The sequence below is a fragment of the Geotrypetes seraphini genome, chromosome 18 (genome assembly GCF_902459505.1).
Source record: "Geotrypetes seraphini chromosome 18, aGeoSer1.1, whole genome shotgun sequence".
Classification (NCBI taxonomy): domain Eukaryota; kingdom Metazoa; phylum Chordata; class Amphibia; order Gymnophiona; family Dermophiidae; genus Geotrypetes; species Geotrypetes seraphini.
Genome location: NC_047101.1, coordinates 23,102,011 through 23,390,368, shown reverse-complemented (window position 1 = coordinate 23,390,368; position 288,358 = coordinate 23,102,011). Strand labels below are relative to the sequence as shown.

Here is a 288,358-nt window from a genome sequence, read left to right as displayed (position 1 = left end):
CGGCAGATAAGGGCCAAGGCCCATCAAGTCTGCCCACACCAATGACCCTCCCCTACCTCCCTTTGTGAAGAGATCCCACCTTTCGATCCCATTTAGCTTTAAAATCAGGCACACTGCTGGCCTCAATTACCTGGATCGGAAGACTATTCCATCGATCTACCACCCTCTCGGTGAAGAAGTACTTCCTGGTGTCACCATGCAATGTCCCTCCCCTGATTTTCCACGGATGCCCTCGTGTTGACGTGGGTTCCTTGAAGAAGAAGATATCCTCCCCTACCTCAATACGGCGCGTGAGGTATTTGAATGTTTCGATCATGTCCCCTCTCTCCCTGCGTTCCTCTAGGGAGTAGAGCTGCAATTTATTCAGCCGTTCCTCATACGGGAGATCCCTGAGCTCTGTGACCATCCGTGTGGCCATTCGCTGGACCGACTCAAGTCTCAGCACGTCTTTGCGGTAATGTGGTCTCCAGAACTGCACACAATATTCCAGATGGGGTCTCACCATGGACCTATATAATGGCATTATGACTTCGGGCTTACGGCTAACGAAACTCCTGTGTATGCAACCCATGATTTGTCTGGCCTTAGATGAAGCTTTCTCCACTTGAGTTGCAGTCTTCATGTCCTCACTGATGATTACCCCTAAGTCACGTTCCGCTACAGTTCTCTCTAGGATCTCACCATTAAGACTGTAAGTCTTACATGGATTTTTGTTGCCAAGATGCATGACCTTGCATTTTTTGGCGTTGAAATTTAGTTGCCAGGTCCTGGACCAATTCTCCAGTAGGAGGAGGTCACGCCCTTAAAAATCTGAGGTCCGTGCCGTTTGTAGTTAGTTTCTGGTTCTGACAGACCTCGATGACAATTTAGCGCTGACGGGTCCGTCTCAGCATAGGGAGGGAAAAGTATTAAGATCCGTCAGCGCTAAAATGTCACCGAGGTCTGTCGGAGCCAGAGACTAGTGCTGGAGCGGCTCTAAAACGAATCCTTTAAACTGGTTTCCTGCAGCCCCAGTAAATCGGCTCTGACAGACCTCGGTGACATTGTACATTACATTACATTACATTACATTAGTGATTTCTATTCCGCTTGTGCCTTGCGGTTCTAAGCGGATTACATTAGAAGATGGCTGGTCATTTCCAGGCGATGACAATACAATTATTTGTATAACTTTACAAACTTTGCATACCTAACTTTACATAACTTTTCGTACATAACTTTACATAACTTTACGTGGGTTACTTTGCGTTACTTTACATTATCCTTACCGTGCTTGCATAACTTGCATTAAGTTTACATAATTTATCTTATATAACTTTACAAGACTTTACGTATGTTATTTTACCTTATTATTCCAGTACATTGCATAACTTACATTACATAATATTACAAAGCATAACCTTATGTTATATTACAACGTATAACCTTATGTTATATTACAACGTATAACCTTATGTTACATTACATAATATTACAAAGTATAATCTTATGTTACCAAAAAATCGTCTGTTCATAGGTTGTTATATCTGATTTTTTCGGTATTTGGGGAGACAGTGTTTCTAGATATGAATTGGCTTATCGCCCGTTGCGACTAGATTAGAAGTTGCCTATGGGGACGAAATTGCAGTGGGTTGTGAGTTGCAGGAGGTTATGAAGGGTGAGACGATGGGGGTATATTATAATATTGGGATGTGTTTTTTGAATAGTATAGTTTTTATATCTTTTCGAAACGCTTTGTAGTCCGTAGTTGTGGTCAGCAGCTTGGATATGATGGGGTCAATTTTCACGGCTTGTGTAGCAAGTAGGTTGTCATATAGCTGTTTGCGTTTTGTGCCTTTGAGTGAGGGGTAGGTGAATGAATTGTAGCGCTGACGGATCCTAATACTTTTCCCTCCCTATGCTGAGACGGATCCGTCAGCGCTAAATTGTCACCGAGGTCTGTCAGAGCCAGAAACTTAACTACAAGCGGCACGGACCTCAGATTTTTAAGGACGTGCGGGTTTAGATCCGCGTTTTACCCCTTCCCCACCCTTGGAAATGACATAGTCAGTGAGCAGCCGAGCTTCTATTGAAGGACAAGTCTATTTCTATTCTTTCAAGCCCAACTAGATTTTGAAAAGCAATTACACTTAAGGGGTGGAGAATGGCTGCCGTCTTTCCGAGGGCAAAACGACTTTTAGAAAACATAATGGAACAGAAAGAAATTTGGCTTGGCGTTGGGGGGGGGGAGGGGGAAGATTAAAGAAAACACTTTGACTTTGAAAATGGGTCAGATCAAAAAAAGGATTCTCGAGAAATAAAGTCCCCAAAACATGGCTGGTGTTTTTCAATGGGAGAGGCAGTTTCAGCAGCTGCACCATAGAAACACTGAAATATAAGGATTAGATCATTCTTTTCCCCTCCTTTCTGCTCTCCTGGTCACCGATGCACACGTTGCCAATAGGGGGACATGGATGGATTATGGCAACATGTACAGCGAGTCCCTCCTCGAGGGCTGCAATCCAGTCGGGTTTTCAGGATTTCCCCAATGAATATGCATGAGATCTATTTGCATGCACTGCTTTCATGGTATGCTAATAGATCTCATGCACATTCATTGGGGGAAATCCTGAAAACCCGACGGGATTGCGGCCCTCGAGGAGGGACTTTGACACCCCTGATGTACAGTGAGGAACCCACCCTGTGATGCTTCACTGCAGAGCACAGGAGTGATTTGCCATGGCCTTCTCCTGTGCAGTGTGTGCAGGGCTACCAGATGTCCCCCGACATGTCAAGGGATTCAGATGGCTTTTCAAAACTTGGCACTTTGTCCGGGTTTTGAAAAGCTTCTGGCAATGAGCGATTGTCATTCGGGGATGCTTTCTGGTATGTTTGCTGTTTGTATGGGTCAGGTCTATCCCAGGGGTCTCAATGTCCCTCCTCGAGGGCCAGAATCCAGTCGGGTTTTCAGGATTTCCCCAATGAACATGCATGAGATCTATTAGCATACAATGAAAGCAGTGCATGCAAATAGATCTCATGCATATTCATTGGGGAAATCCTGTAAACCCGACTGGATTGCAGCCCTCAAGGAGGGACTTTGAGACCCCTGGTATAAATAGTAGTAAATTGTTCCAGAGCTGAGGTGCTATGACCGAAAAAATGGTAGATCTCCTGGTCCCTATTATTTTTAAAGATGGAATCGTTAATAGATGTTGTTGTGTTGATCTGAGTGTCCTGGATGAAGAATATGGTGTCAAAAAACGGTCCAAAAATAGTGGCACATGTGATTGTTGAAATTGAAATGTTAAGAGTATGATTTTAAAAGTTATTCTGTGGTGTGATTGGTAGCCAATGAGCAGTTTGTAAAAGTGGTGTAACATGGTCATATTTTTTTGAATTTGTTATAATTTTTATTGCTGTATTTTGTGTTATCTGTAGTCGCTTAATTTCCTTATTGGTTACGCCATGGTATAAAGTATTGCAATAGTCTAATCTGGAAATGATTAATGAGTGGATTAATCTGGTTTTAGGACTTTTGATAGTGATCTGATGAGTCGTAGTTTGTAAAAACAGTTTTTGACTACTGAGCTAATTTGGTTATGGTAAGACAGTTCCTGTTCTTATGTTATTCCCAATATTTTTATTGTAGTTACTATTTGAAGAGGGGTACTATTTAGGAGTATATGTGGTGAGAGTTTAAGATCTTTTTTCCATGGAAAAAACATTACTGAAGATTTTGCTGTGTTTAAGGCCAACATATTGTCCTTTAGCCATTTGCTGATTTGGCTTAATTTATTATTTATGGTTATTATTTCCATTGGATCTGCTGAGTTTATAGGATACAAAAGTTGAATATCATCCGCATATGCGAATGAGGACAATCCAATAGACTGACTGAGGGTTAGGAGAGGAGATAAGAAAATATTAAATAAAAGTGGAGAAAGGATTGAACCTTGTGGGATCCCGAAAGAGTTAGTGAAGTTGTTAGATTGATGAATTATTAAAGATGACTTTAGCTGAACGTTCTTGCATATTCATTGGGGAAATCCTGAAAATCCGACTGGATTTCGGCCCTCAAGGAGGGACTTTGAGATCCCTGGTATAGACGTACAAATATGTGCAGTTCCAGACACACAGACACCAATACTTGGAGTGTTGGAGTGATCTAGTGATTAGAGCAGCTGCCTCAGCACCCTGAAATTTTGAGTTTGATTCCTACTGCGGCTCCGGGCAAGTCATTCAACACTTCATTGCCCAGGTACAAAATAAGTGCTTATGTGCCATCGACTCGTTTTCGAGTCCTAGCGACAGTGAAAATCATCAAGTTTTCGTGGCGGAATACACAAGTAGATTGTCGGGCCCTTTTTTGCGCATTATAAATTTGATGTCGGCACTGTTACCTCAAACCATGATGCCACGCACCAAAAGAAGTACCTGACTGTGGAAAAAATGTATCACTAGTATTAAGCTAGGATTCTTCTGGAACTAGTAAGATCATTAACTACACGCACTATGTATGACCCCTTTGCTGAACATACATTACCTTATTGCCTTTCTGGAAAGGAAAACATTGCAATTCAATAATATTTGAATAGTGACCAGTTTATAGCTCCAAATTCGTACTAAGCTTCCAGATGGTCAAGGGGTGAAAGAGCATATCAAGGAAAAGTAAATGAATCTATGCACCTATAATAATGAATCTATTTTTATGTATTCATGTGATCTCTTCATGTTTAAGATGCCAAATTCCCTATATAAGGACTGGCTTCTGTCTAGAATTTAGAGCATATCTAAAGGGCATGGAAAACCTCTCATATGCTGAGAGGCTGGAGAAGCTGGGGCTCTTTTCCCTGGAAAAGCGGAGACTTAGAGGGGATATGATAGAAACTTATAAGATCATGAAGGGTTTGGTGAAGGTAGAGAGAGACAGATTCTTCAGACTGGCGGGGGCAACAAAAACTAGAGGGCACTCAAAAAAATTGAAGGGAGATAGGTTCAGAACAAATGCTAGGAAGTTCTTCTTCACCCACAGGGTGGTGGACATCTGGAATGCGCTTCCAGAGGAGGTGGTTGAGCAGAGGACGGTTTTGGGTTTCAAAAAGGGATTGGACGAGTTCCTGAAGGGAAAGGGAATCCAGGGGTACAATTAGAGGGTTACTATACAATACAAAACGCCCTTGAGTAATAGATCACTACAGGTCATTGACCTGGGGGGCCGCCATGGGAGCAGACTGCTGGGCATGATGGACCTATGGTCTGACTTGGAAGAGGCAATGCTTATGTTCTTATGTTCTTATATTTAAGACATGTATGTCCTCAAATATTGATATATTAATAAACAATTGTTAATTCAGAGCACAAGCTAGTGTTTATTTATTTACAGTTTCCATATGACTAAAATATGTAAACCACTTTGATTGTAATTAGAGAATGACACGGTGACAAAATTCATCACCGTTCCCGTTCCCGCGGATAACCGCGGAAAATAATCCCATGTCATTTTCTAGTGTCTATTTCAACCTCGGTCCTTCTACACCAGCATTCTTCAAAGTAAAGCTTGCGGGTCAGTGGTTGTGGCCATTCATACTCTGATTCTTATGTGAGCCAAGGATAATGAAGCCATTGTGACATCACTGATGTGATTGGCTCTTAGGCACTGGAGGAATGAGGCATTATGACATCACAATATCTGCTCTGGATACCAGAGACTGTCATTCTGTAGTGTCTGTTTCAACCTCAGTCCTTCTACACCAGCATTCTTCAAAGAAAAGCTTGCGGGTCAGTGGTTGTGACCATTCATACTCTGATTCTTATGGAAGCCAAGGATAATGAAGCCATTGTGACATCACTGATGTGATTGGTTCTTAGGCACTGGTGGAATGAGGTATTATGACATCACAATATCTGCTCTGGATACCAGAGACTGTCATTCTGTAATGTCTGTTTCAACCTCGGTCCTTCTACACCAGCATTCTTCAAAGCAAAGCTTGTAGGTCAGTGGTTGTGGCCATTCATACTCTGATTCTTCCCTCTCTCCTTAAAGAATGACATGAAGATGGTTTCCCGCAGTTATCCGCGGGGACGGGAACGGTGATGAATTTTGTCACCGTGTCATTCTCTAATTGTAATCACACAGAAAAAGAGGTATATCAAGTCCCCTCCCCTTTACCCTATATATACACCCACACATAAGGAACAAATGAAGATACAAAGACACATAAACAATATTGCTTATTGGCTAATTAGTTTTTGCACAGATCTGGGATCCTGGCCCAAATATCGATGCCCATTCCGCAATGTTTCTCACAGTGGTATGTCCCAAAGTGATTCTGGGTGCGCCACGAGAGATTTCAGAATTTACTTAATTTTTTTAAATTCCCTTCATATGTATACACTAAAGTAGATGACATGCACATCACATACGCAAGAGTCTGTCAATGTTATGAGCGTCTGTGTGCGTAAGGATACAACCGCCCAGACAAGCATCATTCTTTGACGTGATTGGTCCTTGAAAACTAATACCAAGTAATTTTAGTTTTATTTTTAATTTTTATGCAGTAGTTATCCTAACTTGAGCAACAAAGCAATCAAGGGTTTGTTACCATTTGGATCTTCTTGTCTTTGTGAACTTGGATTTTCAGCTCTGACAGAAATTAAGTTTAAAAAAAAAAAAGGAGAGAGAACGACTTCGGATGGTGTTTGCATGTTGGCTATCGAGCCACGTTTTGAGTTAATTTGCACTCAAAAACAAGCTCATCCATCGCATTGATTAGCAATTCTATTCTATCTACTTTAGTTTCACTGTTGTTACAATTACCCATATGTAGCTTTAAAAACTCTCAAATTTAATTTTTTGTTGGTTTATAATGTGCCATGGAAAACATTTGCTCTGTTTAGTGTGCCGGAGCTAAAATAGTTTGAGAGACACTGCTATACAAATTCTGGCCGTTATTGTCATGCCACCACTAGCATTGCTGCATTGGAAAACAGATCTTTTCAGCCACGCAACGCATAAATATTTTCCTGTAGTCTGCATTTAAAAATTCACATAAAGTAGTAAGTCCTTGTCAATGTACAATTTGTATGTGATTTATAACAAGAGAATGGAGTTCTAGCTTCTGAATAAGAACATAAGAATAGCCTTATTGGGTCAGACCAAAGGTCTATCAAGCCCAGTAGCCCGTTCTCAAGGTGGACAATCCAGGTCACGAGTACCTGGCCAAAACCCATGATGTAGCAATATTTCATGCTACCAATACAGGGCAAACTACAAACACTCCAGAAACCTGCCAGAGAAACTTGAGAAAGAAACCTACCAAGAGGCAGCACAGATCACAAGGTTCTAAGAGTGGCGACTCAATGACCAGAACAACTGTGAACACACGCTAAATAGCGTGAATGCTATGAAATTTAATATAATTTAATTTAAGTGGAATACCCTCAGTGTGATAGGGCAGCGAAGGGAGCTACACTCCAGCGCTTCACATAACGAGACAGGGACCAACAAGCCCCTGCCCCCACACCATCATAGGGTACCTCCTTGTGTGTAATAAATCAAAAATAGTGAAAAAGAAATCACCACCAACCTCAGCTCGATTATCTTCAGTGATTTTTTCACTGGCGTTCCTGAAGAAGGGATTTTGGTGTCCCGAAACCAGGCTTGGTTGGACCTGGTATTCAGCGGTGCTTTATTGTGGGTCGCCGCTGTCTTGACAACTTTCCAAGAACATCTTAAGCTGATTTCTATTGTGGGATCTGGTTGGGGAGGTTCACAGAGTGGCTCCTTAATTGACCTCACTTGTTGGTGGTGATTTCTTTTTCACTATTTTTGATTTATTACACACAAGGAGGTACCCTATGATGGTGTGGGGGCAGGGGCTTGTTGGTCCCTGTCTCGTTATGTGAAGCGCTGGAGTGTAGCTCCGTTCGCTGCCCTATCACACTGAGGGTACTCCACTTAAATTAAATTATATTAAATTTCATAGCATTCAAGTTATTTAGCATGTGTTCACACTTGTTCTGGTCATTGAGTCGCCACTCTTAGAACCTTGTGATCTATGCTGCCTCTTGGTAGGTTTCTTTACCAATACAGGGCAAGCAGTGGTTTCCCCCATGTCTTTCTCAATAACAGACTATGGACTTTTCCTCCAGGAACTTGTCCAAACCTTTCTTAAAACCAGCTATGCTATCCGCTTTTACCACAACCTCTGGCAACGCGTTCCAGAGCTTAACTCTTCTGTGAGTGAAAAAAAATGTCCTCCTATTGGTTTTAAATGTATTTCTGTGTAACTTCATCGAGTGTCCCCTAGTCTTTTTAATTTTTGACAGAGCGAAAAATCGATCCACCTGTACCCGTTCTACTCCACTCAGGATTTTGTAGACTTCAATCATATCTCCCCTCATCCGTCTCTTTTCCAAGCTGAAAAGCCCTAACCGTTTTAGCCATCCCCTTTACCACCCTGGTCGCTCTTCTTTGAACCTTTTCTAGCGCCACTATATCTTTCTTGAGATAAGGAGACCAGAATTGGAGATAAGGAGACCAGAATGTTGTGTGATGACTTTCTTTTGCAGAGCAGTGCTACCTAGGATGTGACGGAGGGGGCTTTCAGGATCCCCTTGTTAAATTATTTATTGGGAAAAAAAATCTCATTGAGTGGAGCAAAGCTGGCAAGGGCCCTTCTAAAGAAACTGAGAGCATGTCACTGAAGTGCTATTGTACATGGGTATGAACAGACAGATTGGTTTGTGCGGCTTCTTTATCTAAAAGCGCAGGTGGTCACTGATGCTAGTACCTTGTGCAACACGTACCGAGCAGCAATGCAGAGCAGTTCCACTGAATGGCATCAGTGACTCTGCTCAGAATTGATGAATTAATGAAGGAGAAATGACAGAGATGCCTATCTCTCTTGCAAAACATTGGAATAAAGCCATTTGAAGGATAAACATTGGAAGACGGCCTTTATAAGGAAGGAAAAATGGAAAGTGGTCAATTTTGTTTTGCGCCAAAATAGAGGAAGCATTTCCTCTAAACAAGACAAATTGAAATTTACCTTATTTAACCTCAATCTAATTTGAAGCTGGAAGTACTTGAATTCCAAGACTTGATTTCCTTTTTAAAATCAAGGTAGTATAATTATTATTTATTTAGGGCCCAAATCAAAACCATTTAACCAGGCAGCAGATGCTCCTACCTGGTTAACTGGCACTTAGGCCCTGATTCTATAACCAGCCCCTAATTTCCAGGTGCTGTCAAGTGCAACTGTCAATTACCCGCACGGTGCCATTTATAGAATGCGTCTAAGCAGTCAGGCGCCAGTAGGAATTGAAGCCTTAAGCGCATTCTCGTTTAAGCTAGGCTTTTCTTGGCCTAAATGAATGCGCCTAAGTTAGGCGCGTACCAGCATATAAGTCAAACCAAATCTAACCGTGCCTGTTTTCTAGTAGACACTTGCCTCAAAGTGCTAGGCACCTAATGAGTTAAGTGCCTACCAGCTAATAAATTGCATTTTAATGGCGCTTTTCAATTAACGGGACCAAGCGAACCGATTAAGAAAATGAAGTGTAGCGCCTAGATTGGCTAGGCGTGCCGATTTAGTTGCTTAACTTCAGACACTGTTTATAGAATCTGATCCTTAGTGCCTTGGCCATCGATATTCAGTAAAACACCCAAAAAAACAAAAAAAAAAACAAACAGAAAAATATCGCTTACAAAAAAACAATATATTTTTTTAAAAAAAGGAACCTAGGAGTCAAAAAATTACAAACACAAAAATTATTATGATACGAATAATGGGTCTGTGTAAAAACAGTTCGCCCAAAACAGTGGAAGTTCAGAAGAATGACTTGACACAGTGCTGTGTTTCAGTGCAACCATCTGCACCAGGTGTCACAACAATCTGGATAGTTGTAACCACAAGTATCTGTTGTTTAGGGTTAAAATAATCCTCAAGAAGGAAAATATCATTGTGAGCATCCTAAAGAAAGCCATAGCATAATGGCTGAAACGTCAATTCTACCTACCCAGACGTGGCAAGACCCAATAATTGCAACAATCAGTTGGCTGAAATGTTCCTCAAGTCCTGCAAATTTGTTAAGTTCAATCCTGCCTGCTTGGATAGCGCATTAAATGTGTGAAAAAAGGATTGCTATAGGCCTGGCATGGATAAAGGTCAGCATATGGCAGGTGTAGGACCTACTACAGTATGCCTGTGCCATATGTACAAAGGATAAGCCAGAGGTCAGGATTTATATTTAACATAAGAACATAAGAATTACCGCTGCTGGGTCAGACCAGCGGTCCATCATGCCCAGCAGTCCGCTCACGCCGCGGCCCTCTGGTCAAAGACCAGTGCTCTAACTGAGACTAGCCCTACCAGCGCACGTTCTTGTTCAGCAGGAACTTGTCTAACTTTGTCTTGAATCCTGGAGGGTGGTTTCCCCTATGACAGACACTTGTACTGCAATGGTATGACAAAGCTTAAGAAACCATGAAACACTTGCATTCAGAAAATTGTGGAAACCATGCCAAAGTTTTGCTCAAACACAGAAGAGTGCATGATGAAAACAGAATTTTCAGTGATGCATTAAACTAGTATAGACTTAAATGTCTAAGCTTGAAATCTTTTGGTGGCCCTCAAAGCTTTCTCGTATTCACCTGGTGGCCCTTTGCATGAAAGACCAGGTTGGAGACCATTGCCATTAATGAACTAAATACAAAATCAGACTTTGTACAGCTGTGGTAAAAATGGCTTTAGCATGTGAGAAAGAGTCGCGTAAGGGCATGCTAAGGCCCAGTTTTACTGCAGCCTTGTAAAAGAGCCCTTAAGGGCCAGATTCTACAAACGGAGCCATAATTGACCAGCACCTTCATAAACAGCGCTGGTCGCATGCCAACCACGTTACGGTGCAGTTTGCAGAATCGTGGCTTCCATCAAAGGCAGGCATCATAAATGCAGGGCAGGGTTTTAAAGGCCTACTTTTCCTGCACCTTGACGGAGAATTGTGTTTAGCAGCGCCTAATATCAACTCTGCCCATAACGTTAGATACCGCTAGACTCCACCTCTAAATACAATCCTAGTGCCTAGCATCGTAGGTACCTCCCAGCGCCTACTTTTCTTAATGAGAATTTACTTGGTTTTTAAATGGCGCAATTATTGCGCTGATTAAGTCAATTAAAACAATTAAGTTAGGCAGCGGGACGGTCTAAACTTACAGCGCTGTTTTGAGAATCCGGGCCTAAGTGACTTGCCAAAGATCACAAGAGGCAACAGTAGGAACTTAATATAAAGAAGATTTCCACATTTGGAGACTTCTGGGTTTCTTTATTTTTTTCAATAGTCAACTTCTGGTTCTTCTTTTCAAATTTAACTGAACCCCGATTTCCAGCTGTAGCTCTGAATTCTTCTGATGTAAGAAACATCCTCTTTGTGGGCTAACTCTCATTCATTCTGATTATCCAGGGGTGGAAATCTGCCAGCTAGTGTTCTGCCAGTAATTAGACAGTAATATAATCACAGTAATTAACAGGCTGGACCTCAGTGATGTGTGTCTCTGGATTCCCTGTTGAGGCCGTTTGTCATTTGTTTGTGTCTGTTATTTATTTTGCAGGAAAACAACACCATTGAAGATTTGCTTTCCAGTGATGGTTGTGCTGTAACAGAATGAGACCACAGAAATGGTTCTTTTTTTCTATCCACACTGTATCGGCCCCTATTCAGCTTTTTTAATGGAGGAGTGGAAATAAAGATGAACACACTTCTCTATAACATTAGAGATCGGCACGGTTTACAAGAAAATTAGAAAGGAGAACAGATACAATATGGATTTGGAATAGTATGGAGAGGAGCGGAATTTACAACTTTGAAAATAGCCAAGTTTTCAGATGTTTTTTACCCAAAGGGTGGTGGACACATGGAACACGCTTCCGGAGGAGGTGATAGGCCAGAGCACTTTACAGGGGTTCAAGGAAGGTTTGGATAGGTTCCTAGAGGATAGGGGGATTGAGGGGTGCAGATAGAACTAGAGGTAGGTTATAAAAGTGGACAAAAACCACTTCACAGGTCACGGACCTGGTGGGCCACCGCGGGAGCGGACCGCTGGGCGAGATGGACCTCTGGTCTGACTCAGTGGAGGCAACTTCTTATGTTCTTATTGGAAAGAACCCAGATCGCGCAGATGAATAGGAAAATCATTCCACAGCTCAGTAATTTCGAAAAGTAGAGACTTCCCTAATTTGCCAATGTAGGTAACGCCTTTCAGCGTAGGAAAGGACAATTTAAATTTTTGAGCAGATCTGGTAATGTCAGATCTTACAGAATTCCAAGATAGGGGAATTAAAGGAGGAAGGATGCCATGCAAGATCTTAAATGTTAAGCAGGCACATTTAAAATAAACCCTGGAAATTATAGGACGCCAATGAAGTTTTTGCAGGAGTGGAGAGACGTGATCAAATTTACTTTTTGCAAAGATCAGCCTAGCAGCAGTATTCTGGATCAGTTGAAGTCTTTGAAAGCTTTTCTTGGTCAAGCCTAAATAGACCGAATTACAATAATCCAGCCTCGAAAGGATGATTGATTGAACAAGGACAGCAAAGTGTTGATGATGGAAACAGGATCTCACTTTCGTCAACATATGGAGACTAAAAAAAACATTTTTTTTTACAAGAGAATTAAGATGGTCGGTGAATGAAAGTGTTGAATCTATAATGACACCCAGAACTTTACTTGAGAATTCAATCTGCAGTGAGGATCCTGAAGGCAACAGAATGGATGAAGATAGCTGCTCTAATTTTGGGCCAAGCCAAAGTAACTTTGTTTTGGATTTGTTCAGTTTCATTTGTACAGTAAGGGCCCAAAACTGAAGTTTCATTATTCATTCTATTATATTCCCAACAAAGTTAGTGAAGTTCAAGTCAATCTCAAGAAGAACAAAGATGTCATCTGCATATGTAAATAGGGTTTCACAGAGAGATAAACGGTAAAGTTTCAAAGTAGTCATATAGATGTTGAAAAGAATAGGTGATTAAGGTGATCCCTGTGGGACTCCGCATAAAGGCTTCCAAGAGGATGACATGGTGCTGTTCATAATAACAGTATATGAGCGAGATCGTAAGAATTTTGAAAACCAATCTGAGACTGTGGAATCAGAAAGTTGGTAAATCAAAATATCATGGTGAACGACGTCGAAGGCCGCCGATAGATTGAATTGTAGCAAAATTGCAAACTTATTGCGCGCTTGCAATTGCTGAATCTTGGAGATTAGTGAGATGAGTAGAGATTCGGTAGTGAGATTAGGTCTGAATCCATGTTGGCAAGATAAAAGAATGGAAAATCTCTCTAAATATGATGAAAGCTGAGTGGATATAATGGTCTCTAACATTTTGGTCAGCAGAGGAATATTCGCTCTAGGTCAATAGCTAGACGGTGAGGATGGATCTAAGTCAGCAATAGTGGGGAGAGAACAATGTGACCCATCTCTGCAGAAAAAACCCGAAGATAAGGCGGAATTAATAAGTTTGGTAAGAGATGAAATGACCTGAGTAGGGATTTTCTCATGTAGATATGAAGGGAATGGATCCAGAGCACATTTGCAGGAACTTAATTTATGACACAGGTTTGCAACCTGGGCCTCAGATACAAACTCAAAGGCTGTCCAGATTCTATCTGCTGGAATTGCGATTGGATCAGTATCACATAAGAACATAAGAACATAAGAAGTTGCCTCCACTGGGTCAGACCGAGGTCCATCTCGCCCAGCGGTCCGCTCCCGCGGCGGCCCATCGGGTCTGCGACCTGTGAAGTGGTTTCTGACCACTTTTATAACCTACCTCAAGTTCTATCTGTACCCCTCTATCCCTTTATCCTCCAGGAACCTATCCAAACCCTTCTTGAACCCCTGTACAGAGTTCTGGCCTATCACTTCCTCCGGAAGCGCGTTCCATGTGTCCACCACCCTCTGCGTAAAAAAGAATTTTCTAGCATTTGTTCTAAACCTGCTAGAAAATTCTTTTTTACGCAGAGGGTGGTGGACACATGGAACGCGCTTCCGGAGGAAGTGATAGGCCAGAACTCTGTACAGGGGTTCAAGAAGGGTTTGGATAGGTTCCTGGAGGATAAAGGGATAGAGGGGTACAGATAGAACTTGAGGTAGGTTATAAAAGTGGTCAGAAACCACTTCACAGGTCGCAGACCTGATGGGCCGCCGCGGGAGCGGACCGCTGGGCGAGATGGACCTCGGTCTGACCCAGTGGAGGCAACTTCTTATGTTCTTATGTGATACTGATCCAATCGCAATTCCAGCAGATAGAATCTGGACAGCCTTTGAGTTTGTATCTGAGGCCCAGGTTGCAAACCTGTGTCATAAATTAAGTTCCTGCAAATGTGCTTTCACACAGCATCAGAGAATTATAAGAAACTAATGATGGAACCTTTTTGTTAGATAACAGCAACCTTTTTGTTAAAAAATTTCACTAAGTCATCTGCTATGGGGGGGGTATATTGACGAGTCATTGTTGGTAGTTAACGAGTGCCAGATGTTAAACAAGGTGTTACTTTGATTGTTGTATCTGATCATTTTATCACCGTAGAAATTTTTCCTAACTTTTTTAAATGTTGCATTATAAGACCTGATACTATCCCTCCATGACTGTCTGTCAGATCTCGGTTTTTTCCATTTACGCTCCAGTGCTCTGCATTTCTGTTTCAGTTCTTTGTGATAAGGAAGGTACCAGGGAGCCTTATGAGAATAAGAAACAGTCTTAGTCGATAGAGGAGCTAGTGAACAATAGGTAGACTCAGAAAGGTTTACCCAGTTGTGCCAGTTGACTTCTGAGGCATCGGGTCTGAGGGAGAAAGCAAACTGTTTGAGAAATCGGGACCAAAATTGTTCACTTGTGATTTCTTAGTTCACCCACTTCTCTAGCTGAGAAAATATTCAAGCACCTTTCTGACTTTATATGCAATTTTCTTTAATTGAGTTCCTTTATTTTCTAACTTCTGTTACTCTATCTTATCTATCTTGTACTATATATATTCCATCTTTGCTTGTACCTTATGCTGTCTATGAAAATATTTTATTGCATTGTGTTGACCCAATATGTCAAAAAGCACAACGGATAGTCCAACAACTGGAAGGACTGGGCCTAAACCAAACTGTAAGGGAAAAACCCCACTCTAAAGGACATACCTTAGATGTAATGTTTGACAAAAAGGAGGATATAGGTGGCTGTAACCCCTCCACAGTGAAATTGCTTTAGTACGCTTCAGCATAAAATATGGCTGGACCCAAGCCTAGACATGACAACACAGATCCAATGCAGAGTCAAAAATGCTTATGGCAAACTACTGGGTTAGAGGACTGAAACCCTATCTCTCCCACCAAGTAATGTCCAATATAGTAATATCCCCGGTACTCACAATCTTTGACTACTGCAATGCAACCCTACTGGCTTTATCGAAATACATGATCAGACAGATCCAAACAGTACAAGTTGCCGCAGCAAGGTTTTTGCTAGATAAATCAAGACAGACGAGTGCCACCCCACTATTGAAAGAGTTATATTGGCTCCTGGTTGGGAGCAGGGTGAGATTTTAAATTTTATTGCTAACGCACAGAACTGTTCACCTCTCAGAACCGCAATACCTAGCAGCCAGACTATGAAACCATGCACCCGTACGCGCTCTGCACTCGAGCCAAGAGGCCTTACTACAAATACCCTACTTCAAAGATATGACATAACATTCATAAAAAATTTACTTCTATACCACAATATTGTTAAGTTATATGCGGTTTACAAAAGTACAATGAAATACAATTAGATGAAATACTTCAGTTGCCTAAAAATCTAGTAAACAAATATATAAAAGCACCAGGGCAAGAATGTTCTTGGCAATGGCTCCAACGTGGTGAAATGCCCTACCGAAGGAATTAAAGCTAGGAAAGGACACTGGAAAATTCAAGAACGTGATAAAGACTATCCTTTTCTCAGACTACTTCAACTGAAAGGACTGGGCCTACAGTACATTCCTTCCGAAAAGGCGGTAAATAAGAGATAATCCAGAAGAACAATCAGGAAAGGTTTGTCTTTTTGCAAATGATCCTAAAATGAGGGTTATCAGACGTCCAGAATTCCCCGGACAGATCCTTTTTTTTGAGGACATGTACGGACGTCCAGATGGCTTTTCAAAACCCGGCACTTTATCCGGGTTTTGAAAAGCTTCTGGCAACGAGCAACATCGGGTTGGCATCTGCTAATGCATGGATGCAATGCAGTGATGCATGTGATATCATCGCATCACACCAGTGCATGCATAGATGCCATCCCAATGAGCAAACAGTTCATGGGGGCGGGGCTGGTGGATGGAATGGGGCATGACTTGGGAGGAACAGGGCAGGCCTGGAGGTGGGGCCATGGGTCTGGATTTTTGGTCACGAAAATCTGGTAACCCTACCCAAAATCTGCAAAAGAGTAAACAAGCTGGAAGGTGTGGAAAATGTGAGGTGGGATCTAGTGAATCTTGAAGAATCGAGTTTGATCACTAAGGGCCAGATTCTATAAATGGTGCCTAGGAAAACAGCATCTAATGGCAATCAAAGTTAGGCGCCATTTGTAGAATCATGCCTAGTGGAGCTTAAATCGACTTAGGCACTGGTATGCATGAACAACTTAGGCACCACTATATTAAGCCAAGGTTTTCTTGGCCTAAAACACTAGCGCCTACCAGCACTTAACTGAATCCATGTCTAAACTCTGCCATAAATCTACCCCTAACCATGCCTACTTGCAGATAGGCACTTGGTGTAGAAGCGCACCTCAAAGTAGTAGACACCTACAAAGTTAGGTGCTTACTGGCTAATTAATTTCTTTTCATTATTTTTTAATTAGCTCTTTCAATTATTAGTGCCAATTAAGCCAACTGTAGACGCCTTTTGTAGAATCAGGGCCTAAGAGTTAATGCTAAGAAATATAGGGTCATGAATCTGGGATGCAAGAACTCAAGGGAGTGAAAAAGATATATTAGATAGGATTTTGTGTAGAAGAGTGACAACATCTTAGGGTGATCATCATCTTAGGGTAATAATCATCTTAAGGTGACCAAACTAGTAGATAAGGGGAATGCAAAAGTCAGAAGGATGCTTGGGTATATAGAGAAAGGAATAGCCAGCAGGAAAAAAAGGAGACAATATAACTTCTACTCGTATATTAACCTTTGGTGAGACCTTAAATGGAGAACTCTATGCCAGTGTTTTTCAACCTTTTATACCTATGGACTGGCAGAAATGGAGGAATTGTTTTGCGGACCGGCAGTTGAGGAGTGCTGTGTGGACTTGGGTGCCGCTACTGGACTGCCAAGGGAGACGGGGGGGAGGGGGGAGGGACTTTTCCTATTAGGAGGCTTCTCCTCAGCCTACCTGGGGGCTCGGGAGGTCACGTCTCGCGCTCTGTCTTGCTGCTCCAGTTCAGTGCCGCATGTTGCAGCAGTGGGACCTTCATTCCTTTTGGCCGGGTCTGCAAGCGGAGAAACCTTCCGCTCCTTCCGTGGAGGACCAATAGGAGAGCGCCAGGCCAGGGAGGTGGTGGCTTTCTGTGCATGCACAGTGGATTCCTTCGGGCAGCACGGTCGGCGGACTCACTGCGTGGTGCCCGCTTCGCATGCCTCCAGCTCTCCATTGGCCTTTGACCCAGAGTTGCCCATCGGCCACTGCACCAAGTTCATGCGAGCTCCCCATTGGCAGCCCCGGCGCTGCCTGGAGGTGTTGGAGGATGGCTGTACTGATGTTTTTGCCTGGGTGGTCCACAAAGCGTTTGTAGTGAACCACCTTTTTAACTCGGTGGTTGCGGGGGACGCTGGTCCTTCGCGGACCGACGGGAGATTTTTGCGGACCAGCGGTTGAAGAACACTGCTCTATGCAATTCTGGAGATCGAGTCTTCAAAACTGGACAGCCATTCAAGAATGCAGTTAGTGAAATGCATATGGGGTCAAACTGCAGACCTAAAAATGTATACCCTAGAGAAAAAGTATAAATGCATAGGAGGGTTATGGGTTGAAGAGGAAGAGAAGTACTTTCTGGAGGACATAAATGTCTCTCAGTAGAAGTGGTGGATACATGGAGATATCTGAACTCGGGAAAGTTTGGAAAAAGCACAGAGGATCTCTGAGAGAGAGGAAGGACTTGCAAAGCTGAGCAGTTGGTGTGGGTTGGCAGCCTGGGTGATCCATATGGTCTGTATCTGCTATCATATTCTGTTCCTCTGTTTCGTACTTGGTTGCCCTATACTTGTGGAATTTCAATGGAGCCAACAAGGGAAGAGAGTCAGCTGCCTATGTTAGGAAGCTTCTCCTTCTAGGCCTGTTCTGTAAGGCAAGGATAAAGCATTCTCAGAAACAAAGAGAGGTTTTCTAAGTAATATAAGAATAGCTATAAATGTGCCTGTATTATTTTATAAACCATAGTTGTCAGAATGGGGAGGGGGAGCCTTGGGGGCTTTGGCAAGTTCTTCATTCCGGTAAGCTCCTCAAATATCACAGACCTAAAGTAGTTCTGCATGGAAGAATGGGCCAAAATTCTCTAAGGCGATGTGAAAAAGTGATTAACAAGTTACAAGAAATGTTTATTGACATTATTGATGCTTAAGGCGAAGCTCTGTGTTACTGCATGAAGGATTCAAATACTTTTTCACACTGGAATTCTTATTCTTGAATCTTTTTGTTGTACTATTAATTAAAATATAATCTTTGTTGTCTGAGTTATTTCTTTTGATTTGTTAGGGCTTAGACTAGAATCTGAACATGTTTTTTGCTTTTTTTATGGTGTAAATCTTTATTGATTTTCAAACTTCGATAGTGCAATACAAATGATATATCAGATAAATTGCACAAAAACACACTATTACATTAATTACATTAATAGACATTTCCTCCCCTCCTTAACTTATTATTTAAACAATAATACATATAAAATAATTTCAATATTATGAAATAAATTAACTATTCAAAATATATTTCCCTCAAACACTTTACAATCATAAGTAACAACATTCTAGAACTCAGACTGTGATGTCATAAAGTCTCATTCCACCAATGCCTAAGCTCCGTCCTCATCTGCACAAGCCTCGAACATTTTAAAATCATAAGCAGCAACATTCTAGAGCTCAGCTTGTGATGTCATAATGCCTCACTCCACCAATGCCTAAGCTCCGTCCTCATCTGCACAAGCCTCAAACACTTTAAAATCATAAGTAGCAACATTCTAGAGCTGAGATTCTGATGTCATAATGCCTCATTCCACCAATGCTTAAGCTCCGTCCTCATCTGCACAAGCCTCAAACCCTTTCAAATCCTAAGTAGCAACATTCTAGAGCTCAGACTGTGATGTCATAATGCCTCACTCCACCAATGCCTAAGCTCCGTCCTCATCTGCACAAGCCTCAAACCCTTTCAAATCCTAAGTAGCAACATTCTAGAGCTCAGATTGTGATGTCATAATGCCTCATTCCACCAATGCCTAAGCTCTGTCATCATCTGCACAAGCCTCAAACATTTTACAATCATAAGGGTTCAAGGCATGTGCAGTTAAGGCAGAGTTTGCAGGAATGGGACAGGGACGGAAGAAGGAAATTGAGTTGCTGCGGGGATGGGAACAAATTTGTCCCTGTGTCATTCTCTAGTTGTAACTGCAACTCAGTGCAGGTTGGACCAGTGAATCTGCTCTTCATATGTTTTGGTACTCGTCCTCTGTGCTGCTTCTGCCGTTGTTCTTCTGGCTGTTTTGTGCCCCGAGACTGACAGAGCAATAGATTGGTATTTGTTGTTACACGTAGAGTGAGGAGTGATGCTGGTAATTTAAGGCTGCCTAAGTTGTGAGAGAAAGGCTCTGGCATGATATTGGTAGACTCAATATCTGTAAACCTCTGGAGAAAATAGAGCATGTGTGGCCCAGTGTTAATTTTTCTTTTCGCAAAAAAAAAAAAATGAAAGGTTTCACGTTTCAAGCTGATTTAGAACGTTCTATCCCGTTTATCAAATAAATGTCTGAGCAGCATTCAATCTATACTAAAATAGGGGAAAACTACAAGAAAATGCATCAGTGCAGGGAGAGGGGAAGAGAAGTTGCAATTTGCAGTAAGAAAAAGGGGGGGGAGGGAGGTTACATAAGGATAACTGTGCCGTCCAATCACACTCCAGCCAAAACCCTCGAGCAATTGTAAGCATCTGTAAAGAGAAACGTTTCAAAGTCAGTCTTATTGTTGGGATGTTTGATGCCTAAGTTGTTGCGGTAACAAATTCCAGCGCTCCAGACCTTGAACTGAAAAGATGGGTCATCCCGTAGTGTTGTAAACAATTTATCTAAAACAAAAGACAATGAGTCCATTTTCTTGCAATGATCTAAGTGCTCTGAAAGGGCAGTATGGATTTAAATATCAGGATAGGAATAGGGGCTCACCAGAGAGCATGATCTTTTATACTAGGAGAAATAGTTTATATGTACTCGTAATGCAGTAAGACTAGCCTTACTGGGTCAGACCAATGGTCCATCAAGCCCAGTAGCCCGTTCTCATGGTGGCCAATCCAGGTCCCTAGTAGCAACATTCCATGCTACCGATCCAGGGCAAGCAGCGGCTTCCCCCATGTCTGTCTCAATAATGGACTATGGATTTTTCCTCCAGGAACTTGTCCAAACCTTTCTTAAAACCAGCTACGCTATCCGCTCTTATCACATCCACAGCTTAACTATTCTCTGAGTGAAAAAAAATCTCCTCTTATTGGTTTTAAAAATATTTCCATGTAACTTCATCGAGTGTCCCCTAGTCTTAGTCATTTTTGACGGAGTGAAAAATCGATCCACTTGTACCCGTTCTACTCCACTCAGGATTTTTTAGACTTCAGTCATGTCTCCCCTCAACCATCTCTTTTCCAAGCTGAAGAGCTGTAACCTTTTTAGTCTTTCCTCATATGAGAGGAGTCCCATCCCCTTTATCATCTTGGTCACTCTTCTTTGAACCTTTTCTAGTTCCGCTATATATTTCTTGAAATAAGGTGACCAGAACTGAACACAATACTCCAGGTGAGGTGGCACCATGGAACGATACAGAGACTATTCTTATGTTCTTATGATCCATTTTTTAATAACCCCTTACATCTTGTTTGCTGTCTTGGCCGCCATCGCACATTGGGCGCAAGGTTTCATCTACAATGACACCCAGATCTTTTTCTTGGGCACTAATCCCCAAGGTGGACTCTAGCATCTGGCAGCTATAATTTGGATTATTCTTCTCAATGTGCTTCACTTTGCAATTGTCCACATTGAACTTCATCTGCCATCTAGACGCCAATGTGTTTCTTTCAGGAGTGGCGTCATTTCACATTTTTCTGTGCCCTGTGATAAGTTTGATAGCTGTATTCTGAATTGCAAGAAGATGCTTAAGTTCCTTGATCACACATAAGGCAAAACTATTCATAAATAGAAACCAAATCAATTAATAATAATAATAACTTTATTCTTCTATACCTCCATAGTCGTGAGACTTCTAGGCGGTTTACATTGAAGAGGGCTGGACAGTCAGCAAGTTACAATATGAGATAAGAGAAATACAGCATGCAGAATCTTAAAAATAAGGCAGTAAATACAATAGTTTACAATGAAGAGGGCTGGACAGTCAGCGAGTTACAATATGAGATAAGAGAAATACAGTATGCAGAATCTTAAAAATAAGGCAGTAAATACAATAGTTTACAATGAAGAGGGCTGGACAGTCAGCGAGTTACAATATGAGATAAGAGAAATACAGCATGCAGAATCTTAAAAATAAGGCAGTAAATACAATAGTTTACAATGAAGAGGGCTGGACAGTCAGCGAGTTACAATATGAGATAAGAGAAATACAGCATGCAGAATAAATTATTGTCTTATACGCAGGAATGGACATGTTTGAAATATTAGAAATTGATTTAGAGGATTATGTAGATACTTTTTAGGTGATATTTCTGTCGAATAAGGCACTTTTTATGGCTTTTCTAAAGGCGTCATAGGTCAGCATTCAGCCCATATAATCAAGGAGAAAATAAAACGACTACAAAGAATAAAGATTAGGAAAAGTTAAGAGATAACCTAACCTCACAGCATTACGCCTATCTCAATTATAACCATAGTCTTAATTAGCACCACCCACACTCCCCATAACAAACTAGTTGTATGAAATCAAGAACTCTTTCCCTTTATCATATCATATTATATCATCATCATATCATATTACCCCCCCCCCCCTTTATAAAACTGCACAAGCAGTTTGTAGCATCAGCCGGTGCTCTGAATGCCCTGCGCTGCTCCGACGCTCATAGGAACTCTATGAGCATTGGAGCAGAGCATTCAGTTCACCGACTAGTGCTGAAAACCGTTTACGCAGTTTTGTAAAAGGGAGCGGGATAGTTTCTTAAAGTATCCAGCAATTTTCAGCAAGGAATCATTGTGGCGTACAGTGAGATTGGGATCGGTCATTAGATTAGTAATTGGGTTTAGCGAACATATTGGATAGAGACCAGTCGATTAAAAGGAGAAGATTGGGATCAGTTATCACAATTGACAGCTACTGCAGGTTCTAGAGAGTGTGATGGATAGAGATCATTACATTACATTAGTGATTTCTATTCCACCATTACCTTGCGGTTCAAGGCGGATTGCATAATAATTATTATGATATTAAGAAGTACATAAGGAATAGTCTGAACATTTCCTAATTTGCTAAGGAGTAGATCAGGGGTGTCCAACCTGCGGCCCCGTGAAGTATTTTGTGCGGCCCCGGTCGGGGGCGATGCAGTGTTTTCCTCTTTTGCCCCCGGGTGTTTACCATCTTGCCGGCTCCCTCCTCTGTCTTGCTGCAGCATTTGCGCGTTTGCACAGCCCCAGAAACATTTTTTTCGGCCAACGCGGTCCAGGGAAGCCAAAAGGTTGGACACCCCTGGAGTAGATAGTATTGCAGGTGAAGCTTGGGACAGATCTGGTTGTGTTATATTGGTTTTATGTATTTTTTTGAAGAGTAGGGTTTTTGTTTCTTTTTTAAAGGTTTTGTAGTCTGTGGTTGAGATCATCAGATTGGTGAGTTGTCTGTCCAGTTTCGCTGCTCTGGTGGCCAGTAGGTTGTCATATAGTTTTCTTCGTTTGACATTTTTGGTTGGGGGGTGTGTGAATAGTGTCTGGTTGAGGTGGATTGAATTAGTTGATTGTTCCAGTAGGTTGGGCTGTCTCCATTTATAGCTTTAAATAGAAGAATTTGAAGTGTACTCTGGCTTGTATTGGGAGCCAGTGTGAGTCGTGCCTCTGTGATGTGGTCGTATTTTTACAGTGAATAGATCAGTCATTATAAGGAGAAGAGAAAAGTCTTTAGCATTCTCTTGAAGCTGTAATAGGAGGGGGATCTGATGTAAATATAAGAGTAGTCTAATCCAGCTTCTGGGGCCCAGAGATTCAAAGGTGGTCTTCAATATCTTTTTCCACTGAATCTGATGAGGGGAGAAGGACAGCTTACGTCTTTGTTTCTTTCTTGCAAAAAGTTCTAATTGCTCTGGTTCAAAGTAAACAAAATGATTCCCAGAATAGGAAATGAATCATGTTCAGGGAAATCTAAGAAAGAAGGACACGTCCATTGAAATCACCTGAAACTTCAGTCAAAGAGATTTCTGCCTGAGCTGAATGGAACGAACCATGTCTGGGAAAAGCTGTATTCTCTGACCACAGAATGAAGATAAGAATGAAACATCTTTATTCCGAAAATACTCCTTCATTATAACACTCATCACTTTCACAGACCAGTGAGACCAATCATATTGCATCAATGTTATTGCATTAAAGTATCATGGGATAGATGGCAAAGTTCAGTTGTGGATTAGGAATTGGTTATCGGATAGAAATCAGAGGGTAGGGTTAAATGGTCCTTTTTTTTCAGTGGAGGGGAGTAAACAGTGGAGTGTCACAGGGGTCTGTATTGGGACCGGTGCTATTTAACTTATTTATAAATGATCTGGAAATTGGAACGACGAGTGAGGTGATTAAATTTGCAGAGGACACTAAACTGTTCAAAGTTGTTACAATGCATGCGGATTGTGAAAAATTGCAGGCAGACCTTAGGAAATTGGAAGACTGGGCGTCCAAATGGCAGATGAAATTTAATGTGGACAAATGCAAAGTGATGCACGTTGGGAAGAATAACCTGAATCACAGTTACCGGATGCTAGGGTCTACCTTGGGGATTAGCGCCCAAGAAAAGGATCTGGGTGTCATCGTAGACAACACGATGAAATCTTCTGCTCAATGTGGGGCAGCGGCCAAAAAAGCAAATAGGATGCTAGGAATTATTTAAAAAGGGATGGTTAGCATGACTAAGAATATTATAATGCCCCTACATTGCTCCATGGTGAGACCTCATCTGGAGTATTGCGTTCAGTTCTGGTCTCCTTATCTCAAGAAAGATGTAGTGGCGCTAGAAAAGGTTCAAAGAAGAGTGACCAAGATGATACAGGGGATGGAACTCCTTTCGTATGAGGAAAGAATAAAATGGTTAGGGCTCTTCAGCTTAGAAAAGAGACAGCTGAGGGGAGATATGATTGAAGTCTACAAAATCCTGAGTGGAGTAGAATGGGTACAAGTGGATCAATTTTCACTCCGTCAAAAATTACAAAGACTAGGGGACACTCGATGAAGTTACAGGGAAATACTTATAAAACCAATTGGAGGAAATTTTTTTCACTCAGAGAATAGTTAAGCTCTGGAACGCGTTGCCAGAGGATATGGTAAGAGCAGATAGCATAGCTGGTTTTAAGGTTTGGACAAGTTCCTGGAGGAAAAGTCCATAGTCTGTTTTTGAGAAAGACATGGGGGAAGCCACTGCTTGCCCTGGATCGGTAGCATGGAATATTGCTACTCCTTGGGTTTTGGTCAGGTACTAGTGACCTGGATTGGCCACCGTGTGAACGGGCTACTGGGCTTGATGGATCATTGGTCTGACCTAAAAAGGCTATTCTTATGTTCTAAGGTCTGGCAATGTACACAGTATCCAGAAAAAAAGGCAGCCCCAACAAATAGTCCTATTGCAACAGAAATTTCTGCCTCTGTTAATGAAACACAACAAAGAAAAATGGGGAGACCCAATGATCCACAGTGAAAACAATCCACCGATGAAAACAAAAACTGTGGATACAGATGTTCTGGAGATAATTTATTAAACACTGACATATAAAACCATGAAAATTCAATAAAAAAAGTACAATGATAAAAAATACAGTGATAAAAATCCAACCAGATCCTACACATTTCGTGTTTCGGCGAACACGCCTTCCTCAGGGGTCCAATGGTTTGCAACCTCACATTTAAGAATTGGACTGAAAACAGTCTATTGTCTTTAAACCTGTGAGCAAAGAACACCGCAGACAAGCTGAAGGAGCAAAAAAATGCCCATCTGCAGTAACCATTATCTCTCTCCTTATTGGCTAAGGCTCTTAACATTTGCATCTCCTCTTCCTATAGGCTAAGGCTCTTTACACCTGCATTGTGAGGTCATAGGGCTTTATGGTTATAGAAACATTGTATAACCACACCAAAATGATATTCAAAATAATTATACTGTCAAAAAACAAGTATAGTACTCTTTTCACTTTATATAAACGGTAAAAGACCTCAGTGTTTCTCAGAACTGAGAAACTAACTATGACAGTAAAGATACTATCATAGAGAAATACATCCTTGGTCTTATATTATACCGTTTATTTTTTAATTTTTGCTTAAACTTTTTTTTACCTAGTTATTATCATGTGTTTTTTTAAAAAGGATTTTATAAGTTTCTTAGAAAAGTGAGCACTTATCTTAATTTTAACAGAGCAAAATCACCACAGGAGTCTTTCAGAGGTTCTAATGCGGTATCGTGAGTAGGGCGAAACAGGGCCTGTTGGGATTTCTATGTGAATTGAACCAGCGTGAAGCGGAATTACTCACGATACCGCATTAGAACCTCTGAAAGACTCCTGTGGTGATTTTGCACTGTTAAAATTAAGATAAATGCTCACTTTTCTAAGAAACTTATAAAATCCTTTTTAAAAAAACACATGATAATAACTAGGTAAAAAAAAGTTTAAGCAAAAATTAAAAAATAAACGGTATAATATAAGACCAAGGATGTATTTCTCTATGATAGTATCTTTACTGTCATAGTTAGTTTCTCAGTTCTGAGAAACACTGAGGTCTTTTACCGTTTATATAAAGTGAAAAGAGTACTATACTTGTTTTTTGACAGTATAATTATTTTGAATATCATTTTGGTGTGGTTATATATTTGAAGATATTCAGCTTGTAGTATATATAACAATTTGTATAGAAACATTGTAACATGATGGCAGATAAAGGCCAAATGGCTCATCTAGTCTGCCCAACAAAGAAAAATGAGGAGACCCAATAATCCACAGTGAAAATAAAAACTGTGGATACAGATGTTCTGGAGATAATTTATTAAACACTGACATAAAAAAACCATGAAAATTCAATTTAAAAAGTACAATGCTCAAAAATACAGTGATAAAAATCCAACCGGACCCTACACGGTCCATGTTTCATTCGTCAAACACGCCTTCCTCAGGGGTCCAATGGTTTGCAAACTCACATATAAAGAATTGGACTGAAAACAGTCTATTGTCTTTAAACCTGTGAGCAAAGAAATAGTATGAATTAACTAAGAAAAAAAAACAATATACTAATGAATTACTGCCGCAGCCAGCTTTAAAAACACTAGCGCAGCTTTGTAAAAGAGAGCCTTACTGTCTTACCGCATAATTGTGTACTAGTCTGTATATTGCCGATACCTGATAATTGCAAGAGTTCAAGTTATACTGGGATATTCATCACGTCTGGTATCCAGTTTCTGGGGCTGAATATCTGGATATTCAGCCGGCATTTAAAAAAAAAAAAATGCTGATCACCAGAGGCCAAATATTGAGGAGATAACATTTTTAAGCTTTCAGACAGTGACATGATCAATCAGAAGAAGGCTAGATCTCCGGTCTACTTTCAGCCTAACCAATCGTGTATCTAAGCAGGAAAATGTGTCTTCAAGGACCGCTGCCAAATGTCTGAAGAGCACTTTGCCTTCAGCCTTTCCTGCCTACATGCAGTGGTTTGAGTTGTTTCACTCCAGTCTTCTTGTCAGGAACAAACTGCAGAGTCCAGGCCAGATGGTGATGTGGGAAGCTGAGTAGGAGACTGTCAGAAAGCGGCATCAGTACCAGGGTACGGTGGATGACCTTGGAGGAGGATAAATGAAGTATAAAGTCTAGAAATGTACAAATAAGGATTAATTCAAAAAAGAAGGTGCCTGCATTGAGATACAAGATATGAGCAACCACCATGAGAATATCGGCATATACAAGCATATCTGTGCACATATGCCAGTCATGCCTAGGGCTACCACATTTGGGAAGACAAAAAAAGAGGATGCATGACCCCACCCAAAGTAGCTTCAGCTTTAACACTAGTGGCCATGGTGGTATTCTTGCCTGATAAGGTATGGATTCTAAAGATGTTCTTTAAAAACAGACTTAAACAGTTTTGGGGATTAAGGATCCAGATATGTCCAGATGTTTCTCAAGATACACAAAAGCAAAGATGTCAACTTCTGCACTTGAAACCTGAGCTTACCCAAATTGGTGGAAATTTTTATTTAAGACATCCAAGTTCAAGTTTCCAAGTTTATTAAAAAATTTTGTTATACCGCCAAATCAAACGTCAAGGCGGTGTACATTCAAAGGGTAAAAACATACAATTATACATATAGAACATTAGTTTCAGTTGTCAAACAAAGGACCAACAGACTAATAGGAACATATCCGTGCAAATGTATAGTGACCTAGAGAATGACACGGGGACAAATTTTTCCCCATCCCCATGGGAACTCATTTTCCCATCCTGTCCATGCTCCATTCCTGCAAGCTCTGTCCTCATCTGCAGAAGCCGCAAACATTTTAAAATCATAAGTGTTCGAGGCTTGTGCAGTTAAGGCAGAGCTTACAGGAATGGGGCAGGGACAGCGACACTGACAAAACTCACGGGGACCTGTGGGGACAGGGACAAATTTGTTCTTGTGTCATTCTCTTTAGTGAGCTATCAATCTTTGAAATAAGTTGAGGGGGTTAACTATCTCATCTCACAGCATTTTTGGCTATGAGGCATCTTGAGGGAGTTTGAAATGACTCTCTTTAGAGCTCTTGGATTTAGGTATTCTCTGTTTTCAGGTGTTAGGTGTGGGGGGGGGGGGTTCCTTTTTTGTATTAAATATCTTTAATATGGAAATCCATTTTTTGTAGTCTTGGATCCAAGAATAGTGGACTTGCAAAGTGTACAGTTTTCATTTGTTTTTTTTCCTTTTGAAGTTCTTGCTTTTGTATCAGACTATATGATTTCTTTTCTGTACAAGTGTTCACTTGATATAATAATGGAAAACCTAATAAAAATAAAATGAGAAAAAAAAATTAGATTGTAAGTTGCTCCAGACAAGGACTGTCTATTAAATGTCAAAATATACAGTGCTGGCGGAATATACAGTATACAGTAAGGCGGAAGTCATTATGCCATTGTATAGATCCATGGTGAGGCCCCACCTGGAATACTGTGTGCAATTCTGGAGGCCGCATTATCGCAAGGATATGCTGAGACTGGAGTCGGTGCAAAGAATGGCCACCCGGATGGTCTCGGGACTCAAGGATCTACCATACGAAAAACGGCTTGACAAATTACAGCTATACTCGCTCGAGGAGCGCAGAGAGAGGGGGGACATGATCGAGACGTTCAAGTATCTTACGGGCCGCATCGAGGCGGAGGAAGATATCTTCTTTTTCAAGGGTCCCACGACAACAAGAGGGCATCCGTTGAAAATCAGGGGTGGGAAACTACGAGGTGACACCAGGAAATTCTTTTTCACTGAAAGAGTGGTTGATCGCTGGAATAGTCTTCCACTACAGGTGATTGAGGCCAGCAGCGTGCCTGATTTTAAGGCCAAATGGGATCGGCACATGGGATCTATTCACAGGGCAAAGGTAGGGGAGGGACATTAAGGTGGGCAGACTAGATGGGCCGTGGGCCCTTATCTGCCGTCTATTTCTATGTTTCTATGTTTCTATGCTGCATACTTCTTTCAGCACTATATAAGTGATAAATACCCTATTTCCCTGAAAATAAGACCTATCCCGAAAATAAGCCCTAGCATGATTTTTAAAGATGCTCCTAATATAAGTCCTACCCCAAAAATAAGCCCGAGTTAAGATCGATCTCCAAAGCCCCCCCCCACCCCCACCCCAAATGTACCCAACACTCCCTGACTCCATCCCTGACACTAGTGCTGCCCAATTTGCTGAAAAAACTGGACTCATCAATTCAGCATCCCGACCCCTGCTGCTTTAGGAGGCCTTGGAGCGGAATTATGTCATTCTCATGGTAGGAGGATGGGTGGGGTTCTGCTGTGGGTGGGAGGGAGGGATAGAAAGATGCTGCACAAGGGAATGAGTGAGAGGGGAGGAAAGATGCACATGGGGGGAGGGGGAAGGAAAGAGGAAGGATTGGGGTGGAGGAGAGGAAGGGAGAGATAATTGTTCTACATGAAAAAAAATAAGGCATCCCCAAAAGTAAGCCCTAGTGCATTTTATGGACCCAAAATTAATATAAGACACCGTCTTATTTGGGGGGAAACACAGTAGTAGCAGTAGTAGTAATTGCCCTGCTATGCCAGTGCACAAGCTATCCTGATTCTCTTCTGCAGCAAGAATGAAATGCTAAAATGCCCAGTTAATATAATCATACCTATCTGGTTCTGGAATGAGACTCATTATACGATTCCCTTGTTCATTGGTTGGGATAAAAATGATGGCAGTAGATAATAAATGAATGCTCCATAATAATAATAATAATAGTGTGAATGCTGTATAATGAATGAATCACGTTCCCCTGTTCTGTACATTAAGTACCAGAACTCTAGCCATGCTATGTACCTGCTGTGCGCTTGCTCTTTTTGCAATGAAAATGGAAGGATTGTTCCGTTTCTGTGGCAATTTAATGAAAACGTTGGGGCTCTAATGGAAATTCAAGTGGTTTGTTCCTGCTTGAGGGCAATTGCTAGCATAGTGCTTCTATATGCTTCTATTTTAATCAATGTGCTGGGACTTAGCTCCTACGAACTTCCCGTGTCTTTTTTTTTTTTCCCCCCCAGTTTGCGTCAGTTCTATAAATAATTTTATGCAAGTTTCCAAGTTTATTTGTCACCTGATATACTGTCTGTCAAAGAATAACTAAATGGTTTACAATAATTTTATGGTAAAATACTGCTAAAAAAAGAAAATTTTTTTTAAAAAAACAATATCAAATAAAAATTATAAAATAAAAATAAACCCCCTCTTTGACTAATGCTTAGCGTGGGTTTTAGCGCCGGCAGCGACGGTAACTGCTCCCTCTCTCATAGAATTCCTATGAGCTTCGGAGCAGTTACCGCCGCTGCTGGCGGTAAAACCCACGCTACGCGTTAGTAAAAGAGGGGGTTTTTGGCGCGCACTAAATTAACATGCGCGCTAACCACTAACACATCCAAAGGATAACATGCACATGTTAGCATTTAGCACGTGATTAGTGTGCGCTAATATTTATCACAAGCCAGAAAGCATAGCGCACCTTAGTAAAAGAGGGGGTCAATTATTCGAGCCCCGTTTGCGATTGCAAAATATCACGTGCCAGAATACTATATTAAATTGTACTGGCTAAAAATAGAATATAGAATACAGTACAAATTGCTGTTGTTAACATATTTGTATGTACCTCAACAGGCACCGAAATATTTGGTCGACATCTCGGGGTTGGGGAGATTCTGGTAGAAGGAATGATACAATGGGTATAGGTATCTGACAGTGAGTGGAGTCAAGAGTTGAAAGCACCTTAAAAAAACGGGGCTTTTAGCTTAGATGTGAAGACTGATAGAGATGGAGCATGACGTATTGATTCTGGCAGCCTGTTCCAGGCATACGGTGCAGCAAGAAAGAAGGGACAGAATCTGGAGTTGGTAGTGGAGGAGAAGGGTACAGATATGAGGGGCTTAACCGACGAATGGAGTTTGTGGAGCAGTGCATGGGGAAGATAAGTGAGGAGAGGTATTGAAGGGCTACAGAGTGAATGCACTTGTAAGTTGGTAAGAGGAGTTTGAACTGTATTCGGAAACAGATGGGGAGCCAATGAAGTGACTTGAGGAGAGGGATCATGTGAGCATGGCAGCTCTTATGGAATATGAGTTGTGCAGCAGCATTATGAATGAATTGAAGGGGTGAGAGAGGGGTGCGCAGGAGACCTGAGAGAAGTATGTTGCAGTAGTCTAAGCGTGAGGTGATGAGAACGTGGATAAAGGTTCTGGTAGTGTGTTCGGAGAGGAGAGGTTGGATTTTGGTATTATTATAGGTTTTAGTGGTTTGTTGGATCTGAGTGGAGAAGGAGAGAGGAATCAACCATCACCCTGAGGTTATGAGCTGATGAGACAGGGAGAAGGAGAGTGTTATCCACAGAAATAGAGAACTCGAGAGGGGGGAGGTGAGTTTAGGTGGAAAGATAAGGAGTTCAGTTTTAGCCATATTCAGTTTGAGATGACAGCGAGACATCCAAGTGGCAATGGGAGGAGAAATTGATAACCATCTATTTTTGCCTTAAATTTAATATTCAATGCTTTTCTGCATTTTAATTGTTGAGATTATGATTTTAAAATGCCTGCATTGATATTAGGATTTGTTAATGTGTATTTTTGATATTGTATTATTTTCCCTGGAGGGATGGGAAATTTATGTTTGTCCATTGTTTGTATTATATGCTTAGCGATTAAAGGGCGACCAGGATAATATGTATGTAACTAATGTGTAAACCACATATTTTTACGCAGTATAAAAATGATTAAATTAATAAAATCAATAATGAAATAATCTTTCCTTGTGATGAGAAAGCTAAGATCCATCAGAAATACTTCGAAACAGAGGCTTTCCGAATTTTAGTGCAATCCCTAATCCTATCTCAACTAGACTACTGTAATATAGTTCTTTGCTCGAAAACCTTGCTATCAGGTCTATAACTAGTTCAAAATGCAGCAGTAAGACTCATATAAGGACTATGGAAATCAGAATACCTACAGCCCTATTATATGAAACTACATTGGCTTCCCATAACTGCAAGGATCAAGTTTAAATTAGGCATCACCACCTTTAAGATCCTGACAGGGAATGCCCACGACTACCTACCCTAACTACCCAAGTTGCCTCCAACAGATATTCCACCAGAAATCTTTTCCACTTAAAATTCTCAGCATACAATATAAAGTCTACCAGGCAAATTACATTATCCATCCAATATCAATTAGCAAAATGCTGGAACCAACTGCCACTAACACTACGATCTTCTGACCACTATCTCAGGTTCAGAAAACTTTTAAAAGCATTTCTGTACCAAGACAGGGAGCCAACCCTGAAGCAATTGAAATGGTAATTGTAAAAATCCATTTCTAAACTGTCTAATTTGACTCCTGGGACAAAACGAAGAGCCAACGATGACCTAGTTGTATTTGTAACTATGACCTAACTGTACCAATCTACCTGTACTAGCAACCGTATTGAATGTCCACGTCAAACTGTCCATTGTAACTTCCTGGGTAACTGACCCAGCCTCTTGTAATGAAATCCGATCTTGAACTGAATAGGTAAAAGCAGAATAGAAAACCTGATTGACATAACATAACAAGTAGGTTGGATCTCTAAGGTAGTGGAGGGGATAGTAGGCAGACTAGATAAGGTCTTTATGTGCATTCATTTTTCTATGTTTTGTATGCTTACTGAATAAGTGCAATTATTGGGCTCTTGCATGAGTAACTTCACATGAATGGTGGCTGAACAGAATGTTATATTCACATCATGCTACCCAGTCCACGGAGCTGCACCAGCCTTTGTCTAAGGATACAGAGATTACTTCTCTGCTCTTCTGTTGAAGATAGTACTTTGTGAGCAGCTGTTTTCCAGATGGAGGTCAAAGAGTTTAAAGGAAATAAAATAGGAACTCACAGGGCCTTAATCAATAAAGATTTATCTCCATCAAGCCTGTAAAAAAAAAACCAATAGACTCGCACTCTGTGCTAATCCTTAGGACAAGATTGGCTGTAATAGGGGAATATCCATCTTCATCTGTTTTAGTGACAAAACCTTGTTGATGGTTTAACAGACCGTGCAGAAACCGATATCGGCTTGTGTTGATATAGACTGGCATTAATTGTCCAGCAGTAAATTTTGGTTCCTGACAGTGAAGCTCATATCTGTGTCCCTTGTCACATAGGTGCTTCTCTGCAAGTTAAATCTGCATTGCTTGCTAAAATGATATATTACGTTGTGATGGAGAGTGAAAACAAATGAGGCCAATGGCTTTTTTTTTTTTTCTCCTCCTTCTCCAAACACTTGTGCTTTGGCCAGGAAATATGCAAGGCAAATAGGCTTGGCATATTTCTGGGAACCTGGTGGCTTAGAGCGCCGGCCACACAGAGGAGTTTTAAAACTGAAGCAAAGAATGACATATTTAACCCTTTCTAGAGCCCGGCTCGGCCTCTAGAATTCCAGTTCTGCCTTCCTCTCTAAAAAGTAAATGAAGCATTATTTATAGCAGAGTAGGAAAAGCAGCTCCCTATGGACCTTACAACGCAGCCTCTGTTGTATAGGGTCAACTATTGTGCAATCTGTTTTCATGAGATGCTGGTTTCCCCATTTCACACACACACATCCCTTCCAGAACACAAGCACAACTTGTATCATCATTAGGTCCCTTTCTGCGCCAGTACGACTGGCAAGCCAAACAGGATACAGCTTTCAAACTTTTATTAAACCCAAGTACTTTTATTTGTAATTCGTTTTATTTTCTCCTTTCATAAACTTCTAAGGGCTTCGGTTCTCTTATTGCAGTCTGTGATCTTCTTGTTGACATTCCAGGAGAGTAGAGAACCATGTTCCAAGAACCCTGTGGAAGAATAATAATAATAATAACTCTATCTTTTTATACCGCAATACCATAACAGTTCTAAGCGGTTCACAATAAAGAGACAACTGACAAGCAGCAAAGTTACAAACAGCAAGGGAGATACAGCAACATAATTATGAAGTTACAAATTTATCAAAAAGATTAGTCTTATGTAAGAGGGGGAGGGACTTTTTTTTTCCAGCACATAGACATGGGAAGGTCCATTTTACATTGAACTTTGAGACTGGAATTCAGATAGCAATGATAGGACAGGCTCCAATCCCGGCAGTATTTTAGAAAAGTCTACGTCAAACATAGAGCCTTCTGTCAAACATCTTCACAGATATGCAAGAGTGTACTTTACTGGTATTAATAATAATAATAACTTTATTTCTTCTAATTATAGAAATATTATTTCTGGAATATTTCATAATTCTCTATTGCCTATGTCCAGATTATATTTGCTATGCACTGCCAAGGGTGTTGTTTGGTTGGGGTTTTTTTTTCCAAAAGAGCGATTATATAAATTCTAATGGTTAGTGCAATGGCTTCAATCCTGGTGAAGTAGGGTTATACAAACCTAAGGATTAGATTAGATTAGATTAGATTAAGTCCCACTGCAGCTCCTTGTGACCTTGGGCAACTCACTTAACTTTAACCTCCATTGCCTCAGGTTAAAAACTTAGATTGTAAGCCCAGTAGAGAAAGTACCTTAAAATACTGTATAGAGCTTTGTGTGTGGTTAGTAGCACTATAGAAATGACTAGTAATAGTAGAATGGAAGTATGGTCGAGCTTAAACAATTTTCAGAAGACTATTAGGCACATAATCAAAAAACTAAAACGTCCGATAAACCACCAAACTCAGCACTTGGACTTCCTAATTGTTGGGATGTCCAAGTGCCGATAATCAAAACTGTTTTCCTGGCCATCTAGCAAGACGTTTTACCTGCTGTGTCCAAGGGAGTATGTTAAGAGGTGTGTTATGGGCGTGCTTTGGGTATGCCAGACTTGGATGTTTTGCGCAGCGTTTTGATATGTGACTCTCATGCATGCCGGGTAAAAGATCCCAAAACGGGCTCCTAGATTTTTCAGCCGCGGTCTGTAGGCTAGTAATTTCTTGCGTGCCTCAGCTGTTCTTTTGCTCAAGTCCGGCAACAAAAAGCCGGGTATTGCCTTCGTATTGAATCGAGGACAGTGATCTAGCCTTCTGCAGTCGACATTTTGAGATTTCTTATTTTGTGCAGCTTATTTGTTTCTTGCCTTGTTAACATTTCCTGTTCTTGCTCGTAGTGCGGTTTTAAGATGGATGTCCAAACTGAGATTGAGGAGGGGTAGAGACTACCATTGGAAGGGGAAGGGAAGGGAGGGTTTGGGGAGGGAAGGTAGAGGGTATTAAATAGATTCAAACATGTAGTCCTATTGAGGTTTGATGGGGGATGGAGAGTACCTTTGAATGGGGAAGGGAAGGGAGGGTTTGGGGAGGGATGGTAGAGGGTATTAAATGATTTAAAACATGTAGTCATACATAGATTGAGTGGGGTTTGATGGGGGATGAAGGTATTTTCTAGGTTTATATGGGATGTATTTTACGCGATGCCTCATTATTATACTATTATAAAAAGAGTATACTGGATAAGAATCTTAACCTTGCAGACTCATGAGTGGATAAATGAAAAAGCCTCAGCCCCACCACTCCACCGCTGTAATATCTTGTTATTGCGAGGAGAAATTACGTGGTGCAATCATCACTGGCTATTTCATTCATTTATAAGTGCTTTTTGTTTAAATAGTATGTTTAAATAAATAATTTATTAGGTAATAGTAAGAAATACTGAGGTTCAGTGTACTTATCTTATGCCAGCTAAACCCTGGGAACATGACCCGACATGTTTCGCACTGTCTGTGTTGTATCAAGGGTCCCCCGGGTTGCCTATGTCATCCGACTCTGTCTATGTTTGTAAAAGAGCACCTTGGTGTTGTATGTAATATTGACCACATCAATATGCTCATCATATTATTATATTTGATGCATCATCATTGTTGTACAAGTTTTAATGTTGTATTTGTTGTTGTTTGCATCAATAAAAATTGTTTGAACTTAAAATTAATAAAATCTTTGAACTGAAAAAAAATGGATGTTTCTGTGCTTCCGACTTTGGACATTTAGTGGGAAACATCCAAGCTGGACTTAGATGTCCTTTCCGAAAATCTCCCTCTACGTTTGTGAGGAGTGAGCTAAAGCAAAAGTAGACAGTGAGATAGGGCTGGATGGCCTTCATCTGAAGGAACTTAGGGAAGCTCTGGCAGCTGAACTTATCAATGCTTCTTTAGAGTTTGGAGTGGTTCTGAAGGACTGGTGAAGGGCTTTCCACAAAAGCAGAAGGAAGGAGGATAATGAGAACTACTGACTAGATAGTTTGACCTCTGTGGTGAGTAAATTCATAAAAATGTGTCTAAAACAAAAGATAGTGAGGTTTCCGGAATCAAGTGGATTGCTGAACCTGAGACCGAATGGTTTTACTAGTTGTAGGTCTTATCAGATACTTCTGATTAATTTCTTTGATTTGATGACCAGAGAGTTGGATCGGGGGAGATCACTAGATTTTAGTAAAGGTTTTGACACAGTTCCACATAGATGACTGATAAATAAAATGAGTGACCTCAGTTTGTGTCTTAAAGTGACTGACTGGGTTGGAAACTGGTTGAATGGAAAGCAACGGAGGATAGTGGTAAATGGAGCTCACTCCAAGGAATGGCATGTTTTTGCGGTGTGCCAAATGAATTGGTTCTTAGAATGACTTTTTTAAAACATTTTTGCGAGTGATATTGTGTAAGGGCTGTCTGGTAAGGTCTCTGCAACAGGATAGATGACCGTGATGGGGGTAGCATGAGGAGGGATCTAGCAATGCTTGAAGAATGATCTAGAACTTAATCCTCCCCTTCAGCACCATGCTCTCCCCTTCTGTCTCTAGACCTCTCTCTATGATCTTATTCCCCCCCCAAAAAAAACTTAGTAACAGAGGGGGTTTGTTCTTTTTAAAGCACGCTAGCCGATTTAGCGTATGCTAACGCATCAAATATAATGGATGCATTAGCGTGTGCTAAATCAACTAGCACATCTTAGTAAAATGACCCCAAAATAAATTATCCAGACACATGAGGAAGGTTGAAAATGTTGAGGTTTTTTTTTCAAAATTTTCATTAAATTTTCAATAGATATACAAAAAGCAATCTTAACCAATAAGAAATAAACAACAATAAGAATAAGTGGCTGAATTCCTAGTTGTTACAAAGCTCAAATTATAGTAGATATTAATGTCAAAGTAAAATTCTATAGAATTATGTATTTTTAAAACAGTATAAATTTGCAATGATTTAATATGCAAGTATGGCAATATTATGTAAATGCACTGCTGAATTATCACAGGATTTCAGCAATTGGGTCCCAGGATGTTTAAATTCTTCCTGCAGAATCTACCTGAGCCGCTGCAAGAAACGGCTTTTATGTTAATATGTACTATGCAATCGCAAAAGGCAATTTTTTTCCCCCCACATTTCCTTCAAAGTCCAAACTGTGATTTTGAAATTCACAGTAAACCTAAAGCCAAACCCTATAATAAAGGAGCTTTCAAACGATGACCTTTTCATGGGTCTCAAGATAGTATATACTTATCTAGCCTAGCAGAGATAGGCTGTGTAGTCTCCAAATCCTGAGAAAGATGCTTTTGAGCTTTGACGCTGTGGCTAAGTGGTGAATATGTTTATCAAAAATTATGGAGGGAATGTTGTCAGCTCAGGAACACTGAGATATACTGAGCTAGTAAAAATGACTTGTCTGTGCTGTAAGATATATAGGACCTGTCCAAATTCCGTTCTCAATACCTTTTAGCTGCTTGTCTGTCTCTTCTTCCCCCACACATACCTACTGCTAGTAAGTCTGTTTTAAAGCAGCATTTCAAGCCAGTCATCCAGAAGACCATGAATCCAGTCTGTTGCTTCACGGTATTATGCATCTAGTTTTTTTGTTTTTATACAGTTTCGTTCTGTATCTTCTCCTTTCCAAACATTTATGACTGGGTGGTCAGGTACCCTATGCCGGCCCCGAAGCTGCAGGAGCTCTTTCTCAGAAGCATTCTATGTCAGTGATAGATTGAAAGGAGCTGCCACCATAAGGTCAGCCATCTTCCCTCCCTCTCCAGGCTTGGGCATGCCGTTTTCATGACACCCCCAAAGAATTCAAATTCAGATCCCCTGCTCCACATAGCTGGCCTATTGCATCACATTAATTCTTGACATAAGAACATAAGAAATGCCGCTGCTGGGTCAGACCAGTGGTTCATCCTGCCCAGCAGTCCGCTCACGTGACGGCCCTTAGGTCAAAGACCAGTGCTCTAAATGAGTCCAGCCTCACCTGCGTACGTTCCAGTTTACCAGAAACTTGTCCAACTTTGTCTTGAAACCCTGGAAGGTGTTTCCCCCTATAACAGACTCTGGAAGAGCATTCCAGCTTTCCACCACTCTCTGGGTAAAGAAGAATTTCCTTACATTTGTACGGAATCTATCCCCTTTCAACTTTAGAGAGTGCCCTCTCATTCTCCCTACCTTGGAGAGGGTGAACAGTCTGTCTTTATCTACTAAGTCTATTCCATAAAACATAGAAACATAGAAATAGACGGCAGATAAGGGCCACGGCCCATCAAGTCTGCCCACTCCAGTGATCCTCGCTATCTATCTTTGCGGATAGATCCCACATGCCTATCCCATCTGGCCTTAAAATCCGCCACACTGGTGGCCTCAATAACCCGAAGTGGAAGACTATTCCAGCGATCAACCACCCTTTCAGTGAAGAAGAACTTCCTAGTGTCACTGTGCAGTTTCCCGCCCCTGATTTTCCACGAATGCCCCCTTGTTGCCGCGGGACCCTTGAAGAAGAAGATGTCTTCTTCCACCTTGATACGGCCCGTGAGATATTTGAATGTCTCGATCATATCTCCCCTCTCTCGACGCTCCTCGAGTGAGTAGAGCTGCAAATTCCCCAACCGCTCCTCGTACGGGAGCTCCCTGAGTCCCTAGACCATCCTGGTGGCCATCCTCTGGACCGACTCCAGTCTCAGCACATCCTTGCGGTAATGCGGCCTCCAGAATTGCACACAGTACTCCAGGTGCGGTCTCACCATGGATCTATACAGTGGCATAATGACTTCAGGTTTACGGCTGATGAAACTCCTGCGTATGCAACCTATGATTTGCCTTGCTTTGGATGAAGCTTGCTCCACTTGGTTTGCCGACTTCATGTCTTCCCTGACTATCACTCCCAAGTCTCTTTCTGCTACAGTTCTTGTCAGGATCTCGCCATTTAGGGTGTAGATCTTGCATGGATTCTGGCTTCCCAGGTGCATGACTTTGCATTTTTTGGCATTGAAACTGAGTTGCCAGGACCTAGACCAGTGCTCCAGCAGAAGTAAGTCATGCACCATATCGTCTGCCATTGCTTTTTTGTCTGTTGTGCTTTTGCTCACTACATTGCACAGTTTGGCATCATCGGCAAACAATGTTATTTTACCTCGAAGCCCTTCTGTCAGGTCTCTTATATAGATGTTGAACAAGATCGGGCCCAGGACGGAGCCCTGTGGCACTCCACTTATCACCTCCGACATCTCGGAGGGAGTGCCATTCACCATCACCCTCTGAAGCCTACCTCCAAGCCAGTTCCCAACCCATTTGGTTAAAGTGTCGCCCAAACCTAAAGAACTCATCTTGTTCAGCAACCTGCGGTGTGGCACGCTATCAAATGCTTTGCTGAAATCCAGGTAGATGATGTCCAGGGACTCACCAACATCCAGCTTCCTCGTCACCCAGTCAAAGAAGCCGATCAGGTTGGATTGGCACGATCTCCCCTTAGTAAATCCATGTTGGCGGGGACCCCGCAGATTCTCCTCGTCCATGATCCTATCCATTTGGTGTTTGATTAGGGTTTCCATTAGTTTGCTCACTATTGAAGTGAGACTCACTGGTCTGTAGTTTGCCATCTCCACCCTGGAGCCTTTCTTGTGTAGTGGAATGACGTTAGCCGTCTTCCAGTCCATCGGGACGTTACCTGTACTAAGGGAGAGATTAAAGAGCGCGGATAGTGGTTCCGCCAAGACATCTCCCAACTCCCTGAGTACCCTAGGGTGTAGGTTGTCAGGCCCCATTGCCTTGTTGACCTTGATTTTTGACAGCTCGCAGTAGATGCTGCTGGGTGTAAATTTGAATGTTCTTGAATGTTCTTGTCATTATCTTGAATGTTTCGATCATGTCCCTCTCAGTCTCCTCTTTTCAAGGGAGAAGAGGCCCAGTTTCTCCAATCTCTCACTGTACGGCACAAAGTAGGTAAGTCAACTTGAACACACATGCCTCAATAAACTGGTTTATTGGTGCTATTCTGGACTAACACAGTGCCTCCTTCTGGAAGTCATTCTTACTGTGTCTCCCATCTTTGCTCTCAGAGCTTCAATTATACAACTATTTTCATGTATTTGAATCTTGGGCTGCTACTTGATCTGCTTGTTGCTCGCGGAGGTGAACTATAGATGGGGGGAAAGGGAAGGGGGTGCCCACATGGCAGGGGGAGGAGTGGGAAGAGGTGTGGAGGGGGGAGCGGAGAGAAGGACCTAAATGCCAGGATGCTTCTTTGTGAGAGATTGTCAAAATGGTTTTCCTGTTCTTATTTGGATCATTTAATTTTTACATGATACAAGGATTTGTGACTCCTGATGCAGGTGGATGTCCACTGAAATGCGGCTCCGTGTCGAATCTTGATCTGATTAAACTTTACATTGAATTCAAAAAGACTTGTTTTTTTTTTTTTTTATTTTAATACTGCTTATATCCTAACCCCTTCTTTTACTAAGGTGTGCTATGCTTTTTAGCATATGGTAAATATTAGCATGCACTAAACATGTGCTAAACTCTAACGCGTGCATGTTATCCTATGGACGCATTAGCAGTTAGCGTATGCATTGATTTAGCGCACGCTAAAACGCTTAGTGCACCGTAGTAAGTGGTTTATATTCAGGTACTATATCATATTTCCCTATCTGTCCCGACGGGCTCAAACTCTATCTAGTGTACCTGGAGGGGATTAAGTGACTTGCCCAGGGTCAGAAGAAGCAACGAGGGATTTGAACCCACAGCGTCGGAGCTCTAACCCCTGCGCCACACACTCCATTGGCTGGAAGAGATTGTGTCAGTCCCCCTATTCCTTTGCTTCTATGTTGGTTTTGCGCGGGAGAATCTTTTATACCTTGCTGTGTTCTGAATACTAATTTTTTTTTCCCACTAATTGGTAAATTTCTCTGTAAAAGTTATTATAAGCATGCCAGATCGACTCCTATGGCATTGTCTCCCGGGGGAAGGATTTCCTAAGTCCTTCGCGGACGTGATCTTGTGAGAATCGAAACCTAAGCTCCTGCACATCAATGCTGCTGATTTACAAAGTTTAAAATATGAACTTAAAAAAAATTGCGAGTGATGTTATGCAAACACTTTGAAATGTAAACCACAAAGTCAGCAGCATATGCTGGAACTGGCTCTGTTCTCCATCCTATGAAACTCCCCTCCTCTATCCACCCACTGGCATACAGGAAGAAAAGGAAAGAATATGTTGCCTTTCTTGAACAGAAAGTATGTTTCTCCCATTTTTGATTATGGATTCTGAAACCTGATTAGTTAATATAAATACTTTAATAAAACCAAGTCTAATTATTCTATCAACAGCATACAATATAATGTGCTATTTCTATACTGAGATGGAATAGAATTAATTCCATCGACTACAACTGGTTTGATTCTAATGCAGCTTTGTACTGCAGAATGTTTTTTTCCAGCTTGGAGCTTTTTTCTCTTTTTTCATTTGACAATTGTTTATTTTTCTTAACACAGATGACAGATTGGAGAATGGTTCTTCTGTTAGTTTTACAAATTTAATCCATTTGTATCTGACCCTCATTCCCAGTATAATTGAGCTGCTATTTCAGAAACTTTACCTTAAAAGGAACCATCCAACTAATTTCATGTGAGTTACAATAGTCCTTCCAGGACTGGTACTAGGACAGTGGTCCCCAACCCTGACCTGGAAGACCACCAGCCAGCCGGGTTTTCAGAATAGCCTTAATAAATATGCATGAGAGAGATTTGCATATAATGAAGGTGACAAGCATGCAAATCTACCCCATGCATATTCATTAGGGCTATTCTGAAAACCTGATTGGCTGGTAGTCCTCCAGGACAGGATTAGAAACATAGAAACATGACGGCTGATGAAGGCCAAGTGGCTCATCCAGTCTGCCCATCCACAGTAACCATTATCTCTATCTCTCTCTGAGAGATCCCACGTGCCTATCCCAGGCCCTCTTGAATTCAGACACAGTCTCTATTTCAACCACCTCTTCCAGGAGACTGTTCCACACATCTACCACCCTTTCCATAAAAAAGTATTTCCTCAGATTATTCCAGAGCCCATCACCTCTTAATTTCATCCTATGCCCTCTCATTGCAGAGTTTCCTTTCAAATGAAAAAGACTCAACTCATGCACATTTATATTACGTAGATATTTGAACGATTCTATCATATCTCCCCTCTCCCGCCTTTCCTCCAAAGTATACAGATTGAGATCTTTGTCTGTCCCCATATGCCTTATCACGAAGACCACACACCATTTTAGTAGCCTTCCTCTGGACCGACTCCATCTTTTTTATATCTTTTTGATGGTGCAGCCTCTAGAATTGTACACAATATTCTAAATGAGGTCTCACCAGAGTTTTATACAGAGGCATCAATATTTCCTTTTTCCTACTGGCCATACCTCTCCCTAAGCACCCTAGCATCCTTCTAGCTATTGCCGTCACCTTTTCAACCTGTTTGGCCACCTTAAGATCATCACATATAATCACACCCAAGTCCCGCTCTTCTGTCGTGCACATAAGTTCTTCACCTCCTAAACTTTACCGTTCCCTTGGGTTTTTGCAGCCCAAATACATGACCTTGCATTTCTTAGCATTAAATTTTAGCTGCCAAATTTCAGTCCATTATTCAAGCTTCGCCAGGTCTTTCTTCATGTTGTTCACACCATCCAGCATGTCTACTTTATTGCAGATTTTTGTATCATCCGCAAAGAGGCAAATCTTACCCGACAACCCTTCAGCAATATCATTTATAAAAATGTTAAAAAGAACAGGCCCAAGAACAGAACTTTGAGGCACACCACTGGTAACATACCTTTCCTCAGAGCGATCTCCATTGATCACTACTCTCTGTCGCCTTCCACTCAGACCGTCACTTTGGGACCCATCCCAAAGGCACTCAGTTTATTTATTAGACATCTGTATGGAACACTGTCAAAGGCTTTGCTAAAATTAGAGAATGACACGGTGACAAAATTAATCACCGTTCCCGTCCCCGCAGATAACCGCGGGAAACCATCTTCATGTCATTCTTTAAGGAAAGAGGGAAGAATCGGAGTATGAATGGCCACAACCAGTGACCCGCAAGCTTTGCTTTGAATAATGCTGGTGTAGAAGGACTGAGGTTGAAATAAAACACTAAAAAATGACATGGGTTTATTTCCCGTGGTTATCCGCGGGGACGGTAACGGTGATGAATTTTGTCACCGTGTCATTCTCTAGCTAAAATCTAAATACACCACATCTAGTACACTCCCTCTATCCAATTCTCTGGTCACCCAGTCAAAGAAATTGATCAGATTTGTCTGACAACACCTATCTCTAGTGAAACCATGTTGCCTCCGGTCCTGTAATCCACAGGATTCCAGAAACTTCACCATTCTCTGTTTTAAAAGCGTTTCCATTCATTTGCTTACCACAGAAGTCAAACTTACCGGCCTGTAATTTCCTACTTCTTCCTTACTTCCACTTTTGTGGAGAGGGACCACATCCAGCCTTCTCTAGTCCTCCAGTACCATTCTAGAGAATCATTGGAAAGGTCAGTCAGTGGAGCTACCAGAACTTCCCTAAGTTCCTTCAGCACCCTCGGATGTACATCATCCGGCCCCATCGCTTTGTCTACCTAAAATCGATCAGGGTCTATTACTCCTCCAGCCCTATTCATGTTTGTGTTCTGCGGTCTCAATCCCGGCACTTCAGCTGTGAACACAGAACAAAAATATTTATTTATTTATTCCATTTGTGCGTCGCACATACCTATACAAGCTCTAGGTGACATTATAGAAGAAGGGGTTAGAAGTGGGTAGGGAGGACCATGTAGGGCAGGCAGGAGTGGAGAGGAGAGAAGCATGTAGAATATTTCTTAGAAATTCCTAACTTTACAAACAGGAGTGCCATCTATGTAAATGATATCGAAATGAATTAAAGCAATATGTAAAGAAGAACCGTTAAACAATAGAATTCAGGGAAATTCAATTAATAAGATAAAAACAATAGGGGTAAAAACAATAGAATAAAATTTAAAATAATTCATAAACTGGAAAAAAAAACTCAAATAAGTCTGACAGAAGTCCAATTTCCTAAAGCAGCTCTGTTGCCTCAGCATATTTTAAATAATCCCAACGGCAATAGTTCAGACAGGACAGATATCAGCTGTTTTTTGTTAAGCAATTTGGCCTTTTCTTTATCAGCTTCTACATATTCATCCCCTTCACCTTTGAGTCTCACAATGCCACTTTTGCACTTCTTCCTATCGCTAATATATTTAACAAATGTCTTGTCTCCCCATTTTATCGTGTCAGCTATTTTTTCTTCCATTTGCATCTTTGCTTTCCTGACTACATGACCAGCCTCTCTTAACTTTTCCAGATATTTTTGCCTGCCTTCCTCTTTCTGCGATCTTTTGTAGTTTATGAAAGCTAACCTCTTATTCCTTACCTTCTCAGCTACTACTTTTGAGAACCAAAGCGGCCTTCTTTTCCTCTTACTTACTTGCCTCACAAAAAGGTTCGTCGCCCTTATAATTGCTCCTTTCACTTTTGCCCATCGCATTTCCACTCCTTCCAGATTTTCCCACCCAGATAACAATTCTTTGATGTAAACCCCCATCCGAACAAAGTTAGCTTTTTAAAAGTCTAGAACCTTTGTTTTTATACCCATCTTAATATTAAACCGTATCATGCAGTGATCATTGGATGCCAGATGATCACCCACTGTAACATCAGAAACACTTTCCCCATTTGTAAGCACTAAGTCCAGTATGACCCCATTCTGCATGGGTTCCATTACCAACTGCTGGAACAGTTCTCCTTGTAGAGAATCCAGGGTCTTCCTACTTCTAGAAGACTCCGCAATAGGGATTCCCCAATCAACATCCGGCATGTAAAAATCACCTATTAGCAAGACTTCCCTTTTTTTAGATATATTCTGAATGTCTACTATTAAATCTCTATCTACTTCTTCCGTCTGTGAAGGAGGCCTGTATATCACACCAATGTTATATTCACCATTCCCTCTTCCCAAATTGACCCACAGTGCCTCTTCCTTGCTCTGCAGATCCTGTAATTGTGTGGCTTTAATATGATCTTTAACATATAACGCTACTCCCCCCTCCTTTTCTTCCTTCCCTGTCTTTCCTGAACAGATTATAGCCTGGTATAACTGGATCCCAGTCATGGTTCTTTGTGAACCATGTCTCTGTGATTGCCACTATATCCAACTCCTCTTCTTCCATCACAACTTCTAGATCTAGAATCTTGTTTCCTATACTTCGAGCATTAGTATATACTGCTTTCCCGACATTGCCCCCTTTTCCCATCCATGTAGAAGTATTCAGTGATTTACTTACCTGAGGGCTTATACTCACCCGGGAGCTTTGATCACCCTGCCCCATCACTTCTAGCTTAAAGACCTCTTCAGTAGATTAGCCAGCCTGCTGGCAAAGACACTTCTTCCCTTCTTTGATAGATGCACACCATCCCTGCTCACTGGGCTAGGTCAGGTGTTCTCAACCCAGTCCTCAGGACATACCAGGTCAGTCTGGTTTTCAAAAAACCCCACAATGAAAGTGCATGAGAGATTTGAATATGATACATGAAAATTTCTCATGCATTTGGCTGTGAGACATGGACACTCAGAAAAGCAGATAGAAGAAAATTGACACCTTCGAGCTGTGGTGCTGGAGAAGACTTCTACGAATCCCATGGACAACTAGGATCACCAACAAAGATGTTCTTGATCATATAAACCCAGAGTTGTCCCTGGAAGGCATGATTAGCAGACAGAAACTGACCTGTTTTGTACATGTGATGAGGGCGAAAAGGAGGTGTTACTCGGAATGGTCAGTGGTAAAAGGAAGCAGTTGAGACCAAAGGCCCATTGGCTAGATACCATCAAGAATGACATGGAAATGAATATCAAGCAATTGAAAGAAGCCTTGGAAACTGGGCCAGAAGAATTTGTTCTACAGTCCCTAAGTTCAAAAAAGAAGCTAAATTGCTTCAAGAAAAATTCCTGTCCAGAAGTTACCCAAAATGGGTAGTAGGGCAAGCTTATCACCGAGCCCTTTATGCCAATCGGGATTTGATGTTAAATGACCAGTTAGGGACAGAGGACAATAAGGGTCATGTTTGTGTCCTGTCAAACACTACTCAGGCCTCGTGCATTGCCAGAAGCATTTACAAACACTGGCATGTCCTTTAATTACATCAGTTATTCCAAGAAAAACCTTTTAACATAGTAACATAGTAGATGATGGCAGATAAAGACCCAAATGGTCCATCCAGTCTGCCCAACCTGATTCAATTTAAATTTTTTTATTTTTTCTTCTTAGCTATTTCTGGGCAAGAATCCAAAGCTTTACCCGGTACTGTGCTTGGGTTCCAACTGCCGAAATCTCTGTTAAGACTTACTCCAGCCCATCTATACCCTCCCAGCCATTGAAGCCCTCCCCAGCCCATCCTCCACCAAACGGCCATATACAGACACAAACCGTTCAAGTCTGCCCAAGTACTGGCCTTAGTTCAATATTTAATCTTATTTTTTGATTCTAGACTCTTTGTGTTCATCCCACACTTCTTTGAACTCAGTCACAGTTTTACTCTCTACCACCTCTCTCGGGAGCGCATTCCAGGCATCCACCACCCTCTCCGTAAAGTAGAATTTCCTAACATTGTTCTTGAATCTACCAACCCTCAACCTCAAATTATGTCCTCTGGTTTTACCATTTTCCTTTCTCTGAAAAAGATTTTGTTCTACGTTAATACCCTTCAAATATTTGAACATCTGAGAAGAGGAGGCTGCGAGGAGACATGATCGAGACGTTCAAAATGCTGAAAGGCATCGATAAAATAGAGCAGGAAAATAAATTATTTACATTGTCCAATGCGACACGGACAAGAGGACATGGTTTGAAGCTAAGGGGGGACAAGTCCAGGACAAATGTCAGGAAGTTCTGCTTTACGCAGCGAGTGGTGGACGCCTGGAATGCTCTCCCAAAGGAGGTTATTAAGGAATCCACTGTGCTGGGATTCAAAGGCAAATTAGATGCACATCTCCTTGCGAGAGGCATAGAGGGATATGGGTGACTAAAACTACATCAGGTGTATACCTGACTGGGCCTCCGCGTGTGCGGATCGCCGGACTCGATGGACCATGGGTCTGATCCGGAGATGGCAGTTCTTATGTTCTTATCTCCCCTGTCTCTCCTTTCCTCTAGGGTATACATATTCAGGGCTTCCAGTCTCTCCTCATACGTCTTCTGGCGCAAGCCTCCTATCATTTTCGTCGCCCTCCTCTGGACCGCCTCAAGTCTTCTTACGTCCTTCGCCAGATACGGTCTCCAAAATTGAACACAATATTCCAAGTGGGGCCTTACCAATGACCTGTACAGGGGCATCAACACCTTCTTCCTTCTACTGACTACGCCTCTCTTTATACAGCCCAGCATCGTTCTGGCAGCAGCCACTGCCTTGTCACACTGTTTTTTCACCTTTAGATCTTCGGACACTATCACCCCAAGGTCCCTCTCCCCGTCCGTGCATATCAGCTTCTCTCCTCCCAGCATATACGGTTCCTTCCTATTATTAATCCCCAAATGCATTACTCTGCATTTCTTTGCATTGAATTTTAGTTGCCAGACATTAGACCATTCCTCTAACTTTTGCAGATCCTCTTTCATCTTTTCCACTCCCTCTTCGGTGTCTACTCTGTTACAAATCTTGGTATCATCTGCAAATAGGCACACTTTTCCTTCTATCCCTTCAGCAATGTCACTCACAAATATATTGAATAGGATTGGCCCCAGCACTGATCCCTGAGGGACTCCACTACTCACCTTTCCTTCCTTCGAACGACTTCCATTAACCACCACCCTTTGACGTCTGTCCGACAGCCAGTTTCTGACCCAGTTCACCACTTTGGGTCCTAACTTCAGCCCTTCAAGTTTGTTCAACAGCCTCCTATGAGGAACTGTATCAAAGGCTTTGCTGAAATCCAAGTAAATTACATCTAGCATATGTCCTCGATCCAACTCTCTGGTCACCCAATCAAAAAATTCAATCAGGTTCATTTGGCACGATTTACCTTTTGTAAAGCCATGTTGCCTCGGATCCTGTAACCCATTAGATTCAAGGAAGTACACAATCCTTTCTTTCAGCAAAACTTCCATTATTTTTCCAACAACTGAAGTGAGGCTCACCGGCCTGTAGTTTCCTGCTTCATCCCTGTGACCACTTTTATGAATAGGGACCACTTCCGCTCTCCTCCAATCCCCAGGAATCACTCCCGTCTCCAGAGATTTGTTGAACAAGTCTTTAATAGGACTCGCCAGAACCTCTCTGAGCTCCCTTAGTATCCTGGGATGGATCCCGTCTGGTCCCATCGCTTTGTCCACCTTCAGTTTTTCAAGTTGCTCATAAACACCCTCCTCCGTGAACGGCGCAAAATCTACTCCATGTGTTGCATAAACCCGTGGGAAAAATCTGTCTGATCATCTGGTAACCTCAGACTATAGAACAAGAACACAATTCCTGGAGAGAATCAGGACTCACTTGGACTGCATGGTCTATCATGGCCCTTGTGGCCACTATTCAGTATGTGACACTTCTTTTGCAGGGGACAAATGGATTCATCCCTCCATAGGAAAAACTTACAAACTTAGATCAAACACGTCATGTGCATCTACATTTGTAATATATGTGATTATGTGCCCCTGCGGTCAAATCTGTGTAGGGTGCATGTCAAGAAACATTAGCAAGAGATTGATAGAGCATCGTAGTTGTTTAAATACTCGGAAAATTTCTGCTCCATTGGTTTCTCATCACATTGCTTACAATCATACCGTTTCTCAACTGTAATGGTGTGTCATTGAACAAATTCCTGCCACCTTTAATGGTGACAAGATGTCCCGTTTATTATTGCAAGAAAATTACTAGATTTTTCATCTAAAAGCTTTTTTCCCTTTTGGACATAATGAAAATGTGGACCGGTGTTTTTTTGACATGATCTATTGTTCAGTGGACTCTTTTGGCCATTAACTTATAGAATCGGACATTTTTACAGTTATAGTTTTTGTTTATTTTTGTAATTATTTCCTCACTCATTTTTTAATTGTTTTGGATTATTACCCTCTTAGCTGGTATCTTACTTTAAATTGTTTAATTAAAAAAACAAACCAGAAACTCAGGTATGTTTATCTTCCCTACCCCAAGGGCCTGTCGCTATAGGACTTTTTTTGGAGAGGACATTGGAATATCAGGTGGGGAAGATGAATTCCTGGATATGCCCGTTGATTGTCCAAGCTTATTCTTACCCTATATTTAAGAAATAATTAAACTCATCTATTTGATAAACAAGAATGTTGATTTTTATTAAGTATTTCTTTATGATGGTGTTTTTATTAGGTTATGTTGGTTTTTTTAAACATTTTTTTAAATCAATGTAGTATTTACCAGAGGTATTAACTGCTGTGTGTTTTCGAAACTGTGGGGTTCTATTATCAAGCTGCGGTAGGGGTTTAACGCACATAATACCGTGCGTTAAACTGCCTGCCGCGTTAGACACTAACGCCTGCATTGAGCAGGCGTTAGTTTTTTAGCCGGCCACAGGGGTTAGCGCATGATGAAATGTCCAACGAGCTAATCCCACTAGCGCGGCTTGATAAAAGGACCCCTGTATTTTAACTATGTTGTATTAATTGCTGTATTAGATGCAGTGTGTACGAGATTGTATTTTTTATTTTTTTTTTACTAAAATGTCTCAATTTTTTCAGTTGTGAACCACCTAGAACTACTGGTGGGGCGGTATAAAAGAAAATTTATTATTATTATTATGAAACTAATACTTGTGGGACTTTTTGTTGGATGACAAATCTTCTCTTCAGTGGAAACTTTTCTTCATGTTTTGAATTTTCAAATCAATAAAGTTGTTGATAACATCATTATGTCACAGAGAGTGCATTTGCCTTTCGCGGGGCTTTTTAACTGTGTCAGAAGTTTTCAGCCGCCATTAATCTTGATGATTTGTCCAGCTACAGAGGGAGTAAAGTCTTTTGGGAGCTCATCTTCTATGCTTTTTGGATAGGTTTTTCTACTGTTTTCAATCAGCTATGATCTTTGAGGACATGAAATTAAGGGGGTTCGGCTCCTGAGGAAGATAGCGAAACAGAGCTCTGTCAGGCAAGAACAGACTTTCCTTTCAATGCAGAGAAGTTGATATTTTTCATTGTACTGATATCGTGTAATTCATGAAATACAGCTACATATTGTTAAATAGAAAACTGAAGACTAAACTAAACCTAAACGCTTATATACCGCATCTTCTCTATAAATATAGAGCTCGACACGGTTTACAAAAACTAAAGGGAAGTACAGTGGGAGTTGGTAACGATACTGGCAGGAGGGATGCCCAGTCCCTCCTGCCCGAAGCTGCAGCAACCCCCCTCCTCCGAATGTTCCCCAGCAGGAGAGATGCCCAATCTCTCCTGCCGCAATCCCCCAAACCCTGCCCAAAGATCAGTGGCAGCAGGGATGCCCAATCCCTCCTGCTGACACCCTGTGAAACCCCCCTCCACCACCAATGTTCCCCAACAGGAGGAATGCCCAATCCCTCAGGCTGACACCCCACCACACCCTTAAAAGCTACTTAGGATCTAGCTACTTGGGACCTGGGTTGGCCACTGTTAGAAACAAGATTCTGGGCTTGTTGGACCTTCGGTCTGTCACAGTATGGCAATTCTTATATTCTTATGTGAGCCAAGTATAGGACAATCAAGGCATTGTGACATCGCTGATGAGGTTGGCTCTTAGGCATTGGTGGAACAAGGCTTTGTGACATCACAATCTGAGCTCTGGAATGTTGCTAATCTTTGGGTTTCTGCCAAGTATTTGGGACCTAGGTTGGCCACTGTTGGAAACAGGTCACTGGACCTGATTGACCTTTAGTCTGTCCCAGTATGGCAATTCTTATGCCTTCCAACTCTGTTCCTATCAGTACGATAGAATGTGGCAGCAGATAAGTATCATTTAGGTCAGTCTACTCTACCAGTACTAGCTCTGGTGCAATGCCACAGACCTGAGTCATCTTTGACTCTCCCTTCAGCTCTTTGCAACTAAGTATACTCACTGCCAAATTCATGGCTTTAAAAAAAAATGGCTCCAAAAGTCTACTCTACATGTCCCCAACCCTATCAATGAAGGGCTATTTTTGGATGTTGCTTTTGAGTCTACTGCCCAGGAGTTCTTTCATACTGTGCTCTCTTAGAGCATTTGACATTCAACATAGAAACATAGAAATAGACGGCAGATAAGGGCCCACGGCCCATCTAGTCTGCCCACCTTAATGTCCCTCCCCTACCTTTGCCCTGTGAATAGATCCCATGTGCCGATCCCATTTGGCCTTAAAATCAGGCACGCTGCTGGCCTCAATCACCTGTAGTGGAAGACTATTCCAGCGATCAACCACTCTTTCAGTGAAAAAGAATTTCCTGGTGTCACCTCGTAGTTTCCCGCCCCTGATTGTCAACGGATGCCCTCTTGTTGTCGTGGGACCCTTGAAAAAGAAGATATCTTCCTCCGCCTCGATGCGGCCCGTAAGATACTTGAACGTCTCGATCATGTCCCCCCTCTCTCTGCGCTCCTCGAGCGAGTATAGCTGTAATTTGTCAAGCCGTTTTTCGTATGGTATATCCCTGAGTCCCGAGACCATCCGGGTGGCCATTCTTTGCACCGACTCCAGTCTCAGCACATCCTTGCGATAATGCGGCCTCCAGAATTGCACACAGTATTCCAGGTGGGGCCTCACCATGGATCTATACAATGGCATAATGACTTCCGCCTTACGACGGACGAAACCCCTTCGTATGCAGCCCATGATTTGTCTTGCCTTGGACGAAGCCTGCTCCACTTGATTGGCAGACTTCATGTCCTCACTGACGATTACCCCCAAGTCTCGTTCTGCTACTGTTTTTGCTAGGATCTCGCCATTAAGGGTATAAGACTTGCATGGATTCTGGCTGCCCAGGTGCATAACTTTGCATTTTTTGGCATTGAAGTTGAGTTGCCATGTCCTAGACCATCGCTCCAGTAGGAGTAGGTCGTGCATCATGTTGTCGGGCACTGAATCTTCGTCTGTTGTGCATTTGCCCACTACATTACTCAGTTTGGCGTCATCGGCGAATAATGTTATTTTACCTCGAAGCCCTTCTGCCAAGTCTCTTATAAATAGAACAAGATTTTCGTTGACAGTAGAGAGCCAGATGTCAACGATGATTCCGATATGTTGAATGTTAAAGGGACATTCATACTCTCGGTACCTGAAAAAACAAATCAGCCCACTTGATGTACTATGAAACGGTGTCAGTGTTGGTTTAAGCAGAGCACAAAGTGTCAGAAGTCTTAGATATATATACAGTCTTTGTCTTTTTGGGTATGTGCATAACTAAATACAGTTGCCATAAGAACGTAGGAATAGCCTTACTTGGTCAAGCCTAGTAGCCCATTCTCACGGTGATCAATCCAGGTCACTAGTACCTGGCAAAAACCCAAATAGTAGCAACATTCCTTACAGAATCTCAATAAGTAGCAAGATTCCGGAATCTCAGAGAGTAACAAAATTCTAGAATCCCAAATAGTCGCAACATTCCATGCTTTACCAATCCTAGGGCAAGCAGTGGCTTTTCCCTTGTCTTTCTTAATAACAGATTGTGGACTTTTCCTCCAGGAAATTGTCCAAATTGTTAAAACCAGCAACGCTATCTACTCTTACCTCAACCTCTGGCAATGCGTTCCGGAGCTTAACTATTCTCTGAGTACAAAAATATTTCCTCCTATTGGTTTTAAAAGTATTTCCCTGTAACTTCATTGAGTGTCCCTTAGTCTGTCATTTTTGACAGAGTGAAAAATTGATCCACTTGTACCCGTACTACTCCACTTCAATCATATCTCCCCTCAGCCGTCTCTTTTCCAAGCTGAAGAGCCCTAACCTTTTTAGTCTTTCCTCATAGTGCATGAGAAATATCAACGGTAAGTTGTGTTTTTCCTCTGAAATGAAAAATTCTAAGTTAATGACACATTGCTTTTCCATCTGTTTAGTTGTATAAAAATAGAAGGGGGACATTTTTCCACCTGTGAACAGTTTACAATGATATGTCAAAATAATTTTTAGAGAGTGGGATGATAGAATGATAGAAGTAAGCAATAAATTATGACTGGATATGTGATGAAGCAGATTTACGCTGCACAGTGATGTCTCTTCTCTGGCTCATCCACAATGACTTGTTATGCTTATACTATGGTAAGATCTTCAGCGGGAAAAGGTTGAAATTAATCATTGGGTAAACGCTTGAGTGGTCCAATCCCCTTTGGCCATTCGGTGTGAGTAGAGTGGTACTACGTGGTCATAACCAGTGCGGTTGCTGCTCTGGTCCACTTCAATGCCCATTAATAAAGGTCAGCAAAAAGAAACCAAAAAAATAGAAAGGGATACTTTTTTATCAGACCAGTTTAAAAAAATTAACTTTTGGTGGCTGATATTCCTTTGCTCAGGTCAGGACAGAATAAGCAAATGTAAGGCAACAAACAGAAATACAACAATTCTCAATTAGGCATCTCTCAATACAGCAACCAACCCCCTCTTTTACTAAGGGCTCCTTTTACTAAGGTGCATTAGGGCATTAGCACGCACTACAATGCCGCACGTGCTAGACGCTAATGCCTCCATAGAGCTTGCGTTAGTATTTTGGTCTATCGCGTGGTTTTGCGTGCGCTAAAAAACACTAGTGCACCTTAGTAAAAGGAGCCCTAAGTGTGCTAACCAATTAGCGCTCGCTAAACGCCAATGCATCCATAAACTAAAATGCATGCACTAATCAGTTAGCGCACCTTAGTAAAAGAGGGCCTAAATGATTTTTTTTTTTTCTTTTTATTCTTGTATCATGATTATTTGGCGCTCTTTTCCTTTTTAATTGCACGCCGCATTAATGTTATAACAAAGAGCGGTATAGAAATGCAATTAAACATAAACTCACACACACACACACACACACACCAAACATTAAACAAAACAACATCTTTGACTAGTTTTTGAAGGCCAGAACCTATTACTATAGTGGACTAACATGATAACCCCAGACTATTTTGTCCAGAAAATACAAGGGAATCAGAAAAAAGTTTCCAATGATAGGCCAAAGGGGAAAAGCAGAGGTGGGCTATTGAGGTGGGTTGTTGAACAATCAGAAGGTGACGGGCATAACTATTTTATGGTTTATAACACATTAAAAACAAAACCAACGTCTTTTATGTTCTTTCTTCCTTTGCAATCAGGATCGTATGATTTCAGTTCAGCAAACATTCTGATTTTTATTTTTTTTTTAATATATAATATTTCTTTATTGAGCATACCAGTACACACATAACATAACAGAGTAAAGGGACATCCATCAATCCAGAAAAAAACGCCCTACCGGAGAGAGCAAAGGTCATAAACACAACCAAGATCAGATGTCTCAGGAACAAGAGGTGCTCAATACAATTACCTCGAATCCGAACTTAATCTGTTCCAGAACCCCATTAAAGTTCTAAAACGTTTGAGTTCCAAGACAATTTTTCCCATTGAAAATAATAGAAACTGGATTAATCCGTTCCTTGGTCCCACAAACTCAGCAAGCTCGCCTTCCCCCCCCCATCCCCCCAGGCATAGACAGCAAGATTGAGCCCCCACCGGCATAGTTAGCAAGATCGGCAATTGCAAGCGTTGCTCAGCCCAAAGCTTCCCTCCCAGGCGGAAACAGGAAGCAGCGTCAGAGAAGAAGCTTTGAGCTGAGCAACGCTTGCAGTTCCCTTATGTTCGGATTCCAAAGCAGCGTTTGGATTCCGGGGCAAAAATTAATTTTTAAAAAAAAAGTTCGGATTCCAAGTTTTTTGAGTTCTGGGGCGTTCGGATTCCGAGGTACCACTGTAATATATATAATAAATTTGGGAACATTTCACATTCGATTAACTCGATGTAGACATGCCTTTGAATTAATCATCGTCAGTCTCTGTCCTTTCTCCCATTCTAGATTGTCAAGAACGTTATTTAAATTAAAGGATCAAATATAGAATAAAATCTTTAAAAAACAAGAATTTCTATCATGCCTATGTCACACCAGTCCAGATGAATGGGCTATGTCCCTCTGCCAGCAGATGGTGACAAGAAAGCTCAAAGCTGACTTCACTCCCCTTCTGCTCCACAATATTTCTCTGTTTCCAGCAGATGGCTAAACATGTGGCCTAGTGCAGCAGCTATGAATAGGTTGTTTTGGGGAAGCTAGAAGACCAGGTTCCTGGTGGAGTGTGGGCTGATTCCAAGGGATGTTCGAGACAACACAGCAATGGGTGGTCCCTTGTTACTTTTAACCTTTGGTGGATTCGACAAAACACTATCCTTGGAAGGTAATAAAATTTACTATAATCATTGTCTTAAAGGCTTCCATCACAACCACTTTCCAGTTTCCTATGGTGCTGTGGCAGATTGGACTCAGTCAGGGGTCTGAAGTAATCACATTCCCCTCTCCCTTCTACTTACTTCCATTATGTCTCACCAAAAAAATCCAAAACTGGTAACATGCTGCAGATAAACCTTGGCAGCTCTGTGTGGTATTACCTTCCTGTTACTTTCCAAGGATAGTGTTTTGTCAAATCCATCAAAAGTTAAGAGTAGCCAGGGACCACCCGTTGTTAGATCCATTGGCGGGTTGTCTGGAACATCCCCTGGAATCAGCCTATACTCAACCAGGAACCTGAACCTCTAGCCTGTTCATAGTTGCTGCACCAGGCCACCTGTTTAGACCATATGCTGGAGGCAGATCATTATTGTGGAGCAGAAGAGGAGTGAGCTTTCTTGAGCTGCCTCGAGCATTTGGCCTGGACTGTGAATTGGCAGGTAGACAGATGTGATTCTTGAAGGGTTAGTAGCCAACGAAAAGGGAAGCTGGGTGGATTCTACAGATTGAGCTCTGACCATACAGTCGTGGGCATCATTGTGGTATACATGAAATAGGGTTTTGTTGGTACTCTCCTCTTGGTGGAATCAGCAGCAATTTTACTGCTGCTTGTTGCCAAAAATATATACGTCTGGACTCTTTACATCTCTCTTTTCCTCTGACAGGTGAATGAGGAAGTTCTGTGGAGGCAGAATATATACCCTCAAGAATAGCAAAACTCGTGTAGCTCCGGTTCTCTATTGAGTTAATATTTCAGCAGGTAACTTCACAGATATGTTGGGGCTCCTTTCTTCTACTTCCCCCCACCCCCCAACTCCCTAGCTAGGGGTGCAATGAAAGGAACAGCAAGCAAAACTGGCTCTGTCCCTCTGCACAGGGGATGCTTCCCAGTGTCTTTAAGGCCAGATTAGGCTTTCAAGAAAACTACAGCTGCCTGAGAATTAAAATTTAAAAAAATTCAGGGTGGTCCTTCTCAGACAGCACCTTATTCAGGTTCTTCATTGAATCCTTCCTAGCCCTAAACCTTGTCCTTGCATGAAAGATCTATAGACTGGCCTTGGAAATGTTTGGGGTGCTAGAGCATTCTGCTGGTTGAGACAGTCTAATGGGCAAGAGAAGGAGGAATTAACTGGTTTAGGGGCCAGAAGAGATTGCTTCCTTGAAAGGGATTAATGCTGTTCAGGAGCTGGTGAGTCTTATTTTCCAGGGCATGACCTCCTAGAAACACTCAGGTGAGCCATGAGAGATGATAATCGGTAGGGGGATATCATATTTCTGAGTGTCTTTGGTCTTCCCATCAGCCTTCTAAGATATGCATATGATATTACCCTGCTGACAGAGAGTGAGAAGGACCTCAAGAAGTTGATCCTGAAATTGAAAGAAGAAAGTGAGAAGATGGAACTTTACCTGAACATCAAGAAGACCAAAATCATGACTACCACCAACAAGAAAGTCCACTTAAAGATCAACAATAAGAAATAGAAGTAGTTGACAACTTCATTTCCTTGACCATAGAAGCAATTCGACAGCAGAGATTAAATGTTGATTAGCACTGGGGCATGCAGCCATGGTGAGCATAGACCAAATATGGAAGTGCAAGGACGTCTCAGTCACCTTCAAACAAAGACTGATCACTGCTATTGTGTTCCCAATTGCAACATGGCTATGAGACATGGACACTCACAAAAGCAGATAGAAGAAAAATCGATGCCTTAGAGCTATAGTGTTGGAGAAGACTTATACGAATCCCATGGACAGCTAGGATCACCAACAAGAATGTTCTTGATCATATAAACCCACAGTTGTTCCTGGAAGGCAAGGTTACCAGACAGAAACTGACCTATTTTGAACATGTGATGAGGGTGAATTCACTAGAAAAGGAGGTGCTGATCAAAATGGTCGGTGGTAAAAGGAAGCAGGGGAGACCACAGGCCTGTTGGCTGGATACCATTAAGAATTACATGGGAATGAACATCAAGCAATTGAATGAAGCCGTGGAAAATGGGGAAGCATGGCGAGGGCTGGCCTACAGAGTATCCAAGGTCAGACATGACTGAGTGGATAGTTAATGGAAGTAGTACCCCCAACACATCTGATAGTTGAAGATGATATCTCCTCAGGTTAAGAAACCTGAATGCAGCCTTAAAGTGGCCAAGAGTATGAGGGATTTAAATTTGCCTCCCAGTAAAGAGAATAATAAGGTTTGAGTCTTCTAGGGCAGTGGTTCCCAACCCTGTCCTGGAGGACCAGCAGCCAGTCAGGTTTTCAGGATAGCCCTAATGAATATTCATGGAGCAGATCTGCATGCCTGTCACCTCCATTATATGCAAATCTCTCTCATGCATATTCATTAGGGTTATCTCAGAAACCCGACTAACTGGTGGTCCTCCAGGACAGGGTTGGGAACCACTGATCTAGGGGGATGGTTCTTATGTTATAAAACCACAATCGGTTGGAGGGAAAGAAGCAGTCAGGGACCTCCTTTTTTTCTCTAGTCTATCTCTACAGGTGATTTGAACCCTCTTAAGTCCGTACCATTGCACAAAAGAGAGAGGTCTTGAATGTCATCATGTTGAAACCAACAGCTCTCAGACAAATTCCGCTGGTAAGTTTCACACAATGAAGGTAAGTGATGCTGGGAACTCCTTTAGTTGGATTTCTTATATCAGTGGTCTCCAAGCTTTTTCACGTACAAGAAAGCTCAGAAAGCCACCACACGATTTCAAGCTTACATACTACTAATTTTGTACAGGGCAGGATTAACCAATAGGCCTACTAGGCACATGCCTAGGGCCCGAAATGGTCAGGGGGGCCCGATGAAGGAGGGCATCAACATTGTTTTTTCTAAAAGGCGATGGGACCCTCCAGCATCGATCGGCAATGCGCCCCCCCCCCACGATCAGCAACATGGCCCCCCCACCCAATCGACGGAAAGTAAGACAAGCAAGCAACACAGGTAAGAAAGGCAATGGGAACTGTAATTTTGCAAGCGGTGCTGCTTGCCCAAAGCTTCCCTTTGATGCAGCTTCCTGTTTCCGCCTGGGCGCATGGTGGGGTGGGGAGGGTCAGGGGGCCCAGTGTACTTGTATGCCTAGGGGCCTCAACGAATTAATCCTACCCTGATTTTGTAAATCGCATCGACCTGCTTGTTCATGCTGGGTATAAAGCATTGAAAAATAATAATAATAATTCACAATACTTCAAAGCTATATTTTTTAATAGTTATTTTATTATGGATTGTCAGCAATAGCAAATTTCATAAATGAGTCACCTAACACACTTAAGAGATTGTTTGCCGTTACTATATCAGGAGGACAAGATTGAAATTAACGCATTTACAAGATTTGAAGAGCATTTCAGCCAAATGTGTGAGGGCCACAATAGAAGACTTTGGGGGTTGCATATGGCCCTGGGGCTGCACATAAGGGATTACTGCTATATGATTTATCATGAAGATCACTATTTTAGTAGCCATCCTCTGACTGATTCCATCCAGTTTATATCTTTTGGAAGCTGTGGTCTCCAGAATTGTACACAGTATTCTAAATGGGGCCTCACAAAAGACTTACACAGAGGCACTATCACCTTCTTTTTCCTGCTGACCATTCCTCTTCATATGTACTCAAGCCTCTTTTTGGCTTTAGTCATCACCCTTTCTACCCGTTTGGCCACCTTAAGATCATCAGAATGGTCACCCCCAAGTCCCATTCTTCTTTTGAGTATAGAAGTACTTCCTCCCCTAAATGGTACTGCTCCCTTGGGTTTCTGTAGCCCAAGTGCATGACCCTACATTTTTCAGCATTAAATCTTAGTTGTCAATTTCTGGACCGTTCTGCCTTTGCTTAAGCCTTCCTCAGGCTATCCACCTTATCATGTCTACCGATGTGCAAATGAATATCACATCTACAATTCTATAATCTGTGCATGTGCCAGTGTGCTCTGCCAAACCTCCACTTCTTTAAGGCTGTTGTTTGGGGGGAAGCAACTTGGGCAATTGCCCTGGATTCCCATGCCACAGGAGACACAAAACCAGCCTCAAAATGAAGGGATCCCTGCCCCATGTTTTGTCCTGGACCCCTGCAAAATATACACCATCAAATCATAGTGGGGGTTTTTTTTTTTTTGGATTTTTTTTGCACTAGTCAGTGTTCTTTGATAGCCACTTAAATATATAAATGACTAGAATACCTTCATTTCCCTGCCTTTCTGTCACCTAACTTTATGCAGTTCCTGATAAAATTATCCCCATGGTGTTTTCTTGGTACAGAGAAGGCCAATGAAAATAATAAACATAATGGGACAACTTCCCTATGAGGAATGGCTAAACTGGCTAGGGCTCTTCAGCTTGGAGAAGAGACGGTTTAGGGGAGATATTATAGAGGTCTATAAAATATTGAGTGGAGTAGAAAGGGCAGAAGATGTGAATTGCTTATTTGCCATTTCCGGAAATACTAGGACCAGGGGGCATGCGATGAAGCTACTAAGTAGTAGATTTAAAACAAACCAGAGAAAATATTTCTTCACTTAACTTGTAATTAAACTTTGTAAATTGTTGCCAGAGAATGTGGTTGAAAGCAGTTAGCTTAGCAGGGTTTAAAAAAGTTTTAGATAATTTCCTAAAAGTCCATAAGCCATTATTGAGATGGTTTGGGAAAATCCATTGCTTATTCCTATGATAAGCAGCATAAGATCTGTTTTACTCCTTGTGATCTTGTCAGGTATGAACCTTTGATCTGTCCCAGTATGACAATTCTTATGTTTTTATGTAACACCTGTTAGTACTGCTTAGGATGCCTGGCTTTACTTCCAGCAACTAAATCACACGATCGTACTAAACCTGAAAAGCAAAGCATGAGGACTTCTGTACTCTTAAAAAAAACCCAACAACAACAAACTACACTCTCTCCAAAACTAACCAATCTCTTTTGAAGGTAGGCTCTCTTCTGGAATAGACCACACAGAGTGCACAGTTTTAAACTGGCAACTTGGAATCTTATTTTAATGCCACCAGCATTTGATAGAAAACTATCCACATTCTTTGATAAAATGAGGTCCCTGGACCATCTATTTTTGCTGGCTGGCTCTTCGTAGTCAGATTCCAAGAGTCCGCTCGCTCTCTCCTTGTTAGCTTCCACATCAGCTGGAACTGCTTCAAAAGCATGAACCAGGTCTCCTGGCAGAAGACCTGAGGGCTCCAAGCACAGTGACCTCCAGACGTTGAGTTCCTGAGTGAGGGTTTGTGGCTCCCTGTGGACAACAAAATATGCAAAACATTGCATGCTTTAAACAAGGAGCCCTTTCTCGCTCTGCCGCTTTGGTCAGGGTTGAGGAGAGGCTGCTGGGTCATCTGATATCCTCTGTTTATAAATGTGGCCTCTTAGCAGAAAGTAAACACACCTGTCTGTGCTTGGTATCTGTAAGCTATTACCGGGCAAAAAAAAAAAAAAAAGAAGAAAGTGGACTGTGTGCCGACCCTAAATGTGTTGATCTTGTTTATTGGAACATTTTGCTGAGGAGGTCTTTTCTTATTTTGATGTGCATTTTGTTTTCCTTATTGGGGGAATGATGTGGCAGGCGAAATGGAGGTGAGGAGTGACTCTCCTGACTAGTGAGCAATGGTAGAAGAAACAAACAAAACTGCAGACTGTGTACAAGATGCATGCAAAAATTTATTGTACCAAAATTAAAATGCAAATAAGTAAAATAAAACCCTTTTACCAATCAAGGGACCCGACACGGTCCGTGTTTCGGACAAACCTTCGTCAGGGGTCCATGGTGAAAAAGGTTGGGACATACCATAAAAAAATGAAGATAAGTAACAAAGTATATTGTGTTCGCCGAGGATTGCTGCAAAACGTAAAGCGTCTCAAGGAAGCAGTAAAAAGAGGCTGCCTTTTTCACCATGGACCCCTGACGAAGGTTTGTCCGAAACACGGACTGTGTCGGGTCCCTTGATTGGTAAAAGGGTTTTATTTTACTTATTTGCATTTTAATTTTGGTACAATAAATTTTTGCCTGCATCTTGTACACAGTCTGCAGTTTTGTTTGTTTCTCCTGCTTGGTTTTTTCTGTAGACAAAGTTGGACTTTCTCCTTTGTTTTGTTGCCTAGTGAGCAATGGTAGACATTCAAGCTCTGGAAACAAAGGACTAGATTCACTAACAATGGCGACTCAATCGCTGTTGGCTGATTTTCCAACAGCGATTGATTCACTATTAAGTTTGCATGCAAATGATTTTTTTCAGGAGGTCACTGCGTTTGTCGGGGGGGGGGGTGGGCGTGCATTTGTGAGGGGTCGTTGGAGGACCGGCAGTGGGGAATTTTTTGAAAAAAATTTTTAAGGGACAAATATTTGGTGGGTGTAATACACGCAAAATATCTGTGCCATTAAATACCCAGCAGACCTGTTGGTAACAGTCACCAACAAGTCTTAGCAACGGTGTCCTGCAGGGCTCAGTGCTCGAGCCGCTGCTATTTAATATATTCATAAATGATCTAGAAACAGGGATGAAGTGTGAGATAATAAAATTCGCGGACGACACCAAACTATTTAGTGGAGCTCGGACTAAGGAGGAATGCGAAGAATTGCAAAGGGACTTGAACAAACTAGGGGAATGGGTGACGAGATGGCAGATGAAGTTCAACGTTGAAAAATGTAAAGTATTACATGTGGGAAGCAGAAACCCGATATGGCCCTTATCAGCGTGAATTAGCGACTGATCAAAAGAAAGCAACACGTATTGCTACTAAGTTATAACCAAGGTTTCTGTTTTCAGTTTTTTTTTATAAATTTAGGCCCCCTTTATCAAGCTGTATTAGGGTTTTTATTGCAGGCTGCTGCGTTAAAAACTCTGACACTCATAGATGCCCTATGGACACCGACGCTTTTACCGCAGCGACTCAAGATAAAAAAACCCTAATGCAGCTTGATAAAAGGGGGCCTTATTTAGCCAAATAAATGATGCTTAAATAAGAGAAACTATTGCTTTATTTTGGTGATTAACCCCCCCTTCTTTTTTACAAAACCGTGATAGCGGTTTTTAGTGCAGGCCAGCACACTGAATGCTTAGCGCTGCTCCTGACACTCGTAGGAACCTTATGGGCTTTTACTGCAGCGACTCACAATAAAAAATCCTAAGGAGCTCTTTTGTAGCCAAATAAATGACGCTTAAATAAGAGAAACTATTGCTTTATTTTACAAAACCACAGTAACAGTTTTTAGCGTAGGCAAGCAAGCTGAATGCTCTGCGCTGCTCCCGACTCTCATAGAGGGTTTTTTCTTTTTTTATGTTTTTTGGTTATGTTCAATTTTTTAATTATGTTTTATTTTGTTTTAACTTGATCCCTTAGACTCTTGATAAAGGCATATATGCCGAAACACTGCCAGTGTCGAGTCTTTGAGCTGTTGTGACTGTTTGACTAATAAAGTGACTTTTCGAACTAATACACCCCTGGCTGATCTTTTGACATCTTATCCTCACAACTCCTTGTTGTGTGTTCTCGTCTCATCATTGAGGCCTGCTCTTGGCTTCTGATTCAGCGTCGGCACATCAAATTCCACCTCTAGTAGTTTTGAAATCCAGGCTCAAAGCTCACTTTTTGAAGCTGCTTACAATTTCTAACCCCAACCCACTTGCTAAGCACCCATATCTGGTTTGGCATTCCCTCTTTAATTCCCCCACCCGAGCACTGTGTATAGATGCACCTTTTTGTTCAGTTTATCTGTCATAATTAGATTGCAAGCTCTTTCAAGCAGGGACTGTTTCTTCCATGTTCTGGTGTACAGCACTGTGTATGCCTGGTATCACTATAGAAATGATAAGTAGTAGCTGTAATGAAACTCTTGAAATGTCAAACCCTGAAAGCCTACTGCACGTCTTTGAATCGTTTTTGAAACACTGCAAAGAATGTATTGAATGTGAAGGATGCCACTTTGAAAAAGAAAAATGCTCAGATCCTGTGGAGTCATCTGATTCGGAATTAAAAAAACAAACCAATCAAACAGTCTCGTTACTTTTCCTTATTATTTTGCAAGATCACTGTTTTGTACATAAGGTACCCTTTTGGTGATAGGAATAAGAACATAACAAGTGCCCTACTGAGACAGGCTGAAAGGCCATCAAGCCTAGTATCCTGCTTTCAACAGTGGCCAACCCAGGTCCCAAATACCTGGCAGAAACCCAAATAGTAGCAACATTCCAGAGCTCAGATTGTGATGTCATAATGCCTCATTTCACCAATGCTTAAGGGCCAGCCTCATCAGTGATGTCACAATACTTTGGTCCTATTCTTGGTTCACATAAGAACATAAGAATTGCCATACTGGGACAGACCGAAGGTCCATCAAGCCCAGTATCCTGTTCCAACACAAGTACCTGGCAGAAACCCAGAGTAGCAGCATTCCAGAGCTGAGATTGTGATGTCATAATGCCTCATTCCACCAATGCCTAAGAGCCAGCCTCATCAGTGATGTCACAATACTTTGATGGTCCTATTCTTGGTTCACATAAGAACATAAGAATTGCCATACTGGGACAGACCGAAGGTCCACCAAGCCCAGTATCTTGATTCCAACAGTGGCCAACCCAGGTCCCAAGTATCTAGCTAGATCCCAAGTAGCAAAACAGATTCCATGCTGCTTATCTTAGGAATAAGCAACCGATTTCCCCAAGCCATTTCAATAATGGCCTATCGACTTCTCTTTTAAGAAATTATTCAAACCTTTGCATGCATAAATTAGTGAAGGAATAAATAAATAACAAGTGCTCTACTTTATTTAAACTGAAGAGCCTCTTCTAATGGAAGAAAAAGCCTCAGGTCTTAGGTAGAGCATAAGCTCAAACTTCCTCCGCCCACATCATCGGCTCAAAAAACTTCCGCTTAGAATGACTATATGCCTTTTAAATTTTTCAATAGGGACCGGGATATTAGACTTTTATGGTGTCCCATGTGCAACCAATGTTTCATGGGTATCGGCCATTTCTTCAGGGCTCTCAGACTTTCATACTGTCTTTACACAATTCGGTAGATGTAATATAATAAAGGATGTCTCACTTTCATCTCTCTTAACATAAAAACTATACTCTTCAAGAAATTCCTGAAACAGCCTTAACATCACTTATATCATCCTCCCTCCCTCCCTCTTTCCACCACACTGAAACTACCTGATGTACTCTTTACCTCTCCATAAATGACAAATGATCTTCCACTGTAACCCACCGTTTATAATTCTTTTGTAATCCGCCTTGAACCGCAAGGTAATGGCGGAATAGAAATCTCTAATGTAATGTAATATAAAACATGTCATAACATTTAAAGTGTTGTTTCTCACTGAACTATTGCGTCATCAATCTCCCCAGCATCCTGCTTTGAATGTGGCATTCTCAGATTTACTTAAGAAGGGAGAAAAGTCAGTCATATTCCTTTACGACGTCATTGTTTCAGGGAAAGTTGGCTTCTCCTTATTGGTCGGCTAGCTCAGAAACTACAGCTCTGGATTGGTTTGTTAAAAACGGGCAGAAATGCAAACTATAAGAATATTTAATCAGTAGTAATAATACCAATCTGTGCATGTATTCAAACCTTTAGGGATTGTTGAATCAAATTCATAGATCCAGTGGTGTTCTTTTCATCAGAGGTATAGCTGTCTGTTGCCTCCTCAGGTATCCTGATCCACATGATCTAATATATAACATTTTAACTGGAAAAAGACATGATCAAAATCAATGCAATACCTGACCATTATTGAAGGCACGTTATAGAATAATCCTGTGTTCTGATCTAATGTGACAACAGGCAGAAAGGATGATCTATTCATGCATTCTTAAAACAAAAAAGTCCAACCCCAGCATCCACTTCTTGGATTCAGATCAATCTTTGAATTGTTGGCTGTTTCCTTTCCTTCTTCAAACAGGTTAAAGCCAGCCTTACACAAGCAAAGCTTGCATTCACTGCATTGGGTTTTGGGGGGGGGGGGTTTAAAAATAATTTTACAGATGAAATATTCTGAATTTTCTAATTGACATCTGTTCTTTCACAGCATTCTTCTGTATAAAGTCTCATTACTGGAGGTTTGCTGGCTGTTTATACCAGCTCAACAGTGGTTTACCATTTATGCTATAGTTGAAAGTATGGTTTCCCATGGAGAGTAAGCCTTTAAAAAGCTAAAAGAAAAGTTCTCAATATTATTTTCCTAGAATTGCAATTAAAGCAAAATACTAGCAAGATTCTTAGATAATTCAGTATATAATTACAAGAGACTCATTAAATGCCTTTTATACTCAGTGTAGGGCTATTTTTTTTTTCCCTGAAGCTATGAGCTGGCATTTAGCACTGGCACTTTTTCCGCAAGCTGCCTACTCAAATTGCCTCCTATCTTTAGTCAAAAATGGGACCCTAATCCAGTAGAAGAATGCAAAGCTAGGCAAAGAAGTTGGAGTGTGGAGTCATATGCAAGAATTATACCAAGACATTAACTTGCCAACTCCAGAGCCACCCGTTGCTGTCATGCCTACCTCCCTGCTGCTAGTACCTCTGCTGTTTACTGTGGCCCAGCACCACCACTGCATCTTTCCATGATGGTACCCGGGCACATCATGAAAACCATTGCTTCTTTCTGATGCACTTCCTGGCTTCCTCATGGCCAGAATGGGCCAGCAGCAACTGTTTAAGTCATGCCCACTGCCCAGAGGACCTGGCTTCCAGAATCCACTTCAAATGCATCAGCCTAACCTTCAAGATCCTCCACGGCATCCTTCCTCCATTAATTCCTCTCTTCTGGAATTCCTCGAATCTTAGTACCTCCAGACATACCCAAAAATCGAAACTATCCTTCCCCTCACTAAAAGGCATCTCCCACCCAGGAAAACTGGGGACTTCCCTCCTCTTCAGATTCACCGAGCTCTGGAATAACCTCACCTCCCCCCTTCGGAACCTGGGTGCTCTCCAACCCTTCCGCAAACATCTGAAAACCTGGCTTTTCTCCAAAATCTAACTTCTCCCCCTCTCTGTCATCGCAGCTCTCTGACATTCTTCTCCCCTCCGATCTTCACCTAACCCTTTCCCTGGAGTCCCTTTCTTATTACAATCCCTGTAAACCGTGCCGAGCTCCACGACCATGGAGATGGTGCAGTATAAAAACCTAAGGTTTAGTTTAGTTTAGTTTAGTTTCTTTAAGGAATAACAACGCACCTGCTTCTAATGAGTACTCCAAAGTCATTATTAACTTGTAAACTTATTGGTTGTTGAGAAGGGGCCATGGCGAGAGAGAAACTGAGAAGCGGCCTTCTGAAGATGAGGACCAGAGAAGAGGTCAGAGGTGGGATGCAGGAAGAAGAGGACAGGATGGGCCATGGGAGGAAAAGATGGAGGACGAGGACCTGAGAAGGGTCATAAGGAGATAGAGTCAGTGGGATGCTAGACAGAGGGTGATGGGTCTTCTAGGAAAAGGCATCTTTGACCTCAGCTTCTGGAAGGTCAGGTAGGGGCATTAGTCAGGCCAGCAACATTGGGGAGTGGTAGTTATCCAGTGAGAGTCTGTCTTCCTGGGGCTTCCAATTGTTGTTGAAATTTTCTGTTATTATTATACTGGTCCCCTGTTATTATTATACTGGTGATGATGTTTGTTCATGTTTGTGTCTGTGATGAGGTAGTTTCTGTGTAGGGGTACATAGCAGTCCAGCATATATTGGGAAATTTTCACATTAGGAAGGAAGCAGTGTAAATATACAGTGCCTGCATGCTTGAGGGGAGGAGAAAAGGGTAATGAAATCATATTGACTGTGATTGCACGTTTATAGCGTTCCCACCCCATCATGCCTACCCAAACTACACCAATGAATGCTATAGCCCAGGTGGTCCTCTTGATTTGCCTACCCTCCCCTCCCCCCCAAGGTTGGCTTTGTCTCTAAGCACTAACATCTTTGCCCGATGGAGTCTATATGTAACAGGTATTTTTCAATGCCAATTTTGAAAAGCCGTCCGGACTCCCAGACGTGTCCGGGGAAATCCGGACGTCTGGTAAACCTACTCACACCTGCTCTTCCACTTGGTGTGAGCAGACATCCTGGATGAGCAATATGGTCTTTGCTATTATTTTCTTTGTTTTTATGTTAAAACCACTGGAGACTGGAGAACACCTCGATGGGAGAAAGGCGATTATAACTGCTAATAGTGTGCCATGATGGTGGCCTGAAGCACATGATCCTAGGACACATAAGGAGAAGCATAGCTAATACAATTCAAGTACATTGAGAACCTGATTCTATATGTGGCACCCAAAAAATCGATGCCCACTAGAATGGCACTTAGTACATAGAAACATAGAAAATGACAGCAGAAAAGGGCCACAGCCCATCAAGTCTGCCCACTCAATTGACCCTCCCACCCTTACTGTCCTCTTGGAGATCCCACTCTGATGACCCCTCCCCTTAACTCTACCCTCTTTGAGATCCAACATGTGCATCCCATTTATTCTTAAAATCTGGCACGCTGCTGGCCTCGATCACCTGTACTGGAAGCTCATTCCAATGATCAACCACTCTTTCAGTGAAGAAATATTTCCTGGTGTCGCCATGAAATTTCCCGCTCCTGCTTTTCAATGGATGCCCTCTTGTGGCCGAGGGTCCTTTAAGAAAGAAAAAGTTTGCATAGCTTGTATAGAATTTCGCTAACATTTACATAACATACCATAACATAAGTTTTTATTTCTGTACCGCACAAATGCCTTTCGGTTCAAGGCGGTGAACAACAAAATTACAGCAAGGAAAATTGCTAACATTAAGACAGATTAAAACATAGGAACACAGTAGATGACGGCCGATAAAGACCCGAATGGTCTATCCAGTCTGCCCAACCTGATTCAATCTAAAAATTTGTTGGTAAGAAAGTACATATACTAGAAAAAGAGAGCGAAAACAATATTAAAATCACAATAGAGGAAGAAAAAATTATTAGCATTAAAGACAGTTTAAGCATACCATGGCACATAGATATTACCTTTCTGTCCCATATGGGATCACAATCTGTTTAGTAGCTTAAAGAGTAAATGGTAGGAACTATATGTATATAGTGAAAGAAGAGAACCAGTATTAAAATCACAGTGAAAGAAAAGAAGAATGGATAGAGAAGGAAAGCAAAATGTAATAAAAAAATTAAAAGAAAGCTAAAAGAAACAAAAAGTTCAGTTCGGCTCAGTTCAATGTAAGGCAATCAGAGGGTACGATGACACAGCTGACAAGCACACCACGTTAACTCAGCGCAGCAAGCAGGCCAAAGAAAGAAAGCAGGCAGTAGTTGATCCCTCATGGTCAATCCACCATCAAGAGTGACCTCCACAACCCCCACAATGCGCTGCTAACACCCTGGTATGCCGTACAGAGGGAACATCGATCTCCCCATTGCTGCCCTCCATCACCTCAGCACACCACCGAAAAGTGGTAGAAAACTGGAACGCTCTTCCGGAGGCTGTTATAGGGGGAAACGCTCTCCAGGGACCCAAGACAAATTTAGACAAGTTCCTGTTGAACCGGAACGTACGCAGGTAGGGCTGGTCTCGGTTAGGGCATTGGTCTTTGACCTAGGGGCCACCGTGGGAGCGGAGTGCTGGGCACGATGGGCCACTGGTCTGACCCAGCAGCAGCAATTCTTATGTTCTTATGAATACCAGTGGACAAGTGAGAAAAAAATCATCCGGCGAAACAACTTCATCCCTGCTGCAAAAAGTAGTTAGCCGGTTGTGGCTTTGCAATGGCCTTTTCCTTGTAATGGGGCTGGAACGCGTTTCGCTGTTAGTTTGTTCCTGTTCTCACTCGCTATTGTATTGATGTCCTGGCACTTGCTGATTTTGTATTCTGCCGTACATGCCGTTGACCATCTTCAATAAAAATATTTACCAAAAAAGAAAAAAGTAAAACAAGTGCCAGGGCATCGCTTAACTTTTAGTCGCACCCATTTAGGCCAGCTAATACCAGACCTAAATGCCTGCGTCTATGTTATGCGTGGATCACGCATATTCTATATCAATGTGCATAACTTTTAGAAATGCCTAGACGGAATCCACCCTAGAACTAAAGGAGGAAATAGCAGAACTACTACAGCAGGTTTGTAATCTATCCCTGAAAACAGGCGTGATCCTGGAGGATTGGAAGATAGCTAATGTTATGCCCATCTTTAAAAAAGGATCGAGAGGTGACCCGGGGAACTACAGACCGGTAAGTTTGACTTCGGTTCCAGGGAAGATGGTGGAAGCCCTGATAAAAGACAGCATCGATGAGCATCTAGAAAGGAATAAACTGATGAAAACAAGCCAACATGGCTTCTGCAAGGAAGATCGTGCCTAACGAACTTATTGCACTTCTTCGAAGGAATTAACAAACGGATGGACAAAGGGGACCCCATAGACACTGTATACTTAGACTTCCAAAAAGCCTTTGACAAGGTATCCCATGAACACCTACTACGGAAACTGAAGAACGATGGGATGGAAGGAGACGTACATAGATGGATCAAAAATTGGTTGGCGGGTAGACAGCAAAGGGTAGGAGTGAAGAGCCACTAATCGGACTGGAGGAGGGTCACGAGTGGTGTTCCGCAAGGGTCGGTACTCGGACCGCTGCTGTTCAATGTATTTATAAATGATCTAGAAACAGGGACGAAATGCGAAGTAATAAAATTTGCAGACGACACCAAACTATTTAGTGGAGTTGGGACTAAAGAGGACTGTAAAGATTTACAAAGGGACCTGAACAAACTAGAAAAGTGGGCGACGAGATGGCAGATGAAGTTTAATGTAGAGAAATGTAAAGTCTTGCATGTAGGAAACAGAAACTCGAAGTACAGCTATAAGATGGGTGGGCTGGTAATGGGTGAAAGTACCCAAGAAAAGGACTTGGGGGTAACAGTGGACAACACAATGAAGCCGTCGTCACAGTGCGCAGTGGCCTCTAAGAAGGCGAATAGAATGCTGGGTACTATCAAGAAAGGTATTACAACCAGAGCGAAAGAAGTTATCCTGGCGTTGTATCGGGTGATGGTGCGCCCGCATCTGGAGTACTGCGTCCAATATTGGTCACCGTACCTTAAGAAGGATATGGCGATACTCGAGAGGATTCAGAAAAGAGCGACACGATTGATAAAAGGTATGGAAAACCTTTCATATGCTGAAAGATTAGAGAAACCGGGGTTCTTTTCCCTGGAGAAGTGGAGACTTAGAGAGGACATGATAGAGACTTACAAGATCATGAAGGGCACAGAGAAAGTGGAGAGGGACAGATTCTTCAAACGTTCAAAAACTACAAGAATGAGAGGGCATTCGGAAAAATTAAGAGGGGACAGATTCAGAACCAATGCTAGGAAGTTCTTCTTCACCCAAAGGGGGGTGGACACCAGGAATACGCTTCCAGAGGGTGTGATAGGACAGAGTACAGTTTTGGGGTTCAAGAAGGGATTAGATAATTTCCTGAAGGAGAAGGAGATAGAAGGGTATAGATAGAGTATTACTATACAGGTCCTGGACCTGATGGGCCGCCGTGTGAGCAGACTGGGCATGATGGACCTCTGGTCTGACCCAGCAGAGGCACTGCTTATGTTCTTATGCCCACGATCCACCCTGCCCTGACCACACACCCTTTTCAAATCCTGGCACATACTTTTTATACAATTGCGCTTTCCAGTTTGGGGGTGTAACTTTTTTTAAATTAGTGTCTTGTAGGTGTTAATTGCCAATTGTCGGCACTGGTTAGGTCAATTAATCAATTAAGTTGGTTCTGTGCACTAATTTGCATGCACAACTTAAAGCGCTATACACAGAATTTGTGGGTAAATGGTTTATGCCATCATATAGATTGCTGGTGAGACCTCACTGGGAATACTATGGCGATTTCCAGAGACCATACCTCTCAGAGAATACAGAGCAGACATGGTCCAAAGAAGGACTTTAATGATGATGCAAGGTGTGTACCAGAACCCTAAGAAATAAGATCTAAGGATCTAAGTATGCACATCTTAGAGGAGACCCAATCCCAGGCCAATAATTACTTATCAACAAAAACTCTTATATGTTATATACCAGACATCAGCAGATCTCTCAGGATCGATCAACTGTTCAGGTTCTCCATGGGGGCCATTACACCTCAGTCATCATCGGCCCACAAAAATTTTCTTAAATATAGAAATTTTTAATATCCGTAAATCATATCTTTCTAAAAGATATTGTAGTAATATAAATACTCATTTGATTTTTAAATTATGTTGGTTGGGAAACTCTTCTGACATGAATTGATATTGAAGATTTTTTTCCTGGCTATTTCAGTATTTGGAAGATTGAATATTGTTAAGAGTTATCTTAGAGAAGAGACAGATTTGGGACTAAATAATGGAGAAGAAGTAAACCGTCAGTGGAATTTCAGAGTCATGATATGAGGCTCTAAGGCAGTAGATTGAGAAGCAACTTCAGGAAATATTATTTTACAGAGTGGGTGGTAGATATGAGGCATGGCTTCCCATGGCAGATGACACAAGGCTAAAATGCTAACAGAACGCAGGATCCTTATGGTGCTTTGCTTTGTAGGGAAACTAATTTATCCAGCTTCCCTAGCTATAGAAACTGGATTAATTATATGGCTTTATGATCTTTGCTATCATATACCATGGACACTGTGTTTTATTTTGAACTTAAACATTGCACACAGGCTCACACAGAGCACACGCCAAAATCTGACAACAGCAGTGGGAGAGGTTCTTTTGGCTTTGGAGTTATTTAATTAAGATTTTGTTTTGTCAGGGAACAGATGAAGTTCAAACAGATGTGGCTACAGCTCACAGAGGGGGATTCTGTGAAACATAGCAGCTGATCTACTGGGAAAAAGGGGGAGCACAAACTTCTGAAAAAGAACCTCAAGCTTGTATAATAAGACAATAGTTAAAAGATGTAACCTGGTGTAGGGGGTGACCCGTCAAATGCCCGCATGACAATTACGCCCCGATAAATGCACTCCATACAGTGGATACTATTTTGTCTTTTTGAGGGTTATGAATAAACCTTCTTTTTTGAGGGGAGTGGGGGGAACCCCCACACACTACACTTATAATATTCACTTGGTATCTAGTGTTAGGGTAAGGTTTAGATGAGGATTATGTTTTGAATCCACACCTACGGCCTCTTACAAAGCCACGCAAGCGGCCCTGAAGCCCATAGAGATTTAAAGGGCTTCGGGGCTGTTGCCGCGCGGCAACCGCTAGCGCAGTTTTGTAAAAGAGGCCGCTAGTATTTTAGTGTTTATGGCCCGGGGCACTATAAGCTCTGATGCCCATAGGAATTCTATGAGTGTCGGAGCATTTAGCGCTCTGAGCTGTGGTGGAAACCTACGGCTTAGTAAAATGACTCAAGGGCAATATTTATTTGTCCATCCGACTATCAAGTCTTGCCGTTACAAGAGATTTTTTGATAAATTGCTTGGTTTTCAGGCAGGAAAAATGAACTTATGGTTAAGTACTATTATTTCTCAGGCTCATTCATATATGTCATTTAGGAAACTGCTAAAAACAAATCTGTTTACATTTGTAAACTGATGTTTTACAATGTTGATTGGTAAATAGTATATTTTTTCACAGTTTGCTTATTTTGCTTATTTTATTGTATTTTTTAGTAAATTGTATTTTATCTAATGTTTTTTTAGTGAATTGTGTTTTACTCACTGATTGTATAATTTTTCACTGTATGTGAACCGCCTAGAACTATATGGTATGGCGGTATATAAAAATAAATTATTATTATTATATTTAATTCTAAAAAAAAAATTATTAGGAACGTTATGATGTATGGGGCAGTGTGTCTATTTAGACCTTATAGGTCTGGTGCTGGTCATCTATGGACACTTGCCCGGGGCTAAAACAAAGGGTTGATTGAGTCTGTACTGAGGTTCCTTTATAGTTTATATCATATTTTTGTTTATTACGTTGGTGTTGATTCTTAACAGGGAGCTTAAAGCTTTTGCCAATTTTTTCTGGTTTAGGTTGAAAATATATTAAGCATGCTTGTCGGATAAAGGAGTGAAAGCTTCTTTTTTGGTTCTCTATATCAGGGGTGCCCAAAAGTTTGATTGCGATCGACCGGTAGATCACGAAAGCAATGTCAATTCTGACATTGGAGAGGAAGTTCCAGGCCAGCTAGTCACGGCCTGGCTGGCCCGGAACTTCCTCTCTGACTTCAGAAATGACATCAGGGAGAGGAAATCTGGTCGGCAATCAGATCGCAGAAGGATAGCGAGGAACTCCAGAGTGACTTGTGTCATTTAGAGAAATGGGCGGAGAAATGGCAGACGAAGTTTAATGTGGAGAAATGCAAAGTAATGCATTTAGGCAGCAAAAACAAGGAATACGAGTACAGAATGTCAGGTGCAACTCTGGGTAACAGCGAACAAGAAAAGGACCTGGGTGTACTGATAGATAGGACCCTGAAACCGTCGGCACAATGTGCGGCGGCGGCAAAGAAAGCAAATAGCATGTTGGGTATGATAAAGAATGGAATCACGAGTAGATCGGAGAGGGTCATAATGCCGCTTTATAGAGCAATGATCAGACCGCACTTGGAATACTGCATCCAACATTGGTCTCCCAACCTAAAGAAAGATATAAAACTACTGGAGAGGGTGCAGAGACGAACAACGAAACTAGTAAATGGTATGGAGAAACTGGAATACAAGGATCAACTTAAGAGACTGGGATTGTTCTCCCTTGAGAAAAGGAGACTGCGAGGGGAAATGATCGAGACCTTCAAAATACTGAAAGGAATCAACAAAATAGAGCAGAAAAAATTATTTATATTGTCCAATTTGACACGGACAAGAGGACACAGAATGAAGCTAAGGGGGGACAAATATCAGGAAGTTCTGCTTCACGCAGAGAGTGGTTGACACCTGGAATGCTCTCCCAGAGGAGGTTATTGCAGAATCGACCGTTCTAGGATTCAAAAGCAAACTAGATGCACATCTCCTTACAAGAGGCATAGAAGGATATGGGTGACTAAAAATTACGCCAGGTGTACACCTGGCAGGGCCTCCGCGTGTGTGGATTGCCGGACTTGATGGACCAAAGGTCTGATCCGAAGATGGCGCTTCTTATGTTCAATTTACGTGAATTTATTCGGGTACTCAAGCATTTTTCCCTGTCTGTCCCGGTGGGCTCACAATCTATCTAATGTACCTGGGGCAATGGGAGGGATTAAGTGACTTGCCCGGGATCACAAAGAGAGTGTGGGTTTGAACCCAAAACCCCAGGGTGCTGAGGCTGTAGCTTTAACCACTGCGCCACTCTAGAAATCAAAATGTAGCAAAAGTGAGCCAAGTATAGAACCGTCAAGCCATTGTGACATCACTGATGAGGTTGGCTCTTAGGCATTGGTGGAATGAGGCATTATGACATCACAATACCAGCTCTGGTGATCAGAGGCTGAAACTTTTCACACTATTCATTTATTCAATTTTCTATACTGGTCTCCCGGAGGAGCTCAGAACGGTTTACATGAATTTATTCAGGTATTCAAGCACAATTCCTTGTCTGTCCCGGGGGGGGGGGGCTCACAGTCTATCTAATGTACCTAGGGCGACGTAAACAGTTACTTATTTTGTACCTGGGGCAAACAAGAATTAAGTTATGATTGTTGCAATTGCCCCGGTCTTGCCGCATCTGGGTGAGCAGAACCGACGTTTCAGCCATCGTGCTGTGAGGTCTGCAGTAGACTTCGCATTTAGTGTGCATTATCCCAGCGCCTAATTTTAGATGATCCTTGGAGGATTACCTCCATGGTGCCGAAATAGTGGCACCCTGTGAACAGAACTCCCTCCATAGTCCAAGGCAGGCTTTGGCCCCCTTTTTACTAAGCCACACAGCCACAAATGCTCCAATGCCCATTCAAGTCCTATTGGCATTGGAGCGTTTACCGCCCTGGCAGTGGTGTAGTAAATGGTGCGAGGGGGGAGGGGGCAGTCTGCCCTGGACGCCATTTTGGTGAGGGCGCCACCACCCGTCCTCTTCTCTGACCTCCCCACTACCGCGCTCCCGTGCACCGCATCCCTTCCCCAGTACCTCTTTAGTGTTTGCTGCACGAGCAGCCACCCCAACCGGCTGCTTGCGCCGGCTCTTACCATGATGTCGCTTCCTGGACCCGCGCCTAGGAAGGGACGTCGGAGGAAGAGCTGGCGCAAGCAGCCAGTTCGGGGATGCTGTTCGTGCCACGAATGTTAGAGAGGTGGGGGGAGGGGTGCCATCGTCCCGGGCACCTCTCACCCTTGCTATACCACTGCACCAGTGGTATAGCGAGGGTGAGAGGTGCCCGGGACGATGGCACCCCTCCCCCATACCTCTCTAACGTTCGTGGCACAAACAGCAACCCCCAACTGGCTGCTTGCGCCAGCGTCAGGCTTAGTAAAAAGAGGGGGGGGGGGTTATATTTTATCGTTCTTGGTTTGCATGCCAAGGTAATTGTGGCCTCTGTCAGTGGAATACCTGCAGCTGGAGCAAATTAGCTTTTTTTTTTTTTTAAACACATAAAATAGCAAACACACAAAAAAAATACTCAGGATGGTGACAGGTATGAAAACATAAAAGGCTCAAGCCAAGTTCTTCCATGCTGAGCAAGGAGATTGTATATCAGTATCTAGGGAAATTAGGAGCAGACGGCAAGAGAAAAACACACAAAGGAAAACCAGAGCCTGTGCACAACTCTCTTTTTTTTTTTACAAATGAGAACTTTTTAGTAAAGCCTTGCGGACCCACTAATTAATTCTAAGCCATTAGGATCCTTTGATCGGCCTTGACTTTCTAAACCCTCAGGGATGCAACAGTTCAGGTGTCACATGCAACAAACAGGCCAGGATTTCAGGATATCCCTATGAATATGACATTACATTAGGATTTATGGATCGCTAATATGCGCCGGAAGGAGTTAAATGCGATTTGCGATTTAGAAGATAGTGGCCATATCCAGGCATTGCATTACTTCGTTAGGGTTCATGACACTGATAACTTGGTTTGTTTTCCTGTAGGCCAGGGGTGCCCCCACTTTTTTGGCTTGCGAGCTACTTTTAAAATGACCAAGTCAAAATGATCTACCAACAATAAATTTTTTTAAAAACACAAAGCACTCTGTACGCAGAGAAAATGTTAATTATCATTTGTATTTGGGGGGTTTATCAGAGGTCAAGGTAGATGACTAAAATATGCAATGTCACCTCAGTAACAACTCTACAAAAATAGACAAATATACCCCCTCCCTTTTTGCTAAACCGTGATAGCGGTTTTTAGCGCAGGAAGCTGCGCTGCTCTCAGTGCTCATAGGCTCCCTGCGCTAAAAACCGCTATTGCGGTTTAGTAAAAGGGGGCCATAGTGCAAAATATAGACAACAGATATAAATTCTCAAAACGGACACATTTTGATCACTAAATTGAAAATAAAATCATTTTTCCTACCTTTTTGTCTAGTGATTTCATGAGTCTCTGGTTGCACTTCCTTCTTCTATAAAGCCAATATATCTTTCTTTCTCTCTATCACTGCTTTCCCCCCTCCCCCCAAGCCATTGTGCCGATTTCTCCACTTCCCCGATTCTTTCCCTATCCCCACCCCCACTCACAAGCCACCACGCTGATTTCTCCCTGCTGCTTCCCCGAGCCATGCCGGGCGCGTACAAGTGCCGGGCCCGCAAGACTTCACCTCCGAAGTCAATTCTAACGTTGGGGAAGAAGCTCCAGGCCAGCCAGGCAGCAATTGGCTGGCCCAGAACTTCCTCTCCGATGTCAGAATTGGCGTTGGAGGTGAAGTCTTGTGAGTCCAGCGCTTGTGCACGCCAGGCCTGGCTCAGGGAAGCAGCAGGGAGAAAAAGATCGCAAAGGCAACGCAATCGACTCACGTTGCCTTTGCGATCTACTGGTCGATCATGATCGACCATTTGGACACCCCTGCTGTAAGCATATGATTATGGCATATGGTTTGGAGAGAAGATTGGCTATATCTGGTGTTGTAGACTTGATATTACAGGTGCTGGTATGGATGTCTCTTTCCCAGTTTGTAGGGAACTTGGTCATCTGTCGAGATAGGAGAGGTGGTTAGTGGGTTCATAGACAGTAACGCGGAAGACAAAGGCGCGCGCCAAAGAAAAAGACTGTTTTTAGGGGCTGCGACGGGGGGTTTTGTTGGGGAGCCCCCCCCCCACTTTACTTAATACATATCGCGGCGGCGTTGTGGGGAGTTTGGGGGGTGGTAACCCCCCACATTTTAGTGAAAACGTAACTTTTTCCCTAAAAACAGGGAAAAAGTTACTTTTTCAGTAAAATGTGGGGGGTTACAACCCCCCAAGCCCCCCACAATGCCCCCACAACGCGGCGCGATCTGTATTAAGTAAAGTGGGGGGTTTCCCCCCACACCCTCCGTCGTAGCCCCTAAAAACAGTCTTTTTCTTCGGTGCGCACCTCCGCGCTGCGCTCAGTTGTCTGCTCGCGCCTTTGTCCCGGCGCGCTTTTGACCTGACACCGGTTAGTGTCTTATTTGGTTTCGAGTGGTCATAGTCTGTTATTTGGAGGGCAAGCTATTTTCCAAATAGATAGGCTTTTAGGTCTTTATGAAACTTTTGGTAGGAGGGGGTATTCATCGTTGGTGATTCTGGGTGGACACGATGGACCCCGGGTCTGACCCAGCAGCGGCAATTCTTATGTTCTTACCATATATTTCTCCACATGGCTCCGCCCCATTCTACCTCCATCCCCACCCCGTTCCGTCCCAGCCCCATCTAGTTCTGCCTCCAGCCCTGCCCCACCACTAAGCCCCGCCCCCATAAAGCCTCCTCTCTTCTTCCGGATGAGCTCCAACTGTGTCTGGAGGGCCTGGAGCATGCGCAGATGTGTGTGACGTCATTCGTGCATGCTAAGAGGCCCTCCAGATGCGTCCAGAGTTCTTCGAGGCTTTCCAAAACCCGGACAAATGCCGGGTTTTAGAAAGTCCATCCGGGAGCCTGGACAGTCCTCTAAAAAGAGGACATGTCTGGGTTTTCCTGGACTTCTAGAAACCCAACACCTAACTTCAAGGACCCCATGTATGAAGTCTGGGACACACTGTCTAATTTTTCAGTCATCGGCTACATTGTATCTAAGAAAAGATACTCAAGGGAGTCTTTCACTAACAATATTGGCACATTTTATTCCTATGAGCCCTGCTGCAGATAAAACGCACTAATCATTAGTAAAAGACCCCCCTAACTTTCTGAACTTGCCAGTCTTTTTTGGCTGCAATATGTCAGCAAGCATGTTGAGCTGAAAGAAAATTACCGTATTTTCGCGGATATAACGCGCACCAGTGTAAAACGCGCACACGGGTATAGCGCGCGGGGAACACAAATCTATGTAAAAAAAATTTAATATAGCGCGCACACACGTATACCGCGCATGCTAAAACCTCTCCCGCCTACTCCGAACCGACATCCTCCCCCCCGCTAGCTTACCCGCGTTTTACAACTTTTTTTTTCCAATCCGATCCGGCATCCCCCTACGAACCGGCCTCCCCCCCCCCCCCCCCCCCGCTCACGTCACACACCCCTCCCCCGCGATCCTACAACCCCCCCCAGCACCGCAAAACATGTCTTACCCGATTGGGCACCGGCACCAGCACCAATGCACAGGATGTGCCAGTGCCAGTGCCCGAAGATCCTCCCTCGTTGGTTTGGGCTGGGCTGAGCTGGGCGGTGCGGCGCAGGAGAGATCCTCCTTCTTCCTGCGCCGGGCTGGACTAGGCTTTGAGCATTTGCGCATGCTCAAAGCCTTCTGGTCTCGATCTCTCGAAATCTCGGAGAGAGCGAGACCAGAAGGCTTTGAGCATGCGCAAATGCTCAAAGCCTAGTCCAGCCCGGCGCAGGAAGAAGGAGAATCTCTCCTGCACCGCACCGCCCAGCTCAGCCCAGCCCAAACCAACCCAAACCAACGAGGGAGGATCTTCGGGCACTGGCACTGGCACATCCTGTGCATTGGTGCTGGTGCCGGTGCCCAATCGGGTAAAGCATGTTTTGCGGTGCTGGGGGAGGATGTAGGATCGCGGGGGGGGGGAGGATACCGGTTCGTAGGAGGGATGCCGATCGGATTGAAAAAAAAAAAGTTGTATACCGCGCTCACGCATATAACGCGCGAGGGGTATGCGCGGTACGTAAAAACGCGTATAACGCGCGCGTTATATCCGCGAAAATACGGTAATGACATCAGCAATGTCAAAAAATGAGAGAAGAATAAAGCCCCGCTTCATCTCACCCAGCTGGTAAAAGGAGCTCATGGTTTTTATAATATGAAATAGGCCATAATGAAAGGTGAGTTTCTCATGAGCTTGCTTTGTAAGGCAGTCAGTCATGTTGTGGACCATCCCAGAAATGCAACACAAATACTGTATTTACAAACTTCTGTCCTCAGGAACCGACTTCTCTAAGGAATGTAAAAGAAGTCTTTAAGCTTTAGATGTTTATTGAACTTTAAAATAGTGCTTTTGACTCAAGTGCTGGAAGTGTATGGTAGAAACTGTACAAACCACAGTTAGGATAGAAGCCAAAGTCAACAGATGGATGGAATTAATACCTAGAGAGAGGCAAAGCCAAGTTAAAAATGCCTAAAGTCAGCAACTTCTAGAAATATTAACAGGCATGAAAGCTGATATCTTAAAATTTATTAATGCATGAGCTCTACCCAACACGCTCGTATTCTCTGTTTACTGAGTGTTTGTCACTAAGAACATAAGAACTTAAGCAATGCCTCTGCTGGGTCAGACCTGAGGTCCATCGTGCCCAGCAGTCCGCTGACGTGGCGGCCCAACAGGTCCAGGACCTGTGCAGTAATCCTCTATTTATATCCTTCTATCCCCTTTTCCAGCAGGAAATTGTCCAATCCTTTCTTGAACCCCAGTACCGTACTCTGCCCTATTACGCCCTCTGGAAGCGCATTCCAGGTGTCCACCACACGTTGGGTAAAGAAGAACTTCCTAGCATTCGTTTTGAATCTGTCCCCGTTCAACTTTTCCGAATGCCCTCTTGTTCTTTTATTTTTTGAAAATTTGAAGAATCTGTCCCTCTCTACTCCCTTCATGATCTTATAAGTCTCTATCCCTCTAAGTCTCCTCTTCTCAAGGGAAAAGAGTCCCAGTTTCTCCAATCTTTCTCTATCTATCTCTTTCTGTCTCTCTCCCTTTCTCTCTCTCTTTCTTTCTATCTCTCTCTCTCTCTCTCTATTTCTCTCTGCCTCCCTTTCTCTCTCTCTTTCTGTCCCTCTTTACTCTCTCTATGCCTTTCATGATCTTGTAAGTCTCTATCATATCCCCTCTAATTCTCCTCTTCTCCAGGGAAAAGAGTCCCAGTTTCTCCAATCTTTCTCTTTCTCTCTCTCTCTCTTTCTGTCCCTCTCCACTCTCTCTATGCCCTTCATGATCTTATAAGTCTCTATCATATTCCCTCTAAGTCTCCTCTTCTCAAGGGAAAAGAGTCCCAGTTTCTCCAATCTTTCTCTATCTATCTCTTTCTATTTCTGTCTCTCTCCCTTTCTCTCTCTCTTTCTTTCTATCTCTCTCTCTCTCTATTTCGCTCTGTCTCCCTTTCTCTCTCTCTTTCTGTCCCTCTCTACTCTCTCTATGCCTTTCATGATCTTGTAAGTCTCTATCATATCCCCTCTAATTCTCCTCTTCTCCAGGGAAAAGAGTCCCAGTTTCTCCAATCTTTCTCTCTCTCTCTCTCTCTCTCTCTCTCTCTCTCTCTTTCTGTCCCTCTCCACTCTCTCTATGCCCTTCATGATCTTATAAGTCTCTATCATATTCCCTCTAAGTCTCCTCTTCTCAAGGGAAAAGAGTCCCAGTTTCTCCAATCTTTCTCTATCTATCTCTTTCTATTTCTGTCTCTCTCCCTTTCTCTCTCTCTTTCTTTCTATCTCTCTCTCTCTCTCTCTATTTCTCTCTGCCTCCCTTTCTCTCTCTCTTTCTGTCACTCTCTACTCTCTCTATGCCTTTCATGATCTTGTAAGTCTCTATCATATCCCCTCTAATTCTCCTCTTCTCCAGGGAAAAGAGTCCCAGTTTCTCCAATCTTTCTCTTTCTCTCTCTCTCTCTTTCTGTCCCTCTCCACTCTCTCTATGCCCTTCATGATCTTATAAGTCTCTATCATATTCCCTCTAAGTCTCCTCTTCTCAAGGGAAAAGAGTCCCAGTTTCTCCAATCTTTCTCTATCTATCTCTTTCTATTTCTGTCTCTCTCCCTTTCTCTCTCTCTTTCTTTCTATATATCTCTCTCTCTCTATTTCTCTCTGTCTCCCTTTCTCTCTCTCTTTCTGTCCCTCTTTACTCTCTCTATGCCTTTCATGATCTTGTAAGTCTCTATCATATCCCCTCTAATTCTCCTCTTCTCCAGGGAAAAGAGTCCCAGTTTCTCCAATCTTTCTCTTTCTCTCTCTCTCTCTTTCTGTCCCTCTCCACTCTCTCTATGCCCTTCATGATCTTATAAGTCTCTATCATATTCCCTCTAAGTCTCCTCTTCTCAAGGGAAAAGAGTCCCAGTTTCTCCAATCTTTCTCTATCTATCTCTTTCTATTTCTGTCTCTCTCCCTTTCTCTCTCTCTTTCTTTCTATCTCTCTCTCTCTCTATTTCGCTCTGTCTCCCTTTCTCTCTCTCTTTCTGTCCCTCTCTACTCTCTCTATGCCTTTCATGATCTTGTAAGTCTCTATCATATCCCCTCTAATTCTCCTCTTCTCCAGGGAAAAGAGTCCCAGTTTCTCCAATCTTTCTCTCTCTCTCTCTCTCTCTCTCTCTCTCTCTCTCTCTTTCTGTCCCTCTCCACTCTCTCTATGCCCTTCATGATCTTATAAGTCTCTATCATATTCCCTCTAAGTCTCCTCTTCTCAAGGGAAAAGAGTCCCAGTTTCTCCAATCTTTCTCTATCTATCTCTTTCTATTTCTGTCTCTCTCCCTTTCTCTCTCTCTTTCTTTCTATCTCTCTCTCTCTCTCTCTATTTCTCTCTGTCTCCCTTTCTCTCTCTCTTTTTCTGTCCCTCTCTACTCTCTCTATGCCTTTCATGATCTTGTAAGTCTCTATCATATCCCCTCTAAGTCTCCTCTTCTCCAGGGAAAAGAGTCCCAGTTTCTCCAATCTCTCAGCGTATGAGAGGTTTTCCATCCCTTTTATCAGACGTGTCGCTCTCCTCTGAGCCCTTTCGAGTAACAGTGATGTTATCCTACCACCGCTGTTACATATTTATAAAGTACTACAAGACATACCCAGCACTGTACAAGTACACATAAGAGATCATTCCTGCTCCTTGGAACTTAGGCGCAAATTCCGTAACCGGCCCCTAATGTTAGGCACCTATTTTGGAGGCGTCCACCTAGATAAGCGCCGATCTAAATTGAATAGCAAGCTCAACTGAAATGGAGGCGCCTATCGAGGAAGAGCGATTCTGTAACGAGGCACCTCTAAAAATGTAGGCAGCCTTCAAGAAAACTAGGCGCCATGCATGTTAGGCGCCTTGTTGCAGAATCGCTGCTCTTTAAGCGTGCTTAAGCGCTCGCACGGCCGCCTAACTTTTTTAGCTGTGCCTAGAGCTGGCCTATTTCTTGGGCGCCTCCACCATAGGCGCCGCTCAGCGTGATTCACTAAACGGCGCCCGGTTTTACTTGAATCGCACGGAACGGTGCCTATTTCGGCGCCTAACTGTTGGGCGCTTCTTATAGAGTTTGCCCCTTGCAGTCCAGTCAAGACAGAGACAACGCCAAGCAAGAGCTTACGGGAAATGCATTTCAAGAGGTTATGATTTTAAAACGGCATGTAGGCCAAGGGTCCAAGCTTTGGCTGCATTCTTTATATTAAGATTTCCTGCAAAATGCTGTGTGTCCCGGGGGGGGGGGGGGAATGTCGTCCTCTTTTTTTTTTTTAACCAAAACAATTGTTGGATTTCATTATGGCTAAAGAAGGTGGGGGGGGGGGGAGAAGGAATGATAGAAGCAATAGCTTCTCCTACATTGTAACAAACCAGCTGTTGAACTTGTTCTCCATTGCTGTCCTTTTGGTAATTTTCTAATAATTTCCTCTTGAATTTTTTTCTTATTTTTTTTTTTTTTTTTGATCACAAAAATTGTGGACTAAATAATTAATTATTATTTCCTAATTGTTATACTACAGGTCCCACATAAGTGTGCGAATTTAAGGCCTCTTCTATTAAATTGCGTTAGCAGTTTCTAGCGCAGGGAGCCGCACTGAATGGCCCGCGCTGCTCCTGATCCCGAGACCAGGAAGTGATTTCAGAGGGAAGCCAGGCCAGCGTAAGCAGCAGGTTAGGAAAGTTGCATTGATGAAGATTTAAAGAGGTCTAGGGGGAAAGGGAGGACGCAAGCATGGTGTGGGGGGTAAAGAGGTGCCGGCCTCCCCACCAAGATAGCACTTGGGGTAGTCTGCTCCCCCCCTCCCAGCCCCACCTTTATTATACCACTGTCTAGAGCAGTGTTTCTCAACTCAGTGCTGGAGTATCCCCTTGTCAGTAAGGTTTTCAGGATATCCACAATGAATATGAATAAACTTGAACACATGGTCATAAAGACCCGAATGGTCCATCCAGTCTGCCCAACCTGATTCAATTTAAATTTTTTTTTTTCTTCTTAGCTATTTCTGGGCGAGAATCCAAAGCTTTTCCCGGTACTGTGCTTGGGTTCCAACTGCCGAAATCTCTGTTAAGACTTACTCCAGCCCATCTACACCCTCCCAGCCATTGAAGCCCTCCCCTGCCCATCCTCCTCCAAACGGCCATGCACAGACACAGACCGTACAAGTCTGCCCAGTAATTGGCCTAGTTCAATCTTTAATATTATTTTCTGATTCTAAATCTTCTGTGTTCATCCCACGCTTCTTTGAACTCAGTCACAGTTTTACTCTCCACCACCTCTCTCGGGAGCGCATTCCAGGCATCCACCACCCTCTCCGTAAAGTAGAATTTCCTAACATTGCCCCTGAATCTACCACCCCTCAACCTCAAATTATGTCCTCTGGTTTTACCATTTTCCTTTCTCTGGAAAAGATTTTGTTCTACGTTAATACCCTTTAAGTATTTGAACGTCTGAATCATATCTCCCCTGTCTCTCCTTTCCTCTAGGGTATACATATTCAGGGCTTCCAGTCTCTCCTCATACGTCTTCTGGTGCAAGCCTCCTATCATTTTCGTCGCCCTCCTCTGGACCGCCTCAAGTCTTCTTACGTCTTTCGCCAGATACGGTCTCCAAAACTGAACACAATACTCCAAGTGGGGCCTCACCAATGACCTGTACAGGGGCATCAACACCTTCTTCCTTCTACTGACTACGCCTCTCTTTATACAGCCCAGAATCCTTCTGGCAGCAGCCACTGCCTTGTCACACTGTTTTTTCGCCTTTAGATCTTCGGACACTATCACCCCAAGGTCCCTCTCCCCGTCCGTGCATATCAGCTTCTCTCCTCCCAGCATATACGGTTCCTTCCTATTATTAATCCCCAAATGCATTACTCTGCATTTCTTTGCATTGAATTTTAGTTGCCAGGCATTAGACCATTCCTCTAACTTTTGCAGATCCTTTTTCATATTTTCCACTCCCTCTACGGTGTCTACTCTGTTACAAATCTTGGTATCATCTGCAAAAAGGCACACTGGTGGCATGCATATTCTTTGCCCTATATACTTGGCAGCTTTCCAAATTAAACCCTGCAAGTGCTATAACAGGTCTACCCTAACCCTGCCTCTAACACACCTAATTGGTCTTCATTTATATGCAAATTTCTTTCATGCATATTCATATTCAGGGTTCTCGACCCAGTCCTCAGGACACACCTAACCAGTCAGGTTTTCGGGATACCCACAATGAATATGCATAAGATAGGTTGGCAGACAACAGAGGCAGTATATGCAAATTTATCTCGTGCAAATTCATTGTGGCTATCCTGAAAATCTGACCAATTAGGTGTGTTAGAGGCAGGGTTAGGGTAGACCTGTTATAGCACTTGCAGGGTTTAATTTGGAAAGCTGCCAAGTATATAGGGCAAAGAATATGCATGCCACCAGTTTGTCATGGGATTTCAAAGGAAAACTCAACTGCAGGGGTGTCAAACTCAATCACGTAAGGGTCCGAAATCTAAAACATAGGCTAAGTTACGGGCCAAATTTTTTATTAAGATACTTAGGGGTCCTTTTATTAAAGTACGCTAACCGATTTGGTGCTCGCTAAATGCGCACCTTAATAAAAGAACCCCTTAGTCTTAGTACAAGTATAGGGTTATAACTTTCCAGCCCCACGCCAGCTCTGTGATGTAAACAAAATAAATACAAAAGACTTTTCCACTCTCTTTTAGGTCCTAGTTCACGCCTTCTGTCTAACACCAGCTCTGGCAGGATACACTTTTCAAATCTGGCATATTGTAATCAAAAAACAGAAAATAAAATTATTTTTTCTACCTTTTGTTGTCTGGTCATTATTCAAATTATGTTGTGGTTCCAGGCTCTGGTTGTCTTCTGATAACTTGCTTACCAGGGTCTCCTTCTTTCTTCTTCTCTCCCATTTCCCTTCCCTCCCCCAGAGGTCTGGCATCTTTCCTTTTGCCGCAAGATTTGGCCCTCTGTTCCTTTCCTCCCTCCATCCCGGCTTCCCAGTCTCACATTAAAGCAGCCTGCAGAGGATCGCCAGTCAGCTGTAGCGATCCTTGCAGGCTGCCGTCAGCCTCCGCAGCATTTTCCCTCTGCCACGGTCCCGCCCCTCCTCTGACATATGGGACCACGGTAGAGGGAATGTGCTGCTGAGGCTACAGCAGCCTGCTAGGATCGCTACAGCTGACCAGCGATCCTCTGCAGGCTGCTTTAATGTGAGACTGGGAAGCCGCGTGAACCTACAGCTGATACGGCGCTTGTACCTGATTGAGTAAAAATAAAATGTCTGCCAGCGGGCCAACATAAGTGCAAATTTGTAATTGTCTGGCGGGCCAAATTTTATTACACCGTGGGCCAGATTGGGCCTGCGGGCCAGAGTTTGACATGTCTGCTCTACTGGGAGTGTACCTGCAAAGTACCTGAGGATTTCAAAATTTCCTCCCCCAGTTGGTAGGTTTTACTGTAGCATAAGAACCTCTTGGTCCACCCAGTCTTCACATTTATTCATTCAGTTCTCTATACTGTTCTCCCAGGAGAGTTCAGAATGGTTTATATGAATTTATTCGGGTACTTAAGCATTTTTCCCTGACTGTCCTGGTGGGCTCACAATCTATCTAATGTACCTGAGTCAATGGGGGGGGGGGGATTAGGTGACTTGCCCAGGGTCATAAGGAGCAGTTTGGGTTTGAACCCACAACCTCCAGGTGCTAAGGCTGTAGCTTTAAACACTGCACCACACTCTCCCCCCTACCTGCTATATATATACCAAACTTTCAGGAAATCAATTAAAACCTATCTCTTTGACAGATTTCTCCGACTCCCTCCCTGCCTTGTATCCCTGATATGCTTCTGAATATACCTGACTAATCCCAACTGCTAAGCCAGTCTGAATGTCTTGTTTGTAACATCGCTGTCTGTGTACAGTCTCTTCCTCTGTAAACCGCTCTGAACTGTTGTGGTACTGCGGTATACAAAACTAAAGTTATTATTATTATTATTATATTGTCATTGGTCTTACTTGAGCCTTTCTCTGATCACTGAGGTCCCCATGTGTTTGTCCTCCAAATACATAAATGTTGCTACCCTTCAGCTTCCATGACCTCGGCTGGACATCAGTTCACCGGTTTATTTTCACCTTCATATCATGACCCTTTGTTACTGGGCTTTCCTCAGGAAAATTACTGAAGCCTGTCAGATATTTGAATATTTCTATCATATTTCCTTTTTTTTTTTTTTCCTTTTATAGAGAACATCTTTCGCTCCTTCACCTCTTCCTATGCTTATATTGCAGGCCAAACACCATTTTAGTGGTCCTGTTTCAAAATGCCTCCACCTTGTCAATATTCTGGTGTTAGAGGTCCCCACTCCCCAGCACTGAAGACAGAACTCACAATACTTGATTTTGTTAATTTCCCATTTAGAAATGCTCCTTTTCTGCACACATTGGCTTTTTGGTTCTTGTATTACCTTTGATTCAAATTGTAGGCACCTTTTTTCTAAGAGATGCAACAAAACTACAAGCTGGAAGACTGAATTTGCCAGGCCAGAGGAAGGGAAAGAAATATGGGGAGGCAGAGTCTGTATTAATCTCCCTTCTTTAATAATATTTTAAAATATGTGCTCTTTTAAGCACTGCTCAGATCTCATGGAAAAATGACTAACTGTTTTTTGGAATCCAACAGCACAGTTCCAAAAGGGAATATAAAGAGTATTTTGTAGGATATTTTTGGTCTGTTTCTTTTGGCAGAAGGTGAAAAATGAATTATATTGATCCCTGCAGCAGTATAGAGCAACAATCCAAATGCAGAAAAATGCATAGGTACTGAGCCTGTACGGAGTCCGTTTGTCTCCCAAATGGATAGCATGAAAATTGTATATTATGGTGTCACATACAGATGAACTTAGATATTATCAGATAGGCTTTAATCATTGGCCACATTTATTTATTTTGATTTCCTTCCCGTCCTCCCAGTAGCTCAGAACGGGTTACAAGGCAACATTCACAGTGGAAAACATTTTGGACAGTACAAGACTATACAGCAACTTAAGTACAGGAGAGTGCAGAAAGGAGGGGGAATATAGGGGGGTCAAGGGGTAGTTTGCAGCAGTTGAAGAGGAGGGTCTTTACTGCTTTCCGGAAGGTCATCAGAGAGTTCTATAGTCTGTAGTCATTCTACTGTATGTTCATATGAATGCATAAGATTTATGAAAACTGGATGGGGGGAAAGAAGTGCATATTTTGGTTTCGTTTTGTTCTCTTTCAACCCATCACTTTCCTTGTGATAGTTTTCTGATTTTTTTTTTTTTTTTTCTCTAAGCACATATCTGTCTCTGAGTGATTTTATTTTGAGGGACCTCAATACCAGGGCCTTCAAAATGAATTCTTCTCCAACCACTCCCCCCCCCCCCCCCCCGATAATCTTCACTGAGCAAAAAGGGGAAAAGACCCAATTAAATAAATATTCCATTTGGGCCCTGAGGTAATGGATTGGATTTATTATATTTGATATACCGCTTTTACATGAGTATTAAGCGGTTTACAATACTAATATACTAGAAATGAGGGATATACTTCCAATCATTAGAAAATTTTCCCCCTCTGATCCAATGGGCTCACAATCTAATTATAGTATCTATGTAAGAAGTATTTAAATACATGCTAAAGAAATATGAAGAGAAGAAAGAGATGTACTGTGAATACTATAGGCATACTGGATGGGTCTTTTGGCCTTTATCCGCCATCATGTTACAATGTTTCTATAACCATAAAGTTCTATGACATCACAATACAGGTGTAAAGAATCTTAGCCAATAGGGAAAGAAGGAGACAGTTGATGCTGTGGATAGGCAGACTGGATGGGCCATTTGGCCTTTATCTGCCACCATGTTACAATGTTTCTTTAACCATAAAGTTCTATGACATCACAATGCAGGTGTAAAGAGCCTTAGCCAATAGGGAGGGGAGGAGATAATGGATGCTGCAGATGAGCAGACTAGATGGGCCATTTGGACTTTATCTGCCATCATGTTTCTATACAAAAAAGCCAATATGCACCAACTTTATTAGAAAAGGTCCACAATTCTCAATACTATGGGCTCCTTTTACAAAGGTGTACTAGCGTTTTTAATGCACGCATGCGCTATAGCACACGCTAGCCGAAAATCTACCACCTGCTCAAAAGGAGGCAATAGCGGCTAGCGCGTGGCAATTTAGCATGCGATATTCCGCGTGTTAAGGCTCTAGCACAGCTTTATAAAAGAAGCCCTACGTAGATGGTGTAAATCAGGGGTGTCCAACCTTTTGGCTTCCCTGGGCCGCATTGGCCGAAAAAAATGTTTCTGGGGCCGCACAAATGTGCAAACGCTGAAGCAAGACAGAGGAGGGAGCCGGCAAGACAGTAAACACCCGGGGGCAGCAGAGGAAAACACTGCATCGCCCTCGACCGGGGCCGCACAAAATACTTCACGGGGCCGCAGGCTGGACACCCCTTCTGTAAATTAAATCACCATCCCTAAGGACCCAATCTCAAACGTTGGGTTCCCGATACTCAGAGACAACACACTGGGGTCAAGTCAATCATCTACCTAGTGGTTAACATTAGAGAATGACACAGTGACAAAATTCATCACCGTTCCCGTCCCCGCGGATAACCGCGGGAAATAATCCCAAGTCATTTTTTAGTGTCCATTTCAGCCTCAGTCCTTCTACACCAGCATTCTTCAAAGCAAAGCTTGCGGGTCAGTAGCTGATTCTTATGTGAGCCAAGGATAATGAAGTCATTGTGACATCACTGATGTGATTGGCTCTTAGGCACTGGTGGAATGAGGCATTATGACATCACAATATCTGCTCTGGATACCAGAGACTGTCATTCTGTAGTGTCTGTTTCAACCTCAGTCCTTCTACACCAGCATTCTTCAAAGCAAAGCTTGCGGGTCAGTGGTTGTGGCCATTCATACTCTGATTCTTATGTGAGCCAAGGATAATGAAGCCATTGTGACATCACTGATGTGATTGGCTCTTAGGCACTGGTGGAATGAGGCATTATGACATCACAATATCTGCTCTGGATACCAGAGACTGTCATTCTGTAGTGTCTATCTCAACCTCAGTCCTTCTACACCAGCATTCTTCAAAGCAAAGCTTGCGGGTCTGTGGTTGTGGCCATTCATACTCTGATTCTTCCCTCTCTCCTTAAAGAATAACATGAAGATGGTTTACCGCGGTTATCCGCGGAGACGGGAATGGTGATGAATTTTGTCAACGTGTCATTCTCTAGTTAACATGTCACTTCGTCACAGGATCCTATCTAAAGTATTAGGGAATTCTGGAGAAAGGTTTGTTCTAAAGGCTAAAAGTATGGAGAAAGGGAAATGTCTTTTCTCAGAGGCTAGAAATCAAAAGAGAGAGAAAAATTATGTCTTTAAAGGATAGGAATCTGGAAAAACAAAAAAAAGACCATCTTAAAATCTAGAAACCTAGAGAGAAGAAATACATCTGAACCAAAAGACAGAAATCTGGAGAGAGAAGGAAACAATCTGAACCCAAAGTCTACAAATCCCCTACCTGTCCTTCTGGAAACAATTGAAATCAACTCTGTTCCATCAACACTATGGAACCCTATGCGATTACGCGCCATAGTCTGTATACATCTTCACAGTCTGATGTTGCCTTTTTGTATAGACTCAATACTATGTAGATGGTGTAAATTAAATCACCATCCCTAAGGACCCAATCTCAAACGTTGGGTTCCTGATCCTCAGAGACAACACAAATAAGCTAAGTTCAACTGCTACTTTAAAATTTATTGTGTTTATAAAATTATTCAGGAAATGATTCAATATTTAAGGGTATTGCACCCATGAATTGAAAATATTTAAAAGTATTTAGTACTTTAGATAGGATCCTGTGACGAAGTGACATGTTAACCACTGGGTAGATGATTGACTTGACCCCAGTGTGTTGTTCTGAGGATCAAGAACCCAACGTTTGAGATTGGGTCCTTAGGGATGGTGATTTAATTTACACCATCTACATAGTATTGAGTCTATACAAAAAGGCAACATCAGACTATGAAGATGTATACAGACTATGGCGCCTAATCGCATAGGGTTCCATAGTGTTGATGGAACAGAGTTGATTTCAATTGTTTCCGGAAGGAAAGGTAGGGGATTTGTTCAATGAATCCTTGATGTATAGAGCCCCATAGATTAGGAACTGCATATAAAATGGCTCTATTTCTAGCTGATTCTAGTTTTATCTCTCTCAGGCCTGGGATTTCAAATCAGTCACGTTGAGATGATTTTAGAGCTCTATTAAGTTGATATCTGGCCAGTTTCTTGTACAGATACTCTGGAAGATGAAGATGCTGGGCTTTGAAGACTAGACAAAGCAGCTTAAATTCAATTTGCTTGGTTATCGGCAGCCGGTGTAATTTGAATAGTACTAGCGTAATATGGTCAGTACAATGCACGCCTGTGAGGTTGTACGATATGTTTTCTCAACTCAAACATGTCCCAAATGGAGATAATCCTTCTATGAAAACATACATTGTCATATTTACATTTAAAGGAATCTACAAATAAACGTTCCCTAAACATGTCTTAAAAAATACCATTCATAGCGAGTCCTTTGTTATAAAACAACCGTTGATGTAAAGTGCCTATAACGATCACCATCTTAAAGTGCCCAGGGTGTCATTTTAAGATGTACATTGTAAACATAAAATTTTAAACTAATGCCTTTGTGATTAGCCATTTGAAAATATAACCATAGTGAAATGCTTTAAAACGCGGAGCAGGTATAATATTGGCATAAATATACAGTAAAACCTTGGATTGCAAGTAACTTGGTTTGCAAGACAAGCAAAACATTTTATTAAATTTTAACTTGATATACAAGCAATGTCTTGCAATACAAGTGCACACAGTATACACGTGTCACATCATCACAACTGAGCCAATGGTTCTTCTCTCTGACACTGCAGGAGTATAGTGACTGTTCTAAATGAGCGAGGTCTTGCAATACAAGTACGTATAGTATTTTGTATTAAAGTTTTTGGGTTGTGGAACAAATCATCTGAGTTTCCATTATTTCCTATGGGGAAATTCGCTTTGATATACGAGTGCTTTGGATTACAAGCATGCTTCTGGAACAAATTATGCTCGCAAACCAAGGTTTGACTGTATTGTTGTCTCTTGTGGAATGATTCATGATAACACATTGATTTTATTTTGAGCAGTTCATTATAAAATTGCTTTTCAATAATTTTTCATAATATAATGGTGCATAGGGATATTGTACTCACTAACCCCTCCCCCCTTTTAGAAAATCATAGTGCTGTTTTTAGCGCCGGCTGTGGCATCAGAGCTGTTATCGATCTGGCCGGCACTAAAAACCGTGCTACTGTTTTACAAAAGGTGGGGTAAATTGTAAAATAATTTTTATTGAAATATAGCTTTTGTTTAATATTGTAATGTATGATGATATACTGTATATACAAATGTATAGTATAATTCTTGATGCTTTTAATCTCGCAGTCAATTTTATTCACACATGTTTATTTAATTGCTTGGAATGAATGATAATATATGTTTTATGTACATTTTTTTTTTTTAGATCATTATCTGTTTATTATTTTAGACCCCTGACGCAGGCTTGTTGCCGAAACACTGACAGCGTCGGGTCATTGTTGAATAAAGAATATTTGTGCCTCAGTTCTGAAGGCCTGTGTACATTTTGTTTGATTTGCAAACGACTTAATACCGCTAGCTCCTTCCCACTTCCCAATAATACCACGTCCCATTACCTTCCCGATTCCCCAAAGCAACCTCATCCACTCCTTATCTCCACTAGAAATTACCAGATATCTTCTTCATGTAATACGTTTTTTGTAATTCTTTTGGAATCCGCCTTGAACTGCAAGGCAACGGCGGAATACAAATCTCTAATCTAATGTAATTTGCTGTTTCTGCACCTGTGGAACCTTTTGTACTGTCTTGTCTATGGTTGACATTTAACCCATTCCCATTTTTTTCTGGGGGTTTTTTTTTCATTCTGTTGATTTGTGGTTCCAGTTTTTGGATTGTTTGGGTTAGGGAGGGAGGAGTAGACACCTGGAATGCGCTTCCGGAGGATGTGATAGGACAGAGTACACTAAGGGGATTCAAAGAGGGATTGGACAAGTTCCTGAAAGATACGGGGATTGAGGGATATAGATAGAGGTGGAGATAGGTTCATAAAAGGGTATAGATAGAAGAATAATGAGGATTGAAAGGTTTTAGTCAAAGGATCACCTACAGGTCATGGACCTGATGGGCCGCCGCAGGAGCGGACTGCTGGGCGCGATGGACCCCTGGTCTGACCCGGTGGAGGCAACTTCTTATGTTTCTGTTAATGCATCTGTTAATGTTAATGCATCTGTTAATGTTTCTGCTAATGCATCCATTATATCCTATGGACGCGTTGCCACGCGTTAGCATTTAGCGCGCGCTAAGAGGCACTAGCGTGCCTTAGTAAAAGGACCCCTAAATTTTTAACATCTTACAGAGAAGTACAATGAACAAAAATATTGCTTACAATATTTGCATGCTTACAATATTTGTTCACTGTACTTCTCTGTAAGATGTTAAAAATTTAGGGGTCCTTTTACTAAGGCACGCTAGTGCCTCTTAGCGCGCGCTAAATGCTAACGCGTGGCAACGCGTCCATAGGATATAATGGATGCATTAGCATGTGCTAATATTTAGCGTACACTAAGACGCACTAGCGCGCCTTAGTAAAAGGACCCCTTAAACATTGAACTAAAAAAAACCCAAATCTGCACAATATCTCCACCTATTTTTCTCTGTTTTTTCATTTTCTTTTCTCTGGAGAAGAGGAGACTTAGAGGGGACATGATAGAAACCTTCAAAATCCTAAAGGGCATAGAGAAAGTGAATAAGAACAGATTCTTCAAACTGTGGGGCGCCTCAAGCACTAGGGGTCACTCGGAGAAATTGAAAGGGGACAGGTTTAGTACAAATGCCAGGAAGTTCTTTTTTACTCAGAGGGTGGTGGACACATGGAACAAGCTTCCGGAGGAGGTGATAAGCCAGAACTCTGTACAGGGGTTCAAGGAAGGTTTAGATAGGTTCCTGGAGGAAAAGGGGATAGAGGGGTACAGATAGAACTTGAGGTAGGTTATAGAAGTGGTCAGAAACCACTTCACGGGTCGCGGACCTGATGGGCCGCCGCGGGAGCGGACCGCTGGGCAGGATGGACCTCTGGTCTGACCCAGTGGAGGCAAATTCTTATGTTCTTATGTTTGCTCTACCAGCATATATTTTTCTTTCCTCCTTCAGGTCACGCCCTGAGGTGCCTGATGTAGGTCAGACGATCAAGCGAGAATATTTAAAAGAGATTGCTCCTCTAAACACAACAGCACCTCGAACGCACAACCTTACACTCCAGAAGTCTGGCACTGCAGAGCTCTTGTGTAAACACGTAGATGCTGTTGTTGGCCCGCGGGTCTGAACAACGCGGCCAAATGTTTTTAATAAGGAAATATTTGCAAATGTAGTCCAAAGTTAGGACTTTGCTGAAAGCTAGCTTCCCCCCCCCCCCCCACCCAAGATAATTAATATCGTGCCTCTAATCCACTGCTGTCAAAAGAAAAGCTCAACAAGAATGAAAGCTGGAAAGGCAGAAAACCAGAAATAAATTCATACCATTAGGGTCAAATTCTACATGACGCCAAAACGATTGGCGCCGATCAAACAGCGCTTAGCGCAATCCTGTAAAAGGCACCTGCTATATTATCCCGTTTTCCCCAAAGACCTCAGAACAGGTTACAGGTTAAAAATGTATAAAAAGGTTATATGATTTGCCAGAATTTCAGTAAAAGTTTACAATACAAGTTGTATTCTAATATGGCACATACTAGCATTTTTTTTTGCCACTTCAGCTTGTCTGCGGTGTTCTTTGCTCACAGGTTTAAAGACAATCGACTGTTTTCAGTCCAATTCTTTATATGGGAGGTTGCAAACCATTGGACCCCTGAGGAAGGCGAGTTCACCGAAACTCGGGCCGTGTAGGGTCCGGTTGGATTTTATCACTGTATTTTTATCATTGTACTTTTTTAATTGAATTTTCATGGTTTTATATGTCAGTGTTCAATAAATTATCTCCAGAACATCTGTATCCACAGTTTTTGTTTTCACTGTGGATTATTGGGTCTCCCCATTTTTCTTTGTTGGACAGACTAGATGAGCCATTTGGCATTTATCTACCATCATGTTACAATGTTTCTATAACCATAAAGCCCTATGACCTCACAATGCAGGTGTAAAGAGCCTTAGCCTATAGGAAGAGGAGATGCAAATGTTAAGAGCCTTAACCAATAAGGAGAGAGATAATGGTTACTGCAGATGGGCATTTTTTTTTTTTTTGCTCCTTCAGCTTGTCTGCGGTGTTCTTTGCTCACATGTTTAAAGACAATAGACTGTTTTCAGTCCAATTCTTTATATGTGAGTTTGCAAACCATTGGACCCCTGAGGAAGGCGTGTTTGCCGAACGAAACATGGACCATGTAGGTTCCGGGTGGATTTTTATCACTATATTTTTGAGCATTGTACTTTTTAAATTGAATATTTATGATTTTATAGGTCAGTGTTTAATAAATTATCTCCAGAACATCTGTATCCACAGTTTTTGCTTTCATCGGTGGATTGTTTTCACTTTGGATCATTGGGTCTCCCCATTTTTCTTTGTTGTCTAATACTAATATACATGGAGGGGCATAATCAAGACAAACGGCTAAGTCCAATTTGGGCGTATGGCGCTAGATGCCCAAAGTCGGCAGTGGGAAAATGCCCATTTTCAAAAAATACGTCTAGAATTTTTTTTTTTCCCGAAAATCGTCTATCTGGATGTCCAAGTTATTGTTCATCTAGACTGCCAGAACATCCATCTTTATACCACATTTTTGTACAAAATTTCATCCAAGTCCCAACACCCAGAACAAGACCATTTGGATGTGGGAGGGGCCAATCTTGTAATGGACTGGCCACCAAGACATGGCAACAGAGCAGTGGGGCACCTTAGAAGGCACTGCTGTGAACTTCACACAAAGGGTGCCAGATAACCTTTAAGGGAGTTCTAGTGAGATGTTTATGGTGAGCCACCCAAAACCTACTATACCCACCTGTCTACAACCTCAAGTTTCAAATGTATTATTTCTCTTGATTAATCGCTTAATCAAATTCTAAGCGATGAACATTTTAAAATACATTCAATGAGAGACAAACAGTACAAACTTTAAATGATAACATCGGGTAAATGACTAATACATATTCTCATTACACAAGGTAAGATAGGGTTTTGAAATACAATTGATTAAAGAAAAGCAAAACAAAGGAAAAATACAATAGGGAAACGTATAATGCTGAAACATTAAAAAAAATCACCGGCCTAAAAATGATTGAATTAAATATTAAAAGAGTCATTAAAAAGAAATGTTTTTAGATTACTTTTAAATTTTCCTAAATCCTGCTCCTTTCGTAAATAAATTGGAAGAGCGTTCCAAGTCTGTGGAGCAGTTACCGAAAAGATAAACTGCCATCTGGTATTAATAATCTTCAGTGAGGGAATGGTCAATAAATTTTGCTCATTAGATCTTAAGGTTCTGCTTGGGTGATATGGCTGCAGGTGGCACCTACATTGCAGTAGAGTAGGGGTTTGAGGAGGCACACATGTTCCACCATAAATATAGTGGTTAGATTGGCTTATGGACCTAGGTCCTCCTCTCTATAGTTCACTAGTCCACCCCCCAGGCTTGTGGGCAGCTCTACTAGGCTTTCCTATGCCAGGTGCTGATGTTCTGGAGACAGGTATGTACTTTTTTATTCTGATCCTTGTGGGTGTGTGAGGGGATCAGTGAACACGGGGGGAGTGTGTGTGGGTCTTTACTGTGTCTCTGCAGTGGTTATCTGGTTACTTCGGATACCTTTTTGGCACTTATACCTGTTTTAATATTGTATAACTCACAATATTTAAGTTTCATCCAAGATGTCTAGTAAAGCATTCGATTATCTCCTGCAAGATGACTAAGTCTAGGCCGGCCCCCATCCTGCTTACAAACTGCCCTAACCACTCCTCCAGATATGCCCCTTTTAGCTCTGGGCACACAGTGGGATTCAAAGGCCTAAAAAGTCCCGCAACACTTCCAGAAAATTGGTTTATCGATATTTCAATGACCTGTCTTTTAGGTTGTCCAAGTACTGACTTGGGCAGGTTTTTAGACATGTTTAAGTTTTGATTATGAGCCCCATAATATACAGTTTACAGGTTAAATTTGCCAAATTTACTGTGCCAGATTTTTCAATACATGCTTTTTCCTAATGAGACACATACCAGGATCTGGTACCAATATACAGTGGTACCTTGGTTTACAAGCATAATTCATTCCACAAGCTTTCTTATAATCCAAAGCACTCGTATATCAAAGCTTATTTCCCCATAGGAAATAATGGAAACCCAGATGATTTGTGTCACAACCCAAAAACTAATGTAGAAAATAAAAAGGAGAAAGCCGCCGAGCCGCCAGAGGAGGAGGATGAGGAGAAGAACCGCAGCCTGGGTGGCTCCCCTGTATTTCTGCTCCTGTCTTAGCAGTCACCGCTGCTTCCGGAGCTGGGCTCGGTACTGCTGCAGAAGCCGGTGTGGCATTGCTGTGTGGAGCAGAAGCGGTGAACCTGCAGGCGGTGTTCGACCTATAACGGTGGTGGTGAAGGAGGGCCTCGCAGCTCCGTAACACCCCAGTGCACTGGAATATGAGGATAGACTTATAACACTAGGATTGTTCTCCCTTGAGAAAAGGAGAATGCGTGGGGATATGATCGAGACCTTCAAAATACTGAAAGGAATCGACAAAATAGAGCAGAGAAGATTATTTACACTGTCCAATTTGACACGGACTAGAGGACATGTAATGAAGCTAAGGGGGGACAGGTTCAGGACTAATGTCAGGAAGTTCTGCTTCACTCAGAGAGTGGTTGACACCTGGAATGCCCTCCCAGAGGAGATTATTGCGGAATCGACCGTCCTAGGCTTCAAGAGCAAACTAGATGCATATCTCCTTAAGAGAGGCATATAAAGATATGGTGGACTATAAATTACGCCAGGTGTACACCTGGCGGGGCCTCCGCGTGTGCGGATCGCCGGACTTGATGGACCGAAGGTCTGATCCGGAGATGGCAGTTCTTATGTTCTTATGTTCTTATGCACCTACCTGCAGGAACGTAAACACCAGTAGCACTGGCCGGACTTGTAAGCACGCACCGACCCCGCCTCCTGGCACTCCAAACGCGCTTAGTACAGGAGCCCTAACCAGGCACACGAGCTGCACAGAAATAGCCCCACCTCAAACGAATGCGTGCACCATCCCCCGTCCCATCTCCGGAGGAAGGCGTGCTCACCAGTACCTTCCTCAGATCCTGTCACCTCGCAGCAAGGACGCACTCCCAGTGGGAAGAAGTGTACAGTAGGTATTTGACTGCTCGTTTTGCGAGTCAACACTCATTTTGCGAGTCACAGACTCAGCACATGTTTTGCTCATCTTGCAAAACACTCACGAACCGCGTTACTCACAAACCAAGGTTTGACAGTACATTTCTTTGTAATCCATCGGTCATGGGCAGGGGAGTTAGATGAAGTTGAGGAGTCCTGCAAGGGATCTGATCTGCGGGGGAAGAGGACAGCCTGCAATCAGATGGCTTGCCACGTTGAAAACAACCACGGGGATGATGCTGGATGACCTTACCGGGCTAGCACAAAAACAATTTCTTTTTAGATTTGTAATTCATCAAGTCGCTAGGACTCAAATATAAGTTGATGGCACCTAATAAACATATATAGAGAGCAGCTAGCACTCCAGGCCACGGTAGGAACCTCATCTGTGGCTTAGTAAAAGATGGGGGTAAGTTAGGTACCTCGATCGGCTAAGCGCGCCAATCTAGGCGCTAAACTTTAGACACCGTTTATAGAATCTGAGCTGTAGTGCACACTGATTTTGTAGTTACAGAAGGATACCCAAGTGCCATTTTAAGTTGCAGTAAGGGCACTGCAGCTCTTACTGTAGTACAAGGGCCCCTTATTTTTTTAAAATATTTTAATAGGGGGCATATCATGGGCAAAGAATGAGCAAGGAATCAGTAACCAACTAGTGCACTGGGATTAGTGCGTGCTAACTGGTTAACTCTGATTAACTCCCATTAATAAGGGAGCACAATTTTTTTTTTGCAGATCTCATGCACTAATTGACATATTAGCATAGAACCTGCAAAAATTAAAAAAGAAAAAAGCCCTGTTTTACTGCTGCATTAAAAATGAACTTGGTGTGTGGGAAAGTCCCAGGTTAAGATACACTAGACAAGTGGTCTCAAACTCAAACCCTTTGCAGGGCAACATTTTGGATTTGTAGGTACTTGGAGGGCTGCAGAAAAATAGTTAATGTCATTAAAGAAATGACAATTTTGCATGAGGTCAAACTCTTTATAGTTTATAAATCTTCCCCCCCCCTTCCCAAAGGCCTGCATGTTCCCCCCTTCTTTGCAGCATCCTCCAGCTTCCCCCCTGGCCTCCCAGTCTTAGTTTCAGCTAATTACTGTAGCCTGTAGAGAGAATCGGTGGTGCTGTAGCGTTCCTTGCAGGCTGCCATTGGCTTCCACAGCACGTTCCCTATGCCGCGGTCCCGCCCCTCCTCTGACATCAGGGGCAGGATCATGGCAGAGGGAACGTGCTGCTGAGGAATGCTACAGCACCGGCAATCCTCTCTGCAGGCTCTGGTAATTATCTGAAGGTAAGAGCGAGAGGCCAGGGGGGAAGCCGGAGGACACTGCAAAGAGCGGGCAGCACTAGTACAGTCTGTGGGCTGCAAAATAGTACCTGGCGGGCCGCGAGTTTGAGACCACTGCGCTAGACTCATTTTATAACACCTTTTAGTAAAAGGGCCCCTCTATGCGTTTCATATAAAAATCAAATTAAAGAAATAAGATAAAGAAATGCAAATAAAAAGTAAATCTATAAAACAATTAAATAATAAAACATCAGGGAAAAGAAATTACTAAGCCCAGGTTGCTCCGACGCTCATAGGAATTCTATGAGTGTTAGAGCAGCATTGGAGCATTTAGCATTCTGGGCCACGGTAGAAACATCTACTGTGGCTTACCCCTTCTTCTACAAAGCCCCATTAGCGGCCCCGAAGCCCATAGAGATTTAAACGGCTTTGTGGCTGTTGCCGCGCGGCTTTGTAGAAGAAGAGGTTAGTAAAAGGGGGAGAGAATCAATAACAGGAAAGACGAGAGCCAAGAGGATGAAAATTAAAAACCAGAAGAGTTCAGAAGCCAACTGCAAATACCATAACTTAGAGATGCCCTTCTTGAATTTAAGAGAGCAAAGCAGAGCCAGTCATGCTGAGCTGGCCCACATCTTACTTTCCACCCTATGGAGCTGGAGAGGACCACAGAATGCACGCCCAACAGCAAGACAGCTGGAGCCCTCTCACCTTCTGCTCCATCCTACAAGCTCCACAGGAATTTTCTCATGTACTGCAGGCTTAAGCCTCTGCTAATCCTGCACAAAACATGTCCTTTCAGTGTTCGTTTACTGCCTTATGGCAAATGAGACAGGGTCACGCTGTATGTTTTCTTGTATGGCAGCGATACAAAATCTAGTCGAAATCAAGCTGTAAACCCCTTTAGGATTTCTTGTGGGCACTGTAGGGATGAGCAATAATAATGGTTTTAATTAAGTTTTTAGGAGGAAAATAATTGTGGTCATCTATTTTGTCTACTTCACTAATTTGAGTTTCTATGATGAGGTTTATAACAGTAATACTATGCCAAAGGATCAGACGTTTTCAGTTAATGCCTTAGGAGCATTTTACTATGCTATGGTAAAAAGTGGCCTTAGCGTGCCCATACGTGGGGGGGGGGGGTTTCCTTGCGCTGTCATTGTTATGGCAGCTGTAAAAATGGTCTTTTAGGCCAATATTCTATAAACAGAGCCTTAACTTAGCCTAAGTGCAGAACTTATAAGATCATGAAGGGCATAGAGAGAGTAGAGAGGGACAGATTCTTCAAACTTTTGAATAATAAAAAAACAAGAGGGCATTCAGAAAAGATGAAAGGGGACAGATTCAAAATGAATGCTAGGAATTTCTTCTTTACCCAACGTGTGGTGGACACCTGGAATGCGCTTCCAGAGAGCGTAATAGAGCAGAGTATGGTACTGGGGTTCAAGAAAGGATTGGACAATTTCCTGCTGGAAAAGGGGATAGAGGGGTATAGATAGAGGATTACTGCACAGGTCCTGGACCTGTTGGGCCGCCGTGTGAGCGGACTGCTGGGCGCGATGGACCTCAGATCTGACCCAGCAGAGGCACTGCTTATGTTCTTATGTTTTTATGTTAAAACCAACTTCAAGTGCTGAAATCGCAACTACGGAGGCGCTTTACGGCATCTAATGCCACTGTAGGTGTGGCTAATGCTGGAAGTGGTATTAGGTGTTGTAAAATGCCTCAGTAGGCGCGATTTACGTAAAAGGTAGGCGCCGGAAATGAGGGCCTTGAAAACTTGGTCTATATTTCCGGTGCCTACCTTTCCCAAAGGCGCAATTCTATAAACAGCGCATTGCATGATTGACACACGATTGGTGGCCACTTTTAAGGCAGCCACTGACAATGGCGCTCTTTTTTTAATTAATGGTCATGTGCTAATGTTTGTATATACAAATACTTAACAAATTTTTTTTAAAAAACGTAAGTCCAACACAAAATAATAAGAAAAACAGTGTCTCTTAGGCGGCCCGGTACTGGACAATATCAGGGCAGGATTAATTTGTCGAGGGCCCCTAGGCATGCAAGTACACTGGGCCCCCTGCCCCGCCCCACCCCACCATGCACCCAGGCGGAAACAGGAAGCTGCGTCAGAGGGAAGCTTTGGGCAAGCAGCACCGCTTGCACAATTACAGTTCCTGTTGCCTTTCTTACCCGCATTGCTTGTTTGTCTTACTTTCCGTTGATGCCGATCGGGGTGGGGCCCGCGTTGCCGATCGGGGAGGGCCCGTGTTGCCGATCGATGCTGGAGGGGCCCATCGCCATTTGGAAAAAATAATGTTGATGCCCTCCTTTATCGGGCCCCCCTGACCATTTCGGGCCCTAGGCATGTGCCTACTTGGCCTATTGGTTAATCCTACCCTGGTCAATATTAGACTACCCTGTGGAGATAAAGCCTCAAAACCAGTTGTCAGCAGTACTTTACCAGCAGTAAATCAGGCTGCCTATTATTTATCATCTAGGCAAAAAACTCCACAATGAACATCACTAGAAATGTCCAAGTGAAAACAGTAGATGCCAATGTGCTCAAACAATTGACTTATCTGAAGTTACTGGAACTGTAGATAATTACATTACATTACATTAAAGATTTCTATTCCTTTCAATTTCCCTCCTCTGGCTCTCTCAATAATCCTGACGACAAGGAACATCATTTCGCCGTATAAAACGGCTGCTTCAGCGGAAAGTAGCTTGCTGCGCAACGACACTGTTTTGCACGGCAGCCTATGAGACATTTTTTTCTTATTTTGTTATTGGATTTACATGTGCTAATGTTGCCGTTAAAAATTTTACCATGTGAGCACTTACTACCATCCATTTTGTAGGCAGTGAAGCCCTGAATCTATAAAAGGCGCCTACATCTAAATATTTGTAATTGGTTTAATTGGCACTAATTGAAAGTACCATTAAAAACTAATTTAATAAAATTAGCTGGTAGGTGTCTACACCGATCGCCTATCAGCACGGTTAGAAGCAGAATTTAGTCGTGAATTGAGTTAGTGCTAGTAGGCGTCTCTGTCAGATGTCAGTATATTAGGCCAGGAAAACCCTGGCGTAATATACTGGTGCCTAAAATTACGATGCCCAACGGTGGCCTAAGTTTATTTAGGCACCACTAGGTCTGATTTTACAAACGGTGTCTAACTTTGATTGACATGTGATAGGCGCCGCTTTGCTAGGCACCTACCAAGTTAGGCGTTGTTTACAGAATCTGGCCATGAGGGCTCGCACGTGATCCGAGCACTAACCAGTTACCATGTGGCAAAGTAACTGTGTCAACTAGTTAGCACAGGAACATTCGCTCTACACCAGCGGTCTCAAACACGTGGCCCGTGGGCCGCATGCGGCTCTCCAGGTGCTATTTTGCGGCCCGCAGTCTGGACGCGATCAAAACAGCATTTTTCTTCCCCCTTCCCTTCCTTTTGGAGCAGCAGCGTGTCTGGCCGGCTCAATCGATCGTTCCATTCAAAGCCGCAGGTTGGCGGCTCCTCGCGCTATCCACTCCTGCATCGGAAGCCTCTCTGACATCACAACATCAGAGTGGCTTCAGATGCAGGTGCGGATCTTGCGAGGAGCCGCCACCCGCGGCTTTGAACGGAACGATCAACTGAGCCGGTCAGACACGCTGCTGCTCCACAAGGAAGAGAACGGAAGGGGAGGGGAAAGAGAAATGCTTCTGCTGCATAGGAAAGGAGGACCCTAGGGAAATGCTGCTACTGCTGCTGCTGCTGCTGTACAGGGAAAGGGAGAGGGAGGGAAAGGGGAAGAGAAATGCTTCTGCTGCACAGGAAAGAGGGAAGGGAAATGCTGCTTCTGTTGCTGCTGCACCCAATTGGGGAAAGAGAGGGAAGGAAGGAGAAGGAAGACAAGGGAGAGGAGAGGAACAAGAGAAGCCAAGTTCATGGGAGGGAGGGAAGGAAAGGAGATATCAGACCATGGAGGGGGAGGGAGAGATGCCAGGGCATGGGGGAAGGGAAGGAGACAGATGCCAGACCAGGCGAAAGGAAGGAAGGAGGGAGGGAAATAGGACCATGGAAATAGGACGGAAGAAAAGAGAGATAGGAAGGGAAGGGAAGACATGGAAACGTAGATTTTGAAAAGAAAGCAGAAAAATTGAACATTAAGTTAATGCTAAAGATGAATGCAAGGCAGAACGTGAAGACGGAGAGAAAAACAGTCAAAGGACAAGAAGGCCCTGGAAACATAGTTGAAAGCACAGAAAAATAAAGTCACCAGACAACAAAGGTAGGGAAAATGATTTTATTTTCAATATAGTGATTGAAATGTGTCAGTTTTGAGAAAGAAAAGATATTAAACTTTAAATGTGAGGGCTGCAGAAAAAATAGGGTACTTGGAGGGCCGCAGAAAAAACAGTTAATGTCTTATTAAAGAAATGACAATTTTGCATAAGTTAAAACTCTTTATAGTTTATATATCTTTCCTTTTAACTGTTAAAGGAAAGTTTTATAAACTATAAAGTGTTTTACCTCATGCAAAATTGTCATTGCTTTAATAAGGCATTAACTATTTTTTCTGTGGCCCTCCAAGTGCCTAAAAATCCAAAATGTGGCCCCACAAAGGGTTTGAATTTGAGACCACTGCTCTATACCCATTTACATTTTTTTAGTAAGCAGTTACTATGCGCAGATTTGACAACGCAGGACGTCTGAGTGCATCCTACAGTTCAAGACAATCACGCGGTTGCCCCTTTGAATCCACAGGAAAGTGAAAGTCCAAAACAAAAGAAACTGTGGAGTCTGGTGTTATTGATGCAGGCTTTATCGGTACAAAAAGGTAATCCACAATTCTTTAAAGCATCGAGTATCATCCACAACTTAGTCAAGAGAGAGGAACCAACACGGTCCGTGTTGCGACCTTGAGAGTCTTCATCAGGGGTCCGAGTAGGTCTCTCAAGGAGAATTTGTGGATGTGGTGACCTACACCCGGTGTAGGTCAGTGTTCTCGTCGAGTGTTCAGCTGAAAGAGTAAAAGCATCCTACAGTTCACCATTTTAAGTTGTGTTAGGCACACGTTAGCACCTAACACAGCTTAGTAAAAGGGCCCCTTATCGGATTAGAGGAAATCAGGTTCACCTCAGGTTTTGAGCTCTTGCCGCCAGGGCAGTAACATCACTGAATACTAGGGTTACCAGATTTTGTTGGCAAAAAAAGAGGACATGCAACCCTGCCCCATTCCGCCCCTAGCCACGCCCCACTTCACCCCCCAGCCCCACCCTTTTCCGCTTCAGCCCTGCACCCACATGGACTTTGTCTCTTCTTCCCCAAGCTCAGGGCCATATCTGCAGAGCCTCCGAGCAAGTGCAGATGCAACATGATGATGTCACGTTGCATTCGTGCATGCTCAGAGGCCCTCCAGACATGGCCCCGAACTTGGGGCCTTCCAAAACCCAGAAACATGCCGGTTTTTGGAAATCCTACCTACCCCAGCCTCTGGACAGTCCTCTAAAAAGAGCACGTTTGAGTTTTCCTGGACATCTGGGTACCCTACTGCATACCCACCCTGTTTTGCAGGATGATTTAGATACTAGAACGTGTGATGCACAAATTTACAATACAGGAGGCAACTCTGAGATTGGCCCCTGTAAAATAAAGTCTGTGGGTAATTTTGAAAATCAAATCTGTGCAAGTTACTTTCCAAGCCACCCAAAACATGTCTCCAGAATCAACCTAATCTAAACAGGTTTGGGTGCTATGGGTGTATGGCAATTTTCAAATACCTAATTTATGTGAGTAAATCACTACTTACTCCAATAATTGGCTTGGAAAATTTCCCTTACTGGGAAGTTCTTTCTTTAGGGAACAGTAAAAGATTACCAAGTGTTGACATGTAGGAAATGTGGAATTCTTTTCAAGCCTGGAAAGAATAATATTAAGAAAACAAGTGTGATAATAAATCTAACCATTAAAAGGGTAGTTCTACAATCTAAGTGTGTACATTTATGCACCCCTGGGCAAAAAAAGTATCCAGTCTGGAACCGGGTAACTTAACATAACTGTCAATAAGTTTCTCTTACTTTAATCTGATGTATTTCATCTACATTGTATTGTAAATTCATTCTGCTTTTATCTGTTATAAGCTTCTATCATTCCAATCTATTGTATTTTATCTGTATTGTATGTACTAGCTTAGCTTGTTGGGAACCGCCTAGAACTTTTTCGGTATGGCAGTATATAAGAATAAAATTATTATTATTATGTCTCCTGCTTTCTTTGATGCCTCTTAAAACCTAAGACTGGAGGTAACGTGAGCCAATTGCTCAGGTATTAATAAATGCACATGACTTGCAGGATCTGCATCTGCAGCAAGAAGCCAAAGTCTAAAGCATTTCCTGATTAAATTCTTGATTAGTTTCCTGATTAAATTCAACTATGGAATTTGTTGCTGGACAATGTGGTGAAAAGCAGTTAGCATAGCAGGGTCTTAAAAAGGTTTGGATAATTTCCTAAAAGAGAAGTCCATAAGCCTTTATTAAGATGGCTTGGGGAAAAAATCTGTTCCATTCTTTGGGATCTTTATGTGTGACCTGGGCTGGCAGCTCGGAACGGCTCCCTTCCGTCCGTTGCCATGGTAGCGTGTGTACATGTGCACAAGGGGCGATCAATAAAGCCTTCCTTGTTTGGAGAAAGCGAAAGAGAGCGCGAGCACGCGCCAGTCGAGGAAGGCCGAACTACCTCTCCCGGCGCGCCTCGGTCTCTGAGAACCGGAAACGAACCTGGGAAAGTGAAAGGTCAAAGGGCAGCATGTGGATGCCGCTGGTGTCGGAGCGCGGACTGGCGCGTTAAAGTGCTAGAGCGTGCCTAGAAGTGGCAAGAAATCCTCGAGCGCTCTTAGCAGAGTTGCTGTAGGGTCGCCGGCGGAGGGGCTTCTGGAGGGGGGAGGAAGAGAGCCTGTTGCAGCATGGCAAGCACTAGTAGCCAGAAGGAGCTGCTGGCCTTGATTTATCAGCATCTCGTGCAGGTTGGCTGCAAAAAGGCAGCTAAACAGCTAGAGCAGCAAAGTGACCAGGTAATCCCTGTGAAAAAGACCCCTACTGCTTAGTGCCGTGCAAATGCAGAGGGGATAGTGCCCGCGAGCACGTGGGGGACTTTCAGGTTCCAGCTGCACTTGTTTTGCCTTCAGATTTATTTATTTAGTTTGAATGCAATGGGGGGGGGGGGGGGGGAGATGGTGAAAACTTAGTAAGGTAGTGAAATATTATGTGTGACATAATGGACTTAGTGCAGCTAAAAGAAAATAGAAGCTAAGGCACTGATAACTGTGGGTAGAGCAAGTCCAGGTAGTTCAGTTTTGCTGTTGGAAAGAGAACATGATCAGTGGTAGTGAAAGCGTGTGAAAAGGGTCACGTGTTCTCATGGAATTAATGTTCTCAATCAAATATCACAGCTCTAAATATAATAAATAATTTTTAATTATGTAAAGTGCTCAAACCCTACAACCAACATTGTTCAATGTAACACGCAACTATTGATTATATTTAGAGCTGTGATTTTTGATTGAGAATGTTTATACTATCACAGAGTATTTATGATTGTCTCCCTAGTAGTTGAGTACTCATGGAATTAATGCCACAGGAGGGAAAACTGCTTTTTTTTAAAAGTGATATACAAAGCTGTCTCTGTATGGCATATAGGTGGTTAAGCTAGTTTAAACATTACTTATAAAATCTACCCCTGAAGTAAAGCTTGGTGCAAGTGAATTGATCTTTTTTTCTCATATTTTTTAAGTACAATTAACATAACGCTACATATAAGAGGTCTTTAGACATGAGCTGCTATTTATGAGGTGTGAGGGAATACATTTCTATGCTTGATTTTTGCTGAGCACCTTCATGTTGCAATCTCGTACTATAATACCAGTACCAGATTTCAACAAGGCACACGCTACAAGTACGGTGATAAGGAAAATGAGAAATACATACTGGTTGCATATCACCAAGGATAAAAGTGAAAACTTTTAGCTTAAACACTAGGGCTAATGATAGTGGTGTCAACTGTGTAGAACCTTTAAGTAAAGATAAAGGGATTGATATGCATAGCGATTTAACCAGCCAGAAACGACCCCTGGCTAGTTAAATCACCTGTTTGGAGCTAATTGCTAATTTTCTATGGCACTTAACTGGTTAGTGCCGCTGAAAGTAATGGGTTAACGCCAAACTTAAGACCAGCATTCCTGGGGACGGAATCAGTACTTGACTGTGTACATGCTGATACAGTATTCAGGTTAACTGCATAAAATTCAGTCCTATCTTCTACAGTAACCCATAGCTGGTTAAGTCCTGAATATCAGACTTATCCACCTATGTGTTAGCTGGCCTGATATTCAGTGTCAAAGCCTGAACATGGCCCAGCATTGAATACTTGGGTTTAACTACCTGCAGTGATCAGCAAAAAGCTGATCTCTATTGACAGAATATCAGGCCCATGTGCCTAGTGTAGCTATAGGCCCAAAGGAGGGGCCTTAAGCGTCTGGGCCAATCAACACCTTAGGCCCCTCCCCAGTGCATCCCAGGATGCACTGGGAAGGGGAAGACCCACCATTTTAAAGAGGTGGGCCTGCAGGCCGGAGGGAGTAGGCATCCCTCTGGCTGGTCATCTGAAGGGTACGGGAGGTGTCGGAACGGAAGACCCCGCAGTGGGAGGGAATGAGCATCCCTCCTGCTGGGAGTGTCTGGGCCCTGTGGCGGCTTCCGATAAAACAGCATATTATATTTAAAATCCTACTGTCTGTTTGCAAGGTTTTAAACAACCTAGTCTCGTCTATCATTGCTACAGTATTACAAATTTATCAGCCAATAAGAAAGCTCTGATCATCTACTCAGAACCTACTAGAAATACCATCTTGCAAATCTATCAACTTAAATGAATATCATTCTTCTATATTCAAAGTTGCAGGACCAAAATTCTGAAATGTATTGCCATCTGATTTGTGTAGGCTCTAAAACTGTGACAAATTTTAAGAACACCTTCACTTGGCAGGCTACAGCTTTTCACTAAAAGTTTGTTGTTGTTGTTTTTAGTTTTGAGGAGATTTTTCTATTTGGTTTCTAATGTATTAACACATTCCAATAAAGCAGTGTTCTTTATTGCAAGGTCTGGGGGCCCCAGTGACTCTTCCACTTCTTTCCAGAATAATGCTACTGACACATTTCCATATCACTTGTCCTGTTTTCTACCTATACCATTAAGTTTTCTGTAGTTTGAGCCACATGTCTAAACTCCTTTACTGTTCTCATAAAACAGAGAGCAGCATGGGAGATGGGGTGATGAGCAGTTCAAGCGTGCTGAGAGTCACGTGATGTCAGAGGAAAAGAAGAGAGTTGTTCAGGGGCACTGCCAACACATTTATGGAGAAAGTATTGAAGAATTAGAAAAATGGGGGAAGAGGGTGTGAGAGTCGGCTTGAAGTGGTAGGAAGTAGAGAGAGAATGGTGAAGGCTGGCAGATGGGGACTGGGACTAGCTGGGATGGAATTGGAGGAGAGTGTGCTGGGGAAAGGATCTGGGGATAAAGAAAGTGTTATGAGGGGAAGGAGAAAGTGTGTACGATGGGGTAGATTTTTTTTTTTTTTTAATTTTAGTTAGATTACAAAAGCTAGATAGTTCAAAATCTAATAGATGCTGGCACTGTCATCTTGACATAGGGACACTGGATCATCTGTTGTTCTATTGTCCTTTGATACTCAATTTTTGGAAGTCTATATGGGGACATATTAATTTGATTCTGGAGAGTGCGGTTCCGTTGTTGTACGAAGCGGTAATCTGTGGGACGTTGGTATCTCCTACTCCTCCAATAGATAGACATAAGAGAACATAAGAACATAAGCATTGCCTCTGTTGGGTCAGACCAGAGGTCCATCATGCCCAGCAGTTTGCCCACGCGGTGGCCCATCAGATCCAGGACCTATGTAGTATTTTTCTATCTATACCCTTCTATCCCTTTTTCCTTCAGAAAATTATGTAATCCTTTCTTGAACCCCAACATCGTGTTCTGTCCTATCACACCCTCTGGAAGCTCATTCCCAGGTGTCTACCACCCTTTGGGTGAAGAAGAACTTCCTAGCGTTGGTTCTGAATCTGTCCCCTTTTAATTTTTCTGAGTGCCCTCTCGTTCTTGTAGTTTTCAAAAGTTTGAAGAATCTGTCCTTCTCCCCTTTCTCTATGCCCTTCATGATCTTGTAAGTCTCTATCATGTCCCCTCTAAGTTTCCGCTTTTCCAGTGAAAAGAGCCCCAGTTTCTCTAGTCTTTCAGTATAATGACCAGGGTAGCCTTGCAAATAGTGACTACAAATTGGAAGAATTTTGATAGATTAAATTTCACCTTTTGGTGGAATTCATTATTCTTGTGTTATAAGTACGAGAAAATGAATTCTGAACAAACGGGTAATAATAAGTTGTTTAAATTGACTTGGGGTCCATTGACCAATTTTATCAAATCTAATTAAATGGTTTATTTCCCTATTTCTGGGGTAGATTTTTTTTTTTTTAATTTTACTTAGATTTCTCCAAATGCACCTGAGGGGGAACCTCTTGGGAGAGCTTTGTCATTAGAGGACTCTGCTCCACAGCCCAGTGTGCTTGTCTGCTTTGTCCAGCAATGATCTTGGCTGTCGCCAATTTGTTTTCTTTTTGGCAATATGGTTTCTATTGCAAAAAAAGTGAAGATCACAGCAATAAAGTGAAAGAACATATTCTGCTGATATATATATTTTTTTTCTGGAACTTGTCTCATAAAATGACTATTTCTCTCTTCTTATCTTTACTGACAGAACATAGTTTCCTCGCTAACAGTTTCATTATTGGACATCTACACAGACTGGAAAAAAACTTCCTCGCCGACTGTTTCATTTCAGGACATCTACAAAGAATGGATAAAGTGAGTATCTCTTGAAAATCTTGAGGGAAGGGTACAAAAGGAAAAGGCACAATCATTGATTGATTGATTCACAGGATTTTGAGTAGTTATTTTATTTATTTCAAGATAGTCAATCAATGTAGAACACTAAAATGAGCATATGATGTACACTAATGTCCAAACGGAGGAAAAAAGACCTCAAAGAACCCCAGGAGTCCGATCAATGGAAAGACACCAATTAGGGGTTTAGGGTAATATGGGTCAAAAAACGCCATTTGAAATTACTTTATTTAAATATTTTTTATGATTATTTATATTAATTTTTTAATTTTCATTTATAAATATTCAATCAAACAAAAATCATTTTCTCTATCATACTTGATAGAGAAACAGAGAGCTAGCAATCGTTCAGAATCAAACCATTAGCAACGCTGTATATGGCATACTGAATTAAACAAAAAATAAGCACTTATCTTTTCAAACCCTATGGAAGCCAAATCCGTTTCACACTAATTGGCTTCTTCAAGGGAAGTTGCTTAATTTTGTGTTGCACAGTTGCCACAGGCTTACTCTCCCATCTTATGGAGCGAATACACCTTCCCCACCCCCGCTACCTTTTTTTAACTGGCAGTGGTCCAGCGCGGTCTCCTGCTGGATGGCTGCCTTTCTAGCTGCAGAGCAGTGCATAAGGCAGGAGCGCGACCTTTGTGCTTCCTGCCTGGTCTCGTGCCGCTCCGTGATTGGCTGTCATCAGTTCTTACAGACTTCCCAGCATCAGACGCACCAAACCACCAGACGCACCTACAGGAGGAAAAACCAAGAAAAAAAAATTCTGAACCAAATTTAGTTTTCTTGGTTTTTCCTCCTCTACACTTAGGTGCATCTTATGGTCAGGTGTGTCTTATAGATTGAAAAGTATGGTAATAAAAGGTTTTTTTTTAGGATCGATGATAGATACCATCAACCAAATATTACCATTTGACACAAATGTGCCATTGGTATGGATATCTGAGATCCTTTTTCCATTTCAATAAAAGTCTTATACGGACATGCTTTGTTCATTAAGCTGGTATTTTCGGTAGGAACTCTGGTGATTGACTAGCTCACACTTTTGTTAATATAAGATAATTTGTCTCGATTTTCAGAGGGTTGTGTTTGTGAGGAGCTAGCTAAAATAAAGGTAGGCAAAGCAATGGGGCTAGATGGTGTACATCCAAGGGTGCTGAAGTTCTGGTAGCTTCGCTGACTGACCTTTTCAATGAGTCTCTAGAGTCAGGAGTGGTACTGGAGGACTGGAGAAGGGCGAAGATGATCCCTCTCCACAAAAGTGGAAGTAAGGAAAAAGTAGGAAATTACAGGCCAGTAAGTCTGACTTCTGTGGTAAACAAATGAATGGAAACGCTTTTAAAACAGAGAATGGTCAAGTTTCTGGAATCCTATGGATTATAAGACTGGAGGCAATATGGATTCACTAGGGGTAGGTCTTGTCAAACAAATCTGATCAATTTCTTTGACTGGGTGACCAGAGAATTGGATAGAGGATGTGCGCTAGATGTGGTGTATTTAGATTTTAGCAAAGCCTTTGACAATGTTCCACACAGACGTCTAATAAATGAACTGAGTGCCCTTGGGATGGGTCCCAAAGTGACGGGCTGGGTCAGGAACTGGTTGAGTGGAAGCCAACAGAGGGTAGTGATCAATGGAGATCGCTCTGAGGAAAGGGTTGTTACCAGTGGTGTGCCTCAAGTTTCTGTTCTTGGGCTTGTTCTTTTTAACATTTTTATAAATGATATTGCTGAAGGGTTGTCGGGTAAGATTTGCCTCTTTGCAGATGATACTAAAATCTGTAATAGAATAGACATGCAGGATGGTGTGAATAACATGAAAAAAGACCTGGCGAAGCTTGAAGAATGGTCTGAATTTTGGCAGCTAAAATTTAATGCTAAGAAATGCAAAGTCATGCATTTGGGCTGCAAAAACCCAAGGAAGCGGTACAGTTTAGGGAGTGAAGAACTTATGTGCACAACGGAAAAGCGGGACTTGGTATGATTGTATATGATGATCTTAAGGTGGCCAAATAGGTTGAAAAGGTGACGGCGAAAGCTAGAAGGATGCTAGGTTGCATTGGGCAAGGTATGGTCAGTAGGAAAAAGGAGGTATTGATGCCTCTGTATAAGACTCTGGTGAGACCTCGTTTAGAATATTGTGTACAATTCTGGAGGCTGCACCTTCAAAAAGATATAAAAAGGATGGAGTCGGTCCAGAGGAAGGTTGCTAAAATGTTGTGTGGTCTTCATGATAAGGCATATGGGGACAGACTTAAAGATCTCAATCTGTATGCTTTGGAGGAAAGGCGGCAGAGGGGAATATAATAGAGAAATTTAAATACCTACATAATATAAATGTGCATGAGTCGAGTCTCTTTCATTTGAAAGGAAACTGCAATGAGAGGGCATAGGATGAAGTTAAGAGGTGATAGGCTCTGGAGTAATCTGAGGAAATACTTTTATGGAAAGGGTGGTAGATGCGTTGAACAGTCTCCCGGAAGAGGTGGTGGAAACAGAGACTGTGTCTGAATTCAAGAGGGCTTGGGATAGGCACGTGGGATCTCTCGGAGAGAGAAAGAGATAATGGTTACTGTGGATGGGCAGATTAGATGGGCTATTTGGCCTTTATCTGCCGTCATGTTTGTATGTTTCTATATTTAAATAGCCCCATCTTCCTTATGTGATAATTGAAGGAAGGGAGGGGTGGGGGAATTAGGGAGAATTGCATATATATATTGCATATTTTTAAATGATTAATATACATATGAATTTTATTATTTGTGTATGGTTATGGGAGGGGGGTGGGATATAAAGCTTTTAGATACACATTGTGATGGAATTTTCAAGTGATAATGTATTATGATAGTTTGTATTTAATGTACACTTGATGTATGTATTAAAATGAATAAAGATTTGGAAAAAAAAAAATATAGCCCCATCTTTCAGAATCACAGGAAATTCTTGAGGTTTCATGTGCTGGAGCAACATTTCCAGTACTCAGCCCTGTCATTTCTGCTGGCAATGGTGCAATGCACCTTCACTAACATGATGGGTGTGGTAGCAGCACACCATCGCAAGGAGGGAATACAGGTGCATCTGTACCTGGATGATTGGCTAATACGAGCTTTTTCCGAAGCTGAAGGAATGACAACAGTAGAGCATGTGATCCAACTTCTACAGAGTCTGGGTTGGGGGATACATATCCAAAAAAGCCACATGGAGCCCAAGTAGTTCCTGGAGTATCTGGTTCAACATGAAGGAGAACAAAGTTTTTCTACCAGAAACCTGCAAAGCAAAACTCACGCAACAGATCTGAAACTTTTGGGACAAGCCAATGCCAACAGCTTGGCATTACTTGCAGGTGCTGGGATCAATGGTGGCAACTATAGATGTGGGCAAGGGCGCACTTAAGCACTCTCCAGGCTGCACTACTATCCATTTGGCCTCTGCAAACAAATGTGTTGCAGATGCCTCTACCTTAGACGTCAGAAGCGCCTCAGTCTGAACTGGTGGCTGGAGCCGCAGTCTCTGTCCCAGGGATTGCTGCTTTGCATCTCCTCTTGGGTCATACAGATGACAGATGACAGGAACTTTGGTTGGAGAGCACATTGCGAGGGCGTATGGTCCAGAGACACTGGTCGGCATCTCGGTGGAGGTCATTGATCAACCAGTTGGAGCTGAAGGCTATTTGGCTAGCCCTGAAGGTGCTTGGGAATTGTCTGCAGAACCAAGTGGTGAGAGTCTTTTGTGACAATGCAGTGGTGGTAGCCTATGTTAATTGACAAGGAGGTATCAAGAGTGCCTCCTCTAGGCTTGGAGACTCAAATGTTTCAGTGGGCAGAGATCTCTTGTTGGCTCTCTCAGCAGCACATGTCATAGGAGTAGACAAAGTGCAAGTGGATTTTCTCAGCCATCAGACCCTAGATCCTGGAGAATGGGCTCTATCTCAGGAGGCATTCGAGAGCATTGCAAGTCGTTGAGGGCGCCTGACGTTCAATCTGATGGCATCAGTGGCCAACAAGAATTCAACTCAGTTTTTCAGCTGAAGAAGCAAGTCAGGAAGCACTGATTTAGACACCCTGGTCCAGCTATGGCCACAGGTAGGTCTACTGTATGTGTTCCTCCGTGGCCCATGATGGGAAGAGTTCTGAGGAGAATAAAGTTGTTCCCGGAGCCAGTAGTTCTAGTAGGTCCAGACTGGCCAAGGCAACTGTGGTATGCAGATCTGGTAAGTCTGGGCCCAGGGTCTCAGACTGCCCTGTCATCCGGGTTTACTCTCACAGGGCCCATCGCCCTAGAGGATCCAGAGCGCTTTGGTCTTAGACATGCGTCTTGAGTGAGCAGCCCTAGTGTGCAAAGGCTATTTGGAAGTTGTGATTGCCACTTTCCTGAGGTCCAAGAAGCAATCAACATTGGCCATCTATGTGAAGGCCTGGAAGTGCTTCCAGGACGTGTGTGCACAGAAGACTGCGGACCCGGTCACAACATCAATTTCTTTGGTTCTAACATTCCTTCAAGACGGTCTTGCAAAAGACTTGGTGGTTGGCTCACTCAGGGTACAGATAGCAGGCTCTTTCATGCTTCAGAGCTCAGGCTAACAAAAGAACATTGGCTTCTCATCCGGATGTATCTGGATTCTTGAAGGTAGCGTTACATCTGCATCCTCCAGTAAGCCAACCATTTCCAACATGGAGTCTTAATCTCGTCCTGTGGGCCCTTGCTAGAGCTCCTTATGAGCCTGTGGAGGAGACATCTTTGATGGGCTTGACTGTCAAGACAGCGTTTCTGGTGATGGTTGCTTCAGTGCCAGATCTGGAGGCTTTATTCTGCAGAGAACCCTTTCTCAGGATTTTGGAGAATGGGGTAGTTCTGCGTACAGTTCCCTCTTTCCTAAGGTAGTCTTGAGTTTCCACGTAAACCAGGAAGTACAGTTACCTGCCTTCATGCCCTCAGAATCCAAGAAGAGTGACAAAATTCAATGTTCACAGAGTGTGGCTTCGACATCTGAAAGTCACTAATGAGTTCCGTCTGTCAGATCCTCTCTTTGTGCTAGCAGGATCTACCCACCGGGGCTGCCTGGCTTCAAAAGCAACCATTTTGAGATGATTCGTATAGCCATCTCTTCAGCCTATATTGGGAGCAGAAAGGCGCATTCCATTAGTGGAATAACCTCCTCCTGGGCAGAGGCTAGAGCAGTTTCCCCTAAAGAAATTTGCAGAGCGGCCACATGGTCCTCTCTTCATACTTTCACAAAGATTTATAGGGTCGACAAAGTGGCAAAATTGGATTCTGTGTTTGGGTCTTCAATACTTTTCAGCAGGCTCATCTCTCCCGCCTTAGATTCCCAAGTGTTCAAGAATGATGTACTTATTGCACTAGAAGGAAAGATTAGGTACTTACCTTGATAATCTTCTTTCTAGTAAATAGATGCACCATTCTTGAAGCCCGTCTTGCCAAATTTTCTTTAGCCTGCTTTCTGTCTCGGATATGCCTGATTGCAAGATATCTTGTTTCTATCCAGGAAGGACATGTATAGAGAAGACCATTGCTATATTGAAAGGATCAAGGAGTATCATTAAGAGCTCTAGGACTATTAGTGCAGGTTGCTCAGGTAGGTGGATTGTTTGTTCCACCTTGTTATGTTTTTTTAAACATTTTATTTGGCATTGTTGCTCAGAAGCAACATGTGTTTCTATGGTTCTTATGGGAGGTCTGCATCTCCAAATGCCTATTACTTTGCACTGTTGCTTTTGTTCAACTTCAAGTTACGTAAAGCAGCCATTTTCACCATCTGCCAATTAAAGGTTAAATGATTTACATTTAACTCATTTTAAATGTTTTTGATATGAGTAGTTCTCAAAATATATATATAACCCAAAGGGACAGATAAGAACTGTAGAGATCAAAAGGATCTATCCCTGCCATATGTGAAACCAAGAGCAGCAGAGAGACTTAATAATAACACAAAATAGATAAATGGTGTAAAACGGAGGGCCCTCAGTAATCACAACTCACACCTAGGGTAATCAGAAACCCCTAATACAGAGTTGTCACTCAATAACTCCAAAAGGGTAGGTAACTTGTGATACATCCCTGGGCCCTTACCGTCTTTTTTGTGATAGTGCAAAAAAAGTGCAAAATATATCAGTGTCTTAAACAATAATATAACCCTGCTGCTCTAAGAAGCATACAATTTAAAAGTCACAGCTATAGAGGTGTACACACAACATTGATGGATCAAAAAGTGTGGAAACAAACTGTACTTATCTTCAGGCTTGAAAAAGAAAGTTCAAACGCCCCAAGATTGCTCTGCAAGCTCATAAGGTCTAACAGGGCTCCATTTTGAAGGAAAGAACCTTCATCGGGAACTCAGCACTGCTTCGCGTTGAAAAATACTATCAGCAAGCTGAAAAATGAAAAGCAAATTTGAAAAGACTTGTTTCTCAGGGAGTGTCCCCATACCCCTCTCTGTTATATTTCTTCTCTAAGGCTGACCATCTGCTTTGATACAAACTGAGGAGTTGCAGGACAGCCCAGAGTGAAGGGAGGCAGAGAGGAAGAATGTAAGTGAGACTCTCTACACAGGATCTCACAACCAGGGCTTGACAACCCAGGTGTTCAAGAATGATGTGCCTATTTACTAGAAAGAAGATCATCAAGGTAAGTACCTAATCTTTCTTTCAAGTTTCTTCCCAAAATGTTTGAGTTCTCAAGGAGTTGCACTGATTTTTGTAACATTTTCCCTTCAGTTCTTCAGGAAATGCAAAGAAAAGGAAAGCCAGCGATATCCCCGAAGACCTTCAGCCCAAGAAATTGCGTGTATCGGACCCTGCCAGCAGCTCAGAAAGCTCAGAGAAAGATGAGAGAGGTAAATACCGTGAAAAGCTGGTAGCATGTGGACAGTTGATAACCTGCTCAGTATGAATTATTGAGGAAGAAGTTTTCAACTGTTGTGAAAGAATGCTATCTTGTCCTATTTGCTACATTAAACCCTAGTGGTCTCCATGTGGATTTAGAATGGCCAAAATGGATATTGGGAGGGAAAAAAATATTCCATAAAATCTTCATTCCTTGTCATCAACGGCAGATGAATCCAGAGACTAGTGGGATTATGTCCATCAACCAGCAGGTGGAGATAGAGAGCATTGAGTTGCCCTCAGGTATATCTTGGATGCACAATCTCCTGGCCAACCAGTATACTCTATCTCCAGCAGGCTGTTGGATGGGTTCCTCACAGCTGGATTTTGTGGTAAATTTCGAGTCAGGCTTGGCAGCTACCAGCTTCAGTTTCCTGGATCAGAAAAGAGAAATATTCCTGTGGCTTAGGCCCCAGTTGAGAAATATTCTTGTGGCTTAGGCCCCAGTTGAGAAATATTCTTGTGGCTTAGGCCCCAGTTGAGAAATATTCTTGTGGCTTAGGCCCCAGTTGAGAAATATTCTTGTGGCTTAGGCCCCAGTTGAGAAATATTCCTGTGGCTTAGGCCCCAGTTGAGAAATATTCTTGTGGCTTAGGCCCCAGTTGAGAAATATTCTTGTGGCTTAGGCCCCAGTTGAGAAATATTCTTGTGGCTTAGGCCCCAGTTGAGAAATATTCCTGTGGCTTAGGCCCCAGTTGAGAAATATTCTTGTGGCTTAGGCCCCAGTTGAGAAATATTCCTGTGGCTTAGGCCCCAGTTGAGCTACGGGATGTTGGCTGTACGGTGCCAACTGTGGGGGGGGGCAACACCTGAGCTCTCCAAGGTCCCTTCCCCCCCCCTCCTCCTGAAGAACCTGGCTACCTAAATTCCATAAGCTCACTCATTCTGTGGGTGTGGAGCTACTGAGGTCGCCATTCTCTTCGGAGAAGCAGTAGGAGGAGTTTTTTTTACTATTTTCCCATGTAGGGAAGCTGAGGCTTCGGCCTTAGTCGTGCCCGGTCATGTTTGGTTACTCCGTTCCCTCCCTCCATGTCTTTGAGCGGGGGGGGGGGAGAGGCTGTTTGTGTTTTGGAATGGAGTGTTGCCATTAGTGACACGGGAGGAGTTTCACGATGCTGCTCCCTGTGCCGGTCCGGGTTGGCCGTGACGGTATGGGTGAGTGTGGTGTCATGGCAGCTGTGCTTTGCCAAAGTCCACTGTTTGCAGCTAGGTTTGGCAGCAGCGGGCAGTAGTAGGCCCTGAGGGTGGTTGGCCGAGGCCCTTCCCTCCCGCCGCAGCTCGGGGGGGGGGGGAGGAGCATCACTGTAGCTGCCTTTGCCGCCATCAGTCTTTCTCCTCTCGGAAGAGGGACGACACCTCCGACAATGCTGCCTTTGCCGCCACTAACCGGCTGGCCCCAGTTGCCGCCGCACAGGAGGGGGTTGGCCTTGTACCTTATGGCCTAGTGTACCTTGTTTAGCCTGGCCGGCTGACAGTTAGCTGTGGCTAGGCTAGTTGCGGGTTAGTTTACAGCTCTTTCTCTCTTGATCAGAGTTTATTCTTTCCACTTCTTCTTGGCTCATACATGTGGAAGAGTGGACTGGAAGTTGGATCAGCTACCTCAATGCCTGAGGTTGCCACGGTATCTCCTTGGGACTCTGGGGAAGACACATGTCACTTCGTGGCAGTCTTCTTGACTTTGGTCATCAGTTTGCTTCCTGTGGGAGCCCTATGGACTTTGTGCTTTGAGAGGGCTGCAGTTAGAGGGGGAGTCTTCACTTGTCATGTTTCCAGGCTTGATGCCCTAGAATCTTGCTAGGGGAGAGGGTCTGGTCTGTGATAGTGCTTATGGGTTTTGCCATCAGCTAAGGACCATGGCCAGACATGATGGTTTCATTCCACAGGAGGTTATTTGGGGCCTGGTGGTCACGATAGGCTGCTTTGCACTCATTCTATTCATGGAGGGGCACATATGTTATGGGGGTTAGCACATGTGATACATACTCTCATGAGATCCATACTCTCTGGAATTTCATATCTCCTTGGACATGTGCTGCAGGACAGGATTTAGGGACGGCGGATTTCAAGTTTGCTTGTTTATTTCCCTCCCTATGTTTGGAACTGTTTTGGTACATCCCACTAGTCTCTGGATTCATCTGCTGTTGATGACAAGGAAGGTAAAATTATGTCCTTACCTGATAATTTTCTTTCCTTTAGTCACAGTAGATGAATCCAAAGCCCCACCATGTTGTTGGGTTTGTTGCTCTCAGGCGCGGTTTGGGCATGCTTTTCAGGCTGAAATTGCATTCTCAATTTTAAAGCATCAGTGGTTTGGGTAGCGCATGTGAAGGAAAGTTTCATATGTTTTTCATGCCTTTTATGTGCTTTATTTCAACTGCTTTGAGAAGGCCTATACTGGTTGGCCAGGAGGCTGTGCATCCAAGACAAACCCGAGGGCAACTCAGTGCTCTCTATCTCCACCTGCTGGTTGATGGATGTAATCCCACTAGTCTATGGATTCATCTGCTGTGACTAAAGGAAAGAAAATTATCAGGTAAGGACATAATTTTACCGTACTGCTTCCAGGCGCAAAATCTATATATACCGCGTATCAACAAGGGATCCAAGAGGAAAAAGAACAAAGAACCAGCATGGCTCATTGTAGCAGTGAAGGAAGTGATCAGAGACAAGAAGACTTTGTTTAAAGAATGGAAAAAGTCAAAAACAGACGAAAACTGGAAAAAGCACAAACATCAACGCAGGTGCCATAAGGCAGTAAAAGGGGCCAAAAAAGACTGAGGAGAAAATAGCCAAGGAGGCGAAAAACTTCAAGCCGTTCTTTCAATATATTAAGGGGAAAAGACCTGTGAAGGAAGCGGTGGGACTACTGGATGACCGAGGAATAAAGGGAGCGCTAAAAGAAGACAAAGCAATCGCCGACAAACTGAACACATTTTTTGCGTCTGTATTTACCGAAGAGGATATACACAGCATACTGGAACCCATCAGACTATATGCTGGAAGCGAAGAAGGGAAACTGACAGGGTTAACAGTCAGTCTAGAAGAGGTATGCAGGCAGATTGATAGACGTAAGAGCGATAAATCCCCGGGATCGGATGGTATCCATCCGAGGGTCATCAGGGAACTGAAAGGGTCTATAGCTGAACTGCTTCAGCTAATAGCAAATCTGTCGATCAAATCAGGAAAGATTCCAGAGGACTAGAAGGTGGCGAATGTTACACCGATCTTCAAAAATGGTTCAAGGGGAGACCCGGGAAACTACAGACCGGTGAGTCTGACCTCGATACTGGGAAAGATGGTAGAGGCGCTGATAAAGGACCGCATCATTGATCACCTTGACGGACATGGGCTGATGAGGACTAGCCAGCACGATTTCAGCAAAGGCAGATCTTGTTTGACGAACTTGCTGCACTTCTTCGAGGGAGTAAACAGGCAGATAGACAAGGGCGACCCGGTCGACATTGTATATCTGGATTTTCAGAAGGCATTCGACAAGGTTCCGCATGAACAACTACTTCGGAAAACTACGAGTCATGGAATCGAGGGTGAAATACTCACGTGGATTAAAAACTGGCTGGAGCATAGGAAATAGAGAGTAGGGGTAAATGGGCAATACTCGGACTGGAAGAACGTCACTAGTGGGGTGCCGCAGGGCTCGGTGCTGGGACCTGTGCTCTTCAACATCTTTATAAATGATCTGGACATAGGTATGACGAGTAAGGTGATTAAATTTGCGGACGATACGAAGTTATTCAGAGTAGTGAAGACACAGGGGGATTGCGAAGATCTACAACGTGACATAATCAAGCTCGAGGAATGGGCATCGACATGGCAGATGAGGTTCAACGTGGATAAGTGTAAAGTGATGCATGTCGGCAACAAAAATCTCATGCATGAATACAGGATGTCCGGGGCGGTACTTGGAGAGACTTCCCAGGAAAGAGACTTGGGAGTTCTGATCGACAAGTTGATGAAGCCATCCGCGCAATGTACAGCAGTGGCAAAAAGGGCGAACAGAATACTAGGAATGATAAAGAAGGGGATCACGAACAAGTCGGAGAGGGTTGTCATGCCGCTGTATTGGGCCATGGTGCGCCCTCACCTGGAGTACTGCGTCCAGCACTGGTTGCCATACAAGAAGAAAGACACGGTACTACTTGAAAGGGTCCAGAGAAGAGCTACTAAAATAGTTAAGGGGCTGGAGGAGTTGCCGTACAGCGAAAGATTAGAGAAACTCGGCCTCTTCTTCCTCGAACAGAGGAGATTGAGAGGGGACATGATTGAAACATTCAAGTTACTGAAGGGAATAGACTTCGAAGATAAAGACAGGTTATTCACCCTCTTCAAGGTAGGGAGAACAAGAGGGAACTCTCTAAAATTGAAAGGGGATAGATTCCGTACGAACATAAGGAAGTTCTTCTTCACCCAGAGAGTGGTAGAAAACTGGAACACTCTTCCAGAGTCTGTCATAGGAGAAAACACCCTCCAGGGATTCAAGACAAAGTCAGACAAGTTCCTGCTGAACCGGAACGCACGCAGGTAGGGCTAGTCTCAGGGCGCTGGTCTTTGACCAGAGGGCCGCCACATGAGTGGACTGCTGGGCACGATGGACCACTGGTCTGACCCAGCAGCGGCAATTCTTATGTTCTTATAAAAATTTGCTTTAATACTGACTGGAAAATTGTTTCTCTTTGTCCTTTTTCTGAGAAATGCTGTAGTTAACATATTTCACTTTCATAACCAGCAAATAACTATTCATGAAAGGGTGATCCCTTTCTGTAGTGATTAAGAAAATTTTGGACTTGTTCAGTTCTGCTGTCATGGGTGCAGATGGCATTTTATTTATTTGGATTTAGCTCGCACCTTTTTCAGTAGTAGTTCAAGGTGAGTTACATTCAGGTACACTGGGAGTTTCCCTGTCACTGGAGAGCCCACAATCTTAACGCTGGCTTCTAGATCTATGGTTGCCACACTGAATGTAGTTCCTTGGGTGAGGGCGAACATATGACCTCTTCAACATGCCTTACTCTCTTGCAGACTTGTCTGCCATGGACTCTAGAGGCCTGAGCAAGCATGGACTGGTGGCTTCATCTGCAATTGCTCTGCAGGGCGTACTACTTCACAGTGCCTCCTGGATCGTGGTGATGATTTATGCTAGCCCTCATTGCAATAGTTGTCCTGTTCAGGGGTGTTGGATGCCCTCACAGGGAAAGTGGTCCATCAACTGGTTGGAGCTCAAGGCCATTCATCTGGCTCTGAGATTGCAGAAGACTCGGGTGGGCCAAACAGTCGGGGTCTTCTCCGACCGTTTGATGGTAGTAGCCTATGTCAATTGCCAGGAAGGAACCAAGTACCCTCCTCTGGCTCAGGAAGCCCACCTTCTATCCTCTCCTGGTGCTGACAGCAGCGTATGTGGCGGGAGCGGACAACATTCAAGCAGACTTCTTCATCAGACAGACTCTGGATCCGGGTGAATGGGTCCTGTCCCCAGAGGTGTTCCAAGTGATTGTGGGGCGCTGAGGATCGCACCGCTTTGACCTCATAGCCATGGCAAGGAACAAGAAAGCGGTTCACTTCTTCAGTCGAAGATCGAGCTTGGAAGTGAGGGGCTCGATGCTTTGATGCAGCCTTGGCCTCAGGAGATTCTCCTGTATGTCTTTCCTCCTTGGCCGATGGTCGGCCGAGTCATTAGGAGGATCACGGCTCATCCAGGCCACGTCATTCTGGTGGCTCCAGAGTGACTTCGCAGACCGTGGTACGCAGATCTGATGTGTCTGTGTGTAGGTTGCAGCCTTTGGCTGAGCGCCTATCCGGACCTTCTCAAGCAGGGTCCCGTTGTCATGGAGGATACGGGTTACATTGCTCTTACAGCATGGCTCTTGAGTGCACAGCCTTAGAGGATAAAGGATTTTCTGCCTTGGTTGTCATACTCTTCTCAAGTCTAAGAAGTTGTCCACAGTGTTGGCTTACGCTAAGGCGTGGAAGGCATTCCAAAATTGATGCATTGAAGACCAGGTGGATCCGTATTCAGCTCCGATCTTGGTGATTCTTGCCTTTCTTCAGACTGATTTGGATAAAGGCCTTACTGTGGCTTCTATGCGGGTCCAAGTGGCCGGGCTCTCTTGTTTTAGATCCTGGGACCGCCTGTTGAAGAACCTGGATGTGCACAGAGTTCTTCTGCGTTATCTGGAGGTCACTAACGAGTTTCGCCTCTCTGTCCATCTGTTTGTGCTGATTCATTCTGTTAAGCGGGGTGCTCCCGCTTCCAAGGCAATGATTTCCAGATGGATCCATAGGGCCCATTTCATCAGCCTGCATTCTTTCTGGGAAACAGTTACCTGTTTCCATCAAAGTGCATGCTACCAGGAGTGTGGTTTCTTCGTGGACCAAAGCTAGATCTGTCTCTCTTGAGGAGATTTGCAGGGTGGCATCGTGGTCTTCTCTTCACACGTTTGCCATAGATTACTTGGACTCTGAAGATGACTGACCTGCAATGACCCAAGCCTACCTTTAATAGCAATTACATAGCTCTCTTCCTTATCTACCTATTCATAGCCTTACCATTCTTACTCCTCAGAGATACTCACTGAGAAGTTGAAATGCTTTCTTTTTTAAGATGCTTTTAAGTACTTTTTTTTTTTTAACTCCATCACTATTTTAATTAATTTTTACCAGATTTTTAGCGTTGTCTTTCCCCCTCCATTCATTTTTTTCCTTACTCGTTTCCTTTACTGTTAAAATATTGTATTTCTTCCCTCATTTTCCCTTAGGGTCTGTTTTGTTTGTTGGTTGGCCTACATTAAAGAGGGCGTCTCCCTGTAATGAGAATTATATTACATGTTTTTAAACTTGTTCATCGCTTTATGTTATGATTAAGCGATCCATCAAATTTTATTAAAACTTGAAACTTCTACAGAGTAGATATAGCAGCAAGACAGGATTCAGCCTTCAGGTCCTTGGTCTTAAGGGCCGGCGCAGCAAGCCTGCCCTAGCTCTTTGGGGATTGCTTAAGTATGTCCCAGCTGTCTAGAATGTTTCTCCTATCTACTGGAAAAGAGCTTACCTGGGTAAGTACATAATCTGTTTATTCTATTAATGGAAAGGGATACTGCTGATAGAAAATGCTTAAACTCTTAAAATTAGGAGAGAATAGTTTTACCTGACTTTTTAGTCCTTTAAGCTTTGCTTTTTATGCTGTCTTGGCTTGCTGAGAGTCTGCTGGCTTTCTTTACAGATGACGAGATGGTCAAACCTTTTCACACCAACTCCACTGCGATGGTTGGAAGAGAGAAAGGAGCTAGGAAGGAAAAGAATGTGGTAAGGTTAACCCTTTCTTCTAGAGCATATCTGCACAAACACAGATTGCCTAGAAGCTGAGAAACTTGTAATTTCATATCTCGCTGCTCCTCAGTGTATGAGTCAAGACAGCCTTTCTGCGTGGGAATGAATTACAATTCAGTCTGTGAGCCAACAAATATGATTGCACTTAAGAAGATGTGATACAGCTCAGCACTTTATTTGGGGGGAAAAAAGGTATAAAGTACAACAGGACAAGTCAGCAGTTTGATATACCCAAGATTTATTATAAATGGGCTTGGTAGTAGAGAGTTGTACAAAACACTACATCCCTCTAGATAGTTTTGAATATTTTATAAGGGTCTCAATGGACATTTGCTATTATGTTTTATAAATTATTCTTCTTTTTTTTTTCCCCCAATTCTTTATTCATTTTCATATCTCATAACAAGTATACAATAATCATTCAATATTCATACAATTCACTTGTATACTTCATATAATATTAAATCTTATATTATCCCCCCTCCCCCCCTTCCCTTCCACACATATCAACATTTTATCTGAATCGCACACATTATACCCTCCCAATCCCATATCATATTATTCTTCTATAAAAAAAAGTGTCTAATCATTCAAATATTCAATCAATGGCCCCCAAATTTTTTTAAACTTGTTATAATTTCCTTTTTGCATAGCAAGAATTCGTTCCATTTTATAAATATAACATATAGAATTCCACCAAAAAGTAAAGTTAAGTCTTGTATAATCTTTCCAATTTCTAGTTATATTCTGAATGGCAACTCCTGTCATAATAATTAGTAATTTATTATTATTTGCTGAAATTTGACTCTTTGCTCTCATCATTGTTCCAAACAAAATTGTATCATATGACATAGCAACTGGATTTTCTAGAAAATAATTAATTTGAGACCAAATTGACTTCCAGAAGGCGTTAATACAAGGACAATAAAAAATTAGATGATCCAAAGTCCCTGCTTCTAGATTACAGTGCCAACATTTATTAGATCTAGAGCTATCATTTATAAATTATTCTTGTTGATCCATTCTGTGGTAATTTTTATATTTAAAAATAAAAAGAATAATGGATAGCGATGAAGAAAAGGAAAGAAGGAATTTCAAAAAGATTCCAGGCCAACAAGCTGGGCGTAGTTTGGCAGGAAATCACGGGATCCATTGACATCTTGCTTTCGTAGATCCAGACTTCCAAATATTCTGGTGTTCCATATGTTGCCTTTTCATTAGAGTTGCTTGAATGTAGGCACTTTGATAACTTATTCTGATTTTGCCGAGAATGGTGGGAAAGGATCGTTGAGGAGTCCTGGGGAAATAGACTGTAGTGGAGATGGGCGTGTTAGAGTCCTGGGGGAGAGAGAACCCAGGGGTATGTTCTTCTTTTGATCTTGGCTACCATTTTGAAACAGGTGAAAAATGTCGGCTCAGCAGGCAACATAGCAAACTCCAAGGGGTCTCAAAAGAAAGCCAGTGCAATCATGGCTAAGCCAGCTTCCCCTGCCAAATCGGTGCCAAGCAAGCCCGAGACTCCTACAAAGACCACTGGGATCGCAAAGCAGGCCAATAAGCAGTCTGAAAGAAATGACTCATCAGAGAGTGAGGATGAGGCGCCAGAATTCAAGCTAACTCAAATTCCTGGTAAGGAACTCATGCCTACTCCTTTTCTTGAATGTTCCAGAAAATATTTGTTTGTTCTTGTTTGGGCATTTGCGGCTAAGAAGGAAGAAATGGATGACTGAATTATGAACCTGTATGTATACTTCACTATGTAGTAAGATAAACAAAGCAATCTGATGTCTTCACTTCTCTCTCAGTTAAGGCAGCAGAGAGCAGCAGTGAAACCGTTTCCAGTGAAGGCTCGGAGGAAGAGGAAATTCCAGTATCCCAGGTAAACTGCTGATTTTCTCTAGATGATATTTGCATCTTTTAGTTTAAAGCAGGGGTTCTCAACCTAGTCCTAGAGACACACCTGGCAGTTCAGCTTTTCAGGATATCACCAATGAATACATGTTAAGTATATTTGCATGCAAATAGGCTCATGCATATTCATTGGGCATATCCTGAAAAACAGAATTGCTAGGTAGCAATGCTGAAAACTAGGTTGAAAACTGCTGGTTTAGAAGAATAAATACCAAGTCTGGTCTGGTTTTCAGAATGTCTGTCAGGAGTAACGTGTGCATCTGTTTGCCATGAAAACTGGATAATATATGTCTGTTGGTAGCCGTGAACCTAACCAGCTGGTGTAAATCAAGGATTATGTTTCTTTTTTCCACCCTTTAAAATGAATCTGCAGTGCTGTTCTTTACTGATACTTTTAAAATCGTCAATACTTTTCAAAAACTGTTGACCATGATGTGCTTTTTAACAGTGAGCCAGCTCTTCAGTAGCTACATTTGAAATGATTCTTTCCAAGACTGAATGATGTGAAGAGTGTGGCGCAGGGTTTAAAGATACAGCCTCAGCACTCTGGGGTCAAGGGTTCAAACCCACGCTACTCCTTGTGACTCTGGACAAGTCACTTAATCCCCCCATTGCCCCAGGTACTTTAGATAGATTGTGAGTCCACCGGGACATGACATTACATTAGTGACTTTTATTCCGCCATTACCTTGCGGTTCAAGACGGATTACATAAGAGGTTATCTGGACATTTCCAGAAGAGTTACATAGTTGAGTAGGTTACTTCTGGGGATTGAAATGTTTCCTGCGGAGTTACACTTCCCCCTCCGTTTTCGCGGGGGTTAGGGGCAGAGCCGGCCCGCAAATATGGAAAAACCGCAAATAATATTCAGGCCGGTTCTGCCCTTATCCCATGCTTCCCCCGGCTATTTTTAGCCCTGTGAACCCCCCTTAAGCCTTACCTGGTGGTCTAGCGGACTTTCAGGCAGGAGTGATCTTCCCACGCTCCTGCCCCGTGCAGATCGCTCACAGGAAATGGCTGCCTTGAGCTCCCGTAGTCTCTTGAGCCATTTCCTGTGAGCGATCTGCACGGGGCAGGAGCGTGGGAAGATCGCTCCTGCCCCGAAAACCCGCTAGACCACCAGGTAAGGCTTAAGGGGGGGGGCTTAAAATAGCCCCAAAAATGAAAGGAATTGTTTTCGTTTAAAACCGCGAATAAGCGAATCCGTGGATACGGAATTCACGAGTACGGAGGGGGAAGTGTAGGGTTTTTATTTCTTTTCTGAAAGCAGACGGGGAAAATGCTTGAGTACCTGAATAAACTCATGTAAACTGTTCTGAGCTCTCCTAGGAAAATGTATAGAAAATTGAATAAATAAAATTTTGTTTTTTGGGTTTTTTTTTTTTTTTTTTGGGGGGGGGGGGGGGTTGCTTGCTTACTTCATTTTGGCCCTGAAGAGTGTACAGTAGCCGCAAAGATTTATGTTTAGATTCCTGTCCAGCAGAAGTGGAGGCTGGGCGTATGCAGCGAGTTCTCGTTATTCACCCTTTCCTGATTCACAGTTTTGCTTATCCGCGGCTGCATGCACTGTGACCACTATTCGCGCTGTGTGTTTGCACATTCGCAGACCTCCAACCTTAGAAAAAAAAGCTTTATTCTTTAGCACTCTCCAGACCAGTAGAGGTTAATCTTTACGAATGGGTATATATCCAATCATGACCAGCAGGTGGAGACTGAAAACAAAACTGTGGGACAGTATATAATATACTCCCTTCTCTATTTACCTCAGTCTTCTTTCAGTCTCCAGCAGGTGTTGAGTGATCTGTACCCATCTCCCTTGGTAGGGCTGTTGGAATTTGTTTAGGGGGTTTCTAGTCCCTGTTTTTGGCCTGACGGAGCTTGGCCGGGCCCTGTTTGGGGGTCCGTCCGACCTTTGGGGTGTCAAACCCGGCGGGTCTCGAGCGGGGTCCCTCCCCCCACTTCCTCCACCTCCCCACATTTTTTTTAGAGGAGCCTCAGCAGTAAGCCTTGCCCCCTAAATCAAGCAAGGCATATTGCTTCGAGAGCCTGTGGAGTCTGTTCTGTTCAGGTTTGGGCTTTGTTTCCAGAAAAAGCCACCAAGCGTCAAGAGAGTGAGTTACAAGCATTTACAAGTACAGCTCCAAAAAAGATTTAAACATATCATGTGTCTGAGTGACAAAATACATGTTTTAGATGGATACCATTAAAAGCGCGGCGGACAAAGCCACGCCGACAAGCATGTGCCAACAAAAACGCGGCAGACATATACGCGTCGCCGGTTCACCCTATTTAAAGCCTTATCTTTTATGCTCTGAGGGGGTGTGTGGGTGGGAATCCCCCTGACGTAGTGCTGGCGCTCCCGTTGGGGGTGGGTACACTGAAAACTCCTGTTTTCCCCAACGGGAGAGCCAGGATTTCTAACTGTAGTGGGAGGGTTCCCCTTCCACATCCCCTCTCAGAGCATAAAAGGTAAGGCTTTAAATAGGGTGAACCAGCGATGCGCATATGTCCAGTGCGTGGTTATCGGCGTGGCTTTGTCCGCCGTGCCTTTGACGTGTCACCGTTTTAGACAGGCTTCATTCTGGCAAGTCTGTTTCTTCCGTCATCCGTGAGTTCAATGTGAATTAATCTACAATTTGATCCATCCGACAAAGAGAGGAAGATATTCGTCAGTCTGTTCGCAAAGCTGCACCAGAAAGTTCCAAAACAACATCTGTGGTTCATGAATAGTCAATGGAAAAGATGGAGAAATGGCTAAATTTGTGGATAATGCAAGTGGTGAATGAGAAAAAAAGCACAGTGGACAGCATTGTTAGTGACATTTACAAATACGTCACACAGGGGCAGGAAAATGTGAAAACCTTTTCTGCAAATTCAGGTTGGCTATCGCGTTTTTTAAAAGTGCTATGTGCTAAAAAATGTAAGGCTTTCCAGGGAGGCAGGTTCAGCTGACAACGAAGCTGCTGAGGAATTTAAAGCATACTTGCTAAGTATAATTGAAAAAATGGGATATGTGCCAGCTCAGGTTTTCAATGTGGATCAGTCTGGCTTGTTTTACAAGCTGACTGGGAAACAGATATATATAACGAAAATGGCCACAAAAGCCCCAGGATTCAAGGCATTTAAAGATCAAATCAACCTGCTACAGTGTGCCAATGCAGAGAGTGATTTCAAATGCAAGCCTCTTATGGTCTACAGAGCCCAAAATTCTTGCACACTTAAAGAAAAGAACCTGAACTGCATGCCAGGATGGACTTCAACACTGGAAAAATTTGTTCACCGACAAAGAGGAATGTGACCCCATGTTGGAGTGCAGTCTAAATTCAAGCATCTGGCAAGCTCTGCATTTGCCCCTTATGCTGAGACACTTAAGGACTTGAGAAAGAAAGCCAAGTAGATGAGGTTGACAATTTTTCTCAGTCAACGAGTCATGAGATTCGTGCCAGAGATTGATGTGACAAAAGTCATCTTGCCAACCTCAGCTCATGCACCTGAGGTTGGCTCAGGCTGAGATCGTCCTATCAGCATCAATGTCGTCGTCTTCTACTACCATTCACCTTGAGTAATTCAGTACTGTACTGTATTTGTATAAAGCTTAAGGTGAGTCACATTCAGGTGCACTAGGTATTTCTTTGTCCCTTTAAAGGTCTACAATCTGAGCAGAAGGTATAGTGCCTTGCCCAAGATCACAAAGAGCAGCAGTGGGATTTGAAGTTTCAAGTTTATTAATTATTTGATATACCGCCTTCCGAAACATCTAGGCCAGGGGTAGGCACTTCTGGTCCTCGAGAGCCGGAACCAGGTCAGGTGTTCAAGATATCCACAATGAATATGAGATGGATTTGCATGCACTGCCTCCTTGAGATGCAAATCTATCTCATGCATATTTATTATGGAGATCCTGAAAACCTGACCTGACTCCGGCTCTCAAGGACCGGAATTTCTTACCCCTGATTAGGCGGTTTTTCAACAAAATTTTAAAACATAATAAAAACAGAGGGAAGGGGAAAAACAGACCGAAATATATAGACAAGAAAACATGGGGATAGTAAAAAATACAATATTCAAATTTAAACATAAAGGACCACATAAAAAGGTAGGGGGTAAAGATAGAGCTCTGCACTCCCTGTGGGAAAATAATTTCTTAGGGTGTAAAGGCATCTTTATACAGAGAGGTTTTTACATTTGTCATATATTGGCAATGATGTTTCTTGTCTGATATGGTTCTCGTCCTGCTGCTCACATTATGCTTTTCCACTTCCTATGTACGTCTATAAAATATTGTGCTTATCTTGCAGGAGAAGGAAGTTTTAACACCTACTCTCGAGCTGATATAAATATTTGGACCTAGATTAATCACATATGCTCATTGAATAGTGGGATTTTTAATCTATGCACATATCTGCAAACCCACGCTGCGCCTTGTGACCCTGGGCAAGTCGCTCAATCCCCTCATTGCCCCAGGTACATTAGATAGATTATGAGCCCGCTGAGACAGATGGGGAAAAATGCTTGAGTACCTGAATAAATTCATGTAAAGCGTTCTGAGCTCCCTTGGGAGAATGGCATAGAAAATTGAATAAATAATTTTTGGTCGAGAGTTATTTCAAACAGGTTCAAGATGTATGCTAGTGGAATAGTCCCCAATGTTTGTTTCAAATAGACTTTATCAAGGAGTCTTAGAAAGTATAAATTTCGTACAAATATGGTTTTGTTTTTTGTAGATAAATTTATCTCTGGAGGAATAGATAATTATACTCTGTGATGATAATCTATGACAATTTCAATAATCAGTAATAGCATCAATGTCCCTCCCTGACGAAGAGACGAAACCTGGGTCGGGGGGACAGGGACCATAAATTGAATCGCACACATAGAGAGAAAAATTTTTTTAAAAAGTCACATCACTTGGTTCACGTTTGTTTGAACGAGGTTCAACATCATCAACTACCACCTGGCAAAGATAAGTACATTATTTATTATGAACAAATTACGTTGAGAGTTTGTTTATACAATATAGGTGGTCAGGGGACAGTGAAGGCAATGATGGTCCCCTTGTTAACCTCATTTTGGTGATAACACTAAAAACACTGGTTATAAGGTCTGAGCACTTCACATTCTAATAAGAGTATTATTCATACATTATTTATCTGCTATATGAGCTTTGTTTTTTGTAGCACATTCAGGGGGTGAGCTTAGAATTGATGGGGATTAAAATAGAAAAAACACATTCCACAATATTCCTTGGAATATTTGCAAATACAAACGGAGTATGAGCCCGAGACCAGAAGAATGCTGTTAACTTTCCTGCTAAATTACTTATTGGGGTGCTCAATTGAAAATGGGAGTCCATCATTCTCTCCTCCTCACCTCACTCCAAAGAGATTGGCAGCTTTTTGATAACCAGCATGAGATTCAGTATTTATCTGTCTGTTCCTCCATGCGTACACTCAGATGGCTGATCTCTGTGCCATTAGACTGCTAGTTTTTCCTTGATGCTTTTATTTTTAAAGTTCTTGCTCGTGATTTATGCATTTTGATACTGGTTAATGCATCTCTCTTCGTTTGGGCTTTAGAATACACCAGCTGCTAAAGCAACACTTAAAACTTCACAGGCCAAATCGATGCTGCCAAAGAGCATCTCAGCTACTCCGGTTTCCAGCAAGACTGCCCAGGAGAAAGCTTCAAGCCAGAAGCCAGGAAGAGCTGCACCCAATCAGGTCAAAGCAGAAACTGGAAAGGTCACGAGTCCTGCGAAGGCTGCCAGAATCCAAAAGACAGAAGTTTCTGAGAGCAGCAACTCTGATGAAAGTGAGGAAGAGGAGGCGGCAAAGCAGGTGCATCGTAGTGACTTGGGATGATGGGAGGTGGGGGGGGGGAGTTTGCCCTAATTTTGCTGACGCTGGTCGCAGTGTGTTATGATGGGATTTTAGACAATTGTTATATGTGGCTTACTCCTTTTATTCTGCCTGATATGTTCATCTCTTATATGTCCCAGAAAAAAAGGAGATACTAACTTCCCAAAACTTGGAAAATGGAAAACAAACAGCGAAGACAACTGGTGCTCAATGTCTTTTATTGTATATCGAGATTCGACACGATTCGTGTTTCGGCCCCAAATGGGCCTGCCTCAGGAGTCTGAACAAACATATATAGAAAGATATAATATATATAAACTGGACTAAAATTACTTGCATATATACATTATGCAGCAAATATAAAATAAACCATATTACAAATACATTATATTATGTATTTGCAATATGGTTTATTTTATATTTGCTGCATAATGTATATATGTAAGTAAATTTAGTCTAGTTTTTATTTACATCATTAGGAATATTATCTATCATTTTTTATTATATTTCCTTGAATATGTGATTTTTTTAATGTTATTTAAACTTGTAAGTTGTTTTGTTTTTGTTTATATATATATATATATATATATATATATATATATATATATAAACAAAACAACTTACAAGTTTAAATAACATTAAAAATCACATATACAAGGAAATATATAATAAAAAATGATAGATAATATTCCTAATGATGTTATATATATATATATATATATATATATATATATACACACACACCGTATATGTTTTTCTATATATGTTTGTTCAGGCTCCTGAGGCAGGCCCATTTGGGGCCGAAACACGAATCGTATCGAGTCTCGATATACAATAAGACATTAAGCACCAGAGTCTTCTTCGCTCTTTGTTTTCCATTTCTTATGTCACCAGTTATAGTACCATTAATCCTGATACCAGAACTAAACTTTAATAGACAATTTGATTTACACCTTCCAAGGTTAAAGCATCACCCCCGAAGAATTCTCTGGCAGTCCCAGTTTCAATGAAGAGTGCCCGCGGGAAGGTTTCTACTCCTGCCCCGCCCACCAAATCGGCAGCAGCTACACCAAACCAAGTGAAAGGAGGGATGGGAAAGATTGTGACACAGCCAGCAAAGAGCAGCAGTGACAGCACTGATGACTCTGACAGTGAGGAGGAGACACAGGTGGTGAGTATGTTACTTAGATTATGTTGTGCTTCTATTCATGAAGTTAAAGCAGATGCTGACTACCTGTCGGTCAGTGACTGGTACAGGTCATCGTGATCACATTTAAATGTCCGCTGCCTGCTTTATTTTGCGCACAAGATTACTGTGCCACTACCCAAATTTAAGGACCATGACACAAGGGGGCTGATTGGAAATTCCTCAGTGTCAGTTTGCCTGGATTGATCCAGCATGTCTTTTTGAACAAGTGGTGGATAATTTTATTGCATGGTGCTAGAAGCTCCTACATAGAGGTACTATTTTATAAAGATATCTTTATAAAATAATTCCTCCTCAAATATGGCTAATCATTAATAGCAGTAACTAAAATGTCTCGCATCCAAATATTTTAAAGAGAAAAGCAGGAGATTTCAGGCTTACAAACAGACAGGGTAAACTCTGATATTGTGACTATTTATATTACAACCCCAACCCTAAGGAAGGGCTTGAATCACGTCGGGAGGGGTGTTGCTGCACGGAAGTTACATTATACTTTCACTTATCATTTAAAACAATATATACAGAAATTTAAAAATGTAAAGAGAATTTTATTTTTTTTTAATGTGAGGAGTGTTGAAGAATGGAGCCTTTAGCCAGTTAAGCTATTCGCATGGCTACCTGAAGGTCCTCGTAGTAATATGAACTTAATGATAAGATCTGATATTAGTTATCGGCAGGGCTCTGTTATTGAGAAGCACATGGGGGAAGCCAGTGATTGCCCTGTATCGGTAGCATGAAATATTGCTACTCCTTGGGTTTTGACCAGATACTAGTGACCTGGATTGGCCACAATGAGAACGGGCTACTGGGCTTGATGGACCATTGGTCTGACCCAATAAGGATATTCTTATGTTTCCATATTACATTTTGTATCCGGGTATAGTAGGGAAAGATCTACGAACGATGAAAATCAGTGCTAGCCCCCTAATATTCTCCGTCTGATTTTAATTACTTAGTTCACTGCTTTCCAGTGGTAGTTTTAAGGTGAGTTCCTTTCAGGTATTTCCCTTTCCTCAGAGGGCTTACAATCTAAGTTTGTACCTGAGGCAATGGAAGGTTTTAATGACTTGCTCAAGGCCATTTGAAAACTAGCCCAAATTTACTTCATCAGATCAGACCAAGTACTCCTGTCGCCTCATATTCACATTGTACTAATGATATTTTTATGACTGCTGACTTAGGGTTACCATATGACTCCAGGAAAAGGAAGACGGATTCAGACATCAGGTTTTACTTCTACTGAAAGCAGTGAAAGCAAAACCCAGATGTCTCAATTCATACTCCCCTTTTCTGGAGCCATATGGTAACCCTATGCTGGTTTGTTAATCCTACTATCAGGAAGAGACAATAAGATGAAAGGAGTATAGATTTCTCAGTCTTTAACTTTGGCCATAGTTTTGATTTGACTGGTTCATCTTGCTCCCGTTTCTTCTCTAAAGCCTGAATGAAGCCAGTTCAATATTGCTTATTGAAAAGGATTAGGTCCCAATTCCTGCCCCATACTTTCTCTGCCATTTGGAAGTCAGGTGCACCTGGGGACATATTGTAGAGGCAAGAAATGATCTCCAAAACATGTCCAATTTTATTGTGAGCTTCACATCTTTTATATCATTCTAAATGAATCGGTGTTGTCAGCATGTGACGTAAACACAAACCATATATGGACACAGGTCACATGAAACTTTAAACACATCAGCATTTTTTCTATCTCAAGACTGGAGTCCAAAAGGTCAGAAAAGCCTTGACCAGCAGAGCCCCTAATCTAAAGCTGTTTGCAAATACGGCTTATAAAAACAATTGAATTCACTTCACAACAAGTTAAGAACATATCTTTTCAAACATAAATGTCCTTGTACTATTTTCAAAGAAGGAAAGACAAACAGGGTCTGGTTTTCTTACAGCTTTAAACATTCTATGGAAAACTACCAAGATACTGATACGTGTCCCTTCACTTATTTCTAAAGCACTGCTAGATATACCTAGTGCGATGCAAATCCACATATAAGGTAGCCTCTGCTCCATGGATCTTTCAGTCTAGTCAGAACAAACATTTGTGACAAACCTTTGGCAACTGAAGTTCTTTTCCTCTCTGATAGTTTCTGTGAGTAGCTGTAGATAAAGTTTATATAACTTCTTTTTCTTCTTCTTTCCATATTTCTTTTATCTTAATTGTAGCCTAAACCAACAGCTAAAGCAGCAAATTCTAAAACGCTCCAGGCTAATGCAAAAGCAGTGAAGAACATTCCAGCAACCCCACTGTCTAGTAAGGTTGCCCAAGGGAAAGTTCCTAGTCCAGCCTCAAGCACGAAATTGGCTTCAGCCGCACCAAGCCAGGCCAAATCAGGAGTGGGAAAGATCTTGACCCCTGCAAAGGCTGCTGGGATTCAAAATGGAGAGAGTTCTGAGAGCAGCGACAGCTCTAGTGAGGAGGAGACACAGCAGGTATGTCCTAGTGACTTGAGGTTGTGTGTGTGGCGACTCCTGTTGCAATATCTCTCAATGAGGCCACCTACATACAAATGCATTGGGGCCAATAATTTTTTTTTTTTTTTTTTTTACACCGCTCACCTAGTTTTGAAAAGATATTACCCTCATCATACTGACATCTGACTCTTCCTACCCCTGAAAGCCCAGACAATTCTCCATCCGAGGCAGGAGATGGATAGGAGTTTACCTCTTCTGGCTTGAGAGAAGGGGTGAGGAGGCCATTGCGCCCCATATTATATTTTGTATCCAGGTACTGAATGCTGAAAATCAGTGCTAACTCCCTTACATTCTCCATCTGACTTTATTAACTTAGTTCACTCCTTTCCAGTGGTAGTGTTAAGGCGAGTTACTTTCAGGTATTTCCCTTTCCCCAGAGGGCTTACAATCTAAATTTGTACCTGAGGCAATGGAAGGTTTTAATGACTTGCTCAAGGCCATTTGAAAACTAACCCAAATTTACTTCATCAGGCCACACCATGCAATAAGTAAGAGATGGTGACTCTTATTCAGATTCTCATATTCAGATTGTACTAATGTTATGTTTATAACTGTTGGTTTAGGGTTACCAGAAAAAGGAAGACGGATTTAGACATCGTTTTTTACTTCTACTAAAAACAATGGAAGTATGGAGGACAGATAGCGATATCTGGGCTTTACTTCCATTGAAAGCAATGGAAGAAAAACCCGGATGTTTCAATCCATACTCCCTTTTTATGGAGCCATATGGTAACCCTATGCTGGCTTATTAATCCCTCTATTAGGAAGAGACGATAGGATGAAAGACATGTAGACTTCTCAGTCTTTAACTGCAGCCATAGTTTTGATTTAACTGGTTTATCTTGCTCCCATTTCTTCTCTAAAGCCTGGACCAGCGGTCTCAAACTCGCGGCCCATGGGCTGCATGCGGCCTTCCAGGTGCTATTTTGTGGCCCTCGGTCTGGACACGATGATTAACTGCTCCCTTGCTGCAGTTGATTGTTCCAGTCAAAGCTGTGGCTGGCGGCAGCTCTTCACGCCTTCCACACCAGCATTTCTCTTCCCCCTTCCCTTCCTTGTGGAGCAGCAGCGTGTCTGGCCAGCTCCCTTGCTCAGTCGATTATTCCATTCAAAGCCGCGGGTGGCGGCTCCTTGCGCTATCCACTCCTGCATCGGAAGCCTCTCTGATGTCACAACATCAGAGAGGCTTCTGACGCAGGCGCGGATCTCGCGAGAAGCCACCACCTGCGGCTTTGAACGGAACGATCAACTGAGCAAGGGAGCCGGCCAGACACGCTGCTGCTCCACAAGGAAGGGAACGGAAGGGGAGGGGAAAGAGAAATGCTTCTGCTGCATAGGAAAGGGGACCCTAGGGAACTGCTGCTGCTGCACATGGAAAGGGAGAGGGAGGGAAGGGGAAGAGAATTGCCTCTGCTGCACAGGAAAGGGGGAAGGGAAATGCTGCTGCTGCACAGGGAAATGGAGGGGGAGGGAAAGGGGAAGAGAAATGCTTCTGCTGCACAGGAAAGGGAGAAGGAAATGCTGCTTCTGTTGCTGCTGCACCCAATTGGGGAAAAAGAGGGAAGGAAAACAAGGGAGAGGAGAGGAACAAGAGATGCCAAGTTCATGGGAGGGAGGGAAGGAAAGGAGATACCAGACCATGGAGGGGGAGGGGGAGATGCCAGGGCATGGGGGGAGGGAAGAAGACAGATGCCAGACCAGGGGAATGGAAGGAAGGATGGAGGAAGAGAAAGGAAGGAAAGAGATGTCAGACCATGGAAATAGGATGGAAGAAGAGAGAGATAGGAAGGGAAGGTAAGACATGGAAACATAGATTTTGAAAAGAAAGCAGAAAAATTGAATATCAAGCTAATGCCAAAGATGAATGCAAGGCAGAAAGTGAAGACGGAGAGAAAAACAGTCAAAGGACAAGAAGGCCCTGGAAACATAGTTAAAAGCACAGAACAATAAAGTCACCAGCCAACAAAGGTAGGGAAAATGATTTTATTTTCAATATAGTGATTGAAATGTGTCAGTTTTGAGAAAGAAAAGATATTAAACTTTAAATGTGAGGGCTGCAGAAAAAAAAAAGCACTTGGAGGGCCGCAGAAAAAATAATTAATGTCTTATTAAAGAAATGACAATTTTGTATAAGGTAAAACTCTTTATAGTTTATATATCTTTCCTTTTAACTGTCAAAGGAAAGTTTTATAAACTATAAAGAGTTTTACCTCATGCAAAATTGTAATTTCTTTAATAAAACATTAATTATTTTTCTGTGGCCCTCCAAGTATCTACAAATCCAAAATGTGGCCCCACAAAGGGTTTGAGTTTGAGACCACTGGCCTGGACTAATGAAGCCAGCTTAAAATTGCTTATTTCTAAAGCACTGCTAGATATTCCTAATGCGATGCAAATCCAATTAAAAGACAGCCTCTGTTCCACGGATCTTTCACTCTAGTCAAAACAAACGTACATGACAACCCTTTGCCAACTGAAGTTCTTTTCCTCTCTGATAGTTTCTGTGAGTAGCTGTAGATAAAGTTTATATAACTTCTTTTTCTTCTTCTTTCCATATTTCTTTTATCTTAATTGAAGCCTAAAGCAGCAAATTCCAAAACGCTCCAGGCAAATGCAAAAGCAGTGAAGAGCATTCCAACATCCCCACTGTCTAATAAGATTGCCCAAGGGAAAGTTTCTAGTCCAGCCTCGGGCACGAGATTGGGTTCAGCCATACCAAGCCAGGCTAAATCAGATATAGAAAAGGTCATGACCCCTGCAAAGGCTGCTGGGATTCAAAAGGGAGAGAGTTCTGAAAGCAGCGACGGCTCTAGTGAGGAGGAGACACAGCAGGTATGTCCTAGTGACTTGAGGTGGTGTGTATGGCGACTCTTGTTGCAATATCTCTCAATGAGGCTACCTACATAGAAATGCATTGGAACCGATAATATCTATCTATATTTTTTTTTAACACCGCTCCCCCAGTTTTGAAAAGATATTACCCTCATCTAGAGAATGATACAGTGACTGTTACCAGCGGTTACCACAGGTAGCCTGCCGAAATAGTGAGAGGAAATAATCTGGTTGCTGAAGGTACGGCAGCAGGTACGTGGAGCGGTGATTGGCCCTGTCTTCACAGTTAAGTATTTTGCGCGCTTTGCCTCACTTATCACCCCTTGCGATCGAGTGTTCTAGCAGCCCCCTCCCTCCTTCCTTCCTCCATCCCTCCCTCCCGATTGCTGCGATCTCCAATCCTCCCTTCCCCTCACCTTCGCTGATGATTTTCATTTTTCTGTTTCCGAGCGGCACAAGCCTTTTCACAAGTCGCACATGGCTGCCTGAAACTTCTCCTCTGATGCAAACAGAAAAAGGAAGTTGCATCAGAGGAGAAGTTTCAGGGCAGCCACGCAGCTTGAGAAAAGGTTTGGGCCGCTCAGAGACAAAAAATGAAAATCGCCAGTGAGGGTGAGGGGAAGGAGGTAGGGAGGGAGATGCCTGGACCACGGTGATTGGGAGGGAGGGAGGAAGGAGGGGGGCTGCTGGACCGCTCAATCGTAAGGGATGATAAGTGAAGCAACGCACGCATGGAAGTGGGTAGGAGAGAGAGAAGGGAACACACTGGAAGTGGAGAGAGGAGGGAAGGGAGGGAGGAGCAGATTCTGCATGTTAGTGGGTAGGGGAGAGAGGGGAGAAGATGCTGAAGGGAAGTGGGGAGGAGAGAGAGGGGAGCACAAACTGGATGGAAGGAGGGGATAAAGAAAAAAAGAGCACATGCTGGATTGGGGATATAAGAACATAAGAAATGCCTCCGCTGGGTCAGACCTGAGGTCCATCGCGCCCAGCAGTCCGCTCACGCGGCGGCCCAACAGGTCCAGGACCTGTGCAGTAAATTTTTATCTATACCCCCCTATCCCCTTTTCCAGCAGGAATTTGTCTAATCCTTTCTTAAACCCCAGTACCGTACTCTGCCCTATAACGTCTTCTGGAATTGTATTCCAGGTGTCCACCACACGTTGGGTAAAGAAGAACTTCCTAGCATTTGTTTTGAATTTGCCCCCTCTCAACTTTTCCGAATGCCCTCTTGTTTTTTTATTTTCTGAAAGTTTGAAGAATCTGTCCCTCTCTACTCTCTCTATGCCCTTCATGATCTTGTAAGTCTCTATCATATCCCCTCTTAATCTTCTCTTTTCCAGGGAAAAGAGTCCCAGTTTTTCCAATCTCTCAGCGTATGAAAGGCTTTCCATCCCCTTAATCAGTCGTGTCGCTCTCCTCTGAACTCTCGAGCAATGCTATATCCTTCTTAAGGTACGGAGACCAATACTGGACGCAGTACTCAAGATGTGGACGCACCATTGCCCGATACAGCAGCAGGATAACTTCTTTCGTTCTGGTTGTAATACCTTTCTTGATTATACCTAGCATTCTATTCGCTCTCTTAGCGGCAGCTGCGCACTGTGCTGTCGGCTTCATTGTCATGTCCACCATCACCCCCAAGTCCCTTTCTTGGGTACTCTCATTCAAAAACATCCCTCCCATCGCATAAGTATACCTCGGGTTTTTGCTTCCCACATGCAATACTTTACACTTCTCAACATTGAATTTCATCTGCCATCTCTCTGCCCATTCCCCTAGTTTGTCCAAGTCCCTTTGCAATTCTTCGCAGTCCTCCTTTGTCCGAGCTCCACTAAATAGTTTGGTGTCGTTTGCAAATTTTATTATCTCACACTTCGTCCCTGTTTCTAGATCATTTATGAATATGTTAAAAAGCAGCAGCCCGAGCACCGAGCCCTGCGGAACACCACTCGTGACCTTTCTCCAGTCTGAGTAGTGGCCCTTCACCCCTACCCTCTGTTTCCTACCTTCTAACCAGTTTCTGATTCATCTATGCACATCTCCGTCCACCCCATGGTTCTTCAGTTTCCGGAGTAGACGTTCATGAGGCACCTTGTCAAAGGCTTTCTGGAAATCTAGGTATATGATGTCTATGGGGTCTCCTCTGTCCATCTGTTTGTTAATTCCTTCGAAGAAGTGCAGTAAGTTAGTCAGGCACGATCTTCCCCTGCAGAAACCATGTTGGCTGGTTTTCAGAAGTTCGTTTCTTTCAAAATGTTCATCGATGTTTTCTTTTATCAGTGCTTCCGCCATTTTCCCTGGTACCGAGGTCAGACTCACCGGTCTGTAGTTTTCCGGGTCCCCTCTTGATCCCTTTTTAAAGATGGGCGTAATGTTGGCTATCTTCAAATCCTCCGGAATCACACCTGTTTTCAGAGATAGGTTGCAAATTTGCTGCAGTAGTTCCACTATTTCCTCCTTTAGTTCCTTCAGAACCCTTGGATGGATTCCATCCGGACCCGGCGATTTGTCAGTTTTTACATAAGAACATAAGAAGTTGCCTCCGCTGAGTCAGACCAGAGGTCCATCTCGCCCAGCGGTCCGCTCCCGCGGCGGCCCACCAGGCCCATTTGCCTGAGCAATGGTCCCAGACTATCCCTATAACCTACCGCTACTCTTATCTGTACCCCTCAATTCCTTTATCCTCCAGGAACCTATCCAAACCTTCTTTGAAGCCTTGTAACGTGCTCCGGCCTATCACAGCCTCCGGAAGCGCGTTCCATGTGTCCACCACTCTCTGGGTGAAAAAGAACTTTCTGGCATTTGTTTTAAACCTGTCTCCTTTTAATTTTTCCGAGTGCCCCCTTGTACTTGTGGTTCCCCATAATCTGAAAAATCTGTCCCTGTCTACTTTTTCTATACCCTTCAGGATCTTGAAGGTTTCTATCATGTCTCCTCTAAGTCTCCGCTTTTCCAGGGAGAACAGCCCCAGCTTTTTCAGTCTGTCAGTATATGAGAGGTTTTCCATACCTCTTATCAGTTTAGTTGCTCTTCTCTAGACTCCCTCAAGTACCGCCATGTCCTTTTTGAGGTACGGCGACCAATATTGGACACAGTACTCCAGATGCGGTCGCACCATTGCACGATACAGTGGCAGGATGACCTCCTTCATCCTGGTCGTGATACCCTTCTTAATGATACCCAACATTTTGTTTGCTTTTCTTGAGGCTGTGGCGCACTGTGCCGACGCCTTCAAAGACGTGTCCACCATCACTCCCAGGTCTCTTTCAAGGTTACTTACCCCTAGCAGTGATCCTCCCATTTTGTAGCTGAACATCGGGTTCTTTTTCCCTACATGCATGACCTTGCATTTCCCTACATTAAAGTTCATTTGCCATTTTTTGGCCCATTTTTCTAGCGTCGTTAGGTCCCTTTGCAGATCTTCGCAGTCTTCCATGGTATCAACCCTACGGTAGAGTTTGGTGTCATCCGCAAATTTAATAACTTCGCAATTTGTTCCTGCCTCCAGGTCATTAATAAATATATTGAACAGGAGCGGTCCCAGCACCGACCCCTGCGGAACTCCGCTCGTGACCCCATGCCAGTCCGAGTAATGGCCCTTCACTCCAACCCTCTGTTTCCTGTCCGCCAGCCAGTTTTTGATCCATCGGTGGACCTCCCCTTGCACCCCGTGTCTCCACAGCTTTTTAAGCAGTCTTTCGTGCGGTACCTTGTCAAAGGCTTTTTGAAAGTCAAGGTAAATGATGTCAATGGATTCCCCTTTATCCACCTGTCTGTTTACCCCCTCAAAGAAGTACAATAAGTTTGTGAGGCATGACCTACCCTTGCAGAAGCCGTGCTGGCTCGACTTTAGCTGTCCATTGTTTTCTATGTGTTCACAGATACTGTCCTTAATCAGTGCTTCCATCATTTTTCCCGGGACCGAGGTCAAGCTCACCGGCCTGTAGTTCCCCGGGTCCCCCCTTGAACCCTTCTTGAAGATGGGTGTGACATTCGCAATTTTCCAATCCTCCGGGATCTCTCCAGTTTTTAAGGATAGGTTACATATTTGGCGAAGTGGCTCTGCTATTACGTTCCTTAGTTCCTTGAGTACCCTTGGGTGAATGCCGTCCGGACCTGGCGATTTGTCGCTCTTTAGTCTGTCTATCTGCCTGAGGACATCCTCTTGGCTTACCTCTAGTTGGACCAGCTTTTCATCCTGATCCCCATTTACAATGTCCTCCGGTTCCGGAATATTGGATAGTTTTTCTATCTGCCTGCGCACATCATCAAGGCTCACTTCCATGGTTGTTAACTTTTGTGCTTGATTTCCCTTGAAGATTTGTTCAGGTTCCGGTATGTTGGTTGTGTCTTCGCTTGTAAATACCGACGAAAAGAACATGTTAAGTCTTTCTGCGACCTCTTTCTCTTCCTTCACCGCTCCCTTCCGGTCTCCGTCGTCCATCAGATCTGAAGGGAGGAAAGGAGGAGAGAGATGCTAAAAACTACTTGGGAGAGGGAAGGTTAGAAGACAGAGATGCCAGACTATGGGGAGAGCGGATGGAAGAAGATGGGAGCCAGACTAATTTGGGGGGGTAGTGGAGGGTGAGGTGTACAGTTTTTTGTAGAGGCCTACAAACAGAGCAGATGCCATATGGAAGAGGCAGAGAGAAGGCAGATAGTGGATGAAAGAAATAGAATGACAAGAAGCTGAGGAAAGCAGAAACCAAACAATAAAGGTAGAAAAAAAAATTGTATTTCTTTTTTTTTTTTTGCTTTAGGATAAAGTAGTATTGTAATTGTGTTGATTAACATTTATAAACAAAGCCCTGCCAGCTGAGGATCTCTTCCTCTAGTTCGACAGCCAGAACTTTGATATATAAAATGACAATTGTTTCTTTCTATACTTTAATAAATTAAGTTCAGTATAAAACTATTTGAGGCTTGTGCAGATGGGATCAGATGGTTTGCGGGTACGGGGCAGGGACAGGGTCCGAGCTTGCAGAGATGGGGCCAAATTTTTTCCCCGTGTCATTCTCTACTCTCATCATATCAACCTCTGACTCTTCCTACTAGAGAATGACACGGGGAAAAATTTGTCCCCACCCTGTTCCAGTGACCACTGACCCTGCCCCATCCCTGTGACTACTATCCCCGCAGAATCCATACAAGCCTCAGTACTGCAATATTTAGCTTATTCCTTCCTTAAAAAAAAAAGAAAGAAAATAAACACATAGAAATTGTTTTTTCTACCTTTATTGTCTGGTTTCTGCTTCCCTCATCTTCTCATTCAATTCCTTCCATCCACTCTGCATCTTCCATTTGCTCTGTTACTGAGCCTCTCCCTTCACCACCCACTCCCAGTTGGTCTGGCACCCATCTTCCCTCCGCTCCCCCATAGTCTGGCATCTCTGTCTTCTTCCCTTCCAGCGTCTTCTCTCCACTCTCTTCCCCATTCCCTTCAGCATCTTCTCCCCATTCTCTTCCCCATTTCCCTTCAGCATCTTCTCCCCCATTTCCCTTCAGCGTCTTCTCCGCACTCTGTCTTCCCCATGTCCCTTCAGCATCTTCTCCCCCATGTCCTTTCAGCATCTTCTCCCCCATGTCCCTTCAGCGTCTTCTCCCTACTATCTGGTCCCCATTTCCTTTCAGCGTCTGTTCCTCTCCACCCCCCTTCAGCATCTGCTCCTTTCCTCCACCACCCTTCCCTCTCGCCACCTCATCACCCTTCGGCACCCCTCACGCAGCCCCCTCCCTCCTTCCTACCTACCCGAATCTATCTCCCTCCCCTTTACCTTAGTAGTGCATTTTGAGTAACTTCTTCACAAAGCTGTCGGAGCCTGCAAGTAGTAGCATGCATGTGTGGGCGGAAGCTTCTCTTCTGACGCAACCGGAAGTTGTGTCAGAGGAGAAGCTTCTGCCCACACACACACACACTACTGCTTGCATGCTCCGACAGCCTTGTGAAGAAGATACTCAAAACGTGCCGCTAAGGTAAAGGGGAGGGAGGGAGATAGATTCGGGTAGGTAGGAAGGAGGGAGGGGGCCGTGTGTGATTAGTGACCGCGTGCGTTCACTCCCTTAACTGCGGGGACAAGGCCATTCACAGCTCCACGGGGCCAGTGGATAGCCTTGTCCCTGTACCCGCAGTGAACAGTTTTTTCCCCCCTCACTGTTTCGGCAGGTTAGCCGCAGATAAAAGCCACCGTGTCATTCTCTACTTCCTACCCCTGCAAAGCTCGAAAATTCTCCATCTGAGACAGGAGATGGATGTGAGTTTACCTCTTCTGGCTTGAGAAGAGGGTTGAGGAGGCCATTGCACCCCATATTACATTTTGTATCCAGGTATGGAAGGGAAATATCCATGAACGCTGAAAATCAATACTAGCTCCCTAACATTCTTCGTCTGACTTTATTAACTTAGTTCACTACTTTCCAGCAGTAGTATTAAGGTGAGTTACTTTCAGGTATTTCCCTTTCCCCAGAGGGCTTACAATTTAAGTTTGTATCTGAGGCAATGGAAGGTTTTAATGACTTGCTCAAGGCCATTTGAAAACTAACCCAAATTTACTTCATCAGGTCAGACCAAGTGCAATAGGTAAAAGATGGTGACTCCTGTCGCCTCATATTCAGATTGTACTAATGATATTTTTATGACTCTTGGCTTAGGATTGCCGTATGACTCCAGAAAAAGGAAAATGGTTTGAGATATCTGGGTTTTACTTCCATTGAAAGCAATGGAAGTAAAAACCCGGATGTCTCAATCAGTCCTCTCTTTTTCTGGTTTGTTAATCCTACTATCAGGAAGAGACAATAGGATAAAAGGAGTATAGATTTCTCGGTCTTTAACTTTGGCCATAGTTTTGATTTGACTGGTTCATCTTGCTCCCATTTCTTCTCTAAAGCCTGGACTAATGAAGCCAGTTTAATATTGCTTATTTCTAAAGCACTGCTAGATATACCTAGTGCGATGCAAATCCACATATAAGGCAGCCTCTGCTCCATGGATTCGTTCAGTCTAGTCAAAACAAACATACATGACAACCCTTTGGCAACTGAAGTTCTTTTCTTCTCTGATAGTTTTTGTGAGTAGCTGTAGATAAAGTTAAATAACTTAGTTTTTTTCTTCTTCTTTCCATATTTCTTTGATCATAATTGTAGCCTAAATCAACAGCTAAAGCAGCAAATTATAAAACGCTCCAGGCTAATGCAAAAGCAGTGAAAAACATTCCAGCAACCCCACTGTCTAGTAAGGTTGCCCAAGGGAAAGTTCCTAGTCCAGCCTCAGGCACGAAATTGGCTTCACCCACGCCAAGCCAGGCCAAATCAGGAGTGGGAAAGATCGTGACCCCTGCAAAGGATGCTGGGATTCAAAATGAAGAGAGTTCTGAGAGCAGCGACAGCTCTAGTGAGGAGGAGACACAGCAGGTATGTCCTAGTGACTTGAGGTTGTGTGTGTGGCGACTCCTGTTGCAATATCTCTCAATGAGGCCACCTACATACAAATGCATTGGGGTCGATAATATATTTATTTATTTATTTTAACACCGTTCACCCAGTTTTGAAAAGATATTACCCTCATCTAGAGAATGACACGGTGAGTACGGCTGCCTGAAACTTCTCCTCTGATGCAACTGGAAAAAGGAAGTTTTTTTTCATGAGAAGTTTCAGGGCAGCCGCACGCGACTTGAGAAAAGGCTTGGGCCGCTCGGAGACAGAAAAATGAAAATCGCCAGCGAAGGTGAGGAGAAGGAGGGAGGGAGAGAGATGCCCGGACTGCCACATAAAAGGCAGCCTCTGCTCCGTGGGTTTTACAGTCTAGCTAAATAAACATACATTACAACTCTTTACCAATTGAAGTTCTTTTCCTCTCTGATAGTTTCTGTGACTAGTTGTAGATAAAGTTAAATAACTTCTTTTTCTTCTTCTTTCCATATTTCTTTGATCATAATTGTAGCCTAAACCAACAGCTAAAGCAGCAAATTATAAAACGCTCCAGGCTAATGCAAAAGCAGTGAAAAACATTCCAGCAACCCCACTGTCTAGTAAGATTGCTCAAGGGAAAGTTCCAGCCTCAGGCACGAAATTGGCTCCAGCCACACCAAGCCAGGCCAGATCAGGGGTGGGAAAAGTCGTGACCCCTGCAAAGGCTGCTGGGATTCAAAATGGAGAGAGTTCTGAGAGCAGCGACAGCTCTAGTGAGGAGGAGGCACAGCAGGTATGTCCTAGTGACTTGAGGTTGTGTGTGTGGCGACTCCTGTTGCAATATGTATCGATGAGGTTTTGGGCAAAAGTTAAAGGTTTGATAAAACTCAGTTCTAGTATGTCACCAATCATAGCATCATGGTTAGCTTGCACCTTCCAAGTCGCTTAGCAGTGCATTTTCAAGGATTTGCTAGCTATTTCTTGAATTAGATTCTGTCCCACTCTTTTATACATTTTTCTTTACATCTGCAGTTTGAGAGCCTTTCTCTTATATTAGTGTGTTTTGGTTTTTTTTCTTTATTTTGACTTTGTCAAGCCACAGCAAGCCAATGCAGCACTAGGGAAAAATCTACCAGCAACCTCGGTTTCTAGGAAGAGTGCTCAAAGGAAAGTTTCTACCCCAGCGCAAGGCACAAAATCAGCAGACCTGGCCAAAGCAGGTCAGAGGAAGGCTGTGACTCTTGCAGAGGCTGTTAGGATTGTAACCCAACCACCAGAGAGCTTCAGTGAGAGCAGCGACATCTCTGAAAGTGAGGAGGACACACAGGTTAGTCTAAATTACTTGGTTTTATGTTCTTGGAATGCATAAACCCCAGGGACTTGGTTTACTGGAAGCCAGTTGAGGTGATGCAATCCAGTGAGGAGGCTGACAGGTTGAGCAAGGCATTCCCCTCCAAAAGCACTGCCCTGGTTCTTTCCCTGTTGCATTTAAAAGACATCTCTGCTCCATTCAAGTTGAAAGACACAACTTCAGTCATGTACTAATGTATGGCAGTGGTTATCGAAGCTTGTTCATTTGTTTATTAACTGCCTTTATGAAGCGATTCATCCAAAGTGCTCCCTAAAGAGTGCTGATTCTGGGGGGCCATTGACAAAATATTGCAATGAATGAATACCATTTTTCCAATATGAGTACTAATATAGATGAAGGGTGGGGGGGAGGGTTTCTGAATTTGATTAAATAGTTAGTTCTTTAGATAATGATTCTTATACGGTATATTTGTTGGCATATAGAAGGAGAGGGATGGGAGGGAAGGGATTAGACCTTATGTATTAAGACTAAATTGATAAGAAATTCAAGTGATGTATACAATTTTAATATGTAAACTATTTATACACTTGATGTAAAATGTAAAATGAATAAAGAAGTTTAAAAAAAAAGAGTGCTGGTGCCCCAAGAGTGACCTAGGTCTATGGGCAGCCATACCCGTATTCCAACTCCCCTCCATTTTCCCACCATGAGTTAAATTAAGTCATGTAATATTCTACCAGCTAGACCAGTGGTCTCAAACCCGCGGCCCACCAGGTACTATTTTGCAGCCCGTGGTCTGTACTAATGCTGTCTGTACTAGTGCTGCCCGCTCTTTGCAGCATCCTCCGGTTTCCCCCCTGGCCCCCAGCTCTTACCTTCGGCTAATTCCCACAGCCTGCAGAGAGGATTGCTGGTACTGTAGCAATCCTTTCAGGCTGCCGTCATCCTCAGCAGCACATTCCCTCTTCCGCGATCCTGCCCCTGATGTCAGAAGAGGGGCGGGAACGTGCTGCAGAGGCCGATGGCAGCCTGCAAGGAACGCTATAGCACTGGCGATCCTCTCTGCAGAGTGCGGGAATTAGCTGAAACTAAGCCCGGGAGGCCAGGGTGAAGCTGGAGGACGCTGCAAAGAAGTGGGGGGGGGGGGGGAAAAAGATTTATAAACTATAAAGAGTTTTACCTCATGCAAAATTGTAATTTCTTTAATAAGACATTTAACTATTTTTTCTATGGCCCTCCAAGTACCTAGAAATCCAAAATGTGGTCCTGCAAAGGGTTTGAGTTTGAGCTAGACAGCAGTTAACCACTACCTCCCAGTCATTTGGTTATTCTTCTACTTTTGTCCGGCACACCTGCCACTCCTGAACAGCTTAATGCTGTCTAACTTCAAGTTGCTCACAGAGCATGTGCTATGTAGTGCCTGAACTCCTGCATGGTTCGCAAAAGTCTTGTCAACTTGAGAGCTGTGTGGTGCCAGAAGGTATCGGCTGTTCTAAGGGCTGTTCAAGTAAGAAAGAAATAATGACTAGTACACTGGCACGCGCACACGCGTGAGTCATAGTTCCATACACGAGTGCCTAGTGACACCCTTCTTGGAGTGTGAAAACAGGTGCTGTGTTCCCGTTGGTCACTAGCTTGAGGGGAAGGATGAGTAGGCCATCATGGTTAGATTACAATTTCCCACCACCTGCCTCCTTTTTTGTTCACATGATTTCACTGCCTCTCTTGAATTTACCAAAAAGCATATCGGGGTGTCATGTTTTTCTTTGTGAATATTTTTGTTGTGGTCGGCTTAGCTATAAGTGGAATATAAATGTGAAAAATAAATAGATCACATAAATTTAGACATTGGAACGATGTGCACTAAGCATGGATTCTCTTGACAGCAGTTGCATGCACAACTCTTCTGTAGAATATTAGCCAAATGGCTGTTGTAACCTGTAACCCATGCGTATAATCGCCTGACGCACTCCTGAACCATCCATGCCTCTCTTACAGTTGCATGCTCAAATTCCATAACACGCAACTTATAGAATGCCGACTAATGGTAGTTATGCACGTAACTGAAAATTAGCACCAATTATAGCCAATAATAGGTTGTTAAAGCCAATTATCTAAGGGATAAAAGAGGACAGGACTCGTATTCCGCTTTTTCTGTGTAGTTTATACAATCAAAGCGGTTTACATGGGACAGTGAAGTGTTAAGTGACTTGCCCAAAGTCACAAAGGGCTGCAGTGGCAATCGAACTCACAACCACAGGAAAAACAGAATCCCATAGACTCAAGAATAGAGCACTATTGCAGGGTGGTTGAGGATCTCAGAAATCAGCTTGAACATGTATAAATAGATCTCAAGATCAAGACTTGCAGGTTCCAAGTTTCAAACATCGATCCTCAAAACCTCCCCTTCCTTATTTTCAAGCTCTATAATTATAATTTCAATTTTTTTATATTTCTTTTCAGTAAAATTCTTCCAAAGGTGGATCCTTATTCTCAGATTTATATAAATTATCCTCCACCCAGGGTTGAAACAGAAATAACTTATCTTAAGTAGATGCAAAAATTTCAAAGCCTTGAAGTCCCAGCTCATTTGGCTCTTCTTTAGGGGGCATTGCCTTTTTTGTGAAGATCTCACTGATTTCGTGCATGAGTTGGGAGGGAGACCGAGCCCCAGCGTTTGCCAGAGGATAGGCTGAAGGGCTCCTCCCAGACAGCCTCTAGTTTTACCCGATCAAGACTTCCGGACAGTAGGCAATATTGGCCTTGGTAGCAGCCGTTTGGACAGTGAGCCCAGACAGCCAACGGACAGTTTTCTTTTTGTGCAGACAAAAGGGCTGGCGGTCCATCGGGTAAGCCCATGGTTATTTCCTGTAGTTCGCAATGAGATGAGGCAGGCACCTTCTTCTTCTAATTATAATAATAATAATAACTTTATTTTTCTATACCGCCAACACCCAAAATGTTATAGGCGGTTCACAGAATAAAGAGGACTGGACATTCCAGTGATGATACAAAGCACACAGAAAAGCAGTACAATATTGCAATAGTGAAAAATACAATAAAAAATTATGACATAGTCATCAATCAAGTAACAAATTTTTTGAACAAATAGGTCTTAACCAATTTTCTAAAGGTGCAATAAGATGCAGATTGTTGAATCAGGTCGTCTAACCATACTTGAACTTTACCTGCTTGATAAGCCAAAGATCGATCAAAATATTTTTATAACGACAATTTTTGTGATTAGGAAAAGTAAATAAACCAGTACGCCGAGTAGGCCTAGTCGAACAGTACCATTCAAAATGAGAGAGGAGATATAGCGGAGCTAATCCAAATAATATCTTACAGCAAATACAAGCAAATTTGAAAAATACTCTTGCTTCCATTGGCAACCAGTGCAGCTGACGGTAGTAAGGGCTGACATGTTCCTGTTTTTTTTAATCTGAAAATTAAACAGACCGCTATATTTTGGATTAGCCTTAATCTTCCTAGTGGGCTTCAGTTTTTTCTAGAGGAATGGACTTCAATAACATTCTATCAATGGGTGTTGAACATTCGCAGAGAAGAATACAAACTAGAGTTCTCCCGCCGGGTTGCGCTTCTCTTCTTGGAATCCCCTGGAAGGCAAAGTCTGCCATTTGGCTGAATGTGCGGTTATTGCTTGCTCTGCATGCAATAGTTCCAGTCCCACCAAGAGAGTGGGGGTCCGGTTTCTACTCAATATACTTTGTGATACTCAAAAAAGAGGGTACTTTCTGGCCGGTGCTAGATCTCAAGGGGCTCAATCATTGTCTCAGGGTCTCACAGTTTCACATGGAGACCTTGCGTTCGGTAATTGCTTCAGTTTGACCAGGAGAGTTCCTCATGGCATTGGTCCTCAAGGAGGCTTATTTTCATATTCCTCTTTGGCCTCCCCATCAGCGGTATCTACGTTTTGCAGTTCTAGGTCAGCATTTCCAGTTTAAGGCCATACCCTTTGGACTAGCCACTGCACTGTGGACGTTCTCCAAGGTGATTGTGGTGGTGTCTATCATTCTCTGTCACCAAGAAATCTGGGTTCAGCCCTACTTGGATGACTGATTAATTTTGTCATCATCCGTCCAGGACAGCCAGTCAGTGATGAAGCGCATAGTTCTGCTCCTTTAGTCCCTGGGCTAGGTGATCAATTTTGAAAAAGCAGGCAGGTCCCCTCTCAGAAGCTGGAATTTCTGGAGGTCCTGTTCGACATGAATCAGTAAAGGATAGGATATTTCTCTCTGACCGAATGTGGGAAAAGTTGCTACTACAGTCCCATGCACTTTTGCAGATTGCTGGGTCCAGAGCTTGGGATTGGGCACGAGCTCACATGCGCCCCCTTCAGCGGGCTCTCCTCAGCCATTGATCTCTGGTTTCTGAGGAGTACACTGTTTTCCTGCAGGAACTGAGTGGGCCAGGAAGAGCCTGGGCTAGTGGATTTTCTCCACAAATCTATCCAAGGGAGTTCTTTTCCCATCCATCACTGGGAAGTGGTGACAAAAGCCAGCCTCTCTGGTAGAGGGAAGGTGGCCCATCAGCCTCTTGGAGTTCAGGGTGATTCATTTATCCCTGAAGAAGTTTTCCCCCTTTCAGGAGAGGTCCCTGTTCAGAGTGTTGTCAGACAGTACCACAGCAGTGGCTTATAAGCAAGAGAGGGCGCGCAGCCAGCGTATGGGTGAAATGAAGCTGCTCTGCTCATGAATTGAATGGAGAAGCTCCTGCTATGCTTGTCGGTGGCTCACATTATGGGAGCTATGAATGTGCAGAAGGACTTTCTTAGTTGCAATACTTTAGATAGTGGAGAATGGGAGCTATCAGAGAAGGCCTTTCAGCTGAATGTGCGACATGTTCCTATGCGTGTTTATGCTGTGGCCGATAAGGGCCACGTTCTCAGAAGAGTGATGTCTCGCTCTGGTACGATCAACCTGGTAGCTCCAGATTGGCCTTGCAGGCCCTAGTATGTAGATCTGATTCTGCTGTTGAACAGGTCCCTGTTGCTCCTTCCTCCCAGCCAGTGGTTGCTCCGACAAGGGTCTGTGTTGGAGGATTCATTCCCCTTTGGTCTTATGACATGGCCTTTAAGAGGTCCAGATTGAGGTACAAAGGGCTATGGTATCTCTTCTGCCTAAGGTGGTGTCAGCTTTCCACCTCATTCAGTCAGTAGAGCTCCCCTCCTTTCGGAGAGAAAATTGTGGCACCCAATTCGACAGCCTACATCTCTTGAACATACGTCAAGCTCTTACTAGATATCTGGTGGTCACAAATGACTTTTGGAGGTCAGATCAGTTGTTCATCCTTTGGAGTGGTCAGAAACACAGTTGTTCCTCTTCAAAGCTGAAGATTGCGAAATGGTTGAAGGAGGCTGTTGGTTTGGAGTATTTACTGTCGGGGAAAACACTCTCCAGCCCGATTGTGGGCACATTCTTTGAGGCATGTGGCATAATCATGAGCTGAGTCAGCCCTGTATATCTCCTGTGGATATTTGCAAGGCAACCACCTGGTCATCTATTCATTCCTTCATCAAGCACTATTGAGTAGATGTGAGGGCGCATTCGGATGGGAATTTTGGAGCAGAGGTGTAATTTTGAATTTAGATTGTGAGCCCGCTGGGGACAGAAAAAGTACCTGCATATAGTATATGTAAATTACCCACAGAAAGACGGTATATCAAATCCATGACTCTTGACCCATGATTGACTCTTCAGGTAAATCTTTCATCTCCTGTGCCTCATTGACTGCAGGAAGAAACAAGCAATGAGTAAGGAAAAAGTGTCTACCTCAGTCTTTAGGAATTCAAAAGTCATAATTTGGTTTGATTAGGTTGGTTTCTTTATTCAGAGCCTGGGTGAATGAGGCCATGTTGGTGGCTACTACAAACTACTCACCGTTTCTAAGGGACTGCTGCATGTTTACAGCACTGTACAGATCACATAAGAGAGAGTCCCTTGCTCCTTGGACCATAGTCCAGACAAATATAGTTGAGAAACATTCATTAAATGCAATTGTTTCCCTCTGATAATTCCTACATTGTTTATAATTTTGTTTCTTCTTTCCATCATTTTGCCAAATTTTAGCCCAGACCAGCAGCAGTTTCCAAAACATCCCAGGCCAAGGCAACAGCAGTGAAGAATATTCCAGCAACTCCACTGTCTAGCAAGGTTGCCCCAGGCCCAAAATCCACTTCAGCCACACCAAACCAAGCTAAAGCAAGGACAGGAAATACTGTGATACCTGAAAAGGCTGCTGCGATTCCAAAACTAGAGATTTCTGATAGCAGTGACTCCTCTGATAGTAAATATGAGGCACTACAGGTATGTCCTAGTGAATCAGGATGGTGTGTTTACTGTGTGTGTGTGTTGTTGCTGAGGATAATGACATATAGTCCAATGCGGCTCCAACTTTCCAGAATTTTCCATCCATAGCAGGTGAAAAAGATCTATAAACCTAGAGAGACAAAAAAGAAATTTAGTTAATTTTCCTAACTAACCCCCCCCCCTTTTTTTTTTTTACAAAAGTGCAGAAGAGGTTTTTAGCACCAGCCGGTGCGCTGAATCCTTTGCACTGTTTTGACGCTCCATAGGAACTCTGATCGTCGGAGCAGCACAGAGCATTCAGTGCACTGGCCAGCACTAAAAATCTCTTGGGTGGGGGGGGGCTAAATTAGTTGACTTCTTTCAGCCTGTCTTCTGGATCCCTCTGGGAGTAGCTGAGTCTTTCAAAGAAATTAAACATGGTCCTATTCCCCACCTACATCCTGACTTGGGAGTTGGCAGAGTTTTTTTTGTGTTTCCAAATTCTCTGCTGCTAGGCTGTTCGACATTGAGAACTTGTTCTTGCAAAATTGAAAATGACACTAGAGTTTAATTGCTGAAAATTTAACTTTATGTTTAAGGGGTGCTGAGTTCTCAGCCCAACCAACTTCCTAAATTCTAAGTGTTATTTTGCCACTGTAGCTGAAAAGAGTTATTTTATTTTGCAAAGTGCCAATTTGCTGAGTCGTAATGCTATGCTTTCACATTGTTTCTGATCATTGAACCATATCAACAAAAAGTGTGGCATTTTCAGGTGTGGAACTCCAAGTAGTCATGAAGTTCCTATTCTTGCAGAAGAAAACTCCAAAATAAATCTATGAATGTATAATGCAAACATTGAGTGACAAATGCCCATCTTATTCCACAGTGAAGAAGTAGTGTACAAACTTTCAGTGTGGAGATTTTGAGACTGAAGATACAGCAAGGTTTGGGAGGCCTCAAACAGTGTTAACTCCTGAAATTGTTGACCATGTCCATGATCTGATTTTGGCAGATAGCGAATATCGGCTAAAACAATCTCTGAGACACTTCCGATGTCCAGGGAACATATTGGGTGTATAATCCATGAGCAGCTGGGTATGCAGAAACTGTCAGCCATGTGGGTGCCCAAATGTTTGAATGCTATTGAGAAATGATGTCAAGTAAACACTTCCAACTTGATTTTGCAGCATTTTCAGTGTGCTGGTACCAGATTTTTGGAATAACTAGTGTTCAAGGCTTGTGCAATTAAGACAGAGCTTACAGGAATGGGACGGGGACAAGATGGGGAAATTAAGTTCCTGCGGGGATGGGGAAAAATTTATCTCTGTGTCATTCTCTACTTGGGTCTAGGTGGGAGGAGCTCTTCTTCATGCAGCCAATATGCCCTATTGGTACTGAAACTAGACTTAAGGGTTATAAAGCCAGGAAATTCTTTATTCAACCCTGCAGAGGAGTCTCCTTCATTGGCCATTAGTTGTTTGGTTTCCTGTTTGATTTTTGTAATGAGAGTGGAGAGTGTATTTTGCCAGGTTGCAGGAAATGTTTTGACTGGAGAGGAGGAGGAGACTGACCAGAGCTATTTTAGATTTGGTCCTTAGTAGAGTGCAAGGCATAGTACAGGAGTTAACTGTGTTGGATCCGCAACAGTGATCATAATGTGATCAAATTTGAGCTGATACTGGGAGTGACATCGCAAAAGAAATCTGCTGTAGAGGCATTTAATTTTCGAAAGGGAGACTATGATAAAATGAGGAAAATGGTTAAAAAGAAGCTAAAAGGATCAGTTGCAAAGGTTAGGACTGTAAACCAGGCATGGATGTTATTTAAAAATACCATTGTGGAAGCCCAGACCAGATATATTCCACATATCAGCAAAGGAGGAATGAAGATGAAACGAGAGCTGGCATGGTTAAAAGGTGAAGTAAAAGAGGCTATTAGAGCCAAAAAAACATCCTTTAAAGAATAGAAAAAGGATCTGAATGAAGAAAATAAGAAGAGACACAAGCACTGACAAGTTGGATGCAAAGCATTGATAAAGAAAACTAAGCAAGAATATGAAGAGAAACTTGCAAAAGAGGCAAATACTCATAGCAGTTTTTTAGGTACATCAGAAGCAGAAAACCTGTGAGGGAATCCGTGAGAGCACTGGATGATCGAGGAGCAAAAGGGATGCTCAAGGAGGATAAGACCATAGTGAAGAGACTGAATGAATTCTTTGCTTCAGTTTTTACAGAAGATGTAAGAGATCTACCTGAACTGGGAATGGTTTTCAAGGGTGGTGATGCAGAGGAACTGAAAGAAATCTCGGTGAATCTAGAAGATGTACTAAGCCAAATTGACAAGTTAAAAAGTGATAAATCATATGGACTGGATGGTATACTGAATGGTACTAAAAGAACTCAAACATGAACCTGCTGACCTGCAGTTAGTGATCTGTAACCTGTCGCTAAAATCGTTTGTAGTACCTGTAGTGATCTGTAACCCGTCGCTAAAATCTTCTGAAGATTGGAGGGTGGCCAATGTTGTGCTGATTTTTAAAAAGGGTTCCAGGGCAGATCTGGGAAATTACAGACCAGTAAGCCTGACTTCAGTGCAGGACAAAATGGTGGAAACAATTCTAAAAAAATAAAATTGTGGAACATGTAGACAAACATGATTTAATGAGTCAGAGTCAGCATGGGTTCAGCCGAGGGAGATCTTGCCTCACTAATTTGCTTGACTTCTTTGAAGGTGTGAATAAATATGGATAAAGATGAGCCGGTTGATATAATGTATCTAGATTTTCAGAAAGCTTTTGATAAAGTTCCTCAAGGAGAGGCTCCTGAGAAAATTAAAGAGTCATGGGATAGGTGACAAAGTTCATTTGTGGATTAGGAATTAATTATCGGATAGAAAACAGAGAGTAGGGTTAAATGGTCATTTTACTCAATGGAGGAGAGTAAACAATGGAGTGCTGCAGGGATCTGTACCAGGACCGGTGCTATTTAACTTATTTATAAATGATATGGAAATTGGAACAACAAGTGAGGTGATTAAATTTGCAGAGGACACTAAAGTGTTCAAAATTGTTAAAACTCATGCGGATTGTGAAAAATTGCAGGCAGACCTTAGGAAATTGGAAGACTGGGTGTCCAAGTGGCAGATGAGATTTAATGTGGACAAATTCAAAGTGATGCACATTGGGAAGAATAACAGGAATCACACTTACCGGATGCTAGGGTCCACCTTGGGGGTTAGCGCCCAAGAAAAGGATCTGGGTGTCATCGTAGACAATACGATGAAACCTTCCGTCCAATATGCGGCGGCGGCCAAAAAAGCAAACAGGGTGCTAGGAATTATTTAAAAATGGATGGTTAACAAGACTAAGAATGTTACAATGTCCCTGTATCTCTCCATGGTGCAATTTTATTTGAAGTATTGCGTTCAATTCTGGTCTCCTTATCTCAAGAAAGATATAGCGGCAATAGAAAAGGTTAAAAGAAGAGCGACCAAGATGATAGAGGGAATGGAACTCAACTTATCGTTGATATTTCTCATGCTCTAATGCAGTGTGAGAAAAGACTAAAAAGGTTAGGGCTCTTCAGCTTAGAAAAGAGACGGCTGAAGGGAGATATATGATTAAAGTCTACAAAATCCTGAGTGGAATAGAATGGGTACAAGTGGATTGATTTTCCACTGTCAAAAATTATAGAGACTAGGAGACATTCGATGAAGTTACAGGGAAATATTTTTAAAACCAATAGGAGGAAATATTTTTTCACTCAGAGAATAGTTAAGCTCTGGAACGCGTTGCCAGAAATTGTGGTAAGAGCAGATAGCATAGCTGGTTTTAAGCAAGGTTTGGTCAATTTTCTGGAGGGAAAAAACCTAGTCTGTTATTGAGAAAGACATGGGGGAAGCCACTTCTTGCCTGGATCGGTAGCATGGAATATTGTTACACCTTGGGTTTTGGCCAGGTACTAGTGACCTGGATTGGCCATCGTGAGAATGGGCTATTGGCTTGATGGTCCTTTGGTCTGACCCAGTAAGGCTGTTCTTATGTTCTAATGGGTGCATATTCAGGGCGACCTGAATTTCCAGAGGTAAAGGAAAGCTCTTCTCACATCCAGTGTATCCAGAGAATGTCAATTCAGTTTGCCTGAATTTCCTGTGCTTTCTATGGAGAATATTTTTTTTTGTTGGCAGGTCTGTTTAATAAAATGGATTTAGGCACAACAGGTGCTTTCCTATAGGGAATCATTCTTGGGTTGGTGGGAGAGGGGATTGTTTGTTTTTTAACTGTGTTCTCTTTCCTATTCATTCATCAATAAGTCTTACCTTTTCTTTTGTCCTTCAAGATAGAGGATTTTCCAGTGGCATACAAAGAACTTCATTGATTGGATATTGGCAGTACACTTTAGTAATTGAGTTACCAATCCTTGTTGCTCAGCAGTCAAAGGAAAGGGGAAGCCACATCTAAGACGTCAATAGCCCACCTAATTAAGGAGGCCACAGGTTTGGCTTTTCTCTCCAAGAATGGTCAATTTTAGCTATTCATGAGCTTACTCAACCGGGCATGGTGCAAGCTTCTTTACTGGATGGATCTGTGGTCACTTAGGGCCTCTCTTACAAAGCCGTTTAGCGCGGGCCGCTTTAGTAAAGGCCCCCAAGCCCATAGAAATTTAAAGGGCTTCAGGGCTGTTACAGCGCAGCAGCCGCTAGCGTGACTTTGTAAAAGAGGGGGATAGTTCATCCTTGCATTCCTTTACCAACAACAATTTAATGTCTTGATTTGTAGACCAGAGAGACTACTTTTTTAGGATAGGTGTGGAGTCCTATCTGGTTTAAGTGATCCATGCATCTGAACTTGTGTATTGAGGCAAAAATATTGTCTTAACCTGCAAATTTTCTTAAGTTCTACCGGTCCAGTACCTACCCAGCTGTTCACTCTGATTGCTGTAGATGAAGTAGATGAAGATGGGAGAGTCTCTGGACATAGTGTACTTGGATTTCAGTAAAGCCTTTGACAGTGTCCCACACCGTAGACTATTAAACAAGATGAAATCAATGGGGTTAGGTGAGAAACTAACTGCATGGGTCAAGGAGTGGCTGAGTGGAAGACTTCAGAGGGTGGTGGTCAATGGCACCCTCTCTGAGACATCGGAAGTGACTAGCGGAGTGCCGCAGGGCTCAGTCCTGGGACCATCCCTTTTCAACATATTCATAAGGGACTTGACCCGAGGACTACAGGGTAAAGTAGCACTGTTTGCAGACGACGCCAAACTGTAATATAGTAGGTGAAAGCAATCTCAAAGATAGTATGATGCAGGATCTGATCACATTGGAAAACTGGTCCTCAACATGGCAGCTGGGCTTCAACGCTAAGAAGTGTAAGGTCATGCATCTCGGTAGCAGAAATCCATGCAGAACATACACCTTGAATGGAGAAATACTAGCTAAGACTTCAGAAGAACGGGACTTGGGAGTGATCATCAGCGCAGACATGAAGGCTGCCAAACAAGTAGAGAAGGCCTCATCCAAGGCAAGACAAATGATGGGATGTATCAATAGAAGCTTCGTCAGCCGCAAACCTGAAGTCATAATGCCACTCTACAGAACCATGGTGAGACCTCATCTGGAATACTGTGTGCAATTCTGGAGGCCACATTACCGGAAAGATGTGCTTCGAGCTGAGTCGGTCCAACGGATGGCCACTAGGATGGTCGCTGGACTCAAGGGTCTCTCATACGAAGAAAGACTGGGCAAGCTGCAGCTCTATACCCTAGAGGAGCGCAGGGAAAGGGGTGACATGATCGAGACATTCAAGTACGTCACAGGTCGTGTAGAGGTGGAAAACGATATATTCTTTCCCAAGGGACCCTCGGTCACAAGGAGGCACCCGCTCAAACTCAGAGGAGGGAAATTTAGTGGTGACATCAGGAAGTATTTCTTCACAGAAAGGGTGATAGATCACTGGAACAAACTTCCGGTGCAGGTGATCAAGGTCACCAGTGTGCTCGACTTTAAGAATAAATGGGACATCCACGTGGGATCCCTGCAACGGTCGAGTTAAGGAACTAAGTCATTAGCACTCAGACTTAATAGGGTGGGTAAATGGAGTGGGCAGACTTGATGGGCTGTGGCCCTTTTCTGCCGTCATCTTTCTATGTTTCTGTGTTTCTAAGTATAGTTGTTGCGTTTGGAGATCCTTCTTTATGTGCCCTTTTGCTCATCTTTAGAGGATTGGGGGCATAAAGGACAGTTCACAAGCCCTTAATTTTGTAAATAGTAAAGCAACTGGCTTCAATAGTAACCGAGTCAATGGAATATGACCCTATGTAATTTGTAAAAAAGCTCAGAGATACGAAACTCTGAAGGGAAGGCTTTTAAACCTCCCTGAAAAAGAGTTCACCTTCCAGTCATAGCAACTCAACAAGTACATAGGGCACATTCAAAAAACTCGGAAGGTCACAAGGTTTTAAAGTCTTTCTGCTTTGTGAAGTGAATGTCTTCGCTTTGTTACAGTATAAACTGCCACCACAGGTTACTTAGCTCTGTATATTGAGCTAAGTAACCTGTATACAGAGCTAAGTAACCTGTGGTGGCAGTTTATACTGTAATAAAGTGAAAACATTCACTTCACAAAGCAGAAAGACTTTAAAACCTTGTGACCTTCCGAGTTTTTTGAATGTGCCCTATGTACTTGTTGAGTTGCTATGACTGGAAGGTGAACTCTTTTTCAGGGAGGTTTAAAAGCCTTCCCTTCAGAGTTTCATATCTCTGAGCTTTTTTACAAGTTACATAGGGTCATATTCCATTGACTCTGTTACTATTGAAGCCAGTTGCTTTACTATATCCAATACCTTTTTCTGGTTTCTCTTTTTTTTGATACATTCACCCTGAACCCATTTGCTTAATTTTGTAAAGACAAGGTTACCTAATTCTTTAGGCTGTTGATACATAAACACTAGAGAACTGGGGTAGTATAGAATCTTATATAGTGTGTTCTCAACAATGTAATTTTTCTCCGTCTCGATCTGCTGATAGAGGGACCAAATCAATAGCTAGACAGATCTGGTAGGACCTAAGGAAAAATAATTAGCACGTAGTAATATTAAATGCTTCCTTCTTGTATGACACTGATTCAACAGCATTAATGCAAGACTAAAATAGATTTGATTGCACCTTCCAAGTCATTAGTGCCTCTTCAAGGCTTTGCTAGCCACTGTTAGGTGTGAGTGGCATAGTAATAAAGGATAGAAAATGCATCACATAAGACCTAGACTGAAGAAGACCACTTAGGTTTGGACAATTTCCTGGAGGAAAAGTTCATAGTCTTACCCTGGATCGGTAGCATGGAATGTTGCTACTTCTTGGGTTCTGGCCAGGTACTAGGGACCTGGATTGGCCACCGTGAGAACGGGCTACTGGGCTTGATGGACCATTGGTTTGACCTAGAAAGGCTGTTCTTATGTTCATTTTGCAACTTGTATTCTGTCTTTTATCGCTTTTTTGTGGCCATCTTCAGCTTGAGCACTTGTTTGTCTACTGATGTGTTTTTCTGTCTTTTGACTTTTGGTTAAACTATCTGCTGAACTTCGGCAGGCCAAGGCAGTACCAGTGAAGAATGCTCTGACAGCCCCAGTTTCTATCAAGAGTACCCAAGGGAAAGCTGCTACTCCAGTCCCTAGCACGAAACCACCAGCAACTAGACTAAATCAGGCCAAAGCAAGCTCAGGACAAGCTACGACGCCTGCAAAAGCTGCCAAGACGGTAACAGTGTCACTGGATAGCAGCAGCAGCGACAGCTCTAGCAGTGAGGAGGAGATACAGAAGGTATATCTGTTACTTAGATTATGTTTTGCTCAAGTTCTCAAAGTGACATTCAGTATATTGTCACAAATGTGTCGGTCAGATTGCATAATAAAGGTAGTTGATTACTTCTTAATATAGAAATATAAGTGAAAAGTGCTCAGGTATAGTGTTATCACTCACAAACTATAGAAATATAGGTGAAAGGTGCTCAAATTATAGTGTTATCACTCACAAACTGATATTGCTTAGATAAGTGCAGCGATCCACATGAAAGTTATCAAATAAGTAATGCACCAAATGGAGCCAAAATCAATTGTTCACTGTATAATAACCAGGAAAATGAAGATAATACTTACCTTTAGAAGAGGGGCTAACTAAAGGCAAAAAAGTTTCCGATCATGTGATGAAAAAACTTTCTGCTGAGTGACTTTGGAGAAAAGTGAAAGTGTGTAAAGATACTCGGGGGGTCATTTTGGACCAGAAATTGAACTATCATGATCAAATAAGTTCACTTGTTAGAAGCTGTTTTTATAGGTTAAGGTTGATTAGATCATTATCCTCATTTCTTGATGAATCATCATTGAATCATTTAATACACTCGTTAGTCATATCAAAAATTGACTACTGTAATGCCTTGTACAAGGGAACAACCTTAAAAGAAATACATAGATTGCAAATTCTTCAAAACACTGCAATAAAAATAATTACCAAAAGAAAAAAAATTTGATCATGTGACTCCTCTCTTAAAGGAAAAGCATTGGCTACCTGTAAATCATAGAATTACATATAAAATAGCATTACTTACACAAAACATTAATGAACAAAGCTCCTGCATTCTTAGAAAGGCTTCTAATCCCTTATATTCCTACAAAATTCTTAAGATCTGAGGAAAAATCTCTCCTCTTAGTCCCTTCACTAAGATTCATTTACTCAAGGAGGGACACAATCTTTTCTGTCACGGCCGCTCAAATCTGGAACTTGCTTCCAATCTATATAAGGGAAGAAAAATTACTTGGTAAGTTTAAAAGTCTTCTGAAAAGCTGGCTTTTCAAGGATGCTTTTAACTGAGTTGTTTGAATTCTGTATAATTAGGGTACTCTACAGCGGATTAATAATGTTTTTCTTTTTTTTTTTTTTTTAATTCTTTATTTTCATTTTATAGTATTGACATAATATTAGTCAAAACAAGAAAATAATACAACTCAGTTCAAACATTAAAATGAGACAATAGGTAATAATGAAAATATACAATTGAAATACAAGAACAAAACAAAATTTTTTCTTTCTCATACGGCAAAAACATTAGACCCAAATATGAATTTTTACTGGTTTGTATCATTAGACCTCAATTAAGGGGGGGAGAAAGCTTTACAATGGCTGAAATCTCTATCAAATAATACAAAGAAAATAAAAGATGGTAGCAGGAGAGAACAAAAACCAAAAACCTTATACTTGAGCAGGTTGGAACTGAACTTCTCTCAAGAATTTTAAGTTTGCTCTTTAGCAGAAATAAATTTTATCAACTGCTGAGGTTCAAAGAAAATAAATCTATTCCCTTGATAGGTCATTACACATTTACAGGGGAATCTGAGTACAAACGTCGCACCTAACTGCAGAACCCTAGGTCTCAAAATAAGAAATTGTTTTCTTCTCTTTTGGGTCATTCGTGACACATCTGGATACATTCTCACTGTTTTAGTCATGAATGGTACATCTTTAAACTTAAAAAACAATTTAAGCATCCATTCCCTGTCAGCATCGATGGCAAATTGTACATGTAGCGTGGCAGTTGCCGGTATCTCTTCACCTGACCTCTCAAGGAAATTTGTCAAATCCAAACTCTCAGCAGACAAATTCTGCTGGTTTGGTTTTTGAGCAGATACTCTGGTTGGTAAATAATATATTTTAGTGAGAGGCGGATAGGAGGTTTCGGGAACTTTCAAGACTTCTTTCAAATACTTTTTAAATGTATCCTGCGCTGAAATAAGTGGTAGTTTTGGAAAGTTAATAATCCGAAGATTACTTCTTCTAGTCATATTTTCCAACATTTCCACCTTAAAATTAAAGTTTCCACTATCTCTTACCCAGACCAAAGCCTGGGACTCTACTGTTCTTATTCTAGTTTCATGTCCATCCACTTTATTTTCAACGCTGGATATCCTATTTTTCATTTCCAAATTTTCAGACACAACAGAGGTATAACGTGTAGTAAGTTGCTGCATTTGAGTTCCCAAAGAGATTTGCAAACTAGATATGGCTTCCCAAATTGTCTCCATATTGAAAACCTTGGGCCTCTGCATTGGTATCAGTTCAGCACCCAGATCCTCTGATGAAAAAGTACCTGGAACTTGAGCAGGCGATGAAGTCAGTGTCAGGAAATCCTGAGGCAATTTCTGTTCCCACTCCTCCGAATGCTCTGATAGTAGATTTAGCTTCACCTCTCCTCCTGTTGAGCCGACTTCCGATCTCAGCAGGTCGGGAGAGGGAACACCCCGGGACATTCTCTCCACCGTCGGCTGGTCAAACACCCCCGAACAACTCGGAAGACTTCGATCTTCCGTCGACTGGTCAAACGCCCCCGGACGACTCGGAGGACTTCGCTCTTCCGGGGTTAATGATGTTGCCTCGAGGGAGAGCTGTAACGCTTCAGCAGGCGTGTCTCTCCCAGCTGAGAAAACCTCCGGTTGTGTTGGCATCCCTCGCTGAAGAAAAGCGTCCATCGGGCCCGATGCTGCTAACGAGGATTCACTGGGAAAAACCCGCAATTTGGATTTGCGTTTCACCATAGCAAAGGTAAAAGCAGCCCGGGAACTTCCGTGGCGTCTAACTCCAGCCACCCGCGGCCATCTTCCTTAAGCCACTCCCACCTAATAATGTTTTTAAGTGAAAATTAAGCGGGTAACCTTTTCCCATCCTATTGTTTCATTACCTATGCCCTTTTTTTTGTTTATGAATTGTATTTAATCCTGTTTTTCCTTTTGTGTCTTGTTTTGTCAAAGTTGTTTCAACTGTCTGGTTTAATCAATGTATTTTTTTTCTCTTACCCTGATTTTATTGTTATTTGTAAATCGCATTGGATTATGATTTGCGATCAAATCAAATTTTTAAATAAACTTAAACTGTAACAAGGTTCATACTCTTCTTAATCCATATGCAAATTGCCATCAAAGATCCAGCCTTTAAATCTTCAGCTGACCTCTACAGGCAGCTGTACATTGGCTATTATATGTTGACCAATTGATTCCATTTCCATTTGGGTCTTTTGGCGTGGCCTTTGAGATGTCCAGGTTGAGACACAATGGCTAACCTTTTTATCTATACTTATTTTAGTTTATATTGTGGTTTTTTTTATTCATTAGTTTTAATGCTTGTATTAGTTACTTAGAATTTTATTATGTATGATGTTATTATTATATTGTATGCTGAGTACCTATTGTGTAAACCGCTATGGACCGCTGGTTAGGCGGTATATAAAAATAATTTGTTGTTATTATTATGAAGATTCAGTTCTACAACTCTCTTGCGGGCCAGGAAGAGTTCTACTTCGATGGCATATGCCAGGATGTGGCGCACCTTTGAGACTTTGTGTGCAGAGAGGGCCATCTCGCCTTTCTCTGCCTCAGCTGCTCACATTCTGGTGTTTCTCCAGAGTAGTCTGGATAAGGGTCTGGCACTCGGATCGCTAAAGGTTCAGGTGGCAGCACTGGCTTGTTTCCGAGGAAGGGTGTAAAATTCGTTCTTAGCGACGTACTCGGATGTGGTCAGATTTTTAAGAGGAGCAGGTCAGCTTCGGCCACCTCTCCATCTCTTATGTCCGATTTGGAGCCTTAATTTGGTGCTTTGGATGTTGCAGTAACCGCCATTTGTGCCATTACAGTGGTTGTCTGTCAAGAATCTTAACATTGAAGACAGTCTTCTTGGTGGTGATTGTCTCCTTCAGGAGGGTGTGGGAGCTTCAGGCTTTGTTGTGCCAGGACCCCTTCCAGCGCTTTTCTAGGCGGGGGCATCTCTGAGGGGAATTTCATCTTTCTGCCTAAGGTGGTGTCGGTTTTCCACCTCAGTCTGTCAGTAGAGCTCCCCTCCTTTCAGAGGGAAGATTGTGGCGCCCAGTTTGGCAGCCCATGTTTCTTGGATGTGCGTCAAGCTCTTATTAGATATCCTTCAGTGAAAAAAAGAAAGCTTATGAATACAATTGCCAACAAGTGGATAATTATCTAGGGGAAAGGGCTTCAAAAAACCAAACTGTTGTCACATTAATAAGTCTGGGGGTGCACTGGTTTAGTTATCATTCATTAGTCCTGAAAACACCTTGTTTGAATTTTATTTAATTTTATTTATGCCAAAGTAACCCAAAAAAATACTGTATAGTGTGATATGATTGTCTTTAATGTTCAATCAAAAATGCACTTAGCTTAAAATATAGCCAACGTTGACCTAGTTCACCCTACAAGCTAGGGCTTCTTTGTGCTTCTCTGCAGTAGTGCTGTATTCTTACACTAGTGTTTAAGCCCGTTAGATTAACGGGGGCTAGAATAGATGTGTAGACCGCTGTCTGCGTGCCTGTCTTTTTTTTTTTTTCTTTGTCTCTCTCTCTCTCCTTGGCTGCTAGCTGCTTGTCTGTCTGTTTTTCTTTCTGTCTGTGTCTCTCCCTGCCCCTCCCCCCCAGTCTGGCTGTCTGTCTTTCTTTCTACCTCTCTCCCCGGCCCCCTGCCTGCCTGTATTTCTCTGTTGCGCCATGCCTGCCGGTCTCTCTGCAGCCCCCTTTCCCTTTCCACTTCTTACCAGTATGGGACACCTCGAAGCACCCACACGACACCCTCCTGCCGTTGCTGAGACAAACCGCCGCTCAATCCACTGCACGCGCCCCAAGCTGCCCCACGGCAAATGGAATTCGGCACAGAGGCACACATCACGGTGACAGGGATCACGGCCTCTTAAGTGCGCATGCACGCTTAGGGTTTTTATTATAGAGGATGGCTGCTCTGGCTTGGTTTAACTAGGTTGGTTTCCTTATTCGGAGCCTGAGTGAATGAGGCCAAGTTGGCAGCTATAACTACTCATCATTTCTAAAGCACTGCTGCATGTTTACAGCACTATACAGATCACATAAGAGAGAGTCCCCTGCTCCTTGGACCATAGTCAAGACAAATATAAATGAGAAACATTCATTAAAAGCAATCGTTTCCCCCTCTGATAATTCCTACATTGTATATAATTTTATTTCTTCTTGTCAACATTTTAGCCTAGACCAGCAGCTAAAGTAGCAGTTTCTAAAACATCCCAGGCCAAGGCAACAGAAGTGAAGAATATTCCAGCAACTCCACTGTCTAGCAAGGTTGCCCCAGGCACAAAATCCACTTCAGCCACACCAAACCAAGCTAAAGCAAGGACAGGACATGCTGTGATACCTGAAAAGGCCGCTGCGATTCCAAAGCTAGAGATTTCTGATAGCAGTGCTTCATCTGATAGTGAATGTGAGGCACTACAGGTATGTCCTAGTGAATCAGGATGGTGCGTTTACTTTGTGTGTGTTTGCAGTGACTCCTGTCGCAGTATATTATTGGACAAATGTCAAATACATGTGGCTACTTCAGACATGGGCAACTCCGGTCCTCAAGGGCCGGAATCCAGTCGGGTTTTCAGGATTTCCCTAATGAATATGCATTGAAAGCAGTGTATGCAAATAGAGCTCATGCATATTCATTGGAGAAATCCTGAAAACCCGATTGATCCTCAAGGGCCGGAATCCAGAGTTGCCCATGTTTGAGCTACTTCTTTGATCCTTGTAGATAAAGCTCACTTTCTTCTCATCCCATCAGGCCAGTCCAGACTTGTGGTTTTCTTCACCTGGCAGAGAACAGATTTCTGAGGACCTTTATATATGGTCCAGTTCAGCTGCAGTATTTTCCATCTGAAGATCTATATACCTAGAAAGATGAAAAAGAAATTTAGTTAATTTTGCTGACTAAATTAGTTGGCTTCTTTTAGACTATCTTCTGGATCTTTCTGGGGGTAGCCGAGTCTTACAAAGAAGTCAAGCCTGGTCCTCCCTTACCCACCTGGTGGTTGCCAGAGTTTTGTGTTCTCAAATTCTATACTGTTGGGTTGCCGCTGCTGGGTCAAACCAGTGGTCCATCATGCCCAGCAGTCCGCTCACGTGGCAGCCCTCTGGTCAAAGACCAGCACCCTAACTGAGACTAATCCTACCAGCGTACGTCCTTGTTCAGCTGGAACTTGTCTAACTTTGTCTTGAATCCCTGGAGGGTGTTTTCCCCTATGAAAGCCTCCGGAAGAGCGTTCCAGCTTTCTACCACTCTCTGGGTGAAGAAGAACTTCCTTACGTTCGTACGGAATCTATCCCCTTTCAACTTTAGAGAGTGCCCTCTCGTTCTCCCTACCTTGGAGAGGGTGAACAACCTGCCCTTATCTACTAAGTCTATCCCCTTCAGTACCTTGAATGTTTCGATCATGTCCCCTCTCAATCAGGAACTTGTCTAACTTTGACTTGAATCCCTGGAGGGTGTTTTCCCCTATGACAGACTCCGGAAGAGCGTTCCAGCTTTCTACCACTCTCTGGGTGAAGAAGAACTTCCTTACGTTTGTATGGAGTCTATCCTCTTTCAACTTTAGAGAGTGCCCTCTCGTTCTCCCTACCTTGGAGAGGGTGAACAACCTGTCCTTATCTACTAAGTCTATCCCTTTCAGTACCTTGACTGTTTCGATCATGTCCCCTCTCAATCTCCTCTGTTTGAGGGAGAAGAGGCCCAGTTTCTCTAATCTTTCGCTGTACGGCAACTCCTCCAGCCCCTTAACCATTTTAGTCGCTCTTCTCTGGACCCTTTCGAGCAGTATTGTGTCCTTCTTCATGTACGGCGACCAGTGCTGGACGCAGTACTCCAGGTGAGGGCGTGCCATTGCCCGGTACAGCGGCATGATAACCTTCTCCAATCTGTTCGTGATCCCCTTCTTTATCATTCCTAGCATTCTATTTGCGCTTTTTGCTGCCGCTGCGCATTGCACAGACGGCTTCATTGACTGAGTACTGAGTACTTGTTCTTGCGTAAATTGATATGACACTGAGTCAAATTGCTGAAAATATTGCTGGTTTTACAGCTTTATGTACAGGGATTATTGAAATCTGCAAAACTCTGAAGTCTGGTTAGACAGCTGATAGAGCAGCCTAGGATGGTGAAGTGGTTACCTTTGCCTTTCAGATACATTATCAACTTTGTTTCCAGAAAAATGTCTCCTAGGAGGGATGTGGAGTCATATCTGGTTTCAGAGATCCAATGATCTCAACTTGTATATTGGGGCAAAAATGTAGTCTTAACCTACAAATTTTCTACTGGTCCAGTACCTACCCAGCTGTTCACTCTGATTGCTGTAGATGAAGTATAGTTGTTGCATTTGGAGATCCTTCTTTATGTGTCCTTTTGCTCATCTTTAGTTCAGAGGATTGGGGGCATAAAGTACAGTTCACAAGTCCTTAATTTTGTAAAGACAAGGTTACCTAATTCTTTAGGCTGTTGATACATAAACACTAGAGAACTGGAGTAGTATAGAATCTTATATAGTGTTTTCTCAAGAATGTAATTTTTCTCTGTCTCCATCTGCTGATTGAGGGACCAAATCGATAGCTAGACAGATCTGGTAGGACCTAAGGAAAAAAAAAAATTAGCACGTAGTAATATTAAATGCTTCTTTCTTGTATGACACTGATTCAACAGCATTAATGCAAGACTAAAATAGATTTGATTGCACCTTCCAAGTCATTAGTACCTCTTCAAGGCTTTGCTAGCCACTGTTAAGTGTGAGTGGCATAGTAATAAAGGATAGAAAATGCATCACATAAGACCTAGGCTGAAGAAGACCACTTAGGTTTGGACAATTTCCTGGAGGAAAAGTTCATAGTCTTGCCCTGGATCGGTAGCATGGAATGTTGCTACTCCTTGGGTTCTGGCCAGGTACTAGGGACCTGGATTGGCCACCGTGAGAACGGGCTACTGGGCTTGATGGACCATTGGTTTGACCTAGTAAGGCTGTTCTTATGTTCATTTTGCAACTTGTATTCTGTCTTTTATCGCTTTTTTGTGGCCATCTTCAGCTTGAGCACTTGTTTGTCTACTGATGTGTTTTTCTGTCTTTTGACTTTTGGTTAAACTATCTGCTGAACTTCGGCAGGCCAAGGCAGTACCAGTGAAGAATGCTCTGACAGCCCCAGTTTCTATCAAGAGTACCCAAGGGAAAGCTGCTACTCCAGTCCCTAGCATGAAACCACCAGCAACTAGACTAAATCAGGCCAAAGCAAGCTCAGGAAAAGCTACGACACCTGCAAAAGCTGCCAAGACGGTAACAGTGTCACTGGATAGCAGCAGCAGCGACAGCTCTAGCAGTGAGGAGGAGATACAGAAGGTAAATCCGTTACTTAGATTTTGGGCTCCTTTTACGAAGGCGCATTAGCGACTTTTCATCATGTGCTAGCCGAAAAACTACCGCCTGCTCAAGAGGAGGCGGTAGCGGCTAGCGTAGCCAGCGGTTTAACGCGCGGTATTATGTGCGTTAAACCGCTACCGTGCCTTTGTTAAAGGAGCCCTATATTTTGCTCAAGTTCTCAAAGTGACATTCAGTATATTGTCACAAATGGGTCAGTCAGATCATGGGGAAGAGAGTACTATTGGGTGGGGAGGGGTGGTTGTGGAGAGGGATGGTAGAGGTTATTGAAAGGTTCAAACACATAGTTACATATAGATAAAGTGGGGATTTATTAAAAGTGGAATTTGTCTTTTATTATGTATATTATATTATTACTAGTCTTTAAGCCCGTTACATTAACGGGTGCTAGAATAGATGTATCTGTCTGTCTGTGTTTCTTTATCTCTCTCTCCTTGGCCGCTGTCTGTATCGTTCTGTCTCCCCCTCCCCCCCCCGAGCAAAGCTGTCTGTCCCCAGCACACCTCCTCCCAAAGCAGCCCCCTTTCCCTATCTCTCCATGGCCCCTTCTGTCTCCCCCCCAGCACACCCCTCCCCCCAAAGCAGCCCCCTTTCCCTCTCCATGTCTCTCCATGGCCCCTTCTGTCTTCCCCCCCAGAGCAAAGCTGTTTGCCTCAAGCACACCCCTCCCCCCAAAGCAGCCCCCTTTTCCTCTCCCGCTGATTCTCTCTCTGGCCCCCTTTCTCTGTCTGTCTTTCTGGCCCTCTCCCTGCCCCTGTCTTTCTTTCTTTCTGTCTCCCTTCCTCCCGCTGTCTGTCTGTCTGTCTGTCATTTTTCCCCATTTCCCTGTGCAACAGCATTTCCATCCCACTTCCCTATGCAGCAGCAACAGCATTTCCCTCCTATCTCCCCCCCTTTCCTGTGCAGAAACAGTAGCAGCATTTTCCCCCATCCCCCTTTCCCTTCTCTTACCTTCTCTTACCTGCTCCGTTCGGCCCCTCCCCCTTCTTTTACTGCCTTGTCCTGCTCGATCTGGCCTGCTCCTGAGCCTCCCACCGCCGACAAACCTCGAGGCTCTAGCCGCGTAGGCAGCACTTTAAACACGCTGCTCTTCGGCCTTCTACTGCCGATTTCCTCTGCCGCGTCTGTCTCCAATGATGTCATCAGAGACGACGGTAGAGGAAATCGGCAGTAGAAGGGCGAAGCAGCGTGTTTATAATGCTGCCTACGCCACTGGAGCCGGGAGGTTTGTGGAGGGCCGCTGGAGCCAGGTTTGGAGAGCACAGTAGTGCGCCTTCAGCCCCCGCATGCGCCCTGAGGTTTAGATTGTTGCCACAGAAGCACACCTCAGGGCGCCAGCGCTCACGAATTTTTAAGAGCGCATGCACCTCTAGCTTTTTATTATTATTGATAGTTGATGCATTATTTATGTGCTTTAATGTTGTATTTGTTGTATTTCATGATGTTTGCATCAATAAAATTGTTTGAATCTAAAGGTAGTTGATTACTTCTTAATATAGAAATGTAAGTGAAAAGTGCTCAGGTATAGTGTTATCACTCACAAACTATAGAAATATAGGTGAAACGTGCTCAAATATAGTGTTATCACTCGTAAACTGATATTGCTTAGATAACTTTCTTGTGTATTGCCGCAACTGATGCTGCCAGAATCAATTGTTCTCTGTACAATAACTAGGAAAATGAATATAATACTTATCTTTAGAAGAGACGTTCTCTATATAGACAATAAAATTATCGCAGCAATTGTGATGAGAACACTTGCTGCTGATTGGCTTTGAGGAAAGTGAAAGTGTGTAAAAAGGTACATATGTTTCTTAATCCATATGCAAAATGCCATCAAAGATCTAGCCCTTAAATCTTCACTTGCCCTCTACATGCGACTGTACTGTTACTACTGCTGCTAATATTAGTTATACATTGACCGACTGATTCAGACTATATTTGCTGCATTAGTTTATGATAAGGGCAGTGATGCATACAAAGGTCAACATTATCTGATCACTTTTCATTCATATTTCTTTGAGGGTTCTTCAAAAAGTTTCTGCACTTTCATATTTTTGCGGGCGGTTAGAGGGGGGCGGGAGAAGTGGTAAGAGGGCATGTCGTAGGATGTCATGTGATCAGTCAGGAAGCAGTGATTATGTGGAAAAGTGGTATAATTGCATTTGAGATATTTAATAAATTGTGTTAAAAAAAAAATGTGTAGAAACTTTCTGAAGGGTACATCGTATTTGAAGAAGTAACTGACTAATTTTTATTATGTAATTTAGCTTTAATGGCATTGGTTGTTTTTTCAGTGATATTTTTCCTATTTCATATGGGTCAGTGCCAGATGAGGCCCCTGTCAGAGTACAGGCATTCTCGAGGCATAAAAAGATGCCGAATTACCATTACTCACTGGCTGCTACAGATCGCCATCATCAGTTTTAATTTTCACTACCTGCCATTTCAGAGAGGGGGGAAGAGGGAGGGGGGGGTTTCAGGAGGGGGAAAGGGGATAGGTTACCGGGACTATACAATCTGGCTCTGGAACAGCTAAAAGTATTTTCAACCCAGTCCTCAGAACACACCCAGCCAAGTCTGGTTTTCAAGCTATCCACAGTGAATATTCATGAGATAAATTTGCATGCACGACTACCTCTTGCATCTAGATTTCTCATACATATTTGTCATGGATATCCTGAAAATCTGACTGGATGCGTGTGTCCTGAGGACTGAATTGAGAACCCCTGATGTACAGGATTTCTGTGCTTCTCATGCCAAATGTAGGTAATATGAATAGGTGGGTTGTTTGGTTGGTTGATTTATTCATTTAAGGTACACAGAATCTGAATAGTTCTTAGCGACTCACTTTTAAAAACTTTCATAATATTTATACAAGACAATAAACAATATATTATATGAAACAAGAAAAAATACTAAAAAATCATTCGATGGTTATTCATTTTGTCTATTTGCCATAAAAGGTACACACCAAATCAGTTCACAAAGCTTTAAAATTGAACATAAATCAGTCTCTCTATGCTTCCCGAAACAACATTTTCAGTTCCTGCTTAAACAGATTCAAAGGCAAAGATAGGCCATTCTATAACTTTGGTCCCCATTTTTTGAAAATAGACTTCCGATATTCCTCTAATCGGATAACCTTAAATGAAGGAATGTTGAAAAGATTGGCATCAGAGGATCTCGGGGAACTTGTAGGTTGATAAATTCATAAAGTGAAAGCGATAAGAGGAGAAGAGAGATGGGACCATATGGTGTACATCCGAGGGTACTGAAGGAATTTAGGGAAGTTTTGGTGGCTCCACTGGCTGACCTTTTCAATCCTGCTTAGTGGTCAGTTCAGATCTCTCTGATGAAAGGGATGTTACCAGTGGTGTGCCTCAAGGTTCGGTTCTTGGGCCTGTTCTTTCTAATATTTTTTAAGCGATATTGCTGAAGGGCTGTCGGGTAAGATTTACCACTTTCTGGATGATATCAAAATCTGCAATAAGAGTAGACATCCCTGACGATGTGAATAATATGAGAAAGGACATAGCGAAGCTTGAAGAATGGTCTGAAATTTGGCAGTAAAGATTTTTTGCTAATAAATATAAGGTCATGCATTTGGGTTGCAAAAACCTGAAGGAACAGTACAGTTTAGGGGTTGAAGAACTTTTGTGCGTGAAAGAGGAGCGGGACTTGGTGTAATAGTATGTGATGATCTAAAGGTGGCCAAACAGGTTGAAAACACAATTGCAAAAGCTGAAGGATGCTAGGTTGCATAGGGAGAGGTATGACCAGGAAAAAGGAGCTATTGATGCCCTTGTATAAGACTCTGGTGAGACCTCATTTAGAATATTGTGTACAGTTCTGGAGATCACACTTTTAAAAAGATATAATCAGGATGGAGTCTGTCCAGGCTCCTAAAATGGTCGGTGGCTTTCATCTTAAGACCTGTGGGGATAGACTGTGATAGAAACATTTAAATAATTATGTAGCATAAATGTGCATAAGGCAAATCTCTTTCATTTGAAAGGAAACTCCGGAATAAGATAGCATAGGATGAAGTTAAGAGATGATAGGCTCAGGAGTAATCTAAGGAAATACTTTTTTGCAGAAAGGGTGGTAGATGTATGGAATAGTCTCCCAGTAGAGGTGGTGGAGACAGACTGTCTGAATTCAAGAAAACGTGGGACAGACACATGGGATCTCTTAGGGAGAGGAGGAGATAGTGGATGGACAGATTGGATGGGCCATTTGGCCTTTATCTGCCTTCATGTTTCTATGATCTTAAAAACTAATAAGAGAATTTTAAAAGTTATGGTTATATCTCGAGGAGCTATCCCTATTGCATTGCTCTGTCACTCAGTTTATCCTACACCTGAAACTTTTCATGTGTGACGACAGTTGTACCAACTAAATATGTTGCTTGGCTGCAACACCTGGAGGTATTGCTATCCTTCAACAAGCATATTTATTTATTTATTTATTTACAAACTTGTACCCCACTTACACCTAAGTGGTCCATAATAGTACAGGCAGTCCTCGGTGAAATATTTATTTATCTAAAACACTTATATTCCGCAAATCGCAAACATCTCTACAGATGTACAAAAAACATACAGATAAAATATTACAAACAATTAAAACAAATGAGCACTAAAATCACAAATAAAATTATTCTGAATATCATTACATTACATTAGTGATTTTTATACCACGATTACCTTGCGGTTCAAGGCGGATTACAGAAGAGGATTTGTGGACATGTCCAGAGGTGTTACAGAGTAGAGCGGGTTACTTCAGAGGATTGAAATGTTTCATACGGTGTTAGTTAGTCTTCATGGATTTCTTGAATAGCAGGGTTTTTATTTCTTTTCTGAAAGTTTTATAGTCTGGGGTCGCGATTAGTAGATTGGAGAGTTGGTGGTCTAGTTTTGCTGCCTGTGTGGCTAGAAGGCCATCGTACAGTTTGATGTCTCTGATTGGAGGGTATGTGAATGGTGTCTGGGTTCTCCTGTATCTGGTTGTGGTAGTTTGGATTAGGCGGTTGTTCAAGTAGACTGGGCTGTCACCATTTATGGATTTAAATAATAGACAGTAGAATTTAAATAGTATTCTTGCTTGAATTAAGAGCCAGTGTGAGTCGAGGTATGCCTCAGTGATGTGGTTGTGTTTTCTTAGTGAATAGATTAGTCTCATGGCTGTGTTTTGTACTGTTTGTAGTTGTTTTATCATTGTTGTGAGGCAGGAGAGATAGAGGATGTTGCAGTAATCAAGGAGACCTAGGACTAGGGACTGGATCATGAGCTGGAATTGTTTCTGTTGAAGAATTTTCGAACTTGCCATAGGTTTCTCATGACCGCAAATGATTTCTGTATTGTTTTGTTGATTTGTGGTTGCATGGTGCAGCATCTGTCTATCATCATTCCCAGAAGTTTTAAAGTGGGTTGAATGGGATATGTGATTGAGTTTATTACTAGTGCGTTTTTACTGCACATGGTTCCCTTCATAAATCAGCAAAAGCTTTCTGAAAGAAAAATGCTTTGAGAGCTTTTTGAAAGGAAAGAAACAGAGGAATCTGACGTATTGCACCAGGAAGTGCATTCCACAGCCTAGGGCCCATGACACTGAAAACCCTAGAAAGGATTGCAACTTTGTTGATAGCATGCAGAGATGGATGGATGTTAGTAGAATGCATGCCTCTGTTGTTACTACATGTATTATATGATGTTACATATTCTTTTATATTGGCCAACAGTTTAATTATAAGTACCATTGCTTAGTTATTTAAAATACTGAACATTTTATGGCTTCGTGATACCCTTGAGGGACTAGTCCAAAAGAAATACTTATTTTTCTTCCATCTCTATCTACTGTTTCTGGACTGGTCAGGACTAAAGGAAAGAAATTGATCAGGCAAGACCTAATTTTACCCTACTTTTAGGTGCTAATTTATAGAATTGTTACCTAGATGTTTGTAGTGTTTTATAGAGCCTCATAAGAGGCCCTACTCCATGGAGTTTAGTCAACACAGAAATAGTCTAACTGCAAGCTCATTCCCTCCCTGTTAGTTTCCATAGATAGACAATGTTGTGTATAAATTTCTACAACTTTCTTCTTTCCATATTTTTTTTTCTTAATTTTAGCCCAAACTGGCAACTAATGCAGAACTTTCCAAAAAGCTCCAGGCCAAGAATATTCTAGCAACCTCAACATTTAGCAAGGGTCCCCGAGGGAAGGTTCCTAGTCTAGCCGCAGACACGAAATTGGCATCGGCTACACCAAACCAAGTCAAAGCAGAGACAGGAAAGGTGGTGACCCCTGCAAAGGCTGCTGGGATTGAAAAGGGAGAGAGTTCTGTGAGCAGCGACTCATCTGATAGCGAGGAAGAGGAAGCGGCGCAAAAGGTGTGTCACTTTGGGTAGTGTGATTGGGGGCAATTTCTCCAAGTGGGTTAGTGTGTGTGCTGTGATTGCCTATTGCTGTGTTTGTGACGGGTTACTGGTCAATGTTAGATACTTGTGACTGAATCTTTTATTCTGCCTGATAAAGTTCACCTATTGTATATGTGATTTTATTGGGATTTATTAACTTCCTTTTCATGAAGAGATTCACCCAAAGCAGTTTACAATACATTGGATGGTACTCTTAAGTATTTTTCCTATCAACCCTGGCAGACTCACAATCTAACTGTGATACCTGAGGCAGTGGATGGTTAAATGACTTGCTTAGAGTCACAGGGAGCAGGCTGGGATCGAACTCGCAACCTCAGGGTGCTGAGGCAGCAGCTGTAACTAGGCTACTCCTCCCCTCCATTAATCCTGATGCCAGGGCTAAATTTAATGTTAGGTTTTCAAGATCCTACATGGCATTCTTCCTCCCCTAATCCCACTATCCTGGAATTCTTCGAGACCTGACACTACCAGATCTGCCCACATACTCAAACTATCTTTCCCCTCGTTAAAAGGCGCCATGTATGCAGGTAAATTAGGGAAATCCCTTATCTTCAAATTCACTGAGCTTTGGAATAACCTCCCTGCCCCGCTGAGGAACCTAGGCTCATTCCAATTATTCCGAAAGCATCTGAAAACCTGACTTTTCTCCAAAACGTAACGTTATCTATTTAAAATGTAAAGCTAGTTATCCTCTTCAAAACCTCTAATTTCTTATTATGTCCTTCCCTCATTTATTGAATTTACCTGTAAACCGTTCCAAGCTCTATCTTTATGGAGATGATGCGGTATACAAACTTATGGTTTAGTTTAGTTTAGTTGGATTATACCTTCCAAGTTGCCTACCAATGTATATTTGATGGTTTGCTAGTTGTTATTGGGTGTGAGTGTATAACTAGCTTTTTATATATATACTAGTCTTTAAGCACGTTACATTAACGGGTGCTAGAATATATGTATGTCTGTCTTTCTTTCTTTCTGTCTCACTCCCTGCCCTTGTGTCTTTCTTCTTTTCTTTCTGTCTCCCTCCCTCCTATTATTTGTCTTTCTTTCTATTTGTCTCTCTTTCTGCCCCCTATGCAGCATTTATGTCAAGCCCGTTACATTAACGGGTGCTAGAATAGATGTGTCTGTCTGTGTTTCTTTATCTCTCCTTGGCTGCTGTCTGTATCTTTCTGTCACCCCCTTCCCTCCCCCCCCGAGCAAAGCTGTCTGCCCCCAGCACCCACCTCCCCCCAAATGTCTCTCCATGGCCCTATTCTGTCTTCCCCCCCAGAGCAAAGCTGTCTGCCCCCAGCACCCACCTCCCCCCAAATGTCTCTCCATGCCCCTATTCTGTCTTCCCCCCCCAAAGCAAAGCTGTCTGTCCCCTTTCCCTATCTCTCCATGGCCCCTTCTGTCTCCCCCCAGCACACCCCTCCCCCCAAAGTAGCCCCATATCCCTCTCCATGGCTGTTTGCCCCAAGCACACCCCTCCCCCCAAAGCAGCCCCCTTTCCCTCTCCCGCTGACTCTCTCTCTGGCCCCCTTTTTCTGTCTGTCTTTCTGTCCCTCTCCCTGCCCCTGTCATTTTCCCCATTTCCCTGTGCAGCAGCAATAGCATTTCCCTCCTATTCCCTCAAATCCTAGCAGTAGCAGGATTTTCAGCCACTCCCCCTTTCCCTTTTCTTACCTTCTCTTCCCTGCTCCGTTCGGCCCCTCCCCCTTCTTTTACTGGCGTTGTCGATCCGGCCTGCTCCTGACCCACCCACCGCCGACAAACCTCGGGACTCCAGCCGCGTAGGCAGCACTTTAAACACGCTGCTTAGCGGCCTTCAACTGGCGATTTCCTCTGCCGCGTCTGTCTCCGATGATGTCATCAGAGACCCGGCAGAGAAGGGCGCGAAGCAGCGTGTTTATAGTGCTGCCTATGTTCGAGAGAGGAGCCAGGGGTGAGGAAGGCCGCCGCAGTTGTGTACCTGTTTTTTTTTATTTGAAAGCCGCCACCGCAGACTCGGATAGAGTCCTTGGGCCCCCCCTTCCCTTCCCTTGTAAGTCGGCGATTCAAGCAGCCTGTGCAGCAGTCTTCACACGCTGCTTCGGGTCCTTCTACTGCGCTTATTTGCTCTGCCGTGTCTCTGATGACATCATCAGAGACGCGGCAGAGCAAATCAGGGCAGTAGAAGGGCCTGAAGCAGCGTGTGAAGACTGCTGCACAGGCTTCTTGAATCGCCGGGTAGGTATTCGGGTCAGCGGCAAGGGAAGGGGGGTGAGCGGCAAAGAACTCCTCTGGTCTGTTGCGCGGAGGGCGGCCCGGCTCGATTTATTGATTCGTTGGGGGGGGGGGGATTCGCTGTGTTGGGGGGAAGGGTAGGCAGACGCGGGGACCGTCCAGTTCGAGAGAGGAGCCGGGGGTGAGGAAGGCCGCCGCAGCTATGGAAATTTTTTTTTTATTTGAAAGCCGCCGCCAGGGCCGCGCATGCGCAATCGTGTTTCCGCGACGGGATCAGGGAGCACGATTTTTTTAGTGCGCATGCGCATCCTACCATTTTATTATATTAGATATATATATATGATGAGAACTAAGACTAAAAGAAGGCATTTCACAAATTAGGTTCTGCCTGGTCTTGTCCCACTCCCTTCCCATATATTTAAACTCTGTGCTTGGTGTTGCTTTAAAATGGTGACCATGGCATTTAAAGTTATACCCGGATGGTTGGTGCTGAGCTAAACCCAAATTCTGGCACTGAATATCAAGTATAAAAGCAGTCACCAGAAATTATTTAGGCACCACCAATGTTCAATATGGCGTACCTGGAAAAAATGTTGGCTCTGTTTCCAGACCAACCTGCTACTGTTTGGAGAGACAAATGCAGAAAGCACAAAGAGCCTTCAAGGATGGGTTGGTATTTGAAAGACCCAACATGGGCCGTGTTTCAGCAAAGCACCTGCGTCAGGGGTTGTAATAACTGCGATCAGTATTGACGCGTGCTTCTTCCGTAATCAGCAGGCGATACCATCACAAGGCTGCCAGGCTCACTAGTGAAGGCTGAATTCTCAAACTTTACAACCAAGTCATAAAGATTGATTTGGCTGCTTTAACCATTGCATGTGTTGGTATCACTTGCCGATCATTGAAGAAGTAATTGTTAAGACCATGATTGCAATTATCACGACCCCTAACGTAAGCGCTTTGCTGAGACATAACTTGTGTTGGGTCCGTTGATAAACTGTAAATACCAACCAATTTTTGAAGGCTTATGTTTTCTGCATTTGTCTTGGTTTCCGGTTTTGGATTCCCTCTTTTCTGTTCATCTATCTGGATAGAGCCAGGACAGTCGGTGAGGAATTTTAGCAGCATTATCCAGATAATGCCATTAAAAATCTAATTCTTGCCTAAGTGAGCACACTTATCTGGGTAAGAGCTGCTTAATATTGGGATGATAATTTTTCTGGACTTGTTTGTATTGATGATGATAATAATTTTATTCTTACATACCGAAAAAGTTCTAGGCGGGTTCACAACTAGGTGAGCTAATACATGGGATACAGATAAAATACAAATTAGAATAATGGACTTAAAAACAGATAAAGACAGAAAAGCATTTACAATATAATGCAGAAAATACCGGCATGGCAGGGAAAGAAGTAATACATAGAACAGATAAAATACATCAAGTTGAATATAAGGAACTTGATTGAAAAAATGAAGCAGAATGCATTAAGATATCAACCTATCAAAGAGTTGAGTCTTTAACAATTTTCTAAAATCAAGATAGGAAGAGACCTCTAACATAATTTTTTTTTATTTTATTTTGACTCTAGCTCAAGCCATCTCCTAAACCTTGGCAAGTCAAATCGGCACCAGGGAAGAATTCTCTATCAGCCCCAGTTTCTAACAAGCTTGCTAAAGGGAAAATTTCAGCAGCAGCTACACCAAACCTGGCCAAAGCAGGTCAAAGAAAGGTGGTGACCTCTGCAAAGGCTGCTGGGATTGTGACGCAGACACAAGAGAGCAGCAGTGACAGCAGTGATGTCTCTAACAGTGATGAGGAATTTCAGAAGGTAATTTGAGCGACTTGGATTATGTCTTGCATCGGTTCTCAGAGTGCAGAGGCATTCTTAGGTGCTGAGAAACATCAGTCCAGAGACATCACTGACTGGAAGCCAATTGAAGTGACTACTTAGAGGGAAGCTGCTTGATTAGGTACAGCATTCCCCCTAAAAAAAAAAAAATAGCTTTCTAGACTCACCTAACCATGATCAAAGGGTAGTATCCAGTGCTCATTAGTGAGTGGCAGCATCCCATCAAACTGAGGACCACTTAGTGGCCTACATCTAGAGCCATCTTGGTCAGATATCATCCTTCCACCCTTAGGAAAATTTGAATACATAGAGATGATGGCAGATAAAGACCCGAATGGTCCATCCAGTCTGCCCAACCTGATTCAATTTAAATTTTTTTTCTTCTTCTTAGCTATTTCTGGGCAAGAATCCAAAGCTCTGCCCGGTACTGTGCTTAGGTTCCGACTACTGAAGTCTACGTCAAAGCTCACTCCAGCCCATCTACACCATCCCAACCATTGAAGCCCTCCCCAGCCCAACCTCCACCAAACGGCCATATACAGACACAGACCGTGCAAGTCTGCCCGGTACTAGCCTTAGTGCTTCAATATTTACTATTATTTTCTAATTCTAGATCCTCTGTTTATCCCAGTTTTTTTTATCTCCGTCACCGTTTTCCTCTCCACCACCTCTCTCGAAATACTTGTGCCCTGTCTCTCCAGCTAGGCAGGCATCCTACTCTCCTCTCCCTTTCATGTATCGAAATATCGATCTACCCAGTCGGGCCCATTTCCCAGATGATCAGCCAGTCACTCTTCTACCTGCTGACCAACTCCAGGCATCCCTCATCCCCTACTTCTTGGTGAGTTCATTTTTGTCCAGTGCTCCAAATCACTGCCGGATTTAAATAACTGCTGCTCGCTGGCATCATGTGGTCATTTGACTGCCATTGAGTTTGACCTGTGCTGTGCCTGAATTCAAATTATCCTCAAAATCTTGTGATTTCTTAAGATTAACATTATTCAAAAACTTGAGAACTGTCTGGTGCTAGAAAATAGGGCTTGATGCAAGGGCTAGGGCTGCTCTTCATGGACTTTTTTGTGAAGTAAAGAGGCAAACAGTGGCTTAGTAATGGGGGGGAGGGGGAGTTCCGCCCGGGTGCCATGTTGGTGGGGGCACCAACACTCCTCCTCTTCTCTGCATCCCGCTTCTTCCCACTCCTCCCCTCCCCCCTTCCCTCATACCTCTAGTTGTTCACTACTGCGAGCAGCAACTTCAACGTGCTCCTCGCAACCGTGCTCGTCTCTCCCGCTGACGTCAATTCCAGGTGCCGCGCATAGGAAGTGATGTTGGAGAGAGAGCCGACGGGGTCGCAATGAGCACGTACGGGGGGGGGGGGGAGGGCAGAGTTTCTTAAAATCAGGATTATCCCAAAAACCCTACTTGGCTGGTGGTCCTCCAGGACAGGGTTGGGAAACACTGATTTAGCTTACATGTTTACAGTGGTAGCTCGAGGTGAATTATATAGGGGAACACTTGGTATACAATCTAGGTTTGTAGCTGAAGGAAAGGGGATGGAATTTGGTATACTGCCTTTCTGTGGTTACAATCAAAGTAGTTTATTATATACAGGGACTTATTTTATACCTGGTTCAATGGAGGGTTAAATGACTTTTGGAAAGTCACAAGGTACCACAGTGGGATTTGAATTAGGCTTCCCTGATGGTCAGGCCAGCGCTGCAAATCCATTTTTTTGGCCAAGCTGCCCATTTTAGGGGTGAGCGACTGTCCTTAAAGCAAGAGCCTGAGAGAATAGTGAGGAGTCTACAGGGTTCCCCACAGCATGGCATCTGCTAGAGAAGGGTGGGGACTTTGTAAGCCAGTGTCGAAGATGGCTGGAATTTTTGACTCCCACTAGATTCAAGTATTTTTTTTTTTTAATTGGTTGAAATGATTGCCCACTTCTAGCAGGGTAAGATAGCCTTGGTCTGTTTTGAGTTTATAGGATCCCCTGGGCTCTTCTTTAGCCATTGTAGTCCGTGCAATTGGACAATCAATCTTTAGTAGTTAAGGGAGTCCTGTAAGGAAAGTTTGCCATACTAACAACTAAGCTCTTCAATCCATTCTCGCCTTTTGAGAGACATTGAGTAAGAGACATACTGTATATACATATATTTTTATATGTATTGTATGTATGTATGTATGCATATGAAACAATGGAAGTTTAAATGACTTGCCCAAAGTCACAAGGAGCAACACTCAGATTTGGACTGGACATGGTTGACCGTCAGCCCCGTAAGGAGAGTGAACTAAGATGGATTAGGATCCAGGAGTTCCAGGATGTTAGCTTGCTGCTCTAACCAAGGGCAACCCTTGTGATGTCAGCAACCCTTGTGATGTCAGGTGCAGGGTTGTGGCGAGAGAGGGATTGCTACATCACCTACATCTCTGAGCTCTCAGGAAGCATTGTGAAGGTCCTGGTCCACCGCTGTGCTGGCCATAGCATGGGTGCCATGGTGGCGCATAGAATTCAGAACCCTATGCGGGTCTGGCACTTTCTTCCCGCGCAAATTTTTCTTTTGTTTTGTTTATTTGCTGGGCTACACAGCCAAGAGCCAACAAACGGCGTTACTCAAGTCACAATGGCACCTATGCACCTTCTGTTACTGATTATTCAGGTAGGCTTTAGTCTGTCCCTGCGCTCTATAGTATGAGCTGGGTTGAGAGTTAGCATCACCAGCACAGAGGGGTTAAGCAGAAGAACAGGCCTTTGGTACCGTTGAACTTGGGTCCCAAGAGGCAGAGCAAAGCTAGCAGTGCCACCTTGAGTCAGGCACTGGGAGCAAGGCAGGCCTTCTTCATCGATGGAATCCGGTACTGAGAGATGGAGCAAAGCTTCAGCAATGGCCAAATGCTGGCAGGATCTTGGTAGAGCAAGTATTCAGTGCCAACAGAGGTTTATATGGTGGAACCAGTACGGCCTTTCTTGTGGCCATACCTTTGGTGCCAGAGCTCCCTAGAGTATACAGTTCTCTGTACCAACTTAGGAGATATGGCTTGCAGTCAAGGGTGAAGATTCTTTGGGGTCATCAGGAATAGGGATCCACTGCCTGAAGGTAAAACCCCAGTAGGTCCAGGTTGGAAAATGATGTTTGTTTGTGGATTACACAAGCAGAGTGTAGTGCAGACTGATCCCAGGCGTGCTCTGGATTGTGCTCCTATCCTGTGGCATCTCAAGATGGCTGACTTGGAGACAACGAGGCGATGTCTGCAGAGGAGAAACAGCAGATACTGTTCTGTGATCTGATTTTTTGATGTCCTGATGTTGCTACGGAGACGCAACAAGGCACTCTACTTCTTGGTGCACTGTAGTTGAGTTCTGGGTTGTAGGTGAGAGCCCAGCAAGGAATGTCTGAGCGAAGCATTGCCTACAAAACAGGAATGGACCCATGCCATGCAGAAGATCTGCGTATCTGGCTGCCTGTTACAGGCTTAGAGCGGAAAATATACCAGAAGGAATGAGGTCATGGCCCCCACATTCAATGAACAAGAAGTGTCCAAGTATGGCTAGAGTTGCTGTTGGATCCACATGACTGACAAGCCAAGTCCTTGCTGATTGCCAGGGGCTGCTCCTTGTGGAAATACAAAGAAAAATAAGAGAGATATACTTTAAGGAGGGGGTGGAGAAGGTAAAGCAAAATAAAATGAGAGCAAGAGGGCAATGGGGGAGGGCTACATCTTCTGCTTTTATCTTTCCAGATGAGAGAAGTAGATTTTGGTTTCATGTCAGTCTGTTCTTTTTACTTATGGACTGCGTTTAATCTCATTCCGGATGGTTTAAAAAAGATTCTCTCTTTGGGACTACAGCCTCAGGTCTAGACCTGAAGCTCCCCCACCCCACCCCCAACGTGCCATGCTGCACATAGAACAGTAACACCCCCCCCCCCCCCCGGACAGGCATCCACCACAAATCTTGCATGAATCCAAAAGATCTCCAACTGAGGAGTCCATCTATGCTCTTTTTAATCAAAACCAAGGGGTTTTGAGGCAGATAAGAGTCTTTTAAAATCAAATCAGGAAATCCAAGATTAACTGCCGCAATAGTGATTTTGGCACCTAAAATTGCCATTGGAAGCAAAAATAAAATACCAAAAACTCAGAGAAGGGGTTTTTTGGGGGAGGTGGGGGGACCCTGTCCCTAGCCTTAGAAACCTTTAAAATTAATGATTAAGGATCCTCCCCCCCAAAAAAAAAAAAAATTTCTGTAGGTTGCAACATCCTTACTGTGCAATGCTGGGAGCTGCTAACAGAGTAGCTCTAGTCAGAATGATGAAATTTCTGCCTCAGACAAGTCTGACAAAGGAAAACTGCCTTGTTTCTTTGGACTGTTGTTTGCTCTCCCAGAGGGACTGGACCCTCAGACCCCCAACGGAACCCACATGACGACGTGGGGGGAGGAAAGTAGTTGGCCCAATCCTAGTACAAAACCGCCACGGAAGTCGCACACAGCCTGCGCTCGAGCCTGCTGCGGACAAAACCTGGAGTGAGCCTGCTCCCATGAAAATGGTCCCCGAGCCGCCAGACTGTTAATGCAGGCCGATCACGCAGGAATCATGCAAAGCATGTGCCTGTGGGCTACAGAGCTCTGCCATGAGTGTATCTTCTTGCAGCCAGCGATGTTTCAGGGGAACTGAGAGCTTCTGCAGCATCAAAAGCTTCACATACAGGAGTAAAACCCGAAAAATAAAATAAATGTGAGAAGAACAGAAGTACCTACAACTTTGCTGTAGAGAGTAAGCCAGGAAATCTAGCACAGCCCAGAGAGGAGGAGTAACTGAAGAATATGTAAATTAGGCTCTCTACAGACTTTGCAGTAAAGGAGGAAAAATACCCATTTGTCAGGACTGATATTCCTGTTGCACTAGAATTCAGGTTGTGGGGTGGTAAGCAGCAGTAATGTTAGGAAATTATTTTTCAGAGAGGGTGGTTTCATGCCTGGAATTCCCTCCTGAGGGAGGTGGTTGAGATGAAAACATTGACAGAATTCAAAAAAGCACACAGAGGATCTCTAATTAGAAAACAAATGGTATAAAATGAAGCACTATGGTTGGTACTGGGCAGACTTGCACGGTCTGTGTCCTATATATGGCAATTTGATTTAGGAAGGACTGGGGAGAGCTTCGACGGAAACTCAAGTAATTTAGAACATGAGGACAGTGCTGGGCAGACTTCTGTCTATATCCCGCAAATGACAAGATGGTTTAGATAGGCTGGAGTGAGCTTCTACGGCAACTCCAATAGTTGGAACCTAAGGACCGTACCGGGCGGACTTCGACAGTCTATGTCCCAGAAATATCAAAGAAAAAAAGACAATCATGAATTTATAGGTGGTGTGACTATTAGGCGTGTGACTATTAGACTGTATCTGCTGTCATTTACTATATTAATAATAATAAAGCTTATATACTGGTTATCGGATAGAAAACAGAGTAGGGTTAAATGGTCATTTTTCTCAATGGAGGAGAGTAAACAGTGGAGTGCCGCAGGGGTTTGTAACTGGTACTGATGCTATTTAACTTATTTATAAATGATCTGAAAATTGAAACGACGAGTGAGGTGATTAAATTTGCAGATGACACTAAACTGTTCAAAGTTGTTAAAACGCATGGGGATTGTGAAAAATTGCAGGCGGACCTTAGGAAATTGGAAGACTGGGCGTCCAAGTGGCAGATGAAATTTAATGTGGACAAATGCAAAGTGATGCACGTTGGGAAGAATAACCTGATTCACAGTTACTGGATGCTAGGGTCCACCTTGGGGATTAGCACCCAAGAAAAGGATCTGGGTGTCATCGTAGACAATACGATGAAACCTTCCACCCAATGTGCGGCAGCGGCGGCAGCCAAAAAAGCAAACGGAATGCTAGGAATTATTAAAAAAGGGATGGTTAACAAGACTAAGAATGTTATAGTGCCCCTGTATCGCTCCATGGTGCAACATCATCTGGAGTATTGCGTTCAGTTCTGGTCTCCTTATCTCAAGAAAGATATAGTGGCACTAGAAAAGGTTCAAAGAAGAACAACCAAGATGATAAAGGTGATGGAACACCTCTCGTATGAGGAAAGACTAAAACGGTTAAGGCTCTTCAGCTTGGAAAAGAGACGGCTGAGAGGAGTTATGATTGAAGTCTACAAAATCCTGAGTGGAGTAGAACGGGTACAGGTGGATCAATTTTTCACTCTGTCAAAAATTGCAAAGATTAGGGAACACTCAATGAAATTACAGGGAAATACTTTTAAAACCAATTGGAGGAAATTTTCTTTCACTCAGAGAATAGTTAAGCTCTGGAACACATTGCCAGAGGATGTGGTAAGAGTGGATAGCCTAGCTGGTTTTAAGAAAGGTTTGGACAAGTTCTGGAGGAAAAGTTCATAGTTTGTTATTGAGAAAGACATGGGGGAGGTGGAATATGTCAGCTATCTCCCAGCACTATGGAAGGAGAGGTGAGAGGTGCTCCGGGAGAGAATGCCATCTGTTTTGGGGAATTAAAAAGACTGCAGAAAATAGATATGGAGGCGCTCTGGCAGGCCATATCTATCATGGACGCCAACCTTAAGTTGAGTTTTTCTGTTATCAAATCTGACTATGGGACTATTTACTCTAAAGTAGAACAGCAAGGAGTGTGTCTGTCTGACTTAACTAAAAAATTGGAGGAACAAGAAGAAAATTTAAAGGAAATTAAAACTGTACAAATGGAAATGGTTAAAGAAAGATCATTTATTTCCCGTAAGTTGGAGAACTTTGAAAATTCTTTGAGGAAGAACAATTTAAGACTTTTGAATTTTCCTAAATGTCCCGTCATTTCACCTGTTGAGATGGCGAGAAAATATTTTCAAGAGGTTCTTTCCATTCCATTGGAAAATTTACCTCCAATTGTGAGGGCTTATTATCTGACCTTAAAGAAACCTCAAGGAGAATCTACAGCTGTTGAAGATCCGAAAGAAAATTTGGACATGAATTTGTCTTCATTTCTAGAAAGTTCCCTTGAGGTGGTAACTGACAGAACTACTTTGTTGCTGACATTGGCTTTGGAAAGTGATAGGGAATATATTCTTCGTTTGTATTTCCGACATATTAATGATAAGTTTTTGGGCTCTAATGTGAGAATTTTTCCAGATTTGGCTCAGAAAACCCAGAAGCGAAGGAAAGAATTCTTGGCCCTAAGGCCAAGAGTCCTAGCTCTTGGGGCTACTTTTTTGGTTAAATTTCCAGCAAAATGTTATATTACCTATCAGAGTAAGAATTTTCTTTTTTTTGAGCCCAAACAGCTTTTAGATTTTATTGGACCAAAAGAAAGGTTGGAATCTTAGTCCAATGATAAATGACCTACCATCCGGCTGTAGTTAGGGTTACCTAGGCCGTTACTTTAGTAAGAGTTATATTTCTAATTCTGAAAATTTCCTTTCTTGATCTTTAAAATTGTGGACTAAATAATAGTTAATGTTTCCATTGCATCTGATTGTATAATTAGGTGATTTCTTTTTGTTTGCTTGCTTGATTGTTTCCGATCTTTTTCAAGTTATGTATGCTTGATTAAATTTAAAAGGTTATAAATAAAAAATGAAAAAAAAGAGAAAGACATGGGGGAAGCCACTGCTTGCCCTGGATCGGTAGCATGGAATATTGCTACACCTTGGGTTTTGGCCAGGTACTAGTGACCTGGATTGGCCACTGTGAGAACGGGCTACTGGGCTTGATGGACCTTTGGTCTGACCCAGTAAGGCTATTCTTATGTTCTTAAGCCCTTCGTGTAACCATCAGGGCAGTTTACAAAATTCAATAAAAAAAAAAAAAGGAAAGGAACTACAAATTCAAAAAGTTAAAGTTAGTATGAAAGTAGGAGACAAACCTGAGAGAATAAGAAAAAGATGGACACCATATCCTGTGTTTCATGCTGATATCATTTCTTCACCATGGTTTAGATTGAGAAGGGAGAGAGTGAGATTAGAGGAAAAGTCTGGTGACAATGAAACTGCCTTTTTCTATCTAGATCCAGCACTCTGGAACTCCATCCTACATGATGACGTCATGATCAGAATCATAATGTAATAAAATTGGGACCGAAATCTTGTCAGAGTAGACTTAGGAAAGGGAAGAGAGACGGGACGGATTTGATATACAGGTGCACAACTGGCACCCCTGGTTCCACAACCCTGCTGGACTAACCGTTCTGCCAAGCCAACGGTTAGTCACCTTTCTAACACACTCTTATCCCACTAGTTATGCTAGAATCTTAAATTAAACTAAGAATCTCACAAATTCAAGGTAGGGCCAGCAGAAAATGCATTTTAAAGAATCCACGTGAGTGCGGCTGCATTCAACGCGATCTATAGGCCTCCCAGTAAACTGGTCTGGTGGGCGCAGGACTTTGAATTTCCTGCCCTTAATTTTGTCCGAGCTAAAGGAGGTGCTGGACCATCCGTTGCCGGAAAATTGGTGTACCTGTACTGCCTTTTTTTTTGTACCTTGCGCAACGGTTAAGTGACTTATTGAAAGTGACGAGTAGCTGCATTGGGAATCAAACCCAGTTCTCCTGGTTCTCAGGCCTCTGCACTAACCATTAGGCTACTCTGGTTATCGAGCCTCGGGGTGTTTAGCTTATTTTGAACATCTTGTCTAAATTACTAGTCTGAACTTTTTTTGCTAGTGACCATAGAAAGTTATTGTGTTCAATTTTTTTTTTTTTTTTTCTCTTTTATAGATTGGGGGGTTGTCTTATTTATAAACCACTTTTTATTATTCTGAAAGAAAGCTAAGTAAATATATGAATAAACATATAATTGTATTTTTTTCTTTCCATATTTTTTAATCTTAATTTTAGCTCAGACCAGCAGCACTTTACAAAACATTCCAGGCCAATATAACAGTGAAGGATATTTCAATGGCAACAGTGCCAAGCACGATTTTCCAAGAGCAAATTTCTAGCCCAGCTGCAGACACAAAATCAACATATACTACAACAAACCAAGCCAAAGCAGGGACAGAAAAGGCCGTGACACTTGCGCAGACTGCTGAGATTGAAAAGGGAGAGAGTTCTGTCAGCAATGAGAGCTCTGATAGTGAGGAAGAGGAGGAGGAGGAGGAAGCACAGCAGGTGTGTTTTAGTGACTTAAGCTAGTGTGCTTTGCACAATGACTCTTATGGGATTTTGGATAAATAGGACAACATTCTGTAAATAGATAGCACTAAGTTCTATTCTATAAATGGCACTCAAAGTTGAGCGTCATTTAAAGAACAGCGCTTAACACCGCGGTCCACACACAGATTTAGGTACACGGATGTATACCAAATGCAACCTGGTGTACATCTTCATGCCTAAATTTGTCATGGATCTGCCTTATTCTGCAATAGAATGACACGGTGACAAAATTCATCACTGTTCCTGTCCCCACGGATAACCGCGGGTAACCATCTCCATGTCATTCTTTAAGGAGAGAGGGAAGAATCAGAGTATGAAAGGGCACAACTGTTGACCCTCATGCCTTGCATTGAAGAATGCTGCTGTAGAAGGACTGAGGTTGAGAAAGCCACTAAAGAATGACAGCATCTGGTATCCAAAGCAGATATTGTGATGTCATAATGCCTCATTCCACCAATGCCTAAGAGCCAGTCACATCAGTGATGTCACAATGGCTTCATTATTCTCGACTTGGCTCAAATAAGAATCAGAGTATGAATGGCCACAACCACTGACCCGCAAGCTTTGCTCTGAAGAATGCTGGTGTAGAAGGACTGAGGTTGAAACAGACACTACAGAATGACAGTCTCTGGTATCCAGAGCAGATATTGTGGTGTCATAATGCCTCATTCCACCAGTGCCTAAGAACCAATCACATTGGTGATGTCATAATGGCTTCATTATCCTTGGCTCACATAAGAATCAGAGTATGAATGGCCACAACCACTGACCCGCAAGCTTTGCTCTGAAGAATGCTGGTGTAGAAGGACCGAGGTTGAAACAGACACTACAGAATGACAGTCTCTGGTATCCAGAGCAGATATTGTGATGTCATAATGACTCATTCCACCAATGCCTAAGAGCCAATCACATCAGTCAAGTTTCAAGTTTTATTTATATTTGATTAATCGCTTAATTAAAATTGTTTCTAAGCGAGTTACAATATATAAAAGTGACATATAATTAAACATAATACTAAAATACACAATGGCTTCATTAGCCTATACTTGGCTCAAATAAGAATCAGAGTATAAATGGGCCCAGCCACTGACCCTCAGACCTTGCATTGAAGAATACTGGTGTAGAAGGACTGAGGCTGAGATAGACACCAAAGAATGACATGGGATTGTTTCCTGCAGTTCCGCGGGAACGGTGATGAATTTTGCACCATGTCATTCTCTATTCTGCAATACTGCATGCAAATTTTAGGAGTGCTCCTGACCTGCCCATGCCCCTCCCACTGCCATGCCTCCTTTTGGATCCATGTAGATATTTGTTTGTTTGGTTTGGTAATGGTCACTTCTTATGACCCAGTCTAGAGCACTATTACCGTATTTTCACGCATATAACGCGTGCGTTGTACACGATTTTACAAACCGTGCATAACCTTGCGCGTTATACGCGTGAGCGCGTTTTACAACTTTTTTTTTCAATCCGATCGGCATCTCCCCTGCGAACTGGCATCCTCCCCCCCCCCCGCTCGTGTCACCCCCCCCTCCCCCGCGATCCTACATCCCCCTAGCACCAAACATCTCTTATTTGGGCACCGGCACCAGCACCAATGCACAGGACGTGCCAGTGCCCGAAGATCCTCCCTCGTTGGTTTGGGCTGGGCTGGGCGGTGCGGTGCAGGAGAGATCCTCTTTCTTCCTGCGCTGGGCTGTTCTAGGCTTTGAGCATTTGCGCATGCTCAAAGCCTTCTGGTCTCGCTCTCCATCATCCTACTTATACGCACATGTTTATACCAAATCAGTTGTCCTATATATGTACACATGTAATACTGGGATTACTATTGGAGCTAAATGCACTGTACACTTTTTATATACCTCTTAAGAAGGTTGGCCTTAATAAAGCTGATCTAATAAAGCTGATCTAAAGATTTTTAGTGCAAGCTGGCGAGGTAAGTACTCTGACACTCATAGGAATTCTATAAGCGTTGGAGCATTTACCGCACCAGCCCACGCTAAAAACCTCTAGCGCAGCTTGATAAATGGGGCCATATTACAGTACATAGTCTGTCATTATTATTTTTTTAATCAATTTTCAATTGCAATCAAGTTATCACTTGTACAGAAAGATAAAAGTTAAGCAACAAATAAAGAACAGTATAAATTATATCCTACTAATCCATTAATTCGATATAACTTAATATAGCTTAACTTTAACTCAAGTCCTCAATAAGAACCAAGATGTAGAATCAGCGAGATAATAACAAAGAAATAAAGATAAAGATTTTCGGTTATTAGCTGAGACAGGAAATCAAAATCTACGAGTGCTTCATGTATCCACTCCTTTTTTCAGGCGAGCAGTTGACAAGGATAATCTCAAGCTTTTAGAGAATGACGTAGGAACACAATTTGTCCTCTTCTCTAGGGCCTCTATCCCCACCCTACGGGTTATCTGTGGTTACCCATCCTCATGTCATTCTTTGCTTTACATCACACCACATCAATGTAATCAGAATTTTTGTTTCCTGTTTCTAGATTAACCACAATGCCTCTTCTTATCCTGTAATTCTGTTGCTTTAATGTTATCGTTAACATACAATCCCGCCACTCCTTTGTTTCTTCTATCCTCCTCTTCCTAAACAAATTATATCCTTGTATTACTAAATCCTTGTCATGGTTTTCTGTGAACCATATCTGTGACGGCCACGAAATCCAATTCAGCCTCCTCGACATAGATGAAAGCAATCTCTATGGCATTTTGTGTTTTGGGATCTCTTAATACTTTTTCTAGAAATCATCTGCAGCTTGAGTTCTTTGTTTGCATTGATGTATTTTGATTTTGATTTAAACCTCTGCAATTTAAGGCAACAGCAGGGCAGATTTCGACAACCCCAGTTTCTGTGAAGAGTACTCAAGGGAAAGATTCGACTCCAGCTGAAGATACAAAATCAGCAGCAGTTACACCCGAGCTTGCCAAAGGAGGTAAAGGTAAAGGGAGGAGAGAAGCTGATATGCACGGACGGGGAGAGGGACCTTGGGGTGATAGTGTCCGAAGATCTAAAGGCAAAAAAACAGTGTGACAAGGCAGTGGCTGCTGCCAGAAGGATGCTGGGCTGTATAAAGAGAGGCGTAGCCAGTAGAAGGAAGAAGGTGTTGATGCCCCTGTACAGGTCGTTGGTAAGGCCCCACTTGGAGTATTGTGTTAAGTTTTGGAGACTGTATCTGGCAAAGGACGTAAGAAGGCTTGAAGCGGTCCAGAGGAGGGCGACGAAAATGATAGGAGGCTTGCGCCAGAAGACATATGAGGAGAGACTGGAAGCCCTGAATATGTATATCCTAGAGGAAAGGAGAGACAGGGGAGATATGATTCAGACGTTCAAATACTTGAAGGGTATTAACGTAGAACAAAATCTTTTCCAGAGAAAGGAAAATAGTAAAACCAGAGGACATAATTTGAGGTTGAGGGATGGTAGATTCAAAGGCAATGTTAGGAAATTCTACTTTACAGAGAGGGTGGTGGATGCCTGGAATGTGCTCCCGAGAGAGGTGGTGGAGAGTAAAACTGTGACTGAGTTCAAAGAAGCGTGGGATGAACACAGAGGATCTAGAATCAGAAAATAATATTAAAAATTGAACTAAGGCCAGTACTGAGCAGACTTGCATGGTCTGTGTCTGTATATGGCCTTTTGGTGGAGGATGAGCTGGGGATGGCTTCAATGGCTGGGAGGGTGTAGATGGGCTGGAGTAGGATTTAACGGAGATTTTGGCAGTTGGAACCCAAGCACAGTACTGGGTAGAGCTTTGGATTCTTGCCCAGAAATAGCTAAGAAGAAAAAATTTAAATTGAATCAGGTTGGGCAGACTGGATGGACCATTCGGGTCTTTATCTGCCGTCATCTACTATGTTACTATGAATGTCCATGACCCCTGCAGAGGCTGCTGGGAATGGGACAGAGAGCAGCAGTGACAGTAGCGATGACTCGGACTTTGAGAAGGAGACCAAGAAGGTACAAGTACAGCATTTGGAGTTTATCCATGCAGATGACTGGTGTTCCTATGAGGCAAGAGCAAAGTGGAAATGTCCAATCAGATTGGTGCACAAAAAAGTGTCTTTCAATTCATCTGATAAATCCAATGGTCTTTATTAATCCAAATTAGCTCATGCATCCAAAGCAACTCAACATGATCATGTTTCGGCCACCCGGCCTGCATCAGGAGTCTTTGAGTATCAAATAGTCTCAAATGGTCTAAAGCAAAACGAACAAACCGTTGCTCCGAATCTGTAACACCACAGAATAACACAGCTTTGCAAAGCTGTGGTGTTACAGATTCGGAGCAACGGTTTGTTCGTTTTGCTTTAGACCATTTGAGACTATTTGATACCCAAAGACTCCTAAGACTCCTGATGCAGGCCGGGTGGCCGAAACATGATCATGTCGAGTCGTTGAGTTGCTTTGGATGCATGAGCTTATTTGGATTAATAAAGACCATTGGATTTATCAGATGAGTTGAAAGACACTTTTTTGTGCACCAATCTGATTGGACATTTCCACTTTGCTCTTGCCTGTTTGATTTTGTGGAATTGCTTCCCCTGTTTTATTGTGGTGTTCCTATGAGGTCATAATTCTGCTGCTACTACTACAGTTGATGCTTGCAGCTTTACCAAGCTAGCCAGGGCGGTCCAGGCTTATTAGGCACTGTAAAACATAGAAATTTGACAGCAGATAAAGACTAAATGGCCCATCTAGTCTGCCCATCTGCAGCATCCGCTATCTCCTTTCTGTAGGCTAAGGCTCTTTACACCTGTATTGTGGAGTCATAGAGCATTATTATTATAGACTAAGGCTCTTACCACTATCATTGTGAGGTCATGGAGCTTTATGGTTATAGAAACATGATGGCAGATAAAATCCAAATAGCCCATCCAGTGACTATCCAGAGAATCCACCATCATCATCTCTCCCTAAGATATAAGATATCCCACATGCCTGTCCCATGTTTTCTTGAATTCAAACAGCCCTTTTGTGGGGAACCATTGCATCTCCATTCTTTGGATTGTTCTTTTTTCCCTGGATTATATATATATAAATAAATACACAAATTTCATCCATAGTTACAAGACGGTTCAAAATTCCCACAGGATTCCACCAAAAATGGTTGCCCTGGATCGGTAGCATGGAATGTTGCTACTCTTTGGGTTTTAGCTGGGTACTAGTGACCTGAATTGGCCACAGTGAGGACAGGCTACTGGGCTAGATGGACCATTGGTCTGACCCAGTAAGGCTGTTGTTTTGTTCTAGTAGATTGTGAGGCAACTACTCATCATGCTTCTGGTCAGTATTGAGACATTTGGAAACCCATTTGGCTGAGAGCTTTCTCGTATCTAAAATCTTGTAAATAATATAGCCTACTCATTCTGAGGATATCTCTTTATCTTTATAGTGGATATACAGCAGACCCTCAATATTCGTGGGGTTAGGGGCAGAGCCGGCTCACGAACATTGAAATATCGCGGATAACTTTTAGGGCTGGCTCTGACCCACTCCCGCTTCCCTCCTGCGTCCCAGAACTTCCCCAGACCTTGCCTGATGGTCTAGCACAGGGGTGCCCAATACGTCGATCGCGATCGACAGGTCGCTCGCTCAGGTGACCCCAGTCGATCGCAGAGCGGGTTCCTTTCTTTCCTTCTATTTTTTCTCCTCCTGACTGGCCTGCCTCTTGAAGAACGCCAGCCAATCAGAGTGCTGGAAGGGCGGGGTGAAGGTCGGTGGCGTACCAAGAGGGGGGCGGTCCACCCCGGGTGCACAGCCGGCCAGATCCGGGTCCTCCTGCCCTTCCTTTCCCCCAATCCGCGCTCGGGGCTCGCACCTGCCTAGTCTGTGCCGCTGCCCAAATGGTGCTGTTGGTTCTTGCGAGACTCGCGGGAGTTGACTGCACCATTCGAGCGGCGGTGCAGGACCAGGCAGACGCGCTCGGGGTTCGCGTCTGGATTTCACTTCCGGCACAGATGGGGGAGCCTGCCGAGCTGACACCATTCGGGCAGCACGAGACCAGGCAGGCACGCTCGGGGCTCACACCTGCCTATTACTGCCGCTGCAGATGGAGACTTGGGCAGCTGTCCAGCAGGGAAGGCTGCCGATGCAGCGCAGGACCGCCAGGATTGCATCAAGGTACCGGGGGTGAGGGGATGTTTAAAATATCAGGATAGCCATCTAGGGAGGGAGGGAGGGATTTTAAAAGGTACTGAGGGTGAGGAGATGTTTAAAATACCAGGTTAGCCGTCTAGGGAGGGAAGGAGGGATTTTAAAAAGTACAGGGGTTATGATTAAAAAAGGTACTGGGGGTATGTAGGGGGATGGTTTAGGGTACGAGAGGGGTATGGGGCCTGCCTGTCACTAGGTCTGCCTGCCTTCCCTGTGCCCTGTCCCTGCCTAGCGGCAGTGGTTTGGGGGAGGGCAGGGAGACAGAAGGAAAGAAGGGAAACAGAAAAAAAGAAATGGGGCATGAAGAGAGAAAAAAAAGGGAGGCAGGGAGAAAGAAAGGGAAGGGAGAGAGGAAGAAAAAGTTGGGGCAGGGAATGAGGTCTGGAGGAGAGGAATCATACAGGCTGAAAGAAGGGAAGAAAGATTGGATGCACAGTCATAAGAAGAAAGTGCAACCAGAGACTCATGAACACCAGACAACAAGGTAGGAAAAATTATTTTATTTTAAATTTAGTGATCAAAATGTGTCTGAATTTATATCTTCTGTCTATATTTTTCACTATGGCCCCCTTTTACTAAACCGCAATAGCGGTTTTTAGCGCAGGGAGCCTATGAGCGTTGAGAGCAGCGCTGGGCATTCAGTGCAGCTCCCTGCGCTAAAAGCTGCTATTGTGGTTTAGTAAAAACGGGGGGGGGGGGGGGATATATTTGTCTATTTTTGTATGGTTGTTACTGAGGTGACAGTGCATAAAGTCATCTGCCTTGACTTCTTTGAAAAACCCCCGGAATAGGAATGATAATTAACATTTTCTCAGCGTACAGTGTGCTTTGTGGTTTTTTTTAATTTTATTGTTGGTAGATCATTTTGACTTGGTCATTTTAAAAGTAGCTCACAAGCCCAAAAAGTGTGGGCACCCCTGGTCTAGCATCTCGAGACTACAACGGGAACTCACGGCAGCCATTTTGATGACGGCTCTGCATGGGACAGAAGAGTAGGATGATCAATCCTGTCCCACGTTGCCACTAGACCACCAGGTAAGGTCTGGGGAAGATCTAGGATGCAGTATTTCTTAAAAAAAAAAATTGCGAATAATCGAATTCGCAGGTACTGAAACCCTGGATTCGGAGGGGGTACTGTATTTAAATTGGCATCCATGTTTTCTGGAACTTGTCACTTGAGTTGGTATCCCAAAAATTTCTTCATCTTCTAAACTAAACTAAACTAAGCCTTAAGTTTATATACCGCGTCATCTCCACAGAAGTGGAGCTCGACACGGTTTACAGGAATTAAAAACAAAGAAAGGAACTCCAATGGAAGGAAGGAGGGTTTGGTAAGTAGGAAGGTGAGGGGGGAAGGGAGGGGGAAGTTACATTTTGGCGAAAAGCCAGGTTTTCAGATGTTTTCTGAAGTGTTCTCCAATGTTCTGTTTTAAATGCAGCAACCAAGTTCTCGACTGTGGAGTAGGAAGAGCACTTATCCGTTAACATAACTGACTTATCATAAATTTGTTGCAGGTAAACAACAAAAATTTGCCTTGATTACTCATGAAACAAAAGATATCCACAAAATGTGTATTCTATCTGAGGAATAAATTAGGACACCCTATACCCTAATAGCTAGTGTTACCCCCTTTGGCTGAAATAACTGCAGTGAGACGCTTCTTGTATCCATCTACCAGTCTCTGACATCGGTCTGAGAAAAGTTTGGCCCACTCCTCAATGCAAAATTCTTTCAGCTGTGAGATGTTTGAGAGGTTTCTTGCATGTACAGCCCGTTTTAAATCATCCCACAGCATCTCAATGGGATTAATATCAGGGCTTTGACTCGGCCACTCCAGGACTCTCCGTTTCTTAGTTTTCAGCCAATCCTTGGCTGATTTTACTGGTATGTTTTGGGTCATTGTCGTGTTGCAGGGCCCAGTTCCGCTTCAGCTTTAATTTTCTTTCAGATGGTCTCGCATGCTCCTCAAGCACCCTCTGATACATGGTAGAATTCATGGTGGATTCTATGATGGTGAGCTGGCCAGGACTTGCTGCAGCAAAGCATCCCCAAACCATGACACTTCCACCTCCATGCTTCACAGTTGGTATGAGGTTCTTTTCCTGGAATGCTGTTATTTGGTGTATGCCAAAACATGTCCTCTTTTCTGGTGTCCAAATTTTAGACTCATTTGTCCATGGAACACTATTCCAATAGTCCTGGTGTTTGTCTACGTTCTCTCTGGCAAACTTCAGTCTGGCCTTGATGTTTCTCTTAGAGAGCAAAGGTTTCCTCCTTGCACACCTCCCATGCAAGTTCAATTTGTGCAGTCTCTTTCAGATTGTAGAGGCATGCACTTTCACATCAACAGTAGCAAGAGCCTGGTGTAGGTCCCGTGATGACATTTTAGAGTTTTGGGAGACTTCTTTTAGCATTTTGCGGTCTGCTCTGGGGGTCAACATGCTTGGACAGCCAGACCTGGGCATGTTGGCAGTTTTTTTGGAAAGTCCTCCTCTTGTACGCTATTTTCCAGACCATGGAATGGCTAATGTCAAATTATTTTAATATCTTTTTAAATCCCTTAACAGACTTATAAACTGCTACAATCTTCTCTCTGAAGGCCTCAGCCAGCTCTTTTGATCTCACTATGGTGTTCACTCTCATCATAGCAGTCATGAGCACACCAAACTAAATGTCTGAGGTTTAAGTTGAGCAAACCTTCAAAATGCTGAGTAATGATGTTCTAATCATGTGCACCTGATGTGATATACCTGTGTGTGATTTGACCCACTTTGTGGGAGGATATGTGGGGGTGTCCTAATTTATTCCTCAGAATACGCATTTTTGTGGATATCTCTTGTTTCACGAGTAAATCAAGGAAAATATTTGTGGTTTACCTGCAATTACATTACTTTCTTTTCCAGAGATAAATTAAAAAAAGATTTAACATAGATAGGTGAACATTTCTTAAGAAAGAACGGAATATTTCATGGGGTGTCCTAATTTTTTCACATGACTGTACAACGCCACTCCTTCGACTTTTTGCACCCTTTTGAAATAACCTTCGAGCCCCAGTTATCTGCCATGCTCCCCCCCACCCACCCAACAACAAATTTGTAAAACTGCATAATTAAACATTAAATTATGTATCATATACCTTGGAAGTGACCATCATTATATATGTACAAAGCCATTTGCCAAGGAAAAGGATTAACCAATTTCCCTAAAGTAAATGTATACACTGATAGTTTTTTTTTAGTTTATGTTGCTGTTAAGATCTACAGTATTAACCTTATATACTCAAAAAAAAAGGGCCTGGAAATTGTGAAGTTAGAGGATTTCTGAGCAACCCTACACACACACACACACACTGACCAGTACTTTCCTTTCACTGCCCACTTCCATGTCCCTGCGGTGACTGGTAACCTGGTGTCTTCCTCTCCCGCCCAGGTGACTCAGCAATCTGCTATCTCAAAACCTCCCCTCTCTCCACCACCACAAATTACCTGTTAAATGTCAAATCTTTGCAAGCAGCATGGTTGGTGCACTGCTCCCACCAGCCCCACAGCCTTTCTTTCTGATACATCTTCCTGTTATAAGAGTTGTGGGGCCGGCACAAGCAGCATATCAGCCATGCCTCTTGCTGCTGGCGAAGATTTGACCTTTAACAGGTACTTTGTGGCAGTAGCAGGGAGGGAGGTTTTGAGAGAGCGGATTGCTAGATCACCCAGGCAGGAAAGGGAGATACCATGTTGCCAATCGTTGCAGGGGGGAAGTGATGTACCAGTTACAACAGAGAGAGTAAAGAATAAAGTGGGAGGGGAGGGGAGGGAATGGAACAAGAGAGAAGAGACAATCACCATAAGGGCGGGAGTGAGAAAAAAGCAACAGTCACATAGGGTGGAGGGTAGGAGAGAGAAAGGGAAAACTTCAGTATAAACCCTACGTCTTATACATGAGTTAAGTTTTCTCCTCTTTTTGAGGGAAAATGCTTACCTTAGCTTAAACTCAGATAGTTTTATGTGTATATACGGTAATATTCTTTGACTGCATCTGCTCTTTGTTATCCTCCTGGAAGCTGCTGCCCTTGGTGGTAGTTAATCCAGCCTTGAGTCTAGCAGGAATCTCCTTGTACTGGCTTGAAAACATTACTGAATGCTTGAATCTGTTTTACAGTTGGGGTAGCTTGATGTAGAAAAGCCCTGTGATGTCCGCCATCACACTAAAGCTGTCTTTAGTGCAGGGGTATTCATTGGCCCTTTTGAAAGCCCGCCACCAAGAGTGTCCTGCTTTTTAGGGTAATTTAAAACAATATATCTGATAAGTTGGCCTGGACGGAGTTCCCCTGCCTGGTGTTGTCAGCAAAGTTGTTATTACCTGTATTGGCAGCATCTGAGTAAAGAGACACATGCATTTTATATGCATCTCACACTCAAGAGGCAGAAGGATTGGTTGATATGGAGCATGTGACCCACTGTCTGAAAGCTCTTAAAATGCTGCTTTTTGACTTGCACCTTGAGCCTGACTCTATGGTGGCAATGATTATACCAATGCCCTAAACCAGGGGTAGGGAACTCTGGTCCTCGAGAGTCATATTCCAGTCGGGTTTTCAGGATTTCCCCAATGAATATGCATTGAAAGCAGTGCATGCAAATAGATCTCATGCATATTCATTGGGGAAGTCCTGAAAACCCGACTGGAATACGGCTCTCGAGGACCGGAGTTCCCTACCCCTGCCCTAAACTAATCTGTATCACTCTAATACAGGGATCTCAAAGTCCCTCCTTGAGGGCCGCAATCCAGTCGGGTTTTCAGGATTTCCCCAATGAATATGCATTGAAAACAGTGCATGCACATAGATCTCGTGCATATTCATTGGGGAAATCCTGAAAACCTGACTGGATTGTGGCTCTCAAGGAGGGACTTTGAGACCCCTGCTCTAATAATACAGACTCAAAAAAGTGCTGGAATATCATTCCTTTTCCCTCTTCTCATAAACCATCATTAATTGTCATAACCCTCTCAACATTAGAGCCATCAGAAGCGACCCTCCAAAGAACTGGTTTAATGAAGGTTTTTGGTCGCTGGACTTCCTCATCGGCTCACGTGTGTTGCTAACTAGAAATATTTTAAATTTTTTAACTTTTCAAATTTTCTTCTAAGGTGCTTAGTTTTTCTTTTTTTAAAGTGCTTAATATTTAAATAAATGAATAACTTATAACTTATCTGAGCAGTGCGGCAAGTTGGAAACTTTGCTTTGCCGCCTGCAAATACTTTAAAAGTACCACCGCCGACATGCATGTTTCATGACTCCAATCACTGCTTCAGGGTGCGGTTAACTAAAACAGGGTTATGATGATTAATGACGGTTTATGAGAAGAGGAGAAAGGAATGATATTACCTCCTATGCCAGCACTTATGAGCTTTAATTTTTGAGTCTGTATTGTTGGAGTGATTTGGATTAAACAGACTCGAATTTAATTATTTTGACCAGTTAAAGTGATTTATCCTAAACTAATATGTGGCATCAGCATCATTTTTAGGGACTTGAGTAGTGTGACAGGACTGATTCTGAACAGTATCCAACTGTGACATGGTTGCTTTCTCAGGCTACTTGTCGACAAACAGCTCTGCTGAGCCATTTTTAGTTCTGAGTAGCATCACATAGAGAATGCTGTTTTCCAAGAGACACGGTGACGGGTCAAAAGCGCGCGACGACAACCCAGCGCAGACAACTGAGCGCAAGATGGAAACGTGCTGAAGAAAAACAGTATTTTAAAGGGCTCTGATGGGGGGTGTGGGGGGGAACCCCCCCCCACTTTACTTAACAGAGATTGGCCGGAGTTGTGGAGGGTTTGGGGGGGTTGTAACCCCCCACATTATACTGAAAACTTCACTTTTTCCCTAAAAAAGAGGGAAAAAGTTAAGTTTCCAGTAAATGAGGGGGGTTACAACCCCCCATAACGCCGGTGCGATCTCTCCGTCGGAGCCCCTTAAAATACTTGTTTTCTTTGGCCCGCTTCTGCCTTGCGCTCAGTTGTCTGCGCTGGGTTGTCAGCGCGCCTTTGTCGTCGCGCGCTTTTGTCTATGAACCAAGAGACACAACTCGGTTATACTGTTTGCTTTTTTTTTTGTTTTGTTTTCATTTCTCATTTTGAAGAATGACCTTTTCTTTCTGTTCTCTTCCCCCCTTAAAGAAATCAAAACCGCTCAAAGTACCTGTTAGGAGGGGCGTTAAGCGGAAGGCACGTCATAGTGCAGACAGTAGCGCCTTGGACACTGAGAGGAAAAAAAAGCCATTGGAATTGAGTAAGGAAATGTTTTCTTCTGTCTCATTCATGTCTATACACTTTTAGTGTGTGTTTTATTAGTTCATCTTTGAGGGGGGGTGGTTTCCTAATTCTTTGTTCACGGTAGAACAGAGCCTTTAAGTGTGCATTAGAGAATGACACGGAGACAAGTTTTTCACCGTTCCCGCGGGAACTCATTTTCCCGTCCCCCTCCCATCGAGTTCTTTTCCTGTCCCTGCCCCATTTCTGCAAGCTCTATCCTCATCTGCACAAGCCTCAAACACTTTAATGACATAAGTAGCAACATTCTAGAGCTCAGATTGTGATGTCATAATGCCTCATTCCACCAATGCCTAAGCTCCGTCCTCATCTGCACAAGCCTCAAACACTTTAATGACATAAGTAGCAACATTCTAGAGCTCAGATTGTGATGTCATAATGCCTCATTCCACCAATGCCTAAGCTCCGTCCTCATCTGCACAAGCCTCGAACACTTTAATGACATAAGTAGCAACATTCTAGAGCTCAGACTGTGATGTCATAATGCCTCATTCCACCAATGCCTAAGCTCTGTCCTCATCTGCACAAGCCTCGAACACTTTAAAATCATAAGCAGCAACATTCTAGAGCTCAGACTGTGATGTCATAATGCCTCATTCCACCAATGCCTAAGCTCCGTCCTCATCTGCACAAGCCTCAAACACTTTAATGTCATAAGTAGCAACATTCTAGAGCTCAGATTGTGATGTCATAATGCCTCATTCCACCAATGCCTAACTAAGCTCTATCCTCATCTGCATAAGCCTCAAACACTTTAAAGTCATAAGTCGAGGCTTGTGCGATTAAGGCAGAGCTTACAGGAATTGAACAGGGACAGTAACAAAACTCACGGGGACAGGGAAATTAAGTTCTTGTCCCCGTGTCATTCTCTACTGTGCATAGCAGTTGGATATATTATATATGGTATGGGGTCTTGTGCCTCTGTATATATTCCTAACTCCCAAACAGCATTTTTTAAAAATTCAGGTTAGAGGCAGGAGAACTTCTTTGTATGAAGATGGTAGGGGACAGGGGGTGAAATTTTTCTTATCGGGGATCTAAGTTATGGAATGCATTATCATTACACGTGTCTAAGACGATGAATTATAATATTTGTGGATCTATTATTAAAACTTTGCTGTTTAGAAAACAAGTGATATCTGAATAATTGATGCTGTCTTTCTTTTTGGTCCAGTATGAAGTAAATTCCAAGACAAGTTTTAATTTGTGATTTGTGGTTTCTGTAATTCCTAGAAAGATTATAATGTGCCTTGAACTGTAATTAGTATGGACGAAATTGAAATGTTGGATAATGTAATAATCATATTTTATCATTTTCAATATGCCCTGCCCCAAAGAGCTTACTAATGTGGCAGTTCTGTAATTAGGTGCCAGTTCTATTATAGAAATAAACGTACATACACAACAATTTACAAAACAACTTACCCTTAACAATCAAACTTCTCACCAAATGACATACCTCATGGTACAGAGTGCATACCTTCCTAGCCACTGTTTCAGTTATTACATTGTGTTAAGTACCATATTTCATTGGGTTTCTTTTAACATTTGTGTAAATTACTGTATAAAGATAGAACTGATTTTAATGCAGTTAACCTGGCCAGTTAAAAACTGAATATCAACATTAAACCCCTACAGACCTACTGGCCAAAAGTATACACCATCATGCCAGTGTGCGTGCTTTTATGCTGATCAGAATTTCATAACAGGACTTTACACGTGCATGCGGCACAGAAGATCAAAAAAGTCTTTATAAAATTATCTCCTAATAGCAAAATATTGAAGGGCCCTATAGTGTTGGGTGATCAAAATACACATGATACTGCTACTACTATTAATTATTTCTATAGTGCTACCAGACATACGTAGCTTTACGGAGTCACAAAGAAGGCGGTCCCAGCTCAAAGGAACTTACAACAGGCAAATAGGATGCCATGGAAACAGTTAGGGGGAATGGTTAATCTGCTGGCTAGGCAGTGGGGAATAGGGTTATGGATTGAAGGCTACATCAAAAAGGTGGGTTTTCGGTCTGCTTTTAAACAAGGGAAGGGGGGCGTGGCAGAGAAACTCAGGTAGTTTATTCCAGGTATATGGGGCAGCTAGATAAAAGGAATGATAGATAAAGGTTAGGAAATAATAATCAATAATTTTTTCCACTCTTTCCATATTTTAATTATTATTAGGATTTTTATATACCGCCTATCAAGGTTATCTAAGCGGTTTTACAATCAGGTACTCAAGTATTTTCCCTATCTGTCCCGGTGGGCTCACAATTTATCTAACGTACCTGGGGCTATGGAGGATTAAGCGACTTGCCCAGGGTCACAAGGAGCAGCGCGGGGTTTGAACCCACAACCCCAGGGTGCTGAGGCTGTAGCTTCAACCACTGCGCCACACACTCCTCCCACTGCGCCACACACTCCTCTATTTATAGACTTCTTATTGACATAAAACAACTTTTCTTTGGCGATTATATTTAAAGTATCCTTAACCTTGCTGGCTTTCGATGGAGCATTCTTCTCTTTCCATTTTAAAGCCAGACTTCTCTGAGGTTCACCGAGGAGACTCCACAGAGATGAACCTCGATAGTGCAAATGTGTCAGGTTTTTTTATATGGTCTCCATTATAGCTTTAATATTGGAGCAACAGTATAGTTACCAGTAAAGGTTCCAGGGATTTCCTTTCAGCCTTTTAAAGGGTTGCCAGTGGCCATACCAGAGCCTCACAGATGCTCTTGTTTTTATGGTAATTTGAGCATGTTCTCAGTGTCTTTACTTCAGTGTAATGTGTACTTCATCCCCTGTCTTTCTGATTGTGACCTTCCTCAGGCCCAAAGATCATTGGTGACCCTTTGAAAAATGACAAGAAAGCATCTGCCAAGAAGAAAACCAGCAATGAAGAGTCTAGCTTTATTTTGGACACAGCGAAAGGGAAAAACTTCCAGCAGGCAAGTACAACGGAGGGTGCTTACCCAGACAAGTGTGCCCACATCCTTAGCATCTTAGAGGCTAACAGGCAGAAGATGTCTTTGCCTAATTTTGGAAGTTGCAAAATACAAATAATCAACTTGTATGTATTCCACAAATTACCAAAATGGTCTGATGCAGATTACAAAGAAGTTAGCTAGACTGTCAAAACTAAACATACGAAAAAAAATTTTAAATTGTCTAACTTATTACAGAAGAATCGTGTAATCTTTTTATGATCTAATATTAGATGGTAAAACATTACATACTGAAGCAGTTTTGGTACAGACTGAACTAACAGTCTCTTATTTTTCACTTTTTTAGCATTTAGAAAATGAAACATCAATTTTTTATTTTTTTTTTGAATCTATATAATTTGGGAAAGCTATTTGGTTACTCAAGTACAGCACAGTCTCAGTTATCCGACCTTTGCTTATCCGACAGACCCCTCCCCCGCCTCCCTGATGTCGTTGCATCACCGTTAAGAAGCGCACGGCTTCTGTTCCTGTTTTCCAGCTTCACCTGCTGCAAGGAAGCCATGTTTTCAAGCTGAGACTGTGCTTTTCCAGTACGTGCAGCAATTTTTGCATCTAGGTCCTTTTTCAGCAACGGAATTGATTTTGTTTGGAGACCATGCATCTCTTCAATTTTCTTTTTGTTGTTGCTGATTATTCTTCTTAACATTTCTATTGCAGATACTCTGTGCCTGCTCTTTGGGGTCCTTTTGCTAAGGTGCATAAAATGTATTCCGTGCATTTTTTAAGGGGTTACCGTTGTTTTCCGTATTATCCAACTTCACTTATCCGACAATGGGTTGGTCCTGTTTACCTCGGATAATTGAGACTGTACTGTAAAATCTAGTAAAATTTTAAGTCCAGCAAGGAAGTTTGAATGTAATTTGATCTTCATTTGGTAGCCAGTACAACTCGTCAATTAACAATTTTATGAGGATATCCCATATACACCCGATTGCAAACTTCCAAAACATCTTTCTAGCAGAACATTATCTGTTGTTCCTAGATCTGTCAAATTGAAGATTTTCCCCTGAAATCCTATAGTAAATGGGGCCAAGGAGGATTTGCATTAGAGACAGACATTGAGTTGCTCACCACTGATGACTATCTCTGAGTCCCTATGGTTATGCTACCACACTTCTGTTCCTTTTTGTATTTGTCTTCTGCGGTCTCACTCCTGTCCCTGGACCCTTGAGTCTTACAATGCCAGTTTTGTTCTTCCCCCCTATCTCTTAACTGTCTTGTGAATTGCCTGTCTAATGTCTGACACCTACCAAAATAAGGCCCCTAACTTAGGTTCTAAATTTAGGCAAAATGATGTGAACACTCAGTGACAGTAAAGCCAGTTATCCCAGGACAGCAGGCAGCATATTCTTAACGTATGGGTGACGTCACCGACGGAGCCCCGGTACGGACACTTTTAACTAGAAAGTTCTAGTTGACCGCACCGCTCGACGGAGGAGAGCGTGGTCCCCAGTTTCTTCGTTTCCGCGGAGCGAAGAAGACGCATGTGCTTTTTTTTTTTTTTTTTGTAAATTGTTTATTAGTAAATTTTTCAAATATACAAAACAAAAACACAGAGGGTAAGCAAACAGATATCTACAATGTCACATTTTCTCCAACCTCTTCCCCCCAAATTAGTAACAAGATAAAGTTGTACTGTAATCTGCAGCACAATGCAAAAAAAGAATCATATAAATCAAAATAAACCCCCCCCCCCTAACCCACCCCAAAATCAGCTTTCACATAGGGTTACACAAATGTAGCTAAACACTCAGATCATGAAGGACATTCACACCACCGAATATAAGGATTCCACACCTTAAAAAAGGGTGTAAGACGAGATTTTGTTAATGCCGTCAATTTAGACATACGAAAAATAAAATCTATTTTTCGTAGTAAGTGTAATCGACCTGGGGGAAAGGCCTGTTTCCAATATGCAGCTAACAAAAGACGAGCAGCAGTAAAAATATAACAAGCCAATTTATGTGTATTAGAAGACAATGGAACCAAAGGTAGATGTAAAAGAGCACTACCCATAGCTCGAGAAATAGTGGTATGTAAAATATCAGATAACAGTTCAAATACCATATCCCAATATGGGATTACCTTCGGACAATCCCACCAGATATGAAGGAAGGTACCCAAACAACCACAGCGTCTCCAACATAAATTAGATACTTGAGGATACATGAGATGAAGACGCTGGGACGTTAGGTACCATTGATAAAGCATCTTATATCCATTTTCCACCAAAGAGCTGGCTATAGAAACTCGAAGCAGGCGACTAAACACCCGCTCCCATTTAATAATCGGTGGCACTGGGCGTAAAAGTCCCTCCCAAAGAGATAGATATTTTACCGGGGGAGCCTGTTGTTGAATAAGAGCTTTATAGAATCTAGTAATACACCCCTTACCACTACTACCCATAATTGCCCACTCTAGGGTGGTTTCTTCCAAACAAATATCATCAAAAGCCCTGCGCCTAATAAAATCTATTGCTTGAAGATAGCGAAAATAATCCGTCGGCGGCAAATCATAAGCTTCCCTCAATTCCAAAAACGATAATAATCGCCCCTCTTCCACAAAATCACCCAAATCCATAAGACCCATTTGAGCCCAAACCCGAAAACGACAATCAGATCTTCCTGGTGCAAAACCCCACGCAACCCACAACGGGGTACTACGAAAATACAATCGAGAGGGGAAAAACCTATTACGCAACCTAATCCACATCACAAACGTATGTTGCAAAAAAGGGTTAGCCCCCTTAAACATTTGTCGAGCCTCTTCCACTCTTAACCAAGGGATCACCCGACAAAGCTCTTCCGATCCCAAAATTTTTTCCCCTCGAACCCAGCTTTTTGATCTATCCTTACACCAACTCAAAAAAGACTTCAGTTGAGCAGCCTCATAATAACGCCTCAAACAGGGTACAGCCATACCCCCCTGAGAGCGAAGTTGATACAACACATTCCTAGGCACCCGTGGGGGTCGACTCTTCCAAATGTATTTAAAAATTTTTCTAGCCACCCCACGAAAGAAAGCAGCAGACAGAGGAATTGGTAAAGCCTGAAAAAGATAAAGTAGCTTCGGCAATACCATCATCTTTACACTTTGTATGCGACCAAACCATGATAAGGAGACATTCTCCCATCTATCCAAATCAACCCAAAGAGATTGCAAAATCGCTGGATAATTAACTTCAAACAAAGAGCAAAGCCGCGCTGGCACATTGATTCCTAAATAACGTATAGATTTAGATGCCCATTTAAAAGAATAAGTAGCTTTCAAAAAAGCACAATCCCTTGGATGAACTGACAAATTCAATATCTCAGATTTATCCATGTTAGTCCGAAATCCAGATACTGCGCCATAGGCAGACAATTCACCTATAATACCCGGGAGAGTAACACAAGGATCAGTTACAGTAAAAATAACATCATCAGCAAACATCAATAACTTTGTGGAAAGTCCATTACAAACCATGCCATGAATATACTGCTGGGCTCGAACATGAGAAGCAAAAGGCTCCATCACCAACGCAAAAAGTAGTGGCGAAAGCGCACAACCTTGTCTTGTTCCTCTAGCTAACTGGAATGAATCTGTATACCCCCCATTAATCCGGAGAGCTGCTAAAGGCTTAGTATATAGAATCTGAATCCACATAAAAAACTGTCCTCTAATTCCCATAGCTGATAGAGTGCTCAACAAAAATGGCCACGACACCCTATCAAAGGCCTTTTCAGCGTCAGCACTCAACAGCAATGCTGGCATCTGTTCCTGTTGTACAAACCAAATCAAATGAAGCAATCTACGAATATTATCAAATGTTTGCCTCCCCGCAATAAAACCCGCTTGGTCATCCTGTACTAAATAAGTCATATAACATTGCAACCTACGAGCCAATATTTTTGTGAAAATTTTGTAATCAGTGTCTAACAATGAAATTGGACGATATGATCCACAAAGCATAGAATTTTTTCCCGGTTTCAAAATAAGTGTTATACCCGCCAATCTCCATGAATAAGGCAACTCCATACCCATTTCTAAACTATTAAAGGCCCGAGTAAGAGGGCCTACAAGCAAATGTCTAAAACATTTATAAAATCTATTCGTAAAGCCATCTAACCCAGGTGCTTTCCCATAAGCCAAAGTGGAAATCGCCCATTGAGTTTCGACGCATGTGCTTTTAACTCTACTTACACAGCAGCATCAGTCTCTACTACATCCCAATCTGTCTTCGCTCCACCTGACAGCTTGGTTTCTCTCGGGCTGACCTCTCCAGAGAATCTGTCTCAGCCTGTCCGTCATATTTTGAATGCCTCCAGGAAACCGGCCACCCTCCAATGTTACCATCAGAAGTGGACCCGGTTCTCCTCTTGGTGTCTAATGCATCACCACAATCCCACCTCTTTGGCGGTGGAAACTGTACTTGACTATTTGCTCTCTTTATCTGACGCTGGCCTCAAGTCCACCTCAATCAGAGTTCACCTCAGTGCCATCACTGCGTTTCATGAGCCGGTCCTCGGAAAACCTCTCACGGCTCATCCCCTGGTTTCCCGGTTCATGAGAGGTCTCTTCAATGTCAAACCACCTCTGAAGCCTCCTCCAGTCGTCTGGGACCTGAATGTGGTTTTATCCGCCCTCATGAAACCTCGGTTTGAGCCTCTTGCCTCAACTTCGCTCAAATTTCTTACATGGAAGGTGCTTTTCCTCATTGCCATCACCTCTGCCAGGAGGGTTAGTGAGCTGCATGCACTGGTTGCCGACCCTCCTTTCACTGTTTTTCACCATGACAAGGTGGTTCTGCGCACCCATCCTAAGTTCCTTCCCAAGGTGGTCTCGGACTTTCAGCTCAACCAGTCCATTGTTTTGCCTGTCTTTTTTCCCAAACCCCACTCTCATCCTGGGGAACAGGCGCTGCATTCGCTGGACTGTAAGCGTGCCCTTGCTTACTATCTTGATCGCACCAGGGCTCACCGCTCTTCCCCTCAGCTCTTTCTATCTTTCGACCCTAACCGTTTAGGTCGTCCTGTCTCTAAACGGACGCTTTCCAACTGGCTTGCTGCCTGCATTGCCTTCTGTTATGCTCGGGCCGGTCTCTCACTGGAAGGTGCTGTCACGGCCCACAGGGTCAGAGCTATGGCTGCTTCTGTGGCTTTCCTCCGTTCCACACCCATTGAGGAAATCTGCAAGGCTGCCACTTGGTCCTCAGTTCACACGTTCACTACTCACTACTGTCTGGATGCCTTCTCCAGACGGGATGGACTCTTCGGCCAATCCGTGTTACAAAATTTATTTTCCTAATGGCCAACCATCCCTCCTCCCCCTCTATTAGCTTGGAGGTCACCCATACGTTAAGAATATGCTGCCTGCTTGTCCTGGGATAAAGCACAGTTACTTACCGTAACAAGTGTTATCCAGGGACAGCAGGCAGATATTCTTAGGACCCGCCCTCCTCCCCGGGTTGGCTTCTTAGCTGGCTTATCTTAACTGGGGACCACGCTCTCCTCCGTCGAGCGGGAGGGCACCCGCGCATGCGCGGTGCGGTCAACTAGAACTTTCTAGTTAAAAGTGTCCTTATCGGGGCTCCGTCGGTGACGTCACCCATACGTTAAGAATATCTGCCTGCTGTCCCTGGATAACACCTGTTACGGTAAGTAACTGTGCTTTCTTGGCTTAGGTTTGTCATCTAGTCAGTGCGATAGATAGCACTGTGATTCACTGATACCTCCTCACTAATAAATTATTTAAGAGTATTTCATTTACGTCTGACTAAACTCCTCTGACCCTACATTGCATCTCTCTATATATTTATTCTATAGGGGAAGCTATTGTTGTTATTCAATATGCATATTAAGCAACACTAACCATAATAATAACTTTATTTTTATATACCGCAATACCACAAACAGTTCAGAGCAGTTTACAGAGGAAGAGACTGTATACAGGCAGCGATATTACAAAAAAACTTTCAAAATTATATTTGGTATGCCCACTTTTTTTTTTTATACTTGAAATCAGTTTTTATTAATGACTAATGTAATACAAAGTTACATACAATGATAGAATGTAGGGGTCTCAAAGTCCCTCCTTGAGGGCCGCAATCCAGTCGGGTTTTCAGGATTTCCCCAATGAATATGCATGAGATTTATGTGCATGCACTGCTTTCAATGCATATTCATTGGGGAAATCCTGAAAACCCGACTGGATTGCGGCTCTCAAGGAGGGACTTTGAGATCCCTGATATAATGCATATTTCCAACAAAGAACATATCATCAAAATTTTTCAAATGTTCATTCCTTGTATACCCTTCCCTTCTACGGAACGCACCCTTCCAACTAACATCCCTTAATTCCACCACTACGGACCTATACCGCCAAACTTCAACCCTCCCCACCCCCCCAAGTACTCATATACAGCTTAGGACCCAAGCACTCATTAAAGCATATTTTCCAGCTTGGTGGTCTGACCTCGTCTCTTCTCTTTTTATTTTCTTACCTTGGTTTTGGTGCAGCATTTATTCTCATTTTTTGTGGATAAAGTTAGGACAACATTTTTTTGCCATCCTGACTTTATCTGCCTACTTTGCTGATTAGCAGACTAAATAGTACCACTAACTGGTTGAGTTGTGTCTCTGCCCAAACTCTATCCTTGGACCGTCCTTATCCTAGCTGGTTTGGGAACGGCCAGTTAGAAGTGATATTCTGTGACTATACCCAGTTTAGTGCTACTGATTAATAGTGGCTGGCCAGCTCAGCCGGGTTTACTGGGCAGGAACCTCTCGCTGCCTCGTTAAACGTATTGGAATATTGATCCCTGTTTCTTCATGGATAGAGTGAGCCAAATATACTAAAACAATAGTGCGTAGTAGAATGTAAACAAATTTTGGAGTTTGAAGAAAGTATTAATAATGCCAAGAAATAAAATAAGAAAATTGTTGGGAGGAGGTAATGTTTGTGGCAGAGGGTAATAAACAAATACATTTCACAGAAAAACTGAGGGTCATCAAGGAACTGAAAGGGACTATAGCTGAATTTTTTCAACTAATAGCCAACCTGTCAATCAAATCGGGGAAGATTCCGGAAGACTGGAAGGTGGCAAATGTTACGCCCATCTTCAAAAAGGGTTCGAGGGGAGATCCGGGAAACTACAGACCAGTGAGTCTGACCTCAGTACCGGGAAAGATGGTAGAGGCGCTGATAAAGGACCGCATCATTGATCACCTTGACGGACACGGTCTGAGGACCAGCTAGCACGGCTTCGGCAAAGGCAGATCTTGGGGCAAATAGGCGGATAGACAAGGGCGATCCAGTCGACATTGTTTATCTAGATTTTCAGAAGGTGTTCAACAAGGTTCCACATGAATGACTACTTCAGAAGATTGCGAGTCATGGAATCGAGGGTGAAATACTCACGTGGAGCAAAAACTGGCTGGAGCATAGGAAACAGAGAGTGGGGATAAATGGACAATACTTGAACTGGAAGAGCGTCACCAGTGGGGTGCCAGAGGGCTCGGTGCTTGGACCCGTGCTCTTCAACATCTTTATAAACGATCTGGAAATTGGTACGACAAGCGAGGTGATTAAATTTGCGGATGATACTAAGCTATTCAGAGTAGTGAAGATGCAGGAGGATTGCGAAGATCTGCAACGTGACATAAACATGCTTGAGAAATGGGCTGCGACGTGACAAATGAGGTTCAACGTGGATAAGTGTAAGGTGATGCATGTCGGTAACAAAAATCTCATGCACGAATACAGGATGTCCAGGGCTGTACTGGGAGAGACCTCCCAGGAAAGAGACTTGGGAGTTCTGATCGACAAGTCGATGAAGCCGTCTATACAATGTGCGGCGGCGGCGAAAAGGGCGAACAGAATGCTAGGAATGATTAAAAAGGGGATCATGAACAGATCGGAGAGGGTTTTCATGCCGCTGTACCGGGCCATGGTGCGCCCTCACCTGGAATACTGCGTCCAGAACTGGTCGCCGTACATGAAGAAGGACATGGTACTACTCGAAAGGGTCCAGAGAAGAGCGACTAAAATGGTTAAGGGGCTGGAGGAGTTGCCGTACAGTGAGAGATTGAAGAAACTGGGCCTCTTCTCCCTTGAAAAGAGGAGACTGAGAGGGGACTTGATCGAAACGTTCAAAATACTGAAGGGAATAGACTTAGTAGATAAAGACAGACTGTTCACCCTTTCCAAGGTAGGGAGAACGAGAGGGCACTCTCTAAATTTGAAAGGGGATAGATTCCGTACAAACATAAGGAAATTCTTCTTCACCCAGAAAGTGGTGGAAAACTGGAACACTCTTCCGGAATCTGTTATAGGGGAAAACACCCTCCAGGGTTTCAAAACAAAGTTGGACAAGTTCCTGCTAAACTGGAATGTACGCAGGTGTGGCTGGATTCATTTAGAGCACTGGTCTTTGACCTGAGGGCCACCCCGTGAGCGGACTACTGGGCAGGATGGACCACTGGTCTGACCCAGCAGCGGCAATTCTTATGTTTACCAGAATAGAAAATCTGATGAGTCTTAAGACCGAGGTGTACAGCGACTACTATGAAATAGTCTTGTCTATCTTTTGTATTATACTTATCTAAAAATAAGAGGTGTTGATTTTGCTGGCCGCCACTAGCATTATGGCTGGAAATTAAATGTCAGGCCATGTCCAGGCATCGGTATTGAATTTCCTGGTTTGCAGAGCTAGTGAAATCATATCCTGATGAATATCCTGTTTAAATGGGATATTCATCAGCTATGGGGCACCACATTTATTTGGTCCTAATTATGCGGTTATGTTGGCTAGTTAAGTTCTGAATATTGGCACGAACAGGCTAAGTGCTCTCGACACCCCCAGACACCCTAAAATAGCCAGTTTTGACAGGCACTAACCAGACATTTTTGGAAGCCCTAATAAGTTAAGTGCCAGTGAAAATGACTGTTGGCCCTGAACAAACGATTTAACCAATCCAGAGCCATTTCTGGCTCATTAAATCACTTTGTATATTTACCTGCTATGTTTCCACCCCCCATCCTGACTGGCTTTGTTAAAATTGTAATATTTTTCTAAGCCTAGTGGTATAAAAAGTTTTAATAAGCTATAAATTGTGTCTGTTTAATTTAGGCCTATTGTTTAACACTGTCCTCGTGAAGGAACTAAGAGAGGAGGTGGCAAGACTGAGAAGCATCCGTGAGAATGAGCTGATTTTAAGAAAGGTTTGGATAAATTCCTGGAGGAAAAATCCATAGTCTGTTAAGACATGGGGAAGCCTCTATTTGCCCTGGATTGGTGGCATGGAATGTTGCTACTCTTTGGGTTTTGGCCAGGTACTACTGACCTGGATTGGCTACCATGAGAACGGGCTACTGGGCTTGATGGACCATTTGTCTGACCCAGTAAGACTATTCTTATGTTCTTACATCAATAAAATGCTTCATGAAGCATCAGAAGTTCCAGCAGTGGGGAAGAAGAGGCTGTGCTGATGGAGGACAGCTGATCTCCAGTTACGAGACGCTGCAGGATTGATATTGTGACTCCATCTGCCCTTGAACTGAAGAACCGGTATGAAGCCCTGGAAGTGGAGGAAATGAGAACATCCCAGGGAGAGGAAGGACCAAAGCTCAATATTCCCAAAGTTGCTGGATCCGTGACTACTAGGAGGTAGAAGGTAGTGGTGGTTAGTGATTTCCTTCCAAGGGATACAAAGGCTTCCATCTGCAGACCAGACATGATGTCCCGAGAGATGTGCTGTCTGCCTGGTGCCAAAATTCAAGATGTTACGGAGACCTTGCTGAAACTCATCAAGCCTAATGATTATTATTCAATGCTTCTCATCCATGTTGTCCCAAATGATACTGCAAGGTACCCCTCTGGACATATCAAAAGTGACTTTGTGGCTCTGGGAGAGAAGTGAAGCAGTCAGGTACGCAGGTGGTACCTGACTGCTTTCATCAATCCTCCCTGTCAAGGGTAAAGGCCAGGACAGAGAAACTCGCATCATGGAGAAGAATGTATGGCTGTGTGGATGGTGTTGAGAACGTTTTGGCTTCCTGGACCATGGCATGGTTTTCCAAGGGCTGCTGAGCAGGAATGGTGCATCTTTCAAAGAAGGGAAAAGTGTCTTCTACAGCAGACTAGCTAACCTACTGAAGACTTTAAACTAGAATCATTGGAGCAGGGTGATCAAAGCCCTCAGGTAAGTGAATCGCTAAATACCTTTACAAAAATGAGAAAAAGAGGCAATGTCTGGAAAGCAGTGTATACTAAAGCTTGAAGTATGAGAAACAAGGTTATGGATCTAGAGGCTGAGTTGGATTTAGTGGCGATCATGGAAGCGTGGTTCACTGAGAGCCATGACTGGGATATAGTTATGCCAATCTATAATCTGTTCAGGAAAGACAGGATAGGAAAAAAAGGAGGAGAGTGGCATATGTGAAAGATGATATTAAAGCCACCCAATTGCAGGATCTACAGGGTAAGGAAGAGGCACTGTCGGTCAAGCTGGAAAGAGGGAATGGAAAATATATTTACTTTGGTGTGATATACAGACCTTCACAGATAGAAGATATCTTTCCCTTCTTTTAAGGGTATTAAATCTGCTGGGAAGCTCAGTCAATCTTTTGTTTTCAAGTTTGTAGAGTTCTGGAATGAACTTCCTGTCTCCATTAGGCTTTTAGGCCAGCTGCAATTATTTCGTAAATCCCTGAAAACTTTGTTGTTCTTGCAATTTTTAAATGGTTTAACTACAGTCTCAACGAAATGACAATAGTATAGTTATTTTTTCATGCTTTTTTACTATGTACTTTAGTTTTTAATTATAGTTCTTATTTCTCCTATGCTTTTTTAGCTATGTACTCTAGTCTTAACTATATGTGAACCGAGTCAAACTCCACTGGGAGATGACCCGGTATATAAACCGAAGATTAGATTAGACAGAGATTTAATAGAAGCAAATTCAAGGAAATTTGGGGCCCGTTAACAAAATATTATAAGAATTAAATGTTAATTATTAACAGTATTTTCCCTTGATTCATTAAAGATTGCTGTACACATCCAGGAGGGGTGGGGGGAGGGGGAGAGTGGGGGGGTTAAATAGCTGTATATTATTTGTTGGAATAGAGTGCAGTATGTTATATTACTTGATTGTTAATCTGTTTGCACTATGTATTTGACTTCAAAAATGAATAAAGATGTTCAAAATTTAGCTTTAATAAGTGAAGATTTTTAATTTATCAGATGTTGATTGGGATATCCCTATTGCAGGATCTCCTAGAAATAGGGAGATCCTGGATTCTCTACAAGAACTGTTTCAGCAGTTGGTAATGGAACCCATGCTGGAAAGAGCCATACTGGACTTAGTTCTTACAAATGGGGAAAAGGTTTCTCATGTTACAGTGGGTGATCACTGCATGGTGTAGTTTAATATTAAAACAGGTGTAGAGAGGGCTCATTTCAAAGTGAAGGTTCTAAATTTTTTTTTTTAAAAACCTAACTTTGTTCAGATGAGGGATTATGTCAAAGAATTGTCTGGATGGGAACATCTAGAAGAAGTAGGAAAGCAGTGGGCAAAACTGAAAGGAATTATTGTAAGGGCAACAAACCATTTTGTAAGGAAAGTAAGTAAGAGGAAAAGAGGCCACTTTGGTTCTCAAAAATAGTAGCTCAGAAGATAAGGAATAAGAGGTACATAAGAACATAAGAAGTTGCCTCCGCTGAGGCAGACCATAGGTCCATCCTGCCCAGCGGTCCGCTCCCGCGGCGGCCCATCAGGCCCATTGCCTGATTAGTGGTCTATACCTATCTATACCCTTCAATCCCTTTTTCTTCTAGGAATCTATCCAAACCTTCTTTGAAACCATTTAATGTTTTCTTGTCTACAACAGCCTCTGGAAGATCGTTCCATGTATCCACCACCCTCTGAGTGAAAAAGAACTTCCTAGCATTTGTTCTAAACCTGTCCCCTTTCAATTTCTCTGAGTGCCCCCTTGTACTTGTGGTGCCCCATAATTTGAAAAATCTGTCCCTGTCTACTTTTTCTATGCCCTTCAGGATCTTGAAGGTTTCTATCATGTCTCCTCTAAGTCTCCGCTTTTCCAGGGAGAAAAGTCCCAACTGCTTCAATCTGTCGGTATATGGGAGATTTTCCATTCCCTTTATCAGTTTAGTTGCTCTTCTCTGTACTCCCTCAAGTACTGCCATGTCCTTCTTGAGGTACCGCGACCAGTACTGGACACAGTACTCCAGATGCAGCCGCACCATTGCACGATACAGCGGCATGATGACTTCCTTCGTCCTGGTCGTAATACCCTTCTTAATGATACCCAACATTCTGTTTGCTTTCTTTGAGGCTGTGGCGCACTGCGCCGATGCCTTCAGTGTTGCGTCTACCATCACTCCCAGGTCTCTCTCCAGGTTACTGACCCCTAGTGGTGTTCCCCCCATTTTGTATGTGAACATCGGGTTCTTTTTCCCCACGTGCATGACCTTGCATTTCCCTATGTTGAAGCTCATTTGCCATTTTTCGGCCCACTTTTCCAGCTGCGTTAGATCCTTTTGGAGATCTTCGCAGTCTTCCCTGGTTTGAGCCCTGCTGTATAGTTTAGTGTCATCTGCAAATTTAATGATCTCACACTTGGTTCCCACCTCTAGGTCGTTTATGTAGATATTGAACAGGAGCGGTCCTAGCACCGACCCCTGCGGAACTCCGCTCGTGACCCCTTTCCAGTCTGAGTAATGGCCCTTTACTCCAACCCTCTGCTTCCTGTTTGCCAGCCAGTTTTTGATCCATCGGTGAACCTCCCCTTGCACCCCGTGGTTCCATATCTTCTTAAGCAGTCTCTCGTGTGGTACCTTGTCGAAGGCTTTTTGGAAGTCAAGGTAAATGATGTCTATAGATTCCCCTTTATCCACCTGGCTGTTCACCCCCTCAAAGAAGTACAATAAGTTTGTGAGGCATGACCTGCCCTTGCAGAAGTCATGTTGACTCGGTTTTAGCTGCCCATTTTTTTCGGTGTGTTCACAGATGCTGTCTTTAATCAGTGCCTCCATCATCTTTCCCGGGACTGAGGTCAGGCTCACCGGCCTGTAGTTTCCTGGGTCGCCCCTTGAGCCCTTCTTGAAGATGGGCGTAACATTTGCTATTTTCCAATCCTCTGGGATCTCTCCGGTTTTTAAGGATAGGTTGTATATCTGTCGAAGTGACTCCGCTATTTCGTTTTTTAGTTCCTTGAGCACCCTTGGGTGAATGCCGTCCGGACCTGGCGATTTGTCGCTCTTTAGTCTGTCTATCTGCCTGAGTACATCTTCTTGGCTTACCTCTAAATTGACCAGCTTATCATCTTGGTCTCCTATTGCGATCTCCTCGGGTTCCGGAATGTTGGTTGTATTCTCCATCGTGAAGACTGACGTGAAGAACTCATTTAACCTGTCAGCTATTTCTTTCTCTTCTTTTACTACTCCCTTTCTGTCTCCATCATCCAATGGTCCCACTTCTTCTCTTGCCGGTTGCTTCCCCTTGACGTATCTGAAGAACGACTTGAAGTTTGTTGCTTCCTCTGCCAGTCTCTCTTCGTATTCTCTTTTTGCATTTCTAACCTCTCGGTGACACTCCTTCTGGTGTTCTTTGTGCACTTTTTGGTTCTCCTCTGTTTGGTCTTTTTTCCATTTTCTGAACGATGCTTTCTTGTCGTTTATCGCCTTCTTCACTGCATTTGTTATCCACACTGGGTTTTTTGTTCTATTTTTTTTGCACCCTTTCCTGAACTTGGGGATGCACCAGTTTTGCGCTTCGTGCACAGTTCCCTTGAGTAAGGTCCAGGTTTTTTCTATGGATTCCATCTTCCCTATGTTGCCTTTGAGTTTCTTTCCCACCATTTCCCTCATGGCATCATAATTTCCTTTTTTGAAGTTGAGTGCCGTCGTTGTGGTTCTTTTCCCCTTTGATGATCCAATTTCTAGCCTGCACTGGATCGTGTTGTGATCGCTGTTACCTAGCGGGGCTAATACTGCCACCTCCTTTGCTGGCCTCCCTAGTCCGTTGAAGATTAGGTCAAGAGTGGTGTCACCCCGTGTTGGTTCCGTGACCAGTTGCTCCATGAAACAGTCCCTCGTGACCTCTAGGAATTTGTTCTCCCTTGCGCAGTTTGAGTGCCCAATACTCCAGTCTATCCCAGGATAGTTGAAGTCCCCCATCACCACCACATTTCCGCTTCCGCATACCTGCCTCAGTTCAGCTTCCAGGTCCTGGTCGATTTCTTCATGTTGTCCAGGTGGGTGGTAGTACAGACCCAATTTAATGTCTGCCCCAGTTCCTCCCTGTAGCTTAACCCATAGTGATTCCAAGCCATCCGCCCATACTGTTGTTTCCATCCTGGTTGAGGGTATGGAGTCTTTTATGTACAGCGCTATTCCTCCACCCTTTTTATGTGTCCTGTCTCTCCTGTATAGTTTGTACCCTGGTATGGCCACATCCCATTGATTGTCCTCAGTCCAGGTTAACTTTCATAATCTATAAAAAATCACAGAAAGAAGACAGGCAAAAATATCTGGAAAAGTTAAGAGAGGTTGGTCGAGTAGTCAGGAAAGCAAAAATGCAAATGGAAGAAAAAATAGCAGGTAGTAAAATGAAGGACAAGACTTTTAAAAATATATATAATAATGTGACAGGAGGAAGTTCAAAAATGGCATTGTGAGACTTAAAAGGGGCAGGGAAGGAATATGTAGAAGCTGATAAAAATAAGTCTGAACAAATATGTCTGTTCTGTGTTCACAGCTGAAGCGCCGTAAAAAAACAAAAGCAAATAGGGCTGGAGATGTGGTAGACTCTGATTGATTTTTCAGAGGATTGTATTTGTGAGGAAATTGCTAAACTAAAGGTGGATAAAGGAATGGTGCTGGATGGTGTACCTCCAACTGTATTGAGGGAAATTAGGGAAATTCTAGCAGCTCCACTGGTTGACCTTTGTAATGCTGCTCTAGAGTCGGGAATGGTACCGGAAGACTGGAGAAGAACAGACGTGGTCCCTCTCCACAAATTTAGAAGTAAGGAAGAAGACGGGAACTGCAAGTTGGTCATTTTCTAGTGCAACAGCTTTCCTGGAGACTATTATATTCAGACAAATGGGTGCCTTGCCTTCCTAGGTACCCTGCTATAAAATTTCTCCCTCTTCAAGGTGATAAAGTGGTATTGATTTTGAAAAGGGTTTAATTAGGCAGGAGAGGTTACTGCCCGTTTAAATCCTGCTGAGCTGTCCAACTACCAGTATTCACAGCACAGCTTGCTTGCTGTATACCGCCTTGGGTGAATCTCTTCATAGAGGTGGTTAATGAATCCTAATAAATAAGCCGTGTAGTATTGCTGAATATCACTGCTAACCAGCCATTCACCAACTGGTTAGGTCAGGGGCAGACAGGGGGCGGGGCTTAGGTGGAGCCAGTAACTGGCTGCTTGGCGGTGATATTCAGCTTGCTAACCAGCCGAGGAAGGAAATGGAGTTAGGGCAGTAAAAAAAAGGTTGTTCTTACTTTATCTGCCGAGTTAATAGTCTGGTGCCTGGTTAACTTCTGAGTTAGTACATGTGCTCAAATATTCAGTGCCGGGAGCCAGCATGCCCTAGCATTGAATATCTGAATAATACTTCCAGTTAATCTATGTACAATAATAACTGCTTGAAGCTGTTTGTTGATATTCTAAGGCTACTAGATCTCTGAAATATTCACTTCTTTTCCATATGGCTCCTTTGCTTTTTTTTTATTTCTCTTCTTTGGGAGCAGAAGGCTAAAAAATTAGCAACACCCTCAGCAGAAAATGTCCTGGCTAATTCCACATCAGAAGCCAAGCCTGTCAAAAGCAAAGGTGTTTCATTACATCCATTCAGCACAACGGCCAAACAGCAGAAAACCTCAGAAAACTTGGCAACTTCTGCAAGACCTTTGATGCCATTTTCAGGTTTTTGGTTTTTCTTAATTATTTTCCTTGAGAAATGCTAAATACGGTTGGAATCGCCAATGCAACACCACACAATTGCACATTTAAGTACTTTTGGGGAGTGAAATTGCCACTGTGATTTCTTCATAGAAGCGTCTTACTATCTAGGAATTTCTCTGTCTTTTCCTTTTTTGCACTTGCAGCCCAGAAGGATACAGAGGTTTTCACTATAGCCAAATCATTTGACAACACCTCTGATTTGGATCCTACACAGGTAATAATGAATACATCACCAGCTCTTATAGACAAATATCCCAATATCCAAAGGTACCAATCCACAGTTCATCCATCTGACTGTAGACCTAAGATTCCCAAGCTCTGAGAATTAACCTAAAATGTCCCTCACCAAAGTGCAGGCTCCCTACATTTGAAACTAAAGCGAGAGTATTTATCCAAACTTTTCTAAGTTCCACTTCTCCTGCTGTCACTTTAACTGGTATAAAGAAACCAAAACGGAATGAGAAAAACCATAACTAGCAAATGTTGTAGCTACAGTGTAGACTGAAAACTTTAGGGTGTTATGTGTAGGTTTAAAAAAAAAAAAAAACCCCAGCCCTATTCATAATCTAGTCTTGTAGGTAGATTTTCATGGTACCTGGAGCTTTCCCAATTACAGCCATCAAGTATGTATTTGTATGACACCTGACATTTATTTGAATAAGTAATGCAGAAGTATATTATACCTACGTGCGACCATTGTATATTTTCTTATTCTTCTATGCTTTGTAAACCCTTTAGACACTCCTTCTTGCCATCTCACCATTGACCAAGAATGCTACAACCAGGCACCCCAAATTTACTCCAGGAAGACTTCAGAACTTAAATCTGAGAACAGCCAGTGCCATGAAGGATTCTGGGGAAGCGAGCGAAGAAGATGTCTCAGAGGCCGAGACCAGTGATACAGACACAGAGATGCCACCACACAGTGAAACGATCACACTAACAAGCAAATCTTTTCGCAGATCAGGTCAGTCTTGGGGAAGCCCCCTGAAATGGTCTCTCACTGCCTGAAACTCACACATGGCCAGGAACACCTCACCTCTGCCAGTATCTCCCCCCCCCACCCCCCGGCAGGTTTCTTCTATCTGCCACACACTCATTATGGAATTAAAATTTGTCTGAAGTGGGTCTTCTGAGTGAGATGAGATGAGAAGCTGGCTGGCTCACCTATAATCATCCTTAGAATCATCAGTTGCCATGTCCAGAGATACTTGAAATGGATCATTTGATAGTTTAAAATAGTGGTCCCCAAACCTGTTCTGGGGAACCTCCAACTTTGTGTGTGTGTGTGTGTGTGGGGGGGGTGATCAGGATATTCACTTCCAGCTGGGGGTTTCAGGATATTCACGGTGAATACTTTTGATGAGAGAGTGCTTGCAATGGAGGCAATGAATGCAAATTTCTCTTGTACATATTTATTTATTAAAACATCTAGCCTGCATATCTAAAATTCTAAGCGGTTTACAATAAAATGTAACCAAACAGAAAATATTGGACAATGACAAGACAAAGCAATCGCCTATAAACATATGATTAGCCATCAGTTTCCAGCAACAGCAGTTGCACCCAGAGGGTTTTTAGGCTGTTCCATAACACTGAAGAAATAATACTGTCTTCAGCTCTTTCTTAAATAGGTTTAAATTTAGTAACCTAAGTAAATCAAGTAATAACGCATTCTACAACTGAGGGTCAGCTACCTTAAATATGCATCTACGATGGATTTCAAGTCTAACCTCATTTTCATTGTGAATGTCCTGAAAATCCTACTGGCTGTGGGGTCCCTCAGGACAGGTTTGATATCACTAGCCTAAAGCAAAATAGACCTTTTATTTTGTCTTAAAAAGCAGAAAGACAGCCTATAGTGCCATTCCATAGAGCAATGGTCCCCAACCCTGTCCTGGAGGACCACCAGGCCAATCAGGTTTTCAGGATAGCCCTAATGAATATGCGTGGAGCAGATTTGCATGCCTGTCACTTCCATTATATGCAAATCTCTCTAGGGTTAGCCTGAAAACCCGATTGGCCTGGTGGTCCTCCAGGTCAGGGTTGCGGACCCCTACTAAAGAGGATTTCCAAAACTGGAAGTTTTAACTTTGCTGCATGCTACCTGAGGAAAAAATATCATCTAGTGTTCATAGCTAGCACTGGTGAAATCTTCTGCTTTCACTGCACTGGAGTTATCGGTTCGCCTACAGAGCGGATCCAACTAGGCCTTTGTCCTGTGGCAGAGGCCTAAATGAGGTAAAGGGAGGCCGTTGAAGTCGCAGTCGGGTCTGGAACAATTTGTAATTTGGTTTCTTGGGTTCCGTATATGGGTTACTATACTGTTTTTTTTGTTAGATGACAGGAGGGGTTGGTGGAGGTGGGGTACCGAGGGGGAATTGTGGTCCTGTAGGGGTTGTGGGCTCGGAGACATGGTGGACAGGATTCATTGTTAAAGAAATTATTGTTCTTGTTACGGATGTTTGTACTTTTCCTTGATTTCAATAAAAAAGAATATTAAATAAAGGGAGGCAGTTGTTTAAATTGATTTGATATGGAAGTCTGTAGTCCTACCTCATCAGAATACAACTTCTCTCCTTGGTAAGGAGCAGTGTCCATAGCCCTACTATTTGGAGAGAAAAAAAAGTATTTGAGGGAAAGATTAGTTCACTTCCCAAGTACATGTCATCTGGTGTCTCTTTACAAGTACGGAAACCTGCCCGCTACACACTAGAATGAGAGCAGCAATTTCTTTCACAGAAAATACTGAACGCTTTATTTAAGGTAGACTTTGAGCAAAGAATAAGGCCTGAAGGGCTCACTATCCCATTTCCAATCTTTTGGTATGCCAGTGGTTTTCATCTGCACAGTGATCTATGTGAACCAGTGGATGTCCTAATAATTTTGACTTACATTTATTCAAAGTTCTGCCAGTTCCTGATAAATCCCCCAAGACTTCTGTTATCAGATGCTGTAGCATGCATGCAGGAGTTATGTTCTGGATCTCTCTCTTCTTGTAGGGAAAATACTCCTGCTGTGCTCTGGATGGAGTTTGAAGCTTCTCTTTCAGCTAATTTTCTCAAGGTGTCTGAATTTTAGAGCGCCCACCGTCAGGGCTGTGGAGTCTTGAGTCAGAAGCAATTTTGGGTGGAGACAAGATTCCAACTCCAGCTGTAAAACTTAAATTATAACATGGTAAATTTTATTATTTTATTCTTCTTTGCTGGTAAATATAAGTTATATTTACTTTAAATCTAGAACAAAATATTTAAAGCCTTATATCGATGGAAGTCGAAGCTGGAGCCAATCAGGCAATAGAACAAAAGGAGTTAAAGGTTTGGTGTGCTGACTCCACAGCCCTGTCTGCTGTCCTACCTCTCCTCCTCATAGAGAGAAGCACTCACATTGCTTCCTGACACAGAGTTGTTTTGACCAGTGTGTACTGGCACTGTTCATTCTCTCTCTCTTTTTAATGTTTCCACAGTGACTACATTGTCACAGGAGGTAAAGGATGCGGCGGAGAAACTCAGAGCCAAGCTGATTAATGCTGGCAAAAAGGTGAAGGACAACAACTTGGTAGGAAAGAAAGCAAAAGTCTCCAAATCCAAGCCTCAGGAGAGTGACTCTCTGACTTCGCAGCGGCCCAAGACCCTCAAACCAACTCTGGCTTCAAAAGCAGTGCTAGCAAAATTGACGAGCCTCATGTTCAATAATGGCAAGGCCACAAAAGCTAAGACAGCTGAGGAGGAGGAGGAGGAGGAAGAGGAGGAGGAGGAGGAGGAGGAGGAGGAGGAAGAGGAGGAGGAGGAGGAGGAGGAGAAAAGGAAGACCCCAGCAGCCAAAGCTGCGAAAGAAGCAGAAACACCTGAAACAAAAATCTCGGAAGGAAAAGAGAGCAAGAAGAAGTCAGCCAAGAAACTGAAGCTGGCGAAAGATGATGCCAGCATGGCCACCAAGAAGAAATCTGGGAAAAAGAAGAAGGGGATGAAAAGTGAGTGGTTCTGTGCAGCTGAATTTTTGTACCTATAAAACATTGGGGGGGGGGATGGGTGTAGTATGCAGGCAGGAGCAATGTAGACTTTAGCAGCGCACAATTCATGGCCTCTCAGTCCTGATAGTAGCCCTAGTCTGGATCTCATACCCACAGCTGTCCTACAAGAACCCCCACCATAGGTGCGCATGCAGTGGTGACTGCGCTGCCAGCCTTTGCCTGTGTGAAGCATTGGCTGCGTAGTGACATGTTTAGGAGAGGCAATATTAGGGAAAGTAGAGCAATGAAAGTGGAAAGGACACTGATGGTCGGAGAGTAGCAGAGCGAGGGAACAAAAATGGTGGCATTTTGCTTTAAGAACTGGAAATGTTCGGCTAGATGTGACATTTATCCATATGAAACCTTTTTTTCTGCCTCTTCTCTTTAGCTCTGCTCTCCAGACGTAACCCCAGAGGTATGGCATCTTTGCCGATTTCATTCGGGAAGGCTAAAATACTATCTGTGGGTGTATGGCAGTGAGTGAGTGTTTGCAGCACACCCTCAGACGGTGAACACAGCTTTTACGTGTGAGTGTGACTGCAGCTGGTGAAAATCTGGGCTATGAGAATCACTGAGGTGTAGGAAAGGGTTTTTTTTGGCACATGATGGGTCTGTAATTCTTCTGCCACGTAGCTCTGGTTTCGCTACATTTCACATTTCACTTTTGTTTAGCATATCGCCCATCAACGGTGAATAAAAAGGCACGCTGTGAAATCATGATTATGATTCAGGTGGAGACATGGAGGTGAGGTTAGGGCAAGGGAGAGAAACTAAACGCCCTCATTTTCTGTGCCTGCTTGCACGTGTGGCAACACAGGTTCAGAGCTCAGTTACTCTCTTTCCCGTACGGTTTACTGTCCCTTGGAAGATCCACAAAGTAACTCCAGCGTGCATGCTACTCGGGCAATTTTAAAACTGCCCCCTTAAGTGTTTCCCCATAAAATATTTTGCTCTTCTCCCTCGTGTACCCCCACCTGCAGCTTTCTCTCCAGTTTCTATTTAAGGATGTATGCAGGGAACTGCTAATGTCACAGCGCAGGGCAGAGTGCTGTCTGAAGCGAGGAGAGAAAGCAGTGTACCTGGCCAGAAGATGATAATCGCCAGGAACAGTAGCTTTTTAATTTAACCAGCCAATGCTTCATCAGCATTGCATACAGATATCTTTTCTAGCATTCCTGATTATTTACCTAACTCTCTTCTCTTACTGAGCTGATTATCTCGCATCTCTCTACCACTCGGGATGTTGATTTGTAGCAGTACCTTGCCATCATTGAGGGGATGGTTGTTACTCGGCTAAGAAAAGTAGTCTAGTTTCAAGCAGTGGTGTAGCCACGGGTGGGCAGAGAACTTCCTCCAAGGGTGATAAGAACTTCCTTCTACCAAGCTCAGCAGGCAGTGGTATCCCTGAGCTATTGACGCCACATTAGGAAAAATGGAGCATGTTTGATATAAGGGAGTTCTGGCCACCCTTGGAGGAGGTCTTCAGCTGGTAGAGCTTGGGGTTATCTGCCAGCTAAGGTATTTTGAGTTGGGGGGTGCCAGAGGGGGAGAGAGAATTCCATGCCCACACACTTTGGGCTCAGGCCTACCCAAAGTTAGCTGTCTGGTTACCTCACTGGTTTCAGACTTAATATGCATCTAAGTTACAAAGCGAGCAGCCTGTTAGGGATCCTGAGGCCTCTTTGCCCTCTTCCAGGGACTGCTGAGACACAATTATTACAAGCAGTTGCAAAGCCAGTACATCTTTACAGACTCTCAGTCTAGAGTGGAAGTTGCATATTAAAGCCTTCAGAAGGATAGAGGATTTTGGTCTATCATTACATTACATTACATTACATTACATTAGGGATTTCTATTCCGCCATTACCTTGCGGTTCAAGGCGGCTTACAAAAAGATTTATAAAACGGGGTTACAATGTAGGAATCGAAGATACATTAGAGTGGTAGTTAGGTAATTTCGAGGTAAGGATAATTACAGTTTACAGTAAATTGTGTACATGGAGGTAAAATTAGGTGAAGTTAGGGCTGATTTAGGAGTTTCTTAAAAAGTATTGTTTTTATTTCTTTTCTGAATGTCTTGTAGTCTGATGTGGTCATCAGTAGTTTGGAAATTCGGGTATCCATTTTTGCGGCTTGAGTGGCTAGGAGGCCATCGTGAAGTTTTGATCTTCTTACTTCATTGATCGGGGGGGGGTATGAATGGGGAGTGCGCTTTTCTGTGTCTGAGTGTGGATGCTTGGTTGAGGCGGTTATTCAGGTAGGAAGGACTGTCTCCGTTTAGGGATTTAAATAGCATGCAGTAGAATTTGAATTGTATTCTTCCTTGGATTGGTAGCCAATGTGAGTTGATGTAAGCTTCTGTGATGTGGTCAAATTTTCTTAATGAGAAGATGAGTCTCAAGGCTGTGTTTTGGATTGTTTGAAGTTGTTTGATCATAGTAGCAGGGCATGGGAGGAAAAGGATGTTGCAATAGTCTAGCAGTCCTAGGATTAAAGATTGTACTATAAGCTGGAATTGATTTCTTTCAAAAAATTTCCGGACTTGTCTCAAATTTCTCATGATTGTGAAGGATTTCTGGATTGTATTATTTATTTGTGGTTGCATGGTACAGCTTCTGTCTAAGGTCATTCCTAGTAGTTTTATGGTGGTTTGGATGGGGTAGTTGATAGAGTTGATTTCTAAATTTTTTGAGGTTTGGATTTTGTCATTTTCGAATAGGATGAGTTTGGTTTTGTCTGGGTTGAGTTTAAGTTTGTGATCTTTCATCCAGATCATAACTGTATTAAGTATTCTGTGTAGGATGTTTGGCATGGTGGGTTTAGGCTGATCGTAAGGTGTGAGGATGGTAATGTCGTCCGTGTAGCTGTAGGTGGTTATACCTAGATTGTTCAGATATGTTCCGAGAGAGGCAGTGTATAGGTTGAAGAGGGTGGGTGATAGTGGGGAGCCCTGTGGTACTCCGCAGGGGTTTGCCCAAGGTTCTGATTTTACGTTGTTTGATTTTACGCTGTAGGTTCTGGATTTTAGGAAGCCTTCAAACCAAGCGTATACTTTATCAGAGATACCTATTGCGTCCAAGATTTGCAGAAGGATATTGTGATCAACTAGGTCAAAGGCTGCGGTTAGGTCTAATTGTATAAGGAGCATTTTTTTCCCTGTGCTGAGGTGTTGTCTGATTGTGTCCATAAGGGAGGCTAGGAGAGTTTCTGTGCTGAAATTGGATCTGAAGCCAAATTGTGTGGGGTGGAGTATGTTATGGTCATCCAGATAATTAGTGAGTTGTTTGGCTACTAGGCCTTCTGTAAGTTTGATGTATAACGGTATTGAGGCAATAGGTCTGAAGATGGAGGGTTGGTCTGGTGGTCCTTTTGGATCTTTTTGGATTGGAGTGATGATGATTTTGCTGAGTGCAGTGGGGAAAATGCCATCCGTGAGCGTGGATTGAATCCATTGTAGAAGTAGTGTTCGGAATTTTACACTGGAGGTGGTGAGGAGGTAGGAGGGGCAGTGGTTGTAGTCACAGGAGGCGTGGCTGTATTTTTTGTAGAGGTTGTTGAACTCGGGCCATTGTATGTTGGTGAATTGAGACCAAGATCTGTCTGCTGCGGTTGAATCTTTTTCTGTGGGGTGAGTTGTGATTATGCTTAGGAGGGATGTGGTAGAATCGAGGGTGGCTCTGGCATTGATAATTTTGTTCTTGAAGTGATCAGCTAGGAGGGTAGCTGATGGGAGTGGGGTATTGTTTGTGGTTGTGTAGGGTTTGGTGTCTGTCAGATCTTTTAAGATTTGGAAAAGTTTTTTGGTGTCTTGGATTTCTGTGCCTATTAGATTTGAGTTATGAGTTTTCCTTTTGTCTTTTAGTAGTTGTTTGTATTGTTTGATGATGCTTTTCCAAGCAGTTTTTGTTTGTTCTAGGTTTGTTTTTCTCCATTTTCTTTCTAATCTTCTACATTGTCTCTTGAGTTGGAGCAGTTCATTGTCAAACCATGGGTCTGATCTTCTGTTGGTTCTGGTTTTGGTTTGTAGTGGGGCTAATTCATCTAGGATGTTGGTGGACATATGTTTCCAGTGAGAGATGAAGTTTTTGGGGTCTTGGTCTTGGAGTGATTCATCTACTTTTGACCAGAAGGTGGTTGGTTCGATATATTTGCGTGAGGTGTATGTTCTTTTTATGTTAGATTGAGATGTGGTTTTGGTCTTGTTCCAATTGATTTTGAAGTTGTAGGTGAAGTGGTCTGACCAAAGCGATGGGGACCAAGTACCTTTGGGGGTTTGAATTACTGGGGTGGATCGTTGGTACGTCATGAACGCTGCAATGTCCAGTTGATGACCTTTTTCATGTGTGGTTTGTGGGTTTAGGATTTGGAAGGACAGGGCATTGAGGAAGGATAGACAGTTTTTTGCTGGTGTGGAAGTTGGGTCATCTAGGTGAAGATTTAGGTCTCCTAGGATAAGGTTGTATTCCGCAGTTAAGGAGTTTTGGTAAATGAAGTTTTCAAATTCCGGTCTCGCTGTGGTCCAGTTTCCTGGTGTTATATAGCAGAGCATGCAGTTTAATGAGTTATTTAGAGTAGTGCTTGTGAGATGGCAGGCGATAAAGTCCATTTGTGGGGTGGATGTTTTTTCTAGTATGTTTAGGGTAAGGGAATCCTTGGTTATTATTGCTAGACCTCCTCCTCTTTTTTTTTCTCTGCATGTCACTGATATTTTGTACCCCTGAGGGCATACCTCGGTTATTCTAGGGTCTGTGTCTGAGGTTAGCCAGGTTTCTGTGAGGAAGAGACAGTCTAGGTTTTCTGTTGTTATCCAGTTTTTTATATGGTCCGTTTTGGGTCCTATGGCTCTGATGTTTACATATGCACAGTTTATGGAAGCGATGTCTGTTTGCTGATTGTGTTCCGTTTCAGGGTAGATGAGAGTTTTGGGATGATGTTGGGTTTTGGTTTTGTGGTGTGCAGGTCTTCTGCTCCATGTTATGGTGATAGGGTATTGAGTGCTTGGGTGTTGGTTCGAGTTTTCTGTTGTGAGGGGTCTCCTGTTGAGGTTCTGGATGTTGGTTGCATAGGAGCTTGTGGGAAAAGTGGGTAGGTTGTTTGCTCTTACTTTCCAACTGGTAATGAGGAGGATTATCAGTAGGGTGGCATGAGTGTGTGCTTTCTGGGATAACTTCATTTTGGTGATTGGGGATGTGGTCTTGTGCTGGTTCAGGGTGCTGGCAAGGGGTGATTGTGTTCCCTGTTGTGTGGAAAATAGGTCTTGAAGGTTGGACCTTTCTGGCTATGGGAGGCGGGACTAGCCTCTTTTGCGGCTCGGGGTCGTTGTGTTGTGTTAAGATCGTTCCTAAAGTCCAAGGATGAAACCTTGTCCTGCGCGTTGCCGCTGAGCCTTTTAACTGGCTCGGCGGTGGAACGTGGGGGAAGGGGCGGAGTGCGCTCCCACGCTTCCTTTCCTCTGCTCGGTCCAGGTGCGGCTGCCGGGGCCGGTGAGTAAAAGAAAACTTAACTGTGTTTAAATTAAATAAAGAAACCTTGTCCTGCGCGTTGCCGCTGAGCCTTTTAACTGGCATTACAGTGCACAATGGATTATTTACAGGGCTGTGGAGTCGGAAGCAATTGTGGATGGAGTCAGAGTTGTTAAAAAAAAAAAACGGACTGACTCTGTGATTCCAGCTTCCAAATAAAAGCATTATAATATATAGTAAATTTTATCATTTTATACTTATTTTTGTCCTGGATGTAGAGATCTTCCAGAACAAGATATTTAATTATTTCATTTTCTAACCTATTGTCCCCAAAGAGCCCAAAACGAGTTACAGGTTGAACAGACATTGGGCTCCTTTTACAAAAGTGTGCTGGCTGCTACCACCTCCTTTTAAGCAGGCGGTAATTTTTCGGCTAGCGTGCGCTAATCTTGTGCGGGTACTAAAAATGCTAGCGCACCTTTGTAAAAGGAGCCCATAATTACGGTACAAGTTTTTATCCTAATTTGATACATAATAGGGACTAATATTATATATAATATACAGTTTATTGGTTACAGTTTAAAGCCTAATATCAGTAGGAATTGGAGTCAGTCAGACAACAGACAAATAGAGGCATCTTGAGTCAAGGTTTGAGTCACTGATTCCACAGCCCTGATTATTTATATGGTTTCTTAACAGTCTGATTTTGAATACATCTAAACCAGGAGTTCTCGGCCCAGCCCTCGGGACACAACAAGCCAGTCTGATTTTCAGGATATCCACAATGAGTTAAATTAGCAAGAACTGCCTCCGTTGTTTTCAAATCTCTCTTATGCTTGTTTTGTCTATCTGTATGTTTGTACGTTATATGATGATTGTTTGCATTTTGTTAACGGCTTAATTTAAGCGTGTTAGAAATTTTTAAATAAATAATTAGCTTGTTCAGTTAAGTTGCATGTGCAATTTACTTGTGCAATTTTCATCACTTCTTATAGAATTAGGGGGATAGTGTCTGTGGCTATATGAACAAGTCCCTATCCTTTCATTTCAGCAGCAGTGGACATTTCAAATATTTTTGGACTATTTGACCTATGAGTGTGTAAACGTGGGCCCTGCGTTTTCTGAGCATCCACTTTAACGCACGCAAACCCAGCAGCACTTTTGAAAGCATCTAGTTGAGTGTGTTACATGTATGTTAGGTTGCTTAAGAATTGACCCCCCCAAATGTGTCCCCACAAAGAGCCCCTGCCCTTTGAGTTCAGAAAGGGCTCCAAAGAGTTTTAGAGAGGATCTCTCCAGTTGTATATTTAGCACTTAACTATAAAGAAGCCTTCATCCTAGGTACCAGAGCGTTCTTCCTCACATCACTGCTCATCTCCCCTTTTTGGCTTGACCCACTTTTAAGCTTTCTTACACTGTCTACATTTCCTCCCTCCAGGAAAGAAGAAAGACAAGAAAAAGAAGACAAAGAGAATATCTACCACTGGATTACAGGAGCCCGCTCCATCCCTCAGGTTAAAGAAAAAGGTAGATGCTCTTAGTGCTTGTGTGGCTTCAGACAGTCCCTTCCATTTTTCCTTCCCTTTTGGTTTTCTCTTGGATTTGTCTGGGTTTTTTTTCTTCCATCATTCTGGTTGGCTGTAGCAAGCATGCCCAAAGGAGGTATGTTTGGCTGACAGCAGGCCCGGTCTAAGGAGGAGAAGCCTTGAGCAATAATTCTCAACCTAGTCCTGGGAGACGCCAGTCAGGTTTTCAGGAAATCCACAATGAATATGCATGAGAGAGATTTGCATTAGAGAATGACACGGAGACATATTTTTCCCCAAGCCCCCCAGGAACTCAATTTCCCCATCTCGTCCCTGCAGGTTTTGTTGCTGTCCCTGTCCCTTTCCTGTAAGCTCTGCCTTAATTGCACAAACCTCAAACACTTATGATTTTAAAGTGTTTGAGGCTTGCACAGAGGAGGACAGAACTTAGGCATTGGTGGAATGAGGCATTATGACATCATAATCTGAACGCTGGAATGTTGCTACTAATGATTTTAAGGTGTTTGAGGCTTGTGCAGATGAGGGCGGAGTTTGCAGGCATGGGGCAGGGGCAGGAAAAGAACTTGCGGGGATGGGACGGGAAAGTGAGTTCCCACAGGGAAGGGGAAAAATTTGTCCCCATGTCATTCTCTAATTTGCATGCACTGTGTTTGTTTGTTTTTTTTGTATGTAAATCTATCTCAGGGGTAGGGTCCTCGACAGCTATATTTCAGTCGGGTTTTCAGGATTTCCCCAATGAATATGCATGAGATCTATTTGCATGCACTGCTTTCAATGCATATTCATTGGGGAAATTCTGAAAACCCGACTGGAATAGGGCTCTCGAGGACCGGAGTTCTCTACCCCTGATCTATCTCATGCATATCCTAAAAACCTTACTGTCTGGTGTCCCCCAGGACTAGGTTGAGAATCACTGGTCTAGAGGTTAGAGCAGTGGGTTCAGAACCAGAGAGACGGGTTGAAACCCTGTTTCCCTCTCTGAGGCACTTTGAAATCACTGTTTTCTCTATTGTTGCCTCAAGTACCCACTTAAATACTTTGGGAAATGGATTTATCATATCTGGATTAAAATAATACTGTCATAAGCCACCTTCAGTAGCATTTGAAAAGATGGAATAAAACTTCCCAAATTATTCAAATGTATTTATAAGCGCTGAACCAAAACAACTGGTTGAGAATCACCACAGAAGTATGCACACCAGCAAATAAGCAGGTAGGATGAAGGAAGCCTCAATTATGATTTCAGAAGGGCCCTGTGAAGGTTCCAGTAAAGTTGTGTTGAAATTATATTTGGGTCTTCAATATAAGTCCGTCACTCCACCTCACTTGCTTGCTGGTTTTATAAACCTTGCACAAGGCCCAGTGGCGTAGTGAGGGTAGAAGGCGCCTAGAGCGGTGGCGCCCTCCCTTTCCATCCCCGTACTTTCTTTTATCTTCGCCAGCATGAGCAGTTTCTCCAGCCTGCTGCTTGCACTGGCTTTCCCTCTGATGTCACTTCCTGGCCCCACAACCCGGAAGTTATTTCAGAGGGAGCCAGGCTGGTGCAAACAACAGATGACGGCAGATAAAAGCCAAATGGCCCATCCAGTCTGCCCATCCATAGTAACCATTATATCTTCCTCTCTCTAAGAGATACCACGTGCCTGTCCCAGGCTTTCTTGAATTCAGACACAGTCTCTGTCTCAACCACCTGTTCCGGGAGACTGTTCCATGCATCTACCACCCTTTCTATAAAAAATTATTTCCCAGATTACTCCTGAGCTTATCGCCTCTTAACTTCATCCTATGCCCTCTCATAGCAGAGTTTCCTTTCAAATGAAAGAGACTCAACTCATGCACATTTATATTACGTAGATATTTAAATGACTATCATATCTCCCCTCTCCCACCTTTCCTCCAAAGTATACAGATTGAGATCTTTAAGTCTGTCCCCATACACCTTATCACGAAGACCACACAGCATTTTAGTAGCCTTCCTCTGGATCGACTCCATCCTTTTTATATCTTTTTGAAGGTGTGGCCTCCAGAATTGTACACAATATTCTAAATGAGGTCTCACCAGAGTCTTATACAGAGGCATCAATACCTCCTTTTTCCTACTGGCCATGACTCTCCCTAAACACCCTAGCATCCTTCTAGCTTTCGCCATCATCTTTTCAACCTGTTTGGCCACCTTAAGATTATCACATACAATCACACCCAAGCCCCACTTGTCCGTCGTGCGCATAAGCTCTTCACGCTCTAATCTGTACCATTCCCTCTGGTTTTTGCAACCCAAATGCATGGCCTTGCATTTCTTAGCATTAAATTTTAGCTGCCAAATTTCAGACCATTAGAGTAGTTGCTTGTGCTGACAAAGATTTTAAAGAGGTAGGGGGGAGAAGAAGTTAGGGCGCGAGCCTGGCATGGAGTGGGGGCGAAGAGATACCGGCACCCCACCGAGACAGTGCCTGGGGTAGTCCCCCCCACCATTACTATGCCACTGCCACTGACCAGGCCACAGTTCAGTCAGCCCTTTTCATTGGCTGCTGTAAAATTTGGGTCTGTACGTACGACAGTGATGTGTCGCATCCCCTTCCCCTTGCAGAAACACTAGCCTCGCCTACTTTGTCATCTTGGGGCTGATATTCAAAGCCATTTAGCTTGTGACTGACTCAGAAGCCTTCCCTCTGACATCAGAGGGAAAGCTTCTGGGTCAGCTGCAGGCAGCATGCAGGAGCAGCTGCTCGCAACTTTGTGAAGAGAAGTGTGTTTGGGAAGAGAGAGCCGACCAGAGGAGGTAAACACGGGAGGGAGGGAGGCATGAATTTGGGCTACAAAACAGAGGGAGGGAAGGACGACGAGGGGCACGTTGGCACAGGAAGGGAGAAGCAGACCCCGGTGCTCAAATACAAGTGTGACGTAAGTCGGATGTTCTTAACCCAGGGACTGCCTGTATAAACTTTCTCAAAGGGCAGAAAACCCGGGAAACCACAATTTTTACCATAAAGACCATTTGTTTTCTAGTTCTTTTTCTTTCCTACCTCCTTTGTGCTTCCAGCTCTGTTGCCATTAACTTTCATTTGCAACTAGGTGGGATTTTCCCGATATTAATTTCACTCCAAGCTTACTTTTAGCTGTTCAATCTTACATCCTGCCTAATCCTCATAAATCAAAGTTCTTGTACAATCCCACTTTATTCCGGAACCAGTGGGTTATTTCCCCTCCACCCGCCAGGACTTTGTAGGAAACCTCAAACTTCAGAGGCTTAAACCCCTCCCCCTCTTCACTGTCCCTATGAACATCAGTTATTCTTCCTACAAACCAGGCTTTAGAAGTTCGTCTTTTCTGCTCGTGTTTTATTTCGTGTAACTTCAGTCTTTGCGTTCATGGTTTTTGCCTTCATGCTGCACAGGTACCTTGCAGGGTCAGCTCTGACTGCTGGAGATTGCAGACCCTTGGGAAAAGTCTGCTTCTGGATGGTTCCCTGCTTGTAAGTAAGCCCTATGGACAGCCTACACGTCAGATCAGGGCTTACGGACTGTTCCCTTGGGGAGCTAGCTCACCCCAGGTTCGTCTGCTAGTGGGTCAAGCGCAGACTGCATGGTTCCATGAAGTAGCGCTCAGGATCGGGACCAGACTGTATTCGTCTGCCAGGTATGCTATGCGACGTGTCCAAGGGTGGCGGAGGTGAGCAGCCTTGGACGTTAGGCCGGTGGAGCAGTCAGAAGATTCAAAGTTCAGCTTTCCAGCAAGTTGAGGCAGAGGATCTCCCTGTGAGCTGGTTTAGCTCTCTGTGCAGTGTTTTCCTGTCATCACATGTTTCTGCGAGTACAAGCTGACAGCTTGAAAGAGATTTGGGGGTGTTTAAAAAGGGGTTTTTAGGGAATTTCCTTGCCTACCCCACCCCCACCCCTAAAATCTTAAAATTGCTGTTTTTTGAGGGGTTCTCTGTGGTTTTCCCGGGCTGTTTTTTGTCAAAATAAGGCCCTCAGTGGACATCTTGGGTTGTTCAAGATTTGATTTTAAAGTTATTTTTTATACTGGCCAGCTTCATTTTTTTAAAGAAAACCACATAGATGACCTCCCCAGGGCAGGATGTCATGGATTCATATTTCATTTGTGGTGCAGTTGCTCAGCTTTGTTCCTTGTGCACTGCGGCCTACAAAGGGTACGAGGCTTGCCCGGATTCGGTGACTTCGACCTCCAAGAAGGGTCTTCTAGTGCCTTCTGTCCCGACTCCTGCAAAAATGGGGGGGCCCTGGGGAGTGCACAGGCAGCATTTTAGCGAAACACAAGCGTGTTGCAGGAGATAAACCCTGTAAATACTCCAAACAGTCCAAACCTAGTGCGCAGGGATCAGCTCCCACCATGGAGGATGGGTTTTCCCCAGATTTTGTTAATATGCTTTATCAGGCATATTGGTTAGAAAGTCTCTGCCTGTTTCCCTTCCGCCGCATTCCATGCCAGTAATGGGACCCCTGCTCCGGTGGACCAGGGTCTTCTCTCTTGCTTCTCCTCGGGAGTGCTGGCAGATAAGCCAGTAGTGCCCACATTTCCATGCCTCTGCTTTTGCAGGGGAGCACCGCGGCGGCTGCAGATCTGGCAATCTCCAGGATACAGATAGGTGCGGCGCCCATGATTTGGGGGAGGATTCCACTGTCCGCAGACCTTTCAAGCACACACATCTTGTGGATTTGATCTCTGAATCTCTCCAAGAATTAAAGCTGCAGAATGTTCCCTCATGAGTGACCAGAGGCCACAATCTGCCTCTTTTCCTGATCATCCTGACCTCCTGCAGACATCTGGGAGACTCCTGAGGGTCCCTTGAAATATTCTCGCACTATGGTGCGGATGCCTTTAACAAGCGCTTTGCTTCCCCAAAGGTAGATTCCTTGGTGGCACAGGTCACCAAGCACACTTCTTTCCCCAGTGACGGGGGTGTAATCTTGAAGGATGTTCGGGACCGACAGGTAGATTTTGTCCTCAAGCATCTGTTTGATTTGTGACCAGCAGTCATCTGCGTCTGCCAGACTGCAATTTGGAGGTTCTTGATTTCAGTCATACAATGGTTCCTGCAAAGAAGCAGTTCTGACATCAGGCTGGTGTCTCCCCCCTCCCCCTCCTGCACATAGGGGGGCGATTGTCGGTTTTTCTGGTGTAATGGCAGGCCATTACCTCCGACCACTAGGTCTTGGAAGTTCTCAGGGATGGCTACAAACTGGAGTTTCTCTATCCTCTGACCAAGTATTTTCTGGATTCCCCAGTGGTCCACCCCAAGAAGGCGGTTAGGTGCAGGCCACAGTCCGCAGATTACTCAATATTTCGGCCATAGAACCCGTTCCAGAGCGAGACTCGGAACTGTGGGAGACTCGGGCTGTGGGAGATACTCAATATACTTAATTATTCTAAAGAAAGGTTCCAATGATTGGAGACTGATTCTGGACCTCAAGGCGGTCAATATGGGGCAGAAAGTGCCTCGTTTCCGCATGGGGAAGGTGTATTCAGTAATAGCATCGGTGGCGCCAGGGGAGTTTCTAGCCTCCCTGGATCTGACAGAGGTGTATCTTTTCCATTTTTCCGGACCACTGGAAGTATCTGAGGTTCTACATCTTGGGCAACATTTCCAGTTTGCAGTAATGTCCTTTGAGTTGAAAATGGACCTTCACCAAAGTGATGGTGGTGGTGGCGGCGGCCCATCTTCGCACCCTGGGTGTCCTGGTTCACCTGTATCTAGATGACTGGTTGATCAGAGCTCCCTCATAGTCCAAGGGGCGTCAAGCTTTTCATCAGGTGGTGCAGTTGCTGCTGCACCTGGGCTGGGTGATCAATTTCAGGAAGAGTCATCTCGAGCCGATGCAGGATCTGGAATACCTGGGAGTTCAATTTCACACGAGACAGAACAAAGTGTTCTTGCTGTCTTCTGTCAGGAGAAGCTTCGACAGATTCTCAGCGTTCTTCTGGCCACTCCAGTCACAACAGCATGGCAGTATCCAACTTCTGGGGACCATCGTGATAACAATCGATGTCATTCCTTGGGCCAGAGCCCATCTGTGTCCACTGTAGGATGCACTGCTTTCGTGCTGGACCCTCCAGCAGGACCCATTGCTTGCATCCCTGCCCTGGACGATTGTGGTATGGAAGAGTCTTGCATGATGGTTGTGACCCCTCTTGCTATCCATGGGCCTTCCATTCCAGATCTCGAATTCGGTGATTCTGTCTACAGATATGAATCTCAAAGGTTGGGGGGCGATGTGTATGACCATCCCTGTTCAGGGTCAGTGGGCGCCCTTGGAGCACAAGTGGTCCATCAATCACTTAGAGCTTTGGGCGGTTTGGCTGGCTCTTCTCCACTTCAAGAGTTATCTCCGTCATCGAGCTGTCCACATCTTCTCAGACAATGCCATTTATGCCAATGCCACTTATGCCAGACAATGCCATTTATATCAATTGGCGGGGGGGGCACAAGGAGTCACCTTTTGAGCATGGAGGCTCAGCTTCTCTTCTGGTGAGCAGAGAGACATCTTGTGGCGCTGTCAGTGGTGCACGTGGCAGGAGTGGACAACGTTCAAGCAGATTTTCTCAGTCATCAGACTCTGGATACCAGAGAGTGGTTTCTGTCTCAAAGAGCGTTTGATTGCATAGTAGATAAGTGGGGGCGTCTCACGTTCAAGCTCATGGCGACTGCAGCCAAGAAGAAATCCAATCGATTCTTCAGTCGCTGTTATGAGGCCTCTGGAGCAGGTGGCCCTTATGGATCTCACAATCAAGACAGTCTTCCTGGTGGCTGTTACCTCAGCCCGTAGGGTATCGGAGCTTCAGGCTCTTTCCTGCTGGGATCCTTTTCTGCGTATTGCAGATTCCAGTGTGATACTGTGCACTGTTCCTTCCTTTCTTCCCAAAGTGGTTTCCACTTTCCGTGTAATTCAGGAAGTCCGCCTTCCTGCTTTTGCTTCCTCTGGTTCGAGGAGCAGGACCGAGTGTTGCGGTCCTCGAATGTGTGCAGGATCTTGTTGCAGTACCTAGAGGTCACCAATGAGCTTTGCCTCTCTGACCACCTGCTTGTTCTGGCGGGTCCTGCCTGCAAGGGTAGGCCAGCCTCTAAGGCCACCATTTCCAGGTGGATCCGTATGGTCATTTCTGCGGTGCAGACTCATTCTACCAGAGGTGTTTTTTCCTCTTGGGTAGAGTCGTCGGCTTTTTCTCTGGACAAGATTTGTAGGGCTTCCTTGGATACGTTCACCAAATTTTACTGGATCGATATGGCGGCCAAGCAGGATGCAGCTTTTGGTGCTTCTGTTTTGGCAGCGGGCTCATCAGTCCCACCCTGAATTTTCAGGACTGCTCTGTTATGTCCCACTGGTCCTGGAATAAAGTGGGATTGTACAAGAATGACAGATTAGGTCCTTACATTTGCTAAATTTCTTTCTTGTAAATCTATACTTTATTCTGGGAACCCACCTTTGCTGATTCACTGATTGTCAGAAGAACATAAGAAGTTGCCTCTGCTGGGTCAGACCAGGGGGTCCATCGTGCCCAGCAGTCCGCTCCCACAGCGGCCCATCAGGTCCATGACCTGTAAGTGATCCTTTGTCTAAAAACCCTTTAATCCCCCATTTTTCTTCTATCTATACCAGTGGTTCCCAAACCTGTCCTGGGGGACCCCCAGCCAGTCAGGTTTTCAAGATATCCCTAATGAATATGCATGAGAGAGATTTGCATACCTGTCACTTCCATTATATGCAAATCTCTCTCATACATATTCATTAGGGATATCTTGAAAACCTGACTGGCTGGGGGTCCCCCAGGACAGGTTTGGGAACCACTGATCTATACCTTTTCATGGTCCTATCTCTACTTCTATCTAAATCTCTCAATCCCCGTATCCTTCAGGAACTTGTCCAATCCCTCTTTGAATCCCCTTAATGTACTCTGTCCTATCACATCCTCCGGAAGCGCATTCCAGGTGTCCACCACCTGAGTGAAAAAAAATTTCCTTGCATTGGTTCTAAACCTGTCCCCTTTCAGTTTCTCCGAGTGCCCCCTTGTTCTTGTAGTTCCCAATAGGCTGAAGAATCTGTCCCTTTCCACCTTCTCTATGCCCTTCATGATCTTGTCTCTATCATGTCTCCTCTGAGTCTTCGCTTCTCCAGGGTGAAGAGCCCCAGCCTTTCTAGCCTCTCTGCGTATGAGAGGTTTTCCATACCTTTTATCATTTTTGTCGCTCTTCTCTGAACCCTCTCAAGTATCTCCATGTCCTTCTTTAGGTACGACGACCAATATTGGACACAGTACTCCAGATGTGGTCGTACCATCGCGCGGTACAGCGGCATGATGACTTCCTTCGTTCTGGTTGTAATACCCTTCTTAATAATACCCAACATTCTGTTTGCTTTCTTTGAGGCTGCTGCGCATTGTGCTGTTGACTTCATTGTTGTGTCCACCAGCACACCCAAGTCCTTTTCAAGGTTACTTGTCTCTAGTACTAATCCCCCCATTTGGTAGCTGAACATTGGGGGGTTTTTTCCCTATATGCATGACCTTGCATTTCCCTACATTGAAGTTCATTTGCCATTTAATCGCCCACTCCTCCAGTTTGTTCAGGTCCCTTTGTAGGTCCTCACATTCTTCCACCATTCTAACCCTGCTACAGAGTTTAGTGTCATCCGCAAATTTTATAACTTCACACTTCGTCCCTATTTCCAGGTCATTTATAAATACATTGAACAGCAGCGGTCTGAGTGCCATCAGAATGGGTTTAGCACTTTGGGGGGGGGTCCCTAGTTTAGGTGCCCCCTTCTGACACTACAGGCACTGTTTTGTTGTTCAGGTTTATCCTGTTCTCTCGTTTTTCACTGTTGCATTTGTTGATATGAGCAGAATTGACTTATTTGTCGGGGATTGTCCCCATTCCCCTTTCTCTTGTTCTTATCCTCAACAGAAGTTCATGGCTGCTTTAAGACTAACTGATGTTCACAGGGACAGTGAAGAGGTAAGAGGGGGAGGGGTTTAAGCCTCTGAAGTTTGAGGCTTCCTACAAAATTCCTGGCAGGTGGAGGGAAACAACCCACTGGTCGTGGAATAAAGTGTGGATTTATAAGAAAGAAGATTAGCAAAGGTAAGAACCTGATCTTTTGTTCTAGGCGGGTTACAAGCAGCACCTTTCAATTATTCCGAAAACATCTGAAAACTTGGCTATTTTCAAAAATGTAAATCTCACTGCTCTCTTTATAATCACTAATTCTTATTATGTTTTGTTTGGGGTTTTTTTTCCTTATTTTAAAGTTCCTGTAAACCGTGCCGAGCTCTATCTTTATAGAGAGGATGCGGTATATAAAATTAAGGTTTAGTTTAGTTTAGCTTAATACTACATAGAGTTTGCATTGACTGTCATGGATCAGTTGTCATCTACCAGGGCTCCTATACAGAGTTCTGTAATCATGACCCTAAAATCCAGGCATTACGTATTCTCTCTGCCCACCCCATCCCCAAGGCTGTTAACACCTCTTCTCCAGCGTCCTTAGCTCCATCTGACCTAAGGGAGCAGAAGATCTAAGGTGAGAATGAATTCAAACACAGGTTCCCTCCAAATCGCAGTGTCTTTTTGAGCCAGTAAGGTTTTTAGGTCTCGTTAATTAGAAGTTTGGGAGAATGTGCATGGCATGGCTGTATTCTTCTCTTATCCCAGGACAAGCAGGCAGGTATTCTCACTAGTGGGTGATGTCATCCGACAGAGCCCCGATACGGACATCTTGCAAGCATGTCTTGCTTGAAGAAACTCAGAAGTTTCGAGATGCCCGCACCGCGCATGCGCCAGTGCCTTCCCGCCCGATGTACCGGGCGTGTCTCCTCAGTTCTTTTCTTTCCGCGGAGCTGAGAAGTTTCACTTCATTCTGCGCTGACTGAATTTCAGTAATTTGCCTTCTTTCTACCGCGTTTTTTTGTTTATTTGATTTATTTCAATTTTACTTTATATTTTCTAAAATCTTCTAGCATCGTGTTTTCACATATGCTGTTCTTTATTATAAATAATAATAATTATTCATTTCTTGAAAAAGAAAACTGACTGATGGCTTTAGAAGCAAGAAGGTAAGAGGAATTTGATGGGTACTTTTCTTGTCATAAACTTAAAGCATTCATTTTTTCCCAGCTTAGAAAAAGTGATAGCTTCCATTTCTTTTCCTCGGGGACAGTCAATCTTTGAGAGCCCAAACTAGTCTTTAAATGTAACGTTTCCTAAGTAGCTCCATAAATATTGTAATTGATGGGTAAATGTTTAGAAACCTTTTATGCATTTTGAACAAATGAAAGCAATCAAAGCATAGATAGGTAAGCAGTCTGACCCAGGTTGACTGGCACCTAGTGCTACACCCCAAGCTCGGCCTCTGTTTTCCATGCTTCCTGCCCCTGCTATTCCTGAAAGTGTTTCCTTCCTTTTTGACTTTAGCATCAAAGAGGGCAGTTTAAAAATTTGCTCCTACAGGCGGTTGGGCTTCATTTGATTTCACTGAGCAGTATTTCTAGTGGCATAGACTTCTCCTCTTCTCCTGCAGCAGATTCAGGAATGTTGCATGGCCACATTAAGAACAGTGTGTGGTTATGCATGCTGTACCTTAGAGGGAACACTGGTAGGGATAGTTGGCTCTTTTGTCAGCTGGGAGCAGAGGTAAGCAGAAAGAATCTTAAAATCTACAAGTTCTGAGTTACATACAAATCCAACTTAAAAACAGCTTTAACCTGGGGACTGCCTGTATTCAGTTTGTTCTGGAATGAAAATGTGTGCCCCAGAGTTAATGAAATTAGAGAAGTTGTTTCCCCTATTTAAAAGCAGTTATAAATTCAACTAGTGTTTAAGCCCGTTACATTAATGGGTGCTAGAATAGATGTCTGTCTGTCTTCCTTTCTTCCCCATCTATCTTTCTTTCTCTCTCCCTATCTTTTTTTTTCTTTCTTTCTGTCTATCTTTTTTCTTTCTCCCTGCCCCCTGTCTCTTTCGTCCTTTCTTTGTCTCTCTCCCTCCCGCTTTCTTTCTTTCTGTCTTTCTGTCTCTCTCCCTGCCCCGTCTATCTTTCTTTCTTTCTTTCTTTCTTTCTATCTTTCTGTCTCTCTCCCTGCCCCGGCTATCTTTCTTTCTTTCTTTCTATCTCCCTGCCCCATCTATCTTTTTTCTTTTTCTTTCTCTCTCCTTGCCCCATGTATCTTTTTTTTCTTTTTCTCTCTCTCCCTGCCCCCTATCTCTTTCTTCCTTTCTTTCTGTCTCTCTCCCTCCCAATGTCTTTCTTTCTGTCTCTCTCCCTGCCCAGACCCTCACTGAAGCCGTCTTCCACCTGTGCTAGCTAAGGGATCCCTTGCCCTTTCCTCAATCCAGCTGTAGCCTGCTGCCCGCACACACCTGCCCAGCTACACAACGGGCAAACGCATCCCGTCTCCCCTCCAGACCCCGTTCGCTCACCCTTGGTGCTGGATTGCCACCTGATGCTGCTCCGCAGGAAGCTCGTGAACTGCTGGGCCATGGCGAGCTGAACCGAGCCCCAACGCGCACTTCTGCACTCCTCCATGCTTTCACTTTCTCCGGGGCGGGCGGGTAAGGGCTCCTTTAGCCCTCTCACGCCAAGATGATGATGGCCCACCCCATCCGTGTACTCTCTCTCTCCTACCTGCCTATCTAACTCGTTCCCTGGACCCTCTTCTGCTATTCCCAGCCTTTTCTGCTCATCCCGGACTGCTGCCTCATCTTCAGTGCTGCCAGGAGCCCCTGAGGGATCGCTACAGAGCCGTGATTAAACTTCCTGCCTGCCCTGGGATCGCAACACCCCCCTCATGCTTCCATCCGGGGCGGTCCACCCTTCCCCCCCCTTGGTAGGCCCGGTCGTCACTGGATCCGGTCTCACAGCATCGCCGAGGGAGGGCAATGGTGAAACCAACGCAAGCAGAGCTCTACTGTGCATGCGGAGGCACGGATGAACAGAGTTTGAAGTGCGCATGCGCGCTAAGGATTTTATTATAGCAGATTGTATAGCTTCAATATTCAAAGACAGGACTTAGTAGATTGTTATATGGAATAAATCAAGCAGGCAATAGCATTTACTAGGCCTGATATGACACAAATCATCCTGTCAGTGTAGCTCAGTCTCTTCCCCCGCCACCTTCCTTTCCTCCCCATCCCTGCTGTAAGAATTTGCTTCCTGCTGCGAGCCTTTCTTGTGGCTAAACAGCCCCACCTAGTGCCAGCCACTGTAAACCGAGGATGCCCACTGGTGTAATGCAGCTGTCAGGCATGTTCCTTTGCCATGTGCTTTAAATTAGGGCTGTAGACAAGTCTTGCTGTTACATAAGAGAATTTGACATCCGCGTGTAAAATATTCTTTTTTGACTACAGTGCGACAAATAATGCAATGTACTTAAGTAAAAATGTATGTTTTATAATACTTAAGTAAAAGTGCACTGAAGAACACAATAAAAAATGTACTTAAGTGAAAGTGAAAAAGTTATTGCCTAATATACTTTTTGAGTAAAAAGTAAAAGTCGCCGGTTGGTGAGGTCTGGAAGGGGGTGTCGCTGGTTGTGGGGGGCTTCTAACAGGAAGGAGTGGGCATGCCTCCTGCTGGGGGACTTTTTTTTTTTTTTTGGGGGGGGGGGATATTTGGAGCCCCTGAATTTAAAGTCGTTCTTATCAATTCAGTCCTCTAGACCAGAAGAAGCATTAAATGCTCTCTGGAGTTCTGTCATAGGCACCATCTTTGTGACTACTTCTGTAAACTCCATCTTTGTGCATTAAAAAGGACTTGCATTGTATAACATATAGTAAAGCATGTTAGTACATAAGACACAGTTGCAGAACACCATAGTTAATCCAGCTCCTTAAATTCTTAAATGTTATAATGCTTCTGTATCGCTCCATGGTATAACCTCAACTGGAGTATTGCTTTCAGTTCTGGTCTCCTTATCTCAAGAAAGATGTAGCGGCACTAGGAAAGGTTTAAATAAGAGCAACCAAGATGATACAGGGGATGGAACTCTTCTCGTATGAGGAAAGACTAAAACGGTTAGGGCTCTTCAGCTTGGAAAAGAGACGGCCAAGGGGAGATATAATGGAAGTCTACAAAATCCTGAGTGGAGTAGAACAGGTACAAGTAGATCAATTTTTTACTCTGTCAAAAATTACTAAGGACAGTCAAAGTTACAGGGAAATACTTATAAAACCAAAAGGAGGAAATGTTTTTTCACTGAGAATAGTTAAGATCTGGAACGCGTTGCCAGAGGTTGTGGTAAGAGCGGTTAATGTAGCTGGTTTTAAAAAGGGTTTGGACAAGTTCCTGGAGGAAAAGTCCATAAACTGCTGTTGAGACATTCACGGGGGAAGCCACTGCTTGCCCTGGATCGGTAGCATGGAATGTTGCTAGTGTTTGAAATTCTAAAATCTTGTTATTCTCTGGGATTCTGGAATCTTGCTATTCTTTGAGATTTTGTATGGAATGTTGCTACACTTTGGATTTCTGCCAGGTACTAGTGACCTGGATTGGCTGCCGTGTGAACAGGCTACTGGGCTTGATGAACCATTGGTCTGACTCAGTAAGGCTATTTTTATGTTATGTTATTTCTTAAATGACCTCAATCCAATGACCTCAATCCAAAAAGAGTAATATAATTTTCAATAGGATCAACATTGAAATAAATTGATCATAAGTGTGACTGTTGGGCAGACTGGATGGGCCATTCAGGATAAAAATTTGTATTGAAAAATCTTGCAAATATTGGTATTAGATCCCTAGTTAGGATAAAAGTTAGAATCAAAACTTGTATAGCAAATAGTATCCCGTTAACCGTATGTTAACCTATAACCCATTCTGAGCTCGTCGAGGAGAATGGATAGAAAACTGACTAAATAAGTATCAAAAGCACAATAAATGCAGCTGTTTTATTGGAACAACCTTATTGCTCTGCAATTCAATCCACTTTACTTTTAGTAAAAATTAAATTTTGAAAATGACTGTCACTCATATGAGGGTGCTTGTGAGTCATTAAACCAGCACAGCTAAAAAGGGGTTCAACCGCACTGACGGGGATTGACTTGATCAGTCTCATTAAAATGTTCTTTCAAATATTACTGATATCTTTCGGCTGGGTCTGCAGATATTGGTCAAGAGAATCCCATGACTTCCTATCGCGAAGACCACTTCAGTACCATCCTTGTCAATAATTCATCATTTCCATCTCACTATCATCATGTTGTCCAGTTACAAAAGAGGCTTCGACAAAGTCGGAATCGTTCTTTGTTCTAACGATTTTTCATCGGATGGCAAATTGAATATCTTTGAGAACTGATGCAAGAATGTCAAATGAGAAAGTTGCACCAGAGACAGAAATTTAGCCCAACCCCAATGGAATCGAGCTTGTACCCGCTATAATCCATCCAACCCCACCAGTACTCTTAGGAGTCAACGATATTATTTAGCTATTCGCAGCCCTCTGTTTTCTCCCAACAGCTTCTGTGGTATTCATTAGTCAACCAATTCATGTTCCAAGCCTGTCTTCGGTTCCAACTGCCTATCCGGTCATTGCAAGTCTCATTCTAGCACTCCAGCTGCATCTCTCAGTACGTTTAAGCTTCGTTCTGGTGCTCCAATTGCCTCAGAGCATTCCAAGCCTTATTTCTGGAGTCGTCAGAGATTTTGACTACTCTCCATGGGAATCCTATGGCAACTTCTTCCATCCCCGTGGGAATCCCGTAGTGTCCATTCCCATGAGCGCTCTACATCAAATATATGGGAATCCTTCAGTTTCGGCCAGACAAACAAACTTCCCCTCTGGACAGTTACCCTAGTGTAAAATTTTCCATCAAATGTTGTGGTAGAGACATATACAGTATCTGTTCACCAATAATTAAAACCAGCTTCAGCTTCATCTCAACTTCAAAGTAACCCAACTCATCGCTATTCTGTTTTGGCAAGTCCACTGTTCTCATAGCCTATATTCATCGAACAGCAAAATTTAAAAATGATCCACTGTTTGTGTGGCGAGGTTTGCAATAGCAAAATCGCCGTTTTATTTGGTTTACTGAGGAATTCTTATTTACCTCTCCTTTCTGCTTTCACTTTTTACTGCAAGCATCAGATGTAACTGAGTAAAAGTAGTAAAAATTGATGAAATTATTACTTTGGTAAAAGTCACAAAATGTTCCCTGTACTTTTTTATAAGTAAAAGTAAGCAAACTTTACTTAAGAACATAAGAAATGCCTGCACCGGATCAGACCTGGGGGTCCATCTAATCTGGTGATCCACACATGCGGAGGCTCAGCCAGGCGTACCCTGGCGAATACCTTAGTCACTCATATCTCTCAATGTGTCCTGCAAGAAGATGTGTGTCCAATTTTCTCTTAAATCCTAGAATGGTGGTTTCCTCCACCATCTCTTCCGGGAGAGAGTTCCAGGCGTTCACCACTTGCTGTGTGAAGCAGATCTTTCTGACATTTGTCCTGGCCGTGTCCCCTCTCAGCTTCAGGCCATGACCTCTGGTCCGAGTCTGAGTCACATTTGCCAATGTGAATAACGCTGTTTCTTGCTCACCATCCTTTCCCCCTGCTGGTGAGTGAGCGTGCTCCATTTTGTCGATTCCTTTTAGTAATTTAAAAGTCTCTATCTGATCCCCTCTCAGTCTTCTCTTCTCAAGGGTGAATAATCCCAGTTTTAGCTCAATTTCTCCATACCTTTTACTAGCTTCGTCGCTCGCCTCTGCACCCTCTCCAGCAGTGTTATATCCTTCTTCAGGTATGGAGTACAGTTAAGTACAGTAACTAGTTATATCGACTTACATTTACACTGCAGATGTGTTAGGTGGCATGCAAAATCTTTGCCTGGCTTGGATTGGTTAAAGAGTTCTCATCTGTCAGAGACCCAATTAAGGCTATTGATTCAGGCAGTTGCTCTCTCTCACCCTGTTTACTATAATGTCTTGATGACGGGACTGTGCTTGTTGCACAGTACAGCAGCCAAGTTAATTTTGATGGGAATGGACAGTGCCTTATTTAGAGCATCTGGTGTATTTTTAATCCCAGGCATTGTTGTGTAGCTCTGAAAGCAGTCTACTGTACCCATCTCTGCAAGCTTTTAGGCTGATAATAGAAACATAGGAACATGAGGGCAGATAAAGGCCAAATGGCCCATCCAGTCTGCCCATCCGCAGCATCCCCTAAAAGATCCCACTTGCCTGTCCCAGGTTTTCTCGAATTCAGACAGTCTTTGCATCTGCCACCTTTTCCGGGAGCCTATTCCAAGCATCTACCACCCTTTCTATTAAAAAAAAGTATTTCCTTAGAGCCTATCACCTCTCAACCTCATTCTGTTCCCTCTCCCTCTAGTTTCCTTTCAACTGAAATAATATATGTCTTTTATGTACTGCCTCAATTAATTTGGGCCTGATTGCTTTAAGATTAGAAGATTCATACTTTTATTTCATACAAGCAAATGTGGATTAAAAACCTTCCCCCCCCCCCCCCCCCGTAAGCCGATGGGATCGTGAGATTTGCATTTGGTTAAGCCGTTTTCTTTGATTGGTCATGAGAGATTTTTTTTTTTTTTTTTACTGTAGTAATGTCGAGGGTTAAGCTGTCCATTATCCACTTAAGTGCCATATTCAACCCTTAACCGCCTAAGTGAAACCAGATAAAGATAGAACTGTGAACCATATGTGGTCCAATTTCTCTGGTTAACTTAAGGCAGTTGAGGTTTGAATATCGGCATTTAATCGCATAAGTGCCAACTCTGCCCCCAGACTTCCTAGAAAATAGACTGCTATGACTTTATTTATTTATTCAATTTTCTATCCCGTTCTCCCAGGAGAGCTCAGAACGGTTTACATGAATTTATTCAGGTACTCGAGCTTGTTTCCCTGTCTGTCCCGGTGGGCTCACAATCTGTCTAATGTACCTGGGACAATGGGGGATTAAGTGACTTGCCCAGGGTCACAAGGAGCAGCACAGGATTTGAACCCACAGGGTGCTGAGGCTGTAACTTTAACCACCGCGCCACACTAAAGCTGGCATTCAGCAGCACTAACTGGTGAAGTGACGCTGAATATCAGCAGATAGCCAGTTACAAGCTATTTAAATGACTTATTAAAAATTCATAATTTAGAATCATTAAATCAAGTCTTTTTTACATAACGTATACTTGAATTTATATATATATACACATACACTTAAGTGGATAATGGACAGCTTGCTACATAACCCCCGACATTACTACAGTAATAAATTCAAGTATATATGTGTGTATGTATATATATAAAAAAAACACCGGAGTTGCGAGACGGTCCCAGCTACTCCACCACCACAGATAAGTATTTATAATCTGTGTATAAGTTGATAGATAGCAGTGGAGTGAGACAGTGATCAGCTGGGATGGTCTCTTTAACAACTAGCTGTTTCTATACACTAGAGCAGGGGTGTCCAACCTGCGGCCCCGTGAAGTATTTTGTGCGGCCCCGATCAAGGGCAATGCGGTGTTTTCCTCTGCTGTCCTTGGGTGTTTACCGTCTTGCCGGCTCCCTGCTCTGTCTTGCTGCAGCGTTTGTGCATTTGTGCGACCCCCCAGAAACATTTTTTTCAGTCAATGCAGCCCAGGGAAGCTAAAAGGTTGGACACCCCTGCCCTAGAGTGTGTTTGGGTCTGAGCTTTTTACTTTCACCAATTTTTTTGTGTTATATACTTATATAAATTCAAGTATAAGTTATGTAAAAATGACTTGATTTAATGATTCTAAGTGATGAATTTTTAATAAGTTATTTATTGAATCACTTAATTACTAGAGTTTCTCATTAATTGTAAGCTATTTAATTGGCCACGAAGCCTCTCCTGCCTGGTTATTTCACTTTGAATATCATCCCTTAGGTCAGGGATCAGCAACCTGTGGCTCACAAGCCGCACATGGCTCTTCTCGCATGTGGCTGCAGCTCTCCAGAACCCGACCCTTTAATCTCCCATCCAACCCTACGTTCCCCCCTCCCTCCTCCTCCTGGGCCTACCGAAGTACCTGGTGGTCCAGCGGGGGTCTTTGTCAGTCTCATTCCTTCCTCCTCTCGGCTGCCTTCTAAAATAGCTGCTGCGGCATTTCCTGTAGTTCCGCCACAGGTCATGGCAGCCATTTTAGAAGGCATCCGCGAGGAGGCAGGGGAGAGAGAGCCCCGCTCCTGCTACAAAGAGCCTCACTGGACCACCAGGTACCTTGGTAGGCCCTGGGGGGAGTATGTGGGGTTGGGTGGAAGATTAAAGAGACAGGGTCTGGAGAGGGGAGAGAACCTTGGCGCAGGGACCTGCGAGGGGTTGGAGGGGAGAGAAGTACACCTTACGACTCTTTGTAAATCTTGGGTCAAACATTTTGGATAAATTGGCTCTTTGCTGTAAAAAGGTTGCCGACCCCTGCCCTAGATTTATATGTGCTTTATCAGATAGATATCAGTGAGAGATCTATGTACATATTGGAAGCGAGGGTTTAAACGTCAGAAGGAATAGCTCACGACCACACCATGGTAAAATGGATTTGCTACTTCTGCTCCTTATTATTTCTATTGAGCTACTGGACGCACGCAGCATTGTGCATTAAACACACATGAGATGGTCCCTGCTCGATAGAGCTTACATTCTAATTATGACACAGTACACAGGTAGATCAATATATGCTGTTTATGAAGGGGGATTTGCCCCTGTGAAAGCAGAATTATAGGCATTGAGGCCCTTTACTCACTCAAGTAGGCTGAAACACCCCAATTGCCTTTTCCCAATAGCCCCTCTCAATGCTTTACAATCTTTTTTTCCTTTTTTTTTGCATGTGCTTTTCTCACAGAGGTAGGAGTCCAGTGCCATCGTGAGGAAGAGGAGGCATGGTGACCATCTACACTTAAGACAGAAATGACTGCCAAGGAATGCAAAAAAAGAAATGAGCCAGACTTTCACATTTTATTTGGACAGAGACCTATTCTTGGGTTTTCTTTTTGTTGTGTTTTTGTTTTGGTTTTTTTGGTTTTTTATATGTTTCTCAATAATGCAACATTTAAATTAAGAAGATGGGGAGAAACTTGCTTTTGTTTTATTTTTACTTTTTTTCTTATGACTAATGCTTAGCAGCCCAGTGTCTGCACTTTTACTGAGCTGCCTCCACTGGCTTATGGAGAGGAGGAAGCAGGGATAAAAGCAGCCAGAGGAGGCGCTGTTCACATCTACAAAAAAAGGAAAGAAGGTCTTGACGGAGCAGCAGTGACCGCTCCAGCACAGAAAACTAATTCTAACAAAAAAAAAAAAAAAGTACAGTGACTAAAGAAATATGCATAAATATATATATTTTTAAGAGACTTCTGTACGTTCACTTTGTTCCTTACATAAAAAGGTTGATGGGGAATTTTTTTTTAAATTGGATTGTTTTTAAAATCTGTAGAAGTTAAGCGTGACTGTTAAAGTGTGTATTCTGATTCACAATCTCTTTTATGCACATTTTATCTTTCTTATGCTGCTGTAGAAGGCAACCTTGTGTTAATTTTTCTTTGAACTGGTGATAATAAAAAGTTTCATAGAAAAAGAGAGAATGCATGGTTGCATTGTTTTAGTGTAAAATTTAAAAAAAAAGGTGCTTTCTCTTTCAGAAGAAATGAAAATCTGGTGGGGGCTTCAAAGAATTGCAGGCTTGTTCTTATTTTAATTGCAAAGCAATTATTGTGGTATGCTAGTTCCTCCTGCACACAAGCACCAAGCTGCGAAGGACTTACAAGGACACCATTACAAGTGCACTGGTTTCTGTGGGCAGGCTTTGAGCACGGTAGGTTGCCAGTTCCATTCCTATCTCTGTACATTAAAAGGAGAAATTCATATTCCAAGGTAGTTTAAAATTTTGTGCAGGAAAAAGTAATTTCTCCCCCTGCCCCTTCCATACTGTGTTGGATACAAAGTGTGGTATTTCTCAGCCCTCTCCTTGCTAGTCAGGTTTCCACAATTCCCACAATGAGTATGCAGGCGATCCATTTCATTGTGGTGATCTCGAAACCCTGACTGGCTAGGTGTGCTTCCAGGAGAGAGCTGAGAAGCACCGACATAAATGGATGGGTCTGTGCTTACTGGGACAAAAGCCAAAAGTGAAAAATTGTGGTAGATTATGGTAGATAAACATAATGGCTTTTCCAGGGAGGTAGTGATAGGGATGGAGCCATCCTGGATGGGAGGATATGCAAATAAGGGCCAACATCCTGACCCTACACTTCTACCATAACCCTATACCCTTATTACTTCCAGCTAGCTGTAAGGTGTTTGTTGTAGTGGCTGCCTTCCTGTTTCCTGGTAGGCTTCTTCATCCCTCTGAAAAAGCTAACGTAATCTCTGCAGGATCTCACTGCCTTTGTTCATCTTTATTCCTGGGGTTTACTGACTGGTTTTGCCGCAGCTGCTTTTCTCCCTGCTCCCGTTGGGCCATTCTTTCTGGTGATCTGTCAACTTCATGGTATTGGTGTTGCTTCCACACCTCCCATGGACCCCCTAGCAGTTGGCTAGAAATAAACTTGCTCATATGTGGCTGCTAGGCCTACAGAAGCTCCATTCCCAACTAAACAGCTAAAAATCATGGACTGACCAATTGTATAACCATGGGTGCTGGTTGCAAATTGAATCAAGGATATTATTCAAACTTGAGTGCTTTTGTTATAAAACACTATATGGTTTAATTCCAACCTATATCTCTGAGCAATTTTTTCTTTGCAAACAGAAGACGTCTTGTTCATGAAATTGGAATTTTTTCTTTTCCCTCTGTAAAGGGTTGTTTATATAAGAGATTTTTCGGTAGAATTATGACTTACCAGGCTGCTCTTTGGGATAAGAGCTTTAGTAAGTTGTATTTCCAGTTCTTATTCCTATTTTAAACGTCAGAAAATTGTTTTAAAAACCTATCTTTTTAAGAAAAAATTTTAGCAACTGACTTGTTACATCCCTGCGTATGCGCAGTCTTCTTTATTTGTAAACCGCAGAACTGCGAGGGTGTAGTGGTATACGAGTACTGTTAAGACACTGCATGCCAGTGAGAAGGCACAGGGAAAGGACTTAGGTCATACCAGGAAGATGTGTGGGGTTAGCACAGTTGAGCGTGAAGATCGTATTGTATGTGTACAGCTCAACTATACACCTAGTAGCTACAGAAAGATATAGATAAGACAGGTTCACAATCTGCTTGATTCTAAAAATTTTGTGAAGCTATATCTTGACTGGGTAGTTAGAGCCCCCAATCTTCAAACTATTCCCTTTTAAACTGGCTTATTTCCAAAACCTTCTTTTAAGCCCACTGCAACTATTATGGACTTACAGGGTTTTGGAATGAGCACCTCAACTGGATTGTTGAAGGCTGGCTATTCGGCATCCACATTCCTAAAAAAACAATTGGGATAGCAGGATGACCCTAGGATGGCACCAGTAGTGCAGTGGATTGCAGTTGAGACTCAGATTTGCTAGCTAAATCTTTCATAAGGTTAACTATAGCTCTCAGCTATGATAGGAGAGTCCTGTTCACCAGGTTGAAATCTAGTAGGGCTGGGAAGACCAGGGAAACTTGGTCTGCCAGACTGATGATGGTCTAATGTCTGGCTTGAGGAAGATAGGCTCTTGCAGAGATCGTATCCAAATGGGCTCCAATGAATGTGAGGCCCCAATGAATGCATTGGAGTCACAGTGGACTTCTGGAAGCTGATAAGGAATCTTGAGTTTGTAAAGTTTGAACAGTGGTTTGAATGGTTATGAGTAAACGCTCTTTGGAGTATGCTACTAGAAGCCAGTCAACCAGGTAAGAAAACACGTGATGGTGTCTGCGTAGGTGCGCTGCTACTACCGCTATGCACTTTGTGAAAACTCATGGTGCTGATGAAAGGCCGAAGGGTAGAAACTTGAAGCAAAGGAAATGCCAGTGGGATGGATGAATCGGGATATGTGTGTACGCATTTTTGAGGTCTAGGACGGTTAACTAATCGTGTTGATTCTGTAATGGAAGAATTGCCGGAAAAGAAATCATTCTGAACTTTTCCTTTTTGAGGCAGACATTGAGTGGTCTGAGGTCGGAGACCTTGTGTCTTTTTTGGAGTGAGGAAGAAGTTAGAATAAAAAACCCTATTTGGTGATCAGGAACTTCCTCGATGGCATTGCTTTGTAAGAGGGAGGAATATCTCCGCTGCAAGCTGCAGAATGTGCTGAGGGCCCTTCAAAGGTAGGGGTGGTTCAGAAGGCAGAACATGGGTAAGGAAGTTGAGGAAATAACCATGCAAGATTATGTTGAGAACCCATTGGTCTGTGATGGCCTGCCAAGCTGAAATGGGTTAGCTGCTCTTCCACTAGCAAATGGTCAGAAACTAGGGGTAGGCTTAAGTGACGGTAGTTGCGGTGCTGAGGATTGCTTAAGGTCCCTTGGGCGCTATGTTTGGATAAAAAGAGAAGACTGGGGCCTTTGCAGATTGGAACTATTATAAGGAATAAATCTTCGATGAGGATAATACTGTTGAAAAAATTGTTGATGGTATGCTCTACGATAAGAGAAGGTAGAGGAAGGGCGACGACACTGTTGAGGTTGATCAAAAGGATATGCTGAAAGTTCCCTACTGGTTGAAGAATCTTTTTTAAGCCGGGACACTGTTGTTTGAACCTTTTCTCAAAATAGGCTGTCAGGGAGGTCCTCCCTAAGATCCAGTGCCCAAAGTCATGCTGAGCGTCTTAGCACCGTTCTAGACATCATATTATAAGCATCATAGCTAGTTTTAATTAAATGGTAAGGGGATTCTTACAATGCAATATGTACTGTAGACTCGGTATTGCTTCTGGAGAAGCAGTGTCAAGTTGTTGAAGAACAGAATGCTGAAAATGCAGGATTTGAAGCTGATGAACTATGATTTTGGAGGACAGCATAGAACCTTGATAGACCTTGCGTCTTAATAGAATCAATCAGGCGATAGATAATCCTTCCCCAGGGGAACTGCACAGGAAGATTTTATCATTTTAGATTTTTTAATAGCAGCTTTCAAGTCACGAAGTTGGAAGTGAAGTAGCCTAACGCTTAGGAGGAACAGGCTGAGAACCAGAGAAAGGCCGAGTTTAAATCCCACCGACACTCCTTTTGGCCTTTGGCATATCATTTAACCCTCTTTTACCTTTGGTACAAAATTTAGATTGTAAGCCCTCTGGGGAGAACAACTCTTGAGGTATGAGGTAATCATAATAAAATAGAATATATTCTCCATTGCCTCTCCCCACACAAGCTAGATGTTGAATGAGGCTGAAAGATCACAGTCCTGGTTCTGAGCTGGAAATGTGAACAGCAGAAGGAAACCAACAAGTCAAAAAAATGCAGGTACCCATTATAGGAAAAAAAAAAAAGACAAATAACTACAACATATCTTAAGTGATTAAAACAAGTGTGATTATCATTTGGCAGTTCTGTCAACTAGCTTTTTCTTCACAGTTAAGTACAGGTAATATTTTTCATAGAGATGGTGGCGAATGCCTGATAGGGTCAAAAACTTTGATGTTATTCAGAAATGTGTGGGATAAACACAGAGGTTTCCTAAATGGCAAAAAGATAGACCAAAAGTATTGAACACTTCCATTCACAGTAAAACTTAAAATAACTTTCACACTGAGGCATCACAATAAGAGACCTTTATTGATCCTCCTAGTTATGGAGCCCTATGAGATATGTGTATCCGTAACATGGATTTTTCTACAATATTTTTTGTGTGCTATTCTGCTGTTATTTTTAAATTGCACTTTGTTGTACACTGAGCAGAGTTAAAATGCCACACCAGGCATCAGTTACCACAAGACAAAAGGGCAAAGGGTAGACTGCAGCTCTTGCCACCTTTCTGGGCTGAGTGGATGAGCCAAGCTGATCTTTATCTGTCATCCATTACAGTGTATCGCAAACTTTGTGCCACCCGAGATTCTAGGTGTGCTGTGAGAAGCACCAGCTGTCTACAGGACGTGCCTCTCGCGGAAAGGCACATCCTATAGGCAGTCAGCCAGCATCTTCCCTTCTAGCACCCCCCCGCTGAAGGCTCGGGGCTCTGTCTGGAGGGCCTTCGCACATCTGCGGACGTTGGCGCATGTCAACATCCACGCACTTCCTGGTACCTTCAAGCCGCAGCTTGGCAAAGCCGCAGCTTGGCGAGACACTGATCTTGTTGTAGAAACCCCTCATCTCATGAAATGGAAGTGCTGTACTCTTTGTAATCCAAATGCACAAGGCACGATGCTCATCAACTATTCTGCAGCTTTATTTTGATAGTTTTGTAACAGCTCTGAAAATGTAAAACTGAAATTGGATTTTCTACACAAAGCAAAGCAAATCTGTTTAATATGCATAAATGGGGTTACAATAACTTTTGCATATACTCTTGTATTTTAAAAATACACTGCTGATAGCAAAAAGAAAAAAAAATAGATTACACATTTTTACAATAGATTTATTCTAAAGAAAAAGTAAGCCTAGACCCCCCACACAAATATTTGCTTCTGCTAGTTAAGCACTTTACTACAAACTGCCCAGAGCATCTGCTATCATTTCCCTTTCTGGGTTATGTAATTTATAAAATGATAGCATGGCAGGGAGGACCAAGAGGGTAGCATGAGTTGAAATGTTTGTGAGTGCTGTCTGCTTTTATTTTTTTTTCAGAATTTATGGGCTCATCAAAGAGAGAGCTCTCGGAGCCTCCTCACACCACAGTGCTTTTGTCAAACTTAATAGATCTGCAATTTCATTTTTGAGTTCTTTCATTATTTGGGTTCAGGTAATTTACTACTCTTTAACCATCTTAGACTGCAAAGCAGCTGAGGCCATTGAATGGATTCTCCAGCAAGTTTTACAGTAGGTGTGCACTCTAACATAAAGGTTCAAGACGTTAAGATGGTCTTTTGTGTGGACAGAGTTGATTAGTTAGAATAAAATATGGCACAATTTATCTTGCTGCAAGGAAAATTCATATAAGGTAAAAATTCGCTGTTGCCTGGAAAATGGTGCCAGGTTTTTAAAACCTTCAGCTCCCCAATTTTCCGAATCCTAGCTCTCCTCCAAACGCTTATTTGAGACAAAGAAGCCAGAAACATATAATCCACCAATTACTTAAGCTCAAGGGCAGCCTAATTGAGCTGAAAGTGCACACTTCTCCCTCCGTATTTGCGGTTTCAGCGATTGTGATTTTTTAGCGTGCTGACGCCTCCCCTCCCCCCCCCCAAATTACATCATCCATGAGTACAGTACGGTACCGATAAAAATTTTGGCGTATTTTCCCAAGCACTTCATTCAGAGAAAATCACTGCTTACCAGCTTTCACAGAGCACAAGGTTTCAAAGGCTTTTTTTTTTAGCATTTTGAATTCTGCACCCTCACCTCCCACTTAACTCCCCAACTCCCTCCACAGGTTGCTTCTGTCCCTGGCGACAGAACAGCGGTTTCCTAGGCAACGACCTGCTCTCGCACACGATGGTGGTTTGCGTATGACGGCAGATTTAGGTGTCAGTTGCCTGCTCTGAATATTGCCTAGTTAGGAGGACATTACCAGATTTTCAAAGCCAAGAGCTGCGCCTGCCCCCACTTTGAATAGCCATGGTTAAGGCAGCAGTTCACCACTGCAGGCTTAAATATCAACCACTTAAAAGACTTGTACTGTGACTTGAAGAATGACGCAGGGACAAATTTTTCCCCGTAGGAACTGATTTTCCCATCCCGCAAGTTCTTTGCCTGCCCCATTCCTGCAAGCTCTGTCCTCATCCGCACAAGCCTCAAAACACTTTAAAATCATGCAGGCAGAGTTTACAGGGATGGAGTCAGCGACAAAACTTGTGGGGATGGGGGAAAATTTGTCCCTATGTCACTCTACGAAGACTGATTCATAATTTAGCTAGGGATAGTGATAATTAGTGGCTATTTCTATTTCAGGAAGGTTACATAGCTTTAATGGCAGCATGGCCTTAGTCTTCTCAAGACTCCTGTACAAATTGCAGAAAATCACTTGATGCTTTAACTTGCCAGGGCCCATTCCCCCTCCCCCCCCAAAAAAAAAAAAAGTGTAGGGATTCTGTAGTTCACCTTAACATAAAGATTGTCAGCTATTCTATAATTCAGAAGCTTTATCAGATGCTGTCAAATTAGGAGGAAGAGTGAGAGGCAGCATTCACATCCTCAAACTTATCTGCCTTCTGCAGGAGCAGTGGATACTCCATACGTTCTAGAGAAATAAAAAAAGAAAACAAACAAATTAACACAAGCAAAAACCTGCTGCTAATTTGAAATGCCCACAAGCAGCAGTCACCAAGCTGTGCCCCATGTTATTTAGACTCAGTCTGGCAAGAATAAAGCATTACTCCTAAAGCTGCCATCTTCACTCATACCTGGCAGGAGTGAGAAAGTAGAAATTTCTTTTTAAGCTCAAGGCGATGGTTATTATCCTACTTAGGCTCCTATCTACAGTACATGTCCTGGTACTTGCCAAAAATAGATTTTGCACACAATGCTTGTGCTTCCCCACCCCATTTGTTCTGAATCTCCTCTCTTTCCAGCGCAACAGGTGCAGAATTCTGCACCCACGGGTAATTTCCCCGTTGCTGCGAACTCTGCAGAGGGAATCCACTCTGGACTTTTTTCTGTAACCCTCTTACCTCACAGAGCTCTACTGCCACCTACAGTTTTTTTTTTCCTTCTGCATGCAAACCTGAAAGCATGTTTCTGTTCTGCTCTCCCTTTTCTTTCCTGCCCTAGATTTCTGGGACTACTTTTATATGGATAAGATCTTTTCTAGTAGATAGAGGTGTCATTCTGGAAACCCCCCCCCCCCCCCCACCTGCCTACTATCCCATTCTGTTGTTCTCTGAGTATGTATCTTGGATGTCAGTCAGCCCTTTGAGCCATAAAGCATTGCATATAGTCTGTTTTCGGCATCTGCAGGGGTACTTCCTGAGCTCCTTTGATGCTGCTGTTGGGTTTGGTTTTTCTCTACCTGTTCATCTGTTCTTTGTTAGAGCAGAACTGTTCTGTGCTTGGGAAGTGTTCCCATTTCCTTACTTTGCAAGTAAGTGTAGGTGGCAGTAAAGCTCCCGGTGAAGAGAGTGGATTCCTTCTGTAGAGTTCACATCCATGGGGAAATTGCTGGCTTGTCCAATATGACACACCTATCTACTAGAAAAGATATTCTCTCTTTTTAGAGTTGCATTGTCATCAACCCTGCCTAGAAGAGTCCATGCTTAGGGCAGCTTTCTAACTAAGGCAAAATAAAAAGTAGCTACTCCTAAATTTGGAGTTACTTAAAACTGCTGTTCCTGCTTGTGGCTTCAGTGCCTATAGGGGGGAAGTCTATAGGCTCATGCTTAGAGTGACACCCTACTTACATGTGTCAAGGCACCTTTGTCAATTTCACAAGTAAGGGTTAATGCTATAACATGAAACTCCAAGGGGGCAGATACATGGGAGGAACAGGGGTGAGCCATGGATGTAACACCAATATGCATAAGTTACTGAATATAGTCAGTTGATTGTGGCACTTGGTGCAATCAGGTACAATTTACAGAAGCCCTTGACACGGCATATGTGTTTGCACCTATGGTAAGGGGTGTGATAATGCTGACCTGTACCAATAGTCTATAATGACTTAAATGCACCCATAGGCTGTTATAGAATTAGCACATGGCAGTGAGGTGTCATACGATCTTTAAGAGCAGCCATACTGGGTCAGACCAATGGTCCATCTATCCCAGTAACCAATTGTTGACGATTTCTGGAATTTACAGGTGTGACAATTGTCACCGATGATATGAAAACTGAGAGTGTGAATGATTCAAAATTACGTGAATAAATTAAAATACAGTATCTGCACATTACATTGGAAACTCGGCCTTGTAATAAAGAGATTAAGTTCACAGATTGGCATTCCCTGTCTAAATTGCTGATTCTACATTTCAGCTAATGCTAGGAAGTTCAGAAGGTTGATTTTACGACTCTTAAGAAACAAAGATTTATGCACCATTCTTCACCTGGATCCCTGGGGATAAGGTTCTCAGAGGAACAAGAAATTTGGGTGTTTTACAGAGAATCTGTTTCTTATAGATTAGAAAATACAACACTACTTTGAAGGTCATACGGAAGTTAAGATGTGTCTGCAGGAAGTAGGGCTTTTTGCTGACATGATTGATATTTGGAAAGGTCAAAGATCAAAAGTGATTTAGGAAGAAAAATGAAATACTGCCACCTGCTGGGTTAAAAAAACTTAACAGAATGGACTTTTAATGTTAACATTGACGTAAAGCATTTTTGGAAAGGAAGTCATGTGATCAACTGTGACATTGTATTCTAAAGCATGATAATTACTACAAATTATGTCACACAGGATATAAATCTGTTTGCTTTGTTTTCTCTATTTGAAGAGCACTGAAATTCTGAGGACTTGCTCTTCCCAGACTGTGGGAGCTTTGTCAATAAACATTTGTTTTTACATGGATTTTCCTCGTCTGTTATTTGAATTCACAGAACGGAGTCTCTCGCCCAATGTGGGAGAGAGAATCCATTCTGGCAATTCTTTTGGCCTCAATGTTCAAATCTCCAGCCTACTTGAACACAATCTAGATCACAAGTACCTGGCAGAATCCCAAATAGTAGCAACGTTCCATATAGAATCTCTCAAAGACCAGCAAGATTTTGGAATCCCAAAGAGTAACAAAAGATCCCAGAACCCCAACCAGTAGCAACATTCCATGCATAATCTCAAAGAATAGCAATATTCCAGAATCCCAGAAAGTAACAAGATTCTAGAATTACAAAGAGTAGCAACATTCCATGCTACCAATCCAGGTCAAGCCATGGCTTCCCCCATGTCTTTCTCAATAGCAGATTCTGGACCTTTCCTCCAAGAACTCGTTCAAACCTTTCTTAAACCCAGCTACGCTAACTGCTTTTACCACAGCCTCTGGCAACACATTACAGAGTTTAACTACTCTTTGAGTGAAAGATTATTTCCACCTATTGTTTTAAAGGTATTGCCAAGTTACAGAATCTCTTCCTTAAGCTTGCTTCTTAGTATTAGAAAGCTTTTGAGCATGCATCATCCCCATGTTTGTTTAAGTAGGTAGGTGTGTGTGGGGGGAAGGGGGACTGTATAAAAGGGATGCAGATTTTACCTATGGCCAAAGAACCAGATGGTACAAAGGGCTCTTCTCCCAGGCTGGATCCCTCAGGATCCTGGATACCTATAAGAAAACAAAAAAAAACACAAAGTAACTCTCCACCATGCTGAGCAAAGGGATTCCCCCAATATTTACCAATGTACAAGTCATTAATGAAACCCTTCATGTTCTCTTAGGTTTCCACCACTGGCATCATGCTTGCTGTAGTTTTCCTGGTCTCACCGCATCAGCAAGACCCAGAAAAGTGCAATAAGCAAAAATAAACCTTCATATTTGTTTTCTACCCATTATTAATTATGATATAAAAAAAGTTTTAATTTTATTAATCTTAGAAATGCATATATTATCAATGACTCATGTCCAGGAACTAAAAAAAAAAAAAAAAGCTTACATAACTAACACAATGGAATGTGTATTTACCAGGAAAAGTTCAATCAACCAATCAGACTGTCCACTAGAAAAAAAAAAACTCACTTCTATACCACAATACTGTTAAGTTCTGTGTGGTTTACAAAAGAGAAAAAAAAAGTCTGTAGTTTTGTAATGCTTCAATTACCCAAAGGATCTAGTAAAATATGTTTTTAAAAGTCGCCTGAATTGTTGATGGAAGTGTTGGAAGACATAATTAGACAATTCAAATCCTTGTCCCAAGATGCTGCTTGATAAGACAGAAGGCGTTGCTATCTTTTACATTTACAGCCGTTAACAGATAGAAAAGTGAATAGAGCATGTGAATGTCTGAAATGTTTTGAACAAGCAAATCTGATAAATCCAGGAGATAGTTGGGTATGAGGCCTGCTAATACCGTAAACCAAATGCAACCAAACAAACTTTATACGGGCCTCGACCGGCAACTAATGCAGTTGCTGAAAGAAAGGTGTAACAGGATCAAACTTATTCAAGTTGAAAATCAGACGAACAGCTGTGTTCCGAATAACGTAAAGATTTTTTTTTGAACACCAGCAAGATGTACAATGTTACAATAGACAAGATGGCTCGGGACCAGGGATTGCACCAGAAATCTGAAGGATGAAACATCAAAGTATCCTTAAACATTTTGCCTTTACCAACAACTTTGCGATACCCAGATTAAAAATATACAACCTAGTTCTTGGCTGTGATCATTAAGAACTTTATCAACAAGGCCGGTCCCTTTTCTTCTAGGACGGGTGATCTCATGATTCCAAGCCTTGGTCTTCATATGTTCTTGACTCAATAATGGTTTTAACATTTGATATAAAGTGATATACCATTATAAAGTAATATACCTTAAGTATAGAACTTGTGTCTCCACTATTTGGTGTAAGATTGTGGCAACATATACAGTAAAACCTTGGTTTGCGAGCATAATTTGTTCCGGTCACATGCTTGTAATCCAAAGCACTCTTAAATTAAAGCGAATTTCCACATAAGAAATAATGGCGAATCAAACAATTCGTTCCACAACCCAAAAACTTTAATAGAAAATATTATACTGTAATAATAATAATAACTTTATTCTTCTATACCGCCACAATCTTGCGACTTCTAGGCGGTTTAAAATCAAGAGTGCTGGACATTCAGCGAAATACAATATGCTAGTATTCAGAGGAAATAAAGAGAGCAGCGACCTTAAGAAGGCAGTAGTATAGAAATACAATTTGCTGAGCAAAAATATAAGATGTACATTTTTGTAGGTAATGTCCGACAGGACCTGTTTGGAATAAATAGTTCATTTAAAACAGTCACTACACTCCCGTGTCAAGAGAGAGAAGACCCATCAGCTCAGCTGTGACACGCGTATACAGCACACTTGTATTACAAGACCTCGCAGCGTCAAGAGACCTGACTTTGGTGAAACCTTATAACAGATGTGATGGAGAAGGGAAGATGACGAAAATCCTGAGCAACCTAACAATTAATGCTGGAAATCTCCCTCAAATGCTCCAAAAATTGCTCAGGAGAAATCTAGTGCTGTCCTACCATGAACCCAATGGAAGATAATGCAATAAATGAATGAAATTATTAAACAATTAATTCTGCCTATATTGACAACTATATCAGGGCCATCATAGCATCTGGTAAATAAAGTTTAAATCAATAATTTCTAGAATACTAAATCACAATCCCTATTAAATATCTAAAGCAAACAGTGAGTGGTGGACATATCATAAATTATACAGACTTCAGTCTTTGGAACCTCTTATGATATATACCATTACAGGTTCCTGTCTTGTATATTGTTATAATCATCTATGTCCACCACCCCCTACCAAAAAGTTTTGGGTTTTTTTTATTCAACCACTTAATTTTATTCCCTAATAAATTATCACTAATTTTAATGTTTTAATATATTATTTTTGAGAATAGATTAAGTAGGACAAAATGATGGGAAACCTAAAATGTTAATCCATGTTAGTGTGCTAAATTCATATTGGTCTAAAAAAATTCTTTTAAAATATCAATAAATTTGTAACGTAAAAAAACCTTTTAAAAGTGCATATGAAAAAACTTTAAAAGTGAAAACCTAAATTGATTAACTATGAAATATAAATATGAATTTATCTGATCAACTAGAACGCATACCACTGTTTGCTTTTAGATATTTAATAGGGATTGTGATTTAGTATTAATATCTATGATTATTTATAGTTTCTATAAATTATTGATTTAAACTATTTACCAGATGCTATGATGGCCCTGATATAGTTATCAATATTACATTACATTAGGGATTTCTATTCCGCCATTACCTTGCAGTTCAAGGCAGATTACAAAAGAATTATCCAAGATGTATTACAAGAACTTACAAAAAAAAAAAAAAAAAAATTTGGTCATTAATTGTTTAATAATTTCATTCATTTATTGCATTATCTTCCCTTCCACTTTTTTGTCCTCAATTATTTGATTTTCAAGGATGATATATATTTAAGGCCTTATTATACACTATGAACCTAATGGAAGCCACTGTAGAACCAGCTACTCTTGTCCACAAAGCAGACAAGCTGGAGAAGGAAGAAAAAGAGAACACATGCATGGGATGAGCAGAAGGGAAAACAGGGAAACAAAAATATAAACTGGCAAGTAAAAATAAAACCTATAGAATGACAACACAAAGAAAAAGCACCACCAGATAAAATGTTCAGATGAACATCTTCTTGGACTTCCTCTTTTTGTACCCACCACTTCCCTCAGTGAAGTAAGAAAGGTCAAGGTTGAAAAGGGAGCCCTTACTACTGCAGTCCAGTTTGGCCCGGGTTCTGGTCTCGGGGATTTCTGTGCCATTCTTGAAGACACACCAACAGAGGCCAGTGCTTCTCCAGCACTGCATCAAAAGGTAGTCGCCATTTGGTTCACACTGTGGAATGAACGTTCCGGGATAATGCTTTTCACTCGTCTGACGTGCCTCCAACTGGCATTTGGACATAATTGGAGCCTCTTTAAAATAACAAATACACAAAAATGAGATTTCCCCGAATCATCTTCCCCTTGTTATCAGGTAAAGTTTGATTGTACTTTAGGGGTGCATCCATTTAGGGACGCTGAGATCATGTGGTAGGTTCTTATTCTGTTAAGAGATTCTAGGCACATGGGTCTCATTACAGCACGCAAGCCTAAGCCCAGCTGTGGTACACCCAACATTTAGGCATCCATAATTGCACTGGCTCCGCCTATGTCCCACCCATGCTCCATTCTCGGTATCTTCCCCTTGCAAATACACACTAACCCCCAGATTCTATATATGGCATCCAAATGCGGCACGCTGCAAATTTGTGACTTGCAACTTGTTTAACAAGAAAGTGCCGACAACTGACACTTAAAACACAGTGGTACCTTGGTTTATGAGTATAATTCGTTCCAGAAGCATGCTCGTAAACCAAAATACTCGTATATCAAAGCGAGTGTCCCCATAGGAACTAAGGGAAACTTGCTTGATTCGTTACCACTCACCCCCATCCCCCGAGGCCAGCGGTGCTGCTCTATCCCCCCACCCACGCGAACCAGCATTGCTCCCCCTGAAGGCTCCCACCCCCCCAGCATAATCCCCCCTCCCCCCCGCCGCGATCTGAAGTCCCCCAGGCTTCTTACTTCCATCTCGGCCTCGGCACCAGCGTGTCCTGTGCATTGGTGTCGGTGCCCGAAGATCGGCCTCCTCTTCTTTGCTGGGCCTAGAACATCTGCACGTGAACTCGCAGGCCTTGAGCATGCGCAGATGCTCAAGGCCCAGCAAAGAAGAGGAGGCCGATCTTCGGGCACCAGCACCAACGCACAGGATATGCCGATGCCGAGATGGAAATAAGAAGCCTGTTCGGGTGGGTCTGGGGGACTTCAGATTGCGGTGGGGGGGTGCTGGATTGTGGCAGGGGGGGTGACGGATCACGGGGGGCACCGCTCGCAAACCGAGGCAAGCTCAGTTTCCGAGGCGCCGATTTTGCGAATGTTTTGCTCGTCTTGCAAAACACTCGCAAACCGGTGCACTCGTAAACCGAGGTACCACTGTATTAGGTTCTTACCTCAATGGTCTTTCCTATAAATGGGAGCAGAGATCCTGAACTAATGAGTAGTCACCCTGAAATCGCAAGTTTCCTTGCAGAAGCTGCCTATCATCTTCTTGTACGGCTACACCTCTCTTCCCAGAGAGCTGTGCTGTAGCCCCTCAGTTTGTCCCAAAGTAAAGGAAGAAAAACACAACTCGCTGCTGGGTCGAAGAGAGAGGTATTCCAGGAATTAAGTTGCTCTAAGTGGTTTTTCCAGAAACTGATTATTCAGTCCAGCCACTGTAGTATCTGCAGTATCTGCTCTACTGCTATCTCTCCCTCTGCCATGGACGGGGCTCCAGATATGGGTGTACTTGGACCCCTGATTTGTGTAAGTACACTGCTGCGACCACCACTGAAGATGCATGGTGCTGTTGCGAGCCCGAAGAGGAGAGCTGAGAACTAAAAATGCTATTCCAACATGTGAAACCGCAGAAACCTTCTGCAAGCTGGAAATAGGGAGATAAGCCTCCATTAAGTCTAGCAAGGCTGGGAATTCTCCCGGCACCACCGAGGCAATGACTGATTTCATGGTCTCCATTCGGAAACGCGGAATCTTCAGTGCTGCACTGATTGCCTTTAGATCCAGAAATCAGCCGCCAGTCCTCCAAGTATCATTTTACCACAATTAATTACATAGAATATCTGCCTAAGCCCAATTTTCTGTCTGGGACAGGCTCTATGGCTTTTCCATCACATCTCCTCAAACATGGAATTCACTTCCAATTTATTTAAGAGAGGAAAAGAATTTGGAAAAATTTAAGAGCAAACTTAAGGGTTTTCTTTTTAAAGATGCATTCAATGACTAAATGAATTGCTTATGACTCATTTTATCTTTATATTTTCTGAGTTTTCTCCTTCCCTTTCCTATTGTTCTTAACCTTAATTGTTTTTCTTCATATTAATCAGATTGTATTTCTTTCCTAGTCTTTCCTTGTGTTTTATTATGTTTGTATAAGTTGGTTTTTATTATGTTTAGTAGATTTAGTCCCTTTGTTAGTTATGTTTGTTTCTCCTAATTCTGTAATTTTTATCGTTTTGTACATCGCTTAGAATTTGGACTAGACGATTAATCACGATTAACGACAACAAGAGGGCATCCGTTGAAAATCAGGGGCGGGAAACTACGAGGTGACACCAGGAAATTCTTTTTCACTGAAAGAGTGGTTGATCTCTGGAATAGTCTTCCACTACAGGTGATTGAGGCCAGCAGCGTGCCTGATTTTAAGGCCAAATGGGATCGGCACATGGGATCTATTCACAGGGCAAAGGTAGGGGAGGGACATTAAGGTGGGCAGACTAGATGGGCCGTGGGCCCTTATCTGCCGTCTATTTCTATGTTTCTATGTTAATCAAATTTTATAATAAACTTGAATATCTAAGAGCTTTTGTACAGTTGCTCAGATCTTTATTGGTTTCTCCGGCCATCCAGAAATGACTCTTGCAGCAGGCGAAAAAATTTGAGCTTTTAACCCTTTTGGATTATGTCCAAGACCCACTGGTCCGTACCGATATCTGCCCGGGCATCCCAAAAAGCCAACAGCTTTTCTCCTTTCTGCGGAGGGACAGCTATCATCCTAGTGTCGTTGCTTCTTTGAGGCTGCTGCGGTGCAGGAACCGGAGGATTGAGGTCATCTGGCACCTCCAAATCTCCGCCTAGAGTTTTGGTAGGATCTCTGCCTAGAGAACTGGTGAAATCATTGATAGCCATGAAAATTACCTCGCCCAGACCGCTTAGCAGTCCTTGGGCAAGTGTCCAACAGGGTCTTGGGACGTCGTTCTTTTTACACTCATCATAAGATCATCTAGACCCTTGCCAAAGAGCATTTGGCCCCTAAAAGGAAGACTGCTCAAACTAGCCTTAGAGGAAGAATTATCTGCCCATTGCCTGATCCAGAGCATTCTGCGAGTGGAAACAGAGTAAGCAGACACCTTGCTCAAGACCCTGAACATGTCATATAGAGCATTTGCCACACAATCGACTTCTGCCAACACTAAGTGTGGGCAAGCATCTTCCTCCAACAGAGGAGCACAGTGCAGTCTAGTGTGACAGGCATGTGCCATGTAAGAAGCTGCCACAGCTGCTTTAATCCCCAGGGCCTCAAATTGCCTTTTGAGGACCGACTCTAACCTGCGGTCTTGCCTGTCTTTTAGAACTACTCCTACTTACATGTGCCTGCTGTGTTGGGAACTGCTTTTTCTGCTTAAGCTGCCAGTGCAGCTGTGAAGAAGAGACTTTCTGCCTCAGGCAAGCAAGGATTCCAGCTGCTTGCTTCTTTGGGCTGCCAGCTGGACCCTAAAAAAGTGGGCTCAGACCCCAAGGCCCCAACCCCCACTGATCCAAGGGGAGTGAGAAACACAGCCAGCCGAACTCCAGCCCTCTGGACTGACCTGGAGCTCACACAGCCTGCGCTCAAGATTCAGACAGAGTCAGGGGCGATCCACACTCCCAGGGGAACAATCCCCGAGCCTTCTAACAGGTAAAGCAGGCTGGCTAGGTACTCATAGAGATGCCTGCTAGCAACAGACTACTTCACCAAGAGTCTAGAGTTGTTCCAGAAATACTGGAAATCTCTGCAGCACATAAGCCTCACAATTTGAGAAGGAAGTACCTGAAAAATAAAACAATAAATCAGCGCAGATCAGAAGACAACTTCTCAACTCGTTTACAGAAGTGAAAACAGGGGCTATAGCACAGCCCTCTAGGAGGAAAGGTGGAGCTATGCAAAAAGATGATTGGCAGCTTCTGCAAGGAAACTCAGGGTTTCAAGGTGACTACCTATTAGTTCCAGGATCTCTGCTCCCGCTGCACTAATTAGAATTTATGTGAACAACTTTCTAAGCATATTCTATAAAGTGGTGCACATAAATTCTAGTGCACGGATCTCAAAAAGAGGACACAGCCAGTGGAGGAGCATGGGCAGATCATAGGCACAAATTAGGCGCAGGCATTTACTCCATCAAAAATTACAAAGACTAGGGGACACTCAATGAAGTTACAGGGAAGTACTTTTAAAACCAGTAGGAGGAAATTTTTTTTTTTTTCACTCAAAAGAATAGTTAAGCTCTGGAACGCATTGACAGAGGGTGTAGTTACAGTGGTTAGCATAGTTGGGTTTAAAAAAAAAAAGTTTGGACAAGTTCCTGGACCTGGAGGAAAAATCTAGAGACAGATATAGGGGATGCCACCGCATGCCCTGGAATCAGCAGTATGGAATGTGGCTTCTCTTCAGGGGATTCTGCACAGAATGTTGCTACTATTTGGGGTTGTACCATGAACTTGTGACCTGGATTGGCCACTGCAGAAACAGGATCTGGCCGTATATGCCTAGAGGTAAAGGAGCCGATACTTGATCTTAATCCCCAATTGCTGACAATTGAGCTACAGAAAAAAGGTCCAGTGATCAATCACTATTGCTACCTCTCTTCTCCCTGGAAAGTTAAGACCATCTAGTACCTGTGACATCATGCCTCAAGTTCTTATCAGTCCCATTTTTGTTGGCATTTTGGACCAAATTAAACAGCAGCCACTTGTGTGACCAGGATTCAAATTCCTAAAGAAAAAAAAAAAAAAAAAATCACCATGGTCAGGCAGGGTCTGTTAATCAAGATTTATGAGCACATTGAACTGCAAAATACAAACTTAAGTCTTAAGACAGCACTATACAATCCCCAAAGAATCTGCAACTGGGCCAATTTGGTACCCCATTTCTCCTTTCTCCTCTATTAGGAAGACACATGCCCAGTACATAACAGGCAGTGTTCTAGGAGACCATTAAAGCTCAGAGCTGTGATGTCCTGAGGGTCGATGGCTGAAGCAAAGCATAGTGAATTACCCTGTGACACGGAGCCAAAATCACTTAGCTGCACTGAACAGCCATGCTTTCCCTTCCCACCCTTCCCATCTTAATCTAGTGCTGCTATCTTCATTATCTGCTGAAAGGGGAAAGAAACTGGGTGGGTGGGTGGCAGAGAAACAAACCTTCCAGTCCCGAGCAGTCATGCCTTTCTTCAGGTCTTCCAGGTTCTCCAACAGGCTTTTATTAAAATCTGGGATTGGCATCAGGGGATTTTCCTTCTGTGGAAAGTCAAAGCAAATAGGTGAGAGAAAATGGCAGTCAATTAGCAAGGATTGCAGATAGAAACAGGATCTGCAACAAGATAAACAGCAGTACAGAAACAGAAGTTGGCTCCAACGTGCCTTTGGGGGCTGATGCAGAAAGTCGCCCAGCACAGTCATATGCTAATGGCTGAACATGTGGCTTCTACTGCAAGTATTGGTGAGAAAATATTCCGTGGGAATGCAGTAAGCTAATGAAATGCAAATTTGCAGCATGCAGAGCTAATCAGGGAAAGCCTTTCCACCCATCCCCCACCCCTTTTGCCCTCTCCAAACCCACGTTGGCGCTGTGGTGTAAACAAAACAAAAAATTTTTCCTCTCTGTTGGGTCCTAGTTCATGCTCGCTGTCTAAGACCAGCTCTGACAGGATATACATTTCAAATCTGACATATTAAAATCACAAAATAGAAAATAAAATTATTTTTTTCTACCTTCCACTGTCATATCCAGTATTTGTTTCTTTCCCACTACCATCTCTCTCTTTCTGCTTTGTACCCTGGGTCAAACCTCTCTATTCCCCTTTATGTAGCATCTTCCACTTCCTCCCCTCCATTACAATGTGCAACATTTCTTTCTCTCTCACCTTGCACCATCTTTCCCTGCCCTCCACCCTTTGTCCAACATTTCTCCCTCTCTCTTCTCCATGCATATCTCCTTCTCCTCCATCATATGAAGGATTTTTCCCTCTCACTCTTTTCTACCTCTTTGTCTCATCTCTCCCTTCCTCTCCTCCACCCCAATTCTTCCTTTCTCTCTTCTGTCCCCATGTGCAGCATCTTTCCTCCCCTCCCTCCCATCCCCTGTGCAGCAGCACCCCACCCCGCCGTGAGATTAACATACCTCCCGAGGCCTCCTAAAGCACCAGCGCTATGAACGGCCTGCTTCACGTCCTGCCCAAATATGGTTTCTCTCTGTTGCGTCACTGATGATGTCATCAGTGATGTGGCAGAGGGAAGGTACCTGTTCAGAGCGCTGCCACTGCTGCTGCTTGGAGGAATGTCAGGTCTCACCGGGGTGGGGGTCGCTGAATCGGTGAATCTGATTTTCTTGGACAACAAATCGATTCACTGAAGTGAATCGGCGAATCTATTTGAATCGGCGAATCAGGCAGCACTATTCTTCACCAACCCCTCAGCATCAGGATGCAGAACAGGAGGCAAGGAAAAGAACATTAACAAGACACTTCTCATTATTTGTGGAATCACACATCAATGGCCATTTGCTTCTTGTGATTAGCATAAGACAAGTACAGTGATTAGCTACGCCAAGAGTCTCCAAGAGTCTAGGGTGCAGATAGATAGAATGGGAGATGATATATAAAGATCACAGACAAAAAAACATCTAACAACACAGGTGAGTGAACAACTACAGACTTTCCATGTGAGAGAATTAAGTAGCAGACTTACTGCAATCATGTATTTGACATGATCTTCCATTTTGGTGCTTTTCTTTGCAGTGTTTTCCAGAGCCTGGACAGAGTTAAAAAAGCATTGAAGTTACATTCTTTGTTTCATCATCAACAAACTGAAGATCTCTCTTAAAATCAAAACACAACCTACTACTACTAATCACTTATAAAGTGCTGAAAGGCATACGCAGTGCTCTACATTTTGACATTTATAGACGGTCCTTGCTCAGAAGAGCTTACAATCTACTCTCAAAGAGGCTTTTAACTGGGCCTTGAACACTGTCGGAGACGGAGCCCACCGCAGAGATTCGGGCAGCTTCCCACACCACACAGAGGGGGAAGGAGAGAGATACCAGATTGCAGGGGTGGGGGGGGGCTCCAATGCAAAAGCTGGCTCAGGGTGCCACAGTCCCTTCAGCCAGCCCTGTGTCACCCCCTTTCTGGCTGTATCTGCACTGTACCTTCTATTATCTAAACAGCTTCCTCAGGCTCACCAGCAGGAAACAATCCCAGACAAGATCCCATTATGGAAAATGTAATGGTAATGAGGCATGAATGGTCAAAACTAAAAGAAATGTACTTTACTAGTGAATGATAAAACTTGACATAAGAGTTTATAATGGACTAAATGAATAGAATTATTGTGTCTGTCCAGTGATAAATCTCTGACTTGGATGACTAAGAAACCCAATGCATAGCTTCCGAGTCTTTCTAGTTCATGCTATAAGAAAGAGATAATGATTACTGCGGATGAGCAGACGATGGGCCGTTTCGCCTTTATCTGCCATCATGTTTCTATATATCAAATCACACACAATTTTCTAACCTATACATCTTGTTCTAAGCTTTTCTCATCTTTGCAGGAGAGTATGGCATAATGGTGAGAGCTACAGCCTCAGCACCTTGAGGTTGCAAGTTCAAATCCTACACTGCTCCTTGTGACCCTGGGAAAATCATTTCATCATCAACTGCCCCAGGTACATCAGATAAGAGTGTGAGCCCACCAGGACAGATAGGAAAAATGCTTGAGTACCCGATTGTAAAGTTGCTTAATACACCTTGTCCAAGCAGTATATCAAATTCCAATCCCTTAATATGATGAAAGTTTAGTTTTAGGAGTCACACTATTCTATTGATAACCCATGACACATTATTGTTTACAACGTATGAGAAAATTTACACATAACAACTCACACACAATACAATTAATCAATAAATACAGATATTAACAAACAAAAGATCAAATATGAAATGCAATATCAATTAAACCAACATAATAAGTGATCAAGGTTTGAAAACCGACGAAGGTATGACCAATGAAGCTGGAATAATTCAGACCACTAGGCAGTGGGGAGTCGAAACATTTCTCCCGGGACGTTTTATGTTCCCTGGTTAACACTCTCCACATAAAACACAAAAAATGAAGGGTGGGTCAAGGGTTACCTCATTCATGAGCCAATGCTCAAAACCTAACCTTAGACCAACTCAAAGGGTGAAAAGACCTTAGTCACCCCTTTAGTGCCCTAAAGTCCACACACTTGGAGCTCAAAACCATCTCATTGCTCCAAGCTTTACGTGTCAATTCATCATCGGATCAATATGGTTTTGAGCTCCAAGTGGCGCCGCTGAGGATCGGAGGAGTGTGTGGCACAGTGGATGGAGCTACGGCCTCAGCACCCTGGGGTTGTGGGTTCAAACCCCGCCGGCTGCTCCTTGTGACCCTGGGCAAGTCACTTAATCCTCCATAGCCCCAGGTACGTTAGATAGATTGTGAGCCCGCCGGAATAGATAGGGAAAATGCTTGAGTACCTGATTGTAGAACCGCTTAGATAACCTTGATAGGCGGTATATAAAAGCTAATAAACTTGAAACTTGTGCAAGTCCAAGCAAACCGAAAATGGAAGGACATATTGGCCTCTTTTATGCGCTTAAATCTAAGGTTTTCGAGTGAAAAAAAAAAAAAAAAAGAAAGAAAAGCTTATATTTCAGGAGCAGCAGAAGGGTGCCGATGTGTGTTTGTATTTCCAGGTTTGAATAGGCATGCGCACAACTTTCATGTACGTTCTTCTCCCTTGCACAGCGCACATATAATTTGTACATTGTTAATGTTGAGCATTAGGAAGTTATTTTTGTGTGCTGGCTCCGCGGTATTTTCTGGTGGGATTCTGAGCAGAGACAGCCCTACTATGGCGTGGCTTTGGGTTTTTCACACATGGCTCTGCCTTTCAACCTGTACCGACTCGTTTATGGCAATAAGGCTCTACAATGAGTCTCCCACTCATGGATCCGTCCACAAGCCACCCTGCATTCATGCTACCTATAGCGTTACCTTCCACCCCACCCCCTCCCCCCCAAAAAACCCTTATGACATCTAGACAGGACACTGCAAGGAATTTACTCCCAGAGGGACTACACCAAACTTGAGACTACCTCTACTTCAGGAAACAAAGTGAAAGCCCGGTTCTTCTCCCTAGCCTTTAATACATATGGGGTGATTAATATACACTCATTCTACACCTGGACTAGCTTAGATCAGTTCCTTATATCTTGCTTAACTGTACAAACTGTGGCTTGAGTTTAGCCACCCATCTATTTAAACAAATGGACTCTGCACACCCATCTTGACCCCATCTAATATCTGCCTTTGGCCACTCAGCTATATGATAAATATAATAGCGATACTTTTCTACAATACAGCTTATGTTATTTGAATGTTATAATGTGCCTATTAGATGTTTCATAGGTATTATGCAGACATCATATTATATATCTCTGCTATTTAAGTATATTTTTAAAACTGTTTCGTGGTATTTGTATTATTAAGTTTCAAGTTACTGATTTTATTTGTTTATTATTTGGTCTTTTTATTACCGTTATGCTGTTAACAAAACTGTACGTTTTATGTTGAACTGTACTTGCTGTACACCACCTTGGGTGAATTTCTTCATAAAGGTACTTCATACATAAATAAATAAGGAGCCGAGCAAAGCCCAACATTGCACCCCAAGAGCTGTGGAGAAGACTGTAGGAGAACAACAGCTTGACCCATAAAGAATAGGAGTGGAAGAGACAAGAGAAGAAATTTGCCAAGATTAGAAATAATATACTCCCATAGAGCCTTACAGTCAGGTTTGTCCGCTTGGGCTTGTTTGGCGAGTCTACATATGCCTTGGCTAGCAGGGGCATACTCATCATTGCCATCCTCATCTGTTTGACATGGCTGGAGGCTAAGAGACAGAAGAGCACATGATCAATCTTTAATGTACAAGAATATAAGAATAACAGCTCGCCCAAAAATCAGCAAGCCAATTTGGGCATGGATCACTATCTGCGTACAACCAATTAGTTAGTAAGCTATTAAGTTAATAATTGGTGTTAATTGACACTCTTTTGGGTTTACACACAGATCTGCCCTGCACCCAATTCTATAAAATATGTGCCTAATTTTTATAGCGTGCAAATCAAAAAGGGTGTGACCATGGCAGGGGTCAGGGGCACTCCTAGAAACTAAGTGTGACGTTACAGAATACCCCTTAAGTGACTGTGTGCCTAGTGAGTAAAATTCAAGCAACAACATTTTCACACTTAATCCAAACCCATTCCCATCTCTTCTGTTATTTTTTTCCCCAACAATTCAGCAAACTGTATGGACTATTTTCAATTGAAATAAAAAACTAGAATCCCCTAGGTCATTCAATTTAAAGCATAGAAAGATTTTTCAAGGAAAACTGAAAAGCAGCAACTGAAAATAAAAAAAAAGTTACAGTATTTTTTTTTCTCAGTATAGGTCCATAAACATAGTATACTTTAGACCAGAGGTGTCCAACCTTGATCCTGTCAGCTTTTCAGAATCTCCCCAGTGAATATGCACGAGATCTATTTGCACGTATTGATTCTGTTACTCGTATATACAAATAGATTTTGTGCTTATTCATTGGGGAAATCCTGAAAAACTGACTGGGCAAGGTTTGAGGTTGGACACACCTGCTCTAGATTAGAGAATGACATGGGGACAAATTTTTCCCCATCCCGGCAAATTCTTTTCCTGCCCCTGCTCAATTCCTGAAAGCTCCGTCCTCATCTGCATAAGCCTCAAACCCTTTAAAATCCTTAAGTAGCAACATTCTAGAGCTCAGATTGTGATGTCATAATGCCTCATTCCACCAATGCCTAAGCTCCGTCCTCATCTGCACAAGCCTCAAACCCTTTAAAATCCTAAATAGCAACATTCTAGAGCTCAGATTGTGATGTCATAATGCCTCATTCCACCAATGCCTAAGCTCCGTCCTCATCTGCACCAGCCTCAAACACTTTAAAATCATAAGTGTCTGAGGCTTGTGCGGTTAAGTCGGCGCTTACAGGGATGGGACAGGAAAAGTGACAAAACTTGTGGGGACGGGATAGGAAAATTGAGTTTCTGCGGGGACAGGGAAAAATTTGTCCCCGTCTCATTCTCTATTCTAGACCAAATGCATCAGTAGCTCTTTTACTGTGTCCCCTCAGTACCTTAAGCACCGCTTAACAAAACCCTGGATGCATTATGGCTAACATCTGCAGGCCGCTCTCAACCAATTGTGACACAGAGCTTCATCTAGAAAAGTCAGCAGAGCGTCTACCCAAAGTGAAGCCAAGGATCTTATGTTTACAGTCACTAAGCAAATCAAAAATGCAGCTTCCCTAGGGGGCTCGACTGTGTAGGTGGAAAGCACTGATGCATAGAACAGTAGCTACAGTCTCAGTCTGAGGGTCCTTTCCACAGCTGTTTCCCTTACAAAAAGATAACTGAAGAATCTCCAAGAGACAAAAAAAAACCTTAGGATTTCGTTTTCTTAGGAGGTCCTGAAAGCTGTTAGCTGCCCCTACCAACCCCTCCCCATTCCACGCATCTGGGCATAAACTACTAATCATCCCTGCGAGTCATCTTTTCCCTTCTTTAATGAAGGCTGATAAGTGAAACAGGACCTACACTTTGCAAGATGTTCTCTCTCATCATTCTACATCTACCAGACACACGAACAAGCAGAGCCACATAATTTTCTCCTGCCATTCTGTCAAAACAATAGGCACAGAAAGCTTGAGTCTTAAGAGTTATCACTCCAGAGAGTATGCATGACTCATCTGCCCCCAAGAACACCCTTACATACGAGTAGCCTCCCTCTGCTAGTACACTATCACTCCTGCGGGGATAATCTACACAAAAATTTTTCTATAAAAATTCTGCCACCTTTGAGTAATAATTAATCGAAGATGCGAAACAAACAAACAAAAAAAAAACTTTTACTACTCATAAGATACAAAATTTTGTAAAATATTTGAGCGCCTCAATTGCGCAAAGCAACATTTTCCTTTTCGAAAAAGTTGCGCAAGATGAAAATACGCCTCAAAATGCCCCCTGGTCGTGCCCTTCAACTGCAAACAACGTTCTTACTCCCGCTTCATACCGAGCCACTGGAATCAGATCTCTTGAAGGACTCCTCAACTTTAGGAAAGCAATAAAAAACATCTCTCTTCAACTAACTCTCCCCCCACGACCGATGGATCAAAAGAAATGTATATTAGTACTAGATCCTCGGTATATGTCACGTTAGACTAAAACTTGTATTGAAACATCTTGAACTGCAACTATGGCAAATTCAATCTGTAAATTGTGTATTATATACATTGGTATTAGATCCCTAGTGTGCCTCAAGTTAGGATAAAAAACTTGTATCGAAAAACTTTCCTTTCTGGTGGGCAAATTTGTGCTCCAGCTATAGATATGAAAAAATGAATGCCGATAGTTTGGGGCACAGTAATTTATTTAAGCTGGTTTGGGGGCCGTTGACATCATATATTACCTCACTCTAGTAGGTCTTTGATTTTGAGTCAGTTTTGGTTTATTTTCGTACAGACCCAGGAAAGGTTGGGGGGGGAGGGGCTATTTCTGTCCTAATTTGACTTTTGAGTATGTCCATCTGGGGTGGGAGGATATTTTTAATCTGAATAGGGTAAGGTTATTGGGATAGTCTATGTTTCTGTTTTATTGAATAATCATTGGGTGGGGGGGGGGTAGAAAATGGTTGGTTATGCATATTTGTAAGTTGAATGTGCTTTTATTAACTTATTATATGATATGATATAAGAACATAACATAAGAACATAAGCAGTGCCTCCGCTGGGTCAGACCACAGGTCCATCTTGCCCAGCAGTCCGCTCCCGCGGCGGCCCGAACAGGTCACGGCCTGTCTGAGTCACCAGAAGGGGCCCCCTTGCCACCTTGGTTTCCCATTGAGTCTTATCTTCCCATCGAAGTCCTAACCCTCTGGTCTTGCACATGCACGACCTGGTTGGATTTCTATACTTATTACTTGGTTTGCTTTCTATACCTGTGTTACATCCCAGCACCTCTCTCACGATCCCCCTATCCCTCAGGAATCCGTCCAATCCCTGTTTGAATCCCTGTACCGTACTCTGCCTGATCACTTCCTCCGGTAGCGCATTCCAACTGTCCACGACCCTTTGGGTGAAGAAAAACTTCCTTGCATTTGTTCTGAACCTATCTCCCTTCAGTTTCTCCGAATGCCCCCTCGTGCCTGTTGACCCCTTCAGCCCAATATTTGTGTATTGCACTTTTGAAGTTTAGAAAATCAATAAAGAAAAAAAATACAAAAAACTTGTACTCTAACTATGTTAAATTGTAACCTGTGAATTGTATATTATGTATGTTAGCCTGTAACCCATTCTGAGCACTTTGGGAGAAACGGGACAGAAAATGAATTAAAGAAATAAATAAAATTAGTTGTATTTGTGGAAAATGGCTTCAGTAGATGCTGCCTTTTAATCAGAACCCTAGCATCCTTCACCATTCAGGCTCCCACAGACATGTGTTTCAAGAACACAACGATATTTAAAGAGTAGAAGATGGAAAAGGGAGACTCAAAAAAAAAAAAAAGACACTAACGCCCATTTGGCAGCTTCCTTTGCAATGACTCCAGTTGCAGCTGCTTCGACACCAGACTTAGTTTGTTGATCTGACCCTGCTGCTGTGTCAGAAAGTACACCGTGACCGCCTGTCCAGCTATCAGCAGAGCCACAAAGATTGAAATGCCGGAGTACAGCGCTCCCCGTTTCCACGAACCCCTGTGGAAGACACAAGAAACAAAAAAAAAAGGAGAGATCAACGTCATGCTGAAGAAATACACTTCCAGACCAATTCGTAGGCAAACAGCTCAAAATGGGGGTCCTTTCACTAAGGCGCGCTAAATCAATTAGCGAGCGCTAAATGGGCTAACACGTTAGTAAAAGAGGCTCACAAACTACCCTCCCCCCATTTTTTTAATAAAACTGTATCGCCAGTTTTAGCGCCAGCCATGGCAGTAACAGTTCCGACGGTCATAGAATTCCTACGAGCGTTGGAGCCGTTACCACTGCGGCCGGCGCTATAACCGCACTATAGTTTTGTAAAAAGAGGGGTGGGGGGGTAAATTTGTACCTGAGGCAATGGAGGGTTAAAAAATGTCCATTATATACCTACGGGCTTTTTAGTATTTAGCGTGCATTAATTCTGTTAGTGTGCACTAAGCTTTGGTTAACCCTTTCAGGACCAAGGGACATATTTGTCCCATAACTTTAAAATCCTATAAATTTTGATTGGGATAGTCTACAGTTCTAAATTTGATATGTACGGATTCCATATGATACTGCCTTTATGTAAACAAACTGGTTCCGACATTCATTCATTAGCGTCGTTGCCAGATGGACGAGAAGATTCACTTGCCACACTGTCCATAAGCCAGAAGTGTGATTTTTTTAAAAAAATAATATTTCACAAAAAAAATCAATTTTTTGGCATCTGCAAGCCCTTTTTACCATAAAAATGTCATCAAAACCACAAAAATTGGCCTACGATCCTTATGGTCCTGAAAGGGTTAAAGCTTCCCAATGTGCTTTCACACAACAGCACAGTTAAAGGGAAAGTAAAATATTCAACTGGAGATTTGACTTCTCATAAGGTACTGTACTTATTTTTATTTTGATGTTGACTAGCCACATCATAATACAACTGTAGTTGAATAATGCTCAAAACAGATTTAGGACAGTCTCTCTCTTTTTTTTTTTTTTTTGCCAACTGCATAGCTACCCTGACAATGGATGAAAATCACCTGCAGTCCAACTAGCGAGAGTGAAATCACCATGGAATATGTACATTCAGCGCCACTCACTACCCAGATAGCAAAGCTGACTATATGGGGTGTATTTACCAAATGCCGTCACTGGTGTTTTAAAAACACACCATTTGACTATTGATCCGTCTGTGCTTTGTTTTTATCTATATTGTGATCTCTTGCTTTTCTGTTGCATCGCGCCTAGCACCCAGCCTGGCTTGTGATGCAAGAAATGGCTAGTGTGATCAGGATTTCCAAAATCCATTTGCCAATTTCCATGGCTGGCAGGCAGATTTGCAGGGTCCTGAACCCCTAGTGGTAGCACTAGACTACTAGAAATCACAGCTACCATTTTGAACCTGGAGCCAGCACTAAACAGGAATGATTAGGGATCACTCTTACCCATCCTATTCTAAGCTATTCTAGACCAGCATTTCCCATTCAGGTTTTCAGGATAACCACAACAAAATATGCATGAAAGATATCTGCATATAATCAAGTTCATACATACTCATTGAGCACAGGCAGTCCCCGTTTTACAAACATCTGACTTACATCAGACTCGTACTTGCGAACAGGGGTTCTGTTCTACCTTTGATGTCCCAACGGGCCCCTCTCCCTTCCTTCTGAGTCCCAACAGGCCCCTCTCTCCCTTCATTCTGTGCCCCAAGTACATGCCTCCCTCAGGTGGGTGTTTATCTTCTGGCCAGCTCCCTCCTCCTTCCAGCCAAAAGTCGTGGGCAGTGGCTCTTAAGCACATCCTGCAGCTGAGCTGGAAGTCTTCTCTCCAACTTGGGAGGAGCTTCCTCAAAGGGAAGACTTCCAGCTCAGCCGCGGGATGCACATAGGAGCTGCAGCCGGTGGATTTGTGCAGAGAAACCACTGTGGCTGGAAGGAGAAGGGAGCTGGCCAGAAGGTGAACACCTGCCGGAGGGATGCACATACTTAGGGCACAGAATGAAGGAAGGGAGAGAGAGGGGTGTGTTGGGACACGAGAGGGAGGGAGAGGGGTGCATTGGGACTCAGGAAGGAAGGAACATAAACTTTGGACAAAGGATGGAAGGAAGGAGGGAGGGAGCATGAACTTGGGACACAGAATGGAGGGAGGAGAGCATGAGCCATAGGATGGAAGAATGGAGGGGTTGATGGAGAGAATAGAAAGGGTGAATTGGGTGTCTGAGAGAGAGGGATAGAGAGATGGTACACATGAGGAGCTGAAGAAAGAAGAATTGTTGGGAATAGGGAGGGAGAGAGAATTATTGGACATGATGGTGGGAGAGGAGTGAGGTAGAGATGAATGGGCGAGTGGGGCAGCATATCTGAACAAAGATTTGCCTTCCTCTACTCTGTGAAGGGTACAATTATAAATGTTATTTTTTTTGTTTGTTTTTGTTGTTGTTGGTTTTTTTTTTAAGTGATGGTGGAAATGTTGTTTTATAAACTCCGTCAAACAGATTTGAAAGAGAGCTGAATTTGAAGATCCTGGGTTTGTTGTTTGGCACAAAATAGAAACAGAAATGGATCCCTTTTACATCTTGCATCGTGTTATAAACATGTGCAATAGCTATAGCTCTGAGCTGTAAACAAGAACTTAAAGAAAAACCACTTCTAAAGCCACTGTAACACCACAGGGACAGTAAGATATTTAGAGAACAGCTTAGACACTAGACAGTCCTACCCAGCAACTAATGATGTCATCGATCAATAGTCCTATTAAAACTAGAATGCTGGGCTGCACATATTTTCTGCCTATGGTAAATAGAACAGGGTGTTTCCAGGCCAGGAATGAGAGTATAAGAGCTTTACCATTGCTTAAACTGGGACTCAAAACAATGCCTGTTGCTTTTTCCAGCATGTCCGTCACCCATTCATTTTAGTCTACATACTCTCTGTCCCATCCTAGTCCTCTCTACTGAGATTACTAAGGGCGGGGTGCTCTAAAATCACTTGTTAAAATCCTGTGGGTTGCTGCAGTGCCAATAAATTGTCTAATTTGAAAATGGCGATCAACGTTGAAACAATTTTGCATGCAAATTCGTTTTTGCGGTAGTCGGACATAATTCCATCCTATCAGTCATTGGAAAAGTGACCGACAGGTCAGGGGTGTGGGGGAATCCGGGTGACTGAGGCAGGAGGGTATGGGCATCCCTCCTGCTGTTTTTTGAATAAGGTACAAGGGGGGGAGGGAGGTCGGGGGCATGGGAGGTCCTGGTGACTGAGGCAGGAGGGAGTGGGCATCCCTCCTGTCGATCTTCATGGGGGGGGGGGGGGAAGAGGTCTAGTGGCCTAGCAGGTGTCTGAGGCAAGAGGGGCATGCATAAAACGCACCTTTAACACATGCATATATGATCCTCCTCCTATATGATGATGTTATTTCAATAAAGGTAGACACTTACTGGCACTTCCAGACCTGTCAGTAATTTTGTGAATCGCAAAGCGATGTTAGGGCATCAGTCAGAGTGTTCGTTTTAATATTAACGACCTACATTAGTTTTAGTACTAATGACTTCGTTATACCTCATTTGCATAGCAGAGTCAGAGGCTGCAACAAACTTATAGAAAATCCCGCCATTATGTGCATCAATCAGTAAGTTACTTTGATGCTAAACTGTTTCAAACTGGTTTCGCATTGATCATTACAGGCACGGTGAGTTTAGAGCAGGGGTGTCCAACCTTTTGGCTTCCCTGGGCCACATTGGCTGAAAAAAAATGTTTCTGGGGCCGCACAAATGCGCAAATGCTGCAGCAAGACAGAGGAGGGAGCCAGCAAGACAGTAAACACTGCATCGCCTTCGACCGGGGCCACACAAAATACTTCACGGGGCCACATGCGGCCCTTGGGCCGCAAGTTGGACACCCTTGGTTTAGAGCATCCAGACCTAAATAGGTCAAGTTATCAGTTAGCAGCATGTCTGGACTTCTACACCCAACAAAATACCTTTGCTAAGTAGCTCCTTTTTCCCATACATGCTACAGTAATACATATTTAAAATGAACAAATACAACATCTGTAGAAACAAATAAAGCCTATATACATTAAGTTATACATTTTTCTTGGACCAACCTAATAGATTCTGCCTTCATCAGGTCAAATAAGCAAATGGCAATATTGATATACATGACATATACAGTACAATATTCTTATATCATCATCATTTGCTCATACAGTCCTGCCTTGAGGAAGGAGGTTTTTGGCCTCTAAGAGTCAAAATATCTATTAAATAAAAAAAAAAAAAACAATTTTCTGTTGGAATTTCTTTATTTTTATTCATTAAACACCCTTTTTACAAAAATGTAGTGCGGGTGCGGCTTTTAGCGCCAGCCAGGGCGATAACAGCTCAGACACTCATAGAATTCCTGAGCGTCGGAGCTGTTACCGCTAAAAACCGCACTACAATTTTGTAAAAGGGGGATAAGTGCTTTGAAAATGAGCCCCATATGTTGCTTCAGCACATGATAAAATGAAGGTTGTTTTGTCAAATAAGGTCAGCTGCAAGCAGATTGAGAACAGATTTTCTTTTGAGTTGTTAGTTTTAAGGCATTTTGTGTGTTTTGTTGTTGACTGTTTTTGTTGATTGTTAAGGGGGAGGGGTTTGTTTTATGAATTTGTGAGTACTTTTTGCGCTTCTAGCATGTTTTATTTATGTATGTTAGATTTTTGTTACCCACTTAGAAATTGTGGATTAACGGGTTATAAGTATTTAATAAATAAATAAAATGAAAACAAAAACCCAAAGGAAGCAAAATATAATTTTTACCCTATATAGCCCTATAAAAAACTACTACAAACAAGCAACAAAAAAAGGGGGGAAGAAGTTAAAGAACCAAAAAAAAAGACCACAAAGGAACAATAAAAGAATATTTCCTTGGCTGGCTGTCAGGTTTTTAAACTATTTTTCCCACTTTTATTCATAGATCAGCTGGAAAAGTTCACAAAATAACTTTGATGTGTTGCTACAGGCAAATAAATTACATAAATAAAAGACTGCAGACACTTTAAAAGTATGGCAATACAAGTACTGTATTGAGTAAGAAAAAAATATATTAAGTAAAATTGTGATTGTGTAGCAAGACAATTCACAATTTATTAAAATAAAGCTATATAGAATTTTTCCAGGGTTAAGTTTTGTTATTACAACAAAAAAATAAATCAAATTGAAAAATATTACTGAGTTTTGCCAAGCAACATGATGTCATACATGTATTATTTTCTTTTTTTATATATTCTTTATTAATTTTCAAAACTACAACAGTGCAATACAACCAATGCAATCTCATAGTAATACAATAAAAGCACATTCATGTTCATAATCATCCATTCCCCCCCACCCACCCAAACAATTATCATTCCATATAACACAAACATATATTATCTTATCTATTCTGAATAATGATATCTTCACACCCATCCCAATTATAAATATTCAAAAATCAATTTATGACATAAAGAATCCCTCCCCCCTCCCTGCTCTGGATATTCCACAGTCAACAAACAATTACAATGAGGTAACATAAGATGCCAATGGGCCCCATATTAATTTAAATATATTGCCATGTCCTAAATTTTCAGCATTTATTCTTCCAAATCAATAACTAGAGCAAAGACTTGCCCACCAGAATGAAAAATTTTGGGTGATCATCTGGATGGCTATCCCAGTCATTATAAGGAAAAGACGACTTTTATATTGATTTATAAGGGGTTTAACATATAATATTGTACCACAAATAACTGCCTCGTGTATTATTTTCTGATTGGCGCTTGGGTTTGTTTGTTTTTTTGCTGCTTTTCATAAAGCCCTTCAGATTAAATCGCTTATAAGCGAATGCTGATCACCAACCAGATCATTTTGTATCTTGTCACTTTACAAACTGGAACATACTTAGAACTTGTAAAAGGTTTAACACATTTCCCATAGACATGTGTTTTGTAATGGGATCAGGCAATGTACACTGCAGTGTTGCACCAACTGGGGTATCAGAGCATCAGATTCTTTTCAGAACCCCTGATTAGATCTCTCATCTGGGAAATCTGACCTTCCACTCCCCCTCCCCACAACCCCCTCCCACCCAAATGCATACATTTAAGAAAAAAGTATGTCTGCACTCATACCTTCTTGTACCCCACATTGAGCCCCTCCCCTTCCTTATTGCCTCCATTCAACTCCCCTCTGTCCACAGTAGGGAGGATTTTCCCTTATCTCAGCAGCTCCATTGGAATCTGCTCTTTCCAACACTTAAGCTATTGCACTAAAGCAGGGGTAGGCAATTCCGGTTCTCGAGAGCCAGAGCCAGGTCAGGTTTTCAGGATATCCACAATAAATATGCATGAGATAGATTTGCATCTCAAGGAGGCAGTGCATGCAAATCCATCTCATACAAATTCATGGTGGAGATCCTGAAAACCTGACCTGGCTCGGCTCTCGAGGACCGGAATTGCCTACCCCTGCCATAAAGGGAGTACTTATTTATTTTAGTATTTATATACCACTTATAGTCTAAGCCAGTGATTCCCAACCCTGTACTGGAGGAACACCAGGCCAATCGGGTTTTCAGGCTAGCCCTAATGAATATGCATGAGAGATTTGCATATGATGGAAGTGATAGGCATGCAAATTTGCTTCATGCATATTCATTAGGGCTAGCCTGAAAACCCGATTGGCCTGGTGTTCCTCCAGGACAGGGTTGGGAACCACTGGTCTAAGCCAGTGATTCCCAACCCTGTTCTGGAGGAACACCAGGCCAATCGGGTTTTCAGGCTAGCCCTAATGAATATGCATGAGAGAGATTTGCATATGATGGAAGTGATAGGCATGCAAATTTGCTTCATGCATATTCATTAGGGCTAGCTTGAAAACCCAATTGGCCTGGTGTTCCTCCAGGACAGGGTTGGGAACCACTGGTCTAAGCCAGGGATCTCAAAGTCTCTCCTTGAGGGCCGCAATCCAGTCAGGTTTTCAGGATTTCCCCAATGAATATGCATTGAAAGCAGTGCATGCACATAGATCTCATGCACATTCATTGGGGAAATCCTGAAAACCCCACTGGATTGCGGCCCTCAAGGAGGGACTTTGAGACCCCTGGTCTAAGTGGTTTACATTCAGGTACTCAAACGTGGGTTGTTGTTTTTCTATCTGTCCTGGTGGGCTCACATTCTACCTAATGCACCTGGGGTCACATGGAGCAATTACTTCAGGGTTGTAGCTTTAACCCACAGGTGTCAAAGTCGGTCCTCGAGGGCCAGAATCCAGTCGGGTTTTCAGGATTTCCCCAATGAATCTGCATGAGATCTATTTGCATGCACTGCTTTCAATGCATATTCATTGGGGAAATCCTGAAAACCCGACTGGATTCCGGCCCTCGAGGAAGGACTTTGACACCCCTGCTTAACCACTGCGCCACACACTCCCCGCTGGGCAAAAGAGAAATTAGAAAGCACTGAAATCCGAAGTAAGGGGAAACACTAAAAAAAAAAAAAAAAAAGGATTTTGCAAACTGTTGAAACTGCACCTGATCACAATGCCTGAGTGCTGGTTCTAGCTGCATACATTGCAATCTATCTACTAAGAACACTTTTGCATTAGGGATATGTGGGGGGTCCGTGTTCTCCAGCCCAGGGATCCCCAAAGTCCCTCCTCGAGGGCCGAATCCAGTCGGGTTTTCAGGATTTCCCCAATGAATATGCATTGAAAGCAGTGCATGCACATCGATCTCATGCATATTCATTGAGGAAATCCTGAAAACCCGACTGGATTTCGCCCTCAAGGAGGGACCTTTGGGGACCCCTGCTCACTGTTCATTTTAACCCCCCCCCCCCCATCTCAGTCATATTACCTTTGCTGTCCTGCGCCCAAGCCAAGGACGGTCTCCGAGGGAATACCCTGGTTGGGCAGTAAGTCTTGCCTGTCCTCTGCCATTGTGCTGCTGCTTCCACCGAGCTGAACTCACGCTCCAGGAGTTGATACTAAAAGAAGACTCTTACGAGTTTCTCCCAAATGAATCGCCCCAGTGGGAACTGAAAGCCAACTAGACGCAGAAGTTGGAAATACCCCACAGACAATAGACGCGCCCCGCTCTCCCCGGGAGCCAGTAGATTTGCGAGAAGCCCTTGGCCGAGCGAGGAAATGAAAATTCCTATTGGCCAGCCTCACCGCGTCACTTGTTTCCGTGCAGGATTTATCAGCGATGGGGCGCTAGCGTTAGGTACGGTCCAGAACGTGTTGAAAATGATCTCAACACCAAGCGTCTTGAATTATTCTCAAATCAATTCTGCTGGAAGAAAATTCCCATTGGTGAGGCTGAGTGTGTCAGTTGTTGCCATGCGAGCCTTTATACTGATAGCCAGAACCAAAGGGCTTTATATTCTTGGGGTACTCTGGAAATCAAACCGATTAATAGATCTAGATCAATGGTCTCAAACCCTTTGCAAGGCCACATTTTGGATTTGGAGGGCCTCAGAAAAAAAAAATGTAATGTCTTTATTAAAGAAATGACAATTTTGCATAAGATAAACTCTTGCTTATAAATCTTTCCTTTTGGTGAAGTCTTACTAATAATAGTGTAACTTATAACTAAAGAAACATATGATCAAGAAACTTTTATTTTACTT

General features: G+C 42.9%; 2 protein-coding genes across 11 annotated transcripts; one reads left to right on the top strand and one right to left on the bottom strand.

Moving 5' to 3' along the window:
* Positions 1-107,144: 107,144 nt before the first annotated feature.
* Positions 107,145-252,747, top strand: TCOF1 (treacle ribosome biogenesis factor 1). 9 transcript variants are annotated; one of them, XM_033927390.1, is made up of 28 exons: positions 107,145-107,503; positions 111,263-111,369; positions 118,145-118,263; positions 125,547-125,629; positions 127,054-127,282; positions 127,459-127,532; positions 133,180-133,401; positions 134,384-134,593; positions 136,805-137,071; positions 139,691-139,945; positions 147,086-147,352; positions 147,882-148,142; positions 148,446-148,676; positions 154,751-154,987; positions 162,554-162,784; positions 168,006-168,251; positions 170,945-171,175; positions 177,346-177,606; positions 181,455-181,694; positions 203,261-203,372; positions 206,242-206,360; positions 222,175-222,349; positions 222,532-222,602; positions 223,127-223,355; positions 225,855-226,361; positions 226,789-226,815; positions 233,301-233,389; positions 252,229-252,747. In XM_033927390.1, exons 1-28 carry the CDS (start codon positions 107,396-107,398, stop codon positions 252,232-252,234), a joined length of 5,214 nt encoding a protein of 1,737 aa, XP_033783281.1. In that variant the 5' UTR covers positions 107,145-107,395; the 3' UTR covers positions 252,235-252,747. The 9 variants fall into 9 exon arrangements, with proteins under 9 accessions (XP_033783281.1, XP_033783279.1, XP_033783284.1 ...); XM_033927388.1 differs by having other exon boundaries at positions 133,141-133,401; positions 148,452-148,676; XM_033927387.1 differs by having other exon boundaries at positions 107,146-107,503; positions 133,141-133,401.
* Positions 252,748-257,037: 4,290 nt separating this feature from the next.
* CD74 (CD74 molecule) lies at positions 257,038-287,902 on the bottom strand. Of its 2 annotated transcripts, XR_004537452.1 has the most exons (10): positions 287,584-287,902; positions 279,549-279,727; positions 275,732-275,835; positions 272,607-272,669; positions 271,062-271,157; positions 270,537-270,633; positions 265,776-265,979; positions 262,557-262,625; positions 259,480-259,618; positions 257,038-257,692 (listed from the first exon to the last, which is right to left on the bottom strand). XR_004537452.1 is itself a non-coding variant. In XM_033926935.1 (9 exons), exons 1-9 carry the CDS (start codon positions 287,664-287,666, stop codon positions 259,539-259,541), a joined length of 975 nt encoding a protein of 324 aa, XP_033782826.1. In that variant the 5' UTR covers positions 287,667-287,897; the 3' UTR covers positions 257,648-259,538. The 2 variants fall into 2 exon arrangements, 1 of the variants encoding a protein (XP_033782826.1); XM_033926935.1 differs by having other exon boundaries at positions 257,648-259,618; positions 287,584-287,897.
* Positions 287,903-288,358: the final 456 nt, after the last annotated feature.

What these genes read in the sequence shown, in the direction of transcription:
- CD74 (XM_033926935.1), bottom strand. Translation starts at nt 287,666, where the DNA reads ATGGCAGAGGACAGGCAAGACTTACTGCCCAACCAGGGTATTCCCTCG. An exon ending in TTGGGCGCAGGACAGCAAAG is followed by an intron (nt 279,728 to 287,583) that starts GTAATATGACTG and finishes TGTCTTCCACAG; the next exon opens with GGGTTCGTGGAAACGGGGAG. An exon ending in AAGGAAGCTGCCAAATGGGC is followed by an intron (nt 275,836 to 279,548) that starts GTTAGTGTCTTT and finishes TCTGTCTCTTAG; the next exon opens with CCTCCAGCCATGTCAAACAG.
- TCOF1 (XM_033927387.1), top strand. Translation starts at nt 107,396, where the DNA reads ATGGCAAGCACTAGTAGCCAGAAGGAGCTGCTGGCCTTGATTTATCAG. An exon ending in GTGAGGAGGAGACACAGGTG is followed by an intron (nt 134,594 to 136,804) that starts GTGAGTATGTTA and finishes TCTTAATTGTAG; the next exon opens with CCTAAACCAACAGCTAAAGC. An exon ending in GTGAGGAGGAGACACAGCAG is followed by an intron (nt 147,353 to 147,881) that starts GTATGTCCTAGT and finishes TCATAATTGTAG; the next exon opens with CCTAAACCAACAGCTAAAGC.